Source organism: Lissotriton helveticus, chromosome 6 (assembly GCF_964261635.1).
Source record: "Lissotriton helveticus chromosome 6, aLisHel1.1, whole genome shotgun sequence".
In the NCBI taxonomy this organism is placed as follows: domain Eukaryota; kingdom Metazoa; phylum Chordata; class Amphibia; order Caudata; family Salamandridae; genus Lissotriton; species Lissotriton helveticus.
Genome location: NC_136067.1, coordinates 1,720,900,349 through 1,721,188,706, shown reverse-complemented (window position 1 = coordinate 1,721,188,706; position 288,358 = coordinate 1,720,900,349). Strand labels below are relative to the sequence as shown.

At 45.3% G+C, this 288,358-nt stretch overlaps 1 protein-coding gene across 1 annotated transcript; it reads left to right on the top strand.

The window, feature by feature from the left end:
- Window positions 1-176,402: 176,402 nt before the first annotated feature.
- Window positions 176,403-275,465, top strand: CNRIP1 (cannabinoid receptor interacting protein 1). Its single transcript, XM_078649593.1, has 3 exons — window positions 176,403-176,872; window positions 180,760-180,904; window positions 273,887-275,465. Exons 1-3 carry the CDS (start codon window positions 176,694-176,696, stop codon window positions 274,049-274,051), a joined length of 489 nt encoding a protein of 162 aa, XP_078505719.1. The 5' UTR covers window positions 176,403-176,693; the 3' UTR covers window positions 274,052-275,465.
- Window positions 275,466-288,358: the final 12,893 nt, after the last annotated feature.

Below are 288,358 nucleotides of genomic sequence, written 5' to 3'. Positions count from 1 at the left end.
CAGTTTCTCTTTATTTTGCAAAAATCAAGGGCTGGAGATCAACACAAAAAAGACCAAATTCATGGTCTTCAACCCAGCCAAAACATCTCAAGCAAACCCCTCCTTAAATGGCACCTTCTTAGATAGGGTGACCGTCTTTGATTACCTTGGTGTTACGTTGCCGGAACGTTCGAATGGGCCCACAACTAGACAAGGCAGGCTTGAGGCTAGTGCAGATGTTGGGGGAATCACTAAAACATTTAGGAATTCCCTACACAAACCGCCCGGCCCATTTGCTGAAATATATAAAGTGCAAGTTAGGAGTGCTGTAATGTACGGTGCAGATCTATGGGGTCACCGCCCCTCTGGGGGATTGGCCAAAGTAGAAAACCAATGTATGAGAAAGCTCTTGGGCTTACAATCTAGCACTTCCCTTAACTCCCAGTGCCTGGATTTAGGACTCAAACCCATTGTAGAAGAGATTGGACTAAGACTACTGACCTTTTGGCGCAGACTGTGGGCGACCCCTGAACTAGTATCCTACCAAACTGAACTCAGAGGGTCCTGGGACTTCCGGGGATGGGAAACTGCCGTGGTTCAGGTACATCAAAGAAGCATGCACCAAAATAGGTATGCCTAGCCTGTTGAGCAATCCTGAGGAAGTGTCCCCAATAATATCTCGACTACAACTTGTAAGAGCTTATAGATCACTCAAACTAGTCGATCTGCAGGCGAACACCAAACTCAGGCACTTAACGGCTGAATTTCTTTACATAAAAGCTGAGTATCTCTTTGAGCCTCTTCTGGATGCTATACAGCCTTCCTTGCCAAGGAAGCTGTATGTCCGTTTAGAACAGGGACCCTCCCGGTTAATGCTTTTACGAACAAATGGACAAAAGTTCCCTCTGTTGGGTATCCCGCCTTCAACAGCCCTGATGAGACCGACATTCATGTTCTCTTCTTTTGCCCTGGCTATAAATCTGCCAGACGGTGATGGCTCATACCATTATGCAGAAACATGGGCTGAACACAGTGTTTGGAGGTGCATAGAATATTAAGATCTGATACACACACCCCATAGTCTTTGCCGTGTCCATATTCCTCAATTCAATGTGGCACAGGCATAGGGCTTTTTTTTAACACATCTCAGCAACTGTAAAAAAAATGTTTCCTGCACTCTTGTCCCTTTTAGTCTTAACATTTTAATATTTCTAATCTGGTTTTTAATCATTCACGTTTTTAACTGGTGCAAAGATATTGGACAAACTAAAATGCTCCTTTGGCTATACTTTGTTATTTGCTATTAATGAATTCTTAAGACTGTCTTAACAATGCTATACTTGTATATGTATTTTTTTACTTTTTATGGCCTTTTATGACCAAAATAATGTTTGTTGAAATGGATAAATATAAATGAAGGAAACAACCAATCTACCTTTGTTTTGTAGATTTTAAATCTGCGTTTGATTGTGTTCAGCGCCATCTTCCGTGGCAAAAGTTGGTTAAACTAAACATCCCTCCTTGTCTCTTAAAAGCAATCCAAAGGCTATACTCTGACACATGGATAAGGGTGAAAATAGATGATGGTTCCGATTTGTCAAGAAAAATCAAAACCTCCCAGGGACTGAAGCAAGGCTGTTTCCTTGCGCCATATTTCTTAATCAGTTTTTGCCTGATTAAACTCAAGCACTGGATGAAACTAACACATATCCTACAAGGTTAGGAGATAAATATATATCAAATCTCCTATATGCTGACAACGTGATTTTGCTGAGTCAAACAAAGGTCAGGCTGCAGCGACTAATTAATAAAATAACAAATTATTTGTTACATAATGGTATGGTAATAAATGAAAAACAAAAGTGGTAGAGGTAAGGAATAGGATTCATAAAAAACATGTGGTTCCAACAAGCACGGCAACTGGAACAGGTTAAAAAATAAAGATATCTTGAAGTAATATTTGACGTGAAGGGTTCCTTCCAGTACATAAGATGGATCTGCAGAGGAAAGGAAACACCTTACTCTTTGCATTACGCTCATTATATATATATCTGCCACTACTAAAAAGAATATCAGCAAAACTTCTACTAAACTATCTCATATGGAAGCGAGGCAATGCAGGGTAGAGATGCAGCAACGTTAAATACAACTGATGCAAAAATATTTAGATCTCTTTTTAACCTTCCATGCAATGCCCCGCCGGCTCAAATAAGGTTAGACTTTGGTCTGCTAAATCAAATCAGTGCAAGAAAAGGAGCATACATTAAAATCTGGAAAAGAATAAAATCAAATATCTCAAACCAGTTAGACCAAGCTCTTTGGCATGAAGTTCAAGCAAACCCAAACTCTACAACATCGAACTATTTAAATGAGGCAACAGAAGATCTGTCTGTTCACTCTTTAATGGTAAAAGCATTTAACTCCAGCAACTTTTCAAAAAAACATCAATGGTTTAGTGAAAAAAACTTCAATGCCAAAGGACTAGGATTTATTTGCATTTACCTCGCATGCCTGGATGGTTATAAATTAATATAAAACTCTTAAATCACAATACTACTTAGAGTCTGGATGGTTCCCGCTACAGACAAGAAGGTTTACAAGAGCACGATTTGGAATACTTCCAGGGCTTGCGCATGCGATACCCTGGTTGCGACAGTCAAAGCCAACTTCTTGCAGGCTGCGTAAACTTGGTGAAGGGAACATCATTCATTTAATTCGTATTTGACCGGCCTTATCAGAACTAAGTCATTCGCTCATTCAGACGAGCCATAATAGCATGCTTCAAATCATCTGATACAGCAACACTGAACTGTGTATTTGTAAAGTTCATCAGGGCATTGGAAATGAAAATGGCCTTATGCAACACAATCACAGCCTGAGCTCTAGCAATGACTATTCTTTTTAAAACATTGTGAATTGTGATATAGCCATTATGGAGTGGCGTGTAGTATGAAATTGATCATTTCTAGAGCTTTTTTTTTTTATAACAGGCGACTATGTAGATATGTATAAGGTAATTATCTTTGTTGGATCTAGATCAATGTAAATATGTCATAATTCTTTTAAACCGCATCCTAGCGAATAAAGGCTAAAGTATCTGCAAACTATGATACTCCCAGCAGAAACCTAAGATCGGAAGGAAAGGCACTAGTTATTGTACCCAGAATAAGGAAGGCCCGGTTGGGTTGCAATTCGTTTCGATACGTAGCTGCGAAACACTGGAATTCACTACTGGTAGAGAATAGAGCGATGTGAAGCTTATTATAGGAAAAGGCCGAAAACTCGGCTTTTCCCCACCAATACATTAGAATAGACACAAGAAACTTGCTAGCTGTGGCACACCTACCTATCTCTAGTCATCTGAGAATCTGCCATTAGTGCGGGGGACACCGTCGGAAATGCAAATGAATGAATGACACTAATGAAAATGAATAAACATGTTACAGTGATTTTATAATTTTGGCTATTTTTCTCTGATGCTTTTTATTCTTTTATATTGTAAGATTTTAATAATCAACAATAAAATATTGACTGACTGACCAGAATACTTATTAAACTTCCTCAATAACCGTAACTATCTTTTTTTAAAACAAGGCAGAGCTGAGGCACAGCACTTGTCAAAAAATAAAATTCTTGCAGTATTGCATTTCCTGCACTAAATTATGGAAGCGTTTGACTTTTTCCCATAATGAAATTCACTAAAACGAAGTCTAATTCATTGTATTTTAAGAACTAAACTGCTAACGATGTCAACATTGCTCTAATGAACAAGAACCGAGCACTAACCAGGCCTGTCTTGTTTGCACACACGTCATGCAATCGTAATTAAAAGAAATCGTTTCCAATTGTACTCTCACAACAGCTTTAAGTGCGAGAAGCTCACTCCCAGTCTGCACTTACCACTTATTCCGCAAATAACCTTGCCAGGTACAGGATCTAAGGAACATATAGGATCTAACTCTGCTCTTGTGAATAACTTCCATGTCCAATCTGGGGCGCCCATTATATGTTGTCAAACTGTTGAAAATTGCCCCCCCCCCCATTGCCTGATATTATCCATGAATTGAAACTCAAGCCACATGTATGCTTGCATCATTGAATTAGGCAAAACAATATCCTGCAAACACTACTCTGTGCTGCTCCTAACCTGTCTGATTACTTGCCAGGGAAGTCCTCAATACCAGATGGGAAAGCTGGCATGAGCTTTGCTTTTGAAAACCTTTAATGTAGGCTGAAGAGAAGGAGATTTTACAATTTTGTAGCTGGATTAAGAATGGTGCATGTGAGGTATGGGATTGCTTTTGCATGGCAGCAATATAAGGATGGTGTCCAACCCCATCATGAACTCATAAATCAAGATATTTATATGTCAATGCATGCTTCAGTTTCTTAACCCCCCCCAAAAACCACTGTCGACTGTCCTTAGTCGCCTCAGGTCATCTAGAATTGCAACTAGTGTGGCTTTGGTTCTGTACTGGTCACAAAAGCCCAACTGATTAGCATCTAGAAAATTTGAAATGGCTATTATTATAATTTTTTTAAACACATTTTATTTGTCAAAATAACACATTTGATGCAGACCTCTGAATCCCAGACACAACTGCCGTATGCACCATACAAAAGATATCGACTTTGACCATTTTACTCATTTAAAACAGGAGAATATGAAAGGGGATATAAAATCCACCCCTGCAAACACCCAACATCCCCCCTCCCCGCCCCCCAATGCACCGTCTCCTCACTCGGGAAAAATATATAGTTAAATCAAACTGCCACTGCTCTACATAAAAGCCCAATATTAAAATATTGAATCCTGCCATGGAAATAGGGGCAACCCATTCAAGAATAAAGCCAACAGAGAAGGCCAACAGGCCACTCCAGATCCTGGGTCCGGCCCCCCTGCAGCGGCCCCAATTCCAAACATCGATAATCCACCCAGCGCCTCCAGATCTTGTAGTGCTTGCGGGGGCACTCCCTAGCTTCAAAGATAGGAATCTCAAGACCCATACAGAAGTCCAAACCTCTTTTCAAGCCTAAGACCGAGGAAGGCACCACCGCCTTCAAGGCTCTAGATATATCTCTCTTTGCTAAAGTAAAGCTTAGGACCATAAGGTGGCTCTTATAAATGTTGCCCCCGATTTCTTCCATCACATGAAGGAGGACAAGGTTTGGCAAGCTAGGAAGCTCCCACCTCAGAACCTCGGAGAGGCAGGCCAGGAACCCCCTCCAAAATCGGGCAAGTGCTGTGCAGTGCCAAATAGTGTGTAGCAGGGTCCCCTCCTCGAGCCCACAACGAAGACACACCGGGGAAGCCACCAAGCCTGCCCTCCAAAGCCTAACCCTGGTAAAATAGACCCTATGAAGATATTTGAATTGAATAAGCTGCAGGCTTACTGCAATAGCCGCCCCATGCGGGGAGTCCAAGGCCTCTGTCCAGTCCTCTTCCTCCATCTGACCTACATCTCCCTCCCATGCCTCTGCATACGCCACAAGAAGGGGCAACAATGCGTAACCAGGGATTGATACATTTTAGAGATCTTATGGTCTAGGAGGTCTCCCATGACACAGCCGGTGCAACATTTTGCTAGATTTGTCGCCCCACTGGTAAATCCTACTATGGGTTGCCAGCCAGGCCTGGTGAGCCTCGTCTAGAAGGATAGTAGAACATTCCTGCTGCACCAGAAGTAGCTGATGTTGTGCCAATCACCTCCCTCTTCCCCGCTGCGTGCCTCCAACTCCAGAATAGAAGCTTCCACCCGGACCAGTACCTCTCTACACAGATGTCGGGCCCTAGCGCAAAATGAGATGTCTACCCCCCAAATAGTGGGCTTCAAGGCCTCCCATAGAGTCGTAGCCCCCGGGACAGAACCCAAATTAACAGCTAGATATTGATCAATGGCATTGTCCATCTGGACGAGTGACCGGAGAGTCCTCGCGGAAGAATGTCCGCCGCTGTCACCCTAATGTCAAATACCCGTGGAACAAACAAATAATCCAGATGGGAAAAAGGAACCATGAACTGACGAAAGATATATGTAACCCTGTGTACTACCATGCATCCTACGCCAAGGGTCCACCCAATCCAGGCTCATGACCAAGGAGTATAGTTTAGTGGGGAGACGAGTATCAGAAACAACACCTGACCTCCGCCTATCCCTGGCCACATCCATCACATCGTTCCAATCCCCTGCGACAACTGCTTGGCCCTCCGGTATGTCCGCACACAGGGTCATAATGTTCTTCGCCAGTCCCCATGAAAGAGGCAGGGGGGAGTAGACATTCCCCAGGACCAAAATCTCCCCATCAACAATGCCCTGTACAAATATATACCTGCCCTGAAGATCCCCCTAGATCTTGACATGCGTGTAGGAGACCCTACGATGTATTAAAATTTCAACCCCTCTGGAACCCCTGACAAACCCGGAGTGATGGATCTGTATAAATCCAAAACGCTGAAAACATAGTGCTTTAGTCCCCATAAGGTGGGTTTCCTGCAACAATATGTCTGCGCGTGCAGGCTTGGCCGATTGTAGCATAGCCCCCTTTTTGATCTTATTGAGTGCCCCTCGAACGTTCCAACTAAGTACTCTAAGAAGACCCGGGGCCTCCCTGCACTAACAGGCATTCCTACGCCGTGCAGGTCCCATACAGCACAGTGGAAGTAGCAAGAATCCTCTGCACAGTAAAAGAGAGTCCAGAACCCAAGCAGACAGTGCTACAACCCCACAACACCCCCCCCCAAAACACAACCCAACAACACCACCCCACCCTGTACCTCCAAAACAATAAAGAACCTGTCGCGGCAGGCAGAGCAGGCAGACCCCAACAAGAGGTCCCACCCCTCACCTGCCGATGGATCCCTAAATCACAGCCCATTGTCAATTGGCCTATTCTCCTTCTATGGAGCCCCAAGGAGAGACCGGCCATCCAATTCGCTTCTCCGGTCTATGCAGAATATTCATGTTTGGATAATTGCTTGGTCAACCTGATGTCAGTCCACCAATGCATATGACCCAGAAATGGACCCCTACCGGGCTGTGGCCCCTGCAGACTGTGAGTGATGCCTGGACTTGGAACGCCTTCGCCCTCTCTGTCAGGTTCTGGTTACCTCGCGCCTACCTGAAATATAAACTACAAGTCTAATGATTCCTTCCTGAAGGGGAGGTACTTAATGACGAAATCGCGCTGGGACTAATGCGTGTAATTCCGTTCTGTTTCTTGTGTTGCTGCCGAGTAGGTTTCTTCCCTGCTTGCCGAGTCTTGCTGTGTGGACTCCCCGGTTGGAGAGTAATTGAAGACGTCTTTCAAGTAAGGGTAGGGCGCTGACTATTTGCGGAGCGCTGTGTGTTGGGCTGGCCACGCGCTGCCGTAGATTCCTTTTCCTTGCCTTTGCGGAGCGCTGTGTGTCGGGCTGGCCACGCACTGCCATAGATTCCTTTTTCCCTGCCTTTGCGGAGCGCTGTGTGTCGGGCTGGCCACGCGCTGCCGTAGATTCCTTATTCTTGCCTTGTATTATTTTGTTGGTACATTTCCTAAGCGAGACACGGTGGGTTCATTCCGACCACGCGTGTTCGCTGTTCCTTTACTGCCAAGTAGGGGAGACTTGCGAGCAGCGGAGTGTAGTAGTGATTGGAACTACACATTACCGTATGCATCATTTGATCAGAACATTTCTACAAGGAGCGCGGTAGTATTATTCAAGCTACGCGTTACCTTATTAGCCTTCAGCTTTATGTTGTGAAGCTACCTTGGATTGTGCAGAGCGCTGTGGTGAGGATTAACCACACGCTTCTGTAACTCTTTCTTGCTCAGTGTTATTTCAGTGGAACTTGATTAGTAGTAATCCACCCTTGGTGTGTATTCTGGATGCCACTTTCATTGAGACTGTGCAGGATGTCATGATTTCTCCTTCTTCCACATAATGGTGTTTTATGGAAAACCCAGTGCTTCATAAGTAATCCCTTGATTATCACACTTCTTGGATGGACGTCTTTTCCTTTATGGTATGAGTGAATGTGGTACACCAAATAATTACGAGTAGTAGAACAAGGTCCTGGTTCAGAGTACTTATATGATTTATGTGTTCACAGATCATGTTCTGGGGACCCTGATGTTAAGAGGTCCATAGGACACAACAGGTACTGACTAATTTAGTGAGACCATATGAGTGTAGACATTAATGTTTGCTTGGCCTATAATATGTTATTTGTGTTGTTTCAGATCCTTTTCCCTGCCGTTCCCTTCCCTTACCTTTCCCTCGCTTGATGGTTCGAATACCCTGTGTTGATACTTCAGGGTGTTGGTAAAGTCAGGAGGTGGACCCCTTATAGCAACGACTGGATCCTGCGGAGCAGTTATGACATTCTCCCCCTTGGCCCGCGAGGATTCCGGGCAGGCCCGCCGAAGAGGAGTCGGATTCTCTTCCCGGGGAAGTGTGAGGGCGCAACCGCACAATTTCATCCGTCCAGTTAAATACCTCCTCCGGTGTGTCAAAGAAGTGGGTGCGAGACCGGTATGCAGCCTGGCTGGCTAAAGCAAGACATATGGGAGTTTAAGTTGCCAAAGACGGGCCTTGGCAGCTAGGAACGATTGCCGTCGCTGCTGTACTAACTTAGTGTGATCCGGAAATATCAGAACTTGTGAGTTGTTGAAGAGCAGCGGTTCCCTCGCCCGGGCCTGCTTTAGGATAGAGTCCCTGTCATGGTAGTTGAGGAGCCTGGCGATGACAGGTCGCGGACGGGCACCTGGGGGGGCTTCTGCATCAGGGCCCTATGAGCACGCTCCACTACAAAACAGGTCGAAAGATCCCCGGGGGAGCCATGCCTCCAGCCATTCCTTAAGAAAGTGCTCCATATTGCCCTTTTCGCAGTCCTCCGGGAAGCCGACAAAGCGCAGGTTGTTGCGTCGCACCCACCCCTCCGCGTCCTCCATCCTTGATGCCAGGCCCCGCTGCGTGGTCTTGAGAGACGATACCTTCTGTTGCAACATAGCTATTACATCCTCCACGCCCGAAATCCTCGACTGTGATACGGGCGACCGCATTCCTCAGGTCCTGGCACAGGAGCATTACATTTGAGCCGACTGGCATCCAGGGCGTCCCTGTACAGGGTAATGGTGGCCAGGAGGGCCGCGTTGTCCGGTACAGTGTTTTGAGATCCCTCGGGCGGACCTGCCGGAGCCCCCTGACCTGTGAACTTATCCATAGTGCTCTGCTTAGACGAACCCCCGCCGGGCTTATCCCTGGTCATGGTGGCCCAGTCCCCGTCACCAACCTCAGCTGGGGGGCTCCTAGCAGTTACCACGAGCGTCGGTCAGCCGCTCACACGAACGCCAAGGTACTACCTCTGACTGCGTCACAATGAAAGCTGGCCGTACCCCAATCCACCTCTTGTCCGTCCAGCCCAGTGAAGCCCACAGCGGTGGGCTCAGCTGTTTACCCCTGTGACACTCCTCACCGCGGCCCGACTCGGCCGCGATGCCCCCAAGGCTCCTCCCAGGCCGAGATAGCCGAAGCCCCAGCAAGTGTACACAGGGAGAAATGAAGGCGGAGACAACGGCAGAGTCCAGATATGTAAGAGGGCCCCAACCGACCACTGAGCTGGGGAGGGCCCCAGATGCCAACGCGTGCCTCCCACTCCTCACAGCCCCCCACGCCGCGGCCCGTCTCGTCCGCCAAGCCTCACAGGACCCCCTGCAAGTGCCTTCAAAGCCAGAGGGGCGCCCGCCCCCTGCGGTGCCACCCGCACAGCCCGGCTAACCGCCAGTCGACCTCGCCCAGTATGTAATGATGGAGGGGGTAAGACGTCAAAGCTATGGGCACCGACCCCACCAGTGCGCCAGCGGGCCGCCCCTCAGTAATGTCCCAATGTCAGCCATCCATGCACTCCCCCCTGCGGCCCGACCAAGCCGCCAATTCCCCAGCCAACATATATACAGAGGAGATGGGGGGGAGAAGGGAGCCGGGAGCCCAGGGATAGCGACAAATGCGGGCCACCGCCAGGCTATTTGTCCAAAAACAAGGGGTTACTCACAGGTCCCAGCCATTTGCTGGGACAAAAGGCTCCCATAACGACCAAGGGCCCCGGTTCATCTCTGAAGTGCGGCCAGCTCACCACCTGCACGAAGGCGCTGCACCAAAATGGCGACTGTCATCTCTGCGTTTCCCCACTGCCGTGGCCCAAAATGGCTGCCGAGCCGTCAAGCACTCCCTCAGGAGACCTTGGAGCACACCAGCCCCGGGAGAGGAACTGCGCCTCGTCAGCACCTGCCAGGGCACCAGCAGGCGGCAGTGCACTGCTCGCTGACATGCCGCTGCCTCAGCGTCTCCACTCCTCGGCCAAAGATGCAAGCGACCCCCGGCAGCTCCAGAGACGCACCACCAGCAGGCCGTGTCTTACTTCAGGCGACTCACAGCCGACACGGGCACCCCATGACATCGAAATCAGCCCAGGCAATAGTGCGCAGCGTCTGCTTGAAACGGCGCTGCATAAGGATCAGGTCTATGACTGGAGAGGCAGGATATCTACAGGATCAAGGTGAGGCGGTACGGAGCGCTCTCAGCTCATGTCCGCCATGATGGCTCACCAAGCCACGCCTGAGATGGCTATTATTTTAATTATTTTTTATTTTAAAGGTTTTTTATAGCGCTAGCTGGACCCTGAGGTATCAGAGCGCTTTACAAACTCAAGAGCAAGACAATAATCATAGGTTCAAGAATTACATAAAATACAAAACAAGGGAAGTATCATTTTACAGAGGAGCACACAATAATGGAGACATCGAAACAAATGTAAGGCCATTAAGGATGAAAATAACTGAAATGAGGTCCAATGAAAAACAAATTGGGAACAGTGGGGAGAGGGATATCAGGAACAATAAAAGTGAACACAAAGAAAGAAAATAGCCAACAGAGCAGCAGAAGTGTGAACTGAACACAGGAACCTAATTGGACCAGATTCAGTTTGATTCATGGGCTCCAGTATTTATTGAGGAGATGGTGTTTCAGGTCTTTTTTGAAGCCAGGGAAGGAGGGGTTGCAGTGAAGGTTCCTAGGGAGTGAGTTCCAAATGATGGGAGCATTACCTGAAAAAGAGTGAGTCTGGGTAATTTTCCTTTTTCCTTTTTAGTTCTGGAGGCACGAGAGGAACAGAGATGAAGCTTTTCAAAGGTCTGGACCTTCCTGCTTTTGTGGGTCGAGGCAGATGGGAAGGCCTAGTTTTTTGACCGCCCGAAGGTAGTGGCTGACTGGATTGAGTACCGGGGAGGAAGAAGCCCGGGTGATCATGCTGGAAGGGAGAGTGAAGATGTCCGCCCGGCCTAAGGAGAGTTCCGCAGAGACGATGGGTCCTGGGTTGAGTCTGTTGGGCGCGGGGCGGGGGGGTATTATGGTAGGAAATCCTGTGTGTGATCCTTAATTACTGTGGTCACCCCCTTTTAGACCTGACACGTCTAGTTTGATGAGGTGGAATATCTGATTGTCGGGGATAGGGAGGCGGAGCGCTCTATTTTTCCCTCCCCTTTTTCCTCTATGTTTAGTTTTCCCAGGGCAACAGGCACTCTGTAAGTTTTCAATGGGCAGTTTCAGGCCCAGAGTGCAGGGAAGCAGGGAGAGGGGTTGTTGGGTTGGGGTGTTTTGTTTGGTTTTGGTTAAATTCAAAGTACCAGCAACATCTATTGTTATTCCTGCGGAGGAGGTGAATATACACGTTGCTGCTCCCGTGATGAGAGCAGAGATATCTCCAAACCATATATGGCAACGCTGTTAGATGGATGTTAGACGCCACTTTCATCTGAGGCCAGTAAAAATGGGGGACAAGCCGAGCAAAAGTCTTGTCCTGACCTAAGTGTCCTGCCAAGGGAATTTCATGAGCCAATTCCAGCAGAAAGGCTCGGTACCGTTGCGGGACTACCAAGGCCCTTGATGAACCAGGTAAGGGTACCTTGGGTTCACTGTAGAGGAGTCCTTCCTCCCAGTAAATGTGGTAGTGTCCCGCAACGTCCCCTGCTGCCTGGGCCTCGGCCTGTCGCCTCAGTCCCTCAAGGGTAGGGCACTCCTTCTGGCCCTTACAGAACTCCTCCCTGGTAGGCCCTCCCTCCACATGCCAGCAGGGATGGGTAGGTCCTCCAGGGAGACTACTTCCCCCTCCACGGACTCCTGGACCACCCCTGCAGGTGGCCGATCTGTCACATGGGGTGTGGAAGCCGAAGCAGGCTTCTCCTGTCTTCGGGTCTGTCCCTTTTTGGCAGCGGGCTGGGCCATTGTTCTAGGCTCCAACCCAGGCGAACTCCCTCTCTGGGCAGTCGCAGAGCTTGTGCTTGCACAGGCCCAGTCAGGTGTACCCAGCATCTCTGAATGCGTCCGGTATTCCACCTCTCTCCAAGCATTGTGCTCCATGTCATTCCCCAGCAGACAATCGACTGGCACGGCAGGGCTTACGGCAACTCGAAGTGAACCTGCAACCCCTTCCCACTCAAAGGGAACCTCGGCCACAGGGTAGTGGCCCATTCTGCCGTCAGCCATCGCGGCGGGGTGGAGTACGTTGGGAATCACCTGCTCTGGAGACACCAGTTGACTTCTGACCATAGTCATACTGGCTCCTCTATCTCTCAGAGCCTCCCCTCTCTGGCCATTGATAGTGATCCACTGCCCATACTTGGTAGTATTTGGGGGCAGCTGGATCTTAGGAACCATCTCCCGTTCTCCCAGGGACACTAAGGTGACACCCGCCCACTCACCCCCCTTATCTAAGGGCAACTCCTCCCCGAGCGCTACACTAGCTACTCCCGGGGCTTTTCCTCCGGTGGGAGGGGGTGGTCTCTTTGGGCATCTGACATCTCCCTTATAATGTCCAACACCACCACACTCAAAACAGTGGACAACCCTTGGCTGCTGGCTCTGGCCAGGATGAGGGTTTCTGGGCGGGTTAGCCTTAGGGGTGAAACCTGTTCCCTTTCCCTGGAAACTGTTTTGGGGACCTTTAGAGAACTCCCGCTTTTTATCTCCCCCCTCCTTCTTCTGAGGGGCGCCCTGTCCGGCCCTTTGGGAATCCCCTCCAGTCCCCTTGGAGGACACCCGGGTACTTGCCCAGATGTCCGCCTCCTCTGCAAGCTTCCGGGGGTTGGTCAGCTTGCTGTCCACCAGGTGTTGGCGCAGCTCGGGAAAACATTTCTCGAGTAGATGCTCTTTAAGAAAAAGGTCATATAACCCCTCATAGTCCTTCACCTCGCTGCCCTGTACCCAGCCCTCCAATGCCTTCCTCGCATAGTCCAGGAAATCCACCCAGTTTTGGGTGCTTAATTTGTGGCTCCCCCTGAACTTTAGGCGATACTTCTCCGGGGTTAGCCCAAACTTTCTGATCAATGCTAACTTCATGATGGGGTAGTTGGTCTGCTCCTCCGGTTCTAAGGCTAACAAGGTGTCCCGACCAGTAGGAGGCATGTATTTGTACAACCCACCCCCCCAGTGTTTCTCCTGGATCCCATGGGCTCTTAAGGAGACCTCATAGGCAGCCAGCCACTTGGCAATATCGTCCCCCTGACTATAGCTGGCAACTATATCCTTAGGCAGGTAGGGTCTGGACTCCCTGGTTGGTTCTCTGGTTTCGCTGCCACCATTTGGAGAGTTGGCGAGTCCTAACTGTAGAGCCTTGAGTTCTAGCTCTTTTAGTCTAAGCTCATGAGTCATCCTCTGTTCCTCCCTCCCCTGTTCTAACCTGGCTAACTCCCACTTCAGCTTCCTTTTTTCCCTCCTGTCTGTTAGTTCAGCTTCGGTCAAGCTTCTTCCGGAGACACTACTGCCCCCCCTTGAGTAGGTCATTGGTCCGGGGAGTAAGTTTCCCACCTCTGGATGGAACAATCCCTCTACCCCTACGACCGTGTCCCGGTCCGTCCCCTCTTCCTCCTCCTTCCCTTCCCCATGTGCTGCCACCCAAGCCCTCAAGCTGGTCTGGAGCTCCCCCTTCTTGGCACCCCGCTTAAACAACACTCCCATCTGTTGACAAAAGTCCCTAAGCTGGGTCACAGAATAAGTGTCCAGTTCTTCCAACGCAAATTCCATTTTGCTAAAGGCAAATCAGGGACAGGCACACAAAAAGAATGGAGTTACAAGGGGCAATCTGAAGCTACCTCCACCCCACCACCAGGAATGAATTTGGAAAAAGCAAAAGTAAAAATTAGGAAGGCCGCCAGGAGAAAACTCCTGGTGTAGGTCAGTGGATTACACTTAGTTACTGCAGAGTAGTCGCAACCACAGTTCTCATCCCACCGCTAGACACCAATATGTTGGACCTAGAGTTGTCAGGTCACCTAGGGTAGCCTGGCCTAGGGTAAGACAGTCAATTATTAGAGGCACATGTGTAAAGGTTGCACACCACCCAGCAGTAACTCAATGCAATTCCACTCAAAAATGACACTACACCGGTAATTATGGAAAAAAATGGATTGCTTTATAAAAATAGTTTGGTTTATCTCTTTCTTTTTACACCAATATTTCTCCTTATATTTCTTCTCACTTTGCGTATCAGGTAACACTTACAAATTCATTTCATATTTCTATTGTCAGTTTCATCCAAAGTTCAATTCTACTTCACCCACATTTTCTAACAGAGCTACACAGTTAATGAAGATGGGAAGGGTTAAAAGAGACCACTCTACACAGTTCCTGCAGTAGAGCATTAGCATTCAAAAGGTGTTTCCAGGAACTCTCACAATTGATTCCTTTGATTTTTAACTCCCACCCCGCTCCAGGTTAACTGAAGAAGGAACACATCCTGCTCTGTAATCCTTGCGTAGGATGATTTCCACTCTGTCCCCAGGAAGGAGCTGTCCTCTCTTAATAGCTCCTAGAAGACCTTTTACTGAAGACAGTTTATTCACTGACCCCGTTATCTCGGAGCTTTAAGCTCTAGTCAGTTGAAACCCTTTCAAACCGTCACCCTCAAAGGTCTCCACCTCTAGTCTCAGGGCAATCTTCTGCTACCACGGAGGGAGCCCACCAGTCTTACACAGCTGGGGCGGTTTAGATCACTCGGCCACGCTACCGGCCGACCGGATTAACCAGGGACACTCCTCCACTCACTGACTTCTGCCGTTCCTAGCTGCAGTCCTCAGCCGGCAGGACTACAGGCGTCTCTGGAGACAGGACCCGCTTCCCCAATCACACGACAACCTTTCCCCCCCTTCCTCCACCTTACTTGGGCTGTTCGGCGGAAAGCGAGGGCAAAGTCCTTCCACGCTCGTTCTCCAGCTGATCTTCTCCCGGATAACGGGACCTGCGCACTCGCGCAAGCGGCGAAGGGAGGTCAGACTGGGGTTGCCGGTGAACTAGTCACCCGCGCTGCTCACGTTGAACCCTCGTTGTTGGCGCCACTGCTCATGCGTGGGGAAGTAGTGTCTCCACCGGGCGACACCTCAGCTGCGCGAGAATCCGGTTCACTTCCTGGCCTGCGCAATATCCAGCACTACTCCAACCCCTCACAATGAAGGCACCCCGGAGCCTGCACGAGGTTAAGCGCTCCTTCGCTCATGCGCAACACCTGTTTCTGCCTTGGAAGTCACACACCTCTACTTCAGAGGCTCCTCGGACAGCGCAGGGCACCTCAATTCTCTCGGGTCTCCTTCTGGTTAGTCGGTAAGGTGATCTGGCGAGGGGCGAGAGGGCGGGAAAAAAGCTTCCTTCAGTCAGCGACTCATTAAGCAGGAGCCGAAAGGTTCACAGGGCCAATCAGTAACCAACCGATGCCTCCAGACAACCAAGACTTAGCAAGAGGGTTTGGTCAGGGGTGAACGGGGGAACGTCTTCATGAAGAGGCTGCCTACCCCACTGATAAGCTAACTACTCCTTGCGCGTCCACCTCCCCACACCACTGCCTCTCTCCTCAAGCTCAATAGACTGCACAAAATGGCTTCCTGATCTCTGCCCTTATATAGCCTGTCCACCCAGGGTCCAGTAGGGTCTAGAAGGTTCTAGAAGGCTCTATGTTAACCTATGGGGCTTTCCAGGGGATGGCAGTTGTGACAGTTGAAAATCACCATCTTGTAGATTTAAGTGAATTCCAGTCAGAAAAGGCACCTTGGCCTGAGGTAAAAGACTATGGGGGGCCAAAGATGCAAGCGACCCCCGGCAGCTCCAGAGATGCACCACCAGCAGGCCGTGTCTTACTTCAGGCGACTCACAGCCGACACGGGGCACCCCATGACATCGAAATCAGCCCAGGCAATAGTGCGCAGCGTCTGCTTGAAACGGCGCTGCATAAGGATCAGGTCTATGACTGGAGAGGCAGGATATCTACAGGATCAAGGTGAGGCTGTACGGAGCGCTCTCAGCTCATGTCCGCCATGATGGCTCACCAAGCCACGCCTGAGATGGCTATTATTTTAATTATTTTTTATTTTAAAGGTTTTTTATAGCGCTAGCTGGACCCTGAGGTATCAGAGCGCTTTACAAACTCAAGAGCAAGACAATAATCATAGGTTCAAGAATTCCATAAAATACAAAACAAGGGAAGTATCATTTTACAGAGGAGCACACAATAATGGAGACATCGAAACAAATGTAAGGCCATTAAGGATGAAAATAACTGAAATGAGGTCCAATCAAAAACAAATTGGGAACAGTGGGGAGGGGGATATCAGGAACAATAAAAGTGAACACAAAGAAAGAAAATAGCCAACAGAGCAGCAGAAGTGTGAACTGAACACAGGAACCTAATTGGACCAGATTCAGTTTGATTCATGGGCTCCAGTATTTATTGAGGAGATGGTGTTTCGGGTCTTTTTTGAAGCCAGGGAAGGAGGGGTTGCAGTGAAGGTTCCTAGGGAGTGAGTTCCAAATGATGGGAGCATTACCTGAAAAAGAGTGAGTCTGGGTAATTTTCCTTTTTCCTTTTTAGTTTTGGAGGCACGAGAGGAACAGAGATGAAGCTTTTCAAAGGTCTGGACCTTCCTGCTTTTGTGGGTCGAGGCAGATGGGAAGGCCTAGTTTTTTGACCGCCCGAAGGTAGTGGCTGACTGGATTGAGAACCGGGGAGGAAGAAGCCCGGGTGATCATGCTGGAAGGGAGAGTGAAGATGTCCGCCCGGCCTAAGGAGAGTTCCGCAGAGACGATGGGTCCTGGGTTGAGTCTGTTGGGCGCGGGGCGGGGGGGTATTATGGTAGAAAATCCTGTGTGTGATCCTTAATTACTGTGGTCACCCCCTTTTAGACCTGACACATCTAGTTTGATGAGGTGGAATATCTGATTGTCGGGGATAGGGAGGCGGAGCGCTCTATTTTTCCCTCCCCTTTTTCCTCTATGTTTAGTTTTCCCAGGGCAACAGGCACTCTGTAAGTTTTCAATGAGCAGTTTCAGGCCCAGAGTGCAGGGAAGCAGGGAGAGGGGTTGTTGGGTTGGGGTGTTTTGTTTGGTTTTGGTTAAATTCAAAGTACCAGCAACATCTATTGTTATTCCTGCGGAGGAGGTGAATATACACGTTGCTGCTCCCGTGATGAGAGCAGAGATATCTCCAAACCATATATGGCAACGCTGTTAGATGGATGTTAGACGCCACTTTCATCTGAGGCCAGTAAAAATGGGGGACAAGCCGAGCAAAAGTCTTGTCCTGACCTAAGTGTCCTGCCAAGGGAATTTCATGAGCCAATTCCAGCAGAAAGGCTTGGTTCCGTTGCGGGACTACCAAGGCCCTTGATGAACCAGGTAAGGGTACCTTGGGTTCACTGTAGAGGAGTCCTTCCTCCCAGTAAATGTGGTAGTGTCCCGCAACGTCCCCTGCTGCCTGGGCCTCGGCCTGTCGCCTCAGTCCCTCAAGGGTAGGGCACTCCTTCTGGCCCTTACAGAACTCCTCCCTGGTAGGCCCTCCCTCCACATGCCACTCAGCAGGGATGGGTAGGTCCTCCAGGGAGACTACTTCCCCCTCCACGGACTCCTGGACCACCACTGCAGGTGGCCGATCTGTCACATGGGGTGTGGAAGCCGAAGCAGGCTTCTCCTGTCTTCGGGTCTGTCCCTTTTTGGCAGCGGGCTTGGCCATTGTTCCAGGCTCCAACCCAGGCGAACTCCCTCTCTGGGCAGTCGCAGACCTTGTGCTTGCACAGGCCCAGTCAGGTGTACCCAGCATCTCTGAATGCGTCCGGTATTCCACCTCTCTCCGAGCATTGTGCTCCATGTCATTCCCCAGCAGACAATCGACTGGCACGGCAGGGCTTACGGCAACTCGAAGTGAACCTGCAACCCCTTCCCACTCAAAGGGAACCTCGGCCACAGGGTAGTGGCCCATTCTGCCGTCAGCCATCGCGGCGGGGTGGAGTACGTTGGGAATCACCTGCTCTGGAGACACCAGTTGACTTCTCACCATAGTCATACTGGCTCCTGTATCTCTCAGAGCCTCCCCTCTCTGGCCATTGATAGTGATCCACTGCTCATACTTGGTAGTATTTGGGGGCAGCTGGATCTTAGGAACCATCTCCCGTTCTCCCAGGGACACTAAGGTGACACCCGCCCACTCACCCCCCTTATCTAAGGGCAACTCCTCCCCGAGCGCTACACTAGCTACTCCCGGGGCTTTTCCTCCGGTGGGAGGGGGTGGTGTCTTTGGGCATCTGACATCTCCCTTATAATGTCCAACACCACCACACTCAAAACAGTGGACAACCCTTGGCTGCTGGCTCTGGCCAGGATGAGGGTTTCTGGGCGGGTTAGCCTTAGGGGTGAAACCTGTTCCCTTTCCCTGGAAACTGTTTTGGGGACCTTTAGAGAACTCCCGCTTTTTATCTCCCCCCTCCTTCTTCTGAGGGGCGCCCTGTCCGGCCCTTTGGGAATCCCCTCCAGTCCCCTTTGAGGACACCCGGGTACTTGCCCAGATGTCCGCCTCCTCTGCAAGCTTCCGGGGGTTGGTCAGCTTGCTGTCCACCAGGTGTTGGCCCAGCTCGGGAAAACATTTCTCGAGTAGATGCTCTTTAAGAAAAAGGTCATATAACCCCTCATAGTCCTTCACCTCGCTGCCCTGTACCCAGCCCTCCAATGCCTTCCTCGCATAGTCCAGGAAATCCACCCAGTTTTGGGTGCTTAATTTGTGGCTCCCCCTGAACTTTAGGCGATACTTCTCCGGGGTTAGCCCAAACTTTCTGATCAATGCTAACTTCATGATGGGGTAGTTGGTCTGCTCCTCCGGTTCTAAGGCTAACAAGGTGTCCCGACCAGTAGGAGGCATGTATTTGTACAACCCACCCCCCCAGTGTTTCTCCTGGATCCCATGGGCTCTTAAGGAGACCTCATAGGCAGCTAGCCACTTGGCAATATCGTCCCCCTGACTATAGCTGGCAACTATATCCTTAGGCAGGTAGGGTCTGGACTCCCTGGTTGGTTCTCTGGTTTCGCTGCCACCATTTGGAGAGTTGGCGAGTCCTAACTGTAGAGCCTTGAGTTCTAGCTCTTTTAGTCTAAGCTCATGAGTCATCCTCTGTTCCTCCCTCCCCTGTTCTAACCTGGCTAACTCCCACTTCAGCTTCCTTTTTTCCCTCCTGTCTGTTAGTTCAGCTTCGGTCAAGCTTCTTCCGGAGACACTACTGCCCCCCCTTGAGTAGGTCATTGGTCCGGGGAGTAAGTTTCCCACCTCTGGATGGGACAATCCCTCTACCCCTACGACCGTGTCCCGGTCCGTCCCCTCTTCCTCCTCCTTCCCTTCCCCATGTGCTGCCACCCAAGCCCTCAAGCTGGTCTGGAGCTCCCCCTTCTTGGCACCCCGCTTAAAGAACACTCCCATCTGTTGACAAAAGTCCCTAAGCTGGGTCACAGAATAAGTGTCCAGTTCTTCCAACGCAAATTCCATTTTGCTAAAGGCAAATCAGGGACAGGCACACAAAAAGAATGGAGTTACAAGGGGCAATCTGAAGCTACCTCCACCCCACCACCAGGAATGAATTTGGAAAAAGCAAAAGTAAAAATTAGGAAGGCCGCCAGGAGAAAACTCCTGGTGTAGGTCAGTGGATTACACTTAGTTACTGCAGAGTAGTCGCAACCACAGTTCTCATCCCACCGCTAGACACCAATATGTTGGACCTAGAGTTGTCAGGTCACCTAGGGTAGCCTGGCCTAGGGTAAGACAGTCAATTATTAGAGGCACATGTGTAAAGGTTGCACACCACCCAGCAGTAACTCAATGCAATTCCACTCAAAAATGACACTACACCGGTAATTATGGAAAAATATGGATTGCTTTATAAAAATAGTTTGGTTTATCTCTTTCTTTTTACACCAATATTTCTCCTTATATTTCTTCTCACTTTGCGTATCAGGTAACACTTACAAATTCATTTCATATTTCTATTGTCAGTTTCATCCAAAGTTCAATTCTACTTCACCCACATTTTCTAACAGAGCTACACAGTTAATGAAAGATGGGAAGGGTTAAAAGAGGCCACTCTACACAGTTCCTGCAGTAGAGCATTAGCATTCAAAAGGTGTTTCCAGGAACTCTCACAATTGATTCCTTTGATTTTTAACTCCCACCCCGCTCCAGGTTAACTGAAGAAGGAACACATCCTGCTCTGTAATCCTTGCGTAGGATGATTTCCACTCTGTCCCCAGGAAGGAGCTGTCCTCTCTGAATAGCTCCTAGAAGACCTTTTACTGAAGACAGTTTATTCACTTACCCCGTTATCTCGGAGCTTTAAGCTCTAGTCAGTTGAAACCCTTTCAAACCGTCACCCTCAAAGGTCTCCACCTCTTGTCACAGGGCAATCTTCTGCTACCACGGAGGGAGCCCACCAGTCTTACACAGCTGGGGCGGTTTAGATCACTCGGCCACGCTACCGGCCGACCGGATTAACCAGGGACACTCCTCCACTCACTGACTTCTGCCGTTCCTAGCTGCAGTCCTCAGCCGGCAGGACTACAGGCGTCTCTGGAGACAGGACCCGCTTCCCCAATCACACGACAACCTTTCCCCCCCTTCCTCCACCTTACTTGGGCTGTTCGGCGGAAAGCGAGGGCAAAGTCCTTCCACGCTCGTTCTCCAGCTGATCTTCTCCCGGATAACGGGACCTGCGCACTCGCGTAAGCGGCGAAGGGAGGTCAGACTGGGGTTGCCGGTGAACTAGTCACCCGCGCTGCTCACGTTGAACCCTCGTTGTTGGCGCCACTGCTCATGCGTGTGGAAGTAGTGTCTCCACCGGGCGACACCTCAGCTGCGCGAGAATCCGGTTCACTTCCACAAGGTGATCTGGCGAGGGGCGAGAGGGCGGGAAAAAAGCTTCCTTCAGTCAGCGACTCATTAAGCAGGAGCCGAAAGGTTCACAGGGCCAATCAGTAACCAACCGATGCCTCCAGACAACCAAGACTTAGCAAGAGGGTTTGGTCAGGGGTGAACGGGAGAACGTCTTCATGAAGAGGCTGCCTACCACACTGATAAGCTAACTACTCCTTGCGCGTCCACCTCCCCACACCACTGCCTCTCTCCTCAAGCTCAATAGACTGCACAAAATGGCTTCCTGATCTCTGCCCTTATATAGCCTGTCCACCCAGGGTCCAGTAGGGTCTAGAAGGTTCTAGAAGGCTCTATGTTAACCTATGGGGCTTTCCAGGGGATGGCAGTTGTGACAGTTGAAAACCACCATCTTGTAGATTTAAGTGAATTCCAGTCAGAAAAGGCACCTTGGCCTGAGGTAAAAGACTATGGGGGCCAAAGAGCATCTATCCCCCAGGTCAACACCATAAAAAATCTAGTGGACACAAAAAGATAAAAAGGGTATGAGGGGCAAAAAGGGGACAAAATAAATAAATAATAGGAGGGGCTACGCAAAAGGCCAGACGGGTCTAACAGCAACGCAGGGATTAAAGTGCTAAGTTGGAATGTCAATGGGCTGGGGGACAAGATCAAGCGTAGTGTCGTTCTTCAGGATGTCAAGCGCCAGGCCCCAGATGTTGTTTTACTTCCATAAACCCAGCTTATTGGTAATGCATGCAAGGGGGCTACACAATGTTGGCTCATGCGGGATTCACCTCCAGTTTGAGGGATGTGGGTATTATGGTGAGGAAATCCCTTCCCCTAGTGGTGCGGTCAACACTATTATCGGTTTATGTGCTGCCTGGCCTTCAGGCCACTACCTTCAGAGATCTAGGGACCTGGGGCCAGATGTAGGAGCCTAAATACCAGTCGGTAATGGCCGATTTCGGCCGTTACCGACCGGTATTTTAGAATTGGCATGTAGGGGCCCTATTTTACCGATTCGGTAAAATTACCGAATCGGTAAATTTACCGAATCGGTAAAATACCGATTCGGTATTTTTACCGAATCGGTAACTTCCCGATGTAGGTGGGACTCTTCTGAGTCCCAAGGGCCTTACAGAATCGGTATTTTACCACCCAATCCAATTGGGTGGTAAAATACCGAATCCAGGTGTGCATGCACATTTGTGCATGCACACCTATGTCATGTGACAGACAGACATGACCTTAGGGCATGTCTATGTGCCACATGGCACACATGCCTGTATTTGGGGTGCTAGAGGGTGTCAAAGTGACACCCCCTGCACCCTTGCAGGAATAGGTATTTACCGATTCGGTAATTACCGAATCGGTATTTCCCATTGATTCCTATGGGCTTCACAGCCCATAGGAATCAATAGGAAATACTGATTCGGTAATTACCGAATCGGTAAATACCGAATTTTAAAGAATCGGTAATTTAATTACCGATTCTTCCTAAATCTCCCTCCTTCATATTTACCGATTCATAAATACCGAATCGGTAAAATTCGGTATTTATGAATCAGTAAATACGATTCTCCTACATCTGGCCCCTTATTACTTACTATCGCGGAGAGTTTGTTGATATTGGGAGGAGACCTCAGCTCAGTAGTTTCGGGTGAGCTGGATCGGCATCCTCCCCGAGTTCTTAGCCCTGGCTTCCTGAATTTCTTGAGACCTTGGGGCGGGTAGATGGATGGCGGACTTATTCAAACACGATGCAACACACCTTCCACTCTAGGGCACCTGGGAGCCTCTCGCGTATAGATTATTTTTTGGTCCCCGCATCTCAGGCGGCCCATATCCACGAGATTTAGCTAGGGATGTCTCCGACCACTCACCAGTCTGGCTCTACATGGTCCTCAACTATAAACAAGTGGAACAGGTGGCCCCCATCAACCCATGGTACTTTAGAGACCCCAAGATTCATAAAACGGTCCTCACAGCAATTGATAACTACTTTATGGATAATGAAGGATCAGTAGACTCACCACAGGAGTTGTGAGAAGCCTTTAAAATGGTGATCCGGGGTCAAGTCCTCCCCCTGATTTCGGGTAGGAAGAAAGACCATTATAGAGAGATGGTGGCCATTGAGACTGAACATAGCCAGCTAGAAACTGACCTGGAATCAGAGGTCACACCGGACAAACTCCACTATTTAAAACTCCAACAGCAAGAATACAGAGCTCTAGCTACTGACCAGGAAAAGGCCTCTGGAAGAGCTATGCGAGGGCGGATATATGAAATGGGTGACAAGGCCGGAAAATTACTGGCATGGCTGGATAAGAAGGAATGGGCAAGCCGTCTAGTGCCGGAACTCCGAGGGGAGGGGGGCAGCCTTATTACAGACTCGCAGGCAATTGTAGACACGTTTGCTGAGCACTATTGCTCTGTTTACTCAACTGCAGCTTCCTATTCAATTGAGGATTCCCGCCTAATGCAAACAGACATTGCCTTGCCCAAACTCCTGGCAGAAGACCGTGACTTTTTGGACAGCGACTTGTCCAATGATGAAATAGCGATAGCGATAAGGTCCACCTGATCGGGTAAGGCCACCGGACCTAATGGGATCTCGATTGAATTATACAAACTTAAACCAGACAAGCTGGCCCCTTATCTTAGGGGTATGTATGAGGACTCAGGGAAAAACGGTTCCTACCAGTGGATCAGAGGAGGGCCACCATTATCACCATTCACAAGGAGGGGAAAACCTAAATCTAACTGTTGTTCGTTCAGACCGATTTCCCTCCTGGATGCGGAACCCAAGATTTTGGCTAACTTATTGGCCAACCGTCTGATTACGGTTATCGAGAATCTAGTCCATTCAGACCAATCGGGTTTTATTCCTAATCGCAATACTGCACTTAACCTGCGATGGGTACATGGGGTACTGGGCAGAGCAGCTTCCTTCCTAAAACCAGCTGTAATAGTCTCCCTAGATGCCACTATGGCCTTTGATATCATTTAATGGCCGTATCTCTGGACAGTGCTGGAAAAGTTCGGGTTCAGCCCAAACTTCATTCGATGGGTACAGCTCCTATATGCTAACACGCTAGCCCAAGTAGTGGTCAACAACAAAAAATCCGTGCCCAGCAAGGGTGCCCATTGTCCCCGCTTCTATTTGCCCTATCCTTGGAACCTTTGGCGGCATGGATACGCAGGGATCCGATGATCCAGCGCTTGGGTCGGTCCCCGGATTGGAAAGACCGCATCTCACTTTAGGCGGATGATATCCTGCTTTACTTGACTTCTCCGAGACGGTCCTTGATTGTGGTTTTAGATATTCTTGCCATCTTTGGCGGTTTCTCTGGGTACTCTATCAATTGGGGCAAATCTTTGTGGTTTGGTTTGGTTGGAGAGCCGCCTGTCCCACCGAGGGGATGCCTAATACAACTATGCTCCGATGGCTTTAAATATCTGGGGATTTTTCTCTAACTAAACTCTTCGCTCCGTTATTCCCAAAACCTACTCCCCCCTTGGCCAGGCTGCGTAAGGACATAAGCAACTGGAAATTGCTTCCGCTCTCCCTACTGGGAAAAGCGGCCCTTTTTAAGATGATGTCTTTGCCTCGGTTTTTATATGCCCTGCAGAATTCCTTAGACCTGGTCCCAGTGTCCTACTTCAGGGAGGTGGAGAGCCTCAAACGGGACTTGGCATGGAGTGAAAAGCCACGTATTGCCCTAAAAAACTCACTTTAAATTGATTTGATGGGGGCATTAGCCTCCGCGACATTAAGAAGTATTATTGGGCGGCCCATCTGGCGGCCATAAACCATGGCACCTACACTTTCCCCGGAAACCCAGGTTATACCATGGATAGGTGGCTCCTACCGGGTGGGAGGTATAATAGAGCCCTCTATTTCGGGCCGCGCTGCGCCGCTTTGCTCTCACAGGTCCCTCAAAAACATGCAGTCCACTTCTGCAACACAGCTACCAAATGTCTCGGATGGAGTCGCAGGCTTACTCTCACGACACCACTGTGGGACTCCGAACAACTGGGTAGCTTGTGGAAGAGCAAAGGGTTCATCATGTGGAACCTTATAGGACTCTCGCAAATAAGTTACCTATGGGATAAAAATGATGTTAAATCATTCGCCACCTTACAACAGCAGTTCGACTTAGCAAATTCAGAGTTTTTCCGATACACACAGGTCAGGCAAGCTTTGTGTTCCCATCTACAGCGCGGTAGCACCCCTCCCGAATCCTCTCCACTAGAGGACAGAGTTTTAGATGATCTCATCCCAAATAAAACCATATCCTTAATATATAAGAAACTAATAAACAACACGCCAGACCCCCTCTAGTCGCTTCGGGAGGAGTGGTCCAGTGATGGAATTGAGATGGACGATGAGGACTGGCAGGAGGCCGTGTCCTCGCCTAGAGTCGTGGCAATACCTGCACTCCTCCGTCTTGGCTCAAAATCCTCCATAGGGTATATGTGACTGGTCCCCAACTGGTACGAATGGGGAAAATGGACGAGGGGAACTGTAGACGTGGGTGTGGCCAAACAGGTACCTTTTTGTACACAATTTGGGAATCTGATAGTATTCAGTCTTACTGGCGTAGAGTGCAGGATGTTACTAACGCTGTCCTGTCCACACAACTCAACCTGAACGCTCGTAGATGTTTATTGAATATCTGGGAACCAAATGATTTGAATGACTGCCTGCTACAATGGGCCACTCTGGGGCTTATGCTTGCCAAAAGAAACATTGCTCGGAGAAAAAACTGTATATGTAGTCGTGGCTGCCCTAGGAAGTGGGAGCGTGTGTGGGGCATGTGGAATTCATATCGTGGAGATATATGTCAGATACCTTTCTACCCATTTAAGAGGACACCCCCTCGCCCTAGACATTCCAAATTACTTTTTCGCACTAATTGATGTACCCTATCGCCAACTTGTGATTCTCTTATCATTCCTCTGTACCGTGATTGATATGCTGGTGCTGATTAATAAAAAGTTTTATAAAAAAACAAAATGTGCACCCTAAATCACAAGATAATGCTTATAAACCAGCCACTGGGTTTGAAGAGACAAGCAACTTATGTTGTTAACAAGAAAACAACAAAAATTCATTTTGTAGGAAATCTGCTATCTCTGCAAGGGTATCTCTGGAGTTTATTTTTCCTTTGTCTAGACTCTACTTTTACTGGTGCTGGGAACTGTGCATTGTTACACTGGAATTTAGAGACACTCTTAGTGTGCTCTGGCCAAAAATGATACTGTCAAAATGGGTTCAACTCAATTGGTCTATCTAACTTTCCTACAAGGCCATTGTAGATGGCACAGAAAATGCACAAGTGGCATAGAAATTAAATGTTGTACATTGGCTGCGGTGCATGTTTACATAATTCACATGTGACAAAAATATATGGCTCCCAAAAGCAACACTGTCCTCTGGCTGGGCTGCAGTTGAAAAGCACCACAATGGTACTTGAAAAATAAATGTACCTTTTCCAAGAAGGAAACTTATCTTTCTATGTTACTAAGTCATCCCAAGGGAGTACATTGTAAGCCCACAGGGTGGTGTACTTAAGATATGAAGAGTGACAGTCTACATATTTCAAAATAAGGTGGTCCTATTGTAACCACATGCCCATAAGCTGTTTTCATTGTATGGGCTTACCTAGTTTCACCATGAAGAAGCCAAGCTAAAATAAAACAGTTATTTTCTATCTTTGCCTTGGAAGTCCTAGCTTCAAAGTTATTTCACTTAGTTTTAAAAACTCAATTTAAGGGTGAACTCAAATTGAGAATAACTTTATTGGAACAGTAACTTTATGTAAACGCTAGAAAGGCCAAAACTAGCTTACAACTAGTTATGCTACTCATCTCACCTCCAGAGCCCAATATACATTCCTGGTTGGAGTTAATGGCCCTGCTTTCTCGAAGATCACACACCTGGCTTCATAGCCCATGAAGACGGGGTTTCTGTCAACCTTTAAAGGACAACCTTCACACTACCTCTTTTGGCTTGGAGATGCTAATGGGGCCTACAGGATTTATTACTAGTCATTACTGTGGCCTTTCTAGACTCTCTGGCTCCTGACGGGCGGAGGAGACCTCGTCTTAATAGGGGAGTGGTTTAGCTCTCAAAGCCAGAGACCCTTCTGATGGAAGAAGATGTTAGCCATTTCAGATTTAGGTCTTCTGGGAATTTTTAAAGTAAAGTGATGAGAAAGTGCTGTGAATGGAGGCGGCCATATGGTGACGAAGTGGACAGGATTGGGTAGGAGACATTGTCCAGTCGCTGGATAGGGCACTGGCACCTCAAATACTACCTTTTGTCAACATTCCTGGGCTTGGGAAGATGAGATCTGAAGAGGTAGGCCCTGCTAGATGAAAGAAGCCTCTTGTACTTCTGCTGGCACCCAGGGTCTGGAACTGTTCTTTAAACTTTAGGAAGCTGACCTGTTTGTTCCAGGTACTCAAAACATAGAAGGACACCTGACTCCAAGATTGGTTTGGGGATTTTATTGTGTTGTTTTTTTATTTAAGAATTGATTCTATTGCTTGAACTTACTACATTTTTCGATGGGGAATCGTCCACTGCTTTTGCCATAACTCCAGGGATTGATCAGAGTTTTATTAGATCTTGTGTTGATGCCATATCAGATTGTGATTAGCAAGCTGCAATGGTCACCCAAACCCAGATTTACCTCACATTTCTGACACGTTGTTATGCATTAATGAAATATACAGATTACAGATGTAATGAATTAAATAATGTCAAAGCTAAATAATCCAATTAGCAAGTGTTATGTAAATAGCTGTGTGAGAAGGCCATTTTAATTGTGTTTACCTAATGAATCACATATAATGTGCTAATTTACATGAAATTAAAATACACCAATTTAGAACTTTTGTTTTATTAACTAGGAATTGCCTGTACTGTGGTTAAAAATGCTGTCAGTGATAACAGACAATTATTTTTAGCGGGTGAATTTACACATTATCACCAATGTGACTGCAAGCATTATTTTTCTAAGTCACGCATAAACTTGTTATTCAAAGCTATTTACAGAACACAAAATGGCTAATTAGAAGACTTTTTATATATGTCTCTGAGTTGTGAACAGAATGTGCGCGTGCCCTTAGGCCAAAACTCGTGTTATGCATTTTCCTCATTTCGTGAATGCATTCATTTCAATTTCAGAAAATTCTGTCTTTGTGCAGCAGATTTTATTGGTATTTATAGGGCTCTTTCCACGCCCCATGCCAGGCCTCAAATACTTTCTCGACTGTTGAGTAAACAGCTACTCAACACACAAGCTGCTACACTATATGGATCATTTACAAAAATAACCTTTTTTCGGTTTATATAAACCCCTAAAAGAGCAAAGCACAGACATGCCATCAATATCTAAAAAGATGTGTCACTGCACATAAAAAATATAGGACAATGCTTAAAATATTAAAAGGTACCATTAAAAAAGAAGAGCACATTAAAACAAACATCAACTGTATAAAAATATTTTTCCCACCATATTCCTCAGCCTCATAGCAGCCAATAAGAGCTTATGTACCATTAAACATATGCATTCAGACTGTAATACTGAAGGTATAACAAAGCTGATCTACACTTCCTGATGTTTAAGGACTTGAGCAATTTTAAGAGAAATCTCGTCCTAGGTAGATACTACAGTGGATAAAACAGGAGGAAGTGTAACATTCATTGTTTAGATTGTGAGTCACAAAGGCATAGGTCCTAATCTGAGTCGCTATAGGTGTGGTTAGGGTAGGTGCGAGGTGTTTACATATCCCCAAATGCCTGCACCGTAGGTACAACGGAGCTACATTGGGCCTTGTAGCTGTTAATCAGCATGCCCAGGGGCTTTGAGCCTAATTTCCTAGAAAAGCTAAAAATTGCTTAAATCGTTTTTATCAAACTGCAATTTTCTAAACCATGTAAGGTGTGACCAAGTAGTTTTAGGATCAAAGGACACCCTGGGTACACAAAGGAGGGGACAGATAAGATTATAATTCCATTTATAGAATAAGATATCTGTTTGGCTTGAGAGCGCCCACATGTCATGATGTGGGACTTAGCAATGTTGGTCGAAATTTGTTAACAGCCTTTGTAACCCCACTGCAGTTTTTAAGAATAAAAACACAGTCATCTACGTATAGTAGGGCGGGGGGCGGGGGGCGTGGCCAAGCCGTCCAAGATGGCGGATCGCTCTTTCTAAAGCTCCGGCTGCCGGCCTGCATCAACGGCGGCCCTTGTAAACCCCTTACCTCCTACAATGACATTGGGGCCAGAAATCGGGACTGGAACACTCCAGGGCTGTCCTGTTGTGCCCAGACCCCTGGGTTATGGTCCCTGAGGCGTCCGTAGAGCTCCGCTCCTAACCCCCGCGCGCAGATCTACAAAATGGCGGCTGCTGGGTAGAGCTCCGGCGCTCGAGACGGGCCACTTGAAGCCCGATCCCGACGGATCCTGGCCTGGATACCTCAGCGACAAGCCAGCGGGCCCAAGGTGAGGCGGCGACGCCGGTCTACATCTGGGCGATCGTGGAGGGAGAGCCCCCGTGAGTGTGGCAGGCTGCGACTGCGGCGGGGAGCCCACTCCCGCAAGTTCGGATCATTACTGCTGCGGCCCTGGTCACCGAAGGGGGAGCTGGAGGACTCGAGGTGAGGCGGCGGCACCCGGCGACATCTGCGGAGCTAGGGAGGGAGGGCCCCGAGTAGAGAGACGGGCCGCGACCGCGGCGTGGTGCCCACTCCCCGCCGGGCAGTACTACCTTGACAGCGACCCTGGAGGCTGGTAGAGGCGCTGGAAGGGGCGCGCTGGGCCGCTGCACGAGGAAGAGAGCCCACGGCGCCTGGGAATAGAGGGCGACCCCGGCAGAGCTTGGAGCGATTCCCCTCCCCTGACAGGCGCGAGGACTGCACATCTAGGGGACACCGGGGGGAAGTAGCGCGCACCTCGGAACATCCTGAAGGGAGCGGCGCTGCCCCGGTACCTTGGAACGCGGAGTAGCCTTATTCAGACTGGGGGGCCCAGCGAAAACGGCCAGGAACTGTCGAACCACTGCTTCACGTGTCCCGGCCCAGATCCCTCACCGGAACGTGGAAAGGGGACCAGCTTGACCCTCTAGCATACATGGGGTGACAGGGCGCGGAGATGTGCCGTCCCCTCGTCCTAGCCGGCCGGCAGCCCAAGGGGCGCGTGTGGATGGAGAGAAAGGCGTGCTGACAGCGGATGTTCATCTACAAACCGCCGAAACTCAGACAGCCCTGACATTGAAGATCGGGGAAGCGGCGCGGGGACCCCCATCCCCCGAGAGGTAGCGACAAGGCCGGGCCCGGACTGACCGGAGAGGTTCTTGGTGGGGGCGGACTCTTGTCGACACTGCCGGGCCGCTGCGCGCAGCCCCCATCTTGCTGCGCTTCTGGACCCCCTCTCGGGATCGGCAGTTACCAGTCCAAGGAGGAGCATCGCCTTGGATTGTCGGCCCCGCATAGAGCACGGGTGGCCAACCGGACAGTTAGCAGTGCGTGCTCGTTCCAGCCTGCTCGCCGTTGATCGTGAGGGCGTGTGTGATGGGTCCAGAGCCCCCCACCATGGGCCGTTGAGGTGCGGTAGGGACTACTCTGGCAGCGGACCAGCAGAAGATGACGCCCCAGCCACAGGCCCCAACTAAGTCGCGGGAGGAACATGCCAGAGAAGACTCCACGTCCAGGAAGCTGGACCAAGTCCTCGCAGCTATAGAGCACTCCAGAGTGGCGATGGAGAACAAATTTGACACTCTAGCTACCGACCTCAACCTCCTTAGAGATGACCACAGAAAGCTGACGGACAAAGTTACCCAGGGCGAGAAAGCAGTACAGGCATTGGAACCACAAGTGCAACAACACCACTGCGCCATTGCAGACCTACAATCCCGAATCAAGGCCCTGGAATATAAAATGGACGCTTTGGAGGGACGCTCCCGAAGGAGCAACATCCGCATCCTGAATTTGCCAGAAGGAGCGGAAGGGGCCAACCCAATCCAATACATCGCTACCTGGATCGCGACCTTCACACCCGCTGAGGACTTGACTCCCCACTCTCCATTGAACAAGCGCACTGAGTGCCGGCACGCAAGCCCAAGTCAGGCCTACCCCTGCAACCGTTCCTGCTGATACTCCTACACTTTCAAGACAGGGACACTATCCTCCGAGCGGCTAGGGCACACAGGCGACTGCAAGTGGAGGATAAGCAGGTGATGCTTTTCCCCGACTATTCCCGGGCGGTGCAGCAACATAGGACCACCTTCCAGGCGATCAAGCGTACACTTCGTCAAAAGAACATCCAATATGCCCTCCTGTTCACGGCCAAACTCAAGGTCATCCATGATGGTGCTGCGCACTTCTTCACGGACCTGAAAGAGGCGGACGCCTGGGTGGAGCAGCACGTGTCCCACCGCCCGACCGCTTTGGACACACAAGGCAGTCAACCTGGGCGACAGTCACGAAGACGAGGCCGCAGAGTCACCCTGACGCAGCTCAGTGCCCGATCTAGTCAGACGGGGACTGGCTCCCCAGACCTCACACAAATCATAGCGGTACGCAGAAAAGCGATTCAAGTGGTGTCAGCCCTGACCCCTGCGGGGGGGTTTCGGATGTGGAAGGAGAACCCCGTCTGTTCATCTCAGAGGACGAGGTCAGTGAGGCACCGGCCTCCTGGGAGGGCTCCATGTCGCCCCCGATTGTGACGCCCCAGACTGCGGACCTGCTAATGTAACCGAGACATAAAAGCCGGAACCACAGTGTAAAGGCGGTTTCTTTGACTAGGGACTGCCATATGAACCCACTGCCACCCAATCGGCTATCTACGGAACTGAGACGACTACCGGGACTCCTCACAAAAACCAGGCCACACAACAACGCCCCAAACCAGTGCCAAGGAATCGGGATAACGGAGATGCCAGGGGGTACACTTACAACGTGGAGCCGGCAGCAAACGGGGAAGATACCTGACCACCGCCCCGCAGCAATGAACTAAAGAACTCACACAAAGAATGGTTTGGACGTATTGCCCTGCGTAATGGGTCCCCCTAGTTGGGAATGTTCCCCAAAGTTATGGTTTGTCCCCCTTTACCTTTTTATTACCTTCTTGGGTGCTTCGGGGCGGGCGAGAGGAGGAGGGCATGATCACTGCAACAGACCTCATATTGGTGGGGTGGGGATGGGTCAAGGGGGAGGGGCAGGTTGAGAGACAACAATCACTCCACAGGAACCACGGACTAACCAGGTTACGCATGACACCTAAGGGGTCAACCACAGACCTAAAATTTGTAACTCTGAATGTCAGGGGAATGCACGCAGCCACTAGGAGATATACAATATATGCCTACATCAAAGACAACAGGCACAGGTGGCCCTCCTACAGGAGACACACCTGACGGAACAAGAGGTAGGCCGCCTTCATAGAAAATGGCGGGGCATAGTGTGTGCCACGAAATATTCTGCCTTTGCCAGGGACACACTCATATGGATTAGGCCCGGTGTACCATTTAAAGAACAGACCCGACTAATCGACAGAGAGGGGCGGTATGTAATCATGACCGGCTTGCTAGAAGGCCAACCGATACTCTTGGGCTGTGTGTACACTCCTAACACAGAGCAGGATCAATACTGGGACAAGCTCACACAGAGATGCCTTGGCTCCTTGGTGGGGACTACAACTGTGTACTAGACCTACACTTAGATAGATCACACCCTCCTCCACCGCATTCCCCAGCACACAAACAAACAGTCCGGTTCCGAGATTGGGTAGAACGATGGGCGCTGGTGGACACATGAAGAGCGCAGAACCCAACCGCCAGGCTGTACTCTTTTCACTCCATCCCCCATGACCTGCGGGTGAGACTCGACAGGTTCCTGTGTCCCGTAGATATTCTGCCCAAAATACACCATACTGACTACCTAGGGCGTATAGTATCAGACCATGATGCACACACCGTAACCCTTCGATGGCGGCCTCCCCACCATCCGATCCCCACATGGAGGCTCCCCCAAGAATGCCTTACCGATCAGGCCTTTAGCCAAACACACGGGGCCTTCATTCGGGAACACTTTTTACACAACGCAGGCTACACCTCCTCTAGAGCCAGGGAGTGGGACGCATACAAGGTTAGCGCCCGGGGACACTGTATACAGCAGGTAGTAGGGGTGCAGAGAACACTGGAGCAGGCACTACATAAAACAGAGACCGCGCTGGCAGATCTGTCCCGCGCCGCGGACCATGGAAGGGCCACTGTAGAGCAGCTTGCGGCGGCGAAATTCGCTCACGCGGAAACATTGCGGGATTTACGCAAATACAACTTCTGAATGTACGCTACACGGACACATAGGGAGGGCAATAGAGCGGGAGCACTACTGGCGTGGGTGGCCAAACAAGATACAACTTCACAACCCATCCCATGGTGGATGAGACGGGGCGCCTCTGCACCTCCCAACTAGACATTCTGAGAATATTCCGTACCCACTCCGCAGACGTGTACCGGAACCCCACACCGGCGACATCACGTACGCTAACACAATTCCTGGGCACACTGATGCTCCCCACACTTTCCTCCACAGACAAGAAAGAACTGGACAGTAAGATCACAGCCTCCGATATCAAGCGCGCCATTGGGTCTCTCGCATGAAAGAAAACACTGGGGACGGATGGATTCCCGTTAGAATACTATAGCACCTTTGTGGCCCAGATAGTGCCTCACCTAACGTCCACATACGGGGAAGCATTATCCAAAAGCATACTGCCTGCGTCAATCCGTGAGTCCACTATGGTGACATTTTTAAAACCCCACAGGGACCCCACGCACCCGTCCTCGTACAGACCCATCACACTCCTGAATACAGATTGTAAAATTCTGGGAAAAATCCTGGCCGACCGCTACAGCCAAATTCTCCCCACCCTGGTTCATCCTGATCAATGCGGATTCGTGCCCAGGCGCAACACCTCACACAACTTGAGACAGCTCTTCCATATCCAAGATAGAGTGCAGGATAGGTTCCCCTGTGCAGCCTGCCTGATCTTCTATCTAGAGAAGGCATTTGATACTCTGCTATGGCCCCATTTGTTTGCGGTCCTCCGAAAGCTAAACATCGGCTGCACCTTAATGGCGTACACAAAACTCTTGTATGGGGGACTCACCTCCAGGGTGAGAGTCGGTAAGCTTATCCCTGCTCCATTCCCGGTGGAGAGGGGGACCAGGCAGGGGTGCCCACTCTCCCCCCTCCGATTTGCACTGGCGGTTGAGCCCCTGGCCACGTGGCTGCGGCGGGAGGGAACAGCATGGGGGATCCCGATCGCGGGAACGACACACTGCGTATCACTATATGCGGACGATCAACTGATCTACGTCCGGGACGTGACAGGAGATCTCACCTCGATATGGGAAACCTTGCAAGACTTTGGCGACATTTCGGGTCTCAGGGTTAACTTGGAGAAGTTGACCATCCACCCACTCCACCCCCACCTGGCACCAACACGACGTGGTGATGGGCCCTCAGACCTTGAAATGGAGCGAGGCGGCCCCCAAATATCTGGGTGTGCGGCTCTATCATTCCCCGACAGATCTATACGAAGGTAACCACCATAAAGTGCTGGCGGGCCTGCTATCGGCGGTGGGTTTCTGGAAGACTCTACCACTGGCACTCATTGGCCGGGTGGCCATAGCAAAAATGATAATGGTGCCCAAATTGCTTTATCATTTTGCCTACCTCCCAGTGATCCCGCCCCGGTCTTTCTTCTGGGAACTGGATACCTTGCTCACAACGCTGATTTGGGGGTAATGGCCGGCATAGAGTTGCTCTACGCACACTGTATTTGCCCACCACAGGCGGAGGCCTAGGAGCCCCGTCCTTTGAATCATATTTCCTCGCCGCACAGCTTCAGTGCCTATCCTACTGGACAGCAGAGAGATGCGTTGGGGAGATGACAACGGAAGCCGGTAGAATACCCCTCCCAGCCATAAGAAGGATGCTCCTGCCGGGCACCAGGCTGACCCGTACGCAACCGGTTCAGGTCTCCATAGCACGCAAGTGTATGATGCGCTTCCATAGAATGTCAAAAGACCGGCCACTATACTCCCCACTGTTACCCTTGGTGGGTCTCACTCGAGGGGACAAATATTATACTACTAGAGCCCTACAAACCTGGACTGATCACGATGTGACGGAGGTGGAGGCGTTGTTCCAAGAGGGGCAACTGAGAACTTACGAACAGCTAGTCGACTGGTATGACCTCCCGCACGGACAATTTTTGACACACAGGCAACTGTTAGACAGTGCCCGCCAGTTTTGGAATCTACGGGAGGGGGAACCCCCCACACACCCGGTACTCCACACAATACTCCGTATGGGTGCAGGCAGATACCTAGTTACCTGGCATTATAAAGCCATCAGAGAACTGACTAATGTCTCCTTGGATAACCTACGACAAACCTGGGAAGACGATGTGGGCAGGGTGTTCCACGACACGGAGTGGACGTGCGCTCTGGAATATACAAAGAAAGTGTCCAGGAATGCGCGGTTCAAAAATATACAGTTCAACATACTCCATCGGGCCTACCTCACAACGGACAAGGTGCACCAATATTATCCGGACACACAATTCAGCTGTCCCCGTTGTCAGACGGTGGAAGCGAACTTTAGACACATGTTCTGGGACTGCCCCTCCCTGCAACGATACTGGGCCAAAATACACCAAACACTCTTCACACTGGTTAACCTACCACACATTGATACATGGGAGGTCTGCGCCTTAGGAATCTACAAAAGGAAAAAGTCCAAAAAGTTGCAATGGCGGTTTGCATCCCCCGCCCTAATCCTTGTGAAGCGAGCGATAGCCATGCACTGGAGAGCCCCCTCGGGCCCCCCGGAAGCAGCCTGGATAGGGGCAGTAAGCAAATGGGGGTGGCGGAAGAAGATACCCTATGGGAGGAGGAAGTGAAGGGCACATGCAAACATCCCATCTCCCTAGAGTGGACACAGCTGCTCATACAATTTCAGCAGGAGACAGCAACAGATGACACACCAAGGCCATCCCTGCCCCATCCCCGCGACTCCCCACATCACCCTCAACCCACCTAGTCCGATGCTAGAAGAATGAAGTCCCAGTTTGGCTGGGTGCGCCATGCCGTGCGCCCAATCCCAGCAGGGACAGCGCTTGTCACCTCCAACAGAATGCTCACTCCCCCCCTGGAGCCCTCGTGACCTTCGCCCCTTGAACCAGTGACCTGTACGGCCTCCACCCGCCGCATCCATTCACCCTTCCTCGCCCTCAGCACCCTCCCCCTTCTCAGGTTCTCGGACAAAGTCCCTCCCCACAGTTTTGAGCTTGGTTTCCGTCGGTGAGTTCGATACCGACATACACATTGAACGTTGATCATTGCCTGCCAAGTAAGGGGACATATAGATAAACACGGGGGACGACATGCATATATATCTCCGCCAACACGTAAGCTCCTGGGACAAGACAGAGTGAGAGACACTCTGTACAATTAGCTTGCTCACCTGCACATCCACGAGCGAGTATGTACTATCCCGCCGGGCGGAGTGCACCCCATGAGTTACGAATATGTTATAATGATGACCGTCATGCAAATTTCTTATGTATGTAACGACTGTCATATGATTGGTATGATGCCCCCCACTTGGGACTCTGTAATTACAAAACCCTTATAAAAAGATGCAAACAAAACAAAAAAAAATCTACGTATAGTAGGGCGAGAATACTTCTGGATCCACCCTCAGCACATCTGCCGCCGCGCCAGACAGGGATACATGCAGATCATTCATGAACTTACAATACAGAAAGGGGGAAAGTACACAGCCCTGTTTTATGCCACGTTTAATGCTGATTGGAGAGGTACATTCCCCCTTAGTCTCATATCTGATACAGCCTGTCACATCTTCATGTAGTTTGGCTAAAAGCTGAACTAGTGGAAGCTCCACCCCAATCTTTAAAAATGTTCCCCCAGAGGAGCCCTCTGTTAACAAAATCAAAGTACAAACTCAGGTCCATAAACTCTAAGTGCAGATAACACGACTTACACAGCGTATATTCACTAATGAGTGAGTGTAGATTCAGGCACTGTTCAATGGTCCCTTGTATAATTTGTACTGTGCATCGTAACCCTGATGAGGTAATTGAATGCTCTGATTTTTAGCAGGTTTCTGGGTGCTCTTCAGGTGTATGGCAGAAAGGATGTTCATTGTAATTTGACCTATATGGAAAAAGCTAGTGCATGAGATTTCCAGGCAGAGCAGAAGTGGTGCGTAGGACTTACCAATCTATAAACATGTGGGTTGTGGAGAATGTAATAATAGATGTTATGCATGCGGGTATAAACTTTGAATAGATAGTGTTAAAACTTGTGGTTGCCATTGATAGTATCTTCTTGGTTACCAAGTTAGAACATTATATTATGTTGTGCATGGTTGTGAGCAAGAATCAGGAATCCTCTATACATTTTATATTCACCCAACAGTGCCACGAGGATTATTATTATTAATATTATTAACGGATTTATACAGCGCATACCTGCCCCAGCGACGGGGCGTCCCAGTGCTACCAAAATGCCCGTAAATAGTGACAGCCCTGGAAAAGGAAAAAAAGTTATGCCGGGAAAAGCCAGGTCTTTATGGCTTTCCGAAAAGCTAGGTGATCTTAGAGCCCTCTAATACCAGTCGGAAGGGAGTTCCAGAGTTTGGCCGCCAAAACATTAAAAGAAGGACCACCAGCTCTGGCTCTCAAAACTCTGGGGGTGCATGCCAACTCTTGGTCAGCTGACCACAGGACACGGCTCGGGACTTACGGTGTTAGCAAGTCTGCTAGGACCGGAGGAGCTTGTTGAGTCAAGATTTTGTGAGCAACGCATAATGTCTTAAACTGGATTATTTTCCCTACGGGTAACCAGTTTAGTTTAGGTAGAAACTTAGACACTGAACATCATTTCGGAAGCGCCAGTAGGGTACAGGCTGTTGCATTCTGTGAAGGCGCTGAATACAGGATTTGTTTGCACCTACGTATAGGGAATTGCCATAATCCAGTCTAGATAAAATTGTAGCCTGTAAAATAGTCTGCTGTACTTTGGGCTCGAAAAAGCCAAGTAGAGGTTTTAATCCTCTCAGAAGCCTGAAGCAGGTCCCTGCAACTAATTTGGATTGAGCGTCAAAAGAGAGACCTCTATCGATCCAAAAGCCCAGGTTCTTGACCGCCTCCTTCGGCAGAGATGCTGGTTTTAATTGGTTTGTCCACCATTGCTCTGGCCACATATCGCTTTCTCTCCCGAACAGCAAATTTTCCGACTTACTTGCATTTAGCTGCAAGCAATTTGTTGTCAGCCAATTAGCGATCACCAGCATATCCTTCTTAAATTTGATGAGATTATTTTTACATTTCTTAGATAAGGCGATGACTAATTGGGTGTCTTTGGCATAGGAAACCAACTACAACCCTCTGATTTTTGCTACCACTGCCAAGGGTTGTACATAGATGTTAAAGAGCACGGGCTCAATATCGATCCTTGTGAAACCCCATGTCTGATCGCCAACTCCTGGGAGTGGTAGCTTGACACTATGACCTGGAAGGTCTGCCCTCTAAGAAAGCGCAAAACTAGGCCAAGGCCGAACACCCAATCCCTATCTCCTGTAACCTGCACAGTAACATTTAATGCCAGACAATGTCCATTGTCTAAGCTACTACAAATTTCCTCAGTCACAGCCAACAGAGCCGACTCAGTACTGTGACAAGCTCTGAAGACATTTTGCGAAGAGTCCAGTATGGCATTTAACTCACTTGGGCAATTAAAACCACCCAGAAGTAATTGTAGCTAAGTGAAAAGGAGTGGCAATGCCTTGCTTAACTTGTATCACTGTTAGTCTGCTGGTGGGGGTCATTTGGACTCCTACCCAAAGTGGCTGGGAGTTAACCCCATATGATAGAATTATGACCTGTCCTGATCTGAGATTTATAGAATTTTCAGGAAAATCACTCATATTTTGGGGGAAAGCTGAATATTTATTGTTTTTCTTAATTCTATATGGTTGCTAGTAATCCTTATTTCCATGGTTAATATGTTCTGTAGTTTGCAAGTTTGTAACAAAAGGGAGCTTCCATCTGTACAGGTTCTTCTGAAAGGAGTGGGGACACTCAGTGTTGTATTAAATACCCCTCACACACCAACAGGCCCCTTGGTGTCATGCTTCATCATTGGGGTCTTCGCATCCCTCTAACGGGATGCGGCGTGCTGCGACCTACGACTGCGCGGGAGCACTTTAAGTTGGACTATGTGTGGTGTGTGTGATGCAAGTGAAGGGGTAGTGATAGTTAAATGTGAGTAGTGGGGTTGGTGAAGGTTAAAAAGTACCTGGCTCGTGGGTGTTGAGAAAAACTTTATTCATAACCCCGGGCTGGCACTGTTAAAAAGGTGCAGGGTGAGGTAATCAACTGTTGTCACTATGAACAGTGTGCAGTATGGTGTGCGTCAACATGTTTCGTAGCTAGTGCTCCTTCTTCAGGACGGGGGCACAACTTCCCACTTTACTCACGTACAAATGTGTATTTTACAGAAAAGTGCAGGACTATATACAGTGAATTTATACTAAATATAGGCTATAGTGTGCCTACAGCGGATTATTGTGACCATGCACTTGCATGACCTACAAAGAAAAATAAAAATAAAAATGAATAAATGTGGTTGCCCTGTACAGGGTAGCTCAACAAGGTGCAGTCACCTGGAGCACCACATGGCGTAGTCGCCCTGTGAAGGAAAAGGACAAACAACACAAACACATAGATAGACACACAGATAGTAGGTTCGAAATATTGGTCATACTCATTTTGTAGTGATGGCTTGCTTCATGAGCATTTCTGAACGTCAGGGGATGATTGCTAAATATGCAGTCTACTGGAACAAAAGGTTGTTTTTAGTTTGTTTACTCACTTTTTTGCTAGGAAAAAGGTGTTTTCTGCAGACTCATACTCACTAACTCGGGACAGAATGTGTCTCCGTGCTCCCCTCACGCTGCTCCGCTGGTTTTGAATCGGAACGGGAGCTTGGCGCTATATATACTGTGAATTCCCAAAGACTACTCTTTTGCCATTGGCTAATTGTCGGATATCGCTAATGCCCATGTATGGCAAATCCGATCCTTGTTACCGTCACACCATGTATGGTATGTCCGGTTACACGTATGGTGCCAGGTGTGGTTTTCGCCGGTTAGGGTATGCGTGCCTCAAAACTTGATGGATTTCACCTGCGTGTGCTAGGAATTAGCGGCGCGCACGCATGTGTGATAGAGTAGTGATGAGCGCATGTGCACATCAGCGAGTGCTTGGGATTAGCGGACGCATGTGCAAGGCGCATGCGCATCCGTGTAGGAGATGATGTCAATGCGCATGCGTGTAGTTCGGTATCTGGCAAATGGAGCTGTGTATCGTGCCTTGGTGCAATGTGACCCAAACGTTGATTATGGCTAGCATTACAGATAATTGGTTTGGTCACAGTTATGTTCCACGATCATTAATAGGCTTAGCCACAATAGGAGATGTATAGATTTCTAAAGGTCATACTCAACCACCTACGTGACGATGCCACTGCAATAATGAGTGGCGAGGGGTATCTTTTTGTACTGCATACTGATATAGAACAACCAAGGTTGATCACTGATGTTGTTTCCATGGTAGGACGGGAAAGCAAATTAAATTACTGCGTTATTATACATGTGCCATTGGCTTTTCAAATGGACAGGGGTGTTGATATTAACTAGTTAGTTGCCCCCAGGGCACATCATCATTCAGTCCCTCAATGTGTGTCCCTAAACAGAACACCCAACGTTGTTCCTTTTGAAAAAGACCCATTTCTGTTGGTAGGTGTTCGATTACTGTCCACTTTAAGTCATTCACACCATGTTGTTTTGTTAGATAGTGTGTTGCCATTTTTGTCGTTGATTTTTTGCAGCGGACATTGCTTTTATGTTCGCCTATCCTCGTTTTCACAGGTCTCGTGGTCATGCCCACATATTCCAGACCACATGGACAGGTGATCATATAGACCACATTGTTGGTGTTACAATTTGTGAATTGTCTCTGTTCCCAATTGGTGCCATTTCTGAATGTTAAGTTCTTACTTTTTTTCGTGAGGTGACAGCTGCTACAGTTCCCACAGGGAAAGTGTCTTTGTATCCCAATGGTGATTTGTCTGGCAGTGGTATTAGGCTTGGGTCTGGTATGTACCAGTAGGTCTCTCAGGTTCCTACCCCGGCGATGTGCATGCATTGGTTTTTCAAGATTGAGGTTGCCACAGTTTAAAATCCTCCAGTGTTTATTTACAATTTTTGAGATTTCGTTTGACATTGTGGAGTACGTGGTGACACATATAGGTCTTTTTTTCTCGTCAGGTGACGGTATTCTTTCCTCCAAGAGCGCTTCCCTGTGATTGTTCTTGGCCCTTTTCATGGCTTTTTCAATGATTTTAGGGGGGTATTTTCGCTGTAACAATTTTGTTTTTAGTTCCCCTGCTTGTGACTTGAAGTCGGTCAGTTCTGTGCAGTTGCGTCTTAACCTTAAGAATTGTCCGTATGGGAGATTTTCTCTAAGGTGCCTGGGATGGAAGCTATCATATCTCAATAAGCAATTTCTGGCTGTAGGTTTAAAATGCGTGGTACTCTTGAGTCTGTTCCCATCAGCATATATATTGAGATCGAGAAACACCATGGATGTGTTGGAGATGGTGCTAGTGAATTTCAGATATTTGTTTTGGTTATTGAGCCAATTGACGAACTCAATGGCTGTGTCTGTCTCCCCATTCCAGATGATCAAGATATCATCAATATACCTTTTCCAGGTATTGATGTGGGTTCTGTATGGGTTAACGGTATGGAGTATCCTGTTCTGCTCAAGATGATGGACGTAGAGGCCCGCCAGGCTTGGAGCGAAAGTACTGCCCATACTGGTCCCGTGGCTCTGTAGGTATATGGTCTTCTCATACTGGAAAAAGTTTTGTTGCAGTGCCAGGGAGATACATTCCAGAACTAGTCCTCGCGGTGTTTGGTACTTCCATTGGTTTGAAAATAGTACTTCCTCTATTATTTGGAGTGTCTCGTCGTGAGGTAGACTGGTGTACAAACTTTCCACGTCCAGGCTTAGTAGCAGTTGTGTCGTTGGGTCGAAGCTTTTGTTCTCCAATAGTTGTAGGACCGATTTCGTATCTCTCAGGTAGGTGTCAGTTGATTGTACCAGAGGACGAAGGAACGAGTCCGCAAATTTGGAAAGCGGTTCAAGGATGGAGCCGATCCCTGATACTATCGGTCTACCTGGTGGGTTGTTAATGTTTTTATGTATCTTGGGGATACAGTAAAAATACGGAATTCGTGGTGAGGGTTGTTGTAAGAAATCCGCTTCTTTTTTACTAAGCCAATCATGGGCTAGTGCCTCTTCTACCATGCCTCCAATTCTGATGCGTAGTTCTTCCGTTGGATCTTCCCGGAGGACTCTATAGTTCCTTGTATCAGACAATAATCTCGTGCATTCGCTGTTGTATGTCTCTAAAGTTTGTAGGACAATTGCTCCGCCCTTATCTGCTGGTTTTATGATCAGCTCTTTGTTGTTAGATAGCTCTCTGATTGCCCTTTGTTCATCTCCACTGGTGTTGTGATAAATGTTGGCATCCCTCATATTTAGTTTGTTCACTTCTGTGATGACAGCTTTTTCAAAAGCTAGTAGTTCTATTGGCATTGCGGAGTCCGGAGGAGTAAAGGTGGACTTGAGTTTTAGGCCAGTATCCGTCTTCTCCGTAGTTGGTGGTTTGTCTTGGAAGAATGCTTGTAATTTCAGCTTCCTTGTAAATTCTTGAAGTTCTATATTCAGTTTGAAAACATCTGGTTTTTGAGTCGGTACGAAACCTAGTCCTTTATTCAGCACACTCCGTTGTGCATCTGTTAGTGGCCAAGGTGTAAGGTTGACTATTAGGTCCCCCTCTTGCTCGTTGACGGCTGGTTGGGGAGGGATCCGGTCATGCTTCTCGTGGTTCGTGAGTTGGCTTGATCTCGATCCTCCCATACAACATTGTTGCCTTTCCGGTTCCTTCCACGTGTTGTAGGACGCGTGCCTAAAAAAGGCTGCTGTTGGCCATAGTATCCATCATTGTAGTCGGAGCTCCATTGTTGGTAATTCTGGCCAATGGGCGGTGGCCCATATTGGAAGGGATTAAATGGTGGTGGGCCCAAGAATGGTTGTGGATATTGTTGAGGTTGGGGTTGATAACCTCTCCACCCTCGTTGTCTCGGGAACTGTTGTCTCCTTTGTCTCCACCCTCCTCTCCATTGTCTGGATCCTTTATTACCACTGGAGTTGGAGCCCGAGGATCCATTGTCTGAAATGTCGCTATCAGCATCACCATTAGTGTTTTTTGGTACGTGGTCGGCTTTGGTATAAGGGTACGCACTCTCAGGTGTGAATTTAGCTTTGTCTTTAGCTAGTTTGTTGGACTTGCTTTGTTTGAGTGTGAACTCAAATTCCGTCATCTGTTGATTTAATTCGTCTAGTCTTAATTTCAGTTCCTCCGTTGATATGTAGGTTTTTAGCTGAACTTCTATTTTGGTGATTTCTATTTTTAGCTCATGAGTGATTCTTGCTGCTGTTTTTATTATTAGAACTAGCCAATCTCTTGAGCAATGCCAGGATATTAGTGACCACTCCTTTTTAAAAATTAAGTTGTTCTGAAAAATGAGTGGTTCATTCTTAACTATTAACCCTGGTGGTGCCATTTTGTTCCGTAGATATTCCTTCATGAATAAGCCATGAAGTGCTGCCTTAATCTGGTTTCGCCTGAGGGTCATTAGTTCGTTCCATTCATTGGTGTTTGGGCCAGGTTCCGGGTTGCTGAGGCCTTCAAATGGGTTGAGGTCCCTGAGAATTTGATCGATCTCATCATCCCCGAATATAAGGCCATGTTCGTCCTCCATTCTCAGTCGACCGCTGGTGTTTTCTAACTCTACTTTGTGTCTCTATGTGTGTGTTGTGAGGACTCCCGCAGCTCTGCGCTGCCTAGATATGAAAAAAACAATGGGGGGGAGGTAGTGTATAGATGTAGGATTCTTACTCCACGGGCACTGCTACATAAACAAAAAGAATCCTACTCACAGTGAAGGGGACGGTGAGTATGCCACAAGTGTGGGGACACTCAGTGTTGTATTAAATACCCCTCACACACCAACAGGCCCCTTGGTGTCATGCTTCATCATTGGGGTCTTCGCATCCCTCTAACGGGATGCGGCGTGCTGCGACCTACGACTGCGCGGGAGCACTTTAAGTTGGACTATGTGTGGTGTGTGTGATGCAAGTGAAGGGGTAGTGATAGTTAAATGTGAGTGGTGGGGTTGGTGAAGGTTAAAAAGTACCTGGCTCGTGGGTGTTGAGAAAAACTTTATTCATAACCCCGGGCTGGCACTGTTAAAAAGGTGCAGGGTGAGGTAATCAACTGTTGTCACTATGAACAGTACCTCTGGTGTGCGTCAACATGTTTCGGAGCTAGTGCTCCTTCTTCAGGACGGGGGCACAACTTCCCACCTTACTCACGTATTTCTAACAAATGTGTATTTTACAGAAAAGTGCAGGACTATATACAGTGAATTTATACTAAATATAGGCTATAGTGTGCCTACAGCGGATTATTGTGACCATGCACTTGCATGACCTACAAAGAAAAATAAAAATAAAAATGAATAAATGTGATTGCCCTGTACAGGGTAGCTCAACAAGGTGCAGTCACCTGGAGCTCCACATGGCGTAGTCGCCCAGTGAAGGAAAAGGACAAACAACACAAACACATAGATAGACACACAGATAGTAGGTTCGAAATATTGGTCATACTCATTTTGTAGTGATGGCTTGCTTCATGAGCATTTCTGAACGTCAGGGGATGATTGCTAAATATGCAGTCTACAGGAACAAAAGGTTGTTTTTAGTTTGTTTACTCACTTTTTTGCTAGGAAAAAGGTGTTTTCTGCAGACTCATACTCACTAACTCGGGACAGAATGTGTCTCCGTGCTCCCCTCACGCTGCTCCGCTGCTTTTGAATCGGAACGGGAGCTTGGCGCTATATATACTGTGAATTCCCAAAGACTACTCTTTTGCCATTGGCAAATTGTCGGATATCGCTAATGCCCATGTATGGCAAATCCGATCCTTGTTACCGTCACACCATGTATGGTATGTCCGGTTACACGTATGGTGCCAGGTGTGGTTTTCGCCGGTTAGGGTATGCGTGCCTCAAAACTTGATGGATTTCACCTGCGTGTGCTAGGAATTAGCGGCGCGCACGCATGTGCGATAGAGTAGTGATGAGCGCATGTGCACATCAGCGAGTGCTTGGGATTAGCGGACGCATGTGCAAGGCGCATGTGCATCCGTGTAGGAGATGATGTCAATGCGCATGCGTGTAGTTCGGTATCTGGCAAATGGAGCTGTGTATTGTGCCTTGGTGCAATGTGACCCAAACGTTGATTATGGCTAGCATTACAGATAATTGGTTTGGTCACAGTTATGTTCCACGATCATTAATAGGCTTAGCCACAATAGGAGATGTATAGATTTCTAAAGGTCATACTCAACCACCTACGTGACGATGCCACTGCAATAATGAGTGGCGAGGGGTATCTTTTTGTACTGCATACTGATATAGAACAACCAAGGTTGATCACTGATGTTGTTTCCATGGTAGGACGGGAAAGCAAATTAAATTACTGGGTTATTATACATGTGCCATTGGCTTTTCAAATGGACAGGGGTGTTGATATTAACTAGTTAGTTGCCCCCAGGGCACATCATCATTCAGTCCCTCAATGTGTGTCCCTAAACGGAACACCCAACGTTGTTCCTTTTGAAAAAGACCCATTTCTGTTGGTAGGTGTTCGATTACTGTCCACTTTAAGTCATTCACACCATGTTGTTTTGTTAGATAGTGTGTTGCCATTTTTGTCGTTGATTTTTTGCAGCGGACATTGCTTTTATGTTCGCCTATCCTCGTTTTCACAGGTCTCGTGGTCATGCCCACATATTCCAGACCACATGGACAGGTGATCATATAGACCACATTGTTGGTGTTACAATTTGTGAATTGTCTCTGTTCCCAATTGGTGCCATTTCTGAATGTTAAGTTCTTACTTTTTTTCGTGAGGTGACAGCTGCTACAGTTCCCACAGGGAAAGTGTCCTTGTATCCCAATGGTGGTTTGTCTGGCAGTGGTATTAGGCTTGGGTCTGGTATGTACCAGTAGGTCTCTCAGGTTCCTACCCCGGCGATGTGCATGCATTGGTTTTTCAAGATTGAGGTTGCCACAGTTTAAAATCCTCCAGTGTTTATTTACAATTTTTGAGATTTCGTTTGACATTGTGGAGTACGTGGTGACACATATAGGTCTTTTTTTCTCGTCAGGTGACGGTATTCTTTCCTCCAAGAGCGCTTCCCTGTGATTGTTCTTGGCCCTTTTCATGGCTTTTTCAATGATTTTAGGGGGGTATTTTCGCTGTAACAATTTTGTTTTTAGTTCCCCTGCTTGTGACTTGAAGTCGGTCAGTTCTGTGCAGTTGCGTCTTAACCTTAAGAATTGTCCGTATGGGAGATTTTCTCTAAGGTGCCTGGGATGGAAGCTATCATATCTCAATAAGCAATTTCTGGCTGTAGGTTTAAAATGCGTGGTACTCTTGAGTCTGTTCCCATCAGCATATATATTGAGATCGAGAAACACCATGGATGTGTTGGAGATGGTGCTAGTGAATTTCAGATATTTGTTTTGGTTATTGAGCCAATTGACGAACTCAATGGCTGTGTCTGTCTCCCCATTCCAGATGATCAAGATATCATCAATATACCTTTTCCAGGTATTGATGTGGGTTCTGTATGGGTTAACGGTATGGAGTATCCTGTTCTGTTCAAGATGATGGACGTAGAGGCCCGCCAGGCTTGGAGCGAAAGTACTGCCCATACTGGTCCCGTGGCTCTGTAGGTATATGGTCTTCTCATACTGGAAAAAGTTTTGTTGCAGTGCCAGGGAGATACATTCCAGAACTAGTCCTCGCGGTGTTTGGTACTTCCATTGGTTTGAAAATAGTACTTCCTCTATTATTTGGAGTGTCTCGTCGTGAGGTAGACTGGTGTACAAACTTTCCACGTCCAGGCTTAGTAGCAGTTGTGTCGTTGGGTCGAAGCTTTTGTTCTCCAATAGTTGTAGGACCGATTTCGTATCTCTCAGGTAGGTGTCAGTTGATTGTACCAGAGGACGAAGGAACGCGTCCGCAAATTTGGAAAGCGGTTCAAGGATGGAGCCGATCCCTGATACTATCGGTCTACCTGGTGGGTTGTTAATGTTTTTATGTATCTTGGGGATACAGTAAAAATACGGAATTCGTGGTGAGGGTTGTTGTAAGAAATCCGCTTCTTTTTTACTAAGCCAATCATGGGCTAGTGCCTCTTCTACCATGCCTCCAATTCTGATGCGTAGTTCTTCCGTTGGATCTTCCCGGAGGACTCTATAGTTCCTTGTATCAGACAATAATCTCGTGCATTCGCTGTTGTATGTCTCTAAAGTTTGTAGGACAATTGCTCCGCCCTTATCTGCTGGTTTTATGATCAGCTCTTTGTTGTTAGATAGCTCTCTGATTGCCCTTTGTTCATCTCCACTGGTGTTGTGATAAATGTTGGCATCCCTCATATTTAGTTTGTTCACTTCTGTGATGACAGCTTTTTCAAAAGCTAGTAGTTCTATTGGCATTGCGGAGTCCGGAGAAGTAAAGGTGGACTTGAGTTTTAGGCCAGTATCCGTCTTCTCCGTAGTTGGTGGTTTGTCTTGGAAGAATGCTTGTAATTTCAGCTTCCTTGTAAATTCTTGAAGTTCTATATTCAGTTTGAAAACATCTGGTTTTTGAGTCGGTACGAAACCTAGTCCTTTATTCAGCACACTCCGTTGTGCATCTGTTAGTGGCCAAGGTGTAAGGTTGACTATTAGGTCCCCCTCTTGCTCGTTGACGGCTTCCAATATGGGCCACCGCCCATTGGCCAGAATTACCAACAATGGAGCTCCGACTACAATGATGGATACTATGGCCAACAGCAGCCTTTTTTAGGCACGCGTCCTACAACACGTGGAAGGAACCGGAAAGGCAACAATGTTGTATGGGAGGATCAAGATCAAGCCAACTCACGAACCACGAGAAGCATGACCGGATCCCTCCCCAACCAGCCGTCAACGAGCAAGAGGGGGACCTAATAGTCAACCTTACACCTTGGCCACTAACAGATGCACAACGGAGTGTGCTGAATAAAGGACTAGGTTTCGTACCGACTCAAAAACCAGATGTTTTCAAACTGAATATAGAACTTCAAGAATTTACAAGGAAGCTGAAATTACAAGCATTCTTCCAAGACAAACCACCAACTACGGAGAAGACGGATACTGGCCTAAAACTCAAGTCCACCTTTACTCCTCCGGACTCCGCAATGCCAATAGAACTACTAGCTTTTGAAAAAGCTGTCATCACAGAAGTGAACAAACTAAATATGAGGGATGCCAACATTTATCACAACACCAGTGGAGATGAACAAAGGGCAATCAGAGAGCTATCTAACAACAAAGAGCTGATCATAAAACCAGCAGATAAGGGCGGAGCAATTGTCCTACAAACTTTAGAGACATACAACAGCGAATGCACGAGATTATTGTCTGATACAAGGAACTATAGAGTCCTCCGGGAAGATCCAACGGAAGAACTACGCATCAGAATTGGAGGCATGGTAGAAGAGGCACTAGCCCATGATTGGCTTAGTAAAAAAGAAGCGGATTTCTTACAACAACCCTCACCACGAATTCCGTATTTTTACTGTATCCCCAAGATACATAAAAACATTAACAACCCACCAGGTAGACCGATAGTATCAGGGATCGGCTCCATCCTTGAACCGCTTTCCAAATTTGCGGACGCGTTCCTTCGTCCTCTGGTACAATCAACTGACACCTACCTGAGAGATACGAAATCGGTCCTACAACTATTGGAGAACAAAAGCTTCGACCCAACGACACAACTGCTACTAAGCCTGGACGTGGAAAGTTTGTACACCAGTCTACCTCACGACGAGACACTCCAAATAATAGAGGAAGTACTATTTTCAAACCAATGGAAGTACCAAACACCGCGAGGACTAGTTCTGGAATGTATCTCCCTGGCACTGCAACAAAACTTTTTCCAGTATGAGAAGACCATATACCTACAGAGCCATGGGACCAGTATGGGCAGTACTTTCGCTCCAAGCCTGGCGGGCCTCTACATCCATCATCTTGAGCAGAACAGGATACTCCATACCGTTAACCCATACAGAACCCACATCAATACCTGGAAAAGGTATATTGATGATATCTTGATCATCTGGAATGGGGAGACAGACACAGCCATTGAGTTCGTCAATTGGCTCAATAACCAAAACAAATATCTGAAATTCACTAGCACCATCTCCAACACATCCATGGTGTTTCTCGATCTCAATCTATATGCTGATGGGAACAGACTCAAGAGTACCACGCATTTTAAACCTACAGCCAGAAATTGCTTATTGAGATATGATAGCTTCCATCCCAAGCACCTTAGAGAAAATCTCCCATACGGACAATTCTTAAGGTTAAGACGCAACTGCACAGAACTGACCGACTTCAAGTCACAAGCAGGGGAACTAAAAACAAAATTGTTACAGCGAAAATACCCCCCTAAAATCATTGAAAAAGCCATGAAAAGGGCCAAGAACAATCACAGGGAAGCGCTCTTGGAGGAAAGAATACCGTCACCTGACGAGAAAAAAAGACCTATATGTGTCACCACGTACTCCACAATGTCAAACAAAATCTCAAAAATTGTAAATAAACACTGGAGGATTTTAAACTGTGGCAACCTCAATCTTGAAAAACCAATGCATGCACATCGCCGAGGTAGGAACCTGAGAGACCTACTGGTACATACCAGACCCAAGCCTAATACCACTGCCAGACAAACCATCATTGGGATACAAGGACACTTTCCCTGTGGGAACTGTAGCAGCTGTCACCTCACGAAAAAAAGTAAGAACTTAACATTCAGAAATGGCACCAATTGGGAACAGAGACAATTCACAAATTGTAACACCAACAATGTGGTCTATATGATCACCTGTCCATGTGGTCTGGAATATGTGGGCATGACCACGAGACCTGTGAAAACGAGGATAGGCGAACATAAAAGCAATGTCCGCTGCAAAAAATCAACGACAAAAATGGCAACACACTATCTAACAAAACAACATGGTGTGAATGACTTAAAGTGGACAGTAATCGAACACCTACCAACAGAAATGGGTCTTTTTCAAAAGGAACAACGTTGGGTGTTCCGTTTAGGGACACACATTGAGGGACTGAATGATGATGTGCCCTGGGGGCAACTAACTAGTTAATATCAACACCCCTGTCCATTTGAAAAGCCAATGGCACATGTATAATAACCCAGTAATTTAATTTGCTTTCCCGTCCTACCATGGAAACAACATCAGTGATCAACCTTGGTTGTTCTATATCAGTATGCAGTACAAAAAGATACCCCTTGCCACTCATTATTGCAGTGGCATCGTCACGTAGGTGGTTGAGTATGACCTTTAGAAATCTATACATCTCCTATTGTGGCTAAGCCTATTAATGATCGTGGAACATAACTGTGACCAAACCAATTATCTGTAATGCTAGCCATAATCAACGTTTGGGTCACATTGCACCAAGGCACGATACACAGCTCCATTTGCCAGATACCGAACTACACGCATGCGCATTGACATCATCTCCTACACGGATGCGCATGCGCCTTGCACATGCGTCCGCTAATCCCAAGCACTCGCTGATGTGCACATGCGCTCATCACTACTCTATCGCACATGCGTGCGCGCCGCTAATTCCTAGCACACGCAGGTGAAATCCATCAAGTTTTGAGGCACGCATACCCTAACCGGCGAAAACCACACCTGGCACCATACGTGTAACCGGACATACCATACATGGTGTGACGGTAACAAGGATCGGATTTGCCATACATGGGCATTAGCGATATCCGACAATTAGCCAATGGCAAAAGAGTAGTCTTTGGGAATTCACAGTATATATAGCGCCAAGCTCCCGTTCCGATTCAAAACCAGCGGAGCAGCGTGAGGGGAGCACGGAGACACATTCTGTCCCGAGTTAGTGAGTATGAGTCTGCAGAAAACACCTTTTTCCTAGCAAAAAAGTGAGTAAACAAACTAAAAACAACCTTTTGTTCCTGTAGACTGCATATTTAGCAATCATCCCCTGACGTTCAGAAATGCTCATGAAGCAAGCCATCACTACAAAATGAGTATGACCAATATTTCGAACCTACTATCTGTGTGTCTATCTATGTGTTTGTGTTGTTTGTCCTTTTCCTTCACAGGGCGACTACGCCATGTGGTGCTCCAGGTGACTGCACCTTGTTGAGCTACCCTGTACAGGGCAACCACATTTATTCATTTTTCTTTTTCTTTTTCTTTGTAGGTCATACAAGTGCATGGTCACAATAATCCGCTGTAGGCACACTATAGCCTATATTTAGTATAAATTCACTGTATATAGTCCTGCACTTTTCTGTAAAATACACATTTGTTAGAAATACGTGAGTAAGGTGGGAAGTTGTGCCCCCGTCCTGAAGAAGGAGCACTAGCTCCGAAACATGTTGACGCACACCAGAGGTACTGTTCATAGTGACAACAGTTGATTACCTCACCCTGCACCTTTTTAACAGTGCCAGCCCGGGGTTATGAATAAAGTTTTTCTCAACACCCACGAGCCAGGTACTTTTTAACCTTCACCAACCCCACCACTCACATTTAACTATCACTACCCTTTCACTTGCATCACACACACCACACATAGTCCCACTTAAAGTGCTCCCGCGCAGTCGTAGGTCGCAGCACGCCGCATCCTGTTAGAGGGATGCGAAGACCCCAATGATGAAGCATGACACCAAGGGGCCTGTTGGTGTGTGGGGGGTATTTAATACAACAATGAGTGTCCCCACACTTGTGGCATACTCACCGTCCCCTTCACTGTGAGTAGGATTCTTTTTGTTTATGTAGCAGTGCCCGTGGATTAAGAATCCTACATCTATACTCTACCTCCCCCCCATTGTTTTTTTCATTCTCTTCTGAAAGGAGGCAAGATAAGGAGTATGGTCATTCTTGATCTAAACTTCCTCCTTTGGGTGTAGAGCTTGTATTTGTGCTGTGGAACGATTTGTCCAGGGCTATGGCTTACCCGGTGGATGATGCAGAAACTGTGAAGTAGACTTTTCAAGCAACAGGTAGCTAGTGAAGGGCCTTGACGGCAGAGGCAAAATAGTCACCTTGCTTCAGGTTAAGAACTTGTTGGTTGCAGCAATCTAGATTTGTTGATGTTTGATGAGTAGACATTTTGTAAGCCCCATCTAGAGTCAGCTCTCTCACCCTAGCTATAAAGGCTCTGGGCTGTTGAGTATTGAACCCTATGAAAATATCCTAAGTAAGGAAAACCTCTTCACAATGTTCTAATACTGTTTAAGGTGCTTTTTATCACAATGATGATCTTATTTCGGAATGAGAGTTTAGAGTCAGTAATCACACACACTTTCTTTACTTCTGTCAGTGTTGTGAGGGTTGCCAGACCACTGCCATAATAAACGAGTACTGATCTAATTTTTTGAGAGGTTTAGTTTCAGATGATTTTGTAAGTTCGTGTTATTGCCATTTGTTACTGACATTTGTTAATTCCAGATATCTGTAAGGCTGATGGTTTTTCTAATTTAAGAAAAATCTAGGTGTCATTAGGGTAGTTGTAACATTTATGGTGAGCACAGGAAGTGAGGACAAGTATAGATTGATGAGAAGAGGAGAGGATGTTGAGCCTTGGGGAACTCACGACCTTTACGATTATAGTGCTGACATGAATGGAGGCAGAGATATGATGTATGTTCTATATGTGAAGTAGGCTGTATCCATTTTAGAGCTGGGCTTTGTTTTTTGTGTCATTTAGCCTCACAAGTAGACGTTGGTGATCCACAATGTCAAAGGTTGCTGCGGTATCAAGTAGATGGTGTGCAGCAACTTCGTTGGAGCCAATCTGGCTCTTTTTCATTTATAGAATTTTATTGACATTTGCTTTAAACATAGCCGAGGGTATAAATAACACTGATGAGGCAATTTAACATCAATGACATTGAACAGAGCTGGACACATTTCAGGCAATGGTGGATATTTTGCACATGATTACTAGTGGTATAAGTGACCTCAAAAGGCTCCACCACTGCCCCCACATAAACTGACACTAGATAAGTTATTCCATCTTGACGTGATCTTCCACACCTCCCATACCTTAATTGGCATGCATCGTAAGTTTGGACTCCAACTAATTAAATTCAGCAATATCCCCTTTGTCCTTCAGATATGGAAAAATGGTTTGACACAACTGGATGTAGTGGAAGAACTGTGACCTTTGCTATGATTTTTTTTTCATATCAGAGAAGGGTTGTAGGTGAGATTAAGAGATTGTATTCTTGAGTTGGGAAACACAAATATGATCACGTTTGGAATATCCCTGGCAGATGGAAACCAAAATAGAGTTTCCCTAGTCAGCTTGCTGTCTCATCTCATTGTGTGAATGGAAGTTTGCTATAGTCTGAAAAACAGTTTAGTAGCTGGAAGTAAGCCATTGGAGAGTTGTATAGGTAGTCCTGAGGTGAGCACCCATCCGGTGTCCACTTCTTGGTCAAGTAACCAAGCTATTAGTAACAACCAAAAAGACAGTCATTAACCCTTAAAAGGTGAGAAGCATTGTAAGTCTGGTGGGTAGAAAATCTGGATTTTATTAAAGATGCAGAGGCTAGTATTCTGCAGTTTCCTTTATTGACTCCAGACACAGCTGCTCCTTTACATAATGTAACATTACAGAGCTCAATTAAAGCATTGTGTAACCAGATCACTTCCTTCTACAAACAAATACATAAAATAACAGTAAAAACGTTTAAAACTCCAATTGGAAATGCTTATTTCTTCTTGTTCCATAAACTTTCCTCCCATCTCCTATGATTTCGAACTCCACCAAAGCAAGTTTGAGTTGAGCTAAATGAAATAAAAACAAAGTGTTAAAGGGATGCTTTAAACAGGTGGGATAGTATTAGCCTCCATGCCTTCAATAAAATCCAGATTTTCTGCCCACAAGGCTGTAGAAAGTCTACATTTTATGTCAAGACCCGGAAGCCAATAGCATGAAAGTTTAAAGTTTGACTACCAGACAGCTTGCCACACTCTCAATAGGGTTAACATAGAAACATCTAAACATTGAATCATTTAAAATAGAAACATATAAACATTGAATTACTAGAACAATCAGCAGACATAATGAAGATGTCTTGCAAACTACCACCCATCATAAAAGCCTTTGATACAGCTCCTGCATGCACCAAATGTACACAAAACATACTTATATCCACACCTGACTTCATCAGTATTTTTTCACCCATCCTGCGAAAGTAGGAGGTGAAACAACTTTGTACTGATGTTTAAATGAAACAAGTAGCAGCATCACCCCATTTGTACTTAGTGAACAAGTCCTATTCTCATCCAATTTAACATATCGTAACACACAGAACTTTGCATTATCATTTAAATTTTTGTTGAAAATGGTTGGTGAATCTGTCTTTGTTCCTTCTGTAGTCTATTCTTTATAGATCATATCCTTGATTTGCACATCAGACACTCTACGAAAAGAAAGTAGGCATAACAACATTGTAAACTCAAAAGTTAAGACTCTTAAAAGATATATTCATATTAGTATTCCAAACTCAACACTCTACTTACATCCCAAACAGAGCTGTATTGTGAATCTGGTGCCTTTGAGACTCTAGTACTCTTCAATAATGTTCTTACCATAACATCCTGTCCAAAAGACACACTGTTAGACTTGGCATCATTTGGCATGTTTCCCTTGTCTTTTTGCTTTCTGACCTCCCAGGTTTGACTCTGTTTTTGCTGGTTTAGTGTCTCTGTGCACTTTCTCACTGCTGTTCAGTGTTAAAGTGCAAGTGCTCCTTTGTAAATTGCTGTTATGGATTTGTGATTCCATGATTGGTTATTTGATTTACTAGTCAATCCCTAGTACCGTGCACTGTGTGTGCCCAGGACCTATAAATCAAATGCTGCTAGCGGGCTTGCAGCACTGGTTGCGCCAGCCACATAAGCAGCCCTTCAAAGGTAACTCAGACCTGCCACTGCAGTGTCTGTGTGCAGTCTAGTACTAAGAAAAACACAATTGCTGAACATACAGTCCCCAAACCATGTGTTACATCAAATAACTACTCATTCATATGAACTCATTACAACTTAGGAAAGTGGCTATAGGATTTCCATCAACTGCCCTTCGTGGCCAGTATCATCATCTGGAATTCCTGCTTTCCTACCACAGCACCTCATAAGCAAAAAAGGTGCCTCTGTGGATTAAATGGCATACTATTCAAAAAGCAGTAACCAACTTGGTCGCCAGTATAGATAGTATCCGCCTACGATCCTATGTTCAGAGCAGTCAATGAGAAATAAAAATAAAAAGTGCAGTGCAAATAATGTGAACATTTAAAAAGGATATGAAAGCAAACAAACACTTTTATTCCAGTATTGCTTTCAAACCTATTAAAAATAGTGCAGGAGCGGCTTGTACCAAATATGCGGCTGTTCTAATCGGTCTACTAGTTTCAGCCAAATGGGGTCTCTTGCCCTGGCTTTCTTCAGGACCCTATCATAATTAAGCTACTGCAAAAATGAATGAACATATATACACAAATTGTGATTAATTAATTACCTCCATACAAGCAGGGTGAGATTCACTCATGTAAGAGATGGTGACACAAAAATGAAGTAAACAATAAAAACAGCAATTGCATTTCCCTACTTCATCTACAAGATACTAGGACAGATACACTCACCTGTCCTGTGCGAGGTATTGGCCTCACCTCACCTGGTAACCACTCAGGTATTAAGAGACTCGGCCCTGTAAAAATGAATTTCCTTCAGTCAGAGTCCCCCCATTCGTATAGCTTGGATCATTCTAGTCATACACCCAGTCTCTTCACGTCTTCTGGACGCTGTCATCTTGCAACACAATCTCTGGACCGCTAAGCCCCGGCCCGACGGATACAGTAGCTAGGATAGGATGTACACATTGCACTGTCTATGTATCATACGCTAATTGTGCGCAATCATCTCAAGTTAAAATGACCATACTACTCTACTTAATGTATGCTTTTCTGAGTCTGTATGTAGTCAAACGCTAAATAATTAAATTATTTAGACATGTCATGTATACATAGAACTAACCAGTGCCACCATAAGACCCCTAACCTTACCAAGGAGTGAATAGTTTCTGGAAAATGTTGAACATGACAACCCTTGATCCTTCAGGGACTGTTGAAACAGAACAGTACTTTTCGCTCAGTCAATTGTGGTTACATATGCCTAGATGCATCATTCAGAATTGCATTCGCAAACGGTGCGAATCGCATAAATCGGCCGTTTGCGAATGCAATTCATGGTTTTGGGATGCATCAAGTTTTAAGTATTTTTCGCATTTTTAGGAATCGCTAAAGTCTTTGCGATTTCAGAAAAAAAATCGCTAAATTTGCAAATCACATTTTTTTGCGAGAAAATTGTATGCATGACAATTTGCGATATTTTAAGAAATCGCAATTTGGAATTCTTAAAATTAGAAGAAGTCAAACCTGGTGCTAATTTTACTAACTTTTTTAAATACAGGTGTTAATCATCAGTAGTGCATATATAGTCCTCATAGACCATGAATTTGCTTCTCAGAATGGCAGCACTTTTCTTTTTGGCTCGCAGGCAGAGGTTGAGAGTAGCTGCAGGATGGAGGAGAAGGCTCATACAAGAGAGAATCTTCAGAGTGCGCATAACCTTACTAGGGCAGACTGAATCAGAGATTTTTGCTAAGTATAGGCTCAATGCTAATTTAATTTTAGATTCAATTCAAGAATTGGACCCAATTTTACAGAGGCAAACACGCAGGACACAAGCTATACCAACCCATGTGCAGGTATTGTGCTCACTGCACCTCCTTGCTTCTGGGTCATTTCAGGGTGTAATCGCTATTGCTGGTGGTGTCTCCCAGAGTTCACTTTCAAGGTGTTTTAATGCCTTCCTAAATGCCATGTTACAAAGAAGAAGTGTGGCTCAATGGTTAGAGCGGCAGACCCTGATGCAGAGGTCTAGCCCGGGATCAGGGTTCAATTCCCCGCCTCGGCGGGCCTTGGGCTCAAAATTCCACGGACCTGATAATTCTGCCTCGGTGCCTATTTCAATCATGGAGTCCCACTCTGCAACTCTGGGCAATAGCTTGCTTAATCTCCACAACGGCCCCCACAACGCTAAGGATGCCTGGCCTCCACCTTGGGGGTGCCCAGGAGTGGACACCTCACAGGGAAAGCCAGGATAGGTTCCACAGCGGTATTCGTACAAGCGCCTTGAGACCCTTGCGGGTGAGTAGTGCGCTATACAAGTATCAATTTATAATTTACAATTACAATTTATATAAAATTTCCAAACACACAACAGGATTTGATGAAAACAAAATTAGATTTCTATAATATGGCTCAATTTCCACATGTCATTGGCTGTGTAGATGGCACACATGTTCCCATTTGTCCACCCTCTGAAAATGAGTATATTTTTCGCAACAGGAAATGCTTCCATTCTCTTAACATTCAAGCAATTTGTAATTCTAAAACAATTATCACAGATTTAGTTGTTAGTTACCCTGGAAGTGCCCATTACTCCTACATTTTTAGACACAGTGCTAGTCATGCTAGACTGCTTGCAGGTCAATTTGGAGATGGATACTTGCTGGGTAAATATGCTTTTGAAAATTGTAACAAACTTTTCCTTCATCTGTACACATTTCATCCTTGCAAATGTAAATTTCTGATTCTTCTATTTATAGGTGATAGTGCCTATGCAGTGAGGTCTTACATGTTTAACTCCATACCTAAATCCAACTTCCAGGAAAGAGCAGCATTACAACCAGGCTCACATAACAACCAGGAATGTGATAGAGAGGACCTTTGGTGTGATGAAATCACGCTTTCGCATACTACATAAGACAGGTGGAGCACTGCAATATCAGCCAGACATTTATTGTAAAATAGTAGCAGCATGTGCAATGCTGCACAACCTAGCAACTGAGAGAGGCATAGAACTTGATGAAGAAGATGTTTTACCTCAAAATGACAATCAGCCTCAACAACCACAAGCAAGAGCACATGGACCAGAGGCAGCAGAGGGGAGAAGGAGAAGGGCAGAGATCACACAACATTACTTCTGAATGAGGTAGGATGGACACACTGATTTATTTGGTTTTCAAAAAAAAGAAATTTTTATTTCATGGATCAAAATTAATGCATTCACTTTATGGACTTTAAATGTATCACCAATATTTTTCTTTTGTTTAACTCACAAATTATAAAATGAAAATCGTGAAACAATAAAGCATTTGGACATTATCAATATCAAGCAAGAGGCATCACAGACATAATGTCATTTCTTATGTCCACGCACTCCTAATGCCTTCCCTGCATTTTTTCCACTGTGCATGGCCAGGTTACTTGCATCATTCTGCTTTCTATTGCTACGGCGTGTGCCAGTTAAGCAATGCTCAAGTGTGCCACTCACAGCACTGCCGGATTCACTCTCCCCCATTGGTAGTTGTTTTTCTGGTGATCCATTGCTCTGGGATTTTTCCAAAGGGTCATGGATAGTCCCCAAACCCTTGTGAATGTGTTCGAAAGATTTACTCAAAAGTACCTGGGTGGAAAGGGTCTGTTTGCAGAGCCTAGTTGTACAATTTGAAAGCCGAGACCAATGTTCCCTCTAATTTTTTTCCTCTGTGTGCGGCAATGGAGGGTCTCTGTGCGCTGCAACCATGGCTATGTGCGCCAGGAACCAAACCACGCGTGTCTGCGGCGCCAAATGGCACTCCAAAATTTTACTTTAAAAAGTGAAAAGATAGTGCATTTTCATACATACAGCGCCACAATAAGGGTCTTAAGGGCAGTTTGCAAAATTGGATAAGCACTCTCCCCTCCCCTCTACCATCTCCCACCACACTCTTCCTTCTCTCTCCTCTACCCTCTATCCCCACACTCTCCTCCCTTTCTCCCCTCTTTCCTCAATCTCCCTTCTTTCTCCTCCCCTCTCCCATCTCTCCTCAAGGTACACACGATTGTCAATGAGCACTAACACAGCATCATTTATACCATTTCGGCATTAGTCAACACCACTAGTTTTTCCCTGTTGCTCTCATCTTCATCTCCCCCATGGTTACTCCTTTCCCAGGTCTATCTCCATTGCTCTGCCTTCCACCTCTCATGCCTCTCTCCCAAACTCATCTTCTCCATTTCTATGCTCAACTCTCTCCCTTTCTATAATCTCAGACTCCCTCTCCTGCTTCTTTCTCTTGCTTCGCTCTTGGGCTCCCTGTCCGTACTTCTCGCCCCTGATACACTCTGTCTCCCTCTCCATGCTTCTGTCCCCTGCTGCACTCTCAGGCTCCCTGTCCGTGCATCTCACCCTTGCTTCACTCTTGGGCTCCCTCTCCGTGCTTCTCTTCCTTGCTGCACTCTCTGCTCCCTCTCTGTGCTTCTCTCCCCTGCTGCACTCTCGTGCTCTCTAGAGATGTGGCCTAACGACCAGAGCTGCCATCTAAGTCACGTAAATACAAAACATGTTGCATTCCAAATGCTATAGGTGTCACATTCGTGAAAGTTATAACTATTGGCATTGTAAATGACAAAGCTATCCATTTAGCTATTTTAAAAACCAACACATAAATAAAATATTTGTCATTTACAAGACAAATAGCTCCAACTTTTCTAATGCGAGACCTATTGCATTTCCAATGCTTGTTGTGCCTTTTTGTCCTGTGTCCAACTCGTTTTTGGTGCCCTTCTGCCCCACTCGGTTTTTTGTGCCTTTCTGTCCTGTGCCCCACTAGTTTTTTGTGCCTTTATGCCCTGTATCTCACTCGTTTTTTGTGCCCTTCTGTCCTGTGTCTCACTCGTTTTTTCAGCCCTTCTGGCCTCTGCCCCACTCGTTTTTTTTGTGCCTTTCTGTCCTGTGGCTCAATCGTTTTTAGTGCCTTTCTGCCTCTCATTAAATCAAACTGTTGTTAGTAATAATGGTGCTTTAAGAGGCACATTTACAACTTACCCTCCTAAAAAACTGCTTGAAAGGACTCTCAAATCTCACTGTAAAATGATTTCTCTTTAAACCCGGACAGGTTTTGAAGAAAGTTATTTGTTCAATAAACCGGCTAATACAGTCTTTATAAATGTAGCTCTAATGTTCACGAACACAAATGATCAAACTCACATAGTTAAAACTGAGGGTTATTTGTGAGTGAGGCAGGAGTTGGAAAAGGATTTTGGTGGGCACACATATCTGATTAGTCAGTTTCACTGCAGGTAGCTGGACTCTGAGGAGAAGCCTACCATGCATAACCAGGGCAACTATTCAATCTGTAGGTGTTCAGAAGCATAAATGGGAATTGTTTATCATCACACGAAATAGCGACAGTATTCACTCTCTTCCTGCAGTAAATGACCTATATGCACCAGTGCATGCACACATGCGAGCAGTGTTGTAAGTGCAGCAGTGCTATAATGCATTGTCCTAGGTACAGCGCTTACAATACTTTGTGCCTTTCTGTTCGGTGTCTCACTCGTTTTTTGTGCCTTTCTGTTCTGTGTCTCACTCGTTTTTTGTGCCTTTCTGTTCTGTGTCTCACTCGTTTTTTGTGCCTTTCTGTTCTGTGTCTCACTTGTTTTTTGTGCCTTTCCGTCCTGTGTCTCACTTGTTTTTTGTGCCTTTCTGTCCTGTGTCCCACGCGTTTTTTGTGTCTGCTGTGCCTAGAACTGAAGGACCTTTAAATAGCAAAAAAGGGTAGAAAAGCCTGCATTCCAAAAGACAACCCTAACGCCGTGGATTTTAATTGAAGTGACTTTCCCGCTCATTCCGAAGGTCTCTGAAGAACAGCAGAGAAAGAGGAGACGATTCTTCCCACCCACGTCTCCCACCCAGGCTGTGTAGTAAGGCGCTGAAAGAGGAGGAGCTGATGCTGGTAGAGGAGGAGCTGGCGGAATTTGTCCGAAGAGGAAGACATTTTTGCTCCGACATAAAACATCCCTATAAAGGACTCTTCATGGCCAGGCAGCAGTCTTCCAAAATTAGTGCTAGGAATTAGCAATCCCCAGCCACTAATGCACATTTCACCTATGCAAGACTCACCATCATATAGTTCTCAACTAGCAGGTAATGTTGAACAATCTCCTACACACTCCTCCCGCCCCCCGCCTCCCGCCTCCCAATAACCACCAGTTCCCCCGCCCCCCGCCTCCCGCCTCTCGCCCCTCGCCCCCCGCCTCCCGCCTCCCGCCTCCCGCTCCTTACCTGCAACTCCTCACGCCCGCAGCGCCGTCACCACTGTTAAAAGTGCCTCATGTCATGTTCGCGCCGCTCGCTTTGTAAAAGCGGCGGGCGGCGCGAATCTCTTGCGACGGCCTGTGTGCGCGCTCCACGCTAGGTGGCGCGCGGTGACGTCAGGGAAGGTGCGCGCGCGCGCGCGGCCTAGAGGGAACAGTGGCCGAGACATTTGCCTGTTATGAGCCTGCATGTTGGTCATTAGTCGCAGTTGTCTTTTTTCACTTATAATTTGTTGGTTTTGCATCAATGTGCACATGGTTTCTAAAGAAGTGGCAATGCGGTCAAGCTTCACTGAAGATGTTTCATGGCCAGTCTTTATTACATTTATCATTTTATTCATACTGTTGGATAAAGAACCCATTTGTTTGCTGATATGTCCAAGTTTTCCTTTGATTATTCTCATGTCTTTGCCTTGCAGGCGCTGTACCTTGAGGATTTTGTCTTCAACAAGACTGCCAGTGATGGGATCCTCTCCAAATTGACCACTATCTGTTGCATGACCACGGCGTAAAGAAAACTGCTGAAGTCTCCTTCGCCTACTGAGCCTTCTGTTTGTGACTGTTGGTGTAGTTTGAGGTTGCCTTTCAGCAACATTAACATTTTGCTCTGCTTCAGAATCAGTTTGCAGCAGTTGACGCACTCTCTGTCTTTCACCTGTTTGAGAATGGATTGCTGATGTGAAAGGGACATTTCCCTCATCTGTTTCTTGACCTTCTTGGGTGTTAAAATCCCTCAAATCCCGCTCAATTAATTCCTGAAGAGCATCTATGGTTAAATAAATGCAAACATGATGTTATTTAAAGTTTGCACTTTCAAAAAAATAATTAATAAAATTTGTGATTCTATACATTGATATGATCCCAGTGTACTTCTTTATGATTCTTCTATTTAACATTTTTTAAATTAAAATCTTGTTTGTGTAAATGAAGGACTGATAAAAACTACAACTCCCATGATGCACTACTTTCAATTACCAAACAGTAAATAACTTTCTTTTTGGAAAAATGAAGAAAAGATATCCTACACAACTGAAATACAATTCTGCTAGAAGAACTTCTTTCACAGGACTCTTGCAATTTCTAGGCTCCATTCAGAAAAACAAAATCATTAACAATTCACTTACCTTCAGAAGGGGTTGGAATCTCAGAAGTATCAATGTCTATCACTCCAACTACAGCCTCAGTCAACAGTGTGCCTTCCACCATGTCTTCCAGGGGGGTGTTGGGTCTATCCCTGGGTGTTCCACCTCCAGTTTTTTTTGCTGCTTTCATCCTGTTTGCTAACTTCTCTTTTGCACGACTGCGCAGGTCATACCATCTTTTTTGTAAATTATTTATGTCACGATGTGCTACTCCTACTGCGTTTACCTTTGCTTGTATGGCAATCCATAGATTTCTTTTAATAGCTTCAGGAACCTTCAGAGAATGCTTCCCAAAAAGCTGTTCCTGTCTCGCAGTCACCTCCTCAATAAGAATTTCCAACTCTTGATCAGAAAATGTAATTTTCCTTTTCCTGGCTGTCCCCTTTTCAACAGGATTTTAATTTTCCATTTCTCAAAAGATTTGTCAGGCACAGACTGCAGCAGCAACCTCCAGGGAAAGTTCACAAAGCAAACTGCCAAACCTCACATTCAAAAATGGGAGCAGCTGTGGCTAATTGCTGAACTGGCTTTCAGGAAGTTGATTCATTGAGATTCATCATGTGTGTGATTTCGCATTTAGCGATTTCGCAAAATGCGAATTCGCAATTTTCTTGCGATTCGGTAATTTTTGCGATTTTTACCGAATCGCAAAAAAATTGCGAAAAAAATGATGCATTGACATTTGTGATTCCTTATTTGCGATTCCTTATTTTTCGCAAATAAGGAATCGCAAAAAAAAGTTGATGCATCTACGCAATAGTCTCAGAGAGATACACAGAATAAATTATGGGGACGTTTTTAATAAGTATTTATTTAACCAGTGTCATTCTAGTATAAAACATGTTGGCTGCGACAAGCATTAGACAAAAAATGATGTATAAGATTACAAGCACCATTAGAGTAAATAAGAGGTATAATTCTATCCTGGTGCTAAAATAGTGAATATATGCAGGCTTATAGACATGTGACGGTAATCAAGCGTACTCCCACAATGTAAACCCTACCTAAGTGTACCAAGCATGTATGTGGATGTAAAGCCAAGAATCAGTTAGGAAAGAGCCAACCCTATTACCTGATGGGAAAGAATGAAGGACCCAGTCTTGGTCTCGAGTTGGGCACCCCGTAAGGGATGTCAGACCACTGTGTGCTGGAGCTTCTTTGTGCAGGGACTTCAGCATCTAGTATCAGTGTGGAAGCTTCTCCTCTGCCTATCTAGTGTTGGGATGTGTTTTTTATACCATTAAGATAGCCTCAGGGTTCCTTGTGAGTATGATTATAGAAACAAGCCTAAATCAGTACCAGCAATTATGCCAAGTAGATCTTTCACCCTAGGATGAAAATGACAATGACTTTTATCCAGAGTATGTTAATCATTTTATGTATGTCATGCTCAGGGACTTTTCTAAGAGTCCACATGCATAATAAATGAGGCTGGTTTCAAAGAAACTGATCAACATTTATTCAGCACATAACTGGGTAAAAGGTCAGTGCTAGAACCGTTATGCAGAGCAAGGTAGAACAAATGTAGGTAAAAGGTTGTGTAGCTACCTAGGCCTAGATTGGGGTGCATTGGGATACGTAACACCCACTTCTCACCTGAAGGTCGATAAGGTCAAAGAATGCAAAAATATGCCTATTTCAAAAGCATAAAAACACTGTCAAAAATCATGTCTAAAAAATCTAAAAACATGGTATATGCAAAACATTATGTTATAAAAATTTAAAAAGCTCTACAAGTCCACTAAATAGTCAATATACTGTTAGACCAGCTGAGCACATCGAAAGCCATGTTGCTCAGCGAAAGTAGAAAAAGTAAAACAAAACAATGTTTTTGCATTCCAATCTAGCTTATTTTGGAAAAAAGGGCTGAGTCGTTCCCATCACACGGACAGCCAAATGATTAAGTGTCCTGTGTGGTAGAAACAAAATCACTGTCGCTCGCATCCCTAGATGACGGTCCCTGTAATACCTCTTGTATCAGGTCAAAGGAGCAAAGGTGATCATCTTCAGTTCTCACAGCAGCCGCCAAGGGAACACGCGATATCTGTGAACCTGTTGTAGAGCTGTTGTCCAATCGCACAGGAGCTGAAGCATCCCCTGGGGGCTCTAAGAATGCTGTCATCAAGATGGGAATATGCTGAGGACACTGTAACACGTGGGCCTTTAAGGAGCCCAGTAGTACGTCCATGTCCGAGTCAGACATATGACCAACATGCATTCGTATCCACAGAATAGGCTGCGGAGCACTGGCAGCACTGGCAAGATGCAGTTAATCCAGACTGGTCTGAATGATAGGAACCAATGCTTGCTTAGCTCCAGATGCTAAGGTGTGCCCAGAAGGAGTACCATCCGTAAATGGCAATGTCGCACCAGGAGTGCCTTTTCCAACTCTAAGCAAAATCCCTGAAACACTGCCATGAAGAACTTGACCGATTGCGAGTTTAATGAGGCTGACGATCAACATGTGCTCCATTGCCTGAACAATTTCACCCCTGACTTACTGACTGCAACCGTAAGCAGAGGAAATCTGTTTCTCAACTGACAAATGCCTCCCACGTATATTAAAAGGAAGGCCTTTCTATTGTGTACCTCGGTCAAAAGAAAGACCATTCTACAGCTTGCAGTAACCATAATCACACAACATTCATTTGATCTATACACTATCAGGCATAAGAAGAACCTTTTTTAAGATATTTTTTGCTGAGCACTTAAACTCGATATTCCCCTTCACTCACCTTCACTCACTCGCCTGCTACAAAACATAAGAACTCATCACAAACAGCATGCACATTCAAACTTTCATCATAAAATTAAAATGAGAATTTGATCAAAAGACTTATCTGCTGTGAGCTGTAGCAGTAAAAGAAATATGAGATATGGCTGAACAATGCTTTTATTGAGCTCTAGAATGTTATAGAGTATTATGATCTAAGTTTTTTAAAAGAGCTGCTGTGTGTAGTGGTAATAAAGGTAAATGCATATTATTGGCCTCCAGGTCATGACATTATATGTGCATTATGTCAAGTCCCTATCAAACATCCACGTTTAACATTTTTCCAGCAATACTGCTGGGCCTGACTCCCCCCATAAAAAGCTCTCGAGAAGAGTTGTGAGCTTCAGAAAGAATTTCTGAAAGAAGGGGAGTGTGTTGTGATGTAGACACTTCAAGGGGACATAAATCAGTTTCAGGAGGGGGACCACTTGGGAGACCACTTTGAGGATAGCAACTCATCTTATGAGAGAGGGGTAAAGCAGTGATTCAAATCTCTTCGAGGGAATCCAGAAGAGGATTATGTTAAGTTTTGAACACTGAAAAGCTGAGGAGGCTAGGCATATACCCAAATACTTAAAAGCTGCTGGTGCCACTGTAAGTTCAGCATCCAAATCTTCTGTGCTCTTAAGGTGCCTTGACAAGATTAAAATGCCTGTTTGTTAGAGTAGGTTGCTTTTCTCAGCGAAATGTGACATCTGAATGAATGCTGCTTTTTCATGTATTTTATCCGTAAATGGTCCATTCGATATACGTCTATCATTTGTTACTTCCCAATGTCCCAGTCCTTGCATCATTAGAACTGGTTTGACGGGGGGGCGTGGCTTGCGCGCCGCTTTGGAATGGCGGTCTGCGCTTGAGCTCTGAGACGAGCGAGGGCCGTCGGAGGTTCATCTCCGTCTCCAGGGACCCCACAATAACGAAAACGGAGCCTCATATGTCGGAAGGTGGTGTGTACCTGTGGCAAGTCCTTTCTGTGCCCTGGAGCTGCTGGTGGCTGCTATTTTGACTCTTCGAGGTGGCGCTCGGTGTATTTACGAGCGGCCGCCATTTTGTCTTGCCTCACACACGCAGTTCCGACTCTCCTCACGAACGGAGGTACCATGGAGTCTATTTTATTCAGGAAGCGCATAATCCAGTGGTGGTGACGAATATTGCCTTCTGCAAGCTGGTAACGTTTTTTTTTTACGTTCTCCATGCTGTGTGGCTTTCAATGAAGCTTTTTTCTTTTCTGCATTTTTATTTTACTGTGCCTTTCTTCAGAGCGCCTACAGGGCATTTTCAATAACATTACCTGCTCTTTGAGGCTCTCTGTGCAGTCTTCTTAGTCTATGCTGGCATATTCTTCATCCCGGCAGGATCCTGACATTACGGTGTTTGAAATTTAACGTTTTTGTGCATGTAAGCCCGCCGCAATTTATGGTTTTGCGATACCTATTGACTTTGTGCTCTCACATTTTTGCACACTCTTGTTTATCTTTCCTTGCCTACTGAGTACACCAATATCCTCGTGCCCTCTGCCTTTCCTCAGCTCTTTGAAGTGGTGGTTTCTCCTACCTTTCTTTCTCTATGGCGGCCAACATGGGCTTGCCGCAGCCTGCTAAAGATTCAAAGGAGTCGAAAGCTTCTCTTAAGAGGCTCAAACAAGTATCTCCTACACCTGATTTATCTTCAAAAGATGCTAACTCCACTTTAGAGACTATTTTGACGCGTCTCAATGATGTCCATGACATTGCGCAATCTACCAAAACTAATACAGATTTACTACAGGTGGAGGTATCAGCCATCAGGAATGATTTTAAGGCTCTATCCATTCGTGTTTCTGCCACTGAGACACGTGTTAGCGGCGCAGAGGATTGTATACACAAGCAATCTAAAACTCTTTCCCAATTAGAGCGCTCAATGGCGGCATTGCGGAGGGATCTAACTGAGCAGGAGGACCGTAATCGCAGATCCAACCTGCGCATTTTTGGCCTTCCTGAAGAAGCCGAGAAAGGTGCTCCGTCTATGATTGACTTCTTATACCAATGGTTGCCTTCTACTCTGCATATTTCTTTTCAAAGAGACTTTGAGCTGGAACGCGCACATCGTGTTCCCTCTTTTCGCTCTAAATCTGCTACGCAACCAAGGGCTATCATTTTTAAGCCGCTGCGTCATCAGCACACAGAACAAATTTTGGCTCATATGCGGAGGATTAAAGTTGTTTCTTGGGAAGGCCACCGTATTTCAATTTCTCAAGACTTTGCCAGAGACACAGTGATAAGGAGGAAAGGCTTTCTCAATCTTCGGAAGCGTCTTTCGGAGTTGCATATCACATTTTCCTTCTCGGGCCCTTTCAAATTTCGCATTACCTTTAAAGGTCGCTCCAGAATCTTCGACGAACCTGCTGATTTGGCCTCTTTTTTGGATAATCAGATGGAACTACAGATGGAGCTTCAAATGGAGGATCCGCTTGTTCATGGTGCTTCTGGCACCTGATGTGACTCTTCTGCCTTACTTGATTTTTTCTTGTTTCCGGGTCTATTGAGCTTACCTTTTTAGACCTGCGTGCTCCATGGTTGTTGGTTCGTCAATGGCTTTCTTTCGTGACTGGTGTTGTCAGTCAAGTTTTTGGATGGTGTTTTTCCTTCATTTTGGTGTTGTCTCCTTTCCATCTCTATGATGGTGTCAGTTGGCGCATTAAGCTTTTCTATTTGTCGTCTTTTTCTCATCAGTATAGTTGTGCCTTTTCGTTTCTTATCGGTTCTCCTTCACCTTGATGTTGTTTTTTCGCTTTGGTAGTGTTCTTCTTTCTTCCTTATGGGTTGTTCCTCTTGTCTTCGTTTCCTCCATCCTTATTGTTATATTTGGCATATCTCATGTTTATCTCCTTGTTCCACTCTGTAGTACTCGTCTGTTTTGGTTTCTTCTCTTCCCCCGTCCGTGGTTGCGTAGTCTCGTCTCTCACCTGATTTGTACTTGGTTCTTCCGTTTTGTGTGGTCGTTCTACTTGTATGTCTTCCGTCTGATTGACTTCAACGTGTTTTGCGTTGTTTCGTATTCTGGTACCAGTCTGGTCGTGGGTTTTTTATTATCTATTATCGTTAGTGGTGTTTACCTGCGCCTCACATGTTACAGTTACTGTATTTTGCATTTATTTATATGCTTATTAGTTATTGTTTTACTGATTAGAATGCTGTACCAATATTACTGGCTTTTCTATTTAAGACTGAGATAGTGGATTTCGTTTCTACTATATCTTTAGCATATTTCTGTATCATATATGGTTGGATTATTTTTTCATTGTTCCTTCCTGTTTACTTTAGCTAACTATCACGAAGTTTATATACCTTATGCATGGTGATTACTTGCTTATAAGTACTTTTGCATATTTACTATATATATAGTTTTGATCTATATTTACATTGCTATTTTTACTATTTGTTTTGCCTCATAACTACTTAATATCTTCCTTTATCGGTGCTAGTTCCTTGTAAGCTGTGTACTTTTCTTGTACTTTATGATGTGATACTTTCTTTTTATTGCACTCTTTAGTTTCCTGTTATCCCACTTTCTATTACTATGCACTCCACATGTTCCTGCATTCTCGTATCAAATTGTTATAACAAGGTTTCCATATTTAAGGACGGTTGACTAATTGTTTATCTTGGATTTTTTCCATAGTCTTCTTCATTACAGTATAGTTCCTTGTATTCCTCTATCATGGTGCTTTATTACTTGGTCTAGTAGCCACTTTTTAGTGCCTTTCTCTATCTTATTTCATTTATCTCTTTATACTGCACCCTGTTATCGTTTCGTGAAGTTTGGTTTTCTTCTACTCTCTCTTTCCTGCTATTTATACTGATGGTTTCACCTTTGCTCTATCTACTTTTCGTTTTCTTTACTGATATTTTGGTTGTTTCTTTCTTTATAATCAGCTATTTCTATGACTAAGTGTTGTTATTACATTTATTATATTAGTTGTCTACTTTATATGCTACATGTATAGTAACTTGATATATGCGTATTCAATTTCTAGATTTCCGTAATGACTTGTTTTTCTTGTACTATACTACTATTATTTTATATTTTAGATGCTCCTTTCTCCTAATTGAGTATTCTCAGTTCTGGACTGTTTTGGGGTTCTTGATATCGTATGTGATCAGTCCTCGTGACGGTCCCTTTGCTTGCCTTCCCACGTTCCCCCTAGTATGAATTTGGTCTCTTTCAGACCTCCCCTGCTGGTTCTTCTCTTTCTTCTCTTTTCTCCTCTCTTGTCTTTTTTCTCTTTCCGGATTTCCTCCATGGACTCTCCCTCTTTGACGTTAATGGTTGATGTGTGCATGCTTGCCTTTGTGTTGGTTGCTTTTTGTTTTTCATCTATGGATTATGTTATCTTTTTTTATTTATGTCTATGTCAGGTTTGAATGTGCTGTCCCTTAATGTTAAGGGTTTAAATCATCCTGTGAAAAGGTCAAAACTCTTAGATTATTGCAAATCTCTCTCTTCAGATCTTGTCCTTTTTCAAGAAACAAAGGTCTCTACCAGAGAGGCGATATTCCTGAAGAAGGACTGGGTTTCAGACGTTGGTTGTTCCGATGCTTGTGGCAAACAAAATGGGGTCATTACTTTCATTTCAAAAAATTCAGGTTTATCCATAATCTCGTCTGATCACGATACTGAAGGTCGTTGGCTATTAACTAAATTGTCTGATGGTAATGCCGATTTTTATGTTATGAACATTTACGCCCCTAACAAGGATGATCCGTCCTTTTGGAAAACGGTTACCAAAAAATTGAATGATACACCTCATTCTGGAAATCTTATTGTTGGTGGGGATTTTAATCTACCAATGGATCCCATTCTCGATAGGAATTCAGCTTTTCACTTTCGACCTCCAAAATCCCATAAACAAATGCTTAACATGTGTTCCATAACTCATCTTCAGGATGTATGGCGTCTTCACAATCCCACTGGTAGTGATTTTTCCTTCTTCTCTTCACCTCATTCCACTTTTTCTCGTATTGATTATTTATTGGTTCACTCCTCTCTTGTTTCGTCTTCCTCCTCTCCGCTTATTCACCCTATTTTGATTTCTGATCATGCCGCGGTAACTTTTACATTGTCGTCCTTTGCTCCTAAGTCAAGAGCTCGCTCTTGGAGATTAAATACAGAAATTTTGCATGATACTGCTCAGATCGAGGAGTTCTCTAGTGCAATTGAAACCTTTTTCCTTGAGAATGAAGGCTCAGTCTCTTCCCCAATTGTCCTCTGGGATTCGTTTAAATGTACTTTCCGTGGCCAGGTTATTAAATGTATGTCAAGAAGGAATGCCGCTATTAAAAAAGAACTTACAGATCTGGAGACTGAAATAAAACAGTTGGAATCTACCTTTCGACATACTAGGGATACATCTTGCCTACAGTCCATTAAGCAATTAAAATACACATACAATACTATAGTTACCAAAAGAGCACATATTGGGGTTCAGGCTCAGAAATCCAAACGGCTACTGTTAAAAAATCGAGCTGGGAAGATTCTCGCGGCTACATTAAAATTTCAGGATTCTTCCTTTAAGTCCTCTCAAATCTCTTCTATTGCTGATCATCTTGGTTCTAAAAAATTTCAGACTGAGGAAATTCTGGAGGTCTTTCGTGACTTCTACAATAAGTTATACACCCCTTCTAATCAGGCCTCTTTTGAGCAGTGTCAGGACTTCTTGAAGTCTGTCCCGGTGCAGTCTGTTTCCGTGGAGGATAGCATCACCCTGAATGGTCCAATTACTCCTGAAGAAATTATTGCCGCAATTAAAGCTACTCGATCTGGGAAGGCTCCGGGGCCTGATGGCTACCCTATTCTATTTTACAAGACTTTTCTTCCTGTGGTTGTTCCCAAGCTTCAATCTGTCTTTGACACTTTTATTAAGGATGGGTCTGTTTCTGGCACAGCGGCTGACGCTACCATTGTAGTGATTCCAAAAGAGGGAAAGGATCATTCTGATCCCAAAAACTTCCGTCCTATTTCCCTTCTTAATATGGAAGCTAAGATTTTTGCTAAAATTTTGGCCAAGAGATTGGAATCCTTCATTCCTAAACTGGTACACCCCTCTCAAACTGGTTTCGTAAAGGGCCGTCTTGCGCGGGATAATATACGTACTTTTTGTCATATTCTCGGATCAGCTAAACGTTCTCATCTCCCAGCCGCAGCCTTAGCTCTTGATGCTGAAAAGGCCTTTGACAAGGTTTCTTGGCCCTTTCTTCGTGCTGTCTTGTCTGCACATAATCTTGGTGACTCCTTTATCAATATGGTCATGTCCCTATATTCTCAACCTAGAGCTAACATCAGAGTCAACGGTGCTACTTCATCCTTTTTTAATCTTCGTCAGGGAACCCGACAGGGCTGCCCTTTATCTCCACTTTTGTTTTTACTGTCCATCGACCCTCTCCTTAGATTGATTGAGCTACACCCAGACATTAAAGGTTTTTCTTTTGGTCCTCATTGTATTAAAACTGCTGCGTATGCAGATGATGTCCTTATTTTCTCGGATGATATTGCCTTGGCTATTCCTGCTATCTCGGACACGATTTCCCTTTTTTAAAAGGTTTCAGGGTACACCTTAAATAAGGATAAGACGGAGATGTTCCCCTTGAATGCCTACTGCTTTTCTACGCATATGGGCTCTGCTGGTTTTAAATGGCAGTCTAAGCAATTAAAATACTTGGGTATCTATTTTTGCTCTACCCTATCGGCTACAATTACCTATAATGAAACCCAGACTATTCTTAAAATACGGCGTCTTTTGGACACATGGTCTCCGAAACACATTTCCTGGTGGGGTCGCCTGCAGACCCTTAAAATGATGATTACACCTATTATTAATTTTGTATCCTCTATGCTCCCGGTTAAGCTTTCGGATTCCTTCTTTCATGAAATTGATGTTCTGACTTCTAAATTTTTATGGAATGATAAACGGGCTAGAATGGCATATAAATTCTTGCGGAAGCCTTGTGATATGGGGGGTTGTAATTTTCCGGATTGGGAAAAATACCAAACTGCCTTTTTGGCGTCTCAAGGAGCTCTATGGTTCTCTTTTCCCCCTCAACATGTGCCTTCTTGGCTGTTAATAGAACAAGAATTGGCTTCCCCTTTACCGACTGCTTCCTTCTGCACTGCATCTACCTTGTCCATCCCATTCTCCCGATCTATTATTTTAGATACTCTTGCTGCGGTCCGGAAGGTGGACAAGAAGGTGGCGATTCCAATCCACAAATCTAGGTGGTCGTCTATTTGGCGGAATTCTAAAATTAAAATTAATATTGATCCTTCTCTGATATCCTATTGGGCTACTAAAGGGATGTAAATGTAAATGTATTTCGATTTATATAGCGCACTAATCACCCAGGGGTCTCAAGGCGCTTGCTTAGGGAACCCATCCTGGTATTCCCCTGTGAGATACCCCGGCAGGGTATTCACAAGGTGAAAGCCAGGCATCCCGCCGCGAGGGGCCGTAGTGGAGATTAAGCAAGCTATTGCCCAGAGTCGCAGAGTGTGACCCCGTGAGTCGAGTAGGCACCGGAGCGAGAATTGTCGAGTCCGTGGAATTTTTGAGCCTGAGACCCGCCGAGGCGGGGAATCGAACCCTGGTCCACGGCTGATCTCAGCTTCCGGGTCTGCCGCCTCTAACCACTGAGCCACGCTTCTCCACATATCTCCCTTGTTAAACACTTTTATGGTTCTGATAATCAGCCACTACCTTTCTCCTCCTTAGCTCAACAGTATTCTTTAACTAATTTGGATTTTTATACTTTTCTCAAAATCAAAGTAGCACTTGCTAAGGTGCGTCTTCTTCCTACTTCTCCTACGATTACTCTTTTTCAAATTTGGATTAAAACTGGTCATGTGGCCTCTAAAATCTATAAATTTTTATCAACGGTTTCATTACCCACTCATACGGTTGCCCAACAAAAGTGGTTACACCATTTTGATCACAATCTTACTGACCATATTTCTTCAGACACCTGGCAGTTGATTGGCAAACTTTCTCTTCGCAATAAAATCGCCCCATCGTTAATGCAATCTAAATTTTTCTCTGTCAACCTTCTGCATTGGACTCCTGTCCGCTTACATTCGCTCAATCTCAAAGATGATAACCTATGCTGGAGCTGTGGGTTAATGACAGGTGACTTTCCGCATATGTTTTTTGAATGCTCCCTCCTCCAACCCTTTTGGGACCTCATTCACAAACACCTCATGCTTATCTTTGGTATTAGGTTCACACTCTCATTCCCATTAATTCTATTAGGTCCATTAGCTGCCCCAGTCCCTCTCCCCTTGGAACCCATGGAATTACAACTCTTGGACCTCCTATTGACCATTGCAGTGAAAGTAATTCTCATGGATTGGAAATCATTCTCCTCTGTTTCTTATCATACTTGGTGGGCTTGGGTTTCCTTCTTACGAAGTGCTCATACCTCGGTTGACCATGCTCACCTTTCTCCATCTATTGCTAGTGGGGTTTGGACTGCTCTAGACAATTACATGGAGTTGTCCTCAAAGGGGTTGGTTGAACAGTATCCCTTTGATTTGTCTGGTTGAATGGCGTCTTGTTTGTAGGGTTAGTCTGTTGGAAATCCTTCTCTCTTTCTTTCTTTCCTTCTTCTCTGTCTTTAATCTATTCTTCTATCCTTTTTCACTCTTTTTTTTTTGTTTCTCTTTCTTTCTTCTTTCTTTGCTCTTTCCCTCGCTCCCCATGATTATACCAATTGTTAGTGATACTCTTATGGGTGGTCTCTGCCTTAGTCACTGCATTTATCTTATCTAATTCTTTTTGCTGTTTTATGGCAGACTACTTTTATCTATTGAATGTATTTGATATGATTCATTTTTGATTGTCCGCTCCTGACGACTACTTATCTGCTATCAATTGTATCACTATTACTTACGATCTGTACTTTCATTTACCTCTTTATACCAATAAAATTCTTTTGAAATTAAAAAAAAGAACTGGTTTGACGGGCGATGTTTTTAATTCAGCAGGTAATTTTCTGGACAATGATGATTCCTTAATGATTACTCTCGCTAATATGCCAGCAGAATGTCGAAGAGTGTATTTAGTGGGCAGAGGTCAACGGGTGATCCAGCGATAATGATAGTTGCAATTAGCTCCTTTGTGGTGTGCAATCTGACCACTTTTGTTGGAAAGAGGGTCTCAAGATATTTGTTTTTTAGACAGTTGTTCAGCAAAATGAGTTTCAGAATTCTTGGAAGTGATTGACACATTCCGGAATGTGCTCTGGTTTCAAAAATTCATTGATAATTCCAGTTCTTGAAATCTGTTGAATTGTTAAGTGAAACACATGTGTGTATAAAGTGGCATTTGCACCCGCAAATACCAAGTCTTTGTTTTCAGGATCTGTAGGTTTTTAGGGGCAAAGAAAGCTCTTACAACTGCATACAATCTGAGAAGTGGCCTGATTTTCTACAGTTGTAAGTGTGGAGTGTGGACTGAGAAATGAGTGTACCAATGGATGGGCCATGGGACATTATTTAGCCATTTTTCGATGTAATGTTTTAGGAAATATTCTACCCAAAACATATGGGATTTTTTATACTCTCTAAGGATTGTATATTTTGTTTAGGGTATGACATGTCTAGACAACTATAAGTTGTTGGGATTTCACGAAGTACACTCTAAAGCTATGACGTCTTACTGTAAATTGACATGGTCAAACAACAGTTTTGAGGTGGCAGTCAGGCACCACTGAAACCACCCAGTCTAAATTGACAGATGTGACTTTAAATGATTCATAAAATAATCTTCTCTAGTGTGAAAAGAATACATAAAAACACATTTCTGCTATAATTTTATAATATGGAAACGCTTCCTTGATTTGGGAGGGAATCAAATTAGTTATGTTTGTGGTTATACAAGTTTATAAAAGATTGATTTACCATCCCTGCATGGAAGGGAAAAAATGACATCCACTTTTGGATTATCTCAAAAAACAAATATATAACTTAGTACAAATACGAAATATTAGTACAGGGCTTGAACTGCAGACCTAATGCGTGTGTCTGCGTATAAGGCCTAGATTTCTGAAAAACAACTCCCCTTACTCTCAATGTGCTAATATAATAATCTCTTGCCCGTAAATGTGCAACTCAGAATTTACTGAATTGTATGAGTGCAGTTGCCACTTACTACTGAGGAAACTCCAATAGTCATAACGTTCACAGTTCTGAGTATAGATTGGGGCAGCATAATGAGTACCCATGCAAGTCCATAGGAGGTGGCACTGCCAATCTGGTGAACACCTACATAGGACTTTATGAGTATGTACAAAGTTTGAGTGTGCCTTGCCCGAAACTCTTTGAACTATTAAATGTGCATCTGTAACAGGTACATACTGTCATAATTAGGGTACTGGAGGAAAGGGCCCAAAAAATCTTAGTTTGGTGTAGTGGAATGAATATCGAAAAAACAAACAGGTGTGTGGAGGGTCGAGGGGAAATATTTACTGACCTTACTGCTCGCGCCCGTGTACCAAGGTAAAAAACAACGAAGAACAGACAAGGTCTTCAGATGGTGTGTAACTACACATGCAACCGTAAGGCACTGGTGGAGAGCGCATGGGACAGAGGGTTGTTAAAACTAGGAGACTATTAGTCACAAACAGGCTAAAAAAATTCCCATCAGACCACCCATGTGGTGGAATTGCGTCATATGGGAATCAATGATCATACCAACACGAATCTGACCAAATAGTGTCGATTCGGGAAGGATTGTCAAAAAATAGTCCTGTTGTGACACCATGAAGTGTTGTGAATGGACAAAGTGCAGTGCTAACAAAAAGAGTGTGAAATAAAATTAACTACCAAGACACCAAAGAACATTACAATAGGAGTCTCAGTGTGTAAGATTAAAAACACGCCGAGTAGTAAGACTACTCGAAGGCGCTGTGCAGTGTGGTCGACATGTTTCAGCTGTAGGAGACATTGGCTCAGCTTTCTTCAGGACCTTAAACAGGGGAAAAGCTACTGCAACTACATTAGATTATAAGTGAAAAATAATATCAATGTACTGATATAGAGTTACATATATACCAGGAACTAGTATACTTAAATGTCCACTGGCAGGAGATAGAAGACTCTTCTTCCTATCAAGAGAGAAGGAGAGAACACAAAAGACAATTTGTCAAAACAACACCAAACCCCACACGCTAGCCCACCGTACACACACAGAGACCGTGCAGACACACCTGCAGAAATAATTTATATTCTGCATTCTCACAAGCATATTAGCTATAGTCACTCAGAGGCATTTCCTTTGAGTGATACTCACCCAGCTTTGTGTGGGTGACGACCTCACCTCACCCGGCAACCGCTCGGGAGTATGAGGCCCCGCTCTGTAGTATAGAGATAAAGGACACAGTAAGCACACAACTTTACTGGGTCCTACCCAATGGTTCTATACATGTAACCCAACTGACGTGTGATAGTCAACAAGATGTCGCACCCAGCCCTAAACACCCTAGAAATTCATAAGGGATACTTAAAAATCGCACATCCTGCGATCCCTAACACCACACAGAGAACTGATATCTATGTGTTTCTAAAGAAAACTCCTTTGCAAGGTATTATATGCCCTAAACCCTTAAGTAGTTGATTGCATCATATGGAATGTCCCAGTCTATAGGGGACTCCAGCGTAACTGTATGGGGGGGGAAAAACCTTAATAAAGGACTTGTTGAGCTCTCTCCCCATATCCAAACAAAGGACACCCAGGACCCACCAAAAAGTTTAACTAAATAGGGGCCCTGCTGGGTCATCCTGCGCCGGTTAGTACACTTGGGATACCGTGGCCTTGACGAAAAAGAAAGAGAGGGGACCTATCAGGTCCTCCTAACCTGTCTGGTACACATTGGCTCAGTTCCCCGCTAGACTAAAAACGAGCACTCCCTGACTCACCTGTCCGTCGGTGCTCTCGCTGCAAAAACGAGCGGAAGTGGAGGTGAGAGATGTTCACGCCCTTCCTGCTTTTTAAAAGATTCTCGTTGGTAGGGTAACGAGTTAACCGCGGATTGAGGATTGAAGGTAGTCGCGGTAATTGTGCGCTATCTCTCGCGCATGCGTGGGGGCCCAAAGCCACTACTCTATTACGCATGCGCCGACCCTTAGACACGCCAAACACCGGAAAAGAAGAATACCAGGTCGGAGCTCGTATGAGCGAATATTTTAATCATGTATGCAGGCAGATCCATAGTACGCTGAGGATCGCGTTCACATTGCAACCAGGACGACATAGTTTATTTAACAACTGGTCGACGAATGTCTCATGTAATATAAGTTGGCAATGGAACAAAAGAATGTTGTGTCATACCTCCCGTGGCGTGTGATAATAGGGTAGAATTGGGAACCAACTGGATTTAATCAGTATGTGTCTCCAAGTTCTTTCCAAGTTCTTTTGTTCCATTGCCAACTTATATTACATGAGACATTCGTCGACCAGTTGTTAAATAAACTATGTCGTCCTGGTTGCAATGTGAACGCGATCCTCAGCGTACTATGGATCTGCCTGCATACATGATTAAAATATTCGCTCATACGAGCTCCGACCTGGTATTCTTCTTTTCCGGTGTTTGGCGTGTCTAAGGGTCGGCGCATGCGTAATAGAGTAGTGGCTTTGGGCCCCCACGCATGCGCGAGAGAGTAGCGCACAATTACCGCGACTACCTTCAATCCTCAATCCGCGGTTAACTCGTTACCCTACCAACGAGAATCTTTTAAAAAGCAGGAAGGGCGTGAACATCTCTCACCTCCACTTCCGCTCGTTTTTGCAGCGAGAGCACCGACGGACAGGTGAGTCAGGGAGTGCTCGTTTTTAGTCTAGCGGGGAACTGAGCCAATGTGTACCAGACAGGTTAGGAGGACCTGATAGGTCCCCTCTCTTTCTTTTTCATCAAGGCCACGGTATCCCAAGTGTACTAACCGGCGCAGGATGACCCAGCAGGGCCCCTATTTAGTTAAACTTTTTGGTGGGTCCTGGGTGTCCTTTGTTTGGATATGGGGAGAGAGCTCAACAAGTCCTTTATTAAGGTTTTTTCCCCCCCATACAGTTACGCTGGAGTCCCCTATAGACTGGGACATTCCATATGATGCAATCAACTACTTAAGGGTTTAGGGCATATAATACCTTGCAAAGGAGTTTTCTTTAGAAACACATAGATATCAGTTCTCTGTGTGGTGTTAGGGATCGCAGGATGTGCGATTTTTAAGTATCCCTTATGAATTTCTAGGGTGTTTAGGGCTGGGTGCGACATCTTGTTGACTATCACACGTCAGTTGGGTTACATGTATAGAACCATTGGGTAGGACCCAGTAAAGTTGTGTGCTTACTGTGTCCTTTATCTCTATACTACAGAGCGGGGCCTCATACTCCCGAGCGGTTGCCGGGTGAGGTGAGGTCGTCACCCACACAAAGCTGGGTGAGTATCACTCAAAGGAAATGCCTCTGAGTGACTATAGTTAATATGCTTGTGAGAATGCAGAATATAAATTATTTCTGCAGGTGTGTCTGCACGGTCTCTGTGTGTGTACGGTGGGCTAGCGTGTGGGGTTTGGTGTTGTTTTGACAAATTGTCTTTTGTGTTCTCTCCTTCTCTCTTGATAGGAAGAAGAGTCTTCTATCTCCTGCCAGTGGACATTTAAGTATACTAGTTCCTGGTATATATGTAACTCTATATCAGTACATTGATATTATTTTTCACTTATAATCTAATGTAGTTGCAGTAGCTTTTCCCCTGTTTAAGGTCCTGAAGAAAGCTGAGCCAATGTCTCCTACAGCTGAAACATGTCGACCACACTGCACAGCGCCTTCGAGTAGTCTTACTACTCGGCGTGTTTTTAATCTTACACACTGAGACTCCTATTGTAATGTTCTTTGGTGTCTTGGTAGTTAATTTTATTTCACACTCTTTTTGTTAGCACTGCACTTTGTCCATTCACAACACTTCATGGTGTCACAACAGGACTATTTTTTGACAATCCTTCCCGAATCGACACTATTTGGTCAGATTCGTGTTGGTATGATCATTGATTCCCATATGACGCAATTCCACCACATGGGTGGTCTGATGGGAATTTTTTTAGCCTGTTTGTGACTAATAGTCTCCTAGTTTTAACAACCCTCTGTCCCATGCGCTCTCCACCAGTGCCTTACGGTTGCATGTGTAGTTACACACCATCTGAAGACCTTGTCTGTTCTTCGTTGTTTTTTACCTTGGTACAGGGGCGCGAGCAGTAAGGTCAGTAAATATTTCCCCTCGACCCTCCACACACCTGTTTGTTTTTTCAGTATTTAGTGCAGCTTTTTAGTTGCGGGTCATTTTGATTTAGGTGCAACCTTGTTTGCACCTCGCAGCTCACCCAACTTTTGTGTGTGTGTTTCTTTTTGTCCACCCTCTCTGACACCCTTAGATATCTATCCCTACTCCTATCTAGGGTTTCCATAAATCCTGGTTATTCTATTAATACACACTGACCCATTTGGTATGTGTATCTGTGAATTGAATTCAAAATAATATTCCCCGTACTAAGCGAGCGATAGACCACCCCAGCAATATGTTTCATCGTACATTTTATAACTTGGAGACTCATACTGATTAAATCCAGTTGGTTCCCAATTCTACCCTATTATCACACGCCACGGGAGGTATGACACAACATTCTTTTGTTCCATTGCCAACTTATATTACATGAGACATTCGTCGACCAGTTGTTAAATAAACTATGTCGTCCTGGTTGCAATGTGAACGCGATCCTCAGCGTACTATGGATCTGCCTGCATACATGATTAAAATATTCGCTCATACGAGCTCCGACCTGGTATTCTTCTTTTCCGGTGTTTGGCGTGTCTAAGGGTCGGCGCATGCGTAATAGAGTAGTGGCTTTGGGCCCCCACGCATGCGCGAGAGAGTAGCGCACAATTACCGCGACTACCTTCAATCCTCAATCCGCGGTTAACTCGTTACCCTACCAACGAGAATCTTTTAAAAAGCAGGAAGGGCGTGAACATCTCTCACCTCCACTTCCGCTCGTTTTTGCAGAGAGAGCACCGACGGACAGGTGAGTCAGGGAGTGCTCGTTTTTAGTCTAGCGGGGAACTGAGCCAATGTGTACCAGACAGGTTAGGAGGACCTGATAGGTCCCCTCTCTTTCTTTTTCGTCAAGGCCACGGTATCCCAAGTGTACTAACCGGCGCAGGATGACCCAGCAGGGCCCCTATTTAGTTAAACTTTTTGGTGGGTCCTGGGTGTCCTTTGTTTGGATATGGGGAGAGAGCTCAACAAGTCCTTTATTAAGGTTTTTTCCCCCCCATACAGTTACGCTGGAGTCCCCTATAGACTGGGACATTCCATATGATGCAATCAACTACTTAAGGGTTTAGGGCATATAATACCTTGCAAAGGAGTTTTCTTTAGAAACACATAGATATCAGTTCTCTGTGTGGTGTTAGGGATCGCAGGATGTGCGATTTTTAAGTATCCCTTATGAATTTCTAGGGTGTTTAGGGCTGGGTGCGACATCTTGTTTACTATCACACGTCAGTTGGGTTACATGTATAGAACCATTGGGTAGGACCCAGTAAAGTTGTGTGCTTACTGTGTCCTTTATCTCTATACTACAGAGCGGGGCCTCATACTCCCGAGCGGTTGCCGGGTGAGGTGAGGTCGTCACCCACACAAAGCTGGGTGAGTATCACTCAAAGGAAATGCCTCTGAGTGACTATAGCTAATATGCTTGTGAGAATGCAGAATATAAATTATTTCTGCAGGTGTGTCTGCACGGTCTCTGTGTGTGTACGGTGGGCTAGCGTGTGGGGTTTGGTGTTGTTTTGACAAATTGTCTTTTGTGTTCTCTCCTTCTCTCTTGATAGGAAGAAGAGTCTTCTATCTCCTGCCAGTGGACATTTAAGTATACTAGTTCCTGGTATATATGTAACTCTATATCAGTACATTGATATTATTTTTCACTTATAATCTAATGTAGTTGCAGTAGCTTTTCCCCTGTTTAAGGTCCTGAAGAAAGCTGAGCCAATGTCTCCTACAGCTGAAACATGTCGACCACACTGCACAGCGCCTTCGAGTAGTCTTACTACTCGGCGTGTTTTTAATCTTACACACTGAGACTCCTATTGTAATGTTCTTTGGTGTCTTGGTAGTTAATTTTATTTCACACTCTTTTTGTTAGCACTGCACTTTGTCCATTCACAACACTTCATGGTGTCACAACAGGACTATTTTTTGACAATCCTTCCCGAATCGACACTATTTGGTCAGATTCGTGTTGGTATGATCATTGATTCCCATATGACGCAATTCCACCACATGGGTGGTCTGATGGGAATTTTTTTAGCCTGTTTGTGACTAATAGTCTCCTAGTTTTAACAACCCTCTGTCCCATGCGCTCTCCACCAGTGCCTTACGGTTGCATGTGTAGTTACACACCATCTGAAGACCTTGTCTGTTCTTCGTTGTTTTTTACCTTGGTACAGGGGCGCGAGCAGTAAGGTCAGTAAATATTTCCCCTCGACCCTCCACACACCTGTTTGTTTTTTCAGTATTTAGTGCAGCTTTTTAGTTGCGGGTCATTTTGATTTAGGTGCAACCTTGTTTGCACCTCGCAGCTCACCCAACTTTTGTGTGTGTGTTTCTTTTTGTCCACCCTCTCTGACACCCTTAGATATCTATCCCTACTCCTATCTAGGGTTTCCATAAATCCTGGTTATTCTATTAATACACACTGACCCATTTGGTATGTGTATCTGTGAATTGAATTCAAAATAATATTCCCCGTACTAAGCGAGCGATAGACCACCCCAGCAATATGTTTCATCGTACATTTTATAACTTGGAGACTCATACTGATTAAATCCAGTTGGTTCCCAATTCTACCCTATTATCACACGCCACGGGAGGTATGACACAACATTCTTTTGTTCCATTGCCAACTTATATTACATGAGACATTCGTCGACCAGTTGTTAAATAAACTATGTCGTCCTGGTTGCAATGTGAACGCGATCCTCAGCGTACTATGGATCTGCCTGCATACATGATTAAAATATTCGCTCATACGAGCTCCGACCTGGTATTCTTCTTTTCCGGTGTTTGGCGTGTCTAAGGGTCGGCGCATGCGTAATAGAGTAGTGGCTTTGGGCCCCCACGCATGCGCGAGAGAGTAGCGCACAATTACCGCGACTACCTTCAATCCTCAATCCGCGGTTAACTCGTTACCCTACCAACGAGAATCTTTTAAAAAGCAGGAAGGGCGTGAACATCTCTCACCTCCACTTCCGCTCGTTTTTGCAGCGAGAGCACCGACGGACAGGTGAGTCAGGGAGTGCTCGTTTTTAGTCTAGCGGGGAACTGAGCCAATGTGTACCAGACAGGTTAGGAGGACCTGATAGGTCCCCTCTCTTTCTTTTTCGTCAAGGCCACGGTATCCCAAGTGTACTAACCGGCGCAGGATGACCCAGCAGGGCCCCTATTTAGTTAAACTTTTTGGTGGGTCCTGGGTGTCCTTTGTTTGGATATGGGGAGAGAGCTCAACAAGTCCTTTATTAAGGTTTTTCCCCCCCCATACAGTTACGCTGGAGTCCCCTATAGACTGGGACATTCCATATGATGCAATCAACTACTTAAGGGTTTAGGGCATATAATACCTTGCAAAGGAGTTTTCTTTAGAAACACATAGATATCAGTTCTCTGTGTGGTGTTAGGGATCGCAGGATGTGCGATTTTTAAGTATCCCTTATGAATTTCTAGGGTGTTTAGGGCTGGGTGCGACATCTTGTTGACTATCACACGTCAGTTGGGTTACATGTATAGAACCATTGGGTAGGACCCAGTAAAGTTGTGTGCTTACTGTGTCCTTTATCTCTATACTACAGAGCGGGGCCTCATACTCCCGAGCGGTTGCCGGGTGAGGTGAGGTCGTCACCCACACAAAGCTGGGTGAGTATCACTCAAAGGAAATGCCTCTGAGTGACTATAGCTAATATGCTTGTGAGAATGCAGAATATAAATTATTTCTGCAGGTGTGTCTGCACGGTCTCTGTGTGTGTACGGTGGGCTAGCGTGTGGGGTTTGGTGTTGTTTTGACAAATTGTCTTTTGTGTTCTCTCCTTCTCTCTTGATAGGAAGAAGAGTCTTCTATCTCCTGCCAGTGGACATTTAAGTATACTAGTTCCTGGTATATATGTAACTCTATATCAGTACATTGATATTATTTTTCACTTATAATCTAATGTAGTTGCAGTAGCTTTTCCCCTGTTTAAGGTCCTGAAGAAAGCTGAGCCAATGTCTCCTACAGCTGAAACATGTCGACCACACTGCACAGCGCCTTCGAGTAGTCTTACTACTCGGCGTGTTTTTAATCTTACACACTGAGACTCCTATTGTAATGTTCTTTGGTGTCTTGGTAGTTAATTTTATTTCACACTCTTTTTGTTAGCACTGCACTTTGTCCATTCACAACACTTCATGGTGTCACAACAGGACTATTTTTTGACAATCCTTCCCGAATCGACACTATTTGGTCAGATTCGTGTTGGTATGATCATTGATTCCCATATGACGCAATTCCACCACATGGGTGGTCTGATGGGAATTTTTTTAGCCTGTTTGTGACTAATAGTCTCCTAGTTTTAACAACCCTCTGTCCCATGCGCTCTCCACCAGTGCCTTACGGTTGCATGTGTAGTTACACACCATCTGAAGACCTTGTCTGTTCTTCGTTGTTTTTTACCGTGGAATGAATATCCCCAAATAGGCAAGCATTGTCAAAGCCTTTCAGTGTTGCTTAAATAGACCTATTGGGTTTGCCAATGCTTAATGTCGATGCTTTTCTGCGTCGTCAAAAATAAAAAAAATACCTGTTTACAAATGCTGAAGAGCACTGGCAAACAAAAAATAAAAGTATGATCACATCTACAGAAGAATATGCGTTATGATGTTATGGAAGGAAAGCATGGTGATGTAGACCATGACAGCATACCTGCACTTCCAAATGGTTTGATGCAGCTGCCATTTCATTTTTATTTACCGTTGCAAAATGGCAGACGCAAACCATGGAGTGATAACCCAGCTCAAAATGCAGGCACCGGGCCTTGCAAATAAATGTCTCAGGAAGGGGCAGGTGTCCAACAGTAGAGCAGGAAATATAAACACCACCAAGCAACGAGAGCTAGCTGGGATCAGAAAAAGAGCTGGGTGTATGAGGCTTCAGCAAGTTAAAATGAAAGATAAAAAAATGCTGAGTAGGATGGGTACGAAATTGGAGGAGTTTGAGTGTGCAAGGGGTTGAAAATACATTTTCAAAATAGCATGTCTGGGGTCGTAGAGGAAGCAATGAATGAGCTTAATGGGAAGTGTGTGAGCAACACAAAAAGCAAGCGAGCCGGGATTTAAGGGGGGAGCAACACATGAGGGACAAAACAAGAAATCCCATTCACTTCCATAGAGTGCAAAAAGTAACAGAAAAGAAGTAATTCCCTGAATGTGAGTAGTGAACGTGTACAAGTCATGCTATCAAAAGAATGGTAACAAAGCTAAGTTCCAGGGTAGGTACAAACAGAGGCAGAGAAAGGAAAGCCATTGAATAAGCCATTGAATAAGAAGCAGGCAAATGAGAGTGAAAGGAAAACCAACCAATGGTAATCAGTGGGCTGGCCCAAAGTACACTGTAGTTATTGGTATTGCTCTTAATAGGTATTGAACAACAGCTAAAATCTCTCTTTAGATGAGATTCAAAAATGTTTTTCATGTGAAGAAAAAAAGTGGAACTGTCATTGCACATTTCTCCTAAACAAGCATGCCTAGATTCTCCACCTTAATGACCACCTGCAAACATAGAGTTAGTTTTGATGAGTGTACATGGGAAACCACAAATATGCAGGCCTGCATTACAAAACATTTTTTTTTTAATCTCATACAATGAAATCTTTTTTTTTTAATTCTTTTTTTGTAGTCCTCACACACCGTGTTGGGCATTCTTGATGGGATTCCTCAAGCTCTTCTCATCTGGCCAGCTCGTTCCGACCCTGGTATTAGGCGTACGATGATATAGAGATGGGGTTCCCTCAAGCCATTACTGTTTCCTTGATCCACTCCTGTTCACACCAACTACATAACCGTATGTTACCTAGGAGAGAAGGACCAATAGAGCCCAAGCAAAATCATAGGACTACTTTTATCGATTTTACCGATTTCGCCAGGCCACTAGGGGCGCCCAAATCTTGTCTAGGCTCGTGCTGTCACAGGCTATGTCTGATTCACTAGGAAAAATAATACATTTCAGACATTCCGCAAACGTTGGAAGGTTTGCAGATTTCCAGGCCCCACATATCTCTCTCCTCACCAGACATAAAAGATGAATTTAGACGCTAGATCTTTCAAGCAATAGTCTGTCGTCAGGCCGAGAAGAATTGTCCTGGGATTGATCTCCACTTGTTGCTGGAGGACATCTTCTAAAAATTTTTGCACCTCCATCCAATAGCTGATAATCTTCGGACAGTCTGTAAACATGTGGAGGTCATCCGCAGCGGGGTGCCTACATCTAGGGCAATGATATTCAGACCCTATCGCCTTGGCTAATTTCCCCGGGGTCCAATATACCCTATAGGCCGTATAAAGATGATTTCTCTTGTGAGCAGCTGGTTTAACTACTGCCCGGAGCATAGTGAAAGAGTCGCCCCAGATGTCTCCTAAGTTGTGAATATTGGTGCCAAGGACACTGCCCCAAAGTTTTTGAAATTCAAATTCGGCTGCTCCTCCATCTTCTAGAAGGGCCCAGTACCAGAATGAGATCTCCCGTTTCCAGCCTCCCCTTCTAGAAACCAAATTTAATCTTGGGCTCGCTTCTTCATGGTCCCAGGACTGAGTTGCCCACCACCCCGACAGTTGATAGTATTTAAATCTCGTGAGCGTGCCACCTGTTATGCCAGAAAGAGACTCCCAGCTCATCAGCTGTGCGTCCTTCTGGAAATCGCCCCAAGATTGAATACCTGCCAATTTCAGAGGTTGGGAGAGTTGATCTCTGAAACAAGCCGGGGTACCTGGGGAGTCCCAGATTGGAGCCTGACACGTGTAATAAGGGATTTTAAGGCTCTTCCTAACAAAAATCCAGTTTTTTGATGCAGCCCCCAGGACCTTAAGCCTGACTTTTTTGTAAAACTTGGGGTCCCCGAATTTAAAAAGAAAAAACTCCTGTCCTTGGGGGATATCATGTAATAGTGCCTGAAACAGTAGACCCAATGAGGATGGAACAATCTTATTGGCCAAGATTCTAAAGTTTTTGAAATGGAACACATGGCAGTAGTTAAGTAATTCTGGTGAAGCTAGACCACCCCTATTTAAGTTTCTCCTGAGCTTTTTCCAAGCAATTCGAGGGGACTTGGTATTCCAAATAAAAGAGCCGATTTTTCCCTGCAGTCTTGCGATGTCTGAAGCGTTGAAGGATAAGGAGATTAAATTAAATAAAAAGGTTATCTTTGGCAGGATTATCTTTTTTATAAGATTTACTCTCCCAAATATATTCAGAGGGAGGCTTGACCACCGGAGTAGCTGGCTACAGACATCTTTAAAAACCCTGCTCCAGTTGATCTTGGGAATATCATCTATTTTCTGTACTAGTTGGATCCCAAGATACCTCATTCGAGGCTTAGTCCCCTGCGTTCCGATGCCTTGATTCTATTCCATAATCTCGGTCTTGTCTTTATTTATCCTGTAACCCGAGATTTCCCCAAATTATTCGGCCTGCTCTACTAGTCTAGGAATGCCTTCTACAGGGTTGGTTGTATACATAAGCAGATCATCTGCATACAGGGCAAATTTTAACTCGGTCCGATATTTTAAAACGTTTAATCTGAGAATCGGTCCTGAGCTGGCACACAAAAGGTTCAATATATAAGTTGAACAAAAGAGGTGACAGAGGGCACCCCTGCCTGGTGCCACAGAAGATGGTAACCCAATCTGTAAGGGCTCCATTGATTAACATTTTTGCTTGGGGACCAGAGTAGAGAGATCTGACTGCTGAAACAAAATTGCTGGGAAATCCAAAACTATAAAGAGTTTCCCAGAGATATGGCCAGCTCACATGGTCAAAAGCCTTGGCGGCATCAATGGCAACGAACGTTAGTAGGAGTTTCTTATCTACCGCGACATCTATAGCCCCAATAGCTTGAAAAGTAAGTTCGTTCAGCTGCCTACCTGGAATGAAGCCCCTTTGATCCTGATGTATTATAGTTTTAATGATTTTTGCAACCCTAGCTGCTAACACCCCGGCAAAGATTTTATAATCAATATTTCAAAGAGAAATGGGTCTGTATGACTCAATTTTTAACTGATCTTTATTGGCTTTCAAGATCAGGGTTACTGTGGCTTCAGACCAGGACTTTGGAATAGGCTCACCGAGCATATATACTTTGTTAAAGAGATTTTTTAGGACAGGCACTACTTTATCAGATATCACAAGATATACCTCACTGGGAAGCCCATCCGGGCCGGCCGCTTTGCTTCTAGCCATTTTCTTTAACTGGGCTTCTACTTCACCCTCTGTTATGCCAGAGTGTAGAAAAGCCCTATCTGCTTCAGACAACTGGGGGAGGTCTAGCCGATTTAACCAGTCTTTAACCTTCTGAGGTCTAAAATTAGAAACTTCCTTATACAGGTCCTGCATAAATACTCTGGCCTCCTCCCGGATCTGATCATCACCGTATAGGATGGTCCCTGTGCTTCTTTGAGAGATACTTTTTATCTGATTCCTTGCCCTGTCTGCCCTGGCCTTCCATGCCAAAAGAGAACCACATCTTTCCCCATAGGCAACATTTTGGAGCTTGCTGGCATCCCACCTATCTTTTTGAATCTTATCCAGATTGGCCTGAAATTCTGCCAGAAGGCCCTCTAGCTCAGTTTGCAGACGTGGGACTGAGTTCTGGGCAGCTACTGAAGCCGGCTGCAGCTCCTGCTCTTTTTCTTTAATCTTGCAGAGCCGATCTTTCTCCAACCTTCTCATAGATTTACTTTGTCTAATGATCAGCGAACTGAACACGCCTCTCAGAACAGCCTTAAAGGCATCCTTGGCTATCTGATTATTTTGTAGTGCCAAGATTGTGCCTGAAGTATTCCTCTGCTTGGACGGCTAACTCTGCCTTTACCTCCTCCTTTAATAATAGGGATCAATCCAGAGTCCACCTTTTCTGGCATTTTTTTTTTGCTTTAGGTTAACAACCAATTCCATGACAGAATGGTCTGAAAGGATAGCAGGAGTATAGGAGATTGAGTCTACCTCTGAAAAAATTGACTGGTCTAACAGAAAAAAATCTATTCTAGAGTGATGTCTGTATTTTTTGCTATAAAAAGAAAAATCCATTTTACATCCGTTTTTTACTCTCCATATGTCTAAAAGGCTAAATTCCTTAATAATATGTTTAAGCTCTGAGTGTGATTTACGGGGGATGATGTATTTGGCTTTGGAGGTGCGATCTAATAACTCATCAAATACTAAATTAAAATCCCCCCCTAAGATGATAGGTGCTGATGTATCCAAGAGGCTCGCCTTTAGCTTTAAGAGGGCCCCTGGATTGTCTTGGTTTGGCCCGTAATAAACTGCACACACCAGGGGAGAACCATTTATTGATAGAGTAGCCACAAGCCATCTCCCTTATTGGTCGCTATCAAACTTTTCGACCTTTATCCCTGCGTTGCTTCGGCTTATTATTGCCACACCCCTGGTGTTGCCCCTTTGTTCAGAATAGAGGCCTTCCTGGACCCATCTAAGCTTACCGAACCCCAACCTACACTCATGAGCCTCTAAATGGGTTTCTTCTAAGAAACAAATATGGGCCTTACAGTTGTTAAGGAATTTGCTCACTCTAGACAGTTTCCTCCCATCTCTTAGGCCATTCACGTTCCAACTTATTAGTTTGATTTTGTTAATACTAGTAATTTTTTTAAACTTCCTGGCGACCAAAGATCATTACCCAAACTAATGTTTTACTTTCTGTAACTTTTAGTTGTATGAGGACTGATTCTTTTTTATTCCACCCTGCCCCCTGCCCCACCCCACCCACCCCCTGAGGAACCCCCCCGTTTTTCCCTTTGGCGAACGCTGTTGCCTATTCAGGGCCACCCTTGAGCCAACACCAGAGCAAAACCCTAACATATGTGAAATTGTGCATAATACCTTATAATACCTTAACTTAGAGAAGAAGTGACCCCCTTAAACACTGTGCGGAGTTCTTCCCCCCCCTTTTTTTTAAACTTTATTATTTCCCTCTTGCCCCCTTTTTTTTGGGGGGATATTTCTCTGACCATATAGGAGAGGAAGAACAGGTAGTATACAACTCCAGCGCTCCAGCTTAATGAGAGCCTAATGGGAATTCTCTTTCATTAGGATAAGAAAGGTATCGACTTCTTGAGGAGAGCTGAAGTTGTGGAGCATATTTCTCCACATCACCTTCAGCAGCGCCGGAAACTTCATCTGAACATGTGCCCCCAGGCTCCTGAGCTCGGGCATTCTTGATCCCAACTCCCATTGCCTTTGAGCGGTTATTTTACCCACGTCAGAGCGGATTTGATAACCCACAGAATTGAATTGGAGTGTCGTATCAGTTAGCGCTCTTCCCAATATCAGCTCCTTAACCGCGTAGGTTTGGAAATTAACTAAAATCTTCCTGGGGGCTTTCCTGTCGGGGGGCAGCCTGAAAGGATCTCTGTGGGCCCTCTGAATTTCTTTCTCCAGGTCTATATCTTGTCTATCTTTCAATACCCCCTCTCTTAGGAGTTTGCAGATGAAAGTTTTAACATCCCCACTCTCAACCCCTCCCGGAATTTTCAAAAACCTTAGGTTGTTCCTCCTGCCTTGCATCTCCAACCTCTTAATGTCCATTTGAAGCGATTTGTTCTGTGTCTTCAGACACTGAATGTTTTTTGTGTTACCATGAACTACTTCAGTAAGTGCCTCTACTTCTAACTCTAAAACCTCGGTACGTTTACAGATGTCGTCTAATTTGGACTTCAAGGTTTCGCACTTCTCGTGAATTCCTCTCTGGTTGGCTTCAGAAATCTCAAATTTAGAAAAAAGGTCCCCCTTCAGGGACTGAAACAAATATTTCAATTGTGATTGCCCCCTGTCCGCATTTTCAGATATAAAAATGGTCTCTCGAGTACTAAGGTTACCTAGGCTCATTTGATTTTGACCGCCCACATCACTGCCCAAAGGAGAAGCTGGTATAGGGCCTGCCTGAGTACTGATCCTGTCCGAACAGACAGGCCCTACGAGAAGGGACGGCGTGATAGAGACCAGTGGAGCCAAAGAGCCAGAGGACTCTAAGACAGGGGAAATACTCTCTTCTTCCAACTCGGGGTCACAGGATAAGGGCGAGAAGCTATTTTCAATAGAGGTAGCAGGGGGGCATTGTTTGGAGGGAGATTTTAAGGGAGATTTCAGTCCCTTAGAAATGGCCACCTGTTCCATGATCTTAAAGTATGACTTAAGCGAGGGTGTAGTCTTAAGTGAAGCGGCAAGATCTTTAGGTCCCTTATGTTTTCTAATCTCCCCAGCCCCAACCTTAGTACTTCTTTTCTTTTTCAGCGGTGTCAGTGGAACTACGCCTCCCTTGGGCCTTAGACCTCCCCCCTGGGCTGCTTGTGTATCTCTGTTTTTTATTCAAACTGAGAGCGTAGCTGGTACCTATTCCTAACTGGAAGTGCTAGAATAAGTGGTGCTGGAAACGCTCTCCCCCCCCCCGTGTTCAACAGGAAAGTCCTTTTCCATGGGCAGAACCTGACTGCCCAGAGACTCCTTTCTTACTTATACTTGTGCGCAGCACAGAGTTTTTCGCTGCGTAGGCCCCCCTCCACCGCCACTGACTGTGTCGCAGCAGCGCTTCTCCCCTCTGAGGCACGGAAATCAATTCTGGCTGCCGCCTGGATTCTCTTCCAGAGCCTCGCGCAGCGTCCTCCGTACCGTCCACAAGCCTCTAGGACTCCAGACTCCGCCTCCGCCCCATGCAGGTTTTGCTCTGAGTCCTCTGGGTCCTAGAGCGGGGCTCCCAGCTCCGTGGCTCCGCGGCTCCACAACACGGGAAAAAAAAAAAAACGGGGGATCAACCGCAATCATATGCGCTTACAAAAGCCTCCCCAATTGCTCTCACCATCGAGATCACTCTAATTTTAGTGGGCATTTGCCTGGCTGGCTGCATCAAGGGCTCCCACGACCGGCGTCAGCCCGCCGCCGCCATGTTCCTCCTAGCCTCCCAAGACCATACAATGAATATTATTATTAGTTTTTTACAAAAGGTAATTGCACAAATAATATGTCAAACAACAATAGAATATACGAACATTTGTGCTCTCCACAGTACACTACACAAACATATCCTAAAAGCAAACAGCTTACAATTCCGTTAAGTTGTCGACATTACTATAGGAACAGAACGCAATTAATGCTTTATCCCAAATAGCCAAAATTGTCAAAGGCGTTTCGATCCATGCATTATACTGGGTCATCATAAGGCCAAGGAAACACTTTTAGAACAACCATAAAACATAAATTCTGAAAATATAAGAGAGTATAAATATATGGGACACAACAATTTTTAACATGGCAAATTAGTCATGCTCATAGATCAAGACCAAGTACTCACATAAATGACCACTGGACAGACTGCATATAATGTTTCAAACTTCAAAATACCAAATGAATTACCTATATCAGACAAAAAAGTACATACAGACGTGAAAGGGGTAGTACTGCATATAATGTCTCCAATTTCAAAAGTCCAAATGAATTACCTATATCAAATTAGAGAAAAGGGTGAAGGGGGTCGTACCAGGCTAGTTCACATCCAAATCTAAATTGGTAAAACACACAACAGGCACAGTGATATCACCTCTGTGTTAAGACGGGGGTAAGGAAGGGAAGATGAAGAGGAAAAGGGAGTGGGGGGGAAGAAAAAGAAAAACAGTGGGCTGGAATTAGGCCTCCTCTTATCGTTAGAACCAACCAAGTGAATTTAAAAACAACCATTCAATATTCAACAATTGAAAAATTGTCCTGCGTAGAGCCTACGGCCCCCCAGCCAGATCCCATACACTTGATCCTTCCAGGCCACACAATTGTCGTAAATGCAATGTCACATACGCAGACTTCGCCCACCTAACGTGGACGCGTCCTAAGCTATTTTCTGAAACAACGTTTTATTAATAGTTTTCCATACATTACAATACAAGCACTACTTGACTTGGACCGACAGAAGAATACACCTACCCCGTGGTTATAGCTGTCACACACATATTTCTTCCAATACGACATAAGGGAGGATGACATGCTGTCTATACTAGTATTCGCAACAGTGCTATCCGCACAAGTGACTGGATACCTATAACATCGTCTGTATTATTAAAACAAAACTTTCCCCAATTAAATATTCCCTCCCCTCACCCTACAGTCCTTTGAGCTTCCATAAATGACAAATAGAGTAGCCATTAGTACTGAGCCGGTTGAGATATACAGTCTAATATCAACAATAGCTTAAGCAAATACAGATATACATTCCAGATTTCGATTATTATAATGCAGGTACAAACAGCAAAGAAAAATACATATGAACGTGTCATGTGTACTACATAGGTTCCTGGGTTACGTTAGCATTACTGCGAATTAGTGCAAGATTCCACTACAGCTACCTCTTGTGCTTTTAAGGATTCCAGCATTATATCCCACTCCAGCGCTATCGGGGTTTTACGCAGGCCCCTGACCTCCTCACGTCTTAGTGCAGCACTTTCTGCCCCACCCCATCTGATCACTTCGCCATGCCACACATGTATGGGGGGTGGTTTTTTGGACTTCCAGCGCATTGTGATGGCCCATATTGCTAACAGTAATTACAGGTTTGCAAACCGGTATGGCACTTTGTGTTTCGAGGGGGACTTATGCAGGCCTAGGATACATTCCTCCATAGTGTTGGCTATGCCTCTTTAAATAGCTGTAGTGGTGATCCTCCTGACCCTGTCCCAGAACGCCCGTAGGCGGGGGCTGGACCATAACATATGCGCTAGTCCAGCCCCATCCACATAACATCTGGGGCAGTGGTGCTGAGTGTGTGGAAACATTTTGTCCACGTGGTGCAGGGTGAGGTAGGCCCTGTGCAGGACCATGGTCTGAATGAATTTAAATTTGGCATTTCTGGAAACTTTCCTAGGATGTTCTATGATTTTCCCCCATTCCTTCCCCTCTAAGACTCGTCCGATGTCCTCCGACCCAGCATCTTGCAAGTGGGTGAGGGGTAGTTCAACATGCACCCAGATCCCAGAATATAATCATTTCACCAATTGCCTGCCCGGTTGTATGTCAATACAACGCGGGCTTTTACCCCGCATGCCATTACAACGCGGGGATTACAACGAAAGTCGTTACGACTTTCGCTGGAGGGCGCTGGATAGTGGAATCGTTTAATTTTCTATTCCAACTCCAACCCACGTTGACAGTAGGGAAGGTGTTGGATAGAAAATTAAACTATTCCCTATCCAACAGCGCCCTCCAGTGAAAGTCGTTGTAACGACTTTCGTTGTAATCCCCGCGTTGTAATGGCAGTGCGGGGTAATCCCCGCGTTGTTATGGCTGTTCTCCGCCTGCCCCGGACCATGTAGTGTAACAATTTAACTAATTCGCATATCCGGCTCTTGCCTGAGCGGGGCCCTCTGTGCCTTCACATACTGCGTCACAGCCGCATGCAGGATGTACAGGTGGTCTGGGACTCCCGTGTTCCGGACAAAGTTATTGTAATCCAGCAAATGCCCTTCATGGAACAGATCTGCCACCGTGTTAACACCTGCATCAGTCCAGGGGGCAATGGTGCGGCGTGTTATACGTCCAGTCCCCAATGGTATGCCTAGGAGGGGGATGTTGCCTGCATAAGCAGGGGGCGTGTTTGTGTAGAGTAGTGCCGCTTTCCAGCATTGTAGTGCTGTGCGTAATAATGTAGGGAGCTGTCGGGGGAATTTGCATCATGGGAGCAACAGCGTGTGCAGTGCTCCCGCCGATATATCGCGTTCCGTGAAGCCTATTTCCTGGAGATTACGTCCGGCCGCCCAAAAAGAGAGCCATTATAACTGGCAGGCGTAATAGAATGCCCTGAGGGCAGGAACCCTGAGTCCCCCTTTATCTGTACCAAGTTGGAGCTTCTAGAGACTAATTCTCCATCTGCCGGCCCCCTGAATGAGGTCAATCAGTAAAGAGTATAAAAGTTTAAAGGTACGTTGAGGAAGCAGTATCGGTAGATTCGTAAAGTAACAGAGTAATCTCGGGAGAACGACCATTTTCGTAAGGGCTATCTTACCTATCACAGACAGCGGCAACGTAATCTAGAAGGCAATACTATCGCGGAGGCCACTAATTGTCTTATGTAAATTGCCATTTAATAGGTCCGTATGCGTCCGGTACACCTGTATGCCCAGGTATTTAAATGTATGTGGTGCTACCTGTATAGCCATTGGCCCGAACGGGACAATCATGGGTGTCGGCTGCACACGGAAATAAAAGGCATGCGACTTCAAGGGGTTAATGGCCAACCCTGATATATATTCAAATACAGTAAATATCTCCGCCATAGGCGTTAGGTCTGATCTGAGATCATTGACATATAAGATTATGTTGTCTGCATAGGCGGAGAAAATATGTATGGCGTGTCCATTCAGGATACCCAGATCCTTCACGTCTGCCCGCAGTTTAATAGCCAGGGGCTCCAGCGCCAATATGAATACAAGAGGCGACAATGGGCATTCCTGTCTCGTCCCTCTAAAAATCGGGTATACATCTGAGATATTGGCCCCGATGCGGACATGAGCTGTGGGAGCATGATAGAACAGACAAAGCCACTGTAGATAATCATCTGGGAGCCCGAATTTGCCCAGTACTTTAAACAGATATTCCCAATTCAATGTACCGAACGCCTGGCGGAGGTCTAAGGATACACAGCTGGCATGAGTGTAGTGTGGTAGGGTGGCCGACATTAGGGAATGCAATCTCCTAATGTTCAAAGATGTGCTACGGGCCAGTAGAAACCCCGTCTGATCGATATGTATGAATTTATGCAGGAGTGGTAGGAGTCTGTTCGCAAGTACCTTACTAAGAATTTTATATTCTGTCGCCAGAAGCGATAGCGGGGGGTAGCCTGCCATGTCAGTGGGATCCCTGCCCGGTTTGGGAAGTGTAATTGTCAGTGCCTGCGCCGTCGTACGTGGTAATTCATCTCTTTCTAATGCTGTTTTATATAGGAGTTCCAACTGGGGAATAAGTGAATCTCAATAATTGACAAAATTCTGCGGGCAACCCGTCTAGACCAGGGGTTTTATTTTGGGGAAGCCCGTTGATTGCCATTTTTATTTCCGCCCTTGTTACCGGGCCTGAGAGAGCCTTGAGTGCATCCGGGGTTGGTCGTGGGTATGTGAGTGTGTCTAACAAGTCATCTATCTGTGTTCCCGGTCGATCTGTGGGCTTGCCGTAAAGTATAGCATAGTAACGGAAGAAAGCCGTATTAATGTTGTGTTGTGTATGCGCTGTACCACCCTCTATCGTAGAGACCTCACTAATCACCGTCGCTGAGGGCTCATACTTTATTAATTTAGCCAACAGCACCCCCGATTTGTCTGCCTCAGTGTGGGTCCTCTGTGTGTATCGTTGGTAGTCTATGTTGCGAAGCGATTCAAGGAGCTCTGCGTGTTGAATACGGAGTTTCTGGAGTGGCCCTTGCTTTTCCCTATCACGTGCCGCTTCCAGTTCCAATTGGTCCATCTTACGTTCTGTGTCCAGAAGAGATTTATTAACCTCCTGCCGAGCACCGGCAGTCACGCCGATGGCCCGTCCGCGAATTACCGCCTTAAAGGCGTCCCATTCAATCAAACCATTAGAAGCTGTGTTACTGTTTTCTAGGAAGTAATGCACAATGGTGTTTGCCATAGCGGCGCGGAACACTGTGTCATCTAACATCTGTGGCCACAATCTCCAGGTGGGCACTGGAGTGGGTACCCTGCCCCATGTAATCATGAGTTCCAATGGGTTGTGATCCGAGAAGGTTTTGGCAAGATACATGGTGTGTGTGACTTGTGTTGCGATACTATTTGAACGGTAGACCCTATCTATCCTGGTATGCAGCATGTGAACCGGAGAGTAAAACGAGTACTGTCTATGTGTCGGGTGCTGCATCCTCCACACATCACACAGGGCCCAACCAGCCGCCCATCCACACAACACCTTTGTTTGTTTAATGACACCTGCCTGATTCAGAGGGGGATGTGACCTATCTAAGGAGATGTCCATAACCGTATTGTAATCCCCCCCAATAATCCAGGGGTGTATTTCCCAACCAGCCAGTGCCAGGTTCAGTGTGGCAAGGAAGTGTTACTGTTCAGTATTGGTGAATCCATATCGTGACCCCTGGGCATACCCTGAGTAACTAGTAGTGAACACCTGCCCCCTCCACTTCTTGCCGAGTTTCAGTGCTTCATGTTGTAACAGGTGGGATTCTTGTAAGTATACTATTTGTGCTTTCCTTCGCAGTAACTGGGCGTGTATTCTATGGAGTTTCCCTAATCCCCTAACGTTCCACGTTACTACATTATACCTACTGAGTGTATGCATTGGTATATCTGGTCAGTCTTGTAAGCAAACTAAAGCATATTGGTGACTGTGTGCAATGATCTCAGGGCCAACAAGCATATAGGACTGCATCCCTCCCAAAATTCCCAAATACTTGGTCCGGTCGGAGAACTATACCGGACCACTAAACTTAACACATAGAACAGGACAACGCCCTGTACTACAACAGCATTCGCCGATTGGGGGACATCGCCAATGCCGTCTACTGGGCGTGAATCACGCTCCATCGTATACACAAGTTCCGAACTGCACGGGACCCGGGCTCAAGAAATGTAATCACATTACACTGCATAACTGAACATAACGTTGCACTATACTTACATCATATCAAGAAATAACAAGGCTAGCAGACCTATGTATAAAGACAATTCGTAAAGAACCGCACCATACCAGTTTCAGCCAAACAGTCCATTCGCCGTTTGAGGAGTGACAGAGAGAAAGAGAGCCACACTACCCTCAGAGTCCGATTTGTTCAGTTCATTGTCTTCTGCTGAAGAGGCTGAGTCTTCCACAGGCAGAGGTTATCGAAAAGTAGCAGCCGCTACAAGAGCTTGTTCCTTGTCTCGCCTTTGTTGCTGCAGCGTCGGAGGAGGCTGTTGGGAAATCCCACGCAGGCGTCTGCTGCGATGCACGCTGGTCCGGTCCGCATGGCTGGAGCCATCTTGGGTACTCTGGAAAGCGTGATCACCAGCCTCCGAGGGGTCAGTTACCTCCAACCATTCCTCCACGTCCTCCGGACTTTCAAAGAAGTACGTTTTATGGTCATAAATGATTTTTAAACAAGCAGGGAAGAGGTGAGCATATTTTAGGTTCAGAGTCCTCAGTTTCTTCTTCACAGCCATGAACGAGGAGCGCCAACGCTGTACCATAAGCGTGTAATCCGGGTACAAGGAAATAAGAGCAGTTTCAAAGTTGATCTGTCCCAGCTCACGTGCCTTCTGCAATGGTGCATCCCTGTCCCTATAATTCAATGGCCGGACAATGAGTGGCCACGGGGGAGCACCAGGTTTAGGTTGTCCAGTGGGTATCTGTTGGAACTGACCCTTCTTGCAGGGTCATCCCCAAACTTTTTGCTTCTTCCTCCCTTATTTTTCCTGACCTGTGGCTGTTGGCAATAGGACTCTGCACACTTTACCACTGCTGATCAGTGCTAAAGTGCATATGCTCTCTGTGTAAATTGTTATTATGATTGGATGTACATGATTGGCATATTTGTATCACCAAGAAGTCCCTAGTAAAGTGCACTCAGTGTGCCAGGGCTGGTGATGACAAATGCTACTAGTGGGCCTGCAGCACTGATTGTGCCACGCACATGAGTAGCCCTAAAATGGTGTCTCAGGCCTGCCACCGCAGTGCCTGTGTGCAGTCTAGAAACTGCCATGTCCTCCTGGTCAGTGTCCCCACTGACCAGGCCTAACCCTTCCCTTTTTGTGCACATTACCACCCCTATGGAAGGCCCAAGGTACCCCCCTGGACAGAGTGCAGTGTATGTGAAAGGTAGAGCATGTACTTGTGCAGGTGACATGCTCTGGTAGTGAATTACAGCCATTTTTGTTTTTCACTACTGTAAGGCTATCTTGCTCCATAGATTAACATGGGGGATGCTGGCTACAGTGGCTACCAGCATTTCTTCTCATAGGAACAAGATAGAACATAAAAGTCTGGTATCCCTGAACTCAGAATTTAATAACACATCTTTTATGAAAGGTGTTTTTTAACTCCTGTGTTTGAGAATAGCACTTTTAGAAAGTTGCTGTTCTCTTGTCTGACCTTTCTGTGTGCCTTGGCCTGTTTGTGGATTGACTGTCTGGTTTGAGAGTGACAGGGGCTGGGGATTCCCCAGGAGGCTGGCTGAGTCAGCCCTAGGCTGAATGACTACATTTGCAACTTGAGTGGTGGGAGGAGTTAGCACCTGGCCCTGAATAGGACTGTGCCTGCCCCCACAGTGCTGGCTCCACCCCCTGTGGTGCGTCTGATGTGTCTGCCCTGCACTGTGAAAGGAGAGAAGGAATCATGTCAACAAAGCGCTCCAGGGCTGTGCTTTCCCTCCACAATGCTGGCTCCACCTCCTGCTGGGCGGCTGACGACCCTGCCCCTCACTCTGAAAGGAAAGAAGAAGCCAGGCAAACAAAGTGCTCAAGCAACACCTAGAACTGGTTCAGACCGGGCTCAGGGCCCACTTGCACAAAGAGAACAAAGACTTTTAGGTGTATAAGTACAGGACCCCTGACAACAGAAAATTAGATCATCCTGGAATCAAGAAGGAACCTCTGCCAAGGAGAAAGCTGAAACTGAAGAAGGAAGACTGTCCTGCTGTTGCTCTGCTGGACTGACCTGATGCTTTGCTGCCAAGGAGAGGGGAAGGACTTTGCTGTGGTGCTGTGTCCCCTGTCTTGAAGGAATCTCCAAGGGCCTGAGAAGAGCTGGCTCCCTGTTCTGAATTCCCAGGAACAAAAGGACTTCACCCCCAGCTCCCCTGAACTCTGCTGAGAGAGTTCTGTCTTTCCTAGAGTGCTTGATCCAGTTGTGGGGCCTCTGGAAGTTGTACCTGTGCTGGGAAGCTTGAAACTAAGCTTGAGAGACTTTTGCAATTGAAAAGTTATCGCATCGCTCGCTGCGGAGCGCATCCCCGACAGTGCGAGGAAATTTCCGCCGCTACGAAGGCCGAGATCGTCGCAGCGCCTGTTGCTGCTGCCAGAGCCGTCGCATCCTTCGTTTGCGGGACACACCAGACCTGTGCGGGAAAGTCTAACATCGCTGCGAGTGTCGTCGCAGAGCCTGTCGTCGCTGGGTGAGATCGCCGCACCGCTTGCTTGCGGACCGCATCACGTCGCTGCGAGTGTCGTCGCAGAAACCATCGCGTTGAGGAGCTGCGAGAGAGAAAATCACCGCTGGTCCACGCATCGTCGCTCCGGAGATCGTCGCAACTCCAAAGATCGTCGCATCATGCCTTTTGCGAGAACAAACTTCCTACGGAACCTCCGCACCATAATCCATACAAGTGGCCTTCCTCCCCATACAGACCGGATTCGTCGCAACACGCCCGCTGCTGCAGCGGGGCTGTCGCAAACGCCTCCCCAGGGTCTCAGGAGCAACGCATCGCTTGTTTTCCACCGCACCAGCTTCTGCTTTTGGAACTTTGTCGCAACTAAAAGGTACTGTGAGTAAACGTGACGCAACTGAGAACTTTTCACGCATCTGTGGATTATTTTATCGCAACCTGAAGAATTTTATCGCAAACCTTAAGAACTCTTTTGAAACCATATTCTTGAACTGTGTATGTTGGATTTTTGTCGTTTTGGTCTTGTGTAGTTTAGATTAAATACCTTTATTTTTCTAAACTGTTGTGGAGTCAGTTTGTGGTGTTTTCACTGTGTTACTGTGAGTGTTGGTACAAATACTTTACACATTGCCTCTGGTTAGCCTAGACTGCTCGTGCCAAGCTACCTAGAGGGTGAGCAGGGGTTATCTCAGAGGGTTTCCGCCTTACCCTGACTAGAAGCAAGGGTCCCTATTTGGACAGTGGTACCTACCTCTGCCAACTAGAGACCCCCAGTTCTAACATTGTTGGTCAGCGGTGGGGATTTGAACTTGTATTTGTACTAGACCCACAGTGATTGGGAGTACATCACTAGTGAGTGCAGACCACAATGCCACCGCATACTACATTTTTTATTTTTGGTTCTATTTTTTATCATAACCCTGAAAGAATCCAAGCATCATGTCTCAGAATGGTAAACCAGCAAGTGATGTTGCAGAACTGGAGTTTGATATTGAAATGTTAAGTGATTACAAAGTAGGTCAACTCAGGCAGTTCTGCAGGAACTTTGGATGCCCCATGAAGCGCTGCTCCAAGAAGGAGGAGCTACAGGAGGCCTTAAGAGCCTGGTGGGAGACAAAAGAGGCTGGGGAGACAGATGATGCAGAAGTGGATGAGGATGCACAAAGGGATGGTTTCAGGCCACAGGATCTGCCTGTGTCCAGAGCAGCCTCAAGGGCTGGCAGCAACCATTCAGCTGAAAGTTTTTCCCCAGAGGAGTTGGAGGAAAACCAAAGGGCTAGAGATCATAAGTTAGAAATGTTGAGGCTTGAAATGGAGCTGAAGCAGATAGAAAAAGAAAGAGAAAGGGCGGCGTAGTAGAGCAAAAATGCCTCTGCCCTGGAGGAATTGAAATTGACCTTGGCCCATGAATTAAGAATGAGGAAGCTTGAGTTGGAGCTCAGGAGGCGTGAGGCCATGAGGGTCTCAGCTGAAGAAGAAACATGGGTAGCTCAAGAGGTGAGCTTTGCTGAGTTGGAGGTGGAGTTCAGCTCAGATGGTGGCAGCAAGATTATAGTTTCCAGTGCTGAGAGAAAGGTACAAACACCCAGAGATGTGGCGCCTGACTTGAGGGAGGGGGCCGACATACACCAGGGGGTTCAGGTTTATGATGTAGTTCCAGTGGAGTGCAGTGTCCCTGAAGTAGATTGGGGGACTGGCACAGGGGACCATATTCCTAGTGGTGGGAGGGACACTCTACTAACTCTAGAAGAGAGGTACAGGGAGAGGGGTTCCCCCATTGTAGAAACCTTGGTGTGTGTGTGTGAAGACCAGCCAGAAGAATGTGGGTTGTGTGACAGAGACAGTCAGATACTGTCTTGCCAGTCTCAGGAGAGTGGTGTGGGGTACTTGTGTGAGACACTGGAGGGTGAGGCAAAGGGTAGCTTGGTTAACAACTGTGGGGGGCTGTGTGGTTCATTTGTTGGAGAGCATATTTTAAGTCCCTGTTTTCCAGAGCTATGCCAACACCCAGTGGAGTGTGAGTTCTCTGATCCCAGAGAGCTTGCGTTGGAGGCAGACCTCTTGGTGGATTCCTGAGAGTCTGAGGAGGCATTGGGGAGTGATCCCAGAAGGAGTGGCTTAGATATCTTCTAGACCTGTGAGGTGGAAGAGGTTCAGTGTAGCCCAGTTAGGTCCCAGTGTAGTGGGAGGGGTGTAGGGGCTCATGTCCAGTCTTAGTGGAGAAGGAGTGAGTGTGGCACGGTGCCCGAAACCCAGTCTCAGGGCCTGGAGGGTTCCTTAAGGGAACACCAGGTTGGGGACCTAGACTGTACTTGTAGGCCATTTGAGGAGGATCTCCTAGTGTCTGGTGAGCGGGGAGTGCCTGTAACCAGGCCTCCATCAGTTCTGGAGTCTAGCAGGGCCGCTCCATTTGGGAGGGTACAGAAGTCCAGACTGAGGGGTGAGAGGGGGAAGGAGTCCCCCGTGGAAGAACCAGTGGGTCAGGGGCCAGCCAGAAAGGCTGAGTATCCCAGGAGTGACCATGGTGACACCACTTCTGTCTTGGGGGATCTTCACGCACTGTCAAGTGGACAGGGGTCGGGAGATCTGCGTCAGGCAGACTGTCACGGGACACATGAGTCATGTGTCACCCTCAAGGGAGTACTGTGTGAGTCCCCAGAAGCCCTGGCATGCCAGGCAAGTGCACAACCGCAGGTATTGGTCCCTGGGTTGGGAGACCAGGTTTAGGATCTGCCTGACCTGGAAGGAAGGACATCTGTAACCAGTGTCCTGACCAGTTTGGCTTCCAGGGGTACCTCTCCAGTAGGGAGGGTGTAGCGCTCTGGAAGGGGGTGCAGAGGGAGGGAGTCCTCGCCTCTGACCCTAGTGCAACTTGAGGGTTTAAACCCTAGGTTGGGAGACCAGTTGCTGGAGGGAGGTACTGAACTGAGTTGTGTTCTTGGTTGTCCTGGTGGACAGGGTTGCCCCTGGAAAGGGGGCAGGAGTCTCACCCTGGGGGTTGTCTGGGCCACAGCGTTGTGTTGGCCAGGTGGGTACTGTGTACCAGTGTGGGAATATCTGTGAGTGAAGTCCTGGTGCGCCAGGCAAGTGTTCCTCCACAGGGGTTGGTCCCTGGGTGGGGAAGCCAGGTCCAGGTGTTGGAGGCTTTGGAGCCTAGGTTTGAGGGCCAGGCCCGGGGTATCCCCCCTGACCTGGAATACCAGTTGCAGGATAGCACCCCTGAACTGGTGGATGAATGGTGCGGGACACCTGCCACAGGTGCCCTGGCTATTCTAGAAGGGGGTACCGCTCCAGGTGGGAGGGTACAGAGCCCCAAGGAAGAGGAGGACCGGGTGTGGGGAAGCCCACCCCAGCCTCCTGTCCAGTCGCTGGATACAGGTCCGGGACTGGTGGGTCAGTGCCAGAGTGTCAGACCTGACCTGACAAGAGAGGGAGTGGACAAAGGGTGCCAAGCACCTGGGGCTACTGCCCCCCACCCGCTGACGCCACAGAGGTTTGAGGGCCCTGAGAGGCATAAGGCCTGGGTCTCATACCTGATCACTGGCGGTGGTCACTGTGGCTTGCTGTCTGTCTGTTGGGACACACCGGTGAGCAAGTTAAGGTTAGGTGCTGCACAGGTGGTGTCCACAGGTGAGGAGAAGGGTTCCACATGGATTGGCATGGTAGACCCTGAGAGTATGGATAGAGTGATTGAACTGGGTTTAGGACGGCGTAGAACAGGACTGCCCTGCTGTGTGGGCCAGTTTCCATGTTCTATCGCCTTAAGCATGGAATCCCATCGAGGTATCGTTTGGTCTACCCTGGCTTTAGGCTGGAAGGGGGTTGTGTTGGAACTGGCCCTTCTTGCAGGGTCATCCCCAAACTTTTTGCTTCTTCCTCCCTTATTTTTCCTGACCTGTGGTTGTTGGCAATAGGACTCTGCGCACTTTACCACTGATGATCAGTGCTAAAGTGCATATGCTCTCTGTGTAAATTGTTATTATGATTGGATGTACATGATTGGCATATTTGTATCACCAAGAGGTCCCTAGTAAAGTGCACTGAGTGTGCCATGGCTGGTGATGACAAATGCTACTAGGGGGCCTGCAGCACTGATTGTGCCACCCACATGAGTAGCCCTAAAATGGTGTCTCAGGCCTGCCACCGCAGTGCCTGTGTGCAGTCTAGAAACTACCATGTCCTCCTGGTCAGTGTCCCCACTGACCAGGCCTAACCCTTCCTTTTTTGTGCACTTTAGCCACCCCTATGGAAGGCCCAAGGTACCCCCCTGGGCAGGGTGCAGTGTATGTCAAAGGTAGAGCATGTACTTATGCTGGTGACATGCTCTGGTAGTGAATTACAGCCATTTTCGTTTTTCACTATTGAAAGGCTATCTTGCTCCATGGATTAACATGGGGGATGCTGGCTACAGTGGCCTCCAGCATTTCTTCTCATAGGAACAAGATAGGACATAAAAGTCTGGTATACCTGAACTCAGAATTTAATAACACATCTTTTATGAAAGGTGTTTTTTAACTCCTGTGTTTGAGAATAGCACTTTTAGAAAGTTGCTGTTCTCTTGTCTGACCTTTCTGTGTGCCTTGGCCTTTTTGTGGATTGACTGTCTGGTTTGAGAGTGACAGGGGCTGGGGATTCCCCAGGAGGCTGGCCGAGTCAGCCCTAGGCTGAATGACTGCATTTGCAACTTGAGTGGTGGGAAGAGTTAGCACCTGGCAATGAATAGGACTGTGCCCGCCCGCACAGTGCTGGCTCCACCCCCTGTGGTGCATCTGATGTGTCTGCCCTGCACTGTGAAAGGAGAGAAGGAATCATGTCAACAAAGCGCTCCAGGGCTGTGCTTTCCCTCTACAATGCTGGCCCCACCTCCTGCTGGGCAACGGACGACCCTGCCCCTCACTCTGAAAGGAAAGAAGAAGCCAGGCAAACAAAGTGCTTAAGCAACACCCAGAACTGGTTCAGAACGGGCTCAGGGCCCACTTGCACAAAGAGAACAAAGACTTTTAGGGGTATAAGTACAGGACCCCTGACAACAGAAAATTAGATCATCCTGGAATCAAGAAGGAACCTCTGCCAAGGAGAAAGCTGAAACTGAAGAAGGAAGACTGTCCTGCTGTTGCTCTGCTGGACTGACCTGTTGCTTTGCTGCCAAGGAGAGGGGAAGGACTTTGCTGTGGTGCTGTGTCCCCTGTCTTGAAGGAATCTCCAAGGGCCTGAGAAGAGCTGGCTCCCTGTTCTGAAGTCCCAGGAACAAAAGGACTTCACCCCCAGCTTCCCTGAACTCTGCTGAGAGAGTTCTGTCCTTACAAGAGTGCTTGATCCAGTTGTGGGGCCTCTGGAATTTTTACCTGTGCTGGGAAGCTTGAAACTAAGCTTGAGAGACTTTTGCAATTGAAAAGTTATCGCACCGCTCGCTGCGGAGCGCATCCCCGACAGTGCGAGGAAATTCCCGCCGCTACGAAGGCCGAGATCATCGCAGCGCCTGTTGCTGCTGCCAGAGCCGCCGCATCCTACGTTTGCGGGACGCACCAGACCGGTGCGAGAAAGTCTAACATCGCTGCGAGTGTCATCGCAGAGCCTGTCGTCGCTGGGTGAGATCGCCGCACCGCTTGCTTGCGGACCGCATCACGTCGCTGCGAGTGTCGTCGCAGAAACCATCGCGTCGAGGAGCTGCGAGAGAGAAGATCACCGCTGGTCTACAGATCGTCGCCCCGGAGATCGTCGCAACTCCAAAGATCGTCGCATCGTGCCTTTTGCGAGAACAAACTTCCTACGGAACCTCCGCACCGTAATCCATACAAGTGGCCTTCCTCCCCATACAGACCGGATTCGTCGCAACACACCCGCTGCTGCAGCGGGGCTGTCGCAAACGCCTCCCCAGGGTCTCAGGAGCAATGCATCGCTTGTTTTCCACCGCACCAGCTTCTGCTTTTGGAACTTTGTCGCAACTAAAAGGTACTGTGAGTAAACGTGACGCAACTGTGAACTTTTCACGCATCTGTGGATTTGTAGTGTAGTTCCTATTTTCCCAATAGGCTCTGCGCATTGGAATAATATCTTCAATAGTATAGACGTAGGACTGTGGTTAACTAGGTCTTCTACTGACGATATTAGACTTAAAGTTATGTGTGTGCCAGCTAGCTCAGAGTTCACTAGAAACTTTCTCGAATAGGCAAGGAGGGGTTTAACCTCCCTGGATAGACAAGAAGGGATTTAGTTTCTGACAACCATAGAACATGACAACTTTGCTCTCCCCTAATCAAGAGTATATCTCTAGAGTTGTGTGAAAACAAAAGACAACTTATTTTACTCAGTCAGTACGTGCATTCTTAGTTTCACCAGATTGTAGAGAAAAGGAAGAGACGGGCGTGTTCAACAAAATGGTGTTATTTATTGATCAGTCTCTTTTCTCATACAAGAGAAATGAATCGCTATCATTGCAATGCTTATAGTTAAGTTTGTAATTATAGTTAAGTAAAGTGCATACAGTAAAAACAGAATTATAAAATAATACTGTAAAAGCATTGATATGGTTTCTTAGCCATATAATACTTAAAATGGATAAAAGTTATATACATATATACATTGACTAATCGTACTCAACTGGTGCTTCTAACTACGCCTACCCCGGTGTACCTGACCGAAGCCTAATACGTGGGCGGGAGTAGATAAGTAGCAGTTTTAGTTAAGTTTGCTTTGCCAAGGATCTGATTCAAGAATTCTCTGTGAGGGGTTATTCAGTTCAGTACCTGGGTGAAAACATCATATCATTGAGATGTTCGAAAAAACAGTCAACAGCTTCTGGTGAGAGTTCGACAAGGTTGGAAAATGACGCTACCATGCATTCATGAGCATGATTGCTTTCATTGATGGTATGATCAGCATAGCTGACAGATGGTCGTACCTGATCGATGCTGCTTTCATCTTGTACTCCACTACCCTTCAATCGCAGTGGTGAAGTCTCCAAGAATGCCGTCATCAGGATTGGTAGCCGCTGGGGACAGCACAATGCATGAGCCGTTACTGGACTCAACAAAGTCTCTGCATCCAATGGCACTTCTGATTGTAGTGTGAGACAGGTGTCCAACACGCATTCTTCGCCGCATAGCAAGCACCTTAATACAGGCATAACACAAGTCTGCCACAAAGGTCTGAATGAAAGAAACCAGGTCATATTTAAATCTCGTAGCCGTGCTAGTCCAAGGACTTTAGTTATGCGGTCCCGGTAGCGTATAGCTAGGATCGTTTCTTCCATTGTTGATGGAGTCATGTCTGTGACACGGTTTGCCATATCGAAGCAAAAGTAGCAAAAATAGGACGCCTGCTACTAGTCCCAACAGGAGAGGTAGTCCGCCAAAGAGGGAATGGACGAAGTTTGGAAAAATACCAAGGATGGCTTTGAATGGGGTCAAAGCTCCTGAAAAAACTGTCTTAAATACACTTGCGATACCACTTGTATCAGAAATATTTAAGATTTCGTTTAGTATTTCTGCGAAGTGTAGGGGGCAATTTGTAGATAGCAGTGAATGAATCTCTGCCGTTGTCCTTGCAACTTGGAGATCATACGTTTCTTTTGATGACGTCAACCTGGTTGGCGTCTGTAGGAGCACAGTCTTCATTCTGCTTAAAGTATCAATTCGAATAGAAGAGAAATTAAAACTGGGCCATAACCTTGCCTCCCTCTCTGGAGTATCGTTCGGGAACAATACTCTTTCACAGCACATGACCCTGGTAGTCACGCTTACGAGATAAGGTTTTCCGGGCATTAGGCTGCAACATCTGCGATCTACAATTAGAATGTAACTCCCGTTCGAGAGTCTCCTAAAGAATGGTTCTATTCGTGTTGCAGGTGTGCCTAGCTGGTGACATGAAAGGTTATTTGAAGTCCCTTCACAGGCCCCATGCAAACTTAAACCCTGACACAGAAGTATACCACTTAGTGACTTTGCACAATTATTGCCACTAAGAAATACACTCTGTCCTTTATTACTAACACATGTGTCTGTATAGGGCAAGTCCCATGTCGACTTAATGTATCCTTTACCCAACCTTTCATACTGGCCTGCCTGTATATATTTTTGGCAGTATTGAAACTGGAAAGTTGTTATCGGAATATTTATTATCCCATGTATTATCCATTCAATGACAGGTCGTTCTGACATTGTCAATGGTAATCTCTCAAGTTTTTCAATGCTCAGAATTGTATAGTCAGCACCCTTCTGTGCCAAACTGATTTGTTTATCAGTAAGGTTAAAGATATTAAACAGTGACGTTGTGTTGATTAAACGCCAAGGCACATAGCCTGAACGCAGATTTTGTAACGTCCAGCCAAGCTGTACAATAGAACGTAATTGAGACTGACCGTGTTGTAACATCAGTAAGTCTTGCTCTATGATATCGATTGCTGAAGACACAATACTGTCCAGTGAATATATTCTGGAAGACAGAGTCATTAACCTATTGTCCACAACAGAAAGTGATTTTTCCAAATTAACACGGTCAATTTCCCGTATTTTTTCTGCTGTCTCAATTTGAGTTTCTTTCCAAGCTTCGTTATAAGCTGCATATATAGAGGCCGCTATGAAACGTTTTTGACGCTGTTTGCGTGGTCCCATAATGAAATCGCGCAAGTCAGCACCTTCTTTAAGTAAAGTTAAGTGTTGCTTAATTTCTGCCAGTGTGGATGTATGTTGCCATTGAAGGCAGAGCTTTCCCACACTGTAAGTAGTTACAATCCCTGGATGTTGTCTCTGGGAGTATCTTGGGTCTGGCCTGGTCAATGTGAACCCCTGTATTTTGTTCAGGAATCTGTCTTGACAGTTATTTGTGTCTGTGGGCCAGATCAACCATTGTTTCCATTCAGGATGTGCTCTGTTTTGGTTTAAAATACTGGTTACGTCTATCTCAACATCAGAGGTGCTATTACTATCCATTGTTGGCTTTGGAATAGACGGTTTGTTTAAGTCTTTGATTTTGGCTAGACCAAGACAGGTGGTCTGCTGAATTGTGTCATTCAAAAATATAATTTGTTCTGGGATCATGCAGGCTCTAAATAATGATTCTATACCTTGCACTTGCCAATCTTTTGTGCCCCAGATCGTTTTCGTTTCAATGTTATTGTTCCAGAAATCAAAACCAAATGTATTCATTTTATCAAAAAATGAGTCTGAATATATCAATTTTGTGTTTGTAAGCATGGTTTTCACTCCTGTCTTATTTAACAATTTGAAATAGAATGTTTCTGCATTACTTGTGTTAAACCCTGAAAAGTATGAATATTTATCATAAAATGTTTTTGAACTGCCTTTTGGTGGAGTTGCACAATGTTCCCATTGGTTAAAATTTAAAACATTTCTAGGCTGAGTAGAGTTATGCAGATAATGGTTACCATAATGGTTATAGCAAAACATTTGATCGTAATTAGATGAACCTTGTAAATAATCATGTTCTGTACATTTAGCTGACATCACTAGATCAGACATCATATTATTAATACTTTCAAAGTCCTAATCATCAGCAAATGTGCTTGGTTTTACAAAGTCACTCAATGAAATCTTAAATTGGTGTGGATACTTCAGGAGTTCAACCGGACCATATATTTCATATTCAGTTTTGTCCCATGCTACCCCGCCGGGTATAGGATTGGCTGTGAAGTTTACAGACGAAAGTTCTCTTTTCTTGACGTGTGAAGATGTGTGTGGTTTAAGGACCAAGTTGATATTCTGGCTTGCTATGTCCATTTTAGCATATTTTCCCTCAATGAAATGTCCCAAGCATAGAACCATGATGAGCCAAAGTATGAGGATAAATGCACCAAATGCCACCCAAAATTCAATCCATGGAGAAATCAGATAGGTTTCTTTTAGTTGATGAAAAGTTCCTTTGCTTTGTCTTTAAAAGTTCTTTTCGCTGGATGATCGTTAGGTTCATTCAGATCCTCAGAAAAATCATCGAAGTTGATGAAGTAGCCAGATGCTGTTCTGTCAATTGTTTCAATTGCTTCTGGATTACTTTTTGATTTTAGAATTTGCTTTGTTTCATTAGCATAGTCTATGGTTACATCACTGTAGAATGGAGTTTCTTGATGTAAAGCTTTGATTTGGGTTTCAAGAGGTTTAGGTTCCATTGCTTTGTTGCATAGTCCTTGTTGTTTCACTGTAGGTTTATCAAATGTGTTTAGTCTTTCAGTTTGAACCTCTGTATTTGTAGCAAACTTTGGTGTTCTGCTACTTCTTGGGAGTCCACTTGGCCTACTACTTGTTATCGGCCACATGATTGTGGTTTAACCAGGTCGATGGATACAACTCGGTTCTCCTTTTTACCAGCAAGGGGCAGTTATACTACTGATCTCGTCCCGTTGACAGACAAGACAGGAACTGCTTTTCTGTAAGAAGGCCCAAATTCCTTCTTTACCACGATCTTCTCTCTGACCAGATCCCAGATTTTTGGAATCCAGACAGGCCTTGCTGGGACAGGTGGTTTCTCTTCAGTGGTTGTTGGCTGTTGTTTCAACTTTATGTTGCTCAGGTCTCTTCTTGTTTCATTTAAGTCCTGTAAAATAGCCAAGCGATCTTTGATATCAAAGCATTTTTCTTTAACCACTGAAGTCTGACTATCTAAGTCCTGGACTAACATTCTAGTCCCAAACAATAGTTCGTACGGACTGAGACCTCTCAGAGAATTTCTTGGCAGATTGTTTAGACTACGTTGGACACTTATTAGATGTTTGACCCACCCAGCTCCCGAACCTAATACCTTTGCTGTTATAGATTGCTTTATGTCACAGTTTTTTCTTTCCACAATTCCGTTTCCCTCAGGATGAAAGGGACAAGAGTACCGCAATGCAATGCCCATGCTGGTCATGGCCTCCTTATAAGCCCGAGAGCTAAAAGCAGGACCCTGGTCAGAATGCAGCATGCCAATTGCGTATGTGCCGATAAAGACTTGCAAATCTTTTATAACAGTTCTGGCGTCAGCCGATCGCTGGGGTCTACATTACAAGTGAAAATAGTCTCTACATGTTAATAAGACGCATTATTCATACAGGTTGAGTTTATGTTGTTAGCCTATTCCTTATTGAGCAAAAAGCAGTGGGAATACACCGTTTCGTTCACCACTGCGATCTCTGTTGCAGTTTGAACAGTTTCTCGCGAATAGGTGTTGGTCCAGACTCATTCCTGGCCACCAGTATGTTGATTGTAATTCTGCTAGAGAATCCTTAATTGTGCGATGTCTAAGACCCTCGCCAATATGTGCGTCTACTATTAACAAGACTCTCCTGTTCATGTTTGGAATCACTCTATCCCCCACTCCAGGGATTCGAGCAAAAGGAACGGAGTTTGCATCGATTATGTATGTATAATTGAGTGGATAGTTGATCGGTAACGCTGAGCAGTCGCCTTTTGATGACGTTTTCACCGCCAGCACTGTTTCACCGTCAATGTATTTTACTGAACGCTTTTTTGTAGCTACGGAAGCCGATTTAGTTGGTTCCACTGTGGCTGTCTCAGCCAATGAATTCCCTGCAACGTGAACGCCATCACGTTGATGACTCAGTGAATGTATCACGTGAGTTTTTGGTAGTTCTTTCTGTAAAAGAAATACTTGTTCCCAAAACGATTTTTGCTTTATTGTTGCACCTGTGTCATCTTTGTAACCGTTTTGAATCCATTTCTGTAAATCGTTATTGTATGATTTGACGCAGTAATACGAATCGCACACTATAAGTGTCGGGAATTCGCGATCGGCATTATCTAGCGCCATTGAGTTATTTTCTATTGAGTGTGTTTTTGTAAATAGAGGTCTCAGTTTACCTCCGCGCCACACGTCTTTTACAATCTCGCATGTGGCGTCGTATGCTTGCTCTCCCCAAACTGAGGGTTGAGCATGTCCGTCTGTATAGATTACACAGGCGTACTGTCGTAAAGGCAGAATGTCGATTGGTAGAGGATATTCTCTTTCATATTCTAGATATTTTAATTCATTCAATTCCGGATTAAAATAGTATTTTATTCTGTCTGTAGCAATAGAATTTACCCATTGTACCCATTCTGGATTCAATGCTGTTGTCGGTAAATTACATGGGGTTGTTAATGCCTCAAAAGCTGATTCTGCTGTTCTGACTGTAATACGTCTACCGTCAGCTTGGTATTTTTCTCTTGCTACAGCCGTTTGAACCGTATGAACAATGTTTTCTTTAATGCTGAACCTCTTTTCAGCTTCTGTGTACAAGTGTGATTTGTATGCTATTGGTACCTTTTCTCCCTCATTAGAGGTTAGGTATGTGAATTCGCATCTTCCTGGGATGACTCGAATCACAAGATTGCGTGTGTTGTCACGTGTTTGTAGTTTTGTTTTAACTAACATGTCTGTTTGTAAAGATCTCAAAATTTCTGTGTGTTTTTGAGTCCAGTTGATTCTTTTAAAATCTGGTTTTATTAAATCATAGAGGGGTTTAACCCTCTCTGCATAATTTATAATGTAAGTTCTTCCGAAATTTAGGAAACCTAGAATTGATTGTAAGTTTTTTAGTGTTCTTGGTGCTTGGATTACAGCACATTTCTCTAGGAAATTGTCAGCCAGGCTTTTGCCTTCACTTGATAATTCATATCCTAAAAATAGGACAGTTAGATGGGCAATTCTTGACTTTTTAAAGTTGAATTTGTAACCCTCTGCTGCGAACCCAAGTATTATGGTGTTCACTCTTTTCAAGTGAGTATCCAAGTCATCATCTGTTAGATAGATGTCATCGACATAAGATAATGCCTCGTCATCATATATTTGTAGTAACTCTGTTACTCTCGCTGAGAATAATCCTGGGCTATTCTTGAACCCCTGTGATAAACGAGCGAGCCATTTATTGAGAACGCGGCCAAATATCTGCTTTCTGGTGCTATATTTTGACAAAAAAATTCGTTAGAGATGTCTAATGTCTAATGTTTATCCCAAAATAGACCCCTTATTTTCCTAGTCTTATCCCCCTCTGTATGCAATGTTATTTCATATATTTTATGAGGTTTGCTAACTCTAGTATCTGCAGTTTCCACCTGAATGTATTCATTCGTGTCCACTGTCTCCAGATGATTCATCAGGATCTTGCGAGCTATGCTCACTTCTGCTGCGCTGTCTAGCATTGTCTGAGCCCATTCTCCGTTTTTCAGATGTGTACTCAGTATTCTCGGCATGGTTGATTACTTTAATACTGGCTACCTTCTTCTTTGGAAATTGTAATTTTTTATTTTGATGAGCAGGTTCCTTGTCTTTGGACTTGACGTGCTCTTCCCTGTGTTCTGATCGTCCTCTTCTTTCCGATTTCTGCGAAGAAGTCTGAAAAGATTGAGAGGGACGTGTATCAATATCTTGATATCTATCAGGTTTCTTTATATTATCCCTATTTCTAAGGTTGTATTTTTTCACAGAGGGCTCCCTTTGGGGAGACTTGCGTCCTTGGTCCGGAGAACTTTCTCTCCGCCGAGGAAACCTTCCTCTGGTTTGGAATCTTTTTTCTTTAGGGGTGGATTGTTTATTTCCATCCCAGCTCTTTTTTTGAGTGTTTAGATTATTTTTAATAAATACCTTTTCAGGATTTTCAATTAGTTGGGGTTTCACAGGTATTCCACCCAAACTATCTCTTCCTAGTTCTTCATAGGATTTTTCTATGATTCTGGCAATTTCAAATGGTTGGTCTGCTATATCTGTCTCTTTCAACCTCTGGTGAATTGCCACATTTGCTGCTTCTCCCTTTATATTGGCTAGTAATATTGCCGAGACCTGCTTGAAGTCTTTTAGTAATTTCATACCAAGAGTTAAAGCAGGTTCTGGACCGTATTCATCTTGAATTTGTTTTAGCACATCTGGTATTACTGACATGGATGGAACACCATGTGTTTTTGTGTAAACGGAAGCAAAGACTGTACCCCAAGTGTCACAGTCCTCCACATGTGGTGCGATTCCCATTGGAAGACAGATAGTCAGAATCCTGTGTTTCTCAACCGGGGTGGTATCTGGAAATACCGCCTCTATTTGAGTGATTTTTTGTGCTAACCAGAATGGAATTTGTTCCCGTTTTGCGGGTACTTTACCTAGACAGGACTGTATGTTCTGTGGTGTAATTTTATTTGTGTTCCCCTGATGAGGGGTCAGCTGTGGAATTTTAATAGCTGGTTGGACTGTTGAAGTCCGCATTATATATTGGACTAATTGTCTGTGTATTTTAATTAGTTGTTTTAGCTGTGCTAAAAGATCTGGTGCAGACATTTCTTCAATGTCTGGATGTGGTGTGTATCCGGCTAGGACCGGCCACGTTGCTCCTGGTCTACCTAGTGGACCGAGCCTGGTGATGTGATCATTATGTTTTAGGGCGCCATTAAACCAGAGCAGGTGCTCTTGGTATTTGAGTGGTATCTCCACTTCCTCGAAAGGAGTGTAGATATCCGGTGGTTCCTCTATTTTATAATAGTGGAACTCTTTTGTTACAGCGTTCGCTGCTGGAAAGTTTATCCATGAGTAGAATACCTCTGTCTGCCGATATTCGTGTGCCTCAATTACGAATATGACTGTACCACCTCTCGGTGTTAGTCCATTTTCTATAAGTTTTAAGGTTATAGTTTTTCTTATGTTGACCGGGATGAGTATTGCCTCCGGGTCTTGCTGTAGGAGACTTCTGTCATTCGCTCGGAGTTGAGCTGCTATTCTAGCTGTCTCCCTTTCTTCTTCAGTTTCTGACATTTTACTGTCAGGAAGATTATTTTATTTATTTGCAGATCAGGTTTCTATGGAAACAAAGATTTGATGCACAATATTTTGGAACAGTGTATCCTTCAACGTTGAATAAACCAAGAACCATACATAGGAATCTCCTCCTACGAAGTTTGGCGGATTTAACCTTTCACCCACTCCAGACGTCTTTGGAGTATTATGGGAAAAGGGGGTCTGTGTGAAAAAGCACGACTGAGTTACTCTAATGTCTTACGTTAGATTTATCGCCTATCCAAACCGTTGGGCGCCATGTAGTGTAGTTCCTATTTTCCCAATAGGCTCTGCGCATTGGAATAATATCTTCAATAGTATAGACGTAGGACTGTGGTTAACTAGGTCTTCTACTGACGATATTAGACTTAAAGTTATGTGTGTGCCAGCTAGCTCAGAGTTCACTAGAAACTTTCTCGAATAGGCATGGAGGGGTTTAACCTCCCTGGATAGACAAGAAGGGATTTCGTTTCTGACAACCATAGAACATGACAACTTTGCTCTCCCCTAATCAAGAGTATATCTCTAGAGTCGTGTGAAAACAAAAGACAACTTATTTTACTCAGTCAGTACGTGCATTCTTAGTTTCACCAGATTGTAGAGAAAGGAAGAGACGGGCGTGTTCAACAAAAAGGTGTTATTTATTGATCAGTCTCTTTTCTCGTACAAGAGAAATGAATCGCTATCATTGCAATACTTATAGTTAAGTAAAGTGCATACAGTAAAAACAGAATTATAAAATAATACTGTAAAAGCATTGATATGGTTTCTTAGCCATATAATACTTAAAATGGATAAAAGTTATATACATATATACATTGACTAATCGTACTCAACTGGTGCTTCTAACTACGCCTACCCCGGTGTACCTGACCTAAGCCTAATACGTGGGCGGGAGTAGATAAGTAGCAGTTTTAGTTAAGTTTGCTTTGCCAAGGATCTGATTCAAGAATTCTCTGTGAGGGGTTATTCAGTTCAGTACCTGGGATTTAGAAGGCTGGAGGGCTGGTATCTCCATCTCAGGACTCGATATCCCAGTTGCCCGCAAGGGCGGCTAGGAACGCCGGAGCTGGATTTCTCGGCAAGAGAAAAGGCAGCGTCTCTCTCTCAGCGCGTCAAAAGGGAGGGGCAGCGTCCGTGGGCTTCCTGCATCAGCTGGGCTCCTCGGCAAGTATCGCTGCTCCAATCTCGTCACCACCACCGTGTGTTTGCTTAGGGCAATGACGGTAATATTTATACCTGAAAGGTGCCGAGATTGACGTAAGGATGGACATAAATACGTCAATAAGGATGTCATAAGAACTGGTCATTCGTACATTCTTTACTGGAGTTCTTGGTTAAATCAAAACAATAGCTGCGGGGGATTTCCCAGGTTGCTGGAGGTTTGATTTGTTTTGAGAACTCGGTATGCTTTCTATGGGGGCTGGAGGAATAGTGCTTGCCTAACGTGGTAGCATGCGCTATGACCTAATCAGAAAACGGGTTTCTGTGCCGTTGTATGGCCATTAGTGAATTATTAACCGGACAAGGGTCAGAAATAGGAATATCGATACAGTTCCCATAGGAAACATATCACAGATTATTTAATCGCAACCTGAAGGATTTTATCGCAAACCTTAAGAACTCTTTTGAAACCATATTCTTGAACTGTGTATACTGGATTTTTGTCGTTTTGGTCTTGTGTAGTTTAGATTAAATACCTTTATTTTTCTAAACTGTTGTGGAGTCAGTTTGTGGTGTTTTCACTGTGTTACTGTGAGTGTTGGTACAAATACTTTACACATTGCCTCTGGTTAGCCTAGACTGCTCGTGCCAAGCTACCTAGAGGGTGAGCAGGGATTATCTCAGAGGGTTTCCCCCTTACCCTGACTAGAAGCAAGGGTCCCTATTTGGACAGTGGTACCTACTTCTGCCAACTAGAGACCCCCAGTTCTAACAGTATCCTATGCGCACATTCTATGCAGTATTGATTAGAGAGCCCTTCCAGGGTAATATGGTCACGGAACCACTGTTCCGTATACGTCGCCGGGTCACGTCCCTCGCAGCGTTCCGACAGGCCAATGACTCGGACGTTGTTCCGTCTTGTCCTTCCTTCCGCGTCTTCCACCCGGTCCAGTAGGCTGCTGACTTGCTGCTGTAGTTGCTGTACTTTGGTCTCGGCTTGAGTTTGTCGTGGGCAGAGGTCTGCCAATGCCACGGTATTATCCTTCATCTTGTCCGCCAGTTTTGCGTGGTCCGCCTTAAGTAGCGTGAGACCTGTTGTGAGCGCGCCAAACTGTAACTCGATGGGCCTTCTTCAATCCCTGACCTCCTGCAAGATGAGGTCTAATTTATCTACTGGTTCCTGTTCGGCAGTAGGCGGGATGCAGCTGGGCAGCTGTGATACCCCACTGAGGTCCACCCGTGCCATGGTGGAGTCCGCCCCGGTTCCAGTGTCCTGCTGCCGTCCTCTGTTGCGGCCCATTACCGACAGGTAACCTCCAGGAGCTCGTCAGCACGGCCCACTGTCCCGGGGGAGAGGCAAGCCAGGAGTCCAACGCGTTACAGTGCACCCAGAAGGACCGAGTAATCACAGCGGGCACACCTCGACAGCAATATCAACAGCAACAACACCAAGGCCCAACGTAGCAACAGCGACGGGGTTGCCCCAGAGCGTCCATAGGGCCAGGCTCCTCGGGCCCCGGTACGCCATGCCCAAGCGCCCCACACCAAGTATTAACAAGGCGATCCAGAAGTTCCAATTAGTCTCTGCCAAGCATGTGGCGGTCCACCACTGTTTTGCGCGTTCAGTCATCCCAGGCATGAGGTCCAACTCACCGCCTCTCAGGCCCAGCAGGGGTTTATGGGGCCGTTCACCACAATGGCACCCTCCAGGCCCGTGCCGAATCTCCCAGCCAGCAGGGCCCTCCGGGGGGAAAAGGGGAGGGAGCCCCTCGCACCGCCAATTATCCTCGCATCAGGCGGGGGAATCGCCGCAACACGCCAAGCTAGCAAGCCTCTCCCGCCCTCGGCGCGGTATCAGCAGTTCACCTCCAGGGGCAAATGTGTGTTTATCCCTGGGGCCCCACCATTGTGTGCGGGTGAGTGAAGCAGGCTCAACCCGTCCGGTCGCTCCTACTTCAGCCAAAGTTTTCTAGGTATGCCGCCCCCCTCCAGACCAACGGCCCCGGGCCCCCCGCAGCAGCGCAGTCACCTGACAGGTCGGCGTCGGTCCACAAATCCAGCCGGCGGGCCCCCGATGACAAGCCGCAGGCGGCGAATAGGCCCCACAAGGCCACGCCCCACTGCCAAAGGCAGCAAGCCACAGGTGCGACAGGGCCTGTCCAGCGGGCAACACAGTCCCTGTTGAAGAAAGGTAAGTCCAGTTATTGGGCCCCTGCTGCAGGTGGCGGCTGCCCGCCCAGCCGGGAAACAGCGCCTCACTCCCTGTGCATGAGTTGAAGGCCGTGATGCATCCCCAGGGCTCGCATGAGGGAACCTCTGGGGACCATGTTCAACGTGTGGCCGCCGTCCTCTGGGCCGCCAGTGAGCAGGCAGTCTGCGCAAGGGCACCTCTCCGTCGCCTCGGATCTCTGCAGCCGGCTCCTCAACGCAGGGCAGAGACCAACCAGGGTCAGCCCTGACATTCCAGGCCAGCAGACGGCTCCCGGCATCAGGCCCGCCCCAATCTCACAGGCGGCAGGGAGGCCTCGGGCGCCAGTACGCTCCAAACTCCGGCAACAAGATGGCCAATGAACCATCCGACAGTCGCCCCCGTCCAGCAGGCAATGTCGGTCCCTTTTCTGGGTGCGATTAAGCGACGTTAGCCAGATAAACTCAGGATATAAGAGCCCGGGCCTGGAGCTCTACTAAAACGCAGCCGCCATGCTCGGCTGTCAGCCACGCCCCTCCTGGATTACAAAAAAGTTTGACTAGTGCTATTTCATGTCCTTGGTTGTAAGTTATGACAGTGCTGGGTGCACACACATTTTACCACCGTATAATGAAGTAGGTTTCCGAAGATGGTAATGTGTGGCAAGAATGTTTGTGTGTATTTGTTCGGTAGCATTTTGTTGTGGTGGTGATATGTTGCGTTTTTTTGTGATCTGTTTTTGTGATGCATTATTCCAATGTGATGATGTTATGTTGTGCTGTATTCTGTTTTGACTATTTTATGGTGTTGTGCCTTGTTATGTTTTAATTGTGCTGTTATATTGCTTTATGCATTTATTGTGCTATATTTTGTTGTTTATTTTCATATGTTAATAAATACTGCAACATTTCCAACCAAAAGCAGAACATGTCTTTAAACTTCCTGTGACAATCAACTACTTCCCTCTGTCGAAGGTAGTAAAAATAGAGCTGATGCAGCACTTCAACTATTCAAGACACCATTGAGCCCAAAAATATGGCAGAGCCTATGTATTAACATGTTCCCTTGCAGTGCACAATTTGTTTGATACAGCCTTGGATTTACCTTGGAATCTATCGGCAAATCTGTGAATCCAGAGAAAAGACAATTCACAATTTCTAGACATAGACCCATCACAGAATATATTATGCTTACCCCTTAAGACCAGACACTCTTTCTGTCTCACTCTCTCAGCTCCCCTGCATTCTAGGCTACTTGGAACAAGTCGACTGCCTTGATAATGCCTGCTTCATCTGTTGCCCTTGTCACAGACAGAGGTCAGTCCCCAGGAAAAGCCCACCTACCATTAGGATTATAGTACTGCCTGCCATCTGCATATTTTATCTGGTATGTGTGTACCCTCTCCCAGGTATCTAGATCTGGAACATTGCTACTACCACATTCTCAGGTCTCAGGCTGTGTCTATGTACCCCCGTCAGGTACACGGAATAAAGGATCATTTATATTTTGGCAGTACCAATTCTGCCCTCATTCCAACCTTTATCATATCGATGCTAAGTGTTTTTTGGCCAAAAAGTGTCTATTGCTGGATGACCCCATATCATGTTCAAGCACATGCCTGACTCTCTCTGACACCTTACCCATGTATTTGTCCACTCTTTCAAGGTCATTTTCAAATACTTCATTGAGCTGGGCTGTTATCTGTTTTTTTGTCTGAACTAAAGTCAATTACCTGTGGTAGTCTCAAGGAATGATTGCAGCGACTCCAGAGTAAGTATTGAAATGTTTGTGAAGTTTATATGGAGGTCCTCCAGATAATCACATACTTTCATTGTCACCAGTGTCTGGCTCTGGATAGGTTCATCAGACTTAATATGTTTTTACATTTATATGCCACAATGTCCAATTGAACTTTAATGCAGTTCGTGTTGTCACTGTTCAGAATCCTCTGCAGATGTTCAGTGGAATCAGGGGGAGACATGCTGAAATGCATCTCAGACTCAACAAACGCAGCATATGCTGATTAGCAGTGGAAAAGTGCCCAGAGTCCTAAAGCCAACAAAAGCAGTTCAAGAAGAAATAGGAGGAAGAAGCAAATGGTTTGGGGATAACCCTGCAAAAAGAGCCAAGTCCAACATCTACTGATGAACTCTCAGACTCGATGTGCTCGATCACAATCACTGTGATACCCAAGGTGGGCAAAGACGGCAGATGCTGTGCATCTTACCAACAAATCTCTCTTTTGAATGTGGACGCAAGATCTTTACAAGTGTTTTAGCCCATGGACTGGCTCCCTTCATTCAGGGTTTGATTAATCCTGACCAGCCCAGGTTTATCCTGGAACGAGGGTATAGTGACAACATGAAATGGTTATGCCACTTACTAGACAAAGTACAGTGCTCCTGTGTGCCAGTCCTCTTGTTATCGGTTGATTCTGAAAAGGCCTTTGTTTGCCTGCATTGGCCCTATTTACTCCTCGTCCTGGAGAGAATGGACATTGGCCCACAGTTTTGCTGATGGGTCCTTTCACGTTACTCTGCCCTTGGAGCCAGGGTGCGCATGAATGGATTTCTGCCAGCGCCCTTTACAATCACCCGGGGTACCCGACAGGGCTGTCCCCTGTCACCTGTTTTCATGATTTATATGGAACCCTTTGCAGAGCGGATCCAGGGCAATCCCCAAATAGTGGGCATTCAAATGGGTGGGAGGGAACATAAGATTATGTTATACACTGATGATGTTCTCCTGACCCTCACTCACACTGACAATGATGGAGCAAGGTGGCATGACAAAATGTTGTGTACCCCTTGTAAAGTCAATGTTCCATAACGTTAATATTTACTAATGGTATGTTGTGTTAAAATTAATCAACCATAGAGTAAGTTGCATACATTTTTACATACGGGAATACTAATTTTGCTTGCATGATGCTATAAAATGAACTAATATGTGTTGTTATCGTGTTGTGAATTCATGCACAGCTTAGATATAAACAAACGCAGCTTAAATGTGCTTATTGTACACGTTTTGTGCTAGAAAGTGGTCGGATATGTAAGTATAAAGCGCATTTATGTAAGCTTATTTGCTAGGTAACAACTAATGGAGAAACATTAGGATGGTGGGAGGTAAACAGAAGGGTTTTAATTCCATATTTAACATGAATTTGTGTTTGTTTCTATGATAGTTCCAAAAGTGGCCTCTGAGGCCTGTAAGAAAATGGCTGCTCGGGTAAACTGTGAGCGAGAGCTGGACAGCGCAGGCGCGCCTAAAGCCTTCAAGTCAGAGTGAACTGCCTGTGCTCGGGGAGGTTGAGGCTACCATGCCCCGGAACTCAGGATAGGTACCAAACATGGACGATTGAATGTTCTGGTCCTGGCAAAAAGTCCTGAAGTTGCAAGTGAAGGAAGTAACTAGGCCATGGACTGTCCTAAACAAAGCCCCTTTATTTTTCTGCTGAATCATTGTGAAGATGATGTTGTAATGGTGAGAAGATGCTCACCCACCCCAAATTGTCCAATCAGAACCCGAATTGGTAATGTTAGATACTTTTTAGATAGATTAAGTTAGGAAATTAGTTTAAGAGTCGTCGCTTTTTCGGTTTCCTCTCGAAGTGCTGCCCGACTGAAGATCGATTCCTGGATGTAAGAGAATTCTAATTTACTCTTTCTTTGTTTTTCAGGATATTAGGATAAGATGAGGGTGTTAGTTAAGGATGTTAGGAGAGAATGAATTTGGAACTATCTGTTCTTTGCTAAACTTTTAACTGATTTCTAAATAAACGATTTTTCCTGAGCTCTAAATAAAATGATCATTTTGAAATAAAGTTAAAGATTTTACTGAATAAAGAATTAATCAATGCCTAAATGTCAGACATATTAAAGTTTTGCTTTTAATAAAATTGGGAAAATGGAATTTTAAAACTGGTCTTGTGATTTTCCTACGCCTAATTTTCTTTCTAGCAGATCCATTACCACTATGGTGGTGCGTCTGAATAATTAAAATGTTTGAATAAAACCATGGTAAAGTGTAATAAACTGTAGGTGTAAATAATAACTGATTAGATGTTACAGCATTTCTCCATTGTGATTCACCAAAAGCCCTGAAGCCAAGTGTAAATGAACAGAGTAAACGTGCAGTGTTATGGGCCCCACTGACGAATGGTTGTGTGTTTAAAGGTTTCAGGGAAATGGTGAGTACTAATTAGAAATGATTTTTGGAGTCCCGCTGTAGAAGTTATATCTTGGTAGCAGAGTAGTGGTTGCTAAGGAAATTAGCTAGGGTTACGTATAAAGTGCTATATACAATTTGATGTATAGAATTATGACTAACATCTGTTAAGTTTGTATTACAATATATTTAGTTCTGAAAAGGCTTACAAGTGTTGCGTGAAGCTAGTGCCTTTGTCTGCAGGCAGAGGAAGTGTAGCAAGTAAAGTCGCACAGTGCATTGGTCTGTTTAAAAAAAAAAGGAGTATCGTCGAATACTGCGGTGGTATTGTCGCATATCATTGTTTAGGGATATTAGGTGTGAAAGGATAAATGTATAGTGAGGACAGTCTATGAAAGGTTAGCCTTCAAGCACAGGGATCATTGCGTATTCTGATTAAAACTTACTGCTGGGAGAGTAGTAGGACTTAACCCGAGCTTGAAAGAAGGGTAAAGGAGCGGTGTCTACTTTACTAACGATAGAGGAATTCTATGGTGGGTTAGATGGAAGCGCTGCCTACTGGTAAAACAGAGTTTATGTATATATGAATAGGGTTTTCCGTATGAACGTGTGTAAATGTAATTGCAATACGCGTTCTGGTGAAACTCTGGGATTGTCTCTAAGGAGGTGAAAAAGATCTCTGTATGTGCTTTCCTGGAGAAACGAGTTTGTTATTGCCTGATAGAAGGGTAAAATAGGGTAGTGCTATTTTATCAACGAGTCTAAAAATTCTGAGGAGATAAGCATCGTCTACTCCGGTTACAGAATACTTGTGTGATTGAGAAATCTATCACTTTATTAGCGAAACAGGCAAATGGTATTGTTTTGTGTAAGTTACTAGGGGCCCGATGTAGGTAAATATTTTTTACCACTTCTTAAATACCGATTCATACCGAATCGGTATTTAAGAAGTGGTAAAAAAAGAGGAGGGCAGATGTAGGTAATTAATTACCGAATCGGAAGGAATCGGTATTTACCGATTTGGTAAATACCGAATCGGTAATGCCCATTGATTCCTATGGGCATTGAAGCCCATAGGAATCAATGGGCATTACCGATTCGGTATTTACCAAATCGGTAAATACCGAATTTTGCAAGGGTGCAGGGGGTGTCACTTTGACACCCTCTGGCACCCTATTTACAGGCATGTGTGCCATGTGGCACACAGACATGCCCTAAGGGCATGTCTGTCTGTCACATGGCATAGGTGTGCATGCACACATGTGCATGCACACCTGGATTCGGTATTTCACCACCCAATTGGATTGGGTGGTAAAATACCGAATTCTGAAGGCCTGTAGCACTGTGAACAGTGCTACCTACATCTGGGATTTACCGAATCGGTAAAATTACCGATTCTGTATTTTACAGAATCTGTAATTTTACCGATTCGGTAAATTTACCGAATCACTGTAATAATGGCCCCTACATCTCAATGACCCATTTACCGGTCGGTAACGGCCGAATTCGGCCGTTACCGACCGGTAATGGTCACCTACATCGGGCCCTAGATGATTTAGTAAAATACCTTGTTATTACGGCTTCTTGAAGAAAACCCTGTAAAGGAGGGGTCAGTCGGCGCTGCAGGAGCCGGAGCGCTGTTGATGTCAAAAGTGTCGCGCTGGGATTGGTCCTCGTGACCGAGACAGAGTAGGAGCTGATTGGTTCATCACAAAAAGCAGCAAGAGCTATTGGTTAAGCACTATAGTGACGGATCATGTTCTAATTGGTACATTAGTGCAAACCGTGATGTGATAGGTTGGTGTTACGGAAACAACAATAGATTAGTACGCGATCTTTTGAAAGCAGGGAAATTTACTGAAAATGTCATACTACTATTATGATGATGACAAGAAGAAACGTTCATGGTTTAAAAAACTGAAGAACATGTTTGTAAAGGACAAAAAGGTAGTTACGAGAGAGGGAAAAATACTTCCTTCACCGAAGACACCTGCTTCTTATATGATAACGAAATATGGTTACCATACGTGTGTTTGGTTGGAGAATTGGGTACGGTATACCAAGGATGATGGTGTGTTAGCTTTCCCAGAAGGAGGATCTTTTGATTTGGCCTTGGTTGAGTGGGAAGATGAGATGCATGAAATGGAAAGTGAGAGGTTGAGCAGGCATATCAGACCAAGAGGTAAAGGTCGAGATTTATGGGGAGAAACACATGAGACTAGAATGCGGAGATGGAGGAATGGAAGCATGTGTGATGGCATGTATCCAGTCAGATTGGTAGAAGAATATGAGGGACGGAAATGCACAGAAAAGAAAAAGAATGTTGAATCAGGGAATCAAAGCTATGGTGAAAGTGAATCAGAGGATGTTGTATTAGAAGAAATATTAAATAGAAGAACGCCACCATATCAACCAAGTTCTTTATGGACTACCCCGAATGCCCCAATAGCAGAAGAAAGAGTCAGTGAAACGCCAAGACAACCATCAAATTTCCGAGATTTCCCTGAGAGAGTAGAGACAAGATATGTCCCAAGTACACCAATAGGAGAAGCTAGAATTACAGGTACTCCTGTACAGAGTAATGACTCACACAAAATTGTGCTAAGTGCTGAGAGACGAAATGATGTGCAACCAAATATTTCTGATTATGAACGTTCTGCACATGAACTGATTCAAAACCTTACTAAAAATATGGAAGCTGTAATTGTCCCAGTAACAATAGGACCTGTGATACCAGTATTTGAAAATCAGAGAATAAAAGAACCAAGTTTAACAATTCCGTTGCAACAGAGTTTGCAAAAAGTAAAAGAGAATATTTATCCTGATTTGTCAGAAATAAGGCGGAATGTAAACGTAAATCCAGCAGAATTCACTTTTAATCAAAGTTCATTATGGAGATACCCGACAGGAGCAGAATCTGACTCTGCAACCCCAGAGAGAAGTGTAGACAAAATAGATTTAACACAAACACCTGCAGGACCATCAGATAAAGAATTAAGTGAATGGATTAAAACCTTAAAATTAAAAGAGCAGGAATCAAAAGTGTTGGATGTGGCTAAACTAAAAGTAGACATGGAAGAATTAATAATGATCGGGACAGACAGATTAAAAACATACCAGGATGATGAGCTCATGCTTTTATGTAAAAGCATAACATGGAAAGCTAAGACCATGCATGATCAGCTAGAAGAGGTGGCAAGTGAGTGTGAAATAGAATTTTCAAAAATAAAATCATTGCAGAAGACTTATCGAGTAGATTTTGCAGAAAGAGACATTGAGAACATGAATACTGCTGGAAGATTAGTCCAGATAAAAGACTTGATTGTGCTGTTGCGAAAATGGGGTGATGTAGGTAAATGGAGGGTCAAGTGGACAAAGAAGAAAGAAGAAACTAGTGATAAATCCACATTAGCTTTTCCGATCAGAGAAAAAGAGACAGTGGCAACTGAATTCCCTATGAGAGAGATACCTGGAGGAGGATATGTGCATGTTCCTTGGAGCAGACAAGACATATTGTCATTCACAAATGAGTTTCCCAGATTGAGAGAGAAACCAGTTGAATGGTACAGACAGGTAGATAGATTTGTAAAAGTGTCAAAAGTTTTATGGATCGATTTGGATGGATTGTTTGAAATAGTAGTGCCAGCAGATCTATGGACAGAATGTAAAATATCTGTAGATTGGCCCAGAGAAGAGTTTCCGAGAGACAAAGCAACAGGAGTCCCCATCACCAGATGTAATGAGAAAATATGAATAAGTGATAGTGTGGCTGAAAAATAAAATACCTCCAAAAGAAACTGATTGGGTGAAAATAGACAGGACCACACAAGAGCCGAAGGAAACTGTACATTCATTTTATGAAATACTGTTGTTTGTTTTTAAACAGTATAGTGGTTATGAGGAGCTGAATGAAAAGGATATGAGCCATTTTATATACAGATTTGTATATGGTTTGAGACCAGATATTTCAGACATGATTAGACATAGTATGATAGGATGGCAGTCGAGCTCAGTAGATAAAGTACTGAGACAAGCAAAATATTGCAGTGAGGAAATTGATGCGAAACAGAAAAAGCTGAAAGAGAAAGCTATGTGGCCACAAGTGAAGGTAGCGGAGCAACAAGTAGCACAAATGGAGAATAAGATTACAGGGAATCAAGGTAATTTTAAAAATAAACCAATATTGGTAGGGAATATTGATGAATTGAAAAAGAAAATGCCATGTTTTAACTGCAGCAAGTTAGGGCATTGGAAACGAGAGTGTAAATGTCCGCCTAGAATTAATGAAGAAAATACATCATTATATTCGCAGGTGCAGTTTGAGGTAAATCAACAGCAACCACAGCAACAGCAGATAGCAAATCAGCAAAGTCAGGTGCCGCAACCGCCACTGCCATACAGTGTAAACCCACAGAGATACAGTGCAGAGACAGGATTCAGTTGAGGTGAACAGGTAAAAAGACCGCAAAGAGTGAATGCGTGTCCTCAGTATTGGTTACAAGAGGAGGATGGCAGTGAGCCGGATGAAAGCTTATGACGGTGCCTGAGAGAGGGAGAAGAGTGTGTACTTGGAGTCACTCTTGAGGTAGATCAGTCAGGTCCATTTGTGAGTGGAAAAGTGAATGATGTGGAAATAACTTTCCTACTGGACACTGGTGCTACCCGTTCTACTGTTAGATCAGTGGAAGTCCAAAATCTTCCTCTCGTGGGAGAGTCCATTCAAGTTGTAGGTGTAGCTTATAGACAGATAAAAACTCCTTTAACAGAACCAGCTGAAATAGAAATTGGAACTTTCAAAGACATGCATCGATTTGTGGTGTGCGAAAGCAGTCCTGTTAATTTGCTAGGCAGAGATATACTGTGCAAGATGAACTGTGCCATATATTGTTCACCAGATGGCATAGAATTGCAAACTCCAGGTGAAGATAGTTTGTATAAATTGACAATGCTCATGATTGAAGCAGAGCAGGATAAACTATTTCCTGTTTTTGATAAAGAGAAAATTCCTGTTGAATTGAAAGAGGCAGAGAAAGAAAGAGTGTGGGATTTCACCGGAAAAGATATAGGGTTGATGAAAGGGGTTGATCCTGTGAAAGTTACAGTAAAAGAAGGTGCAAGTTACCCAAATATACCTCAGTATAAACTGACTGCAGAAGTAATTGAAGGAATAACTCCAGTGATTGACAAAATGATTGAGCAGGGAATTTTAAGAGAAATAGAGAGCAGTCCTTGCAATTCACCAATTATGGGATTGAAGAAGCCAAATGGAACTTTTAGAATTGTGCAAGTCTTGAGAAAGATTAATAAAATTGTTGTCTTATTTTGTCCAATTGTTCCGAATCCAGCAGTGATTTTGTACCAAATACCTCATGATGCAGAATGGTACACTGTGACTGACCTGTGCAATGCGTTCTTTACTGTTCCGTTGCATCCAGAAAGCCAACCAATTTTTGCGTTCCGTTTCCAGAATCGAATCCTAGCATGGTGTAGAATTCCGCAAGGGTACACTGAAAGTCCATCGATTTTTAATCAGCTACTAAAGAAATCGTTAGAGAATCTGAGCATGCCTGGAGAGTCTGTGTTAGTACAGTACATCGATGATCTTTTGGTTGCATCAAAAACAAAGGATGCATGTGTAACTGATATTGTAGCGTTGTTAAATCATTTGGCTGAGGAGGGACATAAAGTGTCTCCATCAAAATTGCAGTTTTGTCAAAATGAAGTACAATACTTAGGTCACAAGATTGCTAAAGGAATCAGACAGGTCACAATTGAGAGAATCAAAATGATACAAGGAATGCAGCCACCAAAAACTCAAAGACAGTTGAGAATGTTCCTGGGAATGGTAGGGTATTGCAGACAGTGGATAAGTGGATTTTCAATGATTGCAAAACCATTGCAGATATTGACAAAGGCAGATATCAGAGACCCTATTGTTCTGACCAAAACAGAGATTGAAGCATTTGAGCAGCTGAAAACTAAACTGTGTGAAGCACCAGCTTTGGGAATGCCTGATTAGGAGAAAGATTTGAACTGCACTGCAGTGAGCGAGAATAATGTGCTTTGTCAGTATTGGTTCAAAGACATGGAAAATTGAGAAAACCAATTGCGTATTTCTCAGCTGTTTTGGACCCTGTTGCAAAAGCTTTGCCAGGTTGTCTAAAAGCAGTAGCAGCAACCAGTGTAAGTCTGGAGCACAGTGATGGAATAGTGATGGGATTTCCTGTGAGAGTATATGTACCTCATTCTGTGGAGATTCTCCTCACTAGAGCAAAGACACAGTACATGACTAACAGCAGAATGACCCGTTATGAGAAAATAATTTTGGGAGCTGAGAATGTGACCATTACCAGATGTGTGAATGTCAATCCATCAACATTGTTACCTGATACCATTGAGGCAGAAGTGAAATGTGAGCTTGATCACAAGTGTTTGGATGTTCTGGAGTATTGTACAAAACCTCGTCCAGACATTAGAGATGAACCTTTACCTGAATCAGACTTTGGAATGTTCGTGGATGGATCATGCTTGAGAACGGAGAGTGGTGTTTTAAGTGCTGAATATGCTGTCTGTACAGTGGCAGAAGTACTGGAAGCATCTTGTTTGAAAGGAATTCATTCTGCTCAAGTAGCGGAGTTGATTGCTTTGATACGAGCATGTGAACTGGGAAAAGAGGTGAAAGTAACGATAGTGACTGACAGTCAATGTGGTTACGGAGTTGTTCATGATTATGGGCAGCTTTGGTCCCAAAGAGGTTATATGACCTCTGCAGGAACACCTATTAGAAATGCTGAATTTGTGAAAACACTAATAGATGTGATACAGCTACCTGAAAAAATAGCAGTGGTGAAGTGTTCAGCTCATAAAAAGAGTGAGGATTACATTACTCGTGGAAACAACTACGCAGATGCAATTGCCAAGCACTGTGCTAAAAATCAAATTTCAATAAATCGAGAAAAGTTAAAAGAACATGTTATGAGTCCTTTAATGCTAACCACTGTAGTTGAGACTTGGCAGGAAGTGAAACAGATGCAAGAAGAAGCAGAAGCAGAGGAAAAGGACATTTGGCTAAAATCAGGATGCAGACAAAGGGAGGAAGATGAAATCTGGGTTTACAAAGATGAAAGATCAGTAATGCCCGATAGCATGATCTCAGACATGGCCCGAATGTACTATGGTCAAGCCCACATTGGTAGAGATGCTATGATTCATCTCTTTAGGCAGACGTGGTATAATCCCAAGTTCAGGATGATTGCTGAGAGTTTGTGCCAGAGGTGCTTAGTGTGTCAGCAATTTAATCCTAACAGGAGAACTGTTGTAAGTTTGGGAACCATAGGACGGGAGGGTGGTCCATTTACAAGAGTTCAGATGGATTTTGTTGAGCTGCCTCCATGCAACAGACTCAGATATGTTCTTGTGATAATCTGTTTGTTCTCTCGATGGGTGGAAGCTTTCCCCACGCGAAGAAACGATGGATTAACTGTTGCTAAACTGTTCTTGCGTGAGATAATACCACGTTTTCGGTTTCCGGTGACGATTGAGTCAGACCGAGGCCCCCATTTTCAAAATGAACTTATGCAGATGATCTGTGAAGCTCTGGCCATTCACCAGAAGCTGCATTGTGCTTACAGACCTGAGGTTTCCGGAGTAGTTGAACAGGTGAATGGAACGATTAAGAACAGAATTACAAAAATGTGTTTAGCAACAGGACTAAAGTGGCCTGATGCCTTGCCACTTGTCTTGATGACATTAAGAAGCATACCTGACAGGAAAACTGGATTGAGTCCAAATGAGATTTTGATGGGCAGGGTGATGAGACAGGCCTATGTACCAGTTGATAAGTGGTTGACAATTAATGATGACATCATACTGGATTACTGCACAAATCTGTCTGATGTGGTAACTTCTGTGCTCCACCAGGTGGGAACTGAATCAAATTCCAAAGAGAAAAATCCAGCTCATGATCTAGTCCCTGGAGACTGGGTTCGAGTGAAAGTGCATCGCAGGAGAAATTGCTTGGTACCTCGGTGGCAGAGGCCACGTCAAGTTATCTTGGTCAGTACTACTGCAGTTAAGTGTGCTGGACTGAAAAGGTGGGTTCATGCTAGTCACACCATTTGTGTGCCTGAACCTGAATACCCATACGACGGTGAAAGTACAACTGACTCTGATTCTGAAGCTGAACCAGAAGAGACTCCAGATACTGAAGATCGACAGGCACATCAACATCTGGAGGTATCAGAAGCCAGTTCTGCGTCTGAAGGTGAAGGTGAAAGGGAGATTGTGGAAATACCAGATTCAGAAGATCAACCTGAAGATCGAGAATCCGTAAAGACAGACACCAGTAAAGATGCAAAAGAAAGTGAAGAGAAAGCTGTTGAAAAAGAGAAAACTAAAAAGCAAGCTGAAAATTCTGAAAGCAGGAACGGAAATCCTGAGACTGGGGAAGAGGAAGTAACTCACGATAAGGATGAGATTCCAAGTACCAGCTATGAAGGTGTTCCTAACAGAGTAACAGAAGAGAAAGCTGAATCTGATGAAGACAAAGACATTGTGAAAATAATAATCAATGATACAGTTGAAGATACTGAAAGTGAAACTGATGACGGTGCAGATGAAACTCCATTAAGAAAAAGCCCAAGAAAAAGAGCTTGGAGAGTGGAGCATAACACAGTAGAGCCAAAGACTAAGAAAGTCTGCAAAGGAGACAACTGGCCTAAGGAAACAGGTGGATTGAGATTTAAAATAGTGAACAAAACAAAAGAACCAGAGGAGCAAGTGAATGAAATCCTTAGCCAGAAGGAAACATTGGGGAAGAAAATAGAGACTATTCAAAGGCCAAAAAGAGTAAGACGTCCGAATCAGAGGTATAAATCACCTGAGTGGACATATATTGTCCTACCACCAATTTCTGAGGTTAATAGCAGTCAAGAAAACCTGTACAACCCAAAGCCAATTGGGAAAAGTGAGTAAAGAAGTCAACTAAGAAATAAGAGATAGGCGCTCAAAATATATGATATTAAAGTAAAAAGTCTGAAGTCCTGTGAGACGGATATTGTAAATATAGGAGAGGTCGGAGTTGATAAAAGGTTGAAGAAAACTTGTTAGAAAAACTTAACTATAGTATATTTTAGAATAGGATTGACACAAGGTCGAAAAAAAACTTGTTAGTGTACTGAGTGGTGTGCAACTTGTAAGTGACATAAGGTCGAAGAAACTGTGTTAGGGGAAAATGGCAATGAATAATCATAAAACGAAATGTTCTATTTTTAGAAAATGGTGTAGATGTTGTTCAATATGTATGGGATTTTTGATAGTATTGTGGGTAATTTTGGCTATTGTAATTCCTTTTCAAAGCAATTTAACGAAATTAAAACAGAATGTGAGTTCAAATAAGCCAAGTGAGAAAAGAAAAATTCATGAGACTCATGTGTACAAACCAGAGTTGCATCAAGATAGGTCAATCAGTGATTTTACTAAAAACACCTTTTCAAAGTTGTTACTAGAATATATTAAAACTATGAATGTTGATGACTGCTATGTATGTGTAAAATTGCCAGCATCAGTGTCAGAAGGGGTGACCTATCACCACCTTCCTCTTACACATGGAGTAACTTGTATGTAATTGCAAGTTTGTTTTATCAGACAGGGAAATTGGAATATCATTATTCCAATGTAGATGAAATTTTTGCAAAATTAAAAATTGATGGTACGCTGAATAAAAGAAAACAGGCAAAGGAAATGGGAGAATATTTCTTGGAATTAGATGAGTTGACACATGAGTATGCTTTTAACAATAACTTGACATGCAAGATGAGAAATGAAGAGAAGGCATTTTTAAACATGGTTGAGGAAAGAAGGAGTGCTTATAAACGAAATGAGAAAATGAAGCATGCAAAATCTAAATATTTTACATTTGATGATGAGAATATTGAGGATAAGAATGTGAATGTAGCCATTAATATAGATGCTCCAATGTTAGGGAAATTTCGTATTAGAAGAGACAATTCAATGTTTGACAATTATTTTGTGGGCGCAAGTCAATGTCAAGACACCTATAGAATTATAGGGGGTTGGGGATTTAAAGGAGGAGATAATCCTGTTTTTCCTGGAATTTATTTTATTAGTGGGAATAGAGCTTACTATAGGTTACCAGACCGTTGGTATGGGACATGTTATGTGGGTTTGGTCTTTCCTAAACTTTTTCATGTAGATAGAGGTACTAATGGAAAGCATGAGATAGGTAAAGTTCTAAGTCGAAAAAGAAGAGAAAGTGTGTTAAAAATAATAGGTGATGTATTTGGAGCACTGATACCAGCAGTGGGAATTTCATTTAATGCAAATAGAATCAGAAAATTGTCCACAATAGTTGATCGATTATCAACAGACACAGCAGGAGGATTCCTGATGGTCAATACTGAAATGGTTGCTATGAGAGCTATGGTTATGCAAAATCGACTTGCCCTTGATATAATTTTAGCAAAAGAGGGAGGAGTCTGTGGGATTTTGAAGGTGCAACATTATTGTACTTATATCCCAGATAAAAGTCAGAATATTGAAAAGTATATTATAAATATTACAGATTTGCATAAAGAAATTGAACCACTGGAGGTTTAAGGTGTCCTTGAAAGGCTGAGTAAAAGTTTCTCAGCAATTAAGCATTGGTTCCAAGAAATAGGTAGTTCAATTATAGGTAAGATACTAATACCGATAACAATGTTAGTGATAGTAATTTTCCTGATAAGATTATGCTGTATATACAAAGGTAGAAGAGATTTTAGAAATTCAAAAAGAAAAAGGAATGAAGAGCAACAGGCAAGGATGAGAGAAAGGAATGAAATAGAAACGGAAGAGATAAGAGAAAAGATTTTCAAAGACTCAAAGGAGAAAGATACTAAAGTGTAGATGACACTAAACGGAAGAATTCGAAACATGTTCTGCTAAATTTTTCAGAATTTTGAGATATGTTTGGTGATAAAATCACCAGATGAGGGAATTGATGGAGCAAGGTGGCAAGACAAAATTTTGTGTACCCCTTGTAAAGTCAATGTTCCATAATGTTAATATTTACTAATGGTATGCTGTGTTAAAATTAATCAACCATAGAGTAAGTTGCATACATTTTTACATACGGGAATACAAATTTTTCCTGCATGATGCTATAAAATTAACTAATATGTGTTGTTATCGTGTTGTGAATTAATGCACAGCTTAGATATAAACAAACGCAGCTTAAATGTGCTTATTGTACACGTTTTGTCCTAGAAAGTGGTCGGATATGTAAGTATAAAGCGCATTTATGTAAGCTTATTTGTTAGGTAACAACTAATGGAGAAACATTAGTATGGTGGGAGGTAAACAGAAGGGTTTTAATTCCATATTTAACATATATTTGTGTTTGTTTCTATGATAGTTCCAAAAGTGGCCTCTGAGGCCTGTAAGAAAATGGCTGCTCGGGTAAACTGTGAGCGAGAGCTGGACAGAGCAGGCACGCCTAAAGCCTGCAAGTCAGAGTGAACTGCCTGTACTCGGGGAGGTTCAAGGCTGCCATGCCCCGGAACTGAGGATGGGTGCCAAACAAGGACGATTGAATGTTCTGGTCCTGGGAAAAAGTCCTGAAGTTGCAAGTGAAGGAAGTAACTAGGCCATGGACTGTCCTAAACAAAGCCCCTTTATTTTTCTGCTGAATCATTGTGAAGATGATGTTGTAATGGTGAGAAGCTGCTCACCCACCCCAAATTGTCCAATCAGAACGCGAATTGGTAATGTTAGATACTTTTTAGATAGATTAAGTTAGGAAATTAGTGTATAAAAACCCCTGTTTTTGTTTAAGAGTCGTCGCTTTTTCGGTTTCCTCTCGAAGTGCTGCCCGACTGAAGATCGATTCCTGGATGTAAGAGAATTCTAATTTACTCTTTGATTGTTTTTCAGGATATTAGGATAAGATGAGGGTGTTAGTTAGGGATGTTAGGAGAGAATGAATTTGGAACTATCTGTTCTTTGCTAAACTTTTAACTGATTTCTAAATAAACGATTTTTCCTGAGCTCTAAATAAAATGATCATTTTGAAATACAGTTTAAGATTTTACTGAATAAAGATTTAATCAATGCCTAAATGTCAGACATATTAAAGTTTTGCTTTTAATACAATTGGGAAAATGGAATTTTAAAGCTGGTCTTGTGATTCTCCTACGCCTAATTTTCTTTCTAGCAGATCCATTGCCACTATGGCGGTGCGTCTGAATAATTAAAATGTTTGAATAAAACCATGGTAAAGTGTAATAAACTGTAGGTGTAAATAATAACTGATTAGGTAGGTTTAGACACTCCACCAAATGTTACAGCATTTCTCCATTGTGATTCACCAAAAGCCCTGAAGCCAAGAGTAAGTGAACAGAGTAAACCTGCAGTGTTATGGGCCCCACTGACGAATGGTTGCGTGTTTAAAGGTTTCAGGGAAATGGTGAGTACTAATTAGAAATGATTTTTGGAGTCCCGCTGTAGCAACAACACCTTAGAAGCTGTGATGACTGAAATAGCTGCATTTAGTGGAGCCTCCTGGTTTAAGACCAATTTACAAAAATCTTCAATCCTCAATGACTGTTCTCGACTTGGCGAGGGTCCGGTTTAGTACGCAGTTCCCCTTCCAGTGGGCAGACCATGGACTACCCTACTTGGGGAGACAGATCCACCCTACACCTGCGGCCGCAGCTTCCCAAAATGATGGAATACTCTTGGCGGTCACACGCTCTGACCGTACCAAGTGGAAGAGTCATGGTAGCTCTTGGCTTGGGCAAAAAGCAACAGTCAAAATGATGCTACTACCCAAAATCCTCTACGTGATGAAAACCCTTCAGATCCACCCCCTTAACGGATGCCGGACAAGCTACAATTGCTTATCTTGGAGGGCAAACTTGCCAGAATGGCTATAGCCACTGCCTATCTCCCATTGTCGGCAGGGAGACTAGGGATTTCAAATCTGAGCTGCATTACCAAGCCACACAACAGCGCTATATATCATGGAATGGTCACGATTTGACACGGAGAAACACTGGTGCTTTGGAGACCAGGCGATCAAGGGCATCCATATATGGAAGATACCATGGTTACCAAAGCCCCATAGGCCTGTCGGTGTCTATATATCACCAGTGATGAGGGCCATGGTTGGGGTTTGGGACAGATTACAATTGAGACACAGTATGTCTAAAACCTTGTCCCCACAGACGCCATTAATGGGCAACCAGGACTTCCCACCTGCAGTTAAGGAATCAGTATTTCAGGCCTTGTAGGAAGCCAACTGCAAGCGAATTGGGGACCTATTTGATGCTGAGGGACTTATGGACCTCCCAACATTACAGTTGGCCTATAACCTTCCCGACATGGCATGAGGGCAGTACTTGTCAGTTGCACATTGGGTGACACAGCCCTGGCTCAGACCACATGCCAATAGGTTGCTCATGTTCTTTGAGTGGTGTCTACTTACCTGCACCACTAACAAAAAACTTTTATCCGATATTAATGCCTTTGGCATCATACTCCAGACTCCTTAAAAATCGACCACACGGGCCAGATGAGAGGGGGAATGTGGGCGCCCCTTTACAGACAGAGAACCTCAGCTCTTAACACCACTAGTAAAGAAATGTTTTTCAAGATTGAGCATTATTGGTATCGCACCCCACCTACTATTGCAGTGCCCCAAACTGGAGTCTTTTTGGGAGGGGTCCTGGATGCAGTGAATACCATTTTTTTATACGGACATTCCTAGGTTTCCCAGTTAGGTCCTCCTGGGTCTCCCCAATTCACTTACCCGCTGCGGTCCAGTAGAGGTCGAGCTATTGCTATAGCATTGGGCGTGGCCAAGAAGATCCTTCTTATTACATGGGGCTCTGAGAACACACCTACACATTTATACTGGTCACACAAATTATAGGAAATATTGGGGATGGAAAAGCTAACTACAGTAGCCAGGCACTGCCTTCCCCTATTTGATAAGATAACCTTGTCTTAAATACCTTTCTGTGGAATTCCGGGAACTGTCCTGCCCACGCTACCTGCGGATACTCTGCTTAACCCCAGCAGACGAACCCGAATCACACTGACCCATTTGGGACCACGTTTGCTTACGATGTTGCCAGATCAGGCCCGGAACAACATTGTCTCTTTGCACTGAACCCTTTTCTTGTACCTCTCTTCATTCCTTTCCTTTCTTTCTCCTTCCACTTGTGATGCAAGCACATCCCGGCATTTGATGTTTCACCACCAGCCAGTGGATGTAGGTGGGTAGTTATTGCATCACCTGCTTTTCATATGAAAATAATAAAACAGATCTAAAACCTAGACTTCCCAATCCCCTTTCTTGCTCTTCCTGCAGAGAGCAGTCTATCACAGCAGGAGCATCCCCAAACACAGGCCATGAGCAGGGCCGGACTGGGAACCAAAACCGGCCCTGGCAAAGTGCTCGGCCGGCCCCCCGCCCCCCGGGCGGGAGGGGGGCGAGCGCTTTGCCAGGGCCGCTTTTCAGCAGATTTTGTTACAGGGCCGATTTTGCAGCTATGCTGCAAAAACAGCTGTGCAACAAAAACGGCCCCCAGAGCCCGAAACCGGCCCCCACCCTTGCGGCCAACCGGTGGATTGCCCGGTGTCCACAACAGCCAGTCCGGGCCTGGCCATGAGAGCGAATAGAGGATTACACAAGGCTCAGAGCCTTCTCTGGTGCGGCACCTAAGATCTGGAACTCTCTCCCACTGGAAATTCGCAGAATCACCTATATGGCTGTTTTCAAACATGAAGTAAAAACAATCCTAATGAACAGGTTCCTGCCTTAATTGGCCATGGTTCATCTGTTTGCGAAATGCCCTTTTTTGCTGTTGTTGTTTTGTCTAACAATTGTCATGCCTATGATTCCCTGCCTTACCTTGTTAAGTAATGTTTGCTTGCATCCTTGTACAATCTTAGTGCCTCATTATGTTACCCTCGCTTATCCTCTCTTCAATGTCCCCTTACTTTGTTCCTCCCTCCTTTACTGTGAAGCACTCTGATACCCTTCGGGGTCTTGTTCGCGCTATACAAAACATTTTAAATAAATAAATAATTAAACCTGGATATCAGTTTCAGTGATAAGTCTATCAAAGGGTTAGAAAGGGCCCCCAGCCCTAATCTTTATGATATACTTATCAGCCGCACATCTTCCTCCTGATATGTACCCAGACCCCTTTGACAGTGAACTTTCTTTAGAATCAAAGAGCCCTTTTTGAAGTGTGTTGAAGAGCTGGTTCCTCATTCCTCCAGTGTGTGTCCCCCCTACCTCTCAGAAAAGCAGCAATTCACAAATCTGTCAGGGGGCACCTCAACATGCTACTCCATCAAGACCTAGGTCTCCCAAAATGTCCAGAGACGTCCATGTATTGTATCCTTCCCAAGCACACATACAACACAGCGCGCGCAAAAACACACGCTCTGTCACCTATGTACTGTAACACTTCACAGACACACATACATCCAGCTTGCACACGCAATCATGCACACTGACTCTTGTACTGCACAACTTCACAGGCACACGTACATCCCAACACTCAATCATGTGCGTTGCCCGGCTCTACATACAATCCAATGCAAGCCAAGGTCAAGTTAAGCATGTAGCAGCTGAAATTTATATGAATGGGCCAGGGGGCACGCCTCCAGTCACACAGGTAAGAAGGCCTGTTGACTCTACAGATTACTATTACTTGAAACACGGTATGCTACCACTGCCTCACTTGTGCTGCTTAACACCTGGTGAAGGCAGTAGCCTTCTGCCTTCTATCACTCAAGGGTAACGCTTTGGGCACCCCTCTCAGTCTTTAGCAAGATCTCAGTCCGTGAGACAGGCCTAGGTCATACCTGTACACATATGATGCGTGTTCGCCCATGACCAATGATGACTCAATACTAAGGGTCCAGATATCACCACAGCTGGGGCACATAGGGCGGGGGTAAATGTTCTTACCATGTTATGTTATGCTAACAATATTTTATATAGCTCTCGTACACCCAGAGGTTTCATGGCGCTGACCATAAGAGGGAATGTTCCATCCAGCAATCGGAGAGGTTAATTTACACTTCCTGTTCGTGAATTATCATCCGGCTACCTCTATCCTGTCTGGATGTGCATGTTTACTTCCTTTAAGATATAGCTGGGAAAAAAGGGTACCACAAACAGTGACACCAACAGCCGATTAAGTTGCTCATTCAGAAATCTACAGCACAAAACCGATGAAAATGAGAATGCCACAATTGTTCTTAAAACGATTACCAGATTAAACTGCGGCATAGCCAACATTCCTACAATTACTATCATTAAAGTCTGCCTTTCCTGCTGATACCAGATCATGTGCCCTTGAATAACAACAACCCTGCAATCAGAGAAGAGCTGCAAATTCCCCAGGATGAGCTCACATCTGCCTCATTGTTGCATCGCCCAGGCTGTGCAGAACTGTAAGGCTGTGTGGGGGAGGGCATGGGGGCGGGTAATGCGTGTACAGTATCAACAACATTTTACATGTAATGATTCAGTTTTCCGGCATTATGGCGTCTTTTTGAATTATTTACCAAAGTCACCCGTCTAACAGACACAACCTTTTCGTGCTTTTCTTTTCCGCTGTAAAAAAGACTGAAGCCGCTCTGTGTGCACTTCCTTCCTCCAGCCTCCACTCCTCCTCTTTCTATTTTTAACCCGTGTCTGGGGGGTGCAAACAAAAAGACTCGGAAAAAAGCATCTGTCTCGTCGGTGTGGTGTGGAACAAAGCACCAGGATTGAGAGCAAAGGAAGCCGATCTCATTATTGTGTGGGAATTGCAAATCCGTGATTAGGAATAATAGCTCTGGGAGGAAGGTGCTTGCTCCCTCTGCCATTTATGTTCCAAATGCTAAAATATTTCACAGTGTTTGAAACGAATGAGAATGTTTTTTCTTCTTTTTTTAAAAGTCTATGAGGTAGCACGAAATTTAAAAATCATAATACACGACATGAGGCAAAAATAAAAACAAGAATTTCAAATGACATGATGCACGTTAGACACTGTAGCACACATGAGAGAGACAAGTATAGAAGAAGCATCGTAAAAGCGTGTTTTTAAACGTAATATAGAGACACATATCAACATTAACACTAACACATAAAATGGGCAAAATCTGTTATAAGTGAAGTGGCCCAGTGTTATTGAATGCTTTTCATAGTGAATATACCCGCTAGAAAACCAGGTGCTATGTCTTATAGCAATAAGCTATAAGCTTAAAATGTGGTAGACTGATATTAGAGATGTTATAGTTTATGAATATGATAAACGATTTTAGTAGGATTAATATTGAAAAACTTGCATTTATATAAAATAGTGAACATTTACAATAGTATGGCATTCGTAACGTTAGCTAATTCCATGAAATAATGATTTGTGAACACTTTATATTTTCTTTATGATTTTCTATGAGTTTATTTCATTTAGTGATGGTTCAAAGCTTATTCCATTAAAATGCGTGGTCAACTTAAAGGCCTTATTGAAATTGCTTTTTCTAGTGCAGACCTTTCCCCCTGATCTAATGCAATGGTTCATTCTGCGTTAGTAAATTGTTGCACGTTTTATGCCACACATGGACATTCTTGAACTCTTACAATGTATTCAGTGAAATTTCCCTTGGGAAGGAAAGGTTATGGAACTTCTACTGTCTTATCAGTCACAACTATGGGGCATATTATCAAGAATAGCGTTAAAATTATCGTCACTTTAGCGACAGGAAACTGCTGCTAAAGCAGCGATAATGGGCTTGAAAATATGCCCTTGTGAATTCCCATAGAAGCCCAGGTTCTGATGTGATCCGGGCTTCTATGGGAATTCACAAGGGCATATTATCAAGCCCATTATTGCCGCTTTAGCAGCAGTTTCCTGCCGCTAAATCGGCGATAATTTTAATGCCGTTCTTGATAATGTGTCCCTATGTTTCTTTTTCCCAATTGCTAGCTTATGCGGATTCATGAAGTTGTTGTTTCTCATGACTAGCATGGGAAATTATTCTGATGTTACAATAGATAGGTGACTTAACACATGATGATCTTTCGATGGTGGTGTGATGACACGCCACTGGACTTTTAGTAAAGACATTCTAAAAAAATAAATCCAAGGGAGGGGCAACGCCACGATTTTCCTTTTCCTTTGTGAGAGGACGCTATACCTTTTCTTGCTCACCACGAACAGGATGCTATGCTGACTGATTTTTGAGTTTCACAAACCATCCTCTTTGGTTTGGGACTATTTGTCGATTCTACAATCAGATGCTGATGGCTTGAGACCTTCCTTGCTGAGTCAGGTTTCACTTTTTGTTTTAGCTTTATGCTAATAGACTCGACTTCAGAGGACTTGAATTCTCAACTTTCCCTTTTGCTTAGTAGGATTTAAGCTGTTATGCCGACAAACCAACCTTCTGCCTTTAGGGGTAGTAGGACTTTGTAGCTGTGTATATTTCATACATTCCTTGCCTAAATGTTGGGTGTTTTAATGCAAATTGTGAAATATTTGACTGATATTCTCAAGAAATTGCTTTGTGCAATGTGTTTCAATTCCCTAATACAATAACCTAATTAATCTAAATGTGTCTGAGCCTATTATTGAGTCCTGTTGATTTTTTCCTTTAGACTGTGAGATTTGCATTCATGATTTAATGTGTTGTGGGGTTTGGTTTACAAGTTGGATATCAATTAATGGTTCTCATTGAGCAGATAATTAAGTGTCTGGATACCCTAATTTCCACTCCTCCTATCGGCGGAGAAAAATTAATCACAGGACCATTGAAGAAAGTTTTATTCTATGTGTAGAGGCCCTTGTACGGTTAGAGTGAATACATAAGAGAGGGTATAGAGAAGAATTACCACACTCTTCACGCTCCAACACATGACATAGCCATTCATGATTTTGGCTATAGGCTACAGCACCCCAACTGAAACAGTGTTTTGTCCTTTTTTGCCACCCTTCTCATGCAATGTGGGTTGTGCGCATGCACACCCGGATTTTTCTTTAAACAACCTCCCTCTTTCTGCCTATTAAATGTTGGCTTGTGGCGCGAATCTCTGGCGTGATGTCTTCCTCGTCGATTGCGGTTGTGGGGCCTTTACTCCTCCCCAGTTATGGCAGCTATCATGAGAGTGTGGGATGCAGTAGCACCCTCAAAGGGCCTCACTACCTTACCCTCCCCGATGATCCCAATGGTGGACAACCCAGATTTTCCCCAGGTAATAAAACTGCGGTTCGCCAGAGATGAAGGGATGCTGGTTGCAAGCGCTTGGGCCACTTATTTGATCTCAATGGCATTATCCCATTTAACCGAGTCCGCCACGACCTAGATCTTCCTCGCGCTGATGAATTTTATTATTTGCAACTTCGGCACTGGGCTACCTCTAAGGAATACCTATACGAGGTCTCTCGTAAGCTTTTCCCTTTCGAGCAATGGATAGCGAATAAAACAGATGATAAACATCTCATAGCAGAACTATATGTTCACCTCACCCAGCGCCTGAGTGGGAACCGCTCTCGCGGCCAACTTCGGTGGAAGGTTGAACTCGGGCGGGCCCTTACAGATAAAGAATGGGACAACATTCACTATATAGTTCATCACACAGCATACAGTACAGCAGGGTCTGAATCTGCATATAAGGTTGCATCCTATTGGTTTCTTACCGCGGCTAGGATACATCAATGGAACAAGAACCACACTGAAGAATGCTGGCAGGGCTGCAGCATGTCTGGCTCCCTTGCACATCTTTTGTGGCATTGCCCGAGGCTTGAGCGATTCTGGGAGCGGGTCCTAAATGATATTGATGAGGCATTTGACACTGAGGTACCTCGCTTCCCAGCTTACACCCTACTAGGACTATGAAATCCCCTCTTCCCATTGAGGTCACTCCGCGGTAGGCAGATGGCATTAGCTCTCCTCGCAGCGCCGCAGGCGATATTAGCACTGCTACAGTTCCAGACCACTCAGCGTGACTCCACAGGCTATGGATGATCTTGGCTATGGAGCGACTCTCGTTGCCTCAAACCCAGAAAGGTGAGAAATACGCTGAACTTTAGGCCCCTTTCATAGCCTTGTTGTCGAAAGATCTTTGTGAGGTCACTTACCCCAAACTCCTACAAGTGCTTCGCTTAATACCCTCTTCTACGGAATGAATGGGGCCTCTGATGGGCGAGTGGGAGGGATTGGGAATGGGTGTCATAGTTCTTGGAGTCACTCTGCAGCTTATGATTTCCTGGTATGAGTCCACCTTTTGTCTTATTTTCCTCTCTTTTAGGATTTTGTGGGGGGCGGGAGATGTTTTACTATTTGCTGTTTCCCTTCACAGGTGGGCTCTCGCTTTCAGACAGGCAATGTCCTTTGAATGTACACGCCCTCCCGGCTTACTAGCTTCGGCCCTGTGTGTTGCCAGCCTCCAGGATATCGACAGTATCAGGGCAAATTATGTACACTTTCATTGCATTTTCTTTAGCCGCTGGCCCATGTGGTTGTAGTTGAATGGCTGTGTACGAATGTTGAGTCACCTACCAAATACCACAATAAACAGATTTGTTCCATAAATGTTGGCTTGTATAGCATGAACATATTATACCTATATTAGTAGCAAAAAAATCATTGACCAGTACATTGTCACAAATATTGCAACAAAATAATACTAAGTGAGGAGAATGTCTTAGCTTCTAACATTTCTATGAATTTTAACCATGCTCAAGCCATTTCTTCTTCTTTCTTGGTAAGTAGTAGCTTCAAAGTAATAAAAGTGGTCAGGTTACCAGTTAGACTGTGCCATGCTTTTTCTTAGATCATGAATCTGCAGGGACTACCAAGTATCAAAGATATGGCTACTCTCCTGTGTCTTCAGAAGGCATGTTCACTAGGCTGTAAGAGGGGCAGGCCCCTCCAGACCCAACAGCAATTAAAACCTGATCTTGAAAAAGTTCCCTATCTGACCCTATATTAATGTTTTTATATTTACATGAAAAAACACTGATCAATTTTTGAACAAGGACCGTAAAAACTTTTAAGGTAATCTACGTCAGCAGTGTAGTTCCTATGTACATTTGACATGTTTTACTGCAATGTGAGTTCACTAAGTGTGTTTGCCTTTTGCTGGTTGTTGGTTTCTAAGTTTTTGTCATGCTGCATATTACTCTTATTACTCTTGTAATAGTGTGTAGTTTACCTAGTGTGATCTGAGTCACCTCTAGGTGTCTGTGTGAGTTCAAGTTGTGGGTGGGCTTTTAAAACAGGCCATGACTGAGAGCTCTGGAGCTGAGGTTGAAGGTAGTGCAAGCCTATCGCAGTGCCTATATGTGGTTCACAATTGTGTCCGGAACACAAGCTCATTAAATCGCTGGACTCTCTGTAATACTTACAGAGCTATAGTCACATGTATAATTCTGTGAGAAAGTGTGTGAAGGAGGTACAAAGTTGTCAAAATACTGAAAGGGTGACAGTAAAAGAAAACACAGTGCTTACAGGTGAGTGGGTGTGTTGTGTATGCTTGAGGGATGGTGAAGTTAAGGAGATGCAAGGAAGTACATAGAGGAGAGAGTGAAAACGAGGGCACTGAAGAGAAAAGACTTTAGGTGTGAGACATGCAAATGGAGGATTTCAGGAAGATGCGGGGAAAAAAACATCTAACAGCATGAGAGATTTCAAAGGAAAGTGGTCTGCAGGGGAACAACAGGAGTGACTGAGACCCTCTGAAGATTACTATCCCTTCCCCAGACCTTAGTAATGCTTAATTTAATGTCATCTTCTCATAGCTGAAATATTTTCATTTCTGATTATTATTATTAACAAATCATTATTTTTACTCATTTATATGATAGTGCTTTTAAGAATTTGCAAAGCTGGTGGTTCTGGCTTGGCTTATGAACATGTGCATTAGTGTGTGATATATCGGGATGCAATAACAGAAAGCTCACAAAGAGGTTGGGCAGCTTACTAATGGAAGTACAGCATGTTTGTTTATATGATGCATGCCACCCCTTTCACAAATGATTCCTAAATACGCTTCTTAGGCCACCCCCCAATTTTTTCATCCCACTTAAAGCACCCCGTGTACGCTACTGTTACAGTAAAAGCAGACTTGTGTGTTACTGTTCTCTGTATCAGCAGCTGCAACCAAGAAATTTACACCATGGATTGTATCATGACAAACGTTATTAAATGGGGGGAGGTGAGAGGGAGTCTTTGAACTTCTGAAAAGACATTAGGTCAGAACACAGAGAGTAGCAGGACCTCACCACTTGATCTAATGTGGTGGGTGCTGATGACCAGTACCGCTCATATTCTGTTTATGGGCACCCAGTGAGTAGGGTCAGAATTCTGTAGGAATTGAGTTAGTCAACATTCTCGATCAATTTTGGAGGTTGGCAAACACTTTGACATTCCAGAGGTCCTCAAGATTCAGACAAGGTGTGAAACTAGCATCACATGAATTATTGGGTTCAAAGTCCTCTTTAAGCAGTAGATTTAGCAAGCACTGACAGATTGTTTAAAGAAACACATTTCTTATGTTGAAATGTTTCATCAATGCCAAAAATATTCCATGTCTGCAGCTCAAAATGACCATTCTTCTTGGGTGACATTTGCTCACTAAAAGCACGTCACACACTTGAAGTTCATAGAAGAGGGAACTCCAATTTGCACTATTCTTGTTGTTGGAGGTTCCTGTGGGCGACAGCAAGGCACCATCAAGATGGGATTAAGAGTAGGAGTCCAGGGGGGCGTGGCTAGCCGCGTAGCGAAATGGCCTCTTCTTAAGCGAGCTCCGCGGGCCGAGATTATAATCCTGCACTTTATCCTTGTTTCCTGTTGTGCACCAGCATAAAAACCGTGGATACCGGCGACAAAAGCTGAAACGCACAATCGGTCTGAGCTACAAGTCCCAAGATGATACTAGAGGTTCACAGCGCCCGCTAGAAGAACTACCGGTGGACCACTGCAGAAGAGGCCATGAGGCGCGGAGCACGAGCTGGGCGGGGACGCCTACTTGAGCCCGTGGTTGCGGCGGCCCAACAACATAGGACCATGCGGACCGCAGCTCACGTGGTATGTGGCGCACAACATTTGTGATCGCGGCAGAGGGCTGATATCCTGCTGGATAGCACTTGACTACGGGACCGAGGGAAAACGTTGATGACACGTGACGAGGTGCCTTTGCCACACTGTGCAAGCTGTGCGACGCGGCTGCCATCGAGACCGGAGGCTGGGGCTGGGTGTGTTCGGCCGGCACACTGCACGATGCGGTATGTAATCTGAGCATGTGAGGACATATATGTGCAGGCTGGACAGAGGCAACACCTGAACGGGCAATACCTTGGGGTCAGAGACCGAGTTCCCCTCCCCCCCTCCCTGTGGGCAATCACTAAGGAGCTGCGAGGACGCCGCACGGGGGTCTAATTTGTGAGCTGCACCCCATCATCAGCCCTTTAAGAGCCGAAAGTAAAGATCGACGGCCTGTTGCGTGTGTGCCCGAGATCTGTGAGGGTGTTTGAGAGGTGCGCTGACACACGCACGGAGTCACAGGGATACTTTCAAGTCGAAGCCGCAACTGATACCCTGGGGACTGCGAGAGGTCCTAAACATTTAAAATCCTAAAGTCACCTATATTAGAAACAGCTGCAAGGTGCCCACCTGATACCCAGCTCCGGATAAACAAAGGATTCTAACAAAGGCATAAGCGACGCGCGAGACTCATTTACAATGCCATTTTGTGCAACTTCCCTGAAGCGCGGAGGCAGTGCTCCGGCTGACTCCACATCATAAACGCAGGGCAAGAGTCAAGCGAGGTACACAGCAGTGGAGAAGACATGGGCAAAACAGAAAACCGCCAATCTAAACTAACCTTTGAAAACAAACGGCTGCCAAGACAGGGGGACCAACACCATGACGAGGACGCTAGTGGGGCGCTGGGATCCGGCCAAGATATAGATGTTCGGTCACTCATGCTGGAGGTGCGCTCAAGTCTAAAGAGTATTGACACGAAGTTAGACAACCTGACAACCCGGCTTGAGTCGGTGCAATCGCAGGTCGCAACCCATGAAACGCGACTAGCCTGGAAAACCGACAAGTGGAAGACAGAGAATTCCAGCAGGAGACGAAAGGTAACTTATCTGCTATGAATGCACAACTGGAGGCTCTACGTGCAAAGGCTGATGATTAGGAAGCTCGCTCCCTCCGGAGACGACAGCCTTTGCGAAAATGGAACTTTTTGTGTCTGACCTGTTGCACGAACTCTTTGACCCACATCTATCCCCGGTATTTACAGTTGAGCGGGCTCACAGAGCGTTCGGCCAGAAACCGCCAGTGGGGGGTACCCAAAGACCCATACTGGCGAAGCTGCTAAACTATCAAGCCAGAGACCTGAAATTGAAATTGGCAAGAGAAAAAGGCCGCATCACACACAAGGGGAACTCGATATCATTTTATCCGGATTTTACGCCGCTTGTCCAAGCAGCACGCAAGGAGTTCCTACCGGCTAAACGTCTCCTTCTTCAGGCTGAGATCCCGTATGCTTTGCTTTATCCGGCAAAGCTAAAGGTGTCACATGATGGCAACTCCCATTAGTTTACGGACGCCGCATCTGCTCTCAAGTTTGCCAAGCATGTTTGCGGACCCAGGGCAAAGAGGAGAGGAGCCGTGAGTGGTAATACTGATGGGCACATGAGCGATAACGACTGACATGGTGATGTGCATTAATATGTTATTAGTCATAAGAGATGGAGGCATGGTAGATGCCATTGTTATCTACCCACTTAAAGTCACTCTGAATGCACTAGCAATTGATACCAACTCAGCCCGATATCTTATTGCATAAACTGTGTTGCTGATGTAAGATTACTAACAGTTGTGATTTACATAACCGTTGATTGACGGGTGTTCAGGGATGTAGACTACCAGCCCTCGGCCACCCTGTGCAAACGGGGGAGTACGCACGTGCTGCCACGCCTCCGAGGGGTATATCCCATTGTTTAGTGTTTTTCAATTAACTTCCATGCTATGCGGAAGTTGAGGGGGATCTTGACACAACCTGATTGGGGGGTTGGTGTGGGTGGGGGGTGGTTGGTGACAGTTGTGGGGTTGGTAAACGGTCGGTACTTAAATAACGTACATGCAGTAATTGAACAATATTGCTATACTGGAAGCTAGGGCGAACATGTGAACATGGGACTAAATGGTTTGATATGGCAGTAACTAGAATCCTAACGTGGAACATTTGTGGATTAAACAATTGTAGGAAGGCGAGGTTGGTGCACACGTACTTACAAAGACACAACATAGATATTTGCTTCCTGCAAGAAACACAGACATATGGAGAGAGAGACACCCCACTGCGCGCGAAGGCACATGCATTTCTAGTCACCACGCTGCCTGGTCAAGAATAGACTTTTGGCTGACATCACAGGACGCAGCCACTTGGACAACACATGTCCAGGGACTAGCCCGCTCACTTTCAGATCATGCCCCGTGCCTGTTGGAGTTGAGAATGCCAGATGCTCCATCACGGGCATTCAGCTGGCGACTTCCCCCGCATGTGCTCCTAGATGCAGCCTTCAAAGAAGAAATCAGGCAAGACATCATAAATTATTTTGAAAATAATACAGGCTCAGTTTCCACTGAATCGGTGTTGTGGGATGCATTTAAGGTAGTTATAAGGGGACAATGCATCGCAAGGAAAGGGGGGCTCCTAAATGCCATCAGAAACACCATCGCCGGACTAGAAGGGGAGATAAAAATTTTAGAAGACACATTTTGTGCAGACCCGACTCTGGCAACGGAACTAAAAGCTAAATTACTAGATTATACAGAGGAGGCGCAACGCGAGTTGAAATTTCTAGGAAAACACGCCGAATCCCGGCGCTATGGTGAGGGTGATAGGCCGGGCCGAAGCCTGGCAAGACTCCTAAGCACGACTACACCACACACACACATACATACATTAGAAGGCCCTATGGGCAACACCATTATAGGTCAACGCGAGATCTTGCAGGAATTTAGAAATTTCTATGCTGATCTATATACATCTCGGCACACTGACACTCCGGAACACCTTGAAGAATACCTACACTCCATTGCGCTGGTCTGGTTCAATGATGTGCACAGAAAATACATGGACCTCCCGGTAACGGTTGAGGACATCGCGAAAACGATTAAAGGGTTACCATTAAACAAAGCCCCGGGCCCAGATGGCCTTACAACCGCATTCTATAAAGCATACGTGGAAGAGCTCGCGCCATAATTGTCACATTATTGAAACCAGATAATGACGGTAAACTGTTAGATTCGTACAGACCTCTTTAGTTAATAAACGTGGACGTGAAAATATACTCGAAAATTATAGCAGACCGCATGCAACCCTTGCTTCCTATGGTGGCCCTCCCAGACCAGTCAGGATTCATACCTGGACCCTCCACATCACACAATTTGAGGACCATCTTCTCTGTCTTACATTACCTGCACCCAACGGTACAGGCGGCTGCGGGGCGGCTGCGGTCTTCTTAGATGCCACGAAGGCATTTGACTCCCTCGAATGGAGCTATTTATTTTGTATACTAGGAAAAATGGGTTTCAGCCCGTTATTCATTAACCTAGTAAAACTCCTCTATACCAAACCAACAGCCCGAGTGAAAGTAAATGGCATGATTTCTGACCCATTTGACATAACCAGAGGAACGAGTCAAGGGTGCCCCCTATCCCCCCTCCTGTTCGCCACTGCTATGAAGCCCCTAGCGGCTAGAATACAGCAGCACCCCACAGCACATGGAATTGGCTTTAGATCGAGCAGCCTATTGATCTCATTATATGCAGACAACGTCACACTATATGTCTTAAACCCAGCGGTGAACTTGGAACCCCTACTGCGAGAATTTGTAAAATTCAGTGGCTTGACTGGTATCACCATAAACTGGTCCAAATCAGTAATCTTCCCCCTGAAGGATAACACCCCAGAGATGAAATCAGAATTCCCACTGCATTGGGAGGCAGAGGAGGTCAAGTACCTTGGCGTGTGGATTAGCCGCAGCCTTTAGAACATCTAGTCCTTAAACTATGAGAGGGCTGAGAATTGGCTGGAGGGGAAAGTAGCCATCTGGTCAAAACTGCCAATTTCTATTGCAGGAAAGGTGGCGATAGCGAAAATGGTGATATTACCCAAATTTTTATATTTATTCACGAATTTCCCAATCTCACTCACGAAACAATTTTTCACCACCCTGAAGTCTCACCTTTTGACTTTGGTGTGGGCGGGCTCACAAGCTAGAATTTCTTGGGCATTGTTGACATTGCCGCTTAGTCAGGGGGGTATGGGAGCCCCGGACATGCACTTATACGCCTTATGTGCACAGGCTCAATTTTTGCATTTCTGGGTGCACCCGACAACATATCAGCCGCATCTAGCAGTAGAACTGGACTCGGTGGCCCCAATGCCTCTAAACGTGGCGCTTTTCCACAAAGCCCCGAGACCCACCATAGATGTGGACTCGGCTAACACCTTACGCTGGGCATGGCGCGAGTTGCAAAAACGTGCTAAACTCCCACTGCTTTATGCACCAGCTATCCCATTGAAACAAAACCCAATGATCCCTTGTCTGGCGGAAAGCGAAGGAGAGATTTCCTATGCGGGCACAACACTACGCTCATTTGCAGACACATACCCGGAGGGGGTGTTCCGAACACAACGAACGGAGGGTGACGGCGAGCCGGTAGCCTTTCGAGACGCCTTTACCTATCATAAATTGAAATCCGCATGTAGGGCATTCTGTGAAGACTTCCCAAGTGAGCCTCCCACACTGCGCGCACTCCAGGATGTGCTGGCTCGAGCCTCCTCAAAAAAGTTACTCACTCGCATATACACTACCATGCAAGACCAGGCCCCGATAATAACACTGAATTCTTTGCAACTTTGGAACACTGAGCTAGTCCCGCCATTACAAGACACACACTGGGCATTTTGTAGCAAACAGCTCCTACATCTCTCACCAAATTACAAATTGCGACTGGTGCATTTCAAATTTTTACACAGATACTATCGCACCCCAATTAGCCTACATCGCATGGGGATTAGCGAGGATGACAGATGCTGGAGGTGTGGCATGGACGAGGCTGATTTCCTACACGTAGCCTGGAACTGCCCCCACTTACAAAAATATTGGCACGCAGTGTTTGATGCAATCAATCGCATAGTCGGAAAGTCAGACGACCCCACACCCCACCTTGGACTGCTGGGCTTGGTGTCAGACACTGAACCGGCTAGACGTAAACTTCACGCCCTCCTCTTACTATACGCCAAGCGCCAGGTAGCACTTAGATGGGCTGTAAGATTCTGCCCACATTTGAGGCTTGGTTATCAGATGTCACATATAGGCATACACAGATCGGGACGTACTGGGAGTTAATGCCAACAGCATCTAGACCACGGGACATATGGGAGCCGTTCCTAGAATGGACTCGAGCCAGGACAGCTTCACCTTCAATGACCGAAGACGCACACGATAGCTCATCGAGCAGGTAGTCAGTCAGATGCAAGGGACCCTGAGCAAGAACGGGGGTGGCTTTAACGCAGGAGAAGGCAGACGAGTATAAACTGAATATTGACACATTGGTCTACACATCAACCTCCACAGACAGCCTTGCCTAATCGAACCTGATTTATTATATGCCAAAATAGATATAAGATAGACATGTGAAACTTACTTAGTTCCCCCCTCGACTTTCAGATAGCTGTGTTAATCATTTGTTCTTTTTCTCATCTGTAAGAAATGTGTGAACTATGAGTACCGACTGATACCTGTATTGTTTTTGTTTTTTAGTTTTGTTGTACTAGCACTTCTAATTTACACAAATACTTTTGCAAAGCATAGAGGTGCTTCAGCTATGTGTAACCAGTCTTCCTAATATGTACACGCTTTTCAAGTATGCACTATATGTACTAGAAATATGTGAGAATACTTTCAATAAATAAATTCCACAAAAAAAAAAAGAGTAGGAGTCCAGGAGGAGTTATGCAGATTTGTATCTGTAATAATTCTCCATTAGTTTGATAGAGGTGGTCTGGGTTTATAAACACAGAGAAACTGTAACACCCTAGGTAACGGATAACACTATAGGTAACAGTTAAAAACTTGAATGCCCAGTCCGTGCTAACTCACCAAAAGTATATTACTTTGCTGTGTGTATTTAAATGAAATCAGAGGCATCATGAACTCCCCACTTTAGCGGAAAAGAAAAAGAAGCAGGAGAGGCAAAACACAAACGAAAGTAAAAAGAAACAAAAGGGGAATGAGGAAAGGAAAGATTGAATGATACAGCAAAAAAAGGAAGAAAGAAAGAGAACAAGAGAGATGGAATCCATCATAATAGGAAGGAAAGAAATATGGAAGGAGAGATGGAAACAAAGAAATAAAGAAAAATAAAAGAAGGATACAAAGAGAATAAAAGTGAAGAAAGTGAGAAAAAAGGGAATTAAAGGGATGGAAAGAGAATTAAAGAAATGTAGATGGAAAGATAAAGGGAGGAAAGAAGTAAATAAGGAAAGAAGGAGCAAAAGATGGAAACAAAGATGAGCGAAAGTTGAAAAGAAAAAAAAGGCATATTGGGAGAAATCCCGTGGCTATGCCTGGGGAGGATAAGCAGTGCCTTGCATACCATAAATATTTCACGACCACCCATTCATAAATGCCTGTAAAACCTAAAGTGTTTTAGCCAATTAATGTGAAATTTGTTCAGTATAGTGCCACATTTTTTCAATTTTTTCCTTGGAAGGAGTGACCCTCTATAACTTCACTAGGGAAAATCAGCCACAGTAGGCAGCCCATGACGGGTTTGATTATTTTATGAGTGCCCACGCAGGATTTCCTGGAAAGCCTCTACGGGCAAATTCTTTAGGAACTGAGGTTAAAAGTGAACCATTTGGCCACAGTGTTTTTGGAATGCTGTAGGGAAAGCATCCACCTGAAAGGGAAACTGGTTCTCTTGCCTCACTGGCTCACTCAATGCCTTATGGGATATGGTTCAATGTGAGTGGTATTTTATTTTTCTGGATTCTATCTTGAATTCTAACACACTTAAAAACATAGCAAACACAAGGAGATGATGGACGGAATGCTGAAACTTTTCAGACACTCACCCTCACAGATCTGGGTTGAATCCATCATCGTTCTTTATCTCACTTCGCCACTACAGTTCAGACACAGCTACAGGCAAATCAGTATTGACTCTGTGCCGCATGGGAACAGTCCAGCCCGAACTGCCAAGCCTTGTCGTCCATGGACCGGAAACAAGCATCCTGGGACCGGTTTCAGGGTATAACAGCCCTCATCAATTTACACTATTCGAAGCACACGCATTTGCAATTACAAGGCAATATGATACATTATTTACTAATGTTGAAACACAACAATAGAGATTATTTATCTTCTTAGATGTTTTTATTCCAGCCACTTCTTTTAGCCTACTTCTTTTAGCCAACGCATTCCGTCACTTTGGGGTATCCCCCCCTACGACTTCCTCCGGTCTAAAATTAACTCAAAGGCCAGTTTTGTAATACAATTAACAGTTGTATATGAGATAACACAAACCATACCCTCAAAGTTGTCCTGTGCAAAAACCAAAAGTGATGTGCTCATTTTGTGCATAGTACAGTAGAAAAACAACACGTGTGCACCTTAGTAGTAATCAAAAAGAATCATCTTGCGCATTTGCTAAGCATGAACATGCCAAAAGTTTACAAGCATTGACATAGCCGATAGGTCTCACCTTTGGGACCTTATAAGTGTTTGGTTATCCAGCACAATATTCTTGGTGCAACAACATCAACTGTTGCATGGCAAAACACTTAAGGTCCCAAAGGCGAGACTTATTGGCTATGCCAATGCTTGTCTGAATTGGTGTCAAATTTCTTTTGAATTGTGTCAACTACTTATTGTCTATGTTGGTACTCTGAAATTCTTAACACCTGCTCTTCTAGTAAAGCCTGACTGCTCTGTGTCACACTAACCAGACTGAGCTATAGATTTTTTTGTGTGAACCCAAAGGACCTATTTGAGGTGGCGTGAAGGTATTGCATAGTGAAGCCTACCCAGCTTCACTGCATAATATAATGCATAATGTGGAGTAGTGTGGCTCACTGGTTAGAGGCGGCAGACCCGAGAGCAGAGGACGGCCCGGGACCAGGGTTCGATTCCCGACGCGGCAGGTTTCTGGACCAGGGTCAGCGGACTCGATAATTCTCTCGCCTCGGTGCCCACTCTGATCAGCGATCACACTCGGCAACTCTGGGCACTAGCTTGCCTCATCTTCACTAACGGCCCCACCAGACCGCCGGGGATGCCTGGTCTCACCCTGGAGATACCCATTAAGGGACCATCTCTCAGGGAAGCCAGGAAGGGTTTCACAGTGGTCGAAGCGCGGAGGTACCCCTTCGGGAGTGATTCCAGCGCTATATAAGCACATAATTAATTAATTAATTAATACCCCACTTTCCTACACTGCTGTATGTGGTGTGTGTGTGTGTGATTGTGTATAGGAGAAGCTTGCACTGTGTCTCCCCATGTTGTACTTTGTGTATTAGGGAAGCTTGTCTGGGAAGGATGCTTGCACTGTTGCTGCCTCGGCTGTATCTGGTGTGTGTGTGTGATTGTGTGTGATAGAACATTGAACTACCATGTATCTGAGTGAAGCTTGCACTGCATCACCTCACGCTGTACAGGCTGTTTGTGAGGGAAGCTTGTGCATGAAGGACGCTTGAACGCTTGAACTTTTGCTACATGTGCTGTACTTGGTGTGTGTGTGTGTGATTGTGTGTGATGGAAGCTTGCACTGTGTCTCCTCATGTTGTTCCTGGTGTGTACGAGGAAAGCTTGTGCTTGAAGGATGCTTACACTATTGGTGCCTGTGCTGTATCTGGTGTGTGTGTGTGTGTGTGTGTGTGTGTGTGTGTGTGTGTGATTGTGTGTAATAGAAGTTTGCACTGAGTCTCCTCATGTACCAGCTGTGTGCCAGAGAAGCTTTTGCATGGAGGATGCTTGTACTGTTGCTGCCTGTGCTGTACCTAGTGTGTGTGTGTGGGTTGTGTGTGGAGAAGCTTGAACTGCGTCTCCCCATGTTCATCACCCTCCATCTGCGCTGATAGGGGGCCTAGGGTAAAGTCTTTTGCACAGCACCCTGTTTGGTGTCAATGTACAGCACTGTGTCTTAACTGCAAACCGGTATCGATCACTGCTGCTGTGTGCGCGTGGGAGCCGCAGGTTTGTGAGAACAGTGTAATCTCTGCCCAGGCTTTGGGTGTGCTTGCGTACACGTACACTGTGTCTGAGTGCAAGCACTATACACAAGTCAAATCGATTGGCATCGTCAGTGTGATTTTCGATGATTTTTAATGCAACGTACTTCTCAAGCAGTGCTGGTTTTTAGTCTGAAGACCAGCATCATCAGAAAATGATTTTATTTCTGCCAGTTCATCATCTTGATAAAAAGCCGTCTTATCATTCGAAATTCCTTTTCGTGAAGTTTGCACCACACAAAATATTGTCTTTTTTTTTTAAAGGTACTAAGGGTTAAGTGACTTTGTGTGCGGCTTCTGTGTGCGCATGCGTCCGCCCCGCCGCTGTGCTTCAGACCGGTGGCTGTCTGTGACACTTCTCCAGCCTGAGTGAAAACACAATCAATCAGTACTTGGCAACAGCTGTTTCTGACAAGCTGCTGTCTGAGGCCTAATACTTTAAGTTGTGTGTGCGCGAGGAAGAGGGGCGGAGGTGATTTGGCGCGGCCCTGAAAGTGACTTCGGAAAGCGAAAGTGTTCTGCTGGGGCGGGTTGTCGCGGCCCTGAAAGTGACGGCGCACGCACACTAGCGAGTGGCAAATGGCAGCAGTGCACATCACGCGCCGTCTTGTGCGCGTGATAGCAAGCTGGTGGCCGGCAAGGTAGCACTTTTCAAAGCAGCTACTAAATGTCTCGCCAGACCAGCGCATGCGCTGGGTCTAGCGAGACCTAAAAAGACATACCCTAAATTTGACAAAAATGAGGCTGGCACATTTTATACAGAAAACTGTAATGCCCCTATTGTGATGTGAGGCTCAATTATAGCCATAACCTGTGTTAAATGATCAGATCTAAAAACGTATAAGTAGTGCAGACTCCCAAGGTAATTGGAAGCCCCGGAAGTGTGTTGTACCTTAAGGTATTGAGTGTTCTCAGAATCACGACCTGCGAGAGCCAATAAAATATATAAAGCGACATGAGACATATTGTATCATTCTTAAGCCTTTTAATCAAGGACTGCAAAATCTCGGTAGCATATCCCAGTAGTTTGGGCTTACCTCCTAATATATATTAACAGCTTAGGAGGTCAAGGTCCAGTAGATTGCCATTTAAACCAACTTGCCATTCAGTGTAAATATCTAGAAACTGACACTGATATTGTGTGCCAAAATACCGATAATAATAAGGCTTATTCAAATTTCTTGGGAGACCAATAAGCTCCCATCAGTTGCAGGCAGGTCCCGGAAGTACGGGGAACCTGTGAATATAATAAATTTACCAGTAAGTAACCTCCAAAGAAAACGGTTCCAAATAACCAAGGTCCCCCATTGCGCTTGATCTTACCTGCGCCTGTATAGTCTCCTCGCTCAATGAATGTTCTCACCCGATTACAGGTATAGTGCAAAGTTGGCTCCATGTGTCTAACATAGGTTTTGTACTGGAACAGTAACCTTCCAGTACAAAATGCTATGCTTAGGCAGACTTTAAAACTTGTTCTGCTTTGAATGTGTGCTGAACAGTGCAGCACACATGCAAAGTGGGAAAATGTAAGGAGAAATAAAATAATTTATCCAGTTTTGAAGGCTGCTTCAAAATGGTGGTAATTTTGGTGCAAAACCATGTCTACTATTGTTAGTAGATAGAGTTCTGCACCAAATCCATTAGTGGGTGGCTGCATGGGAACGCCCATGTACGACCCATGGAATGCCTACTTGAGGCAGATTAACGCGCTGTATTTCCTTACTTTCTGGGAACTTTCCAACATAAAACAAGTTTTGCGCTGGAAAGTGAATCAAACAAAAAACATTTTGCTCAGGTTTGTGTCACTATTGTGACGCAAACCCAGCTCAAAAGGTTTGTAAATCTGGCCACAGTATGGAAGTTATGATGTAACCTTGAATGACAAGTGGTGCAAGTGGCATCTAAATCTGATCAAAGTAAATAATTTTTTTTTTTTAAATAAACAATGGACCATTTTTCAGTGATAAACCTTTATGAGTCACCTAGAATTTTAAAATGGCTAATCCTCTCTAGTAGATTATAAAAAATGTTGTCGCTCATTCTGAATTGCCTATGTCAACTTTGAAAAAGGCCAAAAAATGGAGAACGTTCAAGGTGTACAATGTAATGATTCACAGTGTCATGGTCCGACCATTTTTGAAAATGGAAAAAAGTGGGGATTCTATAGAATCCCAAATGCAGTGTTTGTGGATGACAGATCTAAATGTGTTCAATTAGCTTTATTGGAATAGATCCCCCGTCCATACAAATGGACATAATAATGAGCCATCAAATTTCCATCTTATTATAGACGAGAATATTGATAGACTATTGATATGAACACCCTATATTGACAATAGGATCAAAGCAACTGGTAAAGGGACTGGTATAATAATAATGAAACCAATTAGGAGTTGAAATGAAATTAAATGAAATACCAGCATTTGTAAAGCACACAACTACCTCAAGAGACGTGTCCTGGCGCTGGGAGCCGTCGGGAAGATTACGCAAGCTATTGCCCAGAGTCACAATCAATCAATCAATCAATGCACTAGTAAAGCACGTTACTCACCCGTGAGGGTCTCAAGGTGCTGGGGGGGGGAGAGGGGGGGAGTGCCGCTACTGCTCGAAGAGCCAGGTCTTGAGGTGTTTCCGGAATGTGAGGTGATCCTGGGTCATGCGTAGGTGGGCGGGAGGGAGTTCCATGTCTTGGCGGCCAGGTAGGAGAATGACCTTCCTCCGGCAGTGGTTCTGCGGATCCGTGGGACGGTGGCGAGGGCGAGGCTGGCGGAGCGGAGTTTGCGTGTGGGAGTGTAGAACGAGAGGCGGTTGTTGAGGTATCCGGGGCCTATGTTGTGGAGCGCTTTGTGTGCGTGGGTGAGGAGCCTGAACATGATTCTTTTTCTGATGGGGAGCCAGTGCAGGTCTCTCAGGCGGGCTGATATGTGACTGTGGCGGGGGATGTCGAGAATGAGTCGTGCGGATGCGTTCTGTATGCGTAGGAGTCTTTTCTAAAGTTTGAGTGTGGTTCCTGCGTATAGGGCGTTCCCGTAGTCCAGTCGGCTGGTGACGAGGGCCAGGGTGATTGTCTTTCTTGTTCCGGTAGGGATCCAGCGGAAGATCTTACGGAGCATGCGCAGGGTGTTGAAGCAAGAGGATGAGATGGCGTTGACTTGCTTGGTCATGGTGAGAGAGGAGTCCAGGATGAATCCCAGGTTGCGTCCGTGGTCAGTAGGTGTCGGTGCAGTGCCCAGTTCTGCGGGCCACCAGGAGTCGTCCCAGGCGGATGGGGATGGCCGAGCATGAGGACCTCAGTCTTGTCTGAGTTCAGTTTCAGACGGCAGAGTTTCATCCATTCTGCGACGTTCTTCATTCCTTCCTGGAGGTTAAGTTTGGCGGCGGCTGGGTCTTTGGTGAGGGAGAGTATCAGCTGGGTGTCGTCGGCGTATGATATGATGTTGAGGTTGTGTTTGCGTGCGATGGTGGCGAGGGGGCTCATGTAGATATTGAAGAGGGTTGGGCTGAGTGATGAGCCTTGGGGTACGCCGCAGATGATCTCGGTGGCTGCAGAGCGGAAGGGAGGGAGGCGGACTCGCTGCATTCTGTTGGAGAGGAAGGAGGTTATCCAGTCCAGGGCTTTGTCTTGGATCCCGGAGTTGTGGAGGCGGGTTAATAGGGTGCGGTGGCAAACTTTATCAAAGGCAGCTGAGAGGTCTAGGAGAATGAAGGCGGTGGTTTCCCCGTTGTCGAGTAGGGTCCTGATGTCGTCGGTGGCTGCGATGAGGGCAGTCTCGGTGCTGTGGTTGGCTCGGAATCCAGACTGGGATGGGTCAAGGGACCCGTTGGCTTCGAGGAATGCAGTCAGCTGCTTATTGACGATCTTCTCGATCACTTTCGCCGGGAAGGGAAGAAGAGAGATGGGGCGGAAGTTTTTGTGGTCTTTGGGGTCCACTGTGGATTTCTTCAGTAGGGCGTTGATCTCTGCGTGCTTCCAGCTCTCTGGGAAGGTGGCGGACGTGTGGGAGTTGTTTATGACGTTCCGTAGATGGGGAGCGATGATCGTGTTGGCTTTGTTGAAGATTGGTGCTGGGCTAACCTGGCGCCCGCGCCGGGGTTCGAACCATGAACCTCATGGTCCTTTCTTTTCTTATACCGCCTGAAGGTGGATCCTATTGTTTATAATACATTGCAAGAGGAGGACGTATCCACTTCCTGTGTCCATTTCTTGGACACTACCTCTTCACTCCCTATTTTGTTCAAAAGTGACCCTGGCCGCTGCGTCACACCTCTTCCATGGAGTTAGCCAATCTTCCCATGTTTCAAGGGCCGGAGTGCTTACCCTGGAGTTTGGACAGAGGTGCCTCAGTAGGCAGAGTTAAAAAAACACAGCAATTCCAGTCAGAAAAATGCATTGGCAAAACCAATATGTCTGGGCTAATTAGGTATTTAGGTTTTTTGTTGTAATAACTGACTGTAGTGTTTTGTCTGTGAGTTGAACTGGTGATCTCCTTGCAGGGAGGGCAAACAATAAAAGAATGGGAAGACGGTTTTAAGTATAACTACACATAATTTACTTTGATTGCTGATTGCTGATTGCTTTCTGCACCAGTCTAGTATATGTGTATGTGTGTGTTCATGTGTAAGAAAGAGGCAGAGTGTGTTCTTGTAAAGGCTGGTATGTCAATATTTTGAGTGTCTACATCTATGTGTGTTTGTCAGCAGCATTAGGTACATGTCAGGGGCAGCACTTATGTATGGAGTGCTAAGGACTTGATAAGGCATCTCAGACATCGGAGATAGGTGCACAGGATTTGTCACACAGCACACACTTCAGCTGCGAGCAGGCCCTGCGATGATTCTTCGGCAGCAGCAATGCGTCTGAAAATTCTTCTTGTACTGCTGCGATGCATCGATTTTCACAGTTCTTGCAGTTTCTAGTCCCAAACCAACCTCCAGAGGCCCAGAACACTGGCAGGCACCTTCCCAGCAAAGCAGTTCTGTAGGGACTGTGGGGTGAAGTCTTTGTGTCCGTGAGACTTCAGAACAAGCGGCAAGCTCAATTCAAACCCTTGAAGACACAGCAAACAGCAAAATCCTTCTCCTTTCCTTGGCAGCAAGTAGGCACTGCAAGCCAACCCCAGACATCAACCAGCACCAGGGCAGTATTCCTCCTCAGCTTCTACGGCTCTTCTCCTTGGCAAAAATTCCTCTTGATTCCCAGAAGTGATCTAAAAGTCTGGGGTCTGGGGTCTGGGCCCCTCTTTTTATACAGCAAATCTCTTTCTTCCCTGTGGCAGAGAAGCTCTTTGCCCAGCCAAAACCAGTTCTGTCCTCTCTGTTGCAGCTTCCTGGCAGAGGTGGAGACAGCTTTGTCCTTGGCAGACCAGGAAGGCCCATTCAGGTGTGAAAGACATCTCCTCCCCCTACTCTGAAAGCAGCCCAGACGTGGAAAGTCAGGAAACACCTCAACCCCCCAAGTGGCTGTCTGAACAGAATGCACATCCCCAGCCCCTGTCACTCCAAAGCCAGACATTCAATACATAACCTAGCAGAGGCACACTGGATGGTTAGGCAAGAAAATACCTACTTTCTAAAAGTGTTATTTTCAAACCCAGAATGTAAAAATCACCCTCACTAAAAGATGCATCTTAACATTCTGAGTTCAGGCATATCAAACTTTATTTTCCTACCTTGTTCCCAGGGGTAGTTATGTTTATAAGATGTTATAAGCAAACGCCCCATTCTATTATATGGAAATAGAAGCCTTGCAATTGTGAAAAACTAAATTGCAAGTATTCCACTATCAGGATATGCCACCCACATCAGGGCATGTGCCACCTTTCACATACACTGCACCAGCCCACAGGGGCACCTTGGCCCTACCTTAGGGGTGACTAACATAATAGAAAGGGGAAAGTTAGGGCCTGGCAAGCACTTGCCAGGTCGACATGGCAGTACTAGACTGCACACAGGCACTGCAATGGCAGGCCTAAGTTGCATTTAAACGATGCTTATGTGGGTGGCACAATCAGTGCTGCAGGCCCACTAGCAGCATTTGATATTCAGGCCCTGGGCACACTCAGTGCACTGTACTAGGGACTGACAAGTAAATCAATTCAGACAATTATTGAAACACCAATCCATACATACAATTTACAGGTCTAACACAGTAGTTGAGATATTTGCTGATTTCACCCTTTTTCCATTGAAGGGAATCCACCACGGAGATGCATGCCTCATCAAAGAGCTCAAGAAATAAAACCTCATCTTTCCACAGTCTGACAGATCTACATTGATTTCCTGGACGATCCTGTATCATTTTTATGACATTCTGAATCACATACATAGTGGTAATTGGTACATATTGCCAAACAACTAACAGCCTTGGAAGGAAGGCCAACACAACACAAGGACACAGGACATCACTTGACTAGGAGTGAAGAAGTATAAAAACTAAACTGTCATGGTTCGTGGGGGTACGGAGCAGCAAGCGGCACGATAACAACCTGTACCGCATTAGCGTGTGAAAATGGAACTTCATTTCCCAGCAGCGGCCCCGAACTAACTACAAATATCGAAATGCTGTGCGCAGCGCATGCGCACGCCAGGAAGCGCATAAAACAATGGCGGCAGCCCGGAACAGTGTCGGATATTGATGAGCCGGAGCCAAGGTACGGGGAAACGCCGAGAGGTAAGGAACAGCGTTCCTTTTACTACTTCCTGCCAGAGCGTGCCGAGGTGCAGGTGAACAAACTAGTTGGGCGGCCGCCCATTCATGACCCGACCGGAGCATGAGTACTCTGGGGACTTAGTTGTGGGTCTAGCTGGGGCCTTTGATAAACATTGCCGGAACACACGGGAATCAAGCGCAAGTCGAGCGGCTGCTCCTGCGCGTCCCTTCATCAGGGCAATATACTTTCGAGGGCATTGGTACCAACAATCTATGAAGGAATCATAACGAGGAAGCCGTACACGGTGTTCCTATCAGCCAAAGGATCACGAACTTCACAGGGCAAGACGATAATCATAGATGGGGAGCCGAGGTCTCTCCCTCTACCCTAGGAGTCAAGATCCCTGCTTTAGGGTGGCATTGCGGGCCACAGCGTATCACTGTACCCCTCGTTGGCGAGTGCCGGGACCAGCATTCATGCGGGGGACGGTTAGGCCAGGTATTTACCGGTCTCTTTGTTGCTGACAGACAAGCTTGAGTGGCATTGTCGGCCATTTCTTAGCACAGTGCCCTCTGTTGGGGAGTGCCAGGAACGGCATTCATGCGGAGGACGGTGTGGGTACATAAGGTATATGCCGGGTGACTAGAACCCGGTCCTTGGTTAGTTCGTGACATTATAGAACTTTATTTGGAGCATTATTGGTACTTTCAATAAAGCCTTATCTCTACTTCTCGTCTGTTGGTGCTTTACTGTTGTGTTGTAGGTCTGTGGTCTTGGTTCTACTGCCAGAACTCAATCCCGAGGTCAGCCAGGGATTACAAAATATCCAACCTTTTTTCCCATAATCAGCCTCCCGGTTGGGTTAGGGACCATGGACGATGTGTTAGCAGCCCTGCTTGCCGTCCAGACCGAACTAGCCGCATCTCGGCTTGAAACCGCAGATATTAGGGCTAGGATGGAGAACCTGCAGAGAAACCCGTTTGATGCCGGGTCTCCAGCGGTAGTACCACCTGCTGCTGTGGTGGTAGAGATGCCAGTTTCTATACCGCTTGCCACACCTGAGAGATACAGCGGAGATCCGCGTACCATACAAGTCTTCCTGACTCAAGTAGCCCTGCACTTTTCGTGCAAACCAAAATCGTTTCCCACGAACCAGGCGAGAGTCGCTTTTCTAATTTCTTATCTGGCAGGAAACGCCGCCCAATGGGCTGTGCCGTTGGTGAGCCGAGACTACCCCCTCATGCATGACTGGGAATCCTTCCAAGAAGAGTTTGTAAAGGTGTTCGACAGGAGAGCGGATTGGTACACAGCAGACCGGGAATTGTTAGAGTTACGTCAGGGCAACACTGGGCTTGTACGCTATATGAATTCGTTCCGACGTTTGGTGTCAGAAACCAAGTGGCCGACTGCAAAACAAGCGGGGCTCTTTCATCAAGGACTGAGCGAGGAATTAAAAGACGTAATAGCCCAAATCGACCCTCAGCCTGTAACATGTGAGGATCTCATCAGCTTGGTCCTTCGTCTGGATCACAGGCTGGGTGAAAGCCGGGGCGATCACAAGAAAAAGGACAAAGATCTGCCAGTACACGGGCCTGCGGGGTCCGTGGACCTACCTCCTTCCACTCGCACAAAACCCATGGACATAGGGGTGATAAGAGCCAGCCTGACGGCCACCGAAAAGGAGTCACGCCGCAAACAAGGGCTATGCCTTTACTGTGGCAAGAAAGGCCACTTCGTAAGGGGGTGTCCGGTCAAACCGAAGACGGGTCGCTTCAGGAATCCAAGGATAACAAGGATAACAACAGCAACCGTCGATAGCGTTGCGGAAAACTGAAGGACTCCAGGAAAAGAGGAGGGGTTTCTGGGAGTCGTTGTTTTATCCCTTTCTTGCAGCTGATGAAGCCTCTAAGCCAGAGACATCTATTCATATCCATTCGCCTTCTGGTTCGGACGGAGTGGGTTTCGGTGGAAGCTATGGTGGACTCTGGAGCCACGGGACTCTTTATGGATGCAGAGGAAGCCCATCGCATAAACGTCGATCTTCTAACCAAGGATGTGTCAGAGGACGTCTTTGCAGTAGACGGGCGAAGATTGGCCTCAGGGCCCATCAAGCAACACACCGGGGATGTTCGAGTGAGGTACGGAAAGGAACACATGGAGGTCATCGATTTCAGCATCATCCAAGCTCCACAGTATGGTGTCATCCTGGGGTTACCATGGCTCCAGAAACATAACCCCTCTATTGACTGGGTATCTCAGAAGATATGCATGGACTCCGCGTATTGCGTGCAACATTGCGGTACGACCTCAGAACAGACGGCGTTGGCATGCAACACGTCACAAACCATCGCCACTGCTGCAGAGAAAACAGTCAGCCTTCTAAAACAAAGCTTATCAGGTCTTTAAAGATGTGTTCGATGACACCCAAGCCGAAGTGCTACCCCCACACCAGATCTATGACTGCCAAATAGACTTGGTTCCGGGTGCGAGTGTACCCAGCGGACGACTGTATGCGTTGTTAGAACCCGCGAACGTACACTTACGCTCATATTTGGATAAGATGCTAAGTTTGGATTCATACGCCCCTCTAAATCTCCGGCTGCCTCATCCCTAAGGCTGATGGGGAACTCCGCCCCTGTGTGGACTTCAGGGCCCTCAACGCCATTACCCTCAAAAACCGGTACCCCTTGCCCCTCATCAACGTGTTGTTGGAGCAAGTAAAGACGGCCAGGATCTATACCAAACTAGACCTGAAGGGGGCATACCACCTAGTGCGCATGAGAACAGGGGACGAATGGTAAACGGCGTTCAAGACCAGGTTCGGGTTGTACGAATACATGGTGATGCCGTTTGGGCTCTGCAACCCCCCTGCGGCGTTTCAGTTTTTTCTGAACGACGTGCTACACGAAATCCTGGACGTCTACGTTGTGGTTTATATCGACGACATCTTGGTGTATTCCAACAACAAAGTAGAGCACATACATCATGTTTCTACCGTGTTGCAGATCCTGAGGGAGAACCAGCTGTTCTGTAAGCTCAGCAAGTGCGACTTCCATGCCACGTCTGTGGAATTCCTAGGAGTCATGTTGAGCCCGGATGGTCAGACGATGGCGGACAGAAAAATCAAGGCGGTAAAGGAGTGGCGCCCCCTCGGAACGTCAAGGAGGTGCAAAGTTTCATCGGCTTTGCCAATTTTTACAGGCGGTTCATTGATGGGTTTTTGGGACTGGTAGCCCCTATTACACAGCTTCTGAGAAAATCGCAGGCATTTGTCTGGACTCCTGAGGCGGGGGATGCCTTTTCTGCACTGAAAGAAGCATTCGGGACCGCGCCTGTGTTGGCTCATCCAAACACAGACCTTCCGTTCATTGTCGAGGCGCACACTTCGGACGTGGCTCTGGGGGCCATCCTCTCGCAAAGACCTTCTGGATCCGGGGTGCTCCATCCGGTGGCCTTCATGTCTAGGAAGCTGAACGAGGCCGAGAAGAATTACCATATAGCAGAGAAGGAACTGCTGGCCATCAAGGACTCGTTCTCGGAGTGGAGACATCTCCTGATGGGGGCCAAACATGTGGTTTCCGTCTTCACGGACCACAGAAACCTGCAATTCATGACAGCGGCCAGACATCTCTCTCCCCGACAGATGAGGTGGATGCTTTTCTTCTCTGGATTCAACTTTGTTATCACCTATAGGCCTGGTGCAGAGAACCGGAAAGTGGATGCTCTTTCCCGCCAGTCTACGGACCCAAAGGCTTTCCCAACGCCGGTGAACTCGATCATCCACCCCGAGAAAGTGATTTGGGCGATACAGCCTGGCAACTTCCTAAAGGGAGTACAACAGGGTGTTCGCACTTTTGAGTGGAAAACGTGGCTACAACACCACGCGGAGTGGCAAGTGAAGGATGGGATCCCTATGAAGGGGAGTTGCATCCTGTTATCCACTCCACGGCTTAGAAAACAGGCTTTCCGGTGGTGTCATGAGTCGCCGAGTGCGGGCCATCTGGGGCCAGAGAAAACATCGGAATACCTCTCACGACATTTCTGGTGGCCTAGTCTACGAAACGACGTGAAGGAATGGGTTGCTTCCTGCGACATTTGGGATGCCAGAAACCCAGTGGCAGTGGGTTCGGGGCTGCTGCGGTCGCGTGTGGGCTCGGCCAGCGGAACTATTTTTAAAATTGTATTTTCTCTGTTCTCACCTTACTGCTGCCTGCCCTCCTTGTTCTTTCCCGCTCCCCTAGCCCCGGTCCGGCACGGCTGAGTGCCGATTGTCCCGGAGGGCTGATGGGGTAGCGGGCACCATATTGGGAGGGGCAATGGTGTCTTGAAGGCTGCACACCAGTCATCGTGCTCTCAGCCCTTCAAAACCAACGCCCCATGCGAACGCGCAGCGGATGCCAGAAACCCAGTGGCAGTGGGTTCGAGGCTGCTGCGGTCGCGTGTGGGCTCGGCCAGCGAAATTTTAATTCTTACTATTTTTAAAATTGTATTTTCTCTGTTCTCACCTTACTGCTGCCTGCCCTCCTTGTTCTTTCCGGCTCCCCTAGCCCCGGTCCGGCACGGCTGAGTGCCGATTGTCCCGGAGGGCTGACGGGGTAGCGCACCAGTCATCGCGCTCTCAGCCCTTCAAAACCAGCGCCCCATGCGGACACGGGCCAAAGGCGCGCCAAAGGCAAGCCCGTCTGTGCCCGTCCGCGGCCGACCGGGGCTAGGGGCCCCTCACCATGCCCGTTTTTATTTTTACTCCGCTGCACAATTACTTGCGCTTCAGGACCACTGGCCCCTTCAACCGGCCACTTGCGCACGGATTAATAAACTTAGCCTGGCCCGTCCCCCCCCCCATCCCCCCCATCTTAGTGCCTTTCCCTCCCCCTTTCTCCCCAGTCCCCCCTAGGCCCCCCTTCTATCCCTCATCCGTCCCCTGTGCCATCACATTTATCAGCTTTCCTACTCAACACTAGGTCGGCCGTCAAACATCAGCTAGAACTGTTTGACTTTCTGGATTCTATCAAGCCTGACCTATTATTCTTGACCGAGACATGGTTCCGCACTGACTCCCTCCCCAGTGTGTTAGCAGCTCTCCCCCCCTACTTTGTCCTCAGGGCCGATCGGCCAGTGGGCCGAACAGGAGGTGGGGTTGCCCTGATCGCCCGCGCGGGCCTTCACTTCCAAGTGCTTCCCTCCCCCCCTTTACCAGCGGCTGATTGCCTGGTCATACGCTCTACCTCCTCCCAGGTTCCCCTAACGTGTGTTCTTGTTTATCATCCTCCCCAGCCCTGTCCACGTTTCCTCCCCGCCATTTCGGACCTCCTGGGAACCCTTGTAATTAATAACTCTTCGGTTTTGCTCCTTGGGGATTTTAACTTCTGGCCCAACGATCTAGCCGAAGATGCCGCATCTCGTGATTTCACCGAGCTCCTCTTTAGCTTGAACTTTGTTTCCCAGGTCCACTCTCCCACTCATATTCACGGTCACACCCTAGATCAAATTTGGACCTTCAATACCCCTGTCTCTGCCCCTACAGTCCAGCCTTGTACATGGTCGGACCATTTCTTGATTTCTTTTTTGTTGGACCTTAGTGTTGACACCAATCCTCCCTTCTCCAAACATTCTTGGGCGAGAAATTGGAGCAGAGTGGACATTCCTGCCCTCTGCTCCTCTTTATCAGCTTCTGACCCGGACCTGGTTAGCCTTGCGTCATCTAGGCAACTGGACGCCTTGAATAGCTGGCTTCTGAGGGCCTGCAATCAAGTAGCCCCTCTGAAGCGCGTCACGGTCAAGCGCGCCCATGACGCAAATAAATGGTTCTCTCCCGCCCTTAAGGCAAAAAAACTGGCAGTGCGTCAAGCAGAGCGAGCTTGGAGGCGTGCTTATTGCCCTCTCTCCAAACTACGCTACACCTCCATCCTCAACGAACACAAAAGGGACATTCTCCTCGCCAAGACATCCTATTTTTCAGGGAGAATCCTTGTAGCAGAGAACCAGTCAAAAGAAATTTTTGCCATAGTTCGAGAGCTGGCTTCTTCCGACAGGGCCTCCCCTAAAATCCCCCCATCCCAACTCCTGTGCAACTCTCTCAATTACTTCTTTATCGAGAAAGTTGCACTCATCAAGGCCAAGATCCCGCCGCCCTCCCCTACTTTTTGTGATCCTCAGCCTCCCTCCACCACGTCCAGCCTGACCCGTTTACCCCTCTTCACTAGAGAAACTTTTCTCTCCTTACTGAACCGCGTCAAATCTGGATCCCCTGCGGACATCGCCCCGGTGTATGTCCTTCGCAAGATTTTTATGAAGTGCCATCTCCCCCCCCCTCACTTTTCTGAATGACTCTCTTGAACAGGGTGTTGTACCGGTCCCTCACAAAGCGGCTATCATTATCCCCATTTTAAAAAAACCTGGGGCCGACCCCGCTTCCCCCTCTAATTATCGTCCCATTTCCCTTCTCTCTTTCCTCGGCAAAGTCCTTGAGGCCCATGTCACCCAGGCTCTTGGCGCCTTTGTGGAGGAGAGTGGGGGTCTTGCTTCCCGTCAGGCTGGCTTTCGACCCCGGCACTCCACCGAGAAGGTTGTCCTCTCCGTGATGGATGAGCTTAGAGAGGGGTTAGACACCAACACTCCCCAGGCCCTCGTTCTCTTAGATCTCTCCGCCGCCTTTGACACGGTTGATCATTCCATCCTCCTCACCCGTGTCAAGGCGGCGGGCATCGGGGGCCTAGCTCTGACCTGGATCAGCTCCTTTTTAAGAGATTGTACCCAGGCCGTTCATCTCGCCGAATTCTCTGCCCTCCCTCACCCGGTTCAGTGTGGTGTCCCTCAGGGTTCTTCTCTCTCTCTCCTTTATTATTTAATCTGTATATCTTTCCACTCATTTCTGCACTTCAGCAAATGGAGGTCACCGTGTATAACTATGCTGATGACCTCCAACTTATTTTTCATCTTTCGCACTCCCCAGTCAGTATCCTCAACTTTCAATCTGTCATGCTGTTCATCAGTGATTGGATGAACTGCAACCATCTTAAATTAAATCCGGACAAGGCTGAACTTGTCATCACTGGTAGCACTCCCAGTCCTTGGTCCCCCAACTTTTGGCCTTCCTCCCTCGGCACTCCCCCCACGCCCTCTTCTTCAGTCAAAACACTTGGGATCTCACTTAATAAACACCTCACTCCCCACTCTCAGATCAGCTCAGTTGTCTCTTCCTGTTTTTTTGCCCTCCGCACTATACGGAAAATCTCCCGGTTCTTCTCTCTCCCCGCCCTAAAACTGATCCTGATGGCAATGGTCCTGTCCCGGCTGGACTACGGGAACATAGTGTATAATTGCGCCCCTGCATATGCCTTTCACCGCCTCCAGCTAGTCCAAAACCAGGCCGTCTGCCTGATCTATGGGCTACCCAGATTTCATCATACCACTCTCCTACTTAAATCTCTACATTGGTTGCCAATTAAAGAACGGGCCCTCTTTAAGCTGGGCTGCACCACCTTTCAGGCCATGGCGGGGACTGCCCCAGCGTTTATCTCATCCGCCATCAATGTCTACTGTCCCAACAGAGAACTTCGTTCCTCCACTAAATTCTTTCTTTCTGTTCCCCGGTTTAAAAAAAGTAAATCATGGGGTTTGAAATTTGCTGTCCTTGCCCCTACCTTCTGGAATTCCCTTCCCCTCTACATTAGATCGATTCCCACTTATCTCGAATTCCGTAGGGCTCTCAAGACTTTGCTATTTTCACACGCCTTCCCACCTCAGTAACTTCTCCGCTCCTGCCCTGGGTTAAGCATCCTTCAGCGCCATGAAACCGCCTGGTATACGTGCGCTATACAAATCCCCGTAAATTCAGATTCAAATTCAAATTCAAATTTGCACTGCCATGAAAACCGATCATCGCAGACCACAAGGATTGCTACAACCCCTTCCAACTCCCTTGAGACCATGGGAGAGCATTTCCCTGGATTTCATAGTGGGGCTACCCGTGGACAACGGGTATACCGTCGGTCTAGTGGTGGTCGACTACCTCACCAAGATGGGGCACTTCATAGCCTGTAAGGGGGTGCCATCGGCCGGACGGCTGGCCTCTGTGTTGCTGAAGGAGGGGGTAAGGCTACACGGTCTGCCCAACGTAATCGTGTCTGACAGAGGTTCACAGCGAGGTTTTGGAAAACTTGGTGCTCCTCCTTACATGTTACATCAGCATTGTCCACTAGCTACCACCCCCAAACGGACGGCCAGACTGAAAGACTCAATCAGAACCTCAAGCAGTACTTGCTCTGTTTCATCGATCAGGGTACGGAAGAATGGGTTGAGCAGCTATGGCTTGCCGAAATAGCCTACAACAACGCCACACACAGCTCCACCAAGGTGTCACCGTTTTACGACAATTATGGACACCATCCTCGCTTTCTCCCGTTGGTGCACCCGGCAGGGAACACAGGCCTGCCCAAGACGACCAGGAGAACAGCCCACATCAAGGAAACGGTGCTGCGTACCTGGAAGAGTCTTGCGGAAGCCAAGGCAAGGTACAAGACACAGGCGGATAAACACAGGAGACCCGGTCCGTTGTACAAAGCGGGGGACTACGTGTGGGTTTCGTCCCGCAATATGCACTTCCGGAAACACAGTCTGTTTCATCCAAGATTCATAGGCCCCTATCGTATCGAACAGTGCATCAGCCCGGTGAACATGAGGCTTTCCTTGCCCTCTTCCATGCGGGTCCATCCAGTGTTCCACATATTGCTGCTGAAACCTTTGGTCTCAAGGAGGCCCCCGTCGACCGTGGCCGTTCAGGGAGAAGCTGAACACGAATACGAGATTGAGGGTATTCGCGATTCCAAGTGGAAGAGGGGCAAGCTGTGGTACCTTGTTGCGTGGAAGGGGTTTGGTCCCGAGGAGCAGTCGTGGGAACCTGTCTCTGGTGTGTCGGCGCCGCGTCTGGTAGCGGCTTTCCACAGGAAGCAAGCCGCAAAGCCTGGCCCTTGTGGGGCCCCTGTGTGAGGAGGGATGTACTGTCATGGTTCGTGGGGGTACGGACCAGCAAGCGGCACGATAACAACCTGTACCGCATTAGCGGGTGAAAACGGAACTTCATTTCCCAGCAGCGGCCCCGAACGAACTACAAATCCCGAAATTCTGTGTGCGGCGCATGCGCACGCCAGGAAGCGCATAAAACAATGGCGGCAGCCGGGAACAGTGTCGGATATTGACGAGCCGGAGCCAAGGTACAGGGAAACGCCGAGAGGTAAGGAACAGCGTTCCTTTTACTACTTCCTGCCAGAGCGTGCCGAGGTGCGGGTGAACGAACAAGTTGGGCGGCCGCCCATTCATGACCCGACCGGAGCGTGAGTACTCTGGGGACTTAGTTGTGGGTCTAGCTGGGGCCCTTGATAAACATTGGCGGAACACACGGGAATCAAGCGCAAGTCGAACGGCTGCTCCTGCACGTTCCTTCATCAGGGCAATATACTTTCGAGGGCATTGATACCATCAATCTATGAAGGAATCATAACGAGAAAGCCTTACACGGTGTTCCTATCAGCCAAAGGATCACGGACTTCACAGGGCAAGACGATAATCATAGATGAGGGAGCCGAGGTCTCTCGCTCCACCCAGGAGTCAAGATCCCTGCTTTAGGGTGGCATTGCGGGCCACAGCGTATCACTGTACCCCTCGTTGGCGAGTGCCGGGACCGGCATTCATGCGGGGGACGGTTAGGCCAGGTATTAACCGGTCTCTTTGTTGCTGACAGACAAGCTCGAGTGGCATTGTCGGCCATTTCTTAGCACTGTGCCCTCTGTTGGGGAGTGCCAGGAATGGCATTCATGCGGAGGACAGTGTGGGTACATAAGGTATATGCCGGGTGACTAGAACCCGGTCCTTGGTTAGTTTGTGACATTATAGAACTTTATTTGGAGCATTATTGGTATTTTCAATAAAGCCTTATCTCTACTTCTGGTCTGTTGGTGCTTTACTGTTGTGTTGTAGGTCTGTGGTCTTGGTTCTACTGCCAGAACTCAATCCCGAGGTCTGCCAGGGATTACATAAACACACAAAAAATAAAACGACATCCCTCTGAACTTCAGCGTTGCTCCCTTTCGCTCCTATAATTCACAAAAGGCTAAAGGCAAATCCCATCAAAGAAGGTGTCACACATCATCATGTCACTTGTATCCACCCATGTCCCATTGAGATGTATTTGCTCATTCCTCTGCTTACTAACGTTCTGTGCATGATCTTGTATCTTCTTATCGCCACTCGTTTCAGAGTTCTGTTGTTGTCTTGGTGGATTTGTGTTCTATGAACATTAATACAACAGTACAAGATATAGTAATACCCTATCGCTCAGGCACTCAAGCCACTCAGACATTTTCCTGGAGATATACCTGTAATATTTTGGCAGAGACGCTTGCTGGAGGCAAGAAGACACGGTTTATTATCAATTTTTATGTTTTCCACTCTCAGGTGGGTCAACATCATGCACAATCGTATATCGAAATACTTTTATTGACAATATGTACGTTTCAAAAAACTCCAAGACCACTGCTGACGTTGTAATTAGTGATTTTACTGGATGCCCCTGCTTCCGGGGGAAGGAAGAGTGAACAGTTGTAGTGTATAGGTTTAACTTGCTACGACTATCCTTCAGCCAGCTCTCACTATGGTTGGGCTCCAACAACTTTTAGGGGCCGATTCTGATCCTGGATTTTTATTTTCCATACAAATAGGATTTGTATTTTTGTCCATACAAATTGTAAAAGTCCCTTCCAACCCGTGTAGTACGATTCGTACGGGAAAAATACATACAGATCGGCCCGATCCTTACAAATCGGATCGGGAAAAGCTGTACGACACGGACTTGTAAAAAAGACCATACAATTTGTAAAAAGGCTGTCCAACCCGTCAAGTACGATTCGTACCGGGTTGTCAGCATACGATTTGTATGGAAAATGGCCTGTATATGGGGAATGACTCGTACCGGGCAACGAACCGAACCCCTATATGCCTTGTACCCTGGTATGACTCGTTCTGGGGGTATGACTCATACCGGGGTACGGGTCGTATAGGGGTATGAGACGTACAGGGGTCCCCCCACATGCGAGGTGTGTGTATGGTGCGTACCCCAACATCGCGCATGTACGCACCGTATGTACGCGATTTTGGGGTACGGTGCGTACATATGCGATTTTGGGGCACGGTGCTTGTACGGTGCGTACACGACCAGTACCCCTTCATCGCGTATGTACGCACCGTACCCCACTTTCCGTGTCATCCGTATGAACCGTACATACGCACCATACCCCTGTATTCATGGGGTGTACGACGCGTACATGAGAGGGTCTGTCTCGTACTGTTTTCGGGGCGTACAAGGTTTTTCCGGCACTTTTTGGCTCTTGTAAAAAAAGAGCCATACGGAGTGCCGTTTGTATGAATCGTACTTGCCGGGTTGTAAACTGCTACTGGGAATACATAGGAACGTCGCGTACAGAGCAATCCGAATCGGAATCGCTTGTATATACAGGTGTATGGTCATTTTTAGGGCTTGGCTATAACGCGCTGAAAGCGTGTTCTCGCCGAGAACTATTGTCGGCGTCTCAGCAGTCTGAGACGCCGAAGGGAGACAAGACCTGGCCGCGCGCAGCGTTTTTCCATAGGATAACGTTGTGCGCGCGGCCAGGTCTTGTCTCCACAGCATGGCAGGAAAGGATCGGATCGCGTCGCGTGCCTCTATGGAATGCAGGGGAGTCTGCAGAGAGGCGCGCTGCGCTGATAAGCAGGCTGGTTCTTTGTGTAACTCAGCGTTGTCCTTTTATAATTTATTCACTTGTATCCTTACTGCTCCTATTGCGAAGCGCTCTGCCGCCTTCGGGCAAAGTCCGCGACACACAAACACGCATAAATAAATAAACAATTGCCGCGCACCTAGTAGAGTAACGTGCAACATCTAACCCGCCAGACCTCGCAACGAGCTGGGCGTCCGTGGAATCCCCCCTGCTGACCCTCCCATCGGCCAGGCCGTGCTATAGCTAGAAATGCTGTGCAGCAGCCGCCCATCTCTTCCAGCCCCGGGCCTGTATCACCCAGGGGAGGCCCCCCCCCACCCCTCTCTTGGATCTGCCAGGCCACACCCTGTGCTCCCGCGCCTCGCCATCTACGCATCCGCAACCCTCGACCGGCTCACCCACAACTCGAATCTGGCCCCCTTCTCGTTGAGCTTTCTGTTCGGCCTGGCTGGGAGCGGTCACAAGGCTAGTGGTCAGCCTCACCCTGTTTATGTGCACACATATTGGTCAGCGAGCAGCCCGCTCAGCCATGGTTCTGCATGGACTATGTTAGGTTCTGTGTGGGGGCGGTTGGCCATAGCTCACCGTCACATGGCTTACATTTCAATCCGTGTGTATGTGGAGGTAGCATGTTTAAGTTTACTTCTTCAAGTCAGTAAATATTTGTGTATTGCTGAGAATATGTATGCCATTCCGGCTAAAAGCATGCACCCTTCAGGTGGCTGGTAAGCGCTCACTACCTGTAGTGCCTGGAGCCTAACAAGGCACATGGGTTATCCCGCCTCCTTAAGGCCACAGGCGCCTTGACATTTAAAGATAGCTTAAAGGTCAATATGCCTGCTGCTGCGATGTGTGTGGGGATGCGGGTCATTGGTTCCAATGCAGAAATACATCTCAAAAGGCTAACGCGCCAGCTGCTGCAATGCTGCTGTGTAACTAATAATGGGTTTGAAGTCCTACAGGACAGACCCCTCCTTTAACCCGACCGTAAAAAATCGCTTTATCGCCGATTATTTAATTGCAAAGAGACAATTCATTCAATGGGGTGCGCCGTGGCACTATTTATCATTAAGACTGCCCTAGAGCTGCCCTGGGTGTCCTCTTGATTCGGATTTTCGATATTGCCAAACTGCCACTTTGGCATTATATTTGTGAGCTCGGGCTGGCCGGGGCATTAGACGTGAGTGAAATGGCTGCCACAGGGTCAGTTCGCGCAAGCTTGAAAAAGAACAATCGCATATTCCCCCGGTCACTTGATTGTATAGCGCCAAAACGACGCCGGGTACGAGAGGAGCGCTAGATGATATCAGACATGCCAGGCTCTCTCGACAGTGGCGGACATGGGTGCCCTGCCGCTAATGTGGCACCAGGCTTACTATTGGTTGGTTTTGTGCCTACTGCCACCCAAGGTTTTTTTCCCAGTGTAATCTGTTTCCAGGTTGAGGCCGATGACTGACAGATGGACCTCTTGGAATAAAGTCAATGTCTTGGAAAGTAGAGGAACTCCAACAAACTGCACCTGCTCTGTAAGACATTTTTAGCAACGCCCAGAGGCGCCCCGGTCAGCTTTGTGTGTTGGTTTATTTTTTTAATCGCATTCTTTTGTTTGTTCACTCCTTTATTTGTTTCTGTGTGAAGTCATTCAGGCTTTTTTTTATTTGTTTTCGCCTTGCCATTTACAATGTCAAGACCTTAAACTCGCGTTCATTTTACAATGCTAATAGCTCTAACTTTTGCAATGCCGAGACCGTTGCATTGTAAATGCTTGTTACAATTTGTATGGAGTGCGTCTATTTGTACGGATTGTACTTCCTAGGTTGTAGGGGCCTCCTTACAAGTACGAGTTGTATGGGGAAAACGCTCCATACCACGATTTGTACAGCGTTTTTCCAGGATCGGAATCGGCCCCTTAGTGTTAAACCTACTGTGGGAGCTTAATATTTGCCTCGCTACACCCCCTTATGCTCTTTAGAATTCCACCAGCCACTGCCATTGGCTGCCTTTTTTAGCCTTCTCACACCCTTTGGGGCTTTAACCCTTTGCAGGCTGTTTCATGCCATCCCCTCCAAAGGGGGGGATGGGTTCGCCTATATTGAAAAATTGGCTTGCCAGACTCCAAGCTGCGTTTAGTGTCTTCTTATACTGCACTTTCTGCACCACACGTTTTGCCACATCTTCTATGTTTTATTACTTCTGTACTTTTACTGGAGGTAATTTCCCTTAAGTAATGTGATATTACCTCACTGCTCAAATGAGTGGTTATAGTCGAAATGCGTGGAAATGCTAAATTGCACATTGTGATACTAGAAAAGCTTGGGTCAATCCCATTTTTCACGCTTAACTTAAGTGTGTGATCCTAGGCAAATAGGAAACGTCACCATGCCCCCTTCTTCTTCATTATCAGATATGAGAGCACCTTGAAATTTGTCCGTTCTGGATATGCATTGTATAAAAACTTCTGGTGTATGATTTAATAGGTTATAATGTTGCTCAATTTACAATAAGAATAAAGGCCACATGTTAATGGGACACAAATGACAACTGACTTGCCTCTTGGTACTAAAGGTAATGTTGTCATGGTGGGATCGGCATTACTTTCCCTAAATTAATATTTAAAAATGTTAACTTTCAATAAATGTTTTTTAGTGCAGTGATGTAATCTGAAATACTACGGTGAAACGCTTCCGCATCTTAAAAAAACTTTTTGGAATTTTCAAGATTCTTGATCATATTTGCACATTATATTTTTTGCATCACTTACATACGAAACAATCCCATGGCTCGGCTCGGCTTGGTTCTCCCTCTTAATCTGTTGGCTCTCCCATCTCTAGAGAGTACCACACATTTCTTCCATGCCCCACAGCTTTGAATAGGTGTGTTGTGGTCAAGGAATGACAGACAGAAACATATACATTTAGTGCACTGTATTTTTTCCGAGAGCCTATTACAGAAAAAAAGGGACCCGAAAATGCTTGAGAAACCATCAAAACACTGACATACCAAAAGCAAAAACAATTCCTTCAAAATCTCTTTACCGTGCCAACTTCCGCAGCCGCCTGATAAATAAAAAATAAACAACGCAGCTTGAAGGTTTTGCCAATGTTTCTCCTTCCCACTCCGCCTTCTAGTCTGACCCAGGCTCTCCCGGTCACTACTGAACCAGCCAAGAGGCAGACATTCATCCTCCCTCCCTCTGCACCAGTGGATTTACACCCTCCCTATCAGTCCGGACTTATCAGAGTCCTCGAACGCCAGCGCTAAACGTTGATTGTTGTTAACGCCGGCTCCGGATTTGCGAATGCGCGTTTTGAGCGCAGGTGCCCCCCGGGGACCAGGGAGGGACCGCGCAGGCTGTGTTCTCGATGGTTAGAAAAAATCCTCAGCTGCGTCTCTGAGGTCGGCTGCTGCCGCTGACAGCTACCTCATCCCTCCCTCCTCCTGCCTCACGCATCTCTTCCGCTCTCAGACGTCTCTGGAAGCCATGGGAGAAATACCCAACCTGGTGAAAATCGCCGTCTCCCTAAAAATCCAGCCAAACGATGGGCCGGTGTATTTTAAAGTGGACGGGCAGAGATTCGGGCAGAACCGGACCATCAAACTGCTGACCGGGGCCAAATATAAAATCGAGGTGGTTGTGAAGCCGGGCGCGTTGCAGGCCACGTAAGTAAAGCATAAACCTTTCCTGTTCGTTTCCAGGCAGCTGCCCAGAAACGTTATTTTCCTTTCCTTTGCAGGTATTTTTAGACGTGAGGAATGCATTAGTGGCTAATGGGTGCAAAAGGTCCTCTTTTAGTATTTGTTTGACGTCTTGCTTAATATTTTGGTACAAACAGGGTGTCTGTGTAAGATGTACAGTTGCTTCCTCTGGGTCATGGGCTTGTAGTGATTAATTAATGGCCGGATTTCCTCCTTTAAGTGCATTATAGCAACGATTGATCTGCAGAAGGGTTTAAGAAGGCGCTGGCCCACCACTCCCATGTGCATTGATTTGCATAGATTTTGCCTCGAAGCGCAGCAGACATGGATACTGTACCGTATTTCGTGTTAGACATGAAGAGAGATGGTATAATAAATGAATGCTGGACCATATAGTTAGATATGAAGGGGAATAGGTGTCAGATATATCTGTACCGTACTTCCTTGTTGGATATGAAGGGACGGGGGTATCATAGATGGACACTGTGCTGTATTTGATGTAGGTGTTAGATATGACGGGGGAGAGTATGAGCGTTAGATACAGTATATTCCATTGACATGTTATATATGAAGGGAGTATCACGTATGGATATTGTACGTATGGTATTTACATGTTACAGACCGTGGGCCAGGGTATCCGATATAAATGCTGTACCGTATACGTATTAAATATGAAGGGGCAGGGTAGCAGATACACATACTGTACCGTATTTACGTGTTAGATACGAAAAAGGGGGTATCAGATATAGATATTCTACCGGATGTACGTGTTAGAAACGAAGGGGATTAGTGGTTTCAAGCCTTGTTTAAGATTGTTAAAGACTTGTCCCATCCGGTCTGCGCGGCTAACTCCGTGCGAGCCTCTCAGGCTTTATGCGACTCGCTGGCGCTAGCCTTCGAGGAGAAGACCGCTAAGATTCTGGCTGGCCTAACACTTCCTGTAACTGAGGAGGCCTGCCCTGCGAGCCCTTCTGACAGGGGGCGGGGAGCTTCGGGCAGCCAACCCCAGAGGGACATCAGGGTTCTGGATCTGGGCGCTTTGAGCGGCTCATCCAGTCGACCCCAACCGACGGCTTTGGGAGCTCCGGATGAGCAGTCCAGTCGACCCCAGACAAGCACTGCTGTCTCGGTTCTGGGAGCTCCGGTCAGTTCACACAGTCGACCTCAACCGACGGCCTTGGGAGCTCCGGATGAGCAGTCCAGTCGACCCCAGACAAGCACTGTTGTCTCTGATCTGGGAGCTCCGGTTAACTCACCCAGTCGACCCCAGCCAGTTGGCGTGGAAGCTCCGGTGGAACAGCTCAGTCGACCCCAGAGAGGCACCAGTGTCTCTGATTTGGGAGCTCCGGCCTGCTCACCCAGTCGACCCCAGCCGGTTGGCGAGGGAGCTCCGGTGGAGCAGTCCAGTCGACCCCAAGGGAGCACAAGTGTCGCCGATCTGGGAGCTCCGGGCAGCTTATTCAGTCGACCCCAGCCAGTCGGTGTGGGAGCTCCGGGGGGGCAGCCCAGTCGACCCCAGCAAGCCGGCGTGGGAGCTCCGGGCTGTTCACCCAGTCGACCCCAGCCATCCGGCGTGGGAGCTCCGGGCTGTTCACCCAGTCGACCCCAGTCGGCCGCGGCGGCCTTTGGGGCGGGTGATCTGATCATCTCACCACCGCGGTTGGACTCCTTCCCTCTCCCGTCCTTTGAAGACTTTTGTAAAACGGCTTGTTCGGTGTCATCCGGTTCTCCGCTCGATCCACTGCCCCCCAAATTTTGGAAAACTTTTCAGGAAGAACTGTTCCCGCCTCTGTTTTCAATCTGTCGCCAATCTCTGGAATCGGCTTCTGTTCCGGGCTGCTGGAAATTAGCAGTGGTGTCGCCTCTGCTAAAAAAGTCAACCCTGGATCCAGCTGTCCTTTCCAACTACAGGCCGATTTCCTTGCTCCCCTTTCCAATCAAGATCTTGGAGAAATGGGTAACTCGCTCTCTCTCCGGCTATCTGGAACACATTGGGTGGTTCGATGAGGCCCAGTTTGGCTTCCGACCTGGTCACGGGACGGAGACCGCACTTGTGACCGTGTTGGATAACCTGCGTTCGCGTGTTGACAGTGGTCGGGCAGCCTTTCTGGTGCTGCTCGACATGTCGGCCGCGTTCGACACGGTCTGCCATCGGACCCTGGTTCAGAGGCTGGAAGAGTGCGGGATTTGCGAGGGGGCCAGAGACTGGCTAATGTCATACCTCGAGGGCAGGCAACAGTTGGTGTCACTTCCGCCTTTCAGCTCGGAGCCAAGGAAAATCGGACAGGGGGTGCCACAGGGCTCGGCCATCAGCCCGTTATTGTTTAACCTGTACCTCCGTCCACTTGTCCAGCTAATAAAATCTTTTGGGGTCTCGGCATTTAATTATGCCGATGACACTCAGCTGGTGTTTTCCTTGGAAGGAAGCAATGCAATCTCGCTGAACACCTTCCATCGCTGCATGGCAGCTACAGCGGATTGGCTTCAAGCAAATTCTTTGCAATTTAATAGCTCGAAGACGGAGGTGCTCCACTGTTCCACGGATCGGATCCCGCGGGCTTTACCCACCGACTTCTGGCCCAGCACTTTTTCCGAACCGGTGTCGGCATCGGAGTCAGCCCGTAATTTAGGGGTCATGTTCGGCCCTAATTTACAACTTGACCTACATGTTAACAAAACCACGGGAACATGTATGATGCTGCTCCGCATGCTCCGCAGAGTTTTGCCTCTGCTTCCTGCTCGATCCAGGCCGGAGGTAGTCCGCGGGACTATTTTAAGTCGGCTGGATTATTGTAACGGCCTCCTTTTGGGGGCCCCAAAAAATCTGATTGGGAAACTGCAGAGGGTGCAGAATATGGCTGCCAAACTGGCCCTTTCACGTCCCAGATCCAGCTCCTCTACTCTGGCGCTTCGTGACTTGCACTGGCTCCCGGTAGATCTACGGGTCCAATTCAAAGCGGCCTGTTTGGTATTTAGAGCGGTTCACCTTTTAGGCCCCCTTCCACTACAAAACATGTTTGCATGGTATTCTGCCCCACGGCTTCTGCGGTCGTCATCGGCTCACCTTCTAGTGGTGCCCAGGTTTCAAAGAGTGAGGATGGGCGGCCGCTCATTTAGAGTGGCGGCAGCTAAATTGTGGAATTCTCTCCCACTCACTCTCAGGAGCTGCAAGGACTATCTTCCATTCAGGAAAGCCTTAAAAACTCATCTCTTTCCTAAGTAATGGCTGCGCGTCTGCTCTAGTCTTGTGCGATGGGTTCTCTGATCAAAGCGCCAGGATGCCCTCTGGGTGACAGGTCTGCGCTATAAAAGTATGCGAAATAAATAAATAAATAAAATAAATAGTGGTTGTGTCGAGGGCGGCCCACTGCACCCCCTTCCCCTTTCTCATGAGTGATTACGCACACTTCATCAAACAAAATGTAGCCGCAAAGGGAGGGGTTGGTGCACATGAATTTTGGCAGCAAAAAGCAATGAACAGAAGGAAACGTGAAGCTCAAACGCTAATACCGAAGCTGGTTAAGACGATTAAATCTCTGCTTAATCGACAGTACTGCACCATGGGAGACACAAACACTGCCACCGTTACATTCAGACCCGTCAGCCGCTAGAATGCAAACGCCTTAAAACATATCATCACAGGCAGTGTCATAAAATATTCATTTAGGGTATGCATGAAGGCAGAGGCTGAAGACTGTCACATGTTCTGCCATTGTGCCGTGTATGAATGATCGCATCCATAATATGTGCCTCGTGACTTTATTTGCCAGTCAGGAAGCACTACATGACTGCAGCCACGCCTGTGTTTGACAGTGTGTGATTTTGTTTTTCTCTCGCAATGTCTGTTTCAGCACCATGAATATAGGAGGAGTGGTTCTCCCCCTCGAAGAGAAATCGAGAGACCCGCAAATGGCCAGTTATACTGCGTTCTACGACACCGAAGGAGTGATCCACACCAAAAGCGGGGAGAGACAACCACTGCAAGTCATCATTCAGGTACTGAATCGGGCCTAGAGTTGAAAAGAAACAATTCTCTGTATTACAAGACTGAAAGAATGTGTGTACCGTAAGGAGGTACGGATCTAATCCTTTCAGCATCCAAATTAAGTGATGTCAAAGAGCAATGAGAAATAAAAATGCACTGAGCAGTGGAGTAATCCCCCCAAATGCCCCCCCCCCCTGCAAAATGAAGATTCATCAGATTTCATTTAGGCTGATAACCTCACGGATATATGAAGGCCTCGAGCTGCCACAGCCGGTGGGCAGGGGAGGGGGTTTCCTAAACTAAAAGGAAGTGTTACTATGCACCGGCAGCTGCACGGGCCCCCTTTACACGTCCACCAGAAGGAAAAACAGGATCTGATAGTTTTCATATTAATCGGAAGTGTTTTGTGAGGTGTACAGTGGAAAGAATTATGTGTGTTCATGCAACAACTACAGCCATAATAGCATTGTATCACTCCACGTTCCATCATCTTTCGGACAAAAAACACCGAGGAGGATATAGTACTGACTATTAGGAATATAACGTTTGCATAGTTACTATACTGCTATCATTCAGTTACTATAACTAGAAACCGACGGCCATGCAGCCCGGCATCCTGCCAGAGGAGTTCCAGTGACAAGTGATGCACCTGAGAAACAGCCAATCAGGGGAGTTTCCCTTCTTCAGTGGTAATCTAGTTAGTTCCAGTGCGGCCCCTCGTCCCATAGCTGTCAACTGGAGGCTAGAGGCAAACCTGGCCATTCATTACTGACATCAGTGTCAAGTTGTACATTCCAGGACACTAGCCATTAGGCAGGCCCCTCCTGCCAAGAGGATATCATTCCCACACCTCCCCGAAGAAAACAAGTAAAAACCTTCCCCATACCATTAGGACCATAACCTACAAAATATCCCCGAATTAATGCTATATTTAGGTACAATTTATAGCTTTAAATATTAATTGGTGCATACGTTTCTTGAGTTTATTTGCAAAGAATGCTTAAATTAGACACTAGGGGCACCTTCCAGCCGGAGTGGCGGGGCAGCACATCAGAGCTCTGTGCAGGGCTGGGACCCAATGGTGTGATTTGTAATTGTTCCAAATCACAAGACACGGCTGATGAGTCCTATTGTTTCGAGAAGTTTATGGTGTTCGAAGAGTTATGTTTTCAGGTCCTTTTGAACGAAGGAGAGTTGGGGCTGTTTTGATATTGATGGATATGTTGTCCCAGAGCATGGGTAGCAAATGAAGAATGCTTGTTTTATTTTTTTATTTTTTTGTATTTTTTAGTTTCTAGTATAACCTTGTCGTCTGCTGGTGTACTACTGCCTGAGATGATTAATTTCTGGGCCAGGTATATGGATGTTCCATTTCTGGTGTCCTTATTTGTGATACAGATGGTATTGAAGATAATGCAGGTTTCAAGCAGAACATTGATAAGACAGGATGTAGTATTATGTGGGATGCCTTTCACTGCGGCCAGGGAGACCGCAGAGTAAAGTGTTACCACCATACAAGTGAGAGAGGCCCTGGGCTTTGGCTCAATCAATTTTGGTGTGCACCGGTTTCACTTTCTTCAATGGGTAAAACTGGTGCCAGGCAGTGTTGGTTATCTTGGAGATGTGGGATTTGAAGGAAAGTTTGAAGTTGAGGGTGAATCCAGTATATTTAGTGCTGAAAGTCAGTTGAGGCATGAAGCTGTCACACTTCAATTCACTGAGCCAGGCTTGCATTTGTAATTGTTATAAGCTGTTTACGATGGCAAGGATTTTGTCTTGGTCAGTTTGAGTTTTAGGTAGGTGCTGTATATCAAGTTCTGAATAAAACTGAGACAAGTTTTTGAGGTGTTGAATGTTGTGAGCAGAATGGACATTCTTGAAGAGGTATTCTCTAGTGTATTGATGAATCTTGATGTGACTGTAACTGAGTAGAGTTCAGAAGAGCTTCACTTAAAGGTTATAGATTATGACGGACAGAATGGAACCTTTGAGTACTCCACAGGAAACAAGTTGCTGAAACCTTTATGCTCTCTTCTGGATGAATTGGTGGTAATTGGTAAGGTAGTAGGTGAGTCACCGGAGTATTATGTCATAAAAGGCCCATCTATGTTTCCAGTGTATGGATTAGTGCTTGATGACTAACTGTTGAAGGCTGAAGATAGGTGTAATAAAACCAGGAAGAAGGCAGTCATTCTTGTAAGCGATTAGGAAAACATTGTCAACTATGTCACGAGCATCAGCCTTGGTTCTTCAGCATGGTGTGAAGTTAGACTGATATTCCTGAATGATGTCAATCCTGCCGATTTGGTGTAGATATTGGCACTGAGGTTGCTTTTATGAATGGACAGCCAGAGATGGGGCACTAGTTGGTGAGATAATCTGGGTCTAATGTGGATTTATTTAACAAAGAGATGAGCTGTCCTATTTTGAGGTTGTCTGCAAAGGTTCCTTGAATGAGGGAGACACTGATGATACCGCAGAGGTATGTGAAAGCAGCTCCTTAGAAGGTTTTCACAATAAATGAGGGAAGAATATAATCTACGTAGGACATGACTTTAAGGGAGTCGATGAGGTCAGTTTGTGCGAGAAGACTGAAGATCATCCATTTCAGGGTGAATGGAGGAGAGATTGGATGGAGGGTGAATGTTGTGTGGTGTCATTGATGTGTGTTTTGGTCTTCTTCATTTTGTCAGGAACAAGTGATTGATGGCATTGGTCTTGCCAATTAAGTGTGAGCTTGGCAGGTCTGAAACCAATTTGACAAAGTATCTAGCTGAATTTGAAGAGTGCCTAGCTTCTATTTCAGACCTACTTAGTGGGTAATTTGTGGAAGTTGTTTTTGGCTTAGACAATGAATGAAGTCAGTTGAGGTAGATCGATATGGCCTTTGATCTATCAAGGCACGGGGTTTGAATTTGAAATATCTTTTTTTCTTTGTGGAATTTGAGTATATTTGACCTTTCAGATGGTGTTGTATGTGATGAGCACAGTGTTGACTCATGATTTGGGCAGACAGTTTCTACTGAGTGTGTTGAGTTCTTCTAGAAGTGAGTATATGTTGAGGTCCTTGAAAGAATGTTAGACTTTAATATTTCTTTCCAGGTTTAACATGAAAGCCAGAGAGTTGTGTATCTTTCTTGGCCCTCCACACACTTTTACATAAACCAGAGTTTGTTGCTATATTACAGCATAATAGTTTTTGAGGATTATATGCTGCACCTAACTATAGCCAGTGGCTAGTTCTCTCTCTCTCTTCGTTTCACTTGGAAGAACAGAGCAACAGTCCAGGCCAGATTCCATGTTTGATGCCTATTTGACCTCTCAAACTTGGTGCAGCATCCCCTAAACATTTCAACTTCACCCCCTTACTGTGCTGAGGTTGTTTGTGTTGGCGCATTAGTACTCTGTTCACTTGACCCCTGTTAACCAGTGCTAAAGTGTTTGTGCCCTCTCCTTAAAACTTGGTAAAATTGGCCTACGTCTGCGTGGCACATTTAATTTACTTGTAAGTTCCTAATAAATGGTACTACCTGTTCCCAGGCCCATAGAGTAAATGCCACTAGTGTGCAGTGGCACTCATTGTGCCACCCACTAAATGTAGCACTGTAAAACATCTCTCGGGCCTGCCACTGCAGCCTGTAGGGCAGTTTTAAACTGCAAATTCGATCTGACAAAATAAACCTTTTGCTAGGTCTTTACCTTCTTTCCTTTTTAATACTTACAAGTAAGTAGGGCTCTTGGTTTTATTATATTTAGTTTTTTACATTTCCCTCTGTATGTATCCATGCGCAAATTTTGCTAACTTTATCCATATTTTTCCATATTTATTTTGTGAATAAATGAAGCTGGAACTAGTATATTTCCAGATTTACATTACTGATACATTTACACTCTCACTTGAATTCATGACAGTTTTTAGTGACATAAACACCCACAGATGCTATATTACATCCCTTATATAAAGACATGAACATTCTAGTAAGAACCTTGTGCATAGCTATTTGTTTTTAATCATTATTAACATTTAATTCCTTGTTTAACCTCCATACTTGTCAGGCCGCACAGCTATTGGCCTGGCAGTCATGACTGACAACATTTAAACCACTCAAAAAACAATCTAATTTCCGATATTATCCACATTTAAACACAAATACATACTATAAATGGTATTCTGTCTGTATTTAGCTGTAAAAACCAGTAAAAATGGAAATCAGGGAGCCTTACTTAAAAGTAAGGTGGGCCCTAAATAAAGTCTCAAAGGACAATGTGCATAGTATTTAAAAAGTGTACTTAAGTTTACTGTTGGAAGGCTATCTCTACCATAGATTAACCCTGGGTTACCTTGTCCCACTTAATAAGGTCTAACTTCAGATTGGGAACAGATAGAAAAATTATGTTTACACTTGTCCCGGGGTGAGTGGGGACTTGGGGATCGGGCTGGACTCTTCTACTGTAGGAATGACCCTGGACGAACGATCAAGAGAAGCAGAGCCAGAGAACTTGAAAAGACTTTTAAGTGAAGGTTTTATTTGTGTATATGTTTTTCTCCTCCGGCTTGTAATTCGTTCTCTGGCGAATGCTGCTGGATCAAATGCCGTGGTGCGAGGGGGATCCAGCGTGCCTCGGATGTCGGGTCAGCTCGTCCTTAGGGCCAGTTGTCACCGTATGCAAAGAAAGAGACAAAGGACGTATTAGGACCGGGTTATGGGGACTGCAGGTTGTAGGGCCGGGAGTGAGGGAAAACCGGTGACCAAGTGTATTTACAAAAACGGATCGTGAGGCAGTGCTCGTGAGGTAAAGGGTTTCTAGGGAGGAGAATTTTACACGGATCTGTACAAATATACAACTATTCAATAGGCGGGACTCGGTGCCCCATCCAACCGGCCACTCGGCCCCATACCTGTTGGAGCCACGCTCCTCCCGTGGGAACGTGGCGGGGCGGCACGTAGTTCCGTTGGCCTCCTGGCTTCTCCATCTCCACTCCGGTCCTCGCGATACTCTCCGGCTCCTCGCTGTCACTGCACACTCCTTCACCGCCTTCTCTCCTCGCCTCCTGGGAAACGCCGTCCGTCGCTTCCTGGTTCCGGGCCTCTTTTGACGCCGGTGCATCTCTCCGTAGGGGCGGGGCTTCCTCTGCGGGCTCTGATTCCTTAAAGAGACAGGGTTCTTTTCCGTCCGCGGTCGGCCTCCAGTACTCTGGGTCTCCAGTCTGCCAGTCGTCGTCCACGTCCCGACCAGGCTGCTGCAGGGAGGGAACGGAGGTACGTGAAATAGTGGGGTCGGACCACCAGTCCATAGTCTGATCCCCCGTCATAATAATAATAATAATAATAATAATAATAATAAGGGAGTTTTGTAGAGCGCATGGTTACGCTCAAATGGCGTGTCCCCGCGCTAAGACAGAGGAACTCTTGAGGCAGGACCTCAGATTCCGCTCGGTTACCGTGTGTACAGGTGTGTTTTTAACTTCTTTCTGAAACTAAGTTCAGATGTCTCTAGGCGAAGGTCCAGGGGCAGGGCGTTCCAGCTCTTCGCCGCCAGGTAGCGAAAAGACCTACCTCCCATGCGAGCCCTTCTTATCCGAGGGATCTTTAGTAGGCCTCCATGGGTAGAGCGAAGGGCGCGCGTGGGTACGTATCTGGTGACTAGGTTCTGAAGTGGTGCTGGTGCCTTCCCAGCAAGGATGCGATGGCAGGTGCAAAGGGCTTTAAACTCAACCCTGCTTCTTACTGGAAGCCAGTGAAGGGTTTGAAGGGCGGCTTTGGAGGCCGATCTATTGGGAAATTTTAGAATGAGGCGAGCTGCCGCATTCTGCAGCACCTGAAGGCGATTTATTGCCTTACTGGTTGCTCCCAGATACAGCAAGTTGCCGTAGTCCATGCGCGATGTGACGAGGGCATGCACCAGCGTCCTGCGTGCTGACGTAGGGAGGAGATCTAAAACCTTACGCAGAGTTTTTAGGACGCTGAAGCAGACACCCGCCACACGGTCTATCTGAGGTCCAAAGGACAAGTCAGCATCAAGCCAGACTCCAAGGTTCCTAGCTTCTTGACAGGGTGTTGGAACGTCGCCTAGGCATGGGGGCCACCACGCCGACGACCAGATAGATGGGTTCCCCCCTACCACGAGCACCTCGGTTTTACTGCCATTTAATTTGAGGCAGTTGTTGGACATCCGGGCTGCAAGATCTTGCATGCAGGCTCTGCAACTGTCCACCGCAAGACCGGGCGCACGCGAGAGGGAGATAACCAGCTGTGTGTCGTCGGCGTAGGATACTATATGCAGACCATGGCCCTCAGCAATGGGGGCCACTGGAGAAACATATAGATTAAATAGGGTGAGGCTCAGGGACGATCCCTGGGGCACACCCTGGCCCAGGCCGATTTTCCTAGAATAACATTCCCCCTGGCGGACCTGAAAGCCTCTGCCCGACAAGAAGGACTGGATCCATTCGAGTGCAGCTCCAGATATCCCTCCACTATTCAGACACTGTAGCAAGGTGGTATGAGCTACAGTGTCGAATGCTGCACTCAGGTCCAATAGGATGAGGGCCATAGTCTGACCCTCATCAACCCCCTGGCGTAAGGTCTCCACAGCCATCAGAAGCACTGATTCCGTTGAGTGGCGGGGGCGGAAACCAAACTGGGTGTCGTGTAGGAGGGCAGCCTCTTCCACGAAGTCCATCAGTTGCATGTTTACCGTTTTTTCCCGCCACTTTGGCCAGATAGGGCAGAAGGGAAATAGGACGGAGATTTTCTAGTTTTTCGAAGCCGATGTTGGGTTTTTTCCTAAGAGGTAGAACCACTGCCTGTTTCCAGTCTCTGGGCACGGTCTTGGTTCTAAAAGACACGTCCAGTAGATGTCTGATATATGGTTCCAGCACCGGTAAGCTGTCAACTAGACGTTTCGGCGTGGTCGGGTCTCGTGGGGAGCCCGACCTAATTGATCTGCAGATTTTTAGGAGGTCTTCTGGGGACGGGGTGACAAAGTTGGTCAGTGTGTGTCTGTCCCCCCATTCCCTCGGGCTTTCCATAAATTCCATCCCAGCAGTGGGGTGACTAGGGAATGCCGAGTAGATTTTAACTATCTTTTCAGCGAAAAAATCCGCGATCTTATCACAGAGTTCCATCGAGCAGTCGTCTGGAACAACGGCTGGTTTCCCACTCAAAAGAGTTTTATAGAGCGAAAAGAGCTCCTTCGTGGAGTTACCAGCTTCACTAATTCTATTAGTGTAATAAGATACTTTAGATTTTCTAATTAGTCCATGATAGACTCGCCTCTCAATTAGGTAGGCCTCCCTAGTTTCCTTTGAAAGAGCCCCTCGCCACTGCCTTTCGGCTCGCTTCAGTGCTGCTTTCGCCACTCGTAGTGCATCGCTATACCACGGGGCAGTTTTTTGAGTGCGGCCACCCAATTTGGCACGGGAGAGTGGGGCCGTGCAGTCAAGCGCCTCATTAATACATTAATACGTTTGCATAAGTTGGTGTTAGCCGTGTCCGCATCATCCCCCCCAGGGCTCCCTCCTTTGGTAAGAGCCACGCAGAACTTAGCCTGGGAAAAGGTGGCCCATCTCCGCCTGGGGTGGTACAATATTGCTGGCTCCGGAGATCTTGCCCCAGGAATGCATATGGAGAATGGTACCAGGTGGTGATCCGACCAGGGGATAGGGATGGGAGTCATGGCTACTACTTCCCCCCAATTGGCCAAAATGGGGTCTAGCAGGTGTCCCAACTGGTGAGTGGGGCCATCTACTATCTGGTTTAGCTGGAGGGCTCCTAGTGCTTGGCAGAAGTCCCTACTGGTGTTATCCATGGTGTTGTCTAGATGTAAATTGAGATCCCCCAACACCAGGAATTTATCTTTGCGCAGCGCAGCCTCCGTTATGCCTACCACAAGACTCTCCCCAAACCTGGCCATAGGGCCTGGAGGTCTCTAGATTAAGATGCCCTTCAGCGTATAGCCCTCTTTTACTTTAATGGTAAAGCTCCCTGCCTCACTATCCAGGATGGGGGAGTGGTCTAGTTGGCAACGTAGACTTTCCCTGGCTATGATAGCAATGCCTCCTCCTCTACCAGTGGGTCTATCCTGCCTAAACATTATATAGCCCTCTGGTATTGCTTCTAAGGCATCAGGGGTAGAGCCTTCATCTAGCCATGTCTCAGTCAGAAACACTAGATCCCACTTTTTCTCAGTAATTAGGTCATATAGATCTAGTTTGTGCTTCCGTAGAGAGCGCACGTTGAGCAGGCCACATTCCAGGATATAGTCTCTAGGGGCCACATCCCTACCAGGATCATAGGAAAAGTGGCAGTGTTCGCAGCTCGTATTATCGTCCGCTCGCAGGTTGTGCAGACAACGGCTGGCAGTGCTACTGCGAAAAGCCATCAGCTCTTGACGGCTCCACTGTATTTGTCCCAGCCGAGGAACATAGGGTATGGCCCTGGACCGCGTACGATCGCGGGCGGGCGCAGACGGGCTTGCCTTAGGCGCCCGCTGCGCTCGTCCGCTGCGCGTCCGGGAAGTGCTCATTAAAGTATGGAGATGAGAGGCGTGACCTAAAAAGTGGGCGTGGCCCGGTGAGCGCGCGATGGCGGCGCTGTAGTCCCTTCCCTGTATCAGCGCTAAGGTCCGCTGTGTCAAGGATTTCACACCAACTTCCTGGGATAAGTGCTCTGGGTGAGTGGAACGTGGAATTAAAATACACACAATTACAATCCAATATTTTTTTTAAAACGAGCAGTCTCTCCCGGCTTCCGCCTCAGGAGAAGGTCTAAGTCTTTTTGGCGCGCTAGTGATTCAGCGCGTATTTAAAGGGCAGAGGTCGGGTGGGCATGACCTAAAAAGTGGGCGTGGCCCGGTGAGCGCGCGATGGCGGCGCTGTAGTCCCTTCCCTGTATCAGCGCTAAGGTCCACTGTGTCAAGGATTTCACACCAACTTCCTGGGATAAGTGCTCTGGGTGAGTGGAACGTGGAATTAAAATACACACAATTACAATCCAATATTTTTTTTAAAACGAGCAGTCTCTCCCGGCTTCCGCCTCAGGAGAAGGTCTAAGTCTTTTTGGCGCGCTAGTGATTCAGCGCGTATTTAAAGGGCAGAGGTCGGGTGGACGTGACCTAAAAAGTGGGCGTGGCCCAGTGAGCGCGCGATGGCGGCGCTGTAGTCCCTTCCCTGTATCAGCGCTAAGGTCCGCTGTGTCAAGGATTTCACACCAACTTCCTGGGATAAGTGCTCTGGGTGAGTGGAACGTGGAATTAAAATACACACAATTACAATGCAATATTTAAAAAAAAATGAGCAGTCTCTCCCGGCTTCCGCCTCAGGAGTAGGTCTAAGTCTTTTTGGCGCGCTAGTGATTCAGCGCGTATTTAAAGGGCAGAGGTCGGGTGGGCGTGACCTAAAAAGTGGGCGTGGCCCGGTGAGCGCGCGATGGCGGCGCTGTAGTCCCTTCCCTGTATCAACACTAAGGTCCGCTGTGTCAAGGATTTCACACCAACTTCCTGGGATAAGTACTCTGGGTGAGTGGAACGTGGAATTAAAATACACACAATTACAATGCAATATTTTTTAAAAAACGAGCAGCCTCTCCCGGCTTCCGCCTCAGGAGTAGGTCTAAGTCTTTTTGGCGCGCTAGTGATTCATGGGGCCCACCGTCTCACACAGGGGGCCCGTCCCGTCACAACACTTAAATGAATTGTTTTTTAAAATCGTCTTTGACTGTAAAATCAGAGTTTCAGTTTTGAAAGTGTAATTTTTAGAAAGTTGGCATTTTTTGCCCGAACCAATTGTGCTCTTCTGTTAGTGTGCTGGGCCACTGTGGGTTGTGTATTGTTTCCAGACAGTGAGACAAAGTAGGCTGAGGTGTGAGGAGAGTGGGTCTTCCTGATAGGATGACTTGGGAGGAGCGGCCCTGGTTACACTACAAAGGACTGTGCCTGAATCACACACAAAGGGACCTAACACCAGGCCTGCCCGTACCTTAGTCACCATAGACAGTTTGGAGTTAGGACAAGTGAAAAGAGAAGAACTGTCCAGAACCAGTTTTGGGGGTACATCAGGTAATTTCCCCACACAAAGACTGGAACAAGGTATAAAAGAAATGAGACCTTCAGAATCTCTCATCAAAACACTCCTGGACCTGTGGATGATTTAGAAGGAATGTCCTGCTATCTGAGGAAGAGGAACTTCCCTGCAGACTGAAGAAGGAAGATTGGACCTGTTTGCCTTGAACCCAGGCTACCCAGAGGTACCCCAAGGGTCAGTTAGCTGACTTCATATGCAGTTGTGGCTCCTCAAGGGAGTGCTATGGGGCAGTGGGGTGGGGCGGGGGAAGGGCAGGATGGGGGGTAGTAAACTCCGGTATACGGCCGACCGGAGTTAAGTACATAAATAAAAAAATACAACAAATTACATTGCGTGCACTGCAACGCCATTTGCGTTGCAGCGCGCGCAATGTAATTAGTCTTATTTATTTATTTCTTCATTTCAATCCGGCCGGCCGTATGCCGGAATTTCCTAACCCCCACCCTGCCCCGTCCCACAGCCCCGCCTCACCGCCTCACAGCACTCCCTCCAGGAGCCGCCACTGTTCTTATGTGAGCTATAAGGACACAACAATCTTCCAGAAGCCTCCCTGCAACTGCCCAACACCAACTGGAGCTGCCTGGACCTGCCCGAACCTGCTGCTGGAGTAAGTCATGATACCCAAGAGGTTCTGGATCCTTGACTGACACCAGTGAGGACTCATCATGAAGATAAGGCGAAAGTACAGAAGTTTTGGGCTCTTCGTGACTTCAAAGTTACCTCTTCACGGCAAGAATCGATCGTCTATGATGACCGCCAACGCAAAGTTTCAGTGGGACTTGCTCTTCGCGCTGGCAGCCACTGTGTACGACAACTGGCAACGTGATACCTGCAGTTCGTGTTGACAGCAGCCCTCTAAAATGATCAACCAAAGTGCAGTTCCTGCAACATCTGGCTCTTCATGCTACATCAATGACCATGCTGTATTTCAGAAACTAGTTTTCCAGTGGCACTAGCCATGTCCCTGTTTCTGATACACGTTGCATTGCTCAGCCTAAACTCGTGGCTTACCCCCAGCCTAGCGCATCCAGATACCCGCGAGTGGCGCTTTGTGCTTATTGGGGCTTTTTTTTAACAAAAAACTTTTTTAATGAATGTCTCTGGTTCTACTGATTAGATTTTTGTTGATTTGGTGTCATTTCATTTACTACAATTGGCTCTAGTTTTCTAGGTTGATTAGGGATTTTTGATGTTTCGTGTTCTTACTTTATTACTGTTTGTCTGCTGCATGAATACTTTACACATTATCTCTGAGCTAAGCCTGACTGCTTTAGTGCCAGGCTAACAGAGAGTTAGGCACATGCGAATTTAGTGACTTTTTGTGGTTCACCGTGACAAGGATTGTGTTTATTGTTTGAGGGGTCCTTCCACCCTACTCAGCTTAACACTATTGGTGTTCAGTGGTGGGAACCAATTCTTGTTTCGTGCAGCATTACTAAGTGGTTTGTGTAAAACCAAACATTGACCTTTTAAATTCTCCTGGATTGACCATTTATTCCAAATTCAATTCCTGCCTCACACATGTGCACCAGTGATACATGCTTGCAAGCATGGAGATTTTGAGAAATTGTGTTTTGCTTCGGGAGTCTGGGGGTGAAACTCTACTCAAGCAACACCCATTATCCCTTTGTCCACCCACAACCTGTTCCCTCAGAAGTTGGAGGACAGTAAGGCTGAAAGAAAATTCAGACTGCATCTGGCCAAACTGATAATCGCTCCACATAACTAAGGATCTGGTGCCTAACTTTGAGGTGGAGATATGATATACCTAATCACAAAGGAGGGACTGAGGGCTTTTTAGACAGGTCCAGCATACATGCCCTAACATCTCCTGATCCCGGTAGAAGAGGGTAGGCCGGCCGGATTTTTGCGGACTTTGCAAAACCACACAAGGAAATTCCTTGTGTGATACCTGACGGGTATCGATTAAGTAGATAGAGAAACCCAACTAGGGTTGGTCATATGCTATCAGGTACTACACATAGCATGTGTTAGGTTGGTTTAAAAGGGTAGATCACACCATACAACCACCCACATGTAGATAGATTTTATTTTATTATGTCCTGACGAATCACCACTAGATTGTTTAACTACCAGGCGAGAAACATGTTGACCGCACAATGGAGCGCCCCACCTGAGACATAATCTCAGACATGCGCCTTTGTTTCTTTTAATCAGGGTGAGAGACCCATTGATTAAAATAGTCTGTGCTGGTTCTCCCTCTCCACACTTTCATCTACACTAATTAGGCCCCTTACTCCTACGTCATCAAACAGCATTTGGAATAAAAGATCTCCGCCAAAGAGCCCCTCTTAGGGAGCTTGTCAGGTATTGCAGCGCCGACCTGACGAGGAGCAGCCCATATGATGAAGCATGACACCTTGACGGGTGTGTGAGGGCCCTATATTCCAAGAGGAGGAATCCTCATCCTCCTACACTTCATGACCAGATAAAACCAGTTTCCCCTTGTCTCGATATTAGGAACAGCATACCTTTTGTTAGGGAATATGATATAGACATGATATAGGCCTATTAGGTAGTTCTGGAGATGCATAGGGATCATGAAGTGGATTTGGGAGCCATTCTCTGGAGGCATATACCCACTGAGTGGAGGGCTTCACTGCTGGCACTAGGCAAGGGTGACAGGATGAAGATCCCACTCATGAAGGAAGCCCTTGTCAGGAAATATGGTAGTGCCTGTTAAACATACAGATTAAAGTTCTGGGACAGCCAGAAGATGCCAAGCCAGTCCTGGGTGGATTTCATGAATTACTCCAAGAAGGCACAAGATGATTGGATGAAGGGCAGTAATGCGATGAGCTGTGCAATTTTATTCTCAGAGAGCACATGTTCAGCAATTGCTTTGCAGAACTGAGCCAACACCTCATTGATTACAGAGTCACTGTGTACAGTGATTTTGCAAAGGATGCAGACCTCTGGCACAACACCAGGGTCCACAAGAAGGTTCATGGGGAATCCAAGAAGGGTGGGCCAGATAATTCTTTCAAGGTCGCCAAATAAGCTTTTAGGGGAAGGATTCCCAGTCCCATTGTGACCAAAAGAAAGGTGTTTTTATTGGAAGGAGCTCTCAATTCTCTTTACACCTAGGTGCCACAAGTGCTACACTTTAAGAGCTGTCCCATCTGCCCAAAAAAGCAGCAGCTCCCCACTGGTGGGCAGATCTCGGAGATGGAAAGTGTATTGCTCAGGGAGAAAGTTTCTCCAATTAGTGGGGGATAGTGCAGAGGTTACCTTAATGTCCCTGGGTGATAGAGTGATGGTGCCAAAGGCTGACATGTCTAAAATATAAAAAAAGTATGGGTAGAGGGTCACCATCAGTTGGCAGAGCGTAGAGACTCCTCGAGACACAGGAGCCAGCATGACTGTTGTAAGGTGTCATCTGGTATCCTCAGAGCAGGTGGTTCACAATGTAGTCTATCAGGTCATGACAGATGGCAGCCACAAAAGCCACAAAACCCACTATCCTGTCTGATTTCTTTTGAATTGGGGTGGGGGTTGTGGGGGGGATTTCAGGTTCCTTAAGTGTAGCTGTGAATCCAGCCATGCCTGTGGATTGTCTGCCTGGGAATAACAATGGTGCTTTTTTCAAAGCCCGTGTGTTTTATTTGACTTCTTTTTATACTTTCTTCAAACAAGGTTAGACCATTATTCTCATGTCATCTTGTCGGGCCACACATATTTTTCACGAAAATATTAAACATTCAAAACAATCACAGTAATGTAACACCACAAAATGCAAAACAAAATTCACAAGCACATTACATAAAACATTACATAAACAGTACAAGTGCAAGTAACCAGTCCGTGATTTTCGAATACACCTGGCGGACCCTCAAAGATAATTGTAAAGGCTCCTGCCTTCTGTCCTGCCTGTGTGTAACACTCATGGAATACTTATTTCAAATGGTGTTGTCTGTAGGGGAAAAAAGGTGTATGTATTCCCTCGTGGCACACCCAGCTAGTTATCCCGTGAGCACAAGCCAATGTGTTTTGAACCCTGTCCTGCTAGGGGGTTCTCCTCAGTACGCGGACTTGGTAGTCTTGATAAATTTGTTTCAGATACTGATGGGCTGTTTCCTTATAACGCCATTTCACTCCAATTGTCACTGCTTATAATTCTTTTTATGATGATGACGGAATTCTTTTAAGCACTCTGACCTCTGGAGGATCTGTCCTCATTACTTTCAAAATCTTCACATGAATCTCCTTCAGCCCACCTTTGCTCACTCGTTCAGCTCCAAAATCTGTATGAAGTATAGAAGAGAACACACCACCACAGTACTATAACTTAGATGCTAGGATTTATAACTTTTTCTCATCAGGTTTTTAGAAAGTTGGCACAGAAAAAAGTGTTTACAATATGATGGTGCTCTTATCATTGCCGGTTGTTGGGCGTTGGATTCTTCTGTTGAAGTGGGTGCATAAACAGGCTTGATAATTTCTGTGAGTATTTCGGAGCTAGGATTCCTTGAACAACCTCAAATACTTCTGTCTGTTGGGTGTTGCAGAAGTTTGCACCACGTAAATTCCTGATGCAAATTCAAGTTCAGGCTGCACGTCGACAGACCTTTAGTTCCTGACTCAGGCTGTCACCACAGTCAATACGGTTAAATAGTTTGAAGCACATTTGGCCCCACAAAGATGTCTGAGTATTGAGTTAGCAAAAGTGTTTATGAAAAGCATAGCAAAGTTACACATTCAAATCATCAAATTAGTTGTAAATCAATAGTTAACACATGAATGCCTGAATCAGTATGGTTCAAAGCAATTCAAACCTCTAAATGTAAGGACAAACTGTTATGAAGTTGTCTTCAAAATTAATAAAAGCAGACTCATTTCCCTTGAAGGGAAAACCCTGTCCAGCTAAGCTAGGAAAGCGTTGCAAAGTTTGGGAGACCTCAGGCAGAAGGTGTCAACATGAAATGCCTCTGAAAGGCATGATATATAAATCAAATAACTCTTCATCTAGGGCGCGAGCAGGGAAGGAATCTGCCCATAAGCCAGTTAAGCTCCTTTGGGAAAGGGAAAATAGCTGCTCTAAAGAAAGCTTGAAATGTGCAAAGGAAGCTAACAAGAATTGGCAACACCAGCAGGCATGCCTATAAAGGAATATTGTATCAAAGTGAAGCATTACAAGTAAACAACATGGGGATTGATACGCATATGAGTGGACGCAAGGAACACTAGAATAATATTGGTGTGGTTAAAAGGTCATGTGACAGTTGCACCGTCAAGCCAGACTACACATCCATTTAGGTTAATGATTTCCTTTCTCCAATTTGTGCTGCTGCTGGAGAAAACACCATAATTTGTCTAATAATCTAAGACATTTTGATAGCATTAGAAGGCATGAGTGTGTCCCTGAAAGTTCAAGCTCCGGCAGCTGGATAAATAAACAAAATGATCACAGCTGTGTGGAGAGCAATCACAGCCGTGGCCGGTAGTGGGAGTACCTGCCGGGCGGTGACGTGGGGAGAGGGAGGGGCAGGGTGGGGGGTAGTAATGTATGGATTACGGACCTTAACAGGTAAGTAAACATATAAATAAATAAAACGAATTTTGTTGCGTGCACTTCAACACCAAATGCGATGCAGTGCGCGCAACGAAATTCGTTTTATTTATTTATATGTTTACTTACCTGTTAAGGTCCGTAATCCATACATTACTACCCCACACTCTGCCCCTCCCCACGTCACCGCCCGGCAGGTACTCCCACTACCGGCAGCGGCTGGGCAATCACTTTTGTTGGGAAGCACACAAATTCTCCCCATCAAAACATACTCTTGGCTCCCAACATGAGAGCAGAGCATAAACCCCTTACTAGTGATGCTCACATAAATGTCTGTAGAGCTGCACTGTCATACAGACCATAAAAAAGAATCTCTGCTCTGAAGAAAGCTAAAAGGGGATCTTCGTATACTGCAAACACGTTCTTAAAACGATAGGATTGTAACACTTTCACTAACACGTAAACTTTCAGAGAAGTGAAACAATCAAGTAAAGACAGAAAATATATAGTTCCAGTTTCATTAAAATGTACAAAACTTTCTCACAAACAAGCTCCAACTTTGACCTACAAACTTAGGAGATGAGAGGTATGAGTTGCTCGCAGGTGCAGCTAAAAGCACCTATTCAATTTAGAAATTCCACCTCAAACTAGAAAAAAAAACCTTCTTCTCTGTATGAGAAACATGAAAAATAGGCTTTAGAGATTTAAATGTTGTTTCAGGTTGTTGATAAAAAGAAATGCCTATGTTTTACAAGCAATGTAATCAACGAATATGCCCTTTTTAAAACGAAGTCCTACATTAACTAGAATAGGTTTAAATGTAAAAAATCTAAAGGAAATGCATTTGTTTGTGGCACATTATTGTTAATATATATGCACAAAACATTTAATAATGAAAAATGTCCTTCATGCGTTAGTAGACCATTCAGTATCTCCACACAGGCAGTTTGACAACTTCAGTCCACAGGGTCCCCTCTGATCCAACACTCAAAATCAGTGTGTTGCAGGAAGCATGTCAAATTTTCACTGAGGCTTTTAATCCTCAAAGAATATTTCTTTTGTAATTACCTTTTACACTGTCCTTCCCTAGTGTTGGTTTCTACATCAAACTGTAAATGCCTTACATTGTGCCTCTCTATAATGAAACTTGCATGAAAGGGTCTCACGTTCTGATCTATTAAGGAATTCTGGTGTTAAGGAATCCATCCATGTTGTTATGATCATGCTCTGATCTCTAAAGGAAATGTGGTATTAAAGAATCCATCCATACCTAACTCAACATGAGTAGGGATAAGTGCAAATGTGATAAGTAGAACTACACAGGGCAAAAATTTCAATTCTATCACAATATAAACAAGGAATATACATCTGTGTAAGATACATTTTTTTCTCACACTATTTTTGCACATCATCTGTCAGAACCCCTTTCAGAGGACCACAGGGAAAGCAGGGGTTACTGGGCCCATCCATAGAGGTTTGAGGTCTGTTACTCCCGATGTCTAGGGGTTCAACTTACTATGGACTCTGAAAAACTCAGCAAGTATCCCTTCTGCACTTCTGCACTTGACTTTCAGGGTTGCGTGGTGTGCGCAATCCAAGGCTCCCTCAGATGGGAGGAGGTGTGGGCACAGGACAGTGAACATGGAGCCTCTCACTCGCTGTTATACTCCAGAAGCAACAGGATGGTTATCTGCGGCTTCTCCTGTGGAGAAAGTGTCCTTTGTCTCTCCCAGTTGGGTTTGGTTGTGACAATCTAGTTTTGGGTTCCTCGCCTGGGTGATGGTGCACAGGTGCTCCCACAGCATCCTCACTTATCCGGCAGGATGTGACAGATCAGGTCGCAGTTCTTGATGTTCCTGATGACCCCTTCTGGCATATGGAGTCCCTGTATGTCACAATACACGGGCTCCTGCCCGATTGGCACGGTGAAATCCTTCATGGCAGTCCCTCCTGGCATTCAGGGTCACCAATTGCTACTGCACAAGGTTAAGGCCCTTAGTTTATGATGGTCTTCTTCACAGCAGCACCTCCTGGCATACGAGGTTGCCGACTTGGCACTATGCACAGGTCCCAGCTCAATAGGCACAGCATAACATGCAGCTCAACTACGGAGGCCCTTTCCTGGCATATGAGGGTCGCTTACTGTCCTGCAAATGGTTAACGATTCATCGGTGCAGCAGCAATTTCCTCACACCTCACACTGGGAGTCCACTAGACAGAACTCCCCATTGGAATTTGCTCCCTCCAGCGATCTCCTATTGCTCACAGGGCACACTGGTCTTGACAAGCAAGTTGGTTCTTGTGCTCCAGGTTCCAGGGCAGGTGGTCTTAGATTATTTGGGTGATGTCCCCTCACTCAACAGGGAGATTAGCAGGCCTTGCCCCCCCCGTCTTTGTTGCAGAGCATTCCCTCCTCATGCAGACCATCTGGCTCCTTGGCAGGTGAAACTTTTTTGAGTCTCAAGCTCCACTTATAGTCCATTTTCAGACACCAAATGCGATTAAGGGTCTGAATATTTTACGTTTTATGTTGGGGTTCTGCTTCCTTTGAAGTGTCCACTACTTTTCTCCCTCTTCCTCTTGAATAGCAGTCTGTCACAGCAGGAGTGTATCCAAAGCTGATAGTCCCACAACACAGGGCATGAGAGTGACTAGAGTTCACACCTAGATGTCAGTCACATTGATATGTGCATCAAAAGGTTAGCCCAGGACCCCCAGCTCTACTCTTTATGATGCTTGCTCTTCTTAGCCCAATCTCCCCGGCACCTTCCTTGTGACCTCTTACTGTATCAAAGAATGGCCATTGAGGTGTACAAGGGAGGCCCGTCCCTCCCCTCCAGTGTGCATCCCACCCAGCTTACAGGAGTGAAGCAATACACAATTCTGTCTGGTAGGATTCTTCTACCTCTTCTCCATGTTTCACCATGCAGGCTTAGGTCTCCCAAAATGGAACCCAGGGTTCTCCATGTATTGTACCATCCACAGGCGCACATATGCTCAGTGCATGTATACAGCATAAACACACTACACAGTGCAGTATCCTTCATGTACTGCACCACTCATCAGCACACCCAGCAACGGCAAATAATATGCACACACTGGTCAGCACTTTATTCTTTATGTACTGCACACATACATCCAGACTATGCTTTCAACATTAATGCTCTGTACCCTTCATGTATTGTACCACTCACATGTGCATGCATGTATCCTGCACGCACTAGAGCTCTACATCCTTAAGGTACTGTACCGCTCATAGGCACATATACTTTTATCACATGCTTTCACCATGCACACAGTACCCAGTTCCACATTATCCCCACACTGTACCCTTCCTAGGCCCAAATACACCCAGAGAAGATATTCCACTTCAGCGCTAGGCAGCACTTCACTCCTGATCCAACTATTAATTTCCTGGGAATATTGGTCTACTTATCTCCCAAACTGCCAATATTTAAGAATCAAGGTTCAAATAAGTCTTTATTTCGACACTTGTCATGAAAGACTAACAATACATATAATACACATGTACCCATATTATGAATGGAAATGGACTTGCAGTTATGTATAAAGAGTGTATGGCAGAAAAGTATATTTTTGGTGTGGTTAAGGCACTTGAATTATGCAGTTCCTAATCTGTTTCTGAATAGTTATGGACATGGTGCACAAACCACAAACTTCATCAGCTACTGTTAGATCTGGGGGTCTCTAGTTGGCAATGGTTATCACCTTTGTCCAAATAGGGACCCTTACTTCTAAGTCAGGATAAGGGGATTACACTCCTTAATATCCCCTGCTCACCCCCTTGGTAGCTTGGCACGAGCAGACAGGCTTATCTCAGAGGCAGTGTGCTACGCATTTGTGAATACACACAGTAATACAGTGAAAACACTACAGATGGACACAACACAGGTTTTATAAAAATAAATATTCTTTATATAGACTTAAACACAAGACCACAAACGACAAAAATCCGCAATACTACACTTAAAATTACTTAAAAGATGATTAAAGTCTCTTAGTTCAAGTTGATGGTAGATGCAACAAAGTTCTCAACAAAGTACCTGGATGCATAACGCAGTGTAAACAAAAAGACTCGCAGAAGGGGAGATGCGTCGGTTCCGTGACCTGGGGGAACGGTTGCGTCCTTCCTCAATGCTTGCGCAGAGTAGGGGACTCATCATGAGACTTACCAGTGCGGAGGTGATGCGTAGATTCTCGGCCTGCAGGCCCGTTGCGGTGCACAAGATGGCGCCTTGGTGCGATGCGATGATCCAGTTGCGATGCGAGAAGATGGCGCACTTGATGCGGCGATGCAATGACGATGCGCTGACGCCCTGGCAGCCTTGCGGCGACTCTGTACTTTGGAGCCGCGACAGGCCTTGCGACGCGCTTCTCCGGCAATGCGATGGCGACTCTCTCGATGACGTCGCGCTACTCCGGCGAAGCGACAGCAGGCAGCTTCCATTAACACACGCTTCCAGGGAGATGCGGCGAAGGCTCCCTCCCATCTAGATGCAGATCTCTCTATTCACCACTGGGCTGCCCCAGCCTGTCTCCTGGAATTCCCCAGCCCTGTCACTCACAAACCCAGACAATGATTACACAGCCCAGCAGAGGCAGGCTCAAGTGGTTAGGCAAGCAAATACCTGCTTTCTAAAAGTGGTATTTGCAAACACAGAATATTAAAATAAACTTTACTAAAATATGTATTTTATTATTCTGAGCTCAGGCATACTAAATTCGAATTTCTACCATGTTCCCTGAGTCAGTTAGGATTATAAGAATGTAATAATCTTAACTGCTCCTTCTGGCCTATGAGAACAGGTAGCCTTCAATAGTGAAAAACTAAAATGGCTGTAATTCTCTATTAGAACATGCTACACACATCAGAGCATGCCCTACCTTATACTTACAATGCACCCTGCCCTTGGGCCTACCATAGGGGTGTCTAATATGAAGCAAAGGGAAGGTTTAGGGACTGGCAAGTGGGTGCACTTGGCCAAGTCGACATGGCAGTCACAGACTGCACACAGGCCTTGCAGTGGCAAGCCTGAGACACACTTTGCAAGCTGCTTCTTTGGGTGGCACAACCAGTGCTGCAAGCCCACCAGCAGCATTTGATTTACAAGCCCTGGGCATACATGGTGCACTGTACTAGGGGCTGACAGATAAATCAAATAACCCAATCATGGAATAACCAATTAGTATATTAATTTAACATGGGGAGCACTCGCACTGTGGCACTGATTAGCAGGGGCACAGTGCCCAAAACATAAATCCAGCAAAAACATATCAAAACAGAGGAGGCAATCCATCAAAAATGGAAGGGAGACTCACGCCAGTTATGCCAGGTCTAACAGCTACCAACATAGAAAAGCAGTTTTTTATATTTCAACATATAAAGGTTTTTATTTCTCAAGCTTAAATTGATCAGAATACATTAAAATGCTGTCCGTGAAATGCACGAGAGCTTGACAAGACTTAAACGATCTCTTTTCGAGTTGTTCATTTTGCCCTTGTGGTGTTCACGTCCTCATTGATGGACTGGAGGAAGAGTTTTTGTTTGAGGAAATAAACAGAAATCCTACATATTTAAATGTAGTTTAAAACAAAGAAGAAACATGTATTTCTTCATTGTCAGAAGAATATTGAATTTGCAATATTCATGCAGGTTAATGCTAACCCCACTGTATTGTGTGGATAACATGGGAGACAGATTTAAAAATGATGCCAATTATTTTGCAAGTCTAATGTTTTTAAATCATAAAGTGACTTCTAACTATGTACTTACAAAATTAATTAGATACATATTTTTTATAAGGCTCATTCTTGCTGAAAAGAAGTGCTTCGAATAACCTTCTCGTGTTAACACAGAGTAAACCAGAAACTCAGGACACCTTTCAGTTTTAAAACATGGTTGCGACAAGCAAAAAAAAAGCGTTAATCGTTTATTAAAAGTGTGGACATGTAGGTATAATTTCTGCTCAGTGTAACACTGTATTCGCTTCGCACAAAGTAGTTAACTCTGTGGGGTTCATAATACAATGTTAACCATATCGCTGCGGCGGCTATTCCGCCGCAGCGCTAAGGGGGGAGGGGGCCGCATGGCAGGCGCATGCTGGTAACGGAACCGCTCCGTCACCAGCCGGGGTTGAGCTGTGCTCATGACGGAGCGGTTCCGTCATGGCCCCCGCCGCTTAATAGAACGCACCGCGCAGGCGTAAAATCAGCGCCACGCAGGCGCGTCGGGCGGGCAATGACGGAACCGCTCCGCCATCAGCACAGCGCCACCACGGCTGATGACGGAGCGTTTCCGTCATCAGCACGGATAGGGTTAATAAAGTGGTGTTACTGTTTCTCCTCGTCGGCAAACATCTTTAATTGGTGCTTTGATTAGGATCTTCTCAATATTTATCCTTTTTCTTCTTAAGAAACAAATGCATTTCCTTAAAGTTGTAATTCTCATCGCATCAATGTTTATCATTTTTCAAAGAAACTAGATAATGCCCCTGATTGTGCCGCATAACTGGACTTTAATTTGATAGTTTGCAATAAAATGTGCCTTCTTTTTATGCATTTTTTAAACCAGTCAGCCTCACGGTCTTGCGTTGGGCTGACCCGTATTGTCGGGGCATTACATACAGAGTAAGAAATGAACGCACTCTGCTCATCTGCATTTCTATCTAGACTTTTTGTTCTAGGGGGTGTTGCTTTCACGGAGAGGGGACAATTTCATATTTACTGAAAGGATAAGTAACGAAAATGTTCCTAACTGAGGCAGGAATAGCAGCGTACATCCGCAAGTGTGTTTTTAGTGATAGGGTTTCTAGTAAGTGTGACTCATACTTGTGCACCAGTCCTCTGTCGAGTTCATTGGGATACAGAGAAGTCTGAGCAAGTGAATTACACGTACTACTGACATGCAAACTGGAAATGCCATATAAGGCCCTAGAAATTATCCTAGAGTTTCACTGAAAGGTGGCGAACGGGATACCGAATGGCCATACAGAGTGGGTAGAACCTTTGCTCTTTCTGTATGTTTTGTATATTACATGCGCATATTCCTGTACTTAGAACTACATTAAATAGACACTTTTTAGAGCGGAATAGCCATTCTCGGGATTAGGAAAAAGATCCCAAGAAGTCTGCCAGTCCTTTTATAAATTGGCTTTGTGTGGGCTTCTAAGATTATCTGCATAGTTCTGAACCAGAGTCTATACCTGCGATGTTCTCAATTTCCGTCCTAGAAGGGAACTGCTGGCATGCTTCTTTCAAGAATCACTTACTACAAGCCTCTGCAGCCCTGGCCTCCAAGCACCGAAGAGCTGCATAATAGAGTTTATGTGGAGGGGCTGCATAAATGAATGCTAGGCTTTCCTGGCCTCGTCGAAAACGCGGAGACGTGACTTCTTATGGTTTTATGTGGAAAGAAACTGCTGGGCAAACACTTACTGTCCTCGCAAACCTTGTCATGACCCAATCTTGCGGACATTTAATCATTCAGGAGTGCAACATCTCTACTACTTCTACTCTTCTACTAGTACGGATGGCTAACAGATATTCTTCATTTTCACCTTTTACATCCCTAAGAAGCTGTGAAATATTCAAACATTGTCATCTAACACTCACTTCCCAGAGTCATTTACAGTCGTAAAAATACCCTGTGATTCTAAATTCCTCGATATTCGACTCTTAGAAACTTACAATAGATGACCTCATTGTTGTAAATTCATTTACGACCACGAAATAGTGCCTGGCATCAGAGCACTTTCATGTGCGAGTAAACCCCATGCAGTGGGTATGGAGTGGGATAAAAATTATCGCTTTGTAACATCATACATCCGTGGGCTGGAAACAACCTTATCAACACAGTCAAAACACCGCTATACATTTATATCACTGCTTTTACTGCGCGAGTCGTTACCACGACTTGCACTGGAGGGCGCTCTAGACTAATCAATAGTGTGGTTTACTATTCCAACACCTTCCCTACTGTACGTAGGCTGGAGTTGCAATAGTAAATCATACTGTTTCCTAAATCCAGCGCCCTACAGCCGAAATTGTTGTAACGACTTGCGTTGTAAAGACAGGGTTGTAATCGCGTTGTAACATCATACATCCCTTTTCTTATGGAGAAAAAAGAGAAGAATGAGAGATTAATATGCAGTTGCACCGCGGCATTGTTTTTCTACAGTGAAGAAATGCACTATGCATACAGCCTGCATGTGGAAGCGTGCCATTCGAACAAATAAAACGTTCTGTGAATTAAAACATGTAAAAGTACATATAAGTGGGAGAACATCTCCCAAATCTATTTGTACTTTTTAGTGAATTGAGACTGTAAATTTTGCAGTGTTAATAATTTGCATTATGTTCCATTTATTTATTGCAACCTCACCTTATGTCCAGGAGAGCACTTTAGAATCAATGTGAGGTGGTGATATGATATGTAAGGATTTCTTACTTTGCTCCTTTCTTTGAAGTTCGCCATTTAAATAAGGGATGTTTAATATCCTATTGGTCACATTGTAAGATATTTATGTGGTGCCAACGTAGAAACAGGTACTGTGAAAGTGGTGTGGAATAGGAGATGAGAGAGTGTACAATACTGTTCCAGAGATCCGGTCTAAAGAAGGATGCAGGCGGAGAATGTTATCTCAGAAGTGGAACACTGCGATTCCAGTAGGTGAGCATGTTTAGGAGTTATGATAGGGATTCTCCTTAAAGTGCTGGGTTTTTATCTCCTTTTTCAACTGCTAGAGACATTTGTCATTTCTAAATAAAGGTTTCATGTTGTTACCTAGCCATAGAGCATAGACTGAGTAGATTTGCTTCCAGGTTTTTTCTTTCTCAAGCCTTGTGGTGCTCTTTTTAGTTTCTGTATTGTGTTGACCACCAAAGATGAACTGTCTCCTCATCTGCTGTGCTCGCGTATTTGCAATCAAACGTTTGTTTGTGAAGCAGCATGCACTGAAAATAATGCAGGCTTGAAGGGGCAGCCACTAGAAGCTTGCATCACCTTTTCTGTTCTCCCTATTGCAGGATCTGTGCCTTTGTGCGTGATCTCCGCAGATGTTTTGCATACTTTCACTGGGTGTACTGGCTCCTTGACAAGAAGCATGATGAGACCCCCCTCACCAGCATCCCAGTGAATGTGCTCTTATCCCTAAATATGGTGCACAAATTGGCTAACCTAAAGTGGCATGGCCCTGTCAATGCACCACCAGGATAAAGGTTAAATGTCACACATGGGCTGAAGCGTACATTGACACCACCCATATGTGTGAATGTAAAACATAGCTCAAACCCTACCATCAAAGCCTGACTGGCTGCTGCCTAAAACACCGCAGCGCGACATACCAAAAGAAACTTTTAACATGTCGAAAAACCCTACTTTTAAAGATTATCTGGGTCATCACCTCCTGGAATTTCTGTAGTACTCTCCCTGGCACGTTGGGATGTACTCAGGCATTTGAGATTGCATCCTGTGAGCGCAGTATGCCTGTGCTCTGTACCAGCTGGTTAGTGGGTAAAATAGCTGCTTGTTCCTTTAAGGCTGTCTGGAAAGCCTCCCTCTCTTATTTGGCATTTTGAGTCTGCTGTTCCAGTACCAGTTGTAAGTGATGGCCTTCTGTCAACTGGGTGACCATTGTCTCCATTGTTATGGCTTGAATCATTGTCTCAGACAAATTTATCCCACTTCTGACACCACTGTGGTCCCCCCTCCTTTCCTACAGGAGAGACGCCCAATCGTGAGTGGGTTTATGTTAACAACTTGATTTGTTGCTTTAGTGTTTAAGTGTCCCAGGTGCGATCGCTACAGCCTACAGAAATCATCGTCCTCCAATCTTTCTTTCTAAGCTCCGGCCAGACTACAACACTCTTGCGTGCTTCTTGTCTCCCTTTTGGTTACTCCACCTCTGAGCCTCACTTTTGATCCAGGAATGAGGTGTAGCACTTGGATGTAAATCAAACATAGGGGGAAAGAAAATAATAAAGCCAAAATGCCCTTCCAGGTTCCCTGTCTACTGTACCGTCACCATACACTTGTATTCTGGGGTACCTCTCTTCTCATAGGTGCTCTTCCCTTCCCTAGTGATCCTAGTGCGGTGACTGGACTGCAGCCCCCCGCCATTTTATAGAGAACAAGCTCACAACTGGCACTTGCCTGAAGCTGCGGTTCTACAGGATCGCGGCAACTGGAATCACAGCGTCCACCTCTTCACACGGACTGCTGGACCTGGACACAGTGCTGTTACAGTGCTCTTCCTCTCTCCCGCAATCTCCTCACTTGATCTCTCTGCCCTTCAACCTCCTTAGGGCGATCAAAGCAAACACAAGGAGATGATGGACGGAGCACTGAAACTTTTCAGACACTCGCCACCAGTACCAGATCTGGGTTAAATGCATCATCATTCTTTAGCTCACTACGCCACCTCAGTTCAGACCCAGCTATATGCAAATCAGTCTTCACCCTGTGCCTCATGGGAACAGTCCAGCCCAAACTGCCAAGCCAGGTCTTCCCTGAACCGGAAACAAGCATCCTGAGACCGGTTTCTGGGTAACACCCTTCATCAGCCAGGCTACCTTGAGTTTGTTTTCTTTAACCTCCTTATGCCTGTCCGTGGCATCTCCTGCCTCGTCCTCTCATGGTCCTTAACACCTCCTCACCTTCCTCCTGCTGGGCTCTATCAGTTGGTTTCCTTGTTTGAAGCTGCCCGAGTTGAAGTATGCAGGCCGTATATGGGGCCATGGTGCTGTTTCATAGATGTGTGTATTGGCAGTTCTGTGACATGTACTCCAAGCACTGGAGCGCTGCAGTTCTCCCCTTCCAGGTTTAAGATGGCGGCCATCTTGGAATTCTCAGGCACGGGGAGCTCTTCATTACAAGAAGCTTGTTGGGAAGCCTTTTATATCCCTGTGGCTCAGATCAGGAGACCAGCAGACTAGCCCTTGGCATCAATCTGGGTTCCTGGGTTCAAGATGAAGGTGCAGGTCCAGTTCTTCTTCCACAGGCAAGGGGTCAGCAGGCCAGCACAGCAAGGCAGCAGTTCCTGTAGAGCAGCAGTCCAGGAGAGTGTCAGTCCTTGTAGCAGCCCAGCAGTCATTCTTCCTGGCAGAGTATCCACAGGTCCAGAAGTGTACCGAAGCGTTGGTGTCTGAGGTCCTTCTTTTATACACACTTATGCCTTTGAAGTGGGGGTAAGCTTCCAGAGGCATGCCTTTAAGTGTACAGATGCTCTGCCTTCCTGGCCCTGGCTCCAGACTAATTACCGAGGGTATGCAGCCCTTTGTGTGGAGGCAGGGCTCAGCCTATTCAAGTGTACACAGGTCTGTGCACAGCTCCTCCCTATCATCCTTTCAGTGATGGCCCACCCAGTCCCACCAAAGCCCCTCATTGTGTGTGGCAGCTTAGGAGGAATACACAAAGTCCAACTGTCACCCACACCCAGCTATGCGACCTAGAGACAGGCTGCAGGCAACAAATAGCCAAGGTAAGAAAATGCCAACTTTCTAAACGTTACAAAAGGGGGTTCATATTGCCATGTCTGAACTGGGGTGGCAGAGTGGGCTAAAGAACGGTGATGGATTAAACCCAGATCTTTTGACTGGGTGTGAGTGTTTGATTGATTCAGATGCTCCATACATCACCACCCCCTTTTGTACCGCTTTTGGCCATCATAAGTGTGGCAGGGTATGCTCAGACGTGAGTCCCTTGCTCACTTTGCCACTGGATTCAAGCAAGCCGGGCTGAAGACGGCTGGAATGCCAGAAACCGGTCCTCAGAAGCTTGTTTCCGGTCCAGGAAAGGCATGGCTTGGCAGTTCGGGCTGGACTGTTCCCATGAGGCACAGGGTCAGACTGATTTGAATATTGCCATGTCTGAACTGGGGTGGCAGAGTGGGCTAAAGAACGGTGATGGATTAAACCCAGATCTTTTGACTGGGTGTGAGTGTTTGATTGATTCAGATGCTCCATCCATCACCACCCCCTTTTGTACCGCTTTTGGCCACCATAAGTGTGGCAGGGTATGCTCAGACGTGAGTCCCTTGCTCACTTTGCCACTGGATTCAAGCAAGCCGGGCTGAAGACGTCTGGAATGCCAGAAACCGGTCCTCGGAAGCTTGTTTCCGGTCCAGGGAAGGCATGGCTTGGCAGTTCGGGCTGGACTGTTCCCATGAAGCACAGGGTCAGACTGATTTGCATATTGTCATGTCTGAACTGGGGTGGCAGAGTGGGCTAAAGAACGGTGATGAATTAAACCCAGATCTTTTGACTGGGTGTGAGTGTTTGATTGATTCAGATGCTCCGTCCATCACCACCCCCTTTTGTACCACCCCCTTTTGTACAACTTTCTAAAGGTGGCATTTTCAGAATTGTAATTTAAAATCCGACTTCACCATAAATTAGGATTGTGATTCCAGAGACAGCAAACAAGAACTGGTTATCTACTCCCATTTGGTAATTACACTTATAAAATGCAATAAGGCAACTCCAATGGGAGCGATAGGCCTTGTAGTAGTGAAAAACAAATGTAAGAGTTTTTCACTACCAGGACATGTAAAACTTAAAAGTACATGCCCTCCTTTTTAAATACATTGCAACCTGCCCTCTGGGCTGTCCAGGGCCTAACTTATGAATGACTTATATGTATTAAAAAGGATTGTTTGTGCCTGGCAAAAAGCTTACTTTGCCAGCTAGAAATGGCAGTTTAACCTGCACACAAAGGCTCTGCAATGGCAAGCCTGAGTCATGTTTAAAGTGCTACTTAATTAGGAGCCACAGCCAGTGCTTTAGGCCCATTAGTAGTATTAATTTACAGGCCCTTGGCACATGTATTGCCACTTTACTAAGGACTTACAAGTAAATTAAATATGCCAATCAGGTGTATGCCAATTTTACCATGTTTTAGTCTGTGATCACAAGTACAAATGTTGCCATGTTTTAGAGAGAGAGCACAAGCACTTTAGCTCTGGTTAGCAGTGGTAAAGTGCACAGCGTCCTAAAGCCAAAAAAACAAATTCTTCAAAAAGTGACAGGCAATGGCAAAAGCTTTGGGGATGACTCTACAGAGAGGGCCAAGCCTAACATCACTTATTTCTTTGATTGAAATTTTGAGCATGGCCACAATACCACTATTACTTAATTAAGAGGAATGTATCATTCTTCTTCCCAGAAACGAAGAACCAGTAGAGGTTGCCAAAAGTTGTTACTGAGACCTTCGTCAACTCTGATCCCAAGAATAGCCCCCGTTATACTAAGCTGTACATTAACTCATACCTTCCAACTATTTGAAGGCTGGCAAGTATCATTGACTGCATGACCTCTGCGAATGAAAGTGGGCGATTACATATTCCCTTAAATAAGTAACAGAGAATGAAGAAGGATACATTCCTCTCCCCTGTTCATCGTGACACATACCTGTGATTTTTTTCATTTTACACTAATTCAGTTTGCTATTTAGCTGTGCCTGCTATGTGATACTGAACAGCTGTTCAGTGCATTCAGTATCATGGTTAGTGTTTTCACAGACCTGTGGGCCTAATGTGAAGCACGTTCTTGGCGAAACTAAGTTAGTTCACACTGATAATTCAGTTTTATTGTTACATTGTTGATTGCTACCTTGTTACATCGGATTTTCCCCGTTTCAGGACGATGCAATGATATCTAGGAGTCCTGTGTGCTAGCATTGCGACATGCTATGGCAGTGAGATGCTGTAAGATCTGGGGATCTAACTTGGTACAGAGACATTTCATGATGGTGTGAGAAGAATATGTCAGTTGTTCCCATGCATGCCGGCTGAGGCTGATGATGTTCAGGAGGTGAATGACTGATTTAATGAAGTATTACTATTTGCAGCGATTACCAACATGGAGCTCAGCTTTAACCAAATTCAAGTTTTGTAGGAAAGGTAAGAGAAAGGGTGAAAACTGGCAAAATTGTATTAGCAGAAGAGAAAAGTATTTAGCACTCTTTAAAGACCGAGCTGCAAAGGCAGCTTGATCCAAAGTTTGAGACCCAAGCATTTAACTGAGCGACCTATGGAGGACTTTTGCCTCATGTGAGATTCAGAGAACCAAAATATTCTTGGGTCACAGTTATCTGGCAGGACAATTCTAGTGAAAATGGCTAGTGAATTTAGATGTCTTGAGATTGTAGATTGATTTATGCACCACACAGGCATTTGCATGCTACACTTTTTTCAACAGCATCTTAATGTTTTAGAGACATGGTCATATGTGAGATTCTGCACTGCTTGTATTGCAAGTATTTTACCCATGCCAGAGTGGCAATCAAATGTAAAGACAGATTAATTGTAGTAATACAGCCTCGAAAATGTGGCAAGTATGGTGGCATGGAATTATTTTCAGAGAAAAGGGAGGATCTTTCTGAGAAGATGGACATTTGAGCTAGATGCTGCATTATTTAGCACCTTCAGAGATGTCTCCGGATTCAAAGTAACTCCGAAAGACTTCATTTTGGTGGAGAGTACTCGGGTAGGGCCAAGGCCCGTAGCCAGAGTAGATGTTAAGGAGGGGATTGCCCCAACGAAAAACGACAAGAGGATTTTGGTTGTCGATGTTTGACATTGGTTTGGTTCCCCCGAAGTATTTTTTAATATGGTGAGATTTTAAGCAGCATATTTTTCTATAGTGTTTCCATTATTCTACATTTACCACTATTAGTGATAATAAATAAGAAAGTGAGCAAGAAACACTGGGAAACACTCATGAAATATGTGTTAAAGCATATTTTCCACTCACTTATATCCAGTACAATTGCAGAAAACTAAATACAGCATAAATGCAATTATGTATGGGTCTGTGTGCCCTCTCCCTAGACACTTTTAAAGAAAAGTAACACAAATCCAGCGCATCTAGGTACATTTTCCAAACAACCATTGACAATGATTGTATGTGTACTTAAGGCAGTTCTAAATCATCTTCAGCAGGAGAAACATTGACGGAAAAGTCAGCAGAAGAGATATACAATGTTGGGGGTAAACAGGCACAGCTGAGGGACGGTGTGGTGATAGGCCCCCTTCTCAGCAGGAACTTCCAGGCAGCTGCCCAGTCATCTTTTCAGAGCCTTGTACCCAGTATTTAATTTGTGTAGTTGGTTTCGGATAGTGGGCACTGGCACTTATCTTTGGGGATCCAGATATATTTTTCATACTCAGATTTTGACCCAGACCAAAAGGAAGGTGGGCAGAAAAGAACAAGATCTTTCAAGAGTAAGAAAAAGAGGCAGAAAGGGTAGTGTGGTGCAAGAAAGCGGCATGTGGTGGAATCACGACTAGACAGGCCTATTATTCAGCATCCTCCACATGTAGCATGTCTGGCGTCATTAAAGCCCCTTTATACCATGACAGTAGAAAGCATGTGTCTTCACTATTTCTAGAAACCAAAGTTGTATTCTGTCAAGTCATACCGTAACAAGCAGAGATTGGGGTTATTTTAGGCAGCACCGAGGATTCATTGCTGACAGGCTGCCATATTGTCTCATAAAAGGAGGTTAGAAAGTATTGCTGATGATTAGAGCTTACAAACATTATGCCTTCTTGGTGCTGCTAAAGAATGTTGTTTAGATAATGCAATAGACTTGTTTATTCTTATGTATATATTCAGAGTGTTTTTGGTTTCTTGTATATCTCCTTATGTTTGTGTCCATGCATTAGTGCCTCTGTGTCAGTGATCTTTTGTGAGTTTTACGGCCCGTGTCAGTGCCTCTGTGTCCGTGTAGCCCTTTCGCCCGTGCCACAGTGTCAATATTCTGTCTTTCATTATCTCCATATCAGTGACCAAATGGCAATATCCTCTTACCAGTATTGGTGCCCCCATGTCAACATGTATCCCTTTGACTACCTTTGTGTCACAGTGTCAGTTTCCCAGTGGTGATTACGTCATCAGTGTCTGCGTCATTTTCCAAGTGTCACAATTGCAGCGTCAGAGCCACACACTATCTGTGGCTGTGTCTCAGTAGCAGTGATGGACTGCCCTATTGCTGTGCACGTGTTCCATTGTCAGTACTGATATCCCTTTGTCCCTGTGTCAATATATCCCTTACAGTGTGCTTGTGTTGGTGTCTCATGATCTCAGTCCATGCAACAGTTAACCTGTGTTAGTGTTCTGATGCCAATGAGCAAGTGTCAGTACCTCCATGCTTGTTGTTCATGCCCTTGTTGCATGTCACATCTATGACTCAGTATCTGAATGGTAGCTCCCTTGTGTCAGTGTCTTAGCATTCGTGTTTGTGGAGGCATCAGTGTTATTGGGTTAGTGACCACCTGTCACTGTTACTTCATATGTGTCCCATTATTTCGTTCCCATCATCAGTGTTCCCGTATTAATGTTAGTGTCTCTAGTTCCCCATCTACCCATGTCACAGTGGCAGTGCCCTGGCACCAATGCCCCAGTGTCAATGCGCTTTTGTTAGTTTTTCTGTGCCATTGTCTATATGCCCATGTCTGTATCCCAATTTTCTTTTTTTTTTAAAACCTTTATTGACATTTCAACCAAATACAAATATGGGCCTACAACCCCCGGGGCTGGCCGCTAAGCAGTTAGATTAACAGAGAGCAATTTTTAATCACATGCAGCACCTCGGGGAGCAGAATCACCATGCTTGCGTACTCTTGGTCACTGAACAGCACAATTAGAAAAACAGGATGTAAAAGGTTTTCATTTTATAGTATAGGATGGAAGGATCAGGTGCCGAACAATTTCCCAGCAGCGAAAAACGGCAGGCAGAATAGTAAACGTGTCAACAGTAAACAGTAATCGGTCAAATCAATGGCGCTGGAACAGGCGGTTCAGGATGTGAGGGAATATTACGGTCAATTCGCGCCGGCTAGTCACCTGCCCTAAGACCCAGAGAACACCACGAAAATTGAGGCACAGATGAAAAAGCAGTGATTGATACCAAAGGAAACCCACTGCACTGACCCAGAAAAAGAAAAAGACAAAGAAAGATAAGAGAAAAAAGGCCATAGAAACAAAAATAAAAAATGAAAAATCCCCCCCAACCCCCCACCCTGCACTCCTGCAGATGACTACGGCCCCCCCCCAGCAGTGTGCCTGTCGCCCGAGAACCAAACCCGAAATATAGAAGAAACAGAGAAAAAGGAGAAAGAAAGGAAACCCCACCCAACGGGGAAGTGGAGGAGGGCGATAGTCTAAGCGCTCCCGGTCTCTCCCCCCGCCCTAACAAAGGGGGCCCCCCTAAGCCAGCACGAATAAAGTTGTCCACCATACAAAAATGCCCCGGGGGAAACCACAAACCCCCGCCCCGGAATCCGTCTGTTAATGAAGCAGTCCCGTTACCAATAGATCCATCGTAAAGTAAAGCCCTATCCCCGGGGAGTCAAAAGTCACACAGAAGCAGCCGGAGCTTGGGCCAGCAAACGGGAGAGGAATAGCAGATCCCAACGCACACGACTTGCACAACGATGTCCCTCCCCGTCACCGAAGCCAAGCATCGTTACATCCGCCATGTTGGGAGACCGATTGGGGAGGGGGTGCGACTCGTTCCGATACAGATTATAGTGTGGGCCAACAGTGTCCAGGATGAGGGAAGCAGTGAAATGTTCCGATAATTGTAGGACCGATGTTTCCGAGAACGTAAGAGAGTCACCATTTTAGCACACACGATGAGTTCCATTTCGTCGGGGGCAGGCACAGCTTCCAGCACCGGGTCCAAACGCGCCACTAGGGCGCCCAAAAGGAGGCAGGTCGGCTGCCAGGTCTCAAAAATCAAGTCAGGGCTTGCTCCCGGTCCTATGATCCCATCTGCTGCCGACAGTAAATGATTGACCTGGGCCCTCACCGTCGCGTGAAGCGCCGCAAGTTCGGCCATTACCATCCGCAAGGAAGGGCCACATTGGGTCCGTTCCGCCAAGTTCCATACGTCCGCAGACATAACGATCCCCACGGAGCGGCGCCCTCTCCGGGGCAGGATACGCTGGAGCAGGAACAAGCCATGAGGGACGGGCCAGCAGCACGCAGCAACGCGCAGCGGGATCCCCACCCCGGGGCACTAGCGGTGCTAGTGCCGGGCCTCCGGGCCGGGGCCCCCCGCGACGCAGCACCGCGCGCCACCCGTCACCTCACCTCAGGTACAGCACCAGGAAGCAGAGGTTTGCAAAGTAGTCCAGAGAAATTTCCAAAAGTTCCAAGGACCGGACCCAACCACTCTCCTCAGTCCGTTGTTGTTCACTTTGGACCCGGGTAGACCAGCAATCGAGTCCCCGGCTTCCAGTCTGGGTTAGGCCTCAAAACATTTTCGATGTTACTTCACCCCAGAACATCAGAAAAATTCCGTGGTCACACCATCGGGGTGCCGACTAGTTCACCCACACGAATCCGGGGCAGGAGATCAGGATATTCGACAGGATTAGCGAGCGTAGGACGGAGGTCAGCGGAGCCAGGAGACTATGCGGCCATCTTGGTTGGTGTCGTGACGACCTGTATCCCAATTTTAATGTACCATGTTAGATTCAGTGTCTCTGTGTCAGTGTCCTCATGTTCTAGTGTCTGACTCTGTACCTAAAAAGTGTTTCTGGGTATTAATCTCTTGGCAGTGTTGCAGTGCCCCTTGTCCATGTCTGTGCCACAGTACAAATTTCAGTTTCTGTGACCCTATGTCTGTGCTCCCATGTCAGTGTCCTTGTGTCCATATCCCAGTGTCAGTGACCCATCTCAGCAACCACAGGTCAGAACATGAATGTTGCATCCCCCTAGTAAGTGCCCTTGTCTTACTGTTGTATCACCTGGTGTTGTGTCCAAGCATAAAAATCTAAGTGTTAATATCCTAAAGTCCCTATGACAATCTTCCAATGTCACTGCCCTTGTGGCTTTGGACCAGCATTAATGTTTGTGCCAGTGTCTTTATTCAATAGCCCCATTTTGGTGTTCCATTATCTGTTTCCAAGGGGAAAGGCCTTTCTGTCATCATCACTGTGTGTTAATGTCCTAATGTGTCCTAGTGTCAGTGTTTGTGACTCATGCAACTAACAACTTCCACTGTCACATTGTCAACATCCCAATGCTATTGATGGTGTCACTGTCTTAGTGTTCTAGTGTCTGTGTCTCGGTGGAAGTCTCTCCATGTCAGTGTCCTTTCCTCAGTAACCTCTGTCAGCATTCACAGGTATACTAGTGATATGTCAGTGTCCCTGTGTCAGTATGTCATGTTACAGTCTAATATTATGTCTGACTGTTTAGTGTCAGTATCCTTGTGCCCTGGTATTACTGTGTCAGTGTCGCAGCATAACTCTCCTGTGTCGGTGTCTCAGCATTAGTGTTTGGGTCCCATGTCCACGCCCCAATGTCACGGTTCCCATGTTACTATTGACTCTCCTGTTTCTGTACCCCCTGTGCCAGTGCACTATTGTCAGTGTTGCTTTGTCTGTGACAGCGCCCATTTGCTAGTGCCTCTGATCCAGTGTTCCCCCTGTTAGCATCCAAGTGTAAGTGCCTATTTGTCACTGTGACCACATCAATGATCCCAGGTCATTGTTGATTCTCCTGTAGCAGTGTGCTTGTGATAATGTTGGCGACCCTTTGAAAGTGCCGCTGAGTCATTCTTGGTGCCTCTGTGTCAGTTTCCTGGTTTCATTGTACGCCCCACTGTGTCACTGTACTAGCCTTAGTGTCTCACATGATGGTATTGCTTGCTTTTAAACTACTTATCCCATCCCAGGTCCACTAGTAGCAAGGGGACATAAGGGTCAGAAGGCCTGGGGTGCAGATGCACGAGTGATTTGGTGATATAAAATGTGGATCAGGAATGATAAAGTGTATTGGAAGTATAAATTGAAAAAACAAGATGTCAAATAGCATTTTAGGAAGGAGACCATTTTCAAAAAGGGAGAATTGAAAAGTAGAAAAAGCATCTCATTAATGCATACCTTAAAGTGATGCATGCATCATTATGATTATCCCCACATCAGGCTAATTTTACTAGATAGCCACGCGGGAGCAGTTTTACTGATCATTTGAAAATTAAAGAAACAATTTGAGGTTTGTTTCTCAATGCTTTGGAGCAGTGCTTAATTTAAAATTAAAAGAAAAGAAAAAAGAAGAATATGTGCCTGTTAGAAAAGGGGGTCTCTAGTTGGCAGAGGAAGGTAGGTACCTTTCTCCTGCTTCTAGTCAGGGAAAGGGGGATGCACACTTTAGATAACCCCTGCTCAACCACTGGGTAGCGTGGCACGAGCAGACAGGCTTATCCTAAAGGCAATGTGTAAAGTATTTGTACTCAAAAACTCACAGTAATACAGTGATAACACCCCAAATGGACCCCATACTAGTTTGGAAAAATAAAGTAACTTTATCTAAACTTAACAAGACCAAAACAACAAAAATCCAAAATAAGATATGACTTTAGAACAGGTATTGCAAAAATAAAGCTTGTAGAAATCAAATAGCTCCACTTGGGGCTATTTCGACATTGTGCGAGAAATAAATCCAAAGTACGGCACCGACCCCGAGGAGTAAGGCGTAGGGCACGGAGTCACATGGACCCCCCCAAACAAACAGTACTTTGGAAATGAAGTCTATGATGATGCACGGTTTCGTGGAGGTGAGGCATTGGTGTAGACGTCAAGGCTGGCTCCCTGGCTGCCACAGAGGAGGTGAGGCATTGTGTCCGCAAGGAGGGGTTGTGTTGAGTCCAGGACAGGGGAAGGCGGTTGCGTCGGTGGTGAGGCGTCAGTTCCGGTAACGATGCAAAGTTGCCATCTTCGTGGAGTCACCCTCAGCGGTTATCATGCAATGTTAACAGGATGTAGGTGCTGGCGATGACGGAGTCAGTGCTAGCGCTAGCAGTGGGAAATGTCGATATCTGCAGGCGTTGGCAGGCATCGAAGGGCGTTGGAGGTGCGGTGCAGGCCAGAAGGTGTGTTGTTCACTTCACGAGCAGTGCCTCTGGCCTTGGTGCAGGTCACTGTGTCACAGTGGCATTAGAACTCTCAGTAATAGAGTTTCGGGGAGCTGGGGGTAAAGTATTTGTGTCCCTGAGACTTCAGCACAGGAGGCAAGCATACTCAGGCCCTTGGAGATTCTTCTTCACAACAAAGTTCCAGCCTTTCCTTGGCAGAAGCAGCAACTGCATTCCAACCCCACACAGCACACAGCAAAGGGGCAGTACTCCTCTTCACAGATCTCCAGCTTCTCCTTTTCAAAGGTTCCTCTTGAGTCCAGAAGTGATCTAAAGTTCTGGGGTTCAATGTCTACTACTTAACCCCATTTTTTATTTGTTCTGTTTGTGCAAGGATCTCTGAGCCCAGTCCAAATCAGTTCTGTCCTCACTGGTATTTAGACTAGGCAGAGGAGGTGGATTGGCAGTATTTTACTGCAATAATTTAAAAACTAGATTTTAACCATTAACTATCGTGGCTTTCGAGGCATTGACATTTTTGTTACAGCCTCCAGACTCATCAGCTTTAAAAGGGATGCTAGCATACCATCCACCAGGTGTTAGGAGCAATTTTATTGACAAACTCAGCACTGTGATAGAAACATTAATAATCAATGAGAACTTCACGGTGCTGGGGGATTTATATTTTCATCTTGAGAAAATAACTGACCCATACTCACAAAAAATTATTGATGCTATGGATGCCTTTGGACTTCCCTTAATCTCCAAGGGTCCAACACACAGGGCTGGTCATATGTTGGATGGTATTTTTTCTAACTATGAGGACATGAAGCTGTTGCCATCCTTTCCAGTGACCTGGTCGGATCACTGGGTGGTTAACTGGCTAATGAAGACCAAAAAACCTTCATGCACTGACCATCTACTCAACATATAAAGGGTAGAGGCTGGCATAAAATACTCTCTGTCGAACTAGGAGAGGCTGTTACCTCCACCCCCTGTCAATTGGGGGACAATGTGGAGCAAAATGTGGAGATTTTTTCTCATTGGCTAAACACCGCATCGGACAGGATAGTACCAACTACCTACAAAAATGCAACTAAAAATGGCCCTAACCCAGGTGCAATGAGAATCTCAGACTATCAAGGCAGGAATGCCGTAGACAGGAACAGAGATGGAGAACAAAACTAAGAGGTAGAGTTGAAGATCAAATATAAAGCTAAACTAGCAAAGCATTAAGAGGGCATCTTAGAAGCAAAGACCGCAAATTTATCAGAGCATATAAAAAATGCCTGTGACGCTAATAAAACTCCTTTCTCTGTTATTAAGAAGCTGGTAACCCCTACTAATGCCAGTAACACTGGAATAAATCGAGATTTTTGTGACACATTAGCTAGTTTCTTTCAAGAGAAGGTGGTTAATATCTATGACAAATTTGCAGCTAACAAAGCAGTCCATCCTCAGGTTGAGCACACACCTCCTGATCATGAAAGTAAAAACAGCTTCTCCACCTTTAAGATCCCCTTGGAGGAACAACTTAGAGACCTAATTCTGTCAATTAAATCAGGTTCTCCATATGATCCCTGCTTGCCAAATATAATGCACCTGATACCTGCCCAAGTGGCAAAAAACCTGGGGCAAATTCTTAACAATTTGTTCACCAGCTGAACTTTCCCCGTCCAGCGGAAACGTACCTCAATTCTCCTACTTCTGAAAAAAGACAATTTAGACAGCGCTGAGCCGTGTAACTACCGCCCTATCGCAAGACTCCCTTTTGCTGCTAAACTGGCAGAGAAAATTATGAACAAACAAATCTCAGAATACATAGAAGTGAACTCGCTGCTAGACGAATCAGCACATGGATTCAGGAAACATGATAGCACTGAATCGGCTTTAATTATAGCAGCTGAAGAAATATGTGAAGTTCTCAACGGAGGGGGGATGGCGGCATTGTTGCTGCTTGACCGCCCGGTGGCATTTGATACGGTCAGCCACGAGATCTTGGTTGACCGGCTCTATAACTTAGGCATAAAAGGAACAGCAATAGACCTCCTAAAATCATTCCTAATAAATCGACAGTAAAACGTGGCAATGGGGACGTTTGTCTCCAGGCAGTTTTCCCTACCATGTGGAGTCCCAGAGGGCTCGGCACTGAGCCCGCACTTTTTAATCTTTATGTCACGCCACTAGCGTCGATTATCAAAAACGCTGGTTTTACCTTAGCCTCATATGCAGATGACACCCAAATTGTGGTGTCTCAGACAAATAGGGAAAATAGCCCTGGAGGGGCTTTCAGCGCATATATGAGGAAGGTGAGCAAATGGATGGACGGAAATTGCTTGAAGCTGAATGCCTCAAAGACCGAGGTTATCTTCTTTGGCAATAAACCCTTCCTCTGGACGCCGGATTGGTTGCCGCCAGAGCTGGACGCACTGCCCACACCTTCAACCAATTTAAAGAACCTAGGTATTATAATAGATAGGGAACTTAAATTTAAAGAACAAATTAGCTAAATTACATCTGCATCCTTCTGCTCCATAAGGCTGATTATTAAATCAAAAAATATGTACCTGCTGAACTATTAAAAACAGTGACCTTTGCAATGGTCCTTACACGGATTGACTATTGCAACATCTTTATCTCACTCTTGCATCAGGTCTTGTTAACAGACTTCAAATTTTACTAAATTTGGCTTCACCATATTGCGGCACACTGATACCATGGGTGGTAAACCCGAATGGCACAACACAGCCAAGCAATACCCGCAGGGGATACTCCTGTAGCGACACTGGTGCCCCCACTGAAGCTCCTTACGTGGAATGTCAGGGGGTTGGGGGATAAAATTAAGCGTGGTCTAGTGCTGCAAACTATTAAACGACATAAATCTGAACTAGTGCTGCTGCAGGAAACACATCTAGCGGGGACCACTTGCAAAGCACTAAACAGGCGTGGCTACACCATGGCAGTACACTCCGAGTTTACCTCTGGCTCCAGAGGCACCGGAATACTCCTCAAAAACAACTCATCCTTTTTGGTCACAAGTCACAAAAAGGATGACCAGGGGCGGTTTGCGGCACTCTCAGGCCAGTGGGAGGGAAGGGCCCTGAATGTGGTATCGGTATACATCCCCCCAGCACTACATTCTACAGCGTTACCAGCACTCAGCCAATTTCTTATCGATCTCCCGGAGGGGGATATGATTTTAGGGGGAGACTTCAATGCTATAGCGGACCCCCTACTAGACACCTTTCCCGTGCGGGATCGACACAGAGGGGCTGCCACACTTCCTGGATTCCTGACGGCCATGGGCCTCACGGACGTATGGCGTCACCTGAACCCCACAGCAAAGCAATACACACATTACTCAGCACCCCACGATAGCCTCTCCCGTATTGACTACTTCTTCTTTCTGGGGGTGGGGCTGGGCTTAGTGGACGGGCTTGAAATCCTGCCGAGAGGCATTTCTGACCACTCCCCGATCTCCCTTCACCTATCTACTAAAGAACGTAAGCGAGCTAGGCTGTACCCGATCTATCCCACCTATCTGCGGATACCTGGCATCAGGAAGAAACTTAAGTTGACTACGACACACTATTTCCATGAGAACACGGGATCGGTCACCTCACCCTCAGTACTGTGGGAGGCATACAAAACGGTCATGCGAGGGGCATCCATATCGGCCATTACTGGGTATAAAAGGGAGTCCAGAGCTGGACTGGCTAATTTGGAATTGGCATTACACGCGGCGAACAGTGCGCACATGGCGGACCCCACCCCTGACACAGCACATGAGTTACAGCTCCGTCAGCAGCAACACCAGGCCCACCTCACTACAGTCACTAAAGGGCACCTTGCAAACACCGCGCACCGCATTTACGATGTGGGCGATAAGGCAGGGAAGATGCCGGCATGGCTGGATAAGCGGGGAGGCAGTAACAGGGGGATACAACGGCTATACGATGCAAGGGGACACCTACAGACTCACCCGGAACAGATAGTCCAGGCACTGGCTCACCACTTCCAGGGGATCTATACACCGACGCGAACGGTCACTGAACAGGAGGCCGTAGCGTCACTCAGTCACATTTCCATCCCTGTGCTTACACCTGAAGCACGGCAGGAACTTGATGTTGATCTGACGGAGGGGGAGGTCCAGTTAGCGATACAGGCGTTGCAGTCCGGTAAGGCCCTGGGCCCCAACGGAATTCCTGTGGAGTGGTATAAGGCGGTGGACTCGGTGCTGGCCAAGCCATTATTAGACATGTATAAAGACAGCGCAAAAAGGGCACTGCTTCCACTCGACCAACGTACGGCCACTATAGTAGCTATCCCCAAACCAGCCAAGCCACCGACGGAATGCGCCTCGTACAGACCCATTTCCCTACTTAACACAGAAGCAAAGGTCCTGGCGAAACTCCTGGCCAGTCGTCTGACCAAGCACCTGAGTACCCTGATACACCCTGACCAATCGGGCTTCATGCCACACAGGAGTACAGCACTGAACCTGCGAAGGGTACATGGGGTACTGGCAAGGGCACACCTTCTCACGGAACAGGCTGCGATACTCTCCCTAGATGCTAAAATGGCATTTGATCTGGTGGAGTGGGAATACCTGTTTGCTGTCCTGACTCGGATGGGTTTCGGCCCTCAATATCTAGCATAGGTGCGACTACTTTACACCCTACCGATGGCGCAGGTGGTTGCAAATGGCCACATATCGTCGACCTTTCCACTGGGGAGGGGAACTAGACAAGGATGCCCACTATCGTCCCTACTATTTGCGATAGTACTAGAACCGCTGGCGATCCTGCTCAGAGCGACGCCGCTATTCCGGGGCATCACTTGGGATGACGGGTGGGAGGACAAGGTCTCCCTATACGCAGACGACATGCTGATCTACATGACCGGGCCGACTGAGGGGGTCCCCGCCCTGTTGGCCGTCTGCGATGAACATGGCAAGGCCTCGGGCTATACCTTGAACTGGTCCAAGTCTGTCCTCTATGTCCTCAAGGGCCCGGGTCCGGTGTTGCCGGCTGACTGTCCCCTCGAGATCACCACCTCCTCGTTTAAATATTTGGGTATTTTTGTGACGATCGATGCTAAACAGTTCTATACCGAAAACTTGCAGCCCCCTCTGCAGCGATTGCGTACTGATGTTAAATACTGGGCTGCACTGCCACTGACCCTCCTGGGGCGTGCGGCACTCTATAAAATGATGGCTCTCCCTAGATTTCTTTATGTGCTCGAAAACTCCCCATATGTAGTTGACCCACAATACTTTCGACAGGTGGCGGCTTTGGTTTCCAGTCTGCTATGGAGTAATGGTCCAGCACGGATAGCACAGACTAAATTGGAGAGGAGCTGGTACGAGGGGGGGATTGCATTACCTAATCTCCAACTATATTACTGGGCATCGCAGCTTAAGGTTATTAATCATTGGATCCACGTCACACGGGAGGACCCCGCATATAAGGCAGATTGGTCACAGCTGGGGACTGAGGGCATGCTTTCGGTGCTGTACAATTACCCGCAAGTGAAAGCCCTACTTGGCCCAACATTCCACACGGCGACACTTTGGCACGCTGCACAATCACGCCTAGGATGGAAGGGTAAAATCACCAGGCTAACCCCGTTGTGGGACACTAAAACACTGGGAAACCTGCGGACCTGTAAGGGGTTTGCGAGGTGGGACGACATAGGGATCTCGGTGGTAGGGGATCTCTGGGACAAAGGCACGGTCATTCCTTTCCCACAGCTCCAACAGCAATACGGCCTGAGCTCCACTGAAACATACCGTTATATACAAATTAGACATGCTCTGTTACAAGCAATCCCACCAAACACCACACTCCCAGAATCATCGCCATTAGAGGACAGGCTACTCACCGAATTCATGGAGCAGAAAGCGACCTCACTCACCTACAAAAAACTGATTAATAACCTGCCAGACCCCACGCAGAGACTTAAGGAGAGATGGGTGGGGGAATTGGGTGACATGGATGAAACGGAGTGGAACGAGGCAATGGCCTCGCCATGGGAAGTAGGTATTTCGGCTAGATTCCGCCTAGTACAGCTTAAGATACTACATCGCACCTACTACACCCGCACACTACTGCACAGGATACGGAGGGCACCACACCCATACTGCCTCAGGGGATGCGGGGAGGAGGGAACTCTCATCCACACGTTATGGGAATGTCCACAAATCAGGGAATACTGGAGGCAGATCATGCGTACAGTCTCACAGGCCATCAATGTATCTGTCCTGCCGGAGCCTCGTCAGTGCCTGCTGAACATCTGGGGCCCAACAGATCTGAACAGATATGGACAACTGTGGGTCACACTGGCAGTAACAGTGGCCAAACGAGACATTGCACAGAGGTGGGGTGCCCCGGAGTTGCCGACGAAGGCAGGGTGGATGAGAAACATGGACCTCCTTATGGTGAAGGAAAGAGCAGTGTATGTTTTGAGAGCCTGTCCCCGCAAGTGGAATCAGGTATGGACGCCATGGAATAAATATAGGGGCGAACCGTGTGAGGCTTTGCCGGAGGGTGAGGACTCGGAATCAGAAGAAGACGAGGACTAGTGGTAGAGGAAGTGCCAGCGTAATGAGGAAGGGGGCCAGGAGGCGGCGGGTGCACACTACTAACGAAGGTGACGTGATAAATGGCTGAGCCTGTAGGATGCTATATGTCAATGGACGCACTCAATTGCAAAACGATGACCATTGTTGGGTTTAATGTTTGTTTCTTCTTTTGTTTTTTGTTCTTCTTGGTTTTCTCTAAGACCTCATATAGTTAATGTCGGATAAATGTATTAAAATTGCATTAACGGGGTATTCGTTATGGACAGGGGACAAAACTGGGCCATGATATGCATTTGCTTGCTTTATTCACTGTTCTGATACTAAGCCGTCACTGAAAAAGATAGTTACTGATGTACACTGTGTTCAATCTTTGCCCTCTTGAGGGCACGTCCCAATGATATGTAACCACAACTAACGAATGAAAGTATGAATATCTCTTTTTGAACTCCTGACAATAAAGAATTAAAAAAAAAAAAAAAAAAAATTTACTAAATTTGCGGCAGCCCGCCTCATTTTTAAAATTCCAAAAAACGAATCAGCAAGGGAAGCCATCAGAAAACTGCATTGGTTTCCAGTCAGACAAAGATGTACATTTAAAGCCCTCTGCCTGGCTTTTAAATCTTTGCACGGACTGGGGCTAGATCTGTTTAAGAACAAACTGAAATGGTATATGCCAACAAGAACTTTACGGTTTGGCCAATAATATGATGGTCCCCCCATCTAAGAAGGCTACATGGGGAGGTAGGAGGGCAACAGCAATGCTCTGGAATCAATTGCCATTTACTCTAAAAACAGCTCCCTCTTTGCTTAGTTTCAGAAAGGCCTAAAACCTGGCTATTTACGCAAGTCATATAAAAACAATTTTTGTCCAGTCTCTAGCAGCAGTTTCCTGCTTCCACACTTGTTTTAGCTTTTGACAGCGCCATGGCTCCCTCAGGCATTAGTTGCACTCCACAAAATGTATTTACATTACATTACTGGGGCAGTATGACCACAGAGGGTGGAGCCAGCATTGTGTAATGGAGACAGGCCCTTATCAAGTGCAAGGAAATCTCCTCCCACCACTCTAAATGTTGCCTAGTCCCATTCAGCTCAGCTCTGAGTCATCCCGGAAGGGCCAGGCACACCTCAACCCCCCCCAGTGGCTGTCTACAGTGAATGTATATACCCAGCCCTTGTCACTCCAAAACCAGTCAGTCCACAAACAGACAGAGGCACACAGAATGATTAAACAAGAAAATGCCTACTTTTTAAAAAGTGGCATTTTCAAACAAACAATTTACAAACCAACTTTACTAAAGGATGTGTTATTAAATTCTGAGTTCAGAGAACCTAAACTTTATTTCTCCATCTTGTCCCAATGGGAAGTTATACTTGTAAGATGTTACAAAGTATCTCCATTCTATCCTATGGGGCAGATAGCCTTTTAATACTGAAATACTAAATTGGCAGAATTTCACTATCAGTCCATGTCACACACACACCAGTACATGTCCTACCTTTCACGTACACTGTACCCTGACCATGGGGATACCTTGGGCCTACCATGGGGTGTCTTACATGTCAGAAAAGGGCAGGTTAGGGCCTGGCAAGTAGGTGCACTTGCCAGGTCGACATGGCACTTTAAAACTGCACACAGACACTGCAGTGGCAGGTCTGAGATACCTTTGCAGGGCTACTCATGTGAGTGGCACAATCAGTACTGCAGGCTCACTAGTAGCATTTGATTTACAGGCCCTGTCACACTCAGTGCACTTTACTAGGGACTCACCAGTAAATCAAAAATGCCAATCAGGAAGAACCAACTGTGATAACAATTTACTCAGGGAGCACTTGTACTTTGACACTGATCAGCAGTGGCAAAGTGCCCACAGCATCTAAGCCAGCAAAAACGAAATCCAACACAGCATCAACATTACAGGAGGTAGAGGCAAAAAGTCAGGGGAAACCACGCCAAAGATGCCATGTCTAGCAGTGCCCAAAATGTTATGTAGGAAGCCACCCACATCCTTCTCAAGTGCCGCCCACTTCTACCAATGTTGTCGCCCATTTCCACTACTGCATGGAAAATGCTCAAAATAATAATTTAGCAAGTGCGCCTGCCTTCTTCAAGTGGGTCAAATAGTGCATTTTACAGCCCTGGATCAATATTCAATTACATTTTCTAGATAACTGATTCATCTAAAATGGCACTCATAAAAGAATACAGTGCTTCGATGGTAAGTTTATTTTGAGCAGGGAAAGCAATTTTTTTAAACCACTGCTGATTGAACCATTGCGTGTATTTTGAATGAGAACTTACTAGACTTAATAGTATTAAAAAAGGCTTAGCTACTGTATGTTGGGTAAGACATGCATGAAAACAATATTCTTGATGACCTATAACAAGATTATAAGTAGATTTCTTTCTGACAGTAGAGATTCACTGAAAATTGAAGCATTTCGGTGAAGCATTAATCACTGATTATGCATAGCAGCACTTTCTGCACCTGAAAATATTGCTGTGCTTGATGTGTGTGTATTGTTTTTTGTGTTGTGACCTGTATGCTTAGTGTGCATGGCTTCTATGTGCTGTAATCGTGATGACTTATTTGTGTGTCTTTGGTCTGTCTGTGTGCTACATATGCGATGTGCTTTGTGCTGTGCTATATGTTGAAGTCTTTGTGTGCTGCATGTTTGATTGGGTATGTAAAAGCTGGCTGACGGGATTAGTTGTAAACCCTCCAAGACTAACTGGTTATCCAGCAGGCACAAATGCTTCTTATGAGTTCTGTCTGTCTTGACGTTGATGAGCCGAATGTGAAGCTTGCAGTGCTTACTGTTTTAAAATGAGTTTCAGCTCCAAAATACTTTCTAAGCAAGTCACTCTCAGCTCTGCCTACTGACAGTGTTGTGCAATATACACTGCACAATTGTACAGTGTAAAGCGCCTTACTGATGTCTAACTAGGTTTGAACATAAATACCAATACATTGCAGTCTGCACTTGTTTCGTAATCTGCTGAATTCCACATTCATGCAATGTTGTATTAACCTAGAGTTGTTCTTTGTTTGGTGTAGAAGCTTTTCTATCCCTGTTTTCCATTGCATTTTGGTTTTTGTAGTCATGAATATATAATAAATGTCAATCTACTAGAAATAGGAGTCAATGAAAAAACACATTAATATGCTACTTGTATTTCACAGCTTGATGTGAGAGCTCCTAATTGTTTTTAACATAGGTTTTAAATCGGGATCACTGACATAATATCGAATCCACAAATATAGAATTACCAAAACATCGAAGAAAAAATACAGAATGCAAAAATATCGAATTCCTATCTACAAACAGGTAAGTAAAAAAATATCGAATCAAAAATATAGTTTTAAAAAATATAGTTAGTCAAAATATCGAATTTTTTTAACCCCTCTACTGCGCCAGCGATTTTGCGGTAGTGCGGCACTTCCGCAAAATGGGCGGGGCCGCGTTGGCCATTGGCCGACGGCAGCACCAGCAAGGTAGCATTGCCGTCGGCCAATGGGCGACGGCAGCATGGAAGGGGTTAAATGTCTTAAAAGTAATTTAAAATTAATGAAATAATAAATATAACATTTACTATTACCATTCCAGTGAGTGCAACAGTAGGGAAAGCGTTGGATAGCGTAGGGGTAAAAATTACTATTCCCACTCCAGAGAGTGCAACAGTAGGGAAAGCGTTGGATAGCGTAGGGGTAACTATTACTATTCCCACTCCAGAGAGTGCAACAGTAGGGAAAGCGTTGGATAGCGTAGGGGTAAAAATTACTATTCGATATTAAATTACTTACCTTCAATTCGATATTTTTTACCACTATATTCTGTCCATTCGATATTTTGTCCATTCTATATTTTGACTTAGATGTTTTGGTAATTCTATATTTTTAATTCTATATTTTGTCTTGTTACCTTTAACCCCTCCCCTGCTGATGACGGAACCGCTCCATCATCAGCCGCGGTAGCGCTGTGCTGATGACGGAGCGGTTCCGTCATGGCCCGCCCAACGTGCCTGCGCGGCGCTGATTTCGCGCCTGTGCGGCGCGTTCTATTGAGCGGGCGGGGCCGTGACGGAACCGCTCCGTCACGAGCACAGCTCAACCGCGGCTGGTGACGGAGCGGTTCCGTCACCAGCATGCGGCCGCCCCGCCCCCTTAGCACTGCGGCGGAATAGCCGCCGCAGTGAAGGGGTTAAATCGAAATGTAAATAGAACCTTGCAAATACCAGATCAAGATCAGGAAGCTGCTACCATATTATTGATTATCCTGGACCACCCTTCCTGCTTCAAGAAGTGTCATACCTAAACGTGAGCGAAAGGTGTTTGGGTGGTACTGGTACTACTGCCACCCCTCCATTTATGAAACAAAATTCGTACATGTCACTCACAACTAGCTGTGATGTGGTGTTGGTTCATTTTGTTAGAAATATACAACTACTAAGCCATAGCACAGTCACTGAAATCACGATTCAAGCAACTCAGTTTTGTCATGGTGCTCTAGAATGAATTCCAGACAAACTGCTCAACTTTAGAGCTGCTAATATTTATCTCGTATGGTTTGCTATCAGATCATCTTTTGTTCTCTTGCATACGAGTCACATTGCAAGGCAGATTTCTATATGCATCCAGGAAAGGGAAGGAGGCGACTGAGGAAGACAGTCAATTTAGGATGTTCCTGCGTACTGTGCTATATTAAAGCCTCCCCTTCACCTTGCATTTATTTGTCTGCTACGATAGACTGTTGGAAGGAGCATGTTTCACAAAAATGTTGTTCTTAGACTGAGGTGGGGATTCTTTCTTCAAAGAGAAGAAGTCATGTCAGGTAGTTTCATCCTTTCAGGAACAAACAACGAGGGACTCGAATGGCTAGTTGGTTAAAAACATATGTACTGCAGCACTACAAGTCACACCCACCGATTTTCTCCTAATACCGCCCAAAAAATTAGCTACTTCGCTCATCCACACTCTTCCTAAAACCTGCTTTCCTCTTTAACCAGATTTGAGGTCACAGTCATGGGATGCCAGAAGGCAGAACCTCAGCCCCAGGGTTTGACTGTGACAGAAAATATGCTTGAGCACCAAAATAAATTGGCCCTATTAGCAAATCCAAAATCTAGAAAACTCCACTTTTACAAATCTGAGCAGTTGTGAGCTTCCAGAGACACGCTGCATGGGAGACTACATGAGTTTGTGCTTGCAGCAGGCAATAGCTGTGGTAATTCATGGAAATCAACTGTAAAATTAAAGCCCTCCACACCATAAAACAGGCCACAAACAGCTGAAAATAACCAACCCACTTACCTCTCAGACCAGTCCTGCTACTGGTAGAATGACCCACATTCCAGACCTACCCTGCTCAGCTCCCATATACAAGCAACAGGTTTTCTGGGCTGAGTGTGACTGTTTATCCAATAAACTAATGCTGCTTAGAACACAGAGAATGCATGTGATTTAACTTGCTGTGTCAATCTATAAACAGCATCGGAACCTAACCTTCAAGTTGATTCATGGCCAGTGTTTCTGCCATGTGGTATTGTCAAGTTCTGCAGATTGAAGAGAAATGTTGTTACTGTTTTGGCTTGGGCATGTGGCAGATAGGGCCCTGGAGAAATCTGCAAAAGCATTACAAGGTTGCTGCTTTCCATATCCAAAAACCTATGACCCTGGCTGGCTGTAGCAGTTCCTTTCCCTGCAGGCAGCGTCTCTCTCCTAAATCCTCGCGGAACGCATCTGTGTAAAAAGTGAGGCCCTGGTTCGTGATTTCCTTTATTAGGCCTGCTGCCCCTGTTTGGACCTCACCAGCGCCATAAACATTGCACAGCAAGCTTTCAAAGCAATCTCTGACATGCTGGCAGTTGCATTTAGGGGGGCAGACATTTGTACGGGGTGCCTTAAGGCAACCCCGCCTCCCCCTAAACCCCATGGCTACGGCCCTAAATGCAACTCTAGTAGTAACAGATTGTTCTGAGTGTGAATAATTTAGTGTAGTAATAGCTTTATTTCGATATAAAAACATATCATAAAAGCAGAACATCATAGCATAAAAACAGTTTAGCAGTAATCAAAACAAAACAACTTACAATTCGTTTTATCGTTAAAAACATCTCATCACTTGGACGAGAAAAGCATTAAATAGATAAGGATAAGAACGGACACTTTATTGGATCGTCAGTTGTTTCGCAGTTCTTATACGCCAAGCCCAGCCTAGGAATTTTGCCAAACAAATGGCAAAAAAAGGTTTAGCATCTGAAAGCAGTATTCTTATAGCTTCCAAATGTGAGCGAGTTCCCAGGCTCCCACAAAGAGGCTTCAACCACCTCCGTCTAGGGGCCGCATAGGCTCTACACTCAAACAACAGGTGTGCAACAGATTCAACTTTTAGCTCACAGAATGGGCAATAGGGTACAGTTTGCCGGGGTGGTTTCCAGGTGGAAGTAAACTGACATAAAGGTAAAACCCCGACCCTGAATTTAAAATACAATGCCCTATCATATGAACTGTGGATCAGATCCAAATATGGTTCCCTAAAGGGGATGTCTTTGACCATCAAGAAATTGGCAACAGATTTTGGATGATTTGATTTGCCTACTCTCTCATTGTCCACCCATGACCAATAGGCCTTCGTCAGTTCTTGTTTAGGAGGTGCTGTTCTATTTTCCCACGCAGCTCCTAGACCCAGCATGTACAGAACCCTCTTGACCTCCCTGAGCCAGGCGACCTTGTGCCAACCAGGAAGGGACAGTACATCTTTTAGGGCGTCTGCATAGCTGTGGAGTTCGGGGACATTCCAAATTCTGGACCATAATAATAGAGGGCGTAATTTAGCTTGCTCACAGATTGGGCGGGTACCTGCGTCGAGCAAAAGGGGGATTGTGGGAGTGCTCTGGGGAAGCCGCATCAGATCTTTATGAAATTTATTTTCTAAGTGGGCCAAAGTGTCCACTCTCTGGGTACCCCATAGTTCTGCGCCGTACAGTGCTGCACTCACAACCCTACCCCTGTAAATATCGAGAAGTGCCCCAATAGGTTTTATGGAGGAAGCACGCTGTTCTTTAAGTAAAGCACCAACAACCCTCTTATGGGTTAGAAACACTTTTTGGTGATGCGCCTTCCAGCTCATACTATCACTAAGACGTATGCCCAGATAGTCAAATTCTTTGACCCGTTCTAATGTGACAGAATCTAGAGCGGGGGGTTTGACAGATTTCTTTGGGGGGTTAAGGACAAGAAATTTGGTCTTACCGATGTTTATGGCCAATCCCTTGGTGTCACAAAAGGCCTTAAAGCTGGAAAGTAATGACTGTATGCCTGCGGGTGATTTCGAAATCAGAAGGGTGTCGTCCGCAAACAGGAGCGTCGGGATTTTCCTTCCAGCCAGGGATGGTGCATCTGCAGGATGTTGGAGAAGATGCTCCACCACTCCGTTGACGTAAAGCGAGAACAGAGTGGGGGCAAGCACACACCCCTGGCGGACGCCCCTGTCTACTGGGATACGCGATGTTTTTTCTCCCTGGGCACCCCATCTGATTTGGGCAAAGTTATTATCATGAAATTTTATGAGCAAGGCCAGCAAGTAGGGAGGTAGACCTAACCCATCGAGGACCTTCCACAATAATGCTCGTGGGACCAGGTCGAAGGCTGTTTTTAAGTCTATAAAGACTAAATATAAGCTGCCCCCTCCTAGCACCACTACTTTCCAATAGAGCATTAGAAGGCGGAATGTCTGCTCGATGGTGCCTGTCCCCGTTCTAAAGCCCGCTTGGAAATCAGACAGTATCTGATTTTCGTCCACCCACTCCAGAATCCTGCCCAATACCACTTTCCCCGCTACCTTTTGCGTCGAATCCAGCAAACTGATGGGGCGGTAATTAGCTGGGTCTTCCCTGCAACCTTTCTTGAAAATGGGGACAACTTCAGCGCCCCTCCAAGAGTCCGGGAAAGACCCCCCTAACATAACTTCATTGAGAAGTGCAGCAATTAATCTACTCCAAAATAGGGGATTATTTTTTATCAAATCACCCGGGATCCCATCCGGGCCTGCCGCTTTGTTAGGAACAATACACCTAATTGCCTTCTCTACTTCCAAGGTGGTAAATAAGCCTTCATTTGGTGGGAGGTCTGTGGGGCTGGGCAGTGGGACCAGGACTGGTTGTGGAGGCCCTATAGGAGCCGAATACAGTTTCGAAAAATGGGCAAACCAAGCATCGCCAGGGATATTACAAGTCAATTGTTGGTCAATGGGCTTTTCTCTTGATCGTAACAATTCCCAAAACCCCTTAGCATCTTTCCTTGTGCTCGCCTCCGTTAAATCACACCAGAAGTTAAAATCATAAGTCTGCTTGGCCTCGGTCACAAATTTTCTATAAAGTGTCCTTGCAGACCTGATGTTAGCTTGGTCTTTTCCTTTCACTGCAGCAACAAGATCACCCTTAGCAATTCGACATTTAGATGTAAACCACTTTTTGCTTGTTCTAAGAGCTCCTTTTGAAGCGGTTCTGGAGCTGGGTTTGGGAATGATAAACAGCCCACTTAGTGCCGTTATAGTCTCTGTAAATAACGGTAAGACCATCTTGCTAGTGGGGTTTGTGATGTCGAGCCGAGGTACAGCCTCTGATAAAATGGTTCCGGCTTGTTTCATCCTTGCCTCATCTGCTGAGACTCTTGCCCATTTCAGACGTCTGCCACAGTTTGAGGGAAGAATCTCATGTGAAGCTTTCCATGTGTAATCAGGAGTTTCTTGATTCCCAGTTTGCCAAGGGACAAAAATAGTTAAGGCAAGAGGGTTGTGGTCGCTATCACAGGTCTCCATAACCTCCATGTCGTGATGGTATGGCCAGAGGTTATAGTTGAGCATGATAAAGTCAATTCTGGATGAGTGACCCGTCCTATTATATGTATGGGCGCCCATGGGATCAGATTTAGAACGCCCATTCGTTGCTCTCAGGTTGTACTCCATGCACAAAGCGTTTATATCAACCGCGCTTTGTGTCCATTTAGGGATTGGCACAAGGTTCAAGATAGGGATGCCCCTCCTGTTATCCTCATCATTGGTATCCAGAATGTCTTCTTTAGCTAAAGGCTCAAAACAGCAATTAAAATCGCCTGCTAAAAGGACAAAGGAATCAGCGTCGCAGGCAGCCAAGTTGTTGCTTAAGCCTAGTTGATTTAGAGAACCTCCACTCCTGTTGCCCCTTAGGTAGAGATTGAATAGTTCTAATTTCCTTCCCCCTTTGTAGTGTACTGATATCCATTGAAGGTCGGATGTTTGGGTGGTCCTTTGGGAAACGCTAAGATCTAATGCTATGCTGATCCAAATAAGAAGACCGCCGGACGGGCGTCCTTTAGAACCTTGATGATGTACAGCCGGGACATAGAAGGTCGAAAAACCCACTCTATGTCTTGGTTCCTGGCACCATGTTTCCTGTAGCAAACAAATGTCATAAGGTGCCAGGAAGGCATTCCATTCCGGGATATCAAGGTTGCGTGCGAGACCAGCCACATTCCAGCTTAGAATCTTCAGTAAATGTTTACCAGATGTAAGATTTTTAGGTGGATGGATAAGTAAAGGAGGGTTTACCACAGCCGGTACAATTGGTCTTAGAAGAATCTTAGTCTGGGGAAAAGCTGGAATTGCCGCACTGTCAGGCGGGTCAGTCTCCATTAAATTAGTTTGTACAGGAGGAGGGGGGATCAAGCAGAGTAGATCCGTCCTCATTTCCACTCTTTTGCAATCTAGAGTAATCACTTTAGTCTGTTCCATGTCACGGGGCAAGCTGTTCAGGAGACTGCCTTGGCTGGTTAGAAGGCCGGGGGTTAAATTTCCAACAATGTCTACATCCAGAAATGACGTTGCTTTTTCCAGTTGTGGGCAGACGGGGAACATAGAGAGTCAATCGACCTCCTCTAGGCCACCAAATCTATTGTAGGTTGAAAGGCCATTCCAGTGTAAAAGAGTATTCCTTTGCCTCATAGGATGGGTGTTCCATGGGGGATGCTGCACCAAAGACCAGTTATCAACTTGGGTATGGGCTTGACGTGGAGGGTAAAAATAGGATAGCGGCCTTGGTATAACCAAGGATTCTTCGCTGGTTGGCCAGGAACAGATGTGGTGTGCCGTGTGTGGATCCTCGAAAGTCACAACTACACAATCCCCCGCCTTAGATTTCTTAGTTGGACCCACCCAGGGTATTCTACGGACCATCATTACTCGGCTTCTTCTACCATTGGGGATCGGACTGTTGGCGTTGAGCCAATGCATGATTTTATTTTTCAATGACCAGTGGTTTTCGTGTTGGTCAGTGTCAATCACAGGAACGCCTGTCAACACGACCACGTAGTCATTGGCTTCTGGGGGAAGGTCTATATAGCCTCCTCTAAAATTATCTTTTAGACGAGGGCCCTGGGTTTCAACAGGATGTGGTCTAGTAGGTACTCCCGAATTTGAATTTACTTTATGAGGTTTAGAGTTCCGTATGGGAATCTGTGGTTTGAAAGCCTGAGGTTTAGTGGTTATGGAAGCTTGGTCCACAGCCACAGTCCTCGGTTTAGGAACCGGCCTTGCAGCAACAGGCGCTGGTAAGGGGTGCTGCTCAGCTTGCAAGACGAGAGCTGACGGATGGTGGTCAGTTGGGGACAAGCCCTGATTTTCAAGACTTCTCAGGCCGAGAGTGGCCAGAGCAATAATGCTCTTCTCCATCTCGAGTAGATTGTTTTCTATCCTTGACAATCTTAGGTCAAGTGGTGAGAGAAGTTTTTTTAATGTTTCCCAGACTTGGTCTATAAATTCCTTATCATTCCCACCCAAGTCCTGTGCCTGCGCGCCCTCATCTTCTAGGGTGATAGTAACTGGACCCTCTCCCTTGCTTTGGATGGTATTAACTAGACCCTCTCCCTTGCTTTGGCATGATAGTAAAACTTTACATGCTGAAGCATTAGTCATTGTCAGATGGTGAGAGACTGCCACTTTTGCCTTTTTACGGAAATAGGCTGAGCATGATTGGCGTTTTCTTTTAGGTTGTATACCACTAACGCAGGAAGTAAATGGGAATACTTGGGGAGGTGGATTAAGGGTAGGAGTCTGGGCATGAGAAGGTGCATGACAATTTGTCCCTTCTACAATACGTAGTTGCTCTAAGGGCGGAGTGAAGGTAGGAAGAATCGGGGTTTGGTGTACATCGACCTGAGTAATGATACTATTAGGGCGGACAGGGCGTTCTGGAGTAACAGAAGAGGCTATATGGCCTAAGGATGATTTTTTTGAGAGTGCAATTACTTGGGACAACCTACGTGCAGCTACTAATTCTAGGGATACCCGGGTTTGAAGTTTAGATATTTCTTCATCTATAGCTATGTTTGTGCGGGTAATGAAGTCGTCCATGGGACCACAGAGTTGTGAACCACCTTTGGAGGCCTTGCTGCGTGTCACCCTAGTGCTCATGGTACATAAGGTGAAAAAAAGGGTCGTCACTCGACTTACTAATTAAAATGATACAGTTTAAGCTAGCCTATATCAGCATGATGATACAATAAGGAGGTGAGGAGCAATAAGGGGGGTGGGCCAGGGCCGTCCGCTGCCGTCCTCGAACGGCCTCAAACGGCCCGCTCTTTGCCCGGTCTTCGCCCCGGTCGCTCCCGCGCAGCGTTTGGTGCCTGTATTTGTAGGTCCAAGTTCATTGGGCGGAGATTGGTGAAGATGGGCCGGGGCGGTCAGGGAGAGCGGGGCCAGGTGATACGGCCGCTTACACCGGGACTCCTGGAAGTGTGAGTCCCGGTTTCCACTCGCAGCCCTGCTGCCTCTCAGGAACCCCACAGAAGCGCCAAGCTGAAGGAGGAATCCGAAGCGGGACCCGCGAAGCGGGTTCCGCGAGCCGTTGGTAGAAAGCCTTTAGAATCCGCAACACAGTTCAGGTGAGCAAGGAGTGTCCCACGGAGCACAGGGTCCTTCCCTCTTTTCTATTGGTGAAGATGGGGCGGGGCGGTCAGGGAGAGCGGGGCCAGGTGATACGGCCGCTTACACCGGGACTCCTGGAAGTGTGAGTCCCGGTTTCCACTCGCAGCCCTGCTGCCTCTCAGGAACCCCACAGAAGCGCCAAGCTGAAGGAGGAATCCGAAGCGGGACCCGCGAAGCGGGTTCCGCGAGCCGTTGGTAGAAAGCCTTTAGAATCCGCAACACAGTTCAGGTGAGCAAGGAGTGTCCCACGGAGCACAGGGTCCTTCCCTCTTTTCTATTGGTGAAGATGGGGCGGGGCGGTCAGGGAGAGCGGGGCCAGGTGATACGGCCGCTTACACCGGGACTCCTGGAAGTGTGAGTCCCGGTTTCCACTCGCAGCCCTGCTGCCTCTCAGGAACCCCACAGAAGCGCCAAGCTGAAGGAGGAATCCGAAGCGGGACCCGCGAAGCGGGTTCCGCGAGCCGTTGGTAGAAAGCCTTTAGAATCCGCAACACAGTTCAGGTGAGCAAGGAGTGAATAATTAAAAACACTGCCTTGTAGGTTGGCCCACATAGTCGGAGTACTTTATTTTCGGAAAGTTAATATTACTGCGAGCATCAGGTTAAACCAGCAGAGATAGTTTCACTTTAACAGATTTGGGGGCATATTATCAAGGGGGTTTATCTCCGCTTTTTTGGCTTTAAAAGCCAAGAAAGCGGAGATAAAATTATCTCCCTATTACCAAGCTGTCGCTAACACCAGTTAGCGACAGCTAATAGGAGATAGCGACCATCTTGGGCCCCGCTTTGCATGTCAGTGATATTTATCACTAATGACATGCAAAGTGGGCGTGCCAAGATGTTAGCGACTGGAAACAGTCGCTAACATCGCTATCTCCTATTACCAACTTTTGGAGATATTCGCGCTAAGCGCGAATATCTCCAAAAGCTAACACCTGCCCTGAGCAGTTCTTAGCCATGTTAACCAATGGGAGGTGGATAACATGGCTAAGAGCATTTGCTCGATAATGCATGAATATCGCTGACTTTTCAGCGATATTCATGCATTGCGGCCGTTTTTTATCGCATTTGCGATAAACCTTGCTAATAGCAAGGTTTATCTGCGATAAAAATCACCGATGTGCGGCGATAATTTTTGTCTCTAAACAAGTTAGAGACAAAAATTATCTCTATTGGTTGGTAATATGCCCCTTGGAGACATGTTTTCCTTTTTTGTTTATGACACAATCTGCGAAGGGCTGAGCTTGCAGTTTCATGTTGGAAAACAAGTCCTAGAAATCTGCTCGCACTTAAAACGCTGATTGTAGTTCATCTTCTGAAATTCAGTTTAAATACAGCTAAGAAGCCGCGGTGGTCGGAGGTGACAATTTAAGGCGAAATAGGGTGGCGAATGGGCTAATTCTCAACCAGGCAACCATCATCAACGTCGTAGGCGATGAGAAAGTGTATTGGCTAACTATTATTCTGAAAAGGCAAGCTTCTCGGTGAATAGGATGCTTTGACTAACAACTTTACAGTGGTGTAGTATGAATCATATTGTGTATTGAGGTGGGAGGCTCTTGCACGATTGATATACCAACATCATATGAAAAAAAGCATTGGCAAAGCCAATCGGTCTGACTTTTCGTTTAGCTACAGTACCTCAAGTAATTTCTAGATGCAATTCTCGAATCTGAAGCATTGTGAAGTCTTTAGCAAGACTACAGAAGTTCAAAACTTTATTAGATTTCCCTTTCAAGTCAGAAGCAACTGCTTAACAAGTTGATCACAACACTGAAATGACTCGTGCTGTTACTAAATGCCACGCCACCCTCTTGAGGAAGTGTTGACTTTAACATAAAAATTGACATATCCATACGTTAACTAGGCCAATGCTAGTTCATGCTGATGAATCAGTATTGCAGCTTTCAATAAATGTATTGTATACTATGGAACACTTGTCAAGACAACCTAGTGTATACCTCAAGTACCTTCAACCGAATTGTTGGGAAACTCCTTTTTGAGTGGCACTATATTTATATACCAGTAAAATGTCACTGTCTTATGCTGTGATTGGAAAAAGAAAATGCAAGCCAGTAGATAAAGATGTTTGATGAAGACTCCTCCCATATATCTATCTATCTATCTATCTATCTATCTATCTATCTATCTATCTATCTATCTATCTATCTATCTATCTATCTATCTATCTATCTATCTATCTATCTATCTATCTATCTATCTATCTATCTATCTATCTATCTATCTATCTATCCATCCATCCATCCATCCATCCATCCATCCATCCATCCATCCATCCATCCATCCATCCATCCATCCATCCATCCATCTATCTATCTATCTATCTATCTATCTATCTATCTATCTATCTATCTATCTATCTATCTATCTATCTATCTATCTACATAAATATATATTTTCTAAAGAATTATATATTTCTGTGTATTCTGATTATAATCTGATTATAATAAGAACTGGCCCTCTTAACTAATATCGGTGATATCAGGAAGACATTAATAATCCAGAGTGGAGAGTATGGAACCAGTAGTTCTCCAAGAGAATCAGGACAGGGGTCAATTTTAAACTCCGAGCCTCACCCGCTACTCCCTATCTACAAGATGAGCCCTAGGGCACTCCTGGGTGACCACAGATACATGGGCAACCAAAGTCTTGTGGTCAACAAGGAGGGTGTGATCCATGCCTTCAAATGCTGCAGATAGTTCCAACATGGTCATAAATATTAAGGGTCTTTTGTTGGCTTCAAATATCACCGCAGACAGTTACCAGACCAGCCTCCATCCCATGTGTGTAGCACAGCCCTTAATGTTGGCTGTCTGGTGCTCTTGGATGCATACACTTCATCACCTATACTTAAATAAGATGCCTGTCTTCAGAAGTGAAGTGCTGACCTTTGTGGGGCCCTCTACAGGCCGGAGAGCGCTGACCTGTGTGGATATTGACTGCAAGACTCACAAGCAGCAACATAGAGGGGCAAACAAAGTCTTTTATGACCCTGAAACTTCTTAAACAGGCGACAAGCCAGCAATCCCTTGGATATCACTTGGAGAAAGGTAGAGGCAGCTGTGCTTCAGCAAAGTCAGAGAGCAGCAGTAGCAGGGCAGTAAACAGATAAGTATGCGTTCCAGATCAGCAGTCCAGTTGATTCCTTTTTGCAGCACAGCATCCCTTCCGGCACAGTTTGAGTTACAAGTCCAGTAGTTTCTGATTTTAGGGGGCCAAAGACCCAGTACCTATACCCAAAAGTGTCTTTGATGTGAGGGGTGACTCCAAAGCAGTCATCTGAAGTGCACAGGTCCCCCTCTCTTCTCTTTGTGTATGGACAGGACACTACCTATTCAAGTGAAGTGTTAGCCTAGCCCTTCCATTCTGCCAAGGCAAGGCCGTCACAATGCAGATGTATGTAGATGATTTCTCAGACACACCTATCCTCCCTGTGTTTGTGGCTGTCTAGAGGTAATGCATAAAGTGTAGCTTTCACCCAGCCCAGACGTGTATTGGAGACAGGCTGTCAGGCCCACAGAGCAGTAAGTGCAGAAAATTATTCACTTTCTAAAAACGTCATTTCGAAAACAGTAATGTTACAGCTAACTTCACCAGTAAGAAGGATTGATCATTGCCAATCCGAAGATAAAAACATGAAAAAGCTACTCCTCTCTGATCAGGAATTGCCACTTAACAAGGTATAAGGGACTTCCCAATGCTAACCTATGAGAGAGGAAGGCCTCATAGTAGTGAAAAATCACCTTAGCTGTTTGTCACTACTGGGACATGCAATACATTACAGTACATGTCCTACCTTTTACTTACATAGCACCTTGCCCTTAAAGCTACCTAGGGCCTTCATTAAGGGTGACATATATGCAATAAAAGGGGAGTTTAAGACCTGGCAAGTAGTTTTAAATGCCAAGTCAAAATGACAGTAAACTGCACACACAGGCCCTGCAATTGCAGGCCTGAGACCGGTTTTAAAGGCTCCTTCGAAATAATTGGGTTCTGCAGTGCTTCTCCACACCTATGATGTTGTTGTTAGATTAAGGGGAGATGAGATTGCATTTCTGGCACGATTGACTGCAAGTGTAGGAGGAGGAGGTCATTTTTATTGTTGGTAAATGCTATTGCAACAGTGATCGGATTCCTTGGCATCCTCCCTCACCATTGCACCATAGATCTGGCTGGTGAGAAAGATAACACTTATGCTACTTATCATGCATCATACAAAATGTCACACCTGGATGGTGCGAGGCTTGAATGACCCTTGTAAACATAGACATATTGTGTCTTATTTAGAGAGTCATTGGGTCAGTATAGCTCTCCTACAGGAGACACACTTAGCCAGGGGTCCACCCCTAACCGTTCATTTCAAACTGGGCAGTGTACAGACTTTTCTCCTCTTACTCTATATACGCAAGGGGCGTAGCACTTCTGATTTGACTCAGCGGTCCATAGTGGATAAACAGGGCAGGTTTGGTATTGTATGGGGAAGTCTAATGTCACACAGGATCACTACTGTCAATTGCTATGGCTCTAATACAAACGATCTTGCCTTCTTTGATCGGTTGTTGGGCAAAATTGCATCCACTGGGCCATCCATTTTGCTCTGCGGCGGTGATTTTGATTGCCACGTTGATGAGCACATGGACAGGTCTCACCTTCCTCCTAGTTATCAAGATACCTCCTCAAGCGCCTTGAGACCCTATGGGTATGTAGTGCGCTATATAAATTCTGACTTGACTTGACTTGACCTCTTCTCATCAACTTCAAGACATCACTCGAAAGCATGATTTACTGGACATCTGGAGAGTCCATCATCCCCAAGATAGGGAAGGCACCTATTGCTCTGAAGTGTATGGAAGCTGGTCTTGGCTAGGTTATTGGCTGTTCACTCAGAACATGTGTCCAGGGGTACAGGGGATAACTCGTGGCATGTACATTCTCAGTTCACTCCCCAGTCTTGCTCACCTTAACAATCCCTATGCAGACCTCATTAGGCCCAAGCTAGCATCTTGCACTGTTTGCTGAGGAACTAAATCTAGAAATGTCTGAATTTTTCAAATGGAATATAGGGTCCGTTCTCTCTGTCTGTACTGTTTAGCTAGCCTTTAAAGTCACTATTAGGGGGATATGCATGGCCAAGTGTGAAGGAGCGCTGCACACGCTCCGAGATCACTTGTCTAGATTGAAGCGGCAAGCAAAACAACACGTTTTTGGGCAGGACCCCACACTGGTGCACCAGATTACAACCTCCCTGAAAGAATACAGTGAAGTGGCACTCAGGGAAACTAGATTTCACCGAAAATGTACAGTCACAAGAGCCTATGGGGAAGGGGAGTGACCTGGGAAGACATTTGCTACTATGATAAAAAAGACTGTGGGCTGCCAACAACATGCCCGTCTCATGGACGCACAAAGATCTGTAAACGTAGACACACCTGAAGTTCTGCAGCTGCCTCTATACCACTCAACTAAAAGAACTCATTGCGGTGAATACACACCTGGAAAATGTGACTCTGGGCTAGTTAGGGAATTCCCATTGCGCCTTCCTTGATCAAGTGTTTACCAAAGATAAAATCCTAGAAGTAATCGAGCAGTTCTTATCAGGAAAAATGTTGGGCAAAACAGCCTCCTGGCAGCATTTAATAGACATATGCTGGGATATTAGCTCCAATACTTCTAGTGGAATTTGAAGAGGCATGACAGGCACAGCAACTTCCTAAGACCTTGCCAGAGCCCCAGATTATCGCCCTGCTCAAAACATTAGATTGCTGTGTTCCGTAGAGGCCTCACTCTTTAATTAACTGTGATGTAAACATACTTGTGAAACTACTTGCCAATATACTCTCAATCCTTATGACACACCTGGTGCGACCTGGTCAGTCAGGTCTCATTCCCGGTCAGTCCACCTTCCATAACTTGAGAACGCTCTTTGCAGTTCTACAAGCTATAGCTCTAACTTTGAATGCATTGGCAGTCTTTATAGATGCCATCAAAGCATTGAATTCACTGGAATGGGACTATTTACAGGTAATACTTGTCCGAAGGGGCTTTCCTAGACTGTTTTTGACTTCAATTGATGTATTGTACACGAACCCCCTGGCCATAATGCACATTAATGAAGCACTGTCAGATCCTATTGAGATACAGAACAGGGCTGATCACTCTGGTCCTTGCCATTTGCTCTAGCTGTTGAACCCCTAGTTGAACCCCTAGCTTCCAACCTAAGGCAGCATTACTGAGAGTTTGTGCTGATGTACCCTAGTCGGTACCTATTAATATCTCAATATGCTGATGATATTACATTTTATCTCAGGGAGCCGCAATAGCGCTTAAATGGAATCCTGCTGGAATTTAGCATATATAACAGACTATCAGGCATTATTTTCAACTGGGAAAGTCCCAACTATTTCCCCTAACCTCCACTACAACTCTATTCACCCCAGACTTCCCTCCAAAGTGATGCACTGATGATCTCAAATATCTGGGAGTGATGATACACTGAGACAAAGAAGAAGTACTGCGCGCTAATTATGGGGCGGCGTTAAATACCATCACAGATCAGATCACCCGCTGGATCTCACTCCCACTATCTCTTCCACAGGGGCGGCTCCTCCGCTAAAGCCGAGGAACGTTACCCCACTGCTTGTTGAGCAGTGCATAAAAATAAAAGGATAATAACAAGAAGTTAATATTTTATTTTTCTTAGGGAGACTATGACTCCAGCCAGGTCGGGCGGTCTGGGCTCCCCCACGTCAGAGGGAGCAGGAGTTGTTTCCAAGCCTTACCTAAGTGCACATGACGGCTTTGTCAGCCCTCTGAGGCCGCCCAAACAGTCAGGCGCACTTGCCATATTCTCCACTGGGCTGTGTTGTACAGCCCAATGGAGAACATGCCCAGCCTCCCAGTTACTTTCTGAGTGGCCGTTTCAGCCGCTCAGACCAATCCAACTCCTTTCTTCCCTCATGTAGCTGTTGAGCAGGACTATATGGAACCTATACCCCCCTCCTCCTTTGTATGGATCCCCTCAGCAAAAACGACTGTGTCAATCCACGGTTGCCTGTACCAATGAAGTTCGGCAGTGGCTCTGCCATAAAGTGGGCAAGAACGATATATATTCCTGACTCCTCCCATTTGAGTATCACCTGCTATTGCCAGTAACACATTAATTTTTGGGGAGGATCCACCTTAGAACTAGAAAGCTCACTCATTGAGGAGATCTTTTTCGGAATGGTTCCTTTGTCACACAGAATATCTGGTTGACATACCTGGAACCCCTTTAGATACATTACGTACATTCGATTGAAATGTAGTTCCAAGGCTACTGTTCTGGGTTTTCCTGCAGTACCTCCCTACTTTTCTTACACTGCAAACCATGCTAAAGGCCACAAGTACCAAACATATGGGCTCCCTTCTTTATTGATCTACACAGGCGGAACACCAGGCCCTTGGGGAAAAACGTTATAGAAATGGAAGACAGAACTAGGTACTGCTATCCATGATGAGCACTGGAATTGTTGTGCACAGACGGGCAAGAAATCTTCTAGTAGCAGACTCCCAATTATCCATTATGTTATGTTATGTTATGTTTATTTTGGTAAAGCGCAAACAGCTGCCCCGGCAAAGAGGCGTCCCGGCGCTAGGGAACCTTGTAAACCTGCTAAGGAGAGAAGGGAACTGGGAACAGGGGCCTAGCATAGTGGGAACAAGTGGGTTGTAATTGCCTTTCTGAAGGCGGACAGGCTGTTGATGGAGCGAATAGAAGGTGGAAGGGAGTTCCAAAGCTTAGCCCCTAAAACTCTGAAGGAACGACCTCCAACCCGACACAGTTTCGTTCGGGGGACAGTCACCAGATGTTGGCCTAAAGAGCGCAGAGCGCGCTGAGGGATATAGGGTTCTAGGAGGGGACACAGTAGTTCAGGGCATTCAGCTTTAAGAATTTTAAAGGCAATGGTGAGGGTCTTAAATTTAATTCTGGATTCAATGGGGAGCCAGTGAAGTCTTTGGATGGTAGCTCTGGCGGAGCACCTACGAGGAAGGCCCACCACAGCCCGTGCTGCTGAGTTTTTAACCCGTTGCAGGCGGGCTATCTCCGCTTTATTAGCGCCCAAGAATAAGACACTAGCGTAATCCAACCTGGATAGTATAGTGGATTGGATAATCAGTTGGCGTGTTTTTGAATCAAAAAATCCAAGAATTGGGTTGAGGCTCCTCAGCAGGCCCATACAGGTAGCTGCCACTTTCTTTGTGTGGGCCTGAAAGCTGAGCGATGGATCGAGCCACACACCCAAGTTTTTCACCAGGGTTTTTGGGGATGGGATTGGGCCCAGCACCGAAGGCCACCAGTGGTCGCTCCAAAGACTGGAGTTCCTTCCGAGGAGTAGCACCTCCGTTTTTCCTGCGTTCAGCTGGAGACAGTTGTCCGTCATCCACTGGGCAACTGCCGCCAGGCCATCCCTAAATCTTGTAGCCGAGTTCGAGGGGCCCTCAGTAAGAGTGATAACTAGCTGTGTGTCGTCAGCGTACGACACCAGCGTGAGGTCCCACTTTTTGGCTACTGCAGCTAGAGGCTGAACATAAAGATTAAAAAGGGACGGGCTGAGTGCAGAGCCCTGGGGAACTCCCTGTCCGATGGAGTGGGACCGGGAGATGAACGGAGGAGCTGAGACCCGAAAGGATCTATCCATCAGGAAAGAACGAAACCAGCCAAGTGCGAGATCACAAATCCCAATAGCCTCAAGGCGTCTTAGTAGGATGCTGTGGTACACCGTGTCAAAGGCTGCGCTGAGGTCAAGCAGAATCAGCGCAGCACTCTGACCGGCATCCAGTATCCTACGGAGGTGTTCGGTGGTAGCTAGAAGGGCAGACTCGGTGCTATGGCCAGGTCTGAACCCATTCTGGGAAGGGTCCAAGATGTTATTCGTGGCCATGTGGTGGGACAGAACGTTGTTAGCGTGGGCTTCAGCTAGCTTGGATACCCAGGGGAGCAGCGAGATGGGTCTGAAATTTTCCAGTTTAGTGGGATCCAGAGTGGGCTTTTTAATAATGGGAGTAACCCATGCCTGTTTCCAGCAGTAAGGGACAACAGCCGAGGAGAAGGAGAGATTGAGTAGCGTAGCAAGGGAAGGGAGAAAAAAATCTAAGGACTCAAGAAATTGAGCCGGTCTCATGGGATCGTTAGGAGAGCCGGACTTGACCTTTTTGCAGAGTTTGGCTAGATCATCATATGAAATCGCCGGTACATTCGACAGCTTTGTGTAGATGACAAATGGGTTGTTAGAGGGGTTAGTAGGATCGGGTGAAGCCTGTGGAAAGGCACTATAGATTTTCCTCACCTTATCTACAAAAAAAGCAGCAAGATCTTCACACTGTTGAGTGGAGGTGATACACGAGGCTGTATTGCCACAATTTTGTAGTTTTTGCACTATTTTGAAAATGGTTTTTGTAGGGTTAGAGCTAAGGCTAATTTCTTTGGCGTAGATAGACTCGCGTGCAGCGCGTATAGCTTTGTGGTACAATTTCAGTTTGGACAAATAGGACAATTTATCCATATCCTTGTACTCTTTCCTCCATTTACGCTCCGCCACTTTACACTCTTTCCGCATAGTTTTTAGGTTATCATTATACCATGGGTTACTAGGGGAGCCGCGTCCCCTAGTCCAATTGGCAGGAATAAGGGTGTCAAGTCCCCCAGTAATCCAATTCTGGAATGCCGCGTAGGACAGATTGATGTCCTCGTTGTCATTATGGCGATATTCTCCCAAGGTGGTGAGAAGGTCGGCAGAATGTAATCTATGCCATGGTCTCTTAAGGCGAGGGATAGGCATTTCTTTCTTGGGCAGTTCTTTTACCATTATAATGAGTCTAATGAGAAAGTGGTCGGTCCACCCCATGGGTTTGGGTGGATCAGCCCTGACCTCCAAGATGTTAGTGAAGACAGGGTCTAGTAGGTGACCAGCGGAGTGTGTGGGAGTGTGAATAAGTGGAGTTAGCTGAAGGGCGGCAAAGTCCGCCAGAAGATTTTTAACAGTGGAGTCTAGGGTAGAATCGAAATGGAGGTTGAGATCTCCCAAAATAGTGAAGTTGGGTGAAGTTACCGTTAGGGCATGGGCTGCCTCTAAAAGTGCTTCAATGAACTTAGATGAGGGACCCGGTGGTCGATAGATGTAGAGCCCGGAGAGGGAGAAGTGAGGGCCCGTTATGATTTTGAAGCGGGCACTTTCGCATCCCTTAATGCCTTCATTCAAGAAAGAGCAGGTAAATAGCGATCGGAATATGACAGCTATGCCCCCTCCCCTGGTGTCTCTATTGATAGACTTCATAGAGTAACCTTCTGGCAAGGTAGGGCCTGGGATACTAGTCAGATCGTCCTGAAGCCAGGTCTCACATAGAAAGAGAATATCCGGATTCTCGTCAATTAGGAGAGAGTTAACTTCCGGATAGTGTTTTACAAGAGACCTGACATTTAACTGGAGGATCGTAAGATGAGTGTGTTTGGACACCCTAACTTTATATCCAGACAAACAGGGTTCTGTAGTGACAAAGTTACATGACTTACATTGTAGGCCAGTCTGTCCGAGGCAACCGACTGCATTGTTACATCTCTGGGCCAGGTTCAGTGCAAGGAGATCTTCCCTGTCGTATCTGTGGTCGCCTCTTGATATTTGAACAGGGGGACAGGCGAGAGGCGATGTCTTGGCGATGACGGGCGTAGACGGGCTTGCCTTAGGCGCGCCCGCTGCGCCCGTCCGCTGCGCGTACGGTGTAAGCACATACTATCAAGGGAGGGAGGAAGGCGGGGGCGTGGCCTCGAGTGGGCGTGGCCTCGCGGCTCGCTGTCAATGGCGCAGAGAATAGTTAGGGAAACTCGATTCCACAGCCAGCGCTAAAATCCGCTGTGCAGAGAGTTTTTTAGACAGCAAGCAAGCTTGTCTTACCCCTGCCACCCTAAATAAATTCGGACTAAAACCAGATAATAAGTGCATTAGATGTGGGAAACTCGTGCAGATTTTTTGCAGTTAACATGGTCCTGTGGGGCAATACAATCCTATTGGCTTAAAATACAAGCTGCACTGGCTATTATGGTGGACGAGATTCAGCAGTTGAGATCACTGATGGCCTTCCTGTATCAGGTCAGCATTGCTGCTAGCTAAGAGAAGGCAGGCATGTCACTGCAGAAGAGCGTGAATGACCAAATTCAAGGACTGGATTGCAAGGGGGAGGGGTGCACGTAGAAAACGCTGCAGCTGCTTTTGCTACATGGAGCCAATCAAACCAGCCCCCGGTAACAAAAACAGCCCCAAGGGGTCCAAAACTGGCCCCCTTCCCTGGCGGCCCACTGGGGAAACGCCCGGTGCCCGCTACTGCCAGTCCAGCCCTGACTGTAATGAACAACTAACTTTGTATCATGTACTCCATGCCCCCTCATTCAGAACTCGAGATATTTACATGGCAGCCCTTGCTCACTCACCTAGGACAGATAACTGGTAGTCTGAATGTAACAAGGCAACAAGGCACTTTCTGCCCTCCTGCCTCTGTGCTGCCAATAAATGTGGCAGTCTTGCTGTTGCCAGACTGGGGAGATGAAACTGAGGTTCCCAGGTCTAGTATCACAGAAGATGACTACTAACCTGTCTACCTCCCTTTTCCCCAACCTAAAATCTTTGCAGCTCGTTTCTTTACTGGATTACTATGTTTTTCAAAACCTCATGGTATCGATTGCCCATCTGTAGTTTTAAATACTCTATTTCTTAAAATTCTATGGTTTATACTGTTGAGTCTTAGTCTTTGTTATTTGTTGTTGGAGACTCCCAGTAGGCACAGCATGGGATTTTAAAAGAAAGCCTATGCTATTAAAGAATTCGAAAAAATAATCGGTGTTGTGCAGAAAAATGCACTTTTGTAAGCGTTCTGTCACAAAGTTACGCAGCAGTATGCCAGTATTCGCTTCTCATATTCTCTTTGCACACAAATGTGGAGGAATCGACCTATCAGCGTAAAACGTAATTCCTGGAAAAATGATTTGTATTCTGATGTTCCACTGAGGACCTCTTTACTGACACAATCTGTTCGGTAAGACCCAAAACACACGAGAAGATGAAACATTATTTCACGTGGAAAAGTCATAGCGCAGTCACGATCAGTGATGAACAGGAAACGAGGATGTCTGTGCTAACGCGGGATTACTGGTTACTAATTATCTTACCAAATCCCAAACTATGTCGACTGAATCGTTGGTACCTGTCTTTGAGTAAAAGGTAATCTCGCAATAAGTCAATCAATTTAAGAACTTACACCACTCTAAATGACCACTGACCAAATTTCAGTTTTAAAGATTTAATATAAAGTCAAAGATAACTGAAGATACAAACTTCTCAAAATGAGATTCAAAAGGTAAATTGGTATCACTATAAACATGAACTTCTTGAATAATCTAAGTCTGAAGAACAAAATAATAAGTACAAGCTCAAAAACCATAAGGGTTGTCAAAATAGATATAAGTTGCAATCTCAAAGTCATTACAGAAAAGAAAATTAAGGTTAGTCTGTCCCTACACTATTTTAAATGACATCCCTACTTAGCAAGATCTTAACCCTCTAGGTGTCAGCCGTGGTGACTTCCTAAGAAGATCACGCACTTCTCTTTGTCTCTTCTCTGATAATGGGTCTCTCCTGATCAGCCTATCTGCCTACCCATCCGCTTCCTTAGGCTCCCAAAATCATCTGCTCTGCTCTCCTCCCGGGTCTCTTTCCCTAATACCAAATCACATTTCTGATAGGAACGCCCCTTGGGACGCCCCTCACGTGGTACATCTTTGCGCGGCAAACTCCATGATGGTACTCTTGAAGACCCTCGTTATAGTTGACCTTGGTTCCCAGGCTTCTTCTTCCAGTGCGCTGATACCCCCTGAAATTCCTGGAAACTCCTACAGGCCTGCGCAAGGCGCCACTGAACAAAGTCCCTTTCATTCGAGCTGATTAGGACCCTCGCACCTGCATACAGCTCATCCTGCAGTGGGCCTCAAATTCCAGACTCCACCATATCTTTAGTCATAAAACACTCTCAAAGCTCTGTGCTGGACACCTCTCGACCTCTTCCCTAACGAGCACATGACAATTTAAACTACATGACATTATCGGCTCTGGCCTACTTGATTTACATGCAGCAGGTCCCTGCACTCTTAAAACGTTAACTTGATTTAAACAGCAAACATTCTTAACTAGCATACGTTTCTAAAATAACACATCTATAAAGCATATACTTTTAACCCTAAGTTCAATAGTACATTTGGAAGAACCATGTCAACCTTATCTCACATTAATTTTAGCAGCACGTTCAGGTTTGCCGTGAATTGCCCTAAGGCCTACACATAATACTGGATTTTCAAAGTTACATTTAATTCGGACATGATTCTTTTAACATGAGAACATGAGGTTTTCACATATATTCCAACATTTCTACATTAATCTCACACCGTTATAATTATAGTTACTCTACTTAACATTCTATACATTTCACTACTGAATATAAAACACTCGTGTGCAAAACATGTTTAAACTAACTACGTGCTTGTAAATATGGCGTACTTATACATTTTTTTCAAACTTGTGCTCTCTCAGTCCCCCCTTTGATGACCTTCAGGGGTCATCATCACCAAGACACTAAAAATGTAGAACCCTTCAAAGTGAAGTCATGGTTGTGCCACCTCTTTTCATACTCTCCAATGCTTTCAGACTCTTGTATTGAGAATCCTGCATTGCTGCCAACTCTTCCTCCTGTTTCCTCATAGTTCTCTGCAACCTATTTGCTTTATAACATTGATACAAACGCACCAATCCCCACAAAGTGATTACACAAATCACTATTATGATGATGGGTTTCAGTATGTACCAAACGATACCCTTTCCTAAGTTGGCAAACCAACTTCCAACTTTACCCATTCCATGACCTACTTTTTCCCACACATTTACCTTTGCCAGGTCCTCAATTTCGTAGTGTATGGCAGTGATGTTTTGTATATACTTCTCTAGAGGTTTTGAATTGTCTGGAATGTAAGTACAGCATTCCTGGACCTTCAAAGCCTTACAGACTCCTCCCTCTTTTGCTAACAGAACGTCTAAAGCAAGTCGGTTCTGAAGAACCATTGCCCTAATCGATTGCATCTCCCCTTCTATCAGCATCAAGGATCTTGCAGTACTGGCAGATAGCCTATCTACGACTGTAGCTAACCTCCTGATCTTAATGTCATTCATTATCAATCCTAAGAAAGGGAATGCAGCACCTAGTACATCTCCAACTACCTCTGCTGCACCCAGCCCTCGTTTCCATCTAGTTGATATTTCCTTCTTAGGCGTGTCTAAATTCTCAACATGATATATTTTAGGAAAGACAACAGCCAGATAGCATGATCCATACCAATTATCTGGTAACTTCACATAGGCATTTCTTCCACATACAAAATATACATTTGGTATTGCTTGCATCCCTTTCAAAAAGTTCTTAGAGTAATACTCCAGTTGAAAGGCATGCTCACAATTGACTTGACCTACATAAAAGTTCTCATAATAGGAGTGACTCCTGTGAATACACAGTTTCCCCCTTTTCTCCTTATCCAAAGCAATTGGACCAATACTACCCTTTCTTTGATGTGCCCTTTCCTCCTTGGTCCAATCTGTTTCCCATTGTCCTGATGCCTTCAAAATCTTCTGCCTCCTATATCTAGTATCTACCTGTGCTATAAACTTTTTCTCAACTTCTGATATTTGACAAGTCAGATTGTTCCTTCGAGCATGTGAAGTATCTAACGTTTTCCATGGAATAAACCATTTGTGTAGTCTGTCTTCGCTTTTGTAGTAGTCCCATTTGTTCAAATGCTTGAAATTCGGAACCTCTGGCAATGTCGAGTCGAAATTCGAGAAATAATACTCGAATCCTTCTCTTCCATAAAACATGCTCAACAATAAACTGCACGTTATTCCATATGTCAACGGAAGATGATGGTATCTGATACCCTCCTCCACTGAAGCTGATAATTGCATACAAACGTAACAATCCTTTACTTCCATGGCATCAACATATTCATAAAGCAATTTAGCATAAGCATTTGACTTGTAATTTCCCTGTGACTCGTCGGTGTGAAGCCTTTTTATTTCTGCATCTAACAATGCTTTGTCTTTCTCATTGATGTTTCCCTTCTCTTTAATAATGGTAGTTTTCGGTGTTGACACTCCCGTATCCTCCTTGACTGCGGTTTCATCCCCCTCGTGTCCCACTAGGAATGAAACAGTTACCACTAAAATTATAAGAGAAACCACTACTCCTAAAAGTGTAACAGCTATACATTTTGCCCTGCGGTTCGGGTTGCCAGCCTCCATGTTCTCAAACAGTGTAGTTTTTGACTTTCTTCCAGCATTCACTTCCTCTTCTTTTCAAACAAAGTCTTTCTCTCTTGCAATGTCTTTCTTTGAACACTTGGAAGCTTGACAATTTGTTTCCGCAAAACAATTCAAAGTCCAGTAGAAATAGACAACCCTAGCCCTTCTCCATCCGCTAAAAGGAAACCCCTACCATTTTTTTTTCTTCTTCCACTCGGCGCTAGGTTATCTTGCAACAAATTTACAATTTCTTTTCAAAAGTCTTATTTTCGTCTGAAGTTATGTATGACTCAAGGAGTGATACTACGTCTTCATAAATGTCCATCCGAAGTATCATTCCCTCAGGTTCTGGGCAGTTCGTGCCACACCATGGAAAGTCAACTTTTTCTAGGATTATTCTCCTTATTTCGCTCAAGACAAGTGGACGGACAAAATTGAGAGTTAGCGTTTTTTCAATTTCCACTCCTGGTACTATCAGTTCTACATCCACAATTACAAAGGGGTCCGTTCTAATCAAGATCACTTTCTTCACCTTTCCAGTTCTGCGCCCCTTTGAAGACATTCACAATATGGTATTAATCCACAACAATAAGCGCTCCTAGCATTTCTACTACTCGCTCAAGCATTTCCAAACGAAGAAGAGTTCCCTCCAATATTGGATATCGTGAACAGCAAACTGGAAACTCAACTGTCTCTAAAATCAATTTTCTTATTCCACTCAGGAGAGCAGGATGAACGATGTTGAGTGTCAGCAACCTTTCGGTCTCCGCTCCTGGTAGTAGAAACCTTATTTGCACTGTGATGATCGGGTCAGTTCTGATCAGTTCCACTTCCCTGATCCTCCCTGTTCTGTGTCTCCCAGACATCTGCAACGAGGTAGGTCCAGTCGGGAGTAGAGTATCTTCTACTAGGCACTCGCACCCTCCTTGATCTTCTAAGACCCTCCTCGGCTTGATCCTGGATATCTTCTTCTGGATCTGAGTCTTCGGATATAGGAGTAAGCGTTTCTTCCTGGGCCGACCTCAAACTTAGCCTTCTTCTCCTAGTTGGCCAAGTGGCAGCTCCAAGCCTTATTCTCCTATTCCTTGTCCTCCCACTTGGTTCTTGGTCGCTCCGATACGGATCTGAGTCTGAGTCGTATTCACTTCTGCTCTCTCCTTCAGTTGCGTCTTCTGTCTCACTGCCGTCCTGCCTTTGCTCTTCTTCTGAATCCGTTGCGTTCCCAACTTCTTCTGACACCCCCTCAGCCGCCTCTATCCCTTCTTGCGACTCTTCTTCCACTTCCGGGCTTTCGTCTGGGATGGGAGCTGTTCCTTCTAGAGGTGCTGGAACTCTGCGAGTATGGGAAGCATGGATCCAATTTGGCAGCCCCCCGCACTTCACCGTGGTGTTCGTTATCAGGATTACCTGAAAGGGCCCACGCCAGCGAACATCTAGGCAGTTCTTCCGGACGTGTTTTTTAACTAAGACCCAGTCCCCTGGGTTCAGGTCATGACACAGGTTCCTCGCTGCTGGAACTTCAACTGCATGCACCTGAAGGGACACAGAATGGATGGCGTCAGACAGTCCTTTACAATAATCCAAGATCAGATCATCTGTAATATTCAATAGAGCAGTAGTTGGAACTGTAGGAAGTCTCATGGCCCTCCCCATCAGGATCTCGTGGGGAGAGAGACCTGTCCTCCTATCAGGTGTGCTGCGCATGCTCATGAGCACTAAAGGAAGAGCATCTGGCCAACTCAAAGATGTGGATGCCACTACTTTAGCCAATCTATTCTTCAACGTGCCGTTCACTTGTTCCACAATTCCTGAAGCTTCTGGTCGATAACTACAATGCAGCTTTTGATCGATATTCAGTGTGGAGCACAACATCTTCACTATTTCGCTGTTAAAATGTTTTCCTCTGTCAGATTCCAAAGAGGCAGGCACCCCGAAGCGCGGTATCAACTCCCTGAGCAACAATTTAGCCACTGTGAGTGTATCGCACCTACGTGTAGGGTACGCTTCAACCCATCTGGAAAATACGCATACAATCACCAACACATACCGAAGGCGATTGACTCTTGGCATTTCGATGAAATCTAGTTGCATTCTATTGAAAGGCCCCCCCGACCTCCCAATGTGACTCAGTGTGACTGGTGTTCGTTTGCCTACGTTCAGCTGTTGGCAAGTAACACATCGCTTACATACTGATTCTGCTGCTATTCTGAATTTCGGGCAATACCAAGTCTGCCTAAAAACTCTCATCATAGCATCCCTTCCTAGATGTACTGGACCATGTATTTCTCTCGCCATGGGATTAGCTAATTCTTCAGGTAACACAGCTCTCCCATCTGCTGAAACCCAAAAATCCATTTCACTTCGCACACAACCTGCTATTTCCCATGCCTTTTTCTCTGTTTCAGGTGCGTTCTCCTGCATTATTCTTAAATCCTCCCAAGTGTCTACAGTTTCTAACATCATACTTAATTCAGTCTTTTCTTCTGCACCTTCTATTTCCACCTTTGAGAAAGAATAACTTTGTTCCGCACAATAGCGTGCGACTTCATCAGCATATCTATTACCTTGTGACACAAAATCTGTATTCTTAGTATGAGCTGCACACTTCACTACTGCGATGTCAACAGGACCTTGTAATGCTTCTATCAGCAATCGCACAAATTCTCCATTTCGAATGGGCGAACCAGAGGAGGTCATGTAACCCCTCTGAGACCACAACTGCCCGAAATCATGAACCACACCGAAACCATATTGGCTGTCCGTGTAGATGGTGACTCTCTTTCCATTTCCTGCTATGCAGGCACGAGTTAGGGCAATAATCTCTGCTACCTGTGCGGAATGTACTCCTTCCAGGCAAGCGGCTTCCACAACTCCAGTAATGGTACAAACAGCATAAGCTGCTCTCAACCGACCAGTATCGTCTCTTAAACATGAGCCATCAACAAAGTAAATTTCATCGGGGTCTGACAATGGCTCCTCCACAATATCTGGTCTGGGTTTCGTGCATAGTTCAGTCACATCAAGGCAATCGTGGTCTTCACATCCTTCGCCTTCTATTACCGTAGGTAATGGCATCAAAGTAGCAGGATTCAAGACAGAGCATCTCCTGAGAGTAACGTTTTCTGCGGCAAGTATAACTTGCTCGTAACGCGTGAGCCTGCTATTGGTCAGATGCTGCGTCTTCGTCCTGGTCATTAACAATTCAACTGAATGTGGTACATACACCACTACTGGATGTCCCATCACAATACTCTCGCTCCTTTCAATGCTGACACCCGTTGCAGCAATGGATTTGAGACATCCGGGCAACGCTGCGGCTACTGGATCTAATGTAGCCAAAAAATATGCAACTGGTCTACGGGCATTTCCGTGGGTCTGTGCCAAGACTGACAAAGCACATCCCTCTCTCTCACAGCAATACAGTGAAAATGACTTCTCGTAATCGGGCATTCCCAAAGCTGGGGCACGACACAAATCGTCTCTCAGCTGTAAAAACGCCACCAGACATTCTTCATCCCATGGTACCGGATCACTCACCTCCTTATGCGTCAGTTTCTGTAAGGGCTTTGCTTTCAGTGAAAAGTTAACTATCCACTGTCGGCAGTAACCCACCATTCCTAGGAACATTCTAACCTCTCTCTGAGTTGTAGGCGCATTCATTTTCATTATCGCCTCAATCCTCTCTGGGGACACCTTACGTTTCCCTTTTTCTAACCTGTGCCCTAGATACTGTACTTCTGTCAGACAATACTGCAACTTGCTCGGAGATACCTTATGTCCATTTTCAGCTAAATGATTCAGTAAGGCAATTGAATCTGCTTTACAAGCTTCCTCTGTCTCTGACGCAACAAGTAGGTCATCTATGTACTGTACCAGAACCGAATTCTGTGGCAGTACTAGATTCTCAAGATTCTTTTTCAGCAACTGATTAAAGATGGATGGGCTATCTGTGAATCCTTGTGGGATTCGACACCATGTTAAAACGCGATCTTCCATTTTAAAAGCAAAAAGATACCTGCTCTCTTCATCCAATGGGATTGAAAAGAAAGCCTGACAAAGATCTATCACTGTGAACCATTCTGCTTGACATGGTATTTGAAACAATATCACTGATGGATTCGGTACCACGGGACAACATGAAACGACTATGTTGTTAATCTTTCGTAAATCCTGTACTATCCTGAATTTCCCACTAGGTTTCTGCAAACCCATAATCGGGGAGTTACAAGGACTACCCACGATTTCTTTCAGTATTCCCTGCTGTATCATTGACTCGATCACAGGTTTTATTCCCGCAATCGTTTCCTGGGACAATTTGTATTGAGGCGTTCTTGGAAAGTCAACATTAGGTTTTACCAATATTTTTACCGGCTCTACCCCCTTAATCAATCCTATTTCTTCTCCTGTGAAATCCCATACCTCTGACGCCACTGCATCTCTTAAATCTTGGGGAAGATCTTCCACAGTTAGAGTAGGATATAGTTCTACACAAGATTTGGAATTGGCCACCTTAAAAGTAGCATCTTCGTCGGTAGTCTGTACCTCCACTCCTTGCGGGGTGCAGTATATGGTGCAGTTCAATTTGCACAACAAATCCCTTCCTAACAGACATACCGGACTCGAGTCACAAACCACAAACTGATGTTCGTTCATATGATTTCCTATTTTCACAGATACTGGTTCTGTCAAAGGACTGGTCATTCTTTTATTTGCGACTCCTACCACTTGAATTGTTTCCCCTGACATTGGCAAGTCTGGAACTACCGCTGATCTCAGAGTCGAACGAGTAGCCCCAGTGTCCACTAAGAACGTAGTGGGACACCCTGCCACTTCTGCCTCAACAAATGGCCCTCTCTGATCCACTTCTAGGACTGCCCCAAGGGTACAGTCCTCTTCACTGCTCACCCGTTGTCCTGTCAATGGGTCAATGTAATAACACTTTTCTTCCTCGATAAACAGAGGCATTTGTTTAAAGACCTTTCCTCCAGCTGCTATCTTCGGTGGCTGTGGGAATTGGGCCTGTGGAGCCGAAGTCCCCCCTTTGGCCACCTTGCCTCCTGGAACTGTCACCTTTTGCACTGGGACTTCTTGGACCTGTTCTTCTACTTCTAGCTCTCCATTTTCAGGGTTAAAGGGACACTCGCGTCGCCAATGCCCCACCTGGTGACACTGATGACACTTTGTCGTTTTCTTTAAAGTGGCAAAGTCTATCCTAGGTCTCTGCCCTTCTTCATTATCTTTGCTCTGACCATTTGGTTTTCGTCCCATCCCCTGCTTCTGCTGGCCACCCTTCCCAGCGGACTGCATTTGCACCACCATCAATTTCTCCTTTAGATTCTTGGCTTTAGAATCTATCTCGTCACTGCAGTACCTCGCATATCGTAAAATCTCATCTAGTGGTTTGTTCTGCCAACAGATTAAATGTTGCTGTATCATCAAACAAATATCAGGTCTCAACCCCAAGACAAACTTTGACACAAACTGCCCTATATCTTTGGGATCCATTACATCTAGTCCACTGTATTGCTTGAATGTTTTCAATAATCTTTCATAAAACTCGTGAACTGTCTCCTTGGGTTCCTGCCTTGTTCGGTCTATTTTTACCCAATCTATGTCCTGTGGTGGTACCTTATCTTTCAGCCATGCTATTACCCTTTCATACTTTCGCATGACAATCTCAGACGGTCCATTAGTCCGAGCATCCCTCAATGGTTCAGCATTTGGCCATTCGACACTAGTCTTACAAGGGGTCCACAGATCAGATGGGACCACGATGTCAAACAACGTGTTCAAATCAATCCACAATACCTTCGAAATTTTAACAAACCTCTCTACCTGCTTATACCACTCTACTGGATTGTCCCGCAACTTCGGAAATGAGTTGGTAAATGCAGCTAAATCTCCTCTACTCCAGGGCACATGTACATAATTTCCGTTTGATATTTCTCGCAAAGGGAATGCCTCCATGTGCATTACCCTTCCCTCAGGGGTCATCACATTTGTACTTCGCCTAACCGTGCCCTTTTTCGACCACCTTTCTTCCCATTTATCCAGATCTCTCCACACTCGTATCCCAGCTATCAACTCCCTTATGTGAGTTTTCAATCCAGTAGTCCTTTTCTCATCTAGATCTTGATCTGAGTATTGTAACCTATGGTTACTCTGTAGTGCCCTTGTCCTAGATAAATCTACAGCATATCTGTCGGCCAAATTAGACAGTTTCTCGTGGAATGCTCTAGCTCTCCTGGTAGTATCCTTCGCTATGAACAGCAACTCATCTTGTTCGTACAAATCGATCCTTTCTAAAGGCACCGTTCCTTCTATAATCTCGTCAAGATCGGATTTTAGGCTGGAGACATCAAGCCTTTTAACCTTTATCGCAGCTTTCAGCACCTCTGGTCCAGAAGTACCTTCTGCCTCCCTCCCGTCCCAGCTCCTAGCCCTGCGCCTAGGCACTGGTGAGTTAAAGGGAGTCCTCCCCTGTTCCCATCTCTCTAGGTCCCATGCCTTTCCATCTTCTCGGGGTGGATGATGAAATACTTCCTTGTTTCTCATTTTTCCGCCTTCCCCGATCTGCCTGTTTTCTCCAGGTGCATAGTAAGGCATCCCATTGCTCCCCCTCTCTTCACTGTTTCCCTGTGATTCTTGGTTACTCGAAGCATGGCGGGACCTGTCACTATTCTCCTTCCTCCAATGTTGGACATCTTCCCCGAGTGTATGATGAAGGCACCTAAACCTATTCTGAAAAGCCCGTACCATTTCATCTCCTCCTTTCCCCCAGAGACGGGACATTTCCTCACATTCTACAATCCTAGTATTTTGTTCCGGCTGTTCTCTCTGATTTGTAGGACATGCATCCCCTCTATTCTCTTGACTTTGGCCTTCCCGGCCCTGACTACTCTCGCTGGCCCCACAATGAGATACTGTCCCATTGCCCCTGGTATCCCACTCTGGTTCCGTCCTTGTCCTGTTACTCAGGGATACTATGGACCCGTCCCATTCCCTCAAATCAGCTCTTAATTCTGAATAGGGTCTTGGCCGTGGTCCCCTTAGATCCATTGGTCCTCTCGGACCTCCCTGTTCTGAATTGGGACCGACAGTTGTGTCTAATGGGGTATTCCATGTTACTGATCCTGGCAATTGTTTCCATGCATTTGTCACGTTATTCCTCCTTTCCATCTCGATCCTTTCTCTATCCAATTGCCTTTGTTGTTCCCCTCTATCTCTCTCAGGGTTATAGATCGAAACTATGGGTCCTATGGTAACAGGCACCTGAAGAGCGTCTGGCAATCCAACAGTCTCAGCCCTTTCGGTGTTTGGCGCTTTTTGCACCACAAACCTTCCCACTACACTCTGTACAGTGTTGTTTGGAGGTGTTTCTCCACTTTTGATAGGTGTCCATTCCGATATAGGGAGTGGTGTATATCCTTCTATGTCATTCCCATCTTCCCTTGCGAGCCCTCTATCTTCTATCATCCCCACTCTCGGAGGTGGTCTATCCATTAACAATCTGTTTATTAGATTGTCCTCCGACTCGCTTTCCTCGTCTTCTTCCATGAGATTTCCTCCTCCTGACACCTCCCTCATCGGATACATTTTCTCCACCTCAATAGTCTGTACCCTCCAACGCTTTTCCTCCTCATCCCATTTGGAATCTCGCACTGCCCTTACCGATCGCGTCAGTCTTTGTTGACGCCTGTTCAAATTTCGGTCGTGTGCAGCCTTAATCCATGCATTAAGAGCCTCAAACTGTGTTGGTCTGGGCGAGGGTTTCAATGAGGACATGGTTGCCTTTAGCCGATGTAACACCTCTAATTTAAACGTCCCGTACCTCGGGAACTGCATTTCCTCATTCCCTTCCGTAAGCTTATTCCAAGCCCCAATCCACAATATCGTATGCAGCCCCACATTCGTTGCCATGTAATGAGCTGGTGTACCCTCCGGCGGTGCCTCTTCCCCGTAATAATGTTCACTTCTTTTACGTTTAAAAATCCCTTTCAAACACTTAAAACACTTCATGATTTCGCTCTTTCTCCGCGTTCGTTTACTTCCTGATGATATTCCACCAATCTCAGCCCCGTTCTCACTAACTGGCCTATCCGTACGCGACTTTCCTCCGACGTCACTCTAGCCGCCCAACCAGAGCGCGGCTCTAGCTAACGTCACACCAACCGCTCAATCACAGCGCGGCTTTAGCCGACGTCACCCGTCCCCCTTCGCAGCAGTTCCCCTCCTTTCTCAGCTCGTCTCCTCGGTCATGCACGCATCCCATTCATACTCTGAAAAATGATTACTTCCGTCCAAGCGATCACCTTTCTTGACTGTACGCCCACAGTCTTTCTGTAGTTGTCACCTTAACTTGGCAAAATGTCTTTCCGTTTACTTCCAGACAATCGCCTTCTCCGATAGGTTACTCACACGCAGTAACTTTCGACCAGCGTCCGTTACTCATACATTCACTCTTACACTCCCCCTATCTTGGATCCACGGCGGTCAATGGTACCTCGTGACCTCCGTACTATGGTCGACAACAACCCTGGATGTTCGATACACCCAAAACCACTTAAGCTCTGGCCTGAACTTAAGATTTCACCAGTTCACCCATTTACCAGGTTACCAGCTTACCAGGTTGCGCGCGCTCACAACCTTCTCTCATTCACACTACAGGCATTCAACTCCGCAAGACATTACAATACAAATACAACACAAAACACCGCAATCTGTTCACGCATGACCCTTTTTATACTCACTCTCCGATACTGCTGCTTTTCTCGCACCGTCTGCACCTTTCGGCACACGATTCTTCCGCTGCTCGTCTCTCGGCGTCTCGGGCCTTGGGGTAAACTAACCTCTCTAGATTACCTTCCTCAAGAAGATAACCATCCTCACTCTGCTACCAACTGCTAACGCGGGATTACTGGTTACTAATTATCTTACCAAATCCCAAACTATGTCGACTGAATCGTTGGTACCTGTCTTTGAGTAAAAGGTAATCTCGCAATAAGTCAATCAATTTAAGAACTTACACCACTCTAAATGACCACTGACCAAATTTCAGTTTTAAAGATTTAATATAAAGTCAAAGATAACTGAAGATACAAACTTCTCAAAATGAGATTCAAAAGGTAAATTGGTATCACTATAAACATGAACTTCTTGAATAATCTAAGTCTGAAGAACAAAATAATAAGTACAAGCTCAAAAACCATAAGGGTTGTCAAAATAGATATAAGTTGCAATCTCAAAGTCATTACAGAAAAGAAAATTAAGGTTAGTCTGTCCCTACACTATTTTAAATGACATCCCTACTTAGCAAGATCTTAACCCTCTAGGTGTCAGCCGTGGTGACTTCCTAAGAAGATCACGCACTTCTCTTTGTCTCTTCTCTGATAATGGGTCTCTCCTGATCAGCCTATCTGCCTACCCATCCGCTTCCTTAGGCTCCCAAAATCATCTGCTCTGCTCTCCTCCCGGGTCTCTTTCCCTAATACCAAATCACATTTCTGATAGGAACGCCCCTTGGGACGCCCCTCACGTGGTACATCTTTGCGCGGCAAACTCCATGATGGTACTCTTGAAGACCCTCGTTATAGTTGACCTTGGTTCCCAGGCTTCTTCTTCCAGTGCGCTGATACCCCCTGAAATTCCTGGAAACTCCTACAGGCCTGCGCAAGGCGCCACTGAACAAAGTCCCTTTCATTCGAGCTGATTAGGACCCTCGCACCTGCATACAGCTCATCCTGCAGTGGGCCTCAAATTCCAGACTCCACCATATCTTTAGTCATAAAACACTCTCAAAGCTCTGTGCTGGACACCTCTCGACCTCTTCCCTAACGAGCACATGACAATTTAAACTACATGACATTATCGGCTCTGGCCTACTTGATTTACATGCAGCAGGTCCCTGCACTCTTAAAACGTTAACTTGATTTAAACAGCAAACATTCTTAACTAGCATACGTTTCTAAAATAACACATCTATAAAGCATATACTTTTAACCCTAAGTTCAACAGTACATTTGGAAGAACCATGTCAACCTTATCTCACATTAATTTTAGCAGCACGTTCAGGTTTGCCGTGAATTGCCCTAAGGCCTACACATAATACTGGATTTTCAAAGTTACATTTAATTCGGACATGATTCTTTTAACATGAGAACATGAGGTTTTCACATATATTCCAACATTTCTACATTAATCTCACACCGTTATAATTATAGTTACTCTACTTAACATTCTATACATTTCACTACTGAATATAAAACACTCGTGTGCAAAACATGTTTAAACTAACTACGTGCTTGTAAATATGGCGTACTTATACATTTTTTTCAAACTTGTGCTCTCTCATCTGCAAAGGTAAAGTTTAGCCTTACTAATGTGCATCTCAGTTTAGGATTTCAGCTTGTCTGGCCAGCAATTCCTAGTGATATAGAAGTTCATCACTTTTTACTAGCTAGCCCTTTTCGTAGGCATCGATCCTGCAGTCCAACTAGTGAGTTTGTTCCATTGTGGTTATTGCATTTAGGCAAAAATGACATTCACTGGTATTCAGTGGAAACAGAAGCCATTTATTTGCAAAGTATTTGTATTTACTAAGAAAAAGTGTTCATGTATTCATCTGTCAAACGCATGTGGAGTAATAACTCCTCAGAGGCAGAAGTTAATATATTATCTGATGTCGTGATTTTTGATTGATCACAATAACTTTCTCTATCACTATAATATCAGGGGGGATTTTAATGGGTGGAATGGAAGAAGGGGGAAGAAGAGGGGAAATGGAAACAAGCTAATTTTGTCAGACATATATTTAACTGTTTAGCTTCTCCGGCTCATCCTCCCTAGCCAATTCGTATCCTCAGATAGGAAATTCAGCTCCTCCTTGTTCAGTGCAAACAATCACTCCTCAAATTGAAAAATAGAAGAGCAATTATGCCAGGGATGGGCAAAAACATCAGTGTTATTCATTCAACTGTTCTCTTGCTTGAATTCTATTGAATTCTATCAAAACATCCTAGATATTGCCCACATGAGTGCACTTCTACACACATACATTTGTGCATTATTCTCGTCCTCTTCAGATTAATGGCTCATTCCCTGATCCATAAATTATGGTGTGACCTTTGATGGTATTTTCTTCCTCCTGTATGTCACGGCTGCTTTTTGGAAAAATGATGCTCCCCTGCAGCTCTCCCATCCAGAGGATGAGACATACATTAGGAACGTTTTCTGAGCTGTAATCTGATAATGTAAATCCAGGTCAGGGATTTTTTTTCAAAAACTCAGGATTGTGCCTTGGGAAATGGTATTCTATAGCTCTCTATAGGAAACTGTGTGAATTTATTGTAGATGTTATTGCCACGCACTCAACTGATGAGTTTCAGGTGTCTGGCATAGCCTTGCAGGCACATTTTGACGAGGATTAGAGTAGTGCTGCGTCGCTTCCACTCTGTTTACGTTCCTTTTCGTTTTTTTGTTGCGTTCCTTTTCTGTTTTTGTGTAAGCCAGGAGGCATCAATTTACCCAAGATGGCCATAGAACTGGCTCTGAACCCCTTCTCACTGATACCAAAAGTGGCTTTCCTTCATGGTTCTAGTTTTCGTGTGTGCTTATTATGTATATGGACTGATTTCATGTGTCTGTGACCTACGTGTATTGAGGGACAGTCTCCCCTTTGTGTGGAAGGCCTGATTGCTGATGAAGGATTGCATGTAGATGTGGACTCATGGTCTGGAGTGAGTATATTGATGATCAGTTTGAAGAAGCTTGTCAGTAGACAACTGGCAAAGTGATGCTTTTCTTTGAGAGTAGGTCGATGCCTGGACTTTTTAGGTGGTTGATTTGGTAGGAATCAATTGAAGCAAGATTTACATGTCACTCTACGGTATCTTGTTGGAGCATGCCTTGGCCTGTAATTCTGGCTCTCTGAAAGTAGTGTGATGTGGCAAAACAGTTGGATCAGGAGTTGCCAATAGCATGTAATTTGTCTATAAGAGGTTCTCCTCAAAGTCTCGTAGTGGCTTGAATCATGACTGTGCCACTGATGTACATACTCTCACGATTTTGTCCTCCTAGAATGTCTGTCTTTTTGTATAGTTTACTATTTTAATGAATATTTATTGCTATTACTTGAGATGTTTTATAAAGAGCAGGATGTTTTTTGTTGTTTTTATTTTACCTATTTTGATGCGGCGTTACCATCTGTTAACTTCTCTTCGTTTCCCTTGCATATGTCTCACAACCTGGTTCACTTTTGCCCTAGCCCTCGTAGTAAATTTATAGACTAGTCATTTCTACCATATTTAATGATGATTGACACAAGTTAAGAAATTTGGCATGGGTAGTTTTCCTGGCCTAATGTCCTTCTGTCATTACATCAACATCAGCTTACCTCAAGATCTTTGCATTCTTGGGTGGTAAATTCATTCTTCCACCCTTATCAGGGCAATCATTTGCTCCACATCACATGATGTTCTTGTAATCTTTTTATTACTAGAAGCGCTATTGAAGTTAAGGTCTGTTTTCTGATTCCCTACCATGCATATTTGCTGTAAGTACCTATATAGTTACTCTGTCTAGGAAGTGAATGTCAGTCCTGAAAATCCTTTTCATGGGAGAAGTGAGGAAACATCTAAGACTGTTCCATGATTTTGACCGGAAATGGACCCAAACTGATATATTTGAGGCAGTCCTTGGGGGAAGGGATATGAAGGAATAGAGGAACCAGAATCTTTGAAGATGTGACAAGAAAAAAAACAGAGAATGAATACCTAGTGAGCATTAACACTGGAAGTACGACATGTGATGTCTTCACTTGATTCTCAGGGAATTCCTGCTTACAAATTAAAGAGTTCTTTCTTTCACCAGTTAACTTTTCCAAATGGGAGACTGATCAAGAAAGACCAAGACTCACACTGAGCACCTAAACTTCTAATCATGCGTACATGTGTCTCAGGAGGCCAAAGTACCTAAGTAACATTACTGCCACTATTAATCCTGCTTCCGCAGTACACCTAGTTGGCCTTCTCACCCAGTTTACTCACATGGGTTGCATGCTTACCCCTTCAGTCGTTGGTACTGAGTGAAGCATGAGCATAAACAATGTCAGAAGCACAAGAGAGGCTCATCGGTGTGGCCCATCAAAAATAAGCAACAAGAAGGGGTCATTAGAATAGACATAAACAACTGGGTCACGCGGAGTTCTAAGGTATAGCAATTAGAAATATAGATACAAGAAGAAGACTGCATGTGGAATGCTTGGATATAAAACTTAAAGAAGATGATTGCAGCGAAACATACAACATACAAAACTTGAGAGGCATTCATTAAAAAGTCAAGAAAAGACAATGTCAGATACACCCCTGCCCCCACACACATACCTCCAATGAAACTGGGCACGTTTTTCCGGCTGCTTTGATTTCACTGGCAAGGAAGATGCCAATTGTGTATCGTACATTCCTCCACTAGGATGAGTGCTCTGACCAAGAAGGTTCAATGGAACTCTGACGAACCTTTCCACAATCCTAAACTGTGCTTCGAGTAGACAACCAACATCATCATCCAGTGTGGTGGCCATTTTATATTCAGCACAACAAAGTGGACACTACTGCTCTTAAAGAGGAAAGCTATGTAATAAGACCCAGCAAGCTGGGTTGCTTTCAGGACACAGGCAGGCCAGAGTCCTGTTTAGCAATTTTCAGCATTAACTCCACTGTTGGTATCATTACATGCCTCTGATTTTACTTCCCATTGCCAAGCAAGCATTTGCACTACTATCAAAGGGAATGCTTTTTATTCAGTGGCATCTTCCACTTATATGTCTCTAAAAAAAGGTGTTTTCAGTCTGGTCTTAGTCAAATGATACTGGGGTTTTCAGCACACTAGCAGTTACTGCTGGAATTTGTACCTTGACCACAATTTCAACCATAACAGTCTCCAAAATATATTACAGATTAAATCAGGTTCTTAATCTAGGTCCACCCCTCAGTGTGTATGAGTTATGTAGATGGTGCGAGGAGAGCCACGTATGCCTGTGCAGTCTGGTTAGCTGCTTCACCTTACTTTGGACAGCTTTAATTCTCTCCATTTCCTCTCCCAATGGGCTCTGGGGTCCTCTACAAACTCTTAGGAATGTCAGTGACTAAAGTGTGATGGTAGGGATAGGAGCAAGCTGACTAAGAAATCATAGGTTACTTTTGTTTAAATGCTTGTTTTGAAAGACTTCCGCCAGCTGTATATGTCTTGATAGTAGCCGAAAGGGTATGAAAACTTGTTGAAAGGCTATAATACAGCATCAACGTGTCACAGAGAGCATCACCGTGAAGCTTTGGTCCGCCTGCTCGCAACGACATCAGGATCTTCGTGTTACAGCGACAACTGTCAGCAACACCAGGCCTGCTCTTTGAGCTATATTTTTCAAAATTGGTGTGGGATTTTTCTTGTGTGAGGTTTTCACTTTGATACTGTTTGAAGTGCTGCATAAATACTGTACACTTTGCTTCTAAGTTAAGCCTCACTGCTCTGTGGCAAGCTACCAGATGGTTGAGCACAGGTTAATTTGGGGTTTGCTTTTGCCTTACTCCTACGAGGATTATGGTTGCTGCTTGTTGTAAGGTGTCATCCCCCTTAACGAGTAACCCAATTTCTCACTGCGAGGTTTTCTCCTAGAGTTCCATGCAGGGACTTCTTTTGCTTATCTCCCCCTCCGAGCTTCAGTCTGGTTGTTAGGGAGTTAGATAATTGCACTTCAGTATTTTCTGTTCCGTTGTGTTTCTAGAAAGACGTAATGACTTCACAAGGCCCTTTGTCTTGTTTTTGCAGGTCAGTAGAAGTTCCCCTTGTTTTGTCTCTCAACTATAAGAATCTAAACGTGAGAGGAAGTTTGACTCGTTGCGTGTGTATTAACGTAGTTTGATGATTTTAATTTGACCATGAGCACATCAGTATCAGCACTCATGGTGAATGATAAAGTAAGCAAATCCTTACAAAACATAGTAAGAAGATAACTTTCAGTAATGTAAGCTGCAGTCAGTCGCCTCGCATTTCCCAAACATTATCAAAAACCCCAAGATGAAGGAATAATAATAATAATAATAATAATAATAATAATAATAATAATAATAATAATAAGACATTCTAGGCAGAGAAGAACAGGGATACCTGGATGGCCAGACTGCCAGGATCTCCACTTCAGTAGCTGCCCTGTGACAGGTGCCATATAGATTATGGGGATCTGTATATTAGAGGTGTGCTGGGTTTACCCTACTAGTCTTAACACCCCCATGAACAGATGCTGCAGCAGAGACACCCATGCTGGTAAGTGTTAGTAAAGTCAAGTCTTAACTGAGTGACATGAGTATATGTTGTGTTTACAGATATTGTTACAGAGGAGAGTCTTTTTCCATGCATGCAGTTCTTTAGATGTTTCCTAAAAACTTCAACCACTTTGTTAAAGTTGAAGGGCTATAGATTAACTCCAGATCTAGGATCTCAGTCTCCAAGCTGCAGAGCCAGAGTCTATCATCCCTCTTTAAATATCTATTTGACTATTTTCCATCTTGCCTGAAGCCTGTACCACATCTTCCTGAGTATCTTTTCCTGCTTTGACTATTGTAAGGAGAGTTTATTTATAATATATACAAGTTAAATCAGCATTAAATTGTTTTGCTTTAACTTAATACATTTGTGTTATTTTTGAAATGTCAGCCTCGGCATTGACTATTTTGTTTCTTACCTGTTTGAAATGCAACGCTTTGAATTACCGAATATAAACAAAAGGGGTCTTTTAAAGTATGACCAGGCTGCCACATCGGCGTAAGCCATCGTCTACATCCTCCTGGTGTAATAAAGCTAAAGCTATTAAGGCTCCATCGAAGGCAGTGAAACTTTGATTAGCGGGCTACATGTTTGATACACCCACTCAGCCAAGTTATTCGTTTTTCAAAAATAAACTCCCAAATTAATGGGTTTATTCTTGAAAAACAAAAATGACATGTTTTCTGCACAGGAAGTCTCTGAGCAATATTTCAAACCGGGACTGCCTTGCTTTGCATGGCGATTCCAGGCAGACAAATCAAATGATGGTCAACCTACCCTAAATAGTGGCAGGATTATTTACAATATAATGTGGACATTTGGCAGTCAGGCTGTCAGTGCAGAGGTTTCTGACGGAGGAGTCAGCTGACGCTCTATCATCGGAAACCCAGCACTTCCCCCAAATCTGAGTGGATTTAGGGAACCAAGTTTGGAACACTGATTATTACAGGCCCAATTATGATTCAAACAAATGCCTCAACTGTTCTTTCTCTGTACCCAATTCACTAAGGTATTATGATGAATGTATTTCCCAAATATATTCCATAGCAATTGTAATCTCAGGTTTGTTACTGTCAAAGTGTGAATTTCGCTGATAAATGGATTTACCCACAGACAAAAATAAATCAATAGGGATTCATATTACTTGCTAGTAAATCTAGGCACAGGGACTGGAACACCTCTATAGTTTGTGATGGTGAATGGGAAGAAGTTTCATTTCCTCCCTGTGGAGAAACAAAAAATAAAGTTAGCACGTGAAAATGCCCGTGTGTTTTATTTTTATGTATAAATGTACATCTGTTACACTTACATATGTATATACTTTTTAGTACTACTGGAAATTTGAAGCAGTCAGAACTTTCTAAAAGTGCTACTGGAATACTTTGAGATCTGCATAAGAATTGGAAATTAACTCCAAACGTACATGCAAGGGTATGGAAGTAACTTTCCAACATGTTTGTGATGGTGTTTCAGGTTCAATCAATACTCCTATCAAATGATCAAGTAATAACTTTCACCCAGTTCGACTTAATCTCTACAGAAGAATCTGAAAAGGCCATTTTAACTTTTAAATCTGGGTCGCCGAATGATTCATGTCTACCCTCAGTCCTTGCCACTGGGGTTAGAATAATCAACCCAGTTTTAAATGTTATACAATGCTTCTTTGCTCTCCAGTATGGTGCTTGGTGCTTGGAAAAAGGTAAAGGTCTTCCCCGTGCTTAAAAACATTCAGCGGATCCGGTCTTACTATCCAACTTCAGACCTACTTCACTACTGCCTGTGGTTGCCAAGATGCTTGAGAAGCTGATGAATAGTCAGCTACCGAGCTATATAGAACAGTATAGTCTGCACATCCCAGCCATTTGGGATTCCTCAACGACACAGCATGGAGATGGCTTTACTAGAAGCACCTGAAGCCATCAAATGGGCACTCGACCAAGGGAGAAAAGCTGCGCTTTATTGTTGGCATATGTGAGTGTTACCCAACTGGTCCTGTTGATTAGAAATGGTTCGATTGCAGTGCAGAGGCTCTTTATCTAAGATTTTGGACTAGATGTGGCAAACTATCTTGAAATGCAGTTCTGACCAGACTATGCAAATGTTTTATATCTTGGTCTGCTGAAACAATTGAGCAAGAGTCTGCAGATTGTCCAGAACATGGCTTAATGCTTGATCCAGGAGATTCCCAATCGGGCCTCCATTTTGCATCATCTTAGCGACCTCCATTCATTTACTATCAAGAAAAAGATCCTTTTAGTCCGCTTTTTGGCACACAGATTCATATTCTTATGGTCACAAGTACCTCTGGGAGAGGATCATCTATTACACCCTTCCAGAACATTACATTCATCACAATCTCTTCTGGCGGTGATACTGGGGTTCAGGTGCTCAAGGAGAGGAGGTTGTTCCTTTTCCTTTTTGGCCATCTTCAAAGTTCTAATAACGAGCTGCACTTTTATAAGTTTCTAAACATGTGGCTGTTTTCCTTATCCTAATTGACAGCATTAGGATTTTTCTGCTGTTACTTGTAGCACGGGATGCTCCTAGGAGTAGCTGAGCAGTTTACAAAACAAACGCATTCGTTAATTCATTTAATTTCTTTCATTACTCACATTTTCAACCCCTTTCAAAAGTGTGTACTTTGTACAGTGAATGAGCATTTGTTTATATTTCTTTTCATTGACACAGAAAATTATTTTTCAGAGGTTAAACCCTCTACAAGCAGGATTTTATATTTTTTAAGAATACCTTAACAAGCCAAGCTCTTATTTGCATCTATTCCCTGCACAATGCTGTATCGCAAACACATTCCCTGACCAAAACAAACGTTAGAACTTTTTATCTCATATATTTTTAACATTTGAATTAATATGCAGGATTTTGCTTCCATGGATAGAGGTTGGTGATTCTGAAAAAGTAATGTCGAGTGTAAGTGATTATCATTTTGTCATTGTGCCCATAAAGGGTTATAATTCTATGTACATACCACAGAGGGCCCCAATCACAAATGTAAATTTGTCCATAAACATAAATTTTAAGCTGAATTTACCATTTTTCTTTAGCGAAGGATCCGCAAAGGAATTCCTGGCGGGCGTAAATGTATTTATGAGCTTGGAATTCTCTCCCATGAGTGTGGAGAAATTTGCACTTGTAATTCCACTCAAAGGGTGGAAAGGTGGTGTTCTAAGGCATAATTTGCTTAGGAACTGTGGGAACACCACAGACCTGTATGTTTGTAGACATTCCCAAATTTCAGTCTGACTCCTTCCCCCCCTGGAAAGTTGTCATAGATTTACTCCTGCAAGAATTTTAGAGATATTCCTGGCAGATATAAATGGTTTTACTACTTTAGATTTCTCTGCCATTGGTGCAGTAACATCCACAGTAGTGAATCCCACAACAGGGGTGGGAAGCGGACCGAACAAGGCATGGTTACCCTTTTAAGTATCTGAACACTCATAAATATGTATGTTTATTGATATTCACAAACTGAAGTCTGACCCCGCCTCACCCTTTGTCACTCATTTTCTTTTGCAAAAAACTACTGACTGGTTTAGGGAATGGTTTACAACAAATGTTCACAAGAAACTTATTTAGAAATACTTTTATTTCGACACAGATTCTTATTCTTGGTTGATTTAATCAAAGGGAAGATAGACAAAAGTCTAATAGACATGTCTGCCGCACGGCATCATGAAGAGAAAAAAAATTATTCTCAAAATAAGAAAAACTGTAAGGTAGCCCAATTATTATCTTTCCATGACCTCAGTTCAGCCGAACTGGCTCACGTATTTATTCATTTATTCAGATCATTTATCGAGAAAAAGAAGTGTTTGCAATAAAGAAATATATTTGACTCTGTACCTGTATGTTTATACGACGCAGAAAACATTAGTGAGTAGTGTTTTGAAGAATAGAATTAGAGATGCAGAAACCCCAAGTAAAAGTAACCAAAACCAGACATATAGAAACATGTGACATTCAAGTGACTTAAAATTTGAGAACAGGTTATTGGTATATAAAAGGATGTCTAAATTCTCATTTCTTAATCCATGCAAGATCAGCCAAATTGTTCTCTGGTGTTCTCGTTGTTAGAATATCCTATAATAGTGTCAACGACGTTTCAACCCTACTTAGAATGTGAGGGTCTCATTAGGAAAGAGTTGACCTTGGGACTAGAAGTGTACTGTGCTTCCTCTCTTGTGCACAGAGTAAGAACTATACGTCAGGAGTTCCTGGATTGCTGATCCTCCCTCATGTAAGTAGGGATGTCGTGGGATAATGAAATAGGTGATCACTCTGGATGGTGCCATTGATATCCAGAGTGCACACCCATTTCTCCATCGAGGGACATGTAAAAATAATCGGGCTGACCGAGAGGGATTATACACACCTACGGCATAAACAGTTTACTAAAAGGAGAACCAATGTCCTGTTTCCCTTGGAATAATTCCATACATGAACTAAAGACATAAGTTTACCGTGGTCTATGGACATTATCCCAACTGTATCTCTACTTACATGAGGGAAGATCAGCAATCCAGGACCTCCTGACATATAGTTCTTGCCCTTCCTTCGACATCTGCCCTTAGCATGGTATTCCAGGAGTTCTGTTGCACCTGTTTTGTGAATTGGGAAAAGTGTAAGAGTTATGGCGGAGTCGTATAACACTGACCTTCCGTTTACACTTTTTTATGTCAATTGGGCCCAATTTGCACTACAACAAATAAAAATCATGAGCTAAAATCTATGTTTTAATTGCTTTTCATGTATTCCAAAAAAACAAAACATGGTACAGACCTTAGAGGGAAAGAAGTAAGAGAGAGATGGGTTTGCCATGCATAAAAAAGTGAATGGGGCCATAAAAAAACCTGAATATTTGATAAATAGTTTTTTGTAATTATACGTTCATAGACTTATTCTTAAATCGAATTCATTGATTCCTTTAATTGTTAAATATATGAATTAATGTTTAAATATAAAATGTCATTTGATAGTATCCAAACGTAAAGTAAATACTTAAAATAAATTGATACCCTAAAATATCAGCAAAATATATAGAAAACTAGCAAACGTTACTGTACGTTTTAAATACAAGTTGAGCTTGAACAACATACATATATTTGTGTTAAATATGAGTATTAGATTTCCGACTAAATTATATATATTTGATATAACATTTTTTTACTTTCTTTTTTCAAAGGTCCTGTAACTTTTTATGTAATTTTTAAGGCAACAAAGGGAACTAGTTACAGTATATAGTATATTCTGTACAGTCAGATCATTCAGTCAAGCGAAGTATTGGTTTTTTGGAGGAACAATCGCGATTTTAGACCGTGCATGCCTACTCTATATGCACTAATCTGCCAGGTGCTTCTTAAATGTCATATCTGTCAGACGCATGTAGGTGAAGAAAACTGTGGGATTGTAACCTGTGGATTTTTCTGACCCAGCATGCCCGTATTTTCAATACAATACTTGCATAATTGCAGAAGGTACACTACTCTGACTCCTAACTAAATAAAAGATTCTGTTTTCCATACTGCCTTATTCCATACCTGGCGTAACAAAAACGTTCTCTTCTACTCAGTGTCTAATTTGAGCAGGTGGTTGCAGTTGGGGCTCACCAGCACACATTTTTGGGACTGGCACTTATTTTTCCTTTCCTCATCAGACTTTGACCCACAAGAGCCCGCAAGAGAGTGAAAAACACAAGGAGGGCGAGATAGATGGAAAACACAGTGGGGGAGAAAGCAGTAATCTGCAAGAAAGAGATAACAGGACGCAGAGTGACTGATGGTGGACTAAAGAGGCATAAAGTGGAATCAAGGTCACAGAGTTTTGGTATTGGGCATTTTCATATTCAATAGCACCATCCACAGACTGCTGAGAAGAACTATGGGCCCTGGAACGTATTCTTTTACAAATTATGCATCAGATACATTTGAATTGGACATCATAGGGGCCGAAAGGTTTTCTTAGGTGTGCTGTAGATTTGTATAAGTGTCCAATCACCACTAGCAATAAACTCATAAATCAGCTCTGTACCCAAGAGTTTTATTTTTGCTTTTCGATCTTTGTCCTTCGATTTGTTCTTCACAGGCCCTAATTGGTTGCTTCACAGAACTGTTACACCTTTGGGGAGCCATTTGGGATTAATACTTTTTACAGAATACTTTGGTATGCCAAATCTAGTTGTGAAGTTGACATCACGAATCACAATGACATGTGTAATGCATTTAGCGCAATATGTCAAATGATCCTTTTTGCCGTAAATAGTCGCATTTCAGTTGTGGGTCTGAAGGAGCTAGACTTGGGAAAAAATGGGTTATTGACGCTTTATTTCACTATATCAAATGCGAAAAAACACAATTATTTGCAGGTTATCAAATAATCCTGGATGCAGATAAGTAAAGCCCAAAATTCATAGTTGTATGACTGTTAAATCATGTAGAATTCTATAAAAAATAGTTTGTCTCATGCTTTCAGCATGTGTTCAATGCACAGCAATCCTTATTATATCTCTATCTTTGTTTATCATCTTCACATGGGAAGTATTACTGCTTTTGTTAATTTGCTCGCATTAGCAAATGGTGAACTCGGATTTGTCAATTGTTTTGCCTTCACTAATGATTTTAGTAGGTTGTTTACTTCCTTGACAGCTCAGTGGTCTAATTTTATTTCTGTGGAAAGTTCTTAATGTCTGAGTGTACAATTCCAGCTCACTCTTACATCCTGCCTTAGAATGTTCATGTTTGTTGAGTAGTGCTTTGTTCCCAACATCCTAGAGAGACTATTAAACCAAAATGAGACATTACTATCATCATTATATAGTGTTGTAGATGCATAGGAATATTTCAGTGTATATTTAGTCCAATGAGTTGGGAGTTAGTTATGTTTCGGATTAATCATAAATTCCAAATCATGTAGCAGAAGCAATGTGAGTGATGACACACTGAAATTCCAGTGTGCATATCTATCAAAGATGCAAGTCATGTGTCTAGCAAATGCAATGTCATCACCAACAATAATTTGTAGAAATGCAGGAAGTATTCCGTTGTTTTATGCATTGTATACATGATATCGATATTTGGATATGTTGTGAATGTACATGATGACAACTCTGTTTAAATCAAAAGAACACAGAAAATGCCAACAAAGAAGTTTAAACAAAAATGAGGTTAGATGAATTGGTGATTTGTGTAGATGTTTGTTGAGTGGTAACATCATTCTCTTCTCTTATCCGTGCAGTTCAATGACATCGGCAGCTTTGAGACGGTATGGCAGGTGAAGTACTATAACTACTACAAGCGGGATCACTGCCAGTGGGGCAACAGCTTCAGCTGCATCGAGTATGAGTGCAAACCCAACGAGACGCGCAGCCTAATGTGGATCAACAAAGAGATGTTTCATTGAGGGTAGCGTTAGTGGATGACGTTGGACTATCTTTCAAGGACCTCACCCGTGAACCAGCACTGGCCTTACCAACAGGCTATTGGGCTCAGCTGTGTTACGAGTAATGGGCAGCATTCTTCGAGAGAAAAATACTTTGTTAAATAATATAACTGAAGAAGACCCTAAGGGCGCTCAGATAAAGGGAAGGAATGGCTGGCGACAGGTTAGAATGAAATCATTCATGTTTTTGACAGTGCCATGCTTCCCATAACATAACCCAATCACCATTAGTCTTTGAAGGAAGTGTTGCAATTAGGTAACATAGGTAAAACTCAATAACATATCGATAAACAATGAACTCAGATTAGACCAAGAAGAGCGACAACGCAGAACCAAAAATAACTTGAGGGTCTCAGACTGTGTATCCTTTATTCTAGGCAGTTGTTTAACTTGCAGGAATAAAATATATTTTACAAGACAGTCATGGCTTATGGAGGTTTCATCAGCCAGTATGTGTATTAGTGGGCTTGGAACCCAAGTCATTCTTCTATCTAAACCTCTCTGCGTTGTGAAAATTGTATGCACTTGAAAACAAGCTTTACACCAATTTTAAGCACAATATAAATGATGAAACAATATATCTCTGTACTAAGTAGGGACTCTGTTTAGTGGATGATGGTGTGTTTAACTGTTTGTGTTTGCTATTGATTTATTAAAGGATTGTTAGAAAATGTGTAAAAACAGAGGCAATTCGGTCCTATTCCCATTTTGGAAGTGACTTGAGTCTACACACCAGATATCCATCACTTGTGAGGCAGGTTTAGAGCCAGCATGGACGACTTTATTGAACATCCCTGTGCAACTAGTGTTCTAGGAATAGTAGATAGACAAATCAAAACTCCAAAGACAACCAGCACTCTAATGTTATCTATTCTGTTGTGATACATATAATAGCTTAGATGGAAGTATGATAAGTTCTTTCCTATGCACCTCATTCCTCCGGAAGTTAAGGTTATAATAGCTGTATTTTACTGGGAGAACCCTGTCCATTATAAAACAGCCTAAGTTAGATAGGCTTTCAGAACTTTGCTCATTTGTTGAATATAATGTTTAATTAAGGTTGTTTATGACTTAAAGAAGGATTTATGATGGTGAGAAATTAATTTATATTTATATAAGTACATTGTATTTACATGTTTGTTTGAAATGAAAGTGCTGAGTTCATATGTTTTCTTAGCTCTGGTTAAAAGTAAATGTACAAATAATAGGTGTTACTAGTTAGCTAGAACCTGCAGTCCAGATAAGGTTAATCCAGTGAGGAAACAAGAAGGCACAGGTTTAAAAATGACTCCCTGTTTTTGTTGATCATTGTAAAATATATTGTGACTGAATTTCCTGTTTTTGGGATTTGGTAAAATTATTTTTTTGCTACATATATCTGTGTATAGTGTGATTCTTCAGCGTCAAAATAAATAAACAAATTAACTGATAGGAGAACAATCAAATCTAGGTGAGATGTCCAGAGGATGCAAACACACGTATGCGCTTTCGCATAACCTGGCGTTTTGGAAGCCGGATATGTGCCATTGAAATCGGTAAGTGTTTGATACATCTTGAGTGATAATCTAAATATGTCTATATCATTTTAAGCATAATGCGAAGGTTGTCTTGTGTATTTTTAGGTATGAAATTAGACATTAAGACAATAACCTGTATTTGTGCTAAAAAGCCGAAGTCTCTTTCCTTCCTACTCTTTGCATAAACGAAATATTGTGAAGGGCTCTGAATAAATGTAAGTGTGTGGGTGTCTAGAAGAGAAGAATGATTTGGGATTTGGAAATGGCATAGTTTGAAAGAGCAAATCAGATCATAAGGCAGGTAGGACTTTGACTCCACAGATTTCTAGAGGCAATAGAGATCTGTCTGTTTTGGATGCGTCATGAAAAGGCAGCAGTTTGGGAACGCACTGCATTCTGAAAGATGGCCCACATCATAATTGATGGCCTTTACCTATGAGTGAACATGGCATCACAACAGGTGCCAAAGAAGGAATATCCTTGTGGAAGATATTAGTGGAGGACAAATGGAAGAAAAATAAAGGCCTAATATGCTCTACTAATATTGGAGCAACTCACAAATTAAAGATGAATTAAAGGATCTCAAGAGTTTCGCCGGCTTTCCACTTGGAGTTTTGGTAAGATCAAGGCATGCTTCTTCGGGAGGTACTGGTCCTCGGGGATCAAAGACACCTAAGCACAATGCTAAATGGTAAAGAGTTGAAGAAACCATAACCAGAAAACAGTAAAAATCAAACTATATAAAACAGCTAAGGCTTGCATTTTATAATAGCATAAGTTTATTATAGGCGACATTAATCATGAACGGGTCTTTAAGGAAGGACTGAGGGAGATCATTTGCTAGAATATGCTGCGACTGGATCAGTCTGGTGGGTGGTGGAGATTTACCATTCAGGAAATTGCACTTTCAGATTTAGAAGCAGTCGTGGAGTTGGCTTCATTCACTTGGAAATTGGTCGCAGGTGAAAGTCGAAGAACTTTCCATTATCCACATTCGCTCAAACGAAGCACATTGAAGAAGTTTGGAAGTGGTTCAATAGCTTCATGTATGAAAAGCTACCGATGCAGTCCAAACCAGGATCTGCCACAACTGGATCAATGTAATACGTTTCTTGTTGTTGGTGGCAAAAGAGAATTATTTGAACACAATTAGTCTAGTGGCTGTTGTTGTAGATAACGTTGAAGACTAAACAGGCCGAAAATGAATTGCTCCAAGTGGTGAGCATGCATTACCAGAGGCCAAATCAGAATGCAGGGCCCTTGACTGATTCATTGCTTGAGCTAATATTTTGTGGGTGCTGAAAAAGTCTTAAAGCTAGACTCTACAAAGGGTATTCAACAAAATTGTACAGTCTTTAGCCGGGTTCTGTGAGGTGTTTTTGATCACTCTCTTGATTCTTTACAAATATTCAGACTATGGGGCCGATTTCGATGCCGGTCGGAAGTGCTTTCAACCCTTATGGTAGTGGAAGCTGGACCGCCCGGCAAGGAGTCGGAGGTCCCGCTTCCCAGATTACGATCTGACCGCCGTGTTGGCGGTTGGATTTTGTATTTTTTCCATTGTGGCTTGTGCTGCCACTTGCAGCACAAGCCGCAATGGAAAAAATACAGGGTTTAAACATCCCTGCACTGTGTGGCAGGCACCATGCCCCCAGGCAGCATAGCAGGAGGCTAATGGGGAAGGGGCCCTGCTAGGGGTCCGCAAAGTCACTTTCTACATACCTATTCATGGTGGGCCGACCGCCATCAAAAGGCAGACGGAAAGTGGAATTATAATCTCGATGGCAGAGCCGAGGCTGGCTTGGCTGCCATTTGTGGATTACATTTCCAGACGGGCTCCATGAGCCCGTCGGAATCGGAGCGGTATTCCCCCCGCAGGTCTCCCTCTGACCATCAGTATCGTACAACGGCAGACAGAAACCAAGCTGTCGGATGGCTTTCCACCCGAAATCATAATGAGGCAGTTTGTTTTTCATAGCATAATGTCGCCAAATGACAAAGTTCTGAATGGTACTCAGTCTTGCTCACAACTGTCTGGGGAAAAAATCCAGCTCTGCAGTGTTCCGGGTATAACATTTCTAGGCAACAGAGCAGAGTTCCTGAGTGCTCTTCCGTTGATTTTCATTGGAAATCTCTTGTGTAACTACGTAAATTCTTTCTTTTCTCTTGGTCAGGGGTTCTAGAACTTCATTGCTACCAAATACTTCTCTTTGTGACTTCCAGGTAACCGACCTACAGAAGTCAGGATAGATTCACAACTTAAGTCATAAAGCAGCCATGTATTCTGCCAGTCTTATGGATATGGTGGGCCACTGGCAGCCTTGTCCTTTATTTCATTTTTAGCCCTGCTGGTGAAGCTTCCAGTGTCCCTGTCTCCCTGGGGTTTGGTGAGAAAGGGTGAATAAGAATACATTGGCACATTTCGTTTCTATTTGAGGCACCTCCTTGTGGACAAAGAGGGATTGATGGAGACCCTTCTTCATGGGAGGCTCCTCCATTAGGGCGGACGAGCGTCACCCCACTGCATCCTCGCAGTGCGAGAAGCAGAAACATAAAATGGTAAAACTACCATTTTATGTTTCTGCTTCTCACACTGTGAGAAAGCAGAAGTGTTAGGTTGGGGGCGCGCTGGTGGGCAGTTCGGGGAGGAGTGGCTCATCCAATATTGCAGGCCCTGAATGGTCGGCCCTCTGGGGCCGACCAAAGCAGTCATACGTACTCTCCCTTTTCTCAATGTAGGCTGCATGCAGCCTACATGGAGAAAATGGCCTCCCCATAGAGGCCTGTGGGGTCGGCGTCCCCACCAACCCCAACGCTGCCATTGCAGCTTTGTGATTGGCCTAGGGGATGGAGGCTGCCTGCTTCCTGTTCAGCAGGAGAGCAGGAAAACGGGATCTGGCTAGGAGATGCGATGGCGCGGTACCCGGGAAGGTAAGTTTCTTTTTTTATTTTATTTACCCCTCCCACGCATACCCTCGCACGAACCACCCACTCGCCCTCCCACTCGCAAGTCATGCCGGCCGCGACTGCCCTTCTTCTCTACTTAAGACATTTCTGATGGATGAGTGCACTTGGTATGGACTGTTCAGATTGCTCCTCTCAGGAGTACATTTTCCTTATAGTGTTTGCATAGGCAGTAGGCGTTTGGTTAGAGTGTGAAATGGTCACGGGAAGGCATCTAGGGTTATGCTTTTCCACAACTTAAATATTTAATTCTGATTTTTCCAGCAATTGCAGTCAAAATTAGTAATATGGCTTGAATATAGGAAGTCTGAAGAACTAGCAGAAAGTGGATTGGTAAAGGATGTGGTGCTGCTCTTGACAGGAAGATAGGTGTACCACCTGCAAGGTCATTACTTAGTGGTCACTGCAATTGAGACAGTGATTCTCCCTTTCTGCTTTGTCTCCCATGGAATAGGGTGACATTACTAGTTACCTCAGGGTCCACCCACAATGTATTTGGTTATTATTGGATAATCATATTCACATGCTTCTTGGCTCTCCATAGGCACTTCCTTCCCATCACATGGTGCGTACGCTCTCTGTGGCTCTTTGAAAATCAGCTTCTTCAGCTGAAGATGAAGTGGAAGATTGGTACTACACTATATATATATTTTTTTAAGCCTTCCTAGGTTACCCATACTGAAACAAACAAAGACAACGGTGAACTTCGAGCCCTGGTTTCCCAGCACACTTCAATCAATATCTGTTTAAAACTGTTGCTAGGGAACGAAGCATTGCATTCATTGGAAGTCTTGCAAATCCATAAATGACAGCAACAGAACCACTTGTGTAGACTCTTAAAAATCACACCGACATGATCACACCGGCAAACTAGTTCAGCACGGATCAGTTTCAATATATCAAGGTATAAGGTCAGCTATAAAACATCCTAAAAATATTTTTAAAAAATAACAAAAAAGCCAGTAGAGGCAAACTCCATCAATTTTCGTAGAAAGCAAAAACAGGACGAGAGTGTGTTTGCTTTCTCCTTTTCTAAGAGGGAGGAGTCAGCAAGCAAGAGAGAAGCTATGCTGGAGCATTTCTTTATTTCTTGCCGGGATGGGTGTCAGTTTATTATTCCACGAATAGAGATTGCAGCCTGGGGGCCCAACAAAAAAACTGTTATAAATAGGTGTGACTTTTGTAGTACTACTTTCTAACACATGAACACTAGTCGTAAACTGTGAGTGTTTCTGGATTACTTCTGGCTTACTCATTGAATACATCAGTAAGCTAGGGGTACTATAAGAGTAAGTCACAGCAAAATCTTTATTAATCTGGCCCCTCTCAGTTTTGCCTGGAATGCTTCATTTTGAGAGAAGAGGAGACAGATTGGCACATTGCTAGTTTTCTTTTGCATAGACAAGGCAAATCTTAAACTTACACAATGCTGCTTAAAGGGGGTGTAATCTGTCATTTGAATATTAAGGGGAATATTCACAAACTGCATTCTGCAGTAAATTTTAGAAGTACTGCAATAGAATGTGTCCTTCTGTAACAAAACTGTTGCTAAGTAAAGCGCTCTGATACCCAATGTCTTGGGTCTAGTTCACGCTATATAAAACTCAATAAAAAAATAGAAGTACTTACATACTACAACATGATATTCAAAAACCTACATGTGGCTGGTCTGCCTCCGTCTTTCCTATCTTTTTCTGTGCAGAGACGCCCACCCAGACTGCGAAGTCTCCACACACATAATTATATGTTTTAGTAGTAAATGTGGTAGGAATAAGGGGAGGTCTTGAAAATTGGAAATACTCATCAGTAAAGGGGAGGTTAATGGAGGAGTAAGTAGGGGTTAAGGAAGGATTACCGAGGAGTTTTGGAAGGATGTACATCCACCCACAAAAGGGTAAGTCCGTTCCTGTTCACAAAGTGCACTTCTAAAGATACTACATAATTAAAAAAAACAAATTAGTCATAAATGTACTCCTGCTCATAGATGTAGTAAGTCCAGCACCCCACATGGTCAACCACTGGTATCGCAAAACCCCCATTAGGAAAATAATAGAAGAATGGACTTAAAATAAAACCCCACAGAATATAATGTTAAATAACATGTAATTATTTGAACTAGTTAAAAATATAAATACATCTCATTTAATTAAAATAACATATAGTAAAGTACATACGCATGCTATTAAATTGTAATAATTTTTTTATTTTAAAAATTATTGTATTAAAAAATAAATATGTAATAAAAAGTATTCATATTAAAAGTTTTCAGTTTAATGAAAATTCCTATGTATATATATTTATTTACTTTATTTGTTATTTCTTTCATAATATACACTTTTACAAAATAATTTAAATTTAATACAGTGAAAATAATTGAATGTTCAATTTAAATTAAGTCATTAATACTGTAACATTTTTATATTGTTCTAAAATTAAATATGCAAAATTAGATAACATTAATATTTTGGATTAAAATATTTTTTCTATTTTTTATTATGTTTAATACATTTTTACCTATACTTAACCATACAGAGCTCTCCACCCTGTTGGTGGAGATCTCTGCCTACACGTGAAAAGTTGCCAGCAGTAACTTTAAACTATTACCTTCTTTCCAGCATAATTATTAAATTAATTTAAATATATTTAAATACATTTAAAAAAAATAGAAAATTATTAAAAAGAATCTCTCCTAAAGAAAATGTTTGTATTTACTTATTATGTATCGAAAATACAAAATGGTATGTATAGATTAATTCAAATACATTTTTTAAAAAAGGTTAGTTATATATATATTTACATTTTAGGAAAGGTTATTAAAATATTTTATAATTACAAATATAACATTAAATTTCATTTTGTTTGTATTTTAGAGACTGAGTAAACTATTTTAATTTAAGGTTATTTTTACAGAGTTCTATTGTAAATCCCTGTCTCTAATATTTTCTGTGGGAGGGTGTTGCAGTATCGGTGGTTGGCCATGTGTGGTGCTGGACTTACTACTGCTCCTTTTTGGCTTTATTAACTGTATACTCCTAGATTAGGCTTCAACCCTGAAGTCAAGGGGTGGAGACATGTAAATCTACACTTTTTAGTAACTTTACATACAATAATGGTGGATAGTCAAAAGTTAATAAAAAGTGCAAGTCTAAACTTACCCATTTAGATTTACTCACATGTAAGTTTACCTTTGTAAATGCGCCCCATATGTTTTTAGACATTTTCATAACATTTTTGGTAAAGAGACTACTTACATTGCTACAATATTCGGATGGATTGTGTATAATATGGGGATTATACCATGCTGGTAGTACATTCTAGAAAAAATGTGTTTGTGCGTTGCCAGACATATTCTGGTGAAGCCTTTTGATAAACAATAATGGTCTCTATTAGGCACTTAGTGCCTTATTACTAGTTTAGTGGTCTTCCACTGGGACCTCCACAGCGGCGGCCCAGAAAGATCGCCAAGCCTGCGGTGAACCCTCCTGTCAGATTTCAACTTGAATTCAGGGTGGGTAGGCAGTGCGGCAGTGGTCCCACGGCAGCTTCATGCTTTGGCTGAGGAATGCAGGCAGCAGTCATGCCGCTGCCGTGGGACCGCTGCCACATCGAGTACACTGTGTTGCATGCAGCATGTTGTGCTGGCCACATAGTGCATGAAGGAGCATACACTTGTGGGGGGCACATGATGTGCCTCCTGCACCCACCCTCATAGTGAGATTTGCCCGGAGGCTCTGTTGGGGTGCCCCTTTCCCCACCTTTCCACCAAGCATTTCATGGCAGGGTCACCGCCATGAAATGCTTGGTGGAAAGGCAGGTCATAGTTCGCTCGGAAGTGCTGCCATTGGCACCGCCACGAATCCGGCCTGTCTTCTGCACTGTCATGGGATCCTGAATCCTGGCAGTGGCGGCGGTGTTGTGCCTGTCCCATCACCACAATCGTAATACAGTGGTTGGACCACCGGGGTGGAGGTGGGTGGACTGCAGCGGCGGTCGAGAGGGCTGCCGTACTCGTACTAAGCCCCTTAGTTTGCACTACTCTTGCCTCAGGGGATAAAGTTATCCTGACCTGGCCTCAAAGACATATTTTACATCCCACAATGGTTATACTGACACTGCATATCACAATAATTTCAGGAAAATTAGCTACTGGGGAAAAATATGTATTTCTCTGTGGTGTGTGGCTAACTCAATCAATCAATCAATCAGGTCATTTGTATAGCGCACTACTCACCCGTAGGGTCTCAAGGCGCTGGGAGGGGGGGGGTGCCGCTACTGCTCGAACAGCCAGGTCTTGAGCTTCTTCCTGAAGGAGAGGTGGTCTTGGGTCAGGCGCAGATTGGTCGGAAGTGAGTTCCAGGTCTTGGCGGCCAGGTAGGAGAAGGATCTTCCTCCTGTTGTCGCTCTTCGGATGCGGGGGACGGCGGCGAGGGCGTGGTTGGTTGATCTGAGGAGGCGCTTGGGAGTGTAGAAGTTGATCCGGTTGTTGAGGTAGCTCGGGCCTTGGTCGTGTAGGGCTTTGACGCGCGTAACTGTATCTATACAATGAGATGTAGGACCATTACACCGATACCAGGATATCGATAGGAGATGAGTATTGCACAATTGTGTAGGTAATTGTAACACAGGAGAACAATTCCATTCAGAATGAAGTGCTATTTCTCCAAATAGAATAAGCTTATGTTTAATAGGCATTAGAGGACATGTATGAAAACAAATGTAGTCTGCGAGTAATGCATGTGTAGGCCAATTTGCTTTTGATGATATTTGCCTCCACTTGTATTTACATACATCACATCCCCTCATATGTTCCTTGCAAGCATCAGTTGCACTGCTATGTTTACTGCATTGAAGGAAAGCGGGAGTGTTGGCCACAAGAGGGTGACAGAGAGTTCCAATTCAGTACACAGCAAAAATGTAACAGCATGACTATGTAATTCCCTCTCACTGCAAAACTGCAACTGCTTTAACTCAGGTTCTGCGTTTATAACCCACTAAAGAGTGCATTTTACAGTTTTATCATCTTGTGAGTATTTATTAGGATCCAGCTGATCTTATGCATTTTCTTTGTTTTCCGTGCTAGTATGTTTTTTAACATTCCGCATGAATGCTAAGTATGCATTTTAATTACTTTAATTAATTTGTTCTTTTGGATATATTTTGTAGAGTATATCTATCAAGAGATAGAGAGAGAAAGCAACGGTAGGGTTCGTTTATCTCCCTAAGATTTGATCAGCAGAGATCCTGGAAGAGACAATTTTTTTCAATTTTTATTTATTATGATTTAGAATTCCGCAGAATTCCACATAAAAATACATTTTTAAAATGCAATTCATTCCAAAAAATTCCAATATAATTTCAAGTTATCATTTTTATTTTAAAAGCACGAATGAACATAGCAGTAGCAGTCGATCTTAAAATTTACAAAGTCAAAAAGGGGTAAACTTTAAATAATTGAGTTGTCATACATGAATTCTTACTAATTTATACGAGTTTCTAATCTAATACTATCCTAAAAACATTCAATAATAGAACTTATTGTAAAATACCGATTACAGTACTGGATCATGGGCGTACTAATGATAATTTATCACTAACTGTACTGTGTAACCGGCAGCATCATAACAGTGCAAAGTAGTTCACTAACACACACTCGCCTATTTCAATATACAGTACACAGTGGTCTAGCAGCAAAACAAGGATTTAGTAAAGTACATCAGACGAACCACAGGTAACTAGGCAGGCGGCTTACCTTGGCGCAAGTATTACAGCAGGCACCCACTCCCGCAGTTATCCATGTTAGGAAAAATTCTCATAACTTAAGTAGGTGCAACCCAAAATGACTCACATATATGGTTGAAGGATGTTTCCCGGGACCCTTCGGGGTTTTGATCATACATCGACCTTTGGTTTTTTGCCTGATAGACTCAAATGACTGCACGTTCTTGTGTGTACACACAAAAAACATGCCCACTTATTGGGTAAGAACGTCCGTATGAACATATGACCAGTGTGCCCGTGCTTACCCTAAATTTTAGGGAAACACAAGACCAATTAGGACGTTATAGAATCCATAGTAGACGTCCTCTATATTGAACTGTACGTTCTGCACGCCAGACAATGTGATCCCAACACACACGACTGCATGAGTCTGTAGATGAATGGCACTGGACGTGGGGGTGCATGCATTGACCTTTTTCACCGCTACCAAGTGCCCATTGAGGCTTTTCATTGTTATGTGTCTGCTTTCCTCTTTAAAATTCTTTTTCATTGACGGTGGAAATTGTAAATCATGCAACCACTCTTACACCTATGCACACCTTAGCGCATGTGCGTAGACCACACAAGTTCTGGCTACAAATTAACCTGAGCTACACTGGTCCTGAAGAAAGACAATTAAATTGGAACAAGTTGGCTGACACATGTAGACCATCTCACCTATTTGGGACGTTCGAGATCCTTTCACCTCACTCACGTCTAACAACTTTATTAATCCTACCCCAGGAACTGCATGATAAATAATCTGGTTTACACCATCTATCTTAGTATCCTTGAGGAAGTTTTTGAGACACACACTCACTTTATTCACCCTCTCACTTCAGAAAAACCTGCTCTGCTGTAATTAGGTGTTGACGAATACCTAGAAGGCACTCAGCCTCCTAGGTGGGAACCCACTGATGAAGCATACCACCAACCAGGTTGGTGGGTAAGGGTTCTTTTAAAAACTAATGGCTTTTCGGTAAGAGAGACTACTTTAATGACCATACATTTACTAGTCTATCCTATTTTGTAGAGCACCCACAAGCCACTAGAGTGGACAAAAATCTAATTTTGGATCTCTGCTACAAACAACTTTAGCTATCTGTTACCAGACTGATTGTTTCCAATATGTCTGTCTCACTTGCCTTGTCCTGATTCAATGGCTTTCCTCCCTATTCTTGTGTTTGTCCCTCACAGGAGCATTTCGGGTTCTCTTTGTTCCGATTGATTGACTTGCATCCATCTACTGCTAACCTTGCTTGCAATCTGGAAACAACTTTTTTTCCTTCACTTTTAAAACACCATGTGAATGCATGTTTTTTCTTCCTCTCTCCCCATGTGCTTATTCCACCCTCAGATTTTTGAGACCTCCACATATAGCTTGTACGTTGCTTCCCAATCCCTTCTGATGTACTTTACTTCTTTTGCCGAAAAAGGAATAGTTGACCGTTGTGCCCCCCTTTCTCTTGCTACACAGCAGAATTTACTTCCCTCACCTGCTCTATCATACATCTCACATCCTTCCCTATCACGTCTTTAAAAAAATAAAAAAAATTTGAGCAGTTGCAACTTTCTGCCTGGCCAATCCTTTATTTCAGTGCTGTTTGGCGCACATTTCATTCTTAATTTTCTTTTTATTTACCCATCCAATATGTGCTGTAATGATAACTAAAAAACAAACAAAAATGTTGCCACATCATGATGCTTCTGTACGCTTTCTTCATGATGCATACATGTGCATGCATCAAAACATACGCATGCTTATGTGTCATAACACACTCATCATGACAATTTGTTCTATGAGAGAATGCAGCGGGATTTAACCGTTTCACACTCCCTTATTTCCATGCCTCCCAGAAGTTCAAGGAACTAGTGACACGCTATGGAGGGGTAGAAAGGGTGCTGTTGCTTGGTGACTCAGTTACAAACACCAAAATTAAGCTCCAAGTTGTGACTCGCTGACCTTGTGTTGGTCATCAGACAGGATAGACCTCTGTTAACTCCGTAGAGCCTTAAACGTTACCTAATTCATTAAATAATGACATTCAATAAACCACTACCCTCTCATCTCTGCCCTCCTTGTCACACTTCTTACAGATTGAGGCATGGCCACCTCAGATATAGAGTTTAAACCCCTCCTCTCTGTGGAGCCTCACATGTTATGTAACTCATTAAAAAATGACATCCAAAAAGCATCACCCCCTCATCCCCTTTCTCTTTGTCACAGTCCTTACAGATTGAGGTATTGCTGCCTCGAACAGAGCGTTTTAACCACGCCTAGGGACCATATGTCCCCGTTGACATAGAACTTTTCTATGTCTATGACTTCCCCATAAGACGTCCCTCCTCCACTCTAACTTCCTGTATTTTTCTGTGTCCTTGACAGAATGAAGTAAGTAAGCCACGCATCACTATTTTTATTTTTTACACATTGGTGTCTTTACATTTTATGTATTGCTTACGGTTTTGCTGTAACTGTGTGCAGTGAAGTTCTTGGTCCACCGCGTCTTTAGCACCTCCCACTCATATGCTGGACTGAGGTGGGGGGTGCTAAGCATTCTGGAGCAGGCCACTGGGAGCCGCGCCGCTGTTAACTCATTCTGGAAACAATGCTCGAGCATACATTGCTTTCAGAAAAACACCACCTACTTTGTATTCCATGTTGAGTATAACATCCCATGAGACCCAGTTGCCTGACTACTATTAAACAGGAAAGGCACTGCAATAGCGCGTCAGTTTCTTAATCCACTACTATAGAGCCCGCTGAACCAATCTCAGAGCAGCATCATTTACAGGAGGCTTGGGAGGAAGAGGTCCTCCACATTTCTAGGACTTGCAGTCCCTTATACAAGATGCTGTTGATACTGCTTTGACTAAATCCAGAGCAAAATGCCTCAAGGGCCAGGATGTTTACACAGATGAGGTTCAAAAGGGAAAACATATCCAAGGCGCATAGTTGCGAGAGATGTTAGTTCAATTATGCAAATCCCCAGGCTTTCAGGAGAAGACTCCTAACAGTGAAGGATTTTTTTCTAATATTTCAATACTGATGTTGACGACCTGCTCCTTCAAGAGGTCATCAAAGAATGGAAGGATATCAATTAAACCTCAATTCCTCGTTTTCTGAACGAATGTTATTTGATTGCGTTTTTTGTTAAAGATTTCCCACAGACACTTAAGGTTGGCTCTATCTTGGCATCATTGGCATCTACTTACAACCTTGCATCAGAAGACGCAATGCTGTCAGATCCATAGATAAAAAACTGGAGAACATTCTCAAGTGCTCTTATTCGGTTGTATGACTAAATAACTACTGCCTGAACCACGACTGCCTGAACCACGAGCTCCTAAACCACGAAAGTTTTAACAACGATCTATTCATTACAACTACTTGTTTTAGAACGACTTCCTGAACAACGAAAATCCTTTAATTAGTCATTATTTGTGGGGGGAAAACCCCCCACAGCCCCCAAAAATCCCTTAATAACGTGTTGCAAGAAGTGAAAGTGTTTATACGTCAAATTAAATACAAATGTAAAACTGCTCATTTGAAAAATTATACTTATAAAAATAATTATAAGTTTTTAAAATAACATTCATTCAAAGAAATGACCTACCTTTGAATGTTGGAGAATTCCATGGTCGCTTTTCCAAGGTCGTACAACCGATAACGCCAGCCAGGGTGCAGACGAAACAATGCCAATGTCAACTTTTATTTCCAAACCTATCGCGGGAGACAAATGATTGTGATTGGGCGGAGATGAGTGACGTATCACTTCAACAAAGCCCAATCATGGTGAGCGTAAGGGGATGGTAGGCGGAAGACAGCGGAGAGAAGTGACGTGGACGTCAAGTCGTTGTTTCGGCCTTCGTTGTTCAGACCCACGTGAACACCCAAGTCGTGGTTCTGACCGTCGTGGTTCCGGCCTTCGATGTTGAGCAGTCTTCGTTGTTCTCTCCTCGTTGTTCAGGTGAGTCGCTGCTCAAGCATCGTGGTTTAGGATGTTTCCCGCTCTTATTCAGCTGCTAA

What these genes read in the sequence shown, in the direction of transcription:
- CNRIP1 (XM_078649593.1), top strand. Translation starts at nt 176,694, where the DNA reads ATGGGAGAAATACCCAACCTGGTGAAAATCGCCGTCTCCCTAAAAATC. An exon ending in CCGGGCGCGTTGCAGGCCAC is followed by an intron (nt 176,873 to 180,759) that starts GTAAGTAAAGCA and finishes TGTCTGTTTCAG; the next exon opens with CACCATGAATATAGGAGGAG. An exon ending in CACTGCAAGTCATCATTCAG is followed by an intron (nt 180,905 to 273,886) that starts GTACTGAATCGG and finishes TTATCCGTGCAG; the next exon opens with TTCAATGACATCGGCAGCTT.